This window comes from Populus alba, chromosome 12 (genome assembly GCF_005239225.2).
Source record: "Populus alba chromosome 12, ASM523922v2, whole genome shotgun sequence".
NCBI lineage: Eukaryota > Viridiplantae > Streptophyta > Magnoliopsida > Malpighiales > Salicaceae > Populus > Populus alba.
This window is the reverse complement of record NC_133295.1, coordinates 11,553,703-11,802,069: the sequence shown is the minus strand read 5'-3', so window position 1 is coordinate 11,802,069 and position 248,367 is coordinate 11,553,703. Positions and strand designations below refer to the sequence as shown.

Below are 248,367 nucleotides of genomic sequence, written 5' to 3'. Positions count from 1 at the left end.
CTCTTTTTTTCATCTTTTTTACTTAAACTATCATTATTAAGTGAATTGTTTTATTGACTTTGTAATATTTTATTTATTTTTCGTTATCTTTTTGGGATATGAGGATATGGAGGGTGGGTGTGTAATAATTAGACACACACGTGCAATTAGTGTATTCTTCGGTTGTTTTCCCCCAAGGGGGTAATATATAACACTTGTTCAAAATAATTTTAAATCTTGTCGAAATTAGAACAATTAACATGGTTCCAATTTTAGTGCAAAGATGTTTTATTAAAAAAATCATGTAAATTCTCATGAGAGATTTTCGCGCCTGCCTTAAAAACAAGTGAATATAATTATAAAATATAGATGTTAAATATGTTTAATCAATCTCAGTATAAACAGTTAACATTATATTTTTTATTTGATTAAGATAAAATCTTTTTATAATTTAATTAAGTATTGAGAAAAAACATTTTGCATCAAATAAAAGAATAAAAATACACATTTATAATATTGATTATTACAGTTATTTTTCTCATATATTTTTTATTATCGTATGTTTTTTAGACCAATTAATTACGATTAATATGTAATCAAGGAGGAATAATATAGTACTAAATAAACCACACAAAGAAACATTATTATAAAATCAAGATAAATAAAACCAAATCAGTTACTGTATTCAGATTTATTTAATATAACCAATAAATTATATAAAAAAAAAAAAAGAGGATTCGTTATCCTAATTAAGTAACTGAAATTTCTTGATTCCAAAGGGCTGGATTCATGAAAAGGTTTCTATTTCGTGCTAATTTGCAAGGAAAAAAAAAAAAAAGCGAGTACAAAAGGCTCTCAAATGTAGCTAAAATAGCTACATGTATATATATAAGTTAAAATAGTTAAATATAAGATTGGGAAGGCATGGATCTCTCTCTCTCTCTCTCTCTCTCTCTCTCTCTCATATGTAGCTAGCTTTATGGTAGGCCTAAAGCTGTCGGGCCTCGGTACAAAAAGCTCTCCACTTTGTAACGCAGCAACGCACGCTCCACGCTGGGATTGGCACGTGGGATGGGCACACAAGATGAGACTGGCCATGATTGTGGGTACCGACCGTCCCTTCCACTTGAACCATGTTATCTGTGGGCATATTGTGAAAGCCCTTTCTTCGTCATCCTACAATATCTTTTGGCAGTGGCATGGAGATACCCTATTTCTCATGCCTTCCTTCCTCTGCATTCTACACATGATTCCAAGCTGGTGGCTCCTCTTCATCTTTTTTTTTTTTTTCATTTTTTTTCAATTGCCTTATTTCCATCTTTTCCGCTTCGGAAAACATGTTTTATATATTGGGATATTTTTTCAGAATTTATAAAAATGAAAAGGCATGAATCTCTTGAGTGATAGATTATCAGTTCTTTCTCCTCGAAAGAAATAACTTTTTGACGTGTTTGTGTGGGGAATTTGTATGAAATTAAATAGTTTTTTAAGAAAGTAAATGAGTTATTTCTCTGAAAACGTACAAATATCATAGAATAAAAAAGGAATAATGAATCAAAATATTGTATAGTTTTTTTTAGTGATTAGGATTACTGAATAATTTTATTAAAATCTTATGATCTATTATATTTAAAATAAAATATTTAAGGTTATTAATATGTGTGAATTAAATATTATCTAATTACTATGTATAAATAAAAATGATTAAAATTGGTTATTTTACAAACATTCAAAGTTTTGACTTTTAAATAAAATAAACAGCTTTTTATCCCTAAAAAACCCATCAACATTTAGAGTCACGTTCATGTTTTTATATATTTTGATGATAATAATAAAATAAAAAATAAACTAATAATATACTTGTTTGAGAATAAAATTTAAACAAATTTTATATAAAGAAATGCATCAACATATTACAATTTTTATATGAAAAAACATATTAACAAGCATGATAATTTTCATGAAGAAATAAATCAATAAGTTCAAGACTTGGAATAAATGTTGATTGTAGTGCATCATTATAAATCTTTATATATTATTTGATGTAATTAAAATGAGCAACACACTTCACTCTATATACATTAAAGAATTGATAATAATCAAATAATATATAAGTTAGACAGTTCTAAGAATTTACCTATATTAAATTGTTAAATCTAGAATTTTGTATGAATTGATCAATCATTTGGGGTTACCAAATAAACCGATCGACCACTTATTCATCAATAATGATCACTTGAGAATTCTGCAGAAACCAGTTAATCGATTAACTTAATCAATCTGAATCGATCAACCATTTTAGTTGCTAAAGAAATTGTAATGGCTATATATAACTAGTTTTCTTTTGTGTGTGTATATGTGTAGCTTGTCTAATTATAAAATTAACAACAAAATCCCCACTAACAACTTTGATCATCCACAATAAACTAGAATTAAATATAAATATTTTTTTTAAATTTAAATAATGAGACTTTTGAATTGAAAAATTTGATTCATATAACCTTCAAAGAGTTGTGAAAAAAAATAAATCAAATTCTTCATTTCATAGGATTGGACAAAATAATAGACTGGGCTAGAAGATATTATTCTTTCATGGACCAAGCCTCGGTCCAAATTTTAGTTGGCAAAAAAACAATATTTTAAAATCTAAAAATTATTTTACAATGAACTCAAATCTAAACTCAAACTCGAAGCCCAAACTAGCATGTATGTGTGAGGTTTAAACTCAAAATCTTTTACTCTATTTAGGACCTTTTTCTCTTCTAAACGCTTTGTATGTATTTTTTAGCTTTTTAAGTTTTTAACTTCATACTTTATAAAATATCAAAAAAAAGTTATGTTTCTTTTCTATATGGGATAAGAGCATTTATAAAATTTTAGAGTTTCATTAGAATTAGATTAATCTTTCATTCACTCATAATTTATTTAAATCATGTTAATTTTATAATAAAAATCTTATTTTAAAGATTAAATTCCAATAAAGTTTTAATCTAAAAAATAAATATATTTCATTAACAATTATATTAAAAAATAAAATCCAACATGGTTGTGGTTAGCCGCGTATAAGAATCTAAGATTATCCAGATTGCATATGAAATCAAAGATACGATACCTAACTCCATTATTAAATATGAAAATCTATCAAGAGATGAAATCGAAGATGCAAACGACTTCCCATCAAGAAAAACAAAAGAAGAAAGTAAGATGTGATTGATTTCAACGCTGAAGCTCAGTAAAAGTGATTTATTATGTTGTTTTCAAACACAAAACCTGGATTTCCGGAATATGCAATTCTATAATGGTTAGTTACTGTGCCAGCATTTGTAAAGGGATTCACGTGGTCAGACAATACATCGATTGATTTGATATTTTTTCTCATCAAACATTATGCTGCAAGAAATGACATGGCAAGTTTATTTATTTTTTTATTATTCAAGTATAATCACTCGGTTGCTTTTAAAAACTTTTTGATTGAAAACTAGATTTTTGTAAAGATTTGTTGTCTGTTTCTTTTAATATATATATGCACATGTTTTTTTTTTTAAAAAGTATAGTAATGTCTCATACCTTTTAAAAGATAAAATTAGCCTTTTTATTCAAGTTCGTGACTATTTCTTTTAATAAATATGTTTTTTAAGGATTGAACTTATATTCTTATCCTTGGAGGAATATAACAATATTTTAACCATTAAATTAATATTTTATTGATGCAAGTTTAATCAATTTATGAAATATATATGTGTATGTATTATTTTTTTAATATTTATTTCAACAATAATTCAGTTGTTTTTTACCGGATAAAACAAAGCGGGCAGCTGGGAATAACTCTAGCAGGGAATGAGGACTTTTAAAACAGGATGGCATGTGAGAGGTTGATTATCCTGACTACATATGCTATCATGAAAAGGCTGCATGCATTGGTAAAAGTCACTGTATATTTTATCCTACACCGTAACCTTTCCAGCCATGAAAATTAAAGATGTTTGGATTTATTTATTTTTCCTCTAAATTCCCAGACCTTTTTTTATTTTAAGTTTCCTTTTTATCTAAAAGGACAAGTGATAATTCATTCTTCTTGGTCTTAGCACTCTATATTATTTAATTTGATTTGGTTTAAAGTCTCTATTGTTTTCTTAAAAAAAAAAAAAAAAAAAACATTAAGTAAACAAGGCTTCAAAAATATATATAATGTGAAGTGGGATTTGAACGCACGCCCTTTCAGACCAGAACCTTAATATGGGGCCTTAGACCAACTCGGCCATCTCCACTAACCGCGTCGTCACTAGAAGTTTACAATAAAACTATATTGTTTAACGGTGGTTCTGAATTCGATGCTGCTTTTACCCGTTATCAAAGAACAAGTTATGGTGTAATAGATGTGTACATCCTTTTCCAGAATCTAATATATTCAACGTGTAGCTGAATCAATAATATTGGGTCTAATATTTTACTAGATTTATCTCTATTGAATCTAGTATGTATCTGAATTTAAAGATGTTGCAAGCTAAACTCACATTGGATTGGATGAACATTTTATGAAGTCCAAGTTTGTTGAGTTAGTATTTAATTTGAAGGATGTTTGGGAACGCCGTGCAAACTGTATTTTTAAAAAAATTTAATTTTTTTATATATTTTGGATCATGTTTTGATGCACCGATCTCAAAAAATAATTTTTTAAAAAAATAAAAAATATATATTATTTTGATGCATTTTAACATGAAAATTATCTTAAAAACAATTATAACTACACTTCCAAATATGCTTTTAAACCCTTTTAATAATGAGCTTTTTAAATAAACAGGGTATGCATAAAATACATTAATCCATCCGTTAAAGAAATGAAGATAAATAAAAGAGTAAATTATAAAATATAAAAAAACATGTTTTATTTATCTTTATTGTTTTTGTCTCAAGACAGTAACATAACACTAATTTAAAGTTTGTATATTAATTACTAGAATTAAGAAAAGGGCTATATATTTGTTTAATTCACAACTATATCCTAATAAATTGTTTTGGGATTTTGCCACAATTATGGAGCTTAAATTTCGAGGTTAGGGTGATAGTAATCTATTAGGAAGCTGACATAGGGCTTGAGTGAGAAAATTTTGGGGAGAATTCGATAATCAGGATGAGGTTGTCCATATTTAGCTTCAATAAGGTGTGGACATGCATTACTCCCGCGAGGATAGACTATTTTTTTGTTCATTTTTTGTTTTAAAAAAGTTAATCATCAGCGGCTATAAACTCATTTCGAAAAAGAAAAAAAAAATTATTGACTTGAATAATAGATTTAACTTGATTAAATAAGTTGGATTTTTTTTAATTAGCCGATAAAAAAAGAAGCAATAACATTAGATTAAATTGATTTCTTAAAAACATAATCATGATAACCTGTAATTTTTTAAAATAAAACAAACTAAAAAAAATATAAAAAAAATATCTAAGCTATCCCAATCCAATCTTTCAAACTCATGACCTGGAAGGTGAGCAAAATCCTTATCAATAAAATATCAATGGATAAAATTAAAGGAAAAAAGTTCAAATAAAAAAAAATTAAAAACAAAAAAAAATGACAATAAAAAGAATAAAGATCAAATGTGATATAAAATAAAATAAACTAAAATATTGAATGATACAAATGATAAAATAATTCAATTAAGAGAATGATATAAAATATTGAAGGATGCAATTGAAAAGATAATTCAATTAAGAAAATAATTTTAAAAAAATCAAAATCAAAAGAATTAGGGTTAAATTTGAAAGCTAAAACAAAACCAAAGAAGAATTAAATTAAAAGAAAATCTTAAGTGAATGGATAGTCTAAAATAAAACAAATAACAATAAAAAAAAATTAAATCATGAAAATAAATAAATCCAATAGTTGCTTTGAAAATGTGCAGAGCTGACTCTAAAGCTGAGAAAGAAAGAGAAAAAAATATAGGAAAAAAAAAATTGCCACCAGTACAAAACCCAACATATTTTTTTCAAAGACACCACCCACGAATAGAGGCAATGCCATGAAAATTAAAACTCTATCATTAAAGCTAGAGTTTTATTTCCATATAACACCATACACATCATTCAAAAACCATGGAAAAGAAAACATATGCCCTCATCATCCCATTCACGACAACTTTTTTTTAAAATTAAATAATATTTTACTTATATAAAAATACAAAACTATCACCGATCATGCTTGATAAATATAAAAAAACCAAAAAAAAATAAAAAAAAATAAAAATACCCCTAACCCAAGCAAAGACAATTCTCATTCAATGGCTTTGTGTTAATTTTACTGAGCAAATAAAATGAAAAGGTCAAAACTAACCCGCCGCACTGGTGCATAATCTTTTGCTCGAAATGTATATTAGTTATTTAAACAAAAAATGTACTATTATACCCCGCTTCAAAGGTCACTTGTGTTCTGCTGTGGAGGGTTAAATTGTAATTTAACTATTATAATCTATAATGACAGTAATGGATGCACAGTAAAACCAGGACTACTCTTGGTTTCTGTTAATACCAGCCGCCTGTAAAAACCAACACGACCAGTAGCTTGCCGTGCCGTGGTGAGGTGATGATATGAGCCTATGAGGTCACAGAGGGCGATGAATTATATTTCATGGGCCCCAACGAAGCACCATTGTCCTAGCCAGAGGGCCCCATGGATGAGCTAGAATCAATAAAGGTTGCTCTAAAGTAGCCTAACCAGTTTTTTTCTTTTTGGTAAGCATCGATAACTCTACGTGCAGGTCTTGCCTGGTTCATATAATCGGACCTCACCAGCAGTACTGCTGAATTCTTTTCCTCGCCAATCATGCATGGATGTCTCACCTGGATTGATTATGATGGATTTGACCACTAGAAGCAATTCATGGGAAAGGGCGATGCATGCTCGCTCATGATTCTTGCAAGGTCGGTTAATTTGATATATAGTTGTCGCTAGCTAGTATTTGTAACGTCTGAAATCTTTCAACCTTTAATTTTAATCTCCAAACTAAATGCAACCTAAGTGTTGATCCTTTGAACCTTTTCACACCTTGAAAAAAAAAAAAAAAAAAAACCCTTCCAAAACAAAAAGGTTAAATGTTTTTTTTTACCGTGTATTTGGGTCAGCTTACGCTCACTTCGATAATTTTTCGAGACCCTAGAAGTTAAAACCGTATAAATCTCTAATGATCTTGAGGTTTGTGACACTCAAACTAGGTGACCTCTAGGAAGCAAGCTCCTAGCCTGACAGTTGAGCTACACCTCCTCAGGGTTCAATGTTAATCCATTAACATTTTAGACTCTTTAATTATTATGTGTCGAACCGACCAATGAGTAAATTATATCTTATAGTACATAACTTTAATTAAAAAAAACAACAACTAATCTATGACTGCCACGTGACTAGGGGATTGCCTCTATAATATTAAAAGTTGTTTAAGAGTGTGGTAACTATTGTTTTTACTCCTAATAATGAATTATATTGTTTGGTTACATCTTAAGATTATAGTTTGAAAGTTTGCCCCCCTTAAAAACTAAGGTGTAACCTTAGTTTGATGTGAAGCAAGCTAGAGATGCTTTTACTAAATCCACACCTCATTTTGCATGCTTGTTTAAAGCCTCACCGATAAAAAAAAAAAAAAATCAAAGAGAAAGAGAACCGTTGAAACTAATTTGACTAAAATAGTCCATATCTTCTCATCAGATTTGGCTATTCTTGTAACCGGGTTGATGTCGGGGCGCTAACGAGCTATTATTCCTTTTGAGGAGGTGTTGTTGGGAATGAAAAGGTTTTGAGTTTAATTATAAAATTATGATTAAGGTTTAGGAGTTGCCACATGGTATTATGGTTACTAGAAACATATGGTCTACAAGAGTTTGGGTAAGAGACTAGTTGTGCAAGGAGAAGACGTGTCATTCCTAGTGCACCCTATGTAAGGTAAGCTGCATTGTTGTTTGATTATTTTTTTAGGTCAAGTTTCTATTCGTTGGACTTTTTCTAAGGTCTAAAATAGATCTCCTTTCATGAGAGAGTCTCTACCTCATTGGATTTAATCCTAACCATTCTAAATTTCAAAATTAGCGTCGCATTTATTTTCACCTTGTATTTCAACACCTAAGGGTGTATTTTTTATTGTGTAGTTTTACACCCCACAAATATTAAAGTCTACACCTAAACCCTATGAAATAAAAAATAATAATTAGTAAAGGGTTTTTGACATTTTAGCCAAATCCTAATGAATACTTATAAGCTATTTTATGATATCCATTAAAAAATATATATGTGTGTGTGTGAGAAAGATGCAATTTTTTAATAAAAATATGCTTGAAGAAATCTTTAGGATTTGGTTGTATGCATGAAAACAAAACATTTGTTTTGTTTCTTTTTTTGAAAAGGGAAATTAATTTAAAAGTTTTGAGATTTTTATTTTTATTTATTTATTTAGAAATATTTTAGTGAAACTGGGTATTTAATATTAGATATGTATCTATATCTTATAATGTAAATATAACAACTCGATATTATGCAAAATTGGTAGAAAAACACGCGAGAAAATTAGAATTATTTTGAAACGCCTAACTCAATTTTTTTTTGGATTTTTTCATTTTTTAAATAATATTATAATATGTATTATTATAATTAAATATATTATAAAATATATGGGCTAGACCGGCCCAGCTAACTAGGGGACTCAGCCCAAAAAAGGATGGGGTTGATCTCAAAAAGCCTCAGTCCAACAAATCTTTTCCTGTTTTTTTAGTCTGGGTACCCGACCCACCATTTGGGTTGAGGCCATACTGGTCCGGCCTAAAGTTCACTACATGAACTAGTGGGGAGAAGAAGAAGAAAAAGAAAATGTAGAAAAATAGGAAAGGGAGCGAGCTACTTAGTGTGGTGGTGATGGCTGGCTGGTGTGAGAGGACAATGTGAAGCTTTAGCGGTTGCAATGAGGGAGGCTGGTGGCAAAAGAGAGGAAGAAGAATTTGCAGGGGAGAAAGAGAGAGAGAGGTCGACAATGGATCCTTGTGGCTGGTAGGTGATTGTGTTAGCTACTTGTGATGGAGTTGGCAGTGGCTATGGTAGACGATTGGGACTGCCGGGGAAGGGGGGAGAAAGAGATGACAGAAAACTAGGGGGAGGAAGATTGCATCTTTTTCTTTTTTTTTTTCTTCACTTTTTGCGCCTAAATTTCTTCATGCTCAAGCCATGAAATCCACCCTTATTTATAGGGGGTGGAAGAAGGAAGTGTTATCTTTAATGGTGAAAATCTTAGCTCTTGGTTTTGCTAGGAAGGATCACAACCGTTGGTTCAAAGTAAGCACCATGAACTGTTAAATATGTTAGTTAAAGGTTGTTTGAGTTTGCCACTTTAGGCCAGCATCACAACTTTTGTGGTGTCAATCAGTCTCAATTGATCATACCTGGTTGTAAAGAAATGTCAGATGATAATTTTGGTTATCGTGTTATCAAATTTGGTGGAGATATGAAGCATTAAATGTACCTGAAAAGTAGTTACCCGGACAACTTTTACTAGTAAAATTGAAAAACGTTGTTTTGCCTTGAATTATGGATTTTGGCCAAAATTCAATTTGATCATTCTACTTTTGATTTCTTATAATTTCACTCCTGAATTGACTCTAAAAACTTCTGATTTAATTCAATTTGGATCTTGACCTAATTTCAAAATTCATCCTTTAATTTTAGCATCTTTGGTCCTTGTACAATTAGGCATCGAATTTCCTCCAAAACCACAGCTTGATTTTTTATGTATTTTTGAAATCCTCCTCGACATACTTTCTTGATGTTTCCAGCCTTTATTTATTTTTTGATATTTATTTTGGAAAGAAAAATATATAATTTTGAGGAATAACCCAGAAATTGGTTATGACTATTCTCATTTGGCAAAGCTTGAATGTCCATGAGCTTACACTAATAGATGTTACCATATTATTTCAATTTCATATATTGATTCAACCATATTCATTCATGCCATTTGGTTTTATTTGTGAGTTGCTTGAATATATGTTTAACCATTATTATTTTGTAGTAATATGATATATTAATGCCTCTAGTGTGTAAAACATTGGATTTTAGTTAATGATTCTCTTGTAGCAAATAATTTGGTGATTTGCAGTTTAATACTTTTATAACAGTGGTTTTAAAATTTATATTTTGGTAGACTTTTTTTTTTCATGGGATGTTGTACTTTTTGTAATGCTTTATTGATTATTCACTCATGTTTTTTACAATATAGTTTAATTGTATCCTAGAAATTAAATCTTTAGGAGCAACTATTTTAGCAAGTGCAGTGAATGTGGTTTTATATTATACTTCTTTTTAATGCATTCGTAATCTTTAGGATGTACATTTATTGCACACTACCTTTGTAATTGATATGCTTTTTAAATCTTTCAAGTTCGTGAAGCAACTCTTACATAATCCTATCATTGTTTTTTTCTAGTCTTATATTTTTTTTTATATACATCTAATATTATTCTTCATGCAAGTTAGTTCTGCGATGGAAGACTTTGACAATCAAGATAAAGGTTGTTACACTAAAGAAATGTTGCACATTTTTTTATGACATTTATACCAAAACTATTGAGATGGGTATGAGGCCAAATACTCATTTTGACAAAGCTGGTTAAAATTTTCATGATATTTTCCTTAAAGAAAAATTGATCATGCTTTTTTTACCAAAAGCACCACTTAAGAACAAATGGATGGTATCGAAAAGGATTAGAGGACGTGAAAAAGGTTAATTTTTGAAACTAAAGCTGGTTGAAGTAGTGAAGCAATGAATATTTTTGCAACTAATGAGTGATGGAGAAAAAAAAAGCCAAGTCAGTTGTTAGGAACTTAATCTTTTCAATTTCATTTATATTCTTGAAGTACTAGATTACTTCATTAACTTTTATTAATTATAATTAAATTTTTCTTATGTAGAAAATCATATGGAGCAAAAAAAGTTTAGACATGCTGGTATTGAGCTTTCATTACATGGAAAATATGATATAATGTTCAATAATATAATGTGACTACTAGATAATTTGCTTGGGCTCTCTCTTCAAGAATGTTGTATGATGATGAATATGGTGAGATGATAGAGTGAAGAATTGCTAATTATGATAATACTATTTGAAGGATATAAATGGTGATTTAAAGGAAGATGACATTCCTAATTTTATTAATAACGTGAGTAATTTGATAGTTGGATTCAATATTACAAACAATAGTAGCAACCATAGTAGTGGCTAAAGAAAAGGGAGACAACATTCTATCGCTCAAGGTGAAAAAAAAAAAAGGTTCTAAAATAGGAAGCATAATTATTTTTATGTTTGGATCAATAATATATTTCATTATAATTAAAGATTTTTAGTTGGTAGTTTTTTTTCTCAAATATGGTAGAAACTAATGCTTGATGCTTATTGTTTTTAATATAAAATTGTATAAGAGTTATCGATGGCACACATGTGCGCACTTGTGTATCTGTAGAAAATCAAATACCTTATATCAACTAAAAAATGGTGTATCAACTTAAAACATGATGGTTATAAGTAGCTTTAATATGCAATTCATGTTTTTTTAAGGCTGGATGAGAAAGTAGTACGCATGATACATAATTTTTTCTTGAGACAATTAACAATCCAAATATCAAATTTTCAAAGCCACCAAGAGGTAATAAATAACAAAAAAATAATGTTATTAAATTAGAAAAAGTTAATGTTATTGTAACTATTAGGAATAAATTATAAAGTCATTATTTGTTAATGTAGGGAGGTACTACTTAGTCAATTTTGGATATCTAAATAAACATGGATTCTTAGGTTTATATAAAGATGAGAGGTATCACCTTTCAGAAATTCACCAACTAGAACAACTATAAAGTTAAGAAGAATTATTTAATCGTGCTCACTTTTCAAGACGTTATATGATAGAACATACATTTGGAGTTTAGAAAAAAAAAAAAAGATGGAGAATTTTGTAAAATATGCTTGCGTTTCCTTACAAAATAAGAGTTCTGATTGTAGTGGTATCAATAAAAATACATAACTATATTAGAAAAAAATCGCAAGAAGATCGCCATCGAATTTTGTTCTTAATGATTTCTTAATTGATGTGGTTTTTTCACAAATACATGGAAACCAAAGGTCTTCTTGTATGAATTATGTTTATGATAGGATTGCAACAAGTTTAATGGGACAAAAAAAATGAGATTATAATTCGCATTACTATATTTATGATGTGTTAATAATCCAAAACACATTTATGTAATTGCAAACTAAGAAATTAATACATGTTCTTTTTGGTCATTTATTAGTTATATAATTTTCAACTATAGTTTCAAACAAACAAATTTGATATACTTTTTATTCAATAATAATCTCAACCACAGTTTTAGCAAAAAAACATATTGAAAACAAACCAACCATAAGTAAAAATGATTTTTTTAAAACCACAATCATAAAATTTATCATAGTACTAAACATATTATAATAGACACTCCCATGACCCCTATAAAACTCCAACAACTCCCACCATAATATCTAGAGAATTTTGAGAGCAACCTGGTGGAGTGACATTATAGAGTGAAAGTAATGCCTGCAAGAATATTTCATCTTAAATCTAAAAACACTTTCCTTCCATACCCCCAAGTGTTCAATAACCAAACAACATTGTTTGGAGAAATCAAAGTCTTTATTCATAAATAAACCTCCTTCTTACATGCGTGTAGCTAAAAAGCTACACGAAGATATATAACCTCATCATCATGATTTGCTTCAATTCCCTCACAAGTTCAAAACACAAAGTCAATGATTCTTCAACATAGTATCCCTAAACAGGCCAACACATTTCCATCCAAACATTTAAGGAGCTTTTGACTCCATTATTGTCAGTACATCTTTAAATACGGTGAATATAAAAAATAGGGTGAATCAAGGGAAGTAGTTGTTGCGCTAACACTAAAATAGAAGAAGTTTATGCCGTTGCACGAGAAAATTTAGATAAATACAGTGCACAAGATTGTATTAAGAAGGAAGCACTGAGACATTTTTTTTTAAATCATGATAGAATTAATAGTTATATAGATAGGATTTTTTTTTTTTATCTATAAGCCTCTATATGAAGTCTCATTTCTAGTAGCTATAAATGTACCAATGGACTTATAAGATAAGACCACATACAATGTTAGAGAGGAAGCCCATCAACCTCATAAATCAATGTCTTTAATTCTAGAAAGCTCATGAAGAACAGGTAAAACTTATTGGGTAAGGAATCTAGATCGACACAATTACAATGTACGACACATTGATCTTCGCAATCATGGTGACATGTTTTATTCAATGTTTTAGACAATATGGCCCTCAAATATTTAAAACATCGAAGGGAATTTATAGGAGTGTGAAGTTATTGGATCTCAAATTACAAATACGTTAAACCAAGAAAGGTGAAAGATGGTATCCCACCATAATACTTTGCAATCTTAATCCACAAAGCAGTTATAAATACTTCCTAAATAAAGAAGACAATACCTTTCTAAGTGATTGGACAAAATGCTTAATTTGAATTCATTTAAAAACCCCTCCTCTCATTCGAACGTCAACATCCAACATAAGATTACCAAGAAAGGACATAAGCCTAGAGCAACGAGGAGGTAATTGTTTGGCATTGCATTTCAACTTACAATTAGGTGTGTTTTATAAATGTGTTTGTCTTGAAAAGACATCAAATTATTTTTTTTTTAGTGTTTTCTAATGATTTTGATGTGTTGATGTTAAAAATTAAAAAAAATATTATTTTAATCCAATATTTAAAAATTATATAAAAAAATGATTGAAAATGTAAAAAACAAGTCCATATATAATTTGATTACTATGAATAAGTCCAAAATCCTTGTAATAACAGCTAATCATTAGTTCCCAATTGTAAGGTGAATGAAATCCAATATATCATTAATTAAAAAAAATAGAAAAGGTTTCTATCGTGTCGTTTAAGTTATATATGAATTATTGAATTCAATAATTAAAAATAATAAATTTTTATTAACTAAAAAGGAATACATATTTAGAATAACAAAACATACTATATTTGTAGAGAAGTGCAAAATCATATAGATACGATATGCGTTGTCCATCTTGATCAATCGTATCATTTCTTTGTAGATTCCAATACAAAACTCCTGTACATGTGTTTTGAGATATTCCTTTATCATTTTGTTCAACAGGACCTCGAAGTAGAATACTCTTTTCTTGCCAAACACGCACTCTTGAGCCATCTTCTTTAACATGGGCTAAATGGAGCCCGACTAGTACTATCGGACCCATCCCCGAATTTCACTTTACACCCCTACCCCTTCTCTCTCGTCCGTGTCCCCACGCGCTCGGGAAATGGATTTTCTCTCCCACTTTCCCTCGCTACTTCTTCCCGCTAATCGCCCTTTTTTTTCTTTTCTTTTCTTTTCTGCAGCCGATCGGATTTCAAATCAAATTTTCTCGCCAAACAAACACAAGAAAAGAAATAGAAATCTTCCTTCTCATTTTCTTGCACTTTCTTAGCTAAATTGAACTCCAATGAATTCACGAGAGCTCGCTCTTGTCTCCACAGCCACAGTCTTCGGAGCTTTAGCTTCTGCTTTTGCTGTTTGCTTCTACTCCAGCAACGGCAATTCCAGAAAGCAGTTTTCCAAAATCAATTCGGTTCCAGACTGTGACGTTTCGAAGAAATGCTCTTCTCAGAGCCCCTTCGATCCTTCCAAACGCAAAGAGTTATTGACATTTCAACTTTGTTTTTTTCAGCCTTCATCTGTTAAAGATTGAAGCCTTCACTGTCTATTTTTTACAGTTTTAAGTGTTTTGTTTTAATCATATTTTTTGGTTTCAGGTATTTATCATGGGATGATTATTTTATGGCAATTGCACTTTTATCAGCTGAAAGGTCCAAAGATCCAAACAGGCAGGTCATAATATTTTTTTTTTCTCTTACTTTTTAATCACTCAAGAGAATTTGATTAAGATATTTTTTTTCTTGGGGGTTGAAATGCTTTGTTGGGTTTCTACTGTAGGTGTTTGATAATATGTATTTGGTGTTGTAGGTTGGGGCATGTTTGGTTAGTCAAAATGGCATAATTCTTGGTAAGTTGATCTTGTATGTCTTTTTCCTTGCTTTTTATACATGAATCTTGGACTCCATCAGCTTCTTAATTTCTTTTTAAATTGAATTGAAAATGAGAATATGAAAATTGTAAGGATTGACGGCATTTGCAGAAGTGAAAAGTTAGATTCTTATAATAAGAAAAGAAAGAAAGAAAAAAAACAGGGAGAGAGAGAAGAATAGATGGTGCAATTGAGATTTAAAGTAGAACGATTTCGTTCTGTTACATCAGAGGTTCTGTTCTTCTCTTAAGAAGATGAATAAATGGTAAACCTAGTTATTACACTGATTTTGGTATATTTCTGATCATTCTGGAACAGCCATCGCGCAGGTTCTGTCGTTTTGAGTTTGATGGCAGTGATGCATTTGATCCTCATGCTAATTTCTTTGGTCAGGCATTGGCTACAATGGATTTCCAAGAGGTTGTTCAGATGACGACCTTCCGTGGGCAAAGGTTGGTATATGATGGGTAACTTCATCATATCATTCGGGAATTACATGTAATAAACCTCTCCTGTCCTGTTATGTTTCAGAAATCCAAATCTGGGGACCCTCTTGAGACAAAGTACCCGTAAGTGTATGTTTTCAGCTGCGTTTGAAAATATAGTATGTTTTTTTGCTTGAAAATACATGATTATAATATATATTTATATTTTTTTAATTATTTTAGACATTAGTATATCAAAATGATATGAAAATATCAAAAAATATTAATTTCAAGCAAAAAAAAAAAAAAATTTATTTCAAAAACACTTTTAAAACATAAAACAAACATGATCTTCATCGATTCAGTCTTTATCTTGCTGTTTCATATGATGCATGCTCTGTTACGCACAGAGACAAGCAGTTTTTGTATATAAATATACACACTTTCTTGTTAATTAGTTGATGCACTGTGCAAAGCAGATTTTTAGCACAAGAGATAGAAATTGTGCTTCACCACCACAATAAAATCATAGCTTCCAATACTCGTGCTTCTGCTGATAACTCTAATTGTCTGTTGTAGTTATGTTTGTCATGCTGAAGTCAATGCTATTCTGAACACAAATCATGCTTCTGCTGTTGGGCAGGTAAGCAATTGCCTCATTTCCTACTATATCCATTTTATATTCCCCACCCCAAGCACATACACAGACAAATTCTTCTTCCGTTATGGGATTTGACTAGAATTAAAGATAAATTCATATAGGTGATTATCAATATCATGCATAATTGTTGATATTGTTTGCCGAGTTTTCTAGCGATCATTCAAATAAAGGCTGTTTGTCACCAATAGAACTAAGAAATGTCTCTCCCTCTATAATTATCGCAGAGGCTTTATGTGACTATGTTCCCTTGCAATGAATGTGCCAAGATAATCATTCAGGTTTGTTAACCAAGCTCCCCTGCGCTATATGCTACATGAGAGTCTCTGTGGGATTTCCTTCTTTGTGTGTGTGCGTGTGTGTAAATTATGAGCAGGCAAATAGAGAGAATGTGCTGCTTCCATCCCTCAGTTTTTCAAGAAGTAGATATGAGGCCATTGGAGTTTGGTGAATCTGGAAACCCGAGGGACATCTCCATTGTTTAACCTGCCCTTAACAATTTTGAAACATTTCCTTTTTACAGATTGATGTATATACTTGCTTTCGATAGTAACATATACTGCAATCCTCACATGAAACCTGAAATGAAGACGGATAAGAACATTATAGTTTATGTTTTCAGTTGATGTCTTTCTAACAAGGCTGAATAAGACATTAGGTGGCAACCTGCAGTGTTCAACTATTGCAGCCTACTGCATAAATATACACAAACTTTATGAGATATAGTGCTGAAAACCCTAATTAACCATCCAGTGATAGGCTGACAAGGCGGCTACATGATATGATCTAAATCATTTTTCTTTATTGCCTAGAAAAATTGGCTCTCAGTGGAATCTAACTCTTTGCCACCGTGCTGGTACAAGCTCCAGAAATGCGCCCCATTCTCAGTGCTCTCCTACATTTTTCCTATTTTCTTGCCTTTCACAATTGATTTCTAAATGGATTTAGCTTGCCTTCTTTCTTGCAGTCGGGCGTGTCTGAAGTTATATATTTTATACAGAAGAACAATTCAGATATGGCGTACGTTGCTTCACACAAGTTACTGTACATGGCTGGTATTAAAGTAAGTTTTGCTTGCTGTTTTGTTGAAGCTCTCACTAAGGTTTATTTTGGCCAAAGCACTTCCTTTGTTTGATACATCAAATTGTGTATTAGCTGGTACTGATAACCAGTCAATGACACCAAGCTTATCGTGCCATGGCAATACATGCCCCAAACTGTTTACGGTGCACATTAACAAATACTTCAACCCAACATGGATAATTTGCAGCAGCTTTGGGATTTCAGTGCATTTGACTTTTCATAATCTATTTTTAATCGTAATTGTACTTCCAATGGCAGGTCAGAAAACACCAACCCCAGACGGACCGAATTTCGATCAAGTTCCAGGAGCCCTAGCTAATGACTTTATTGCTGTTCATTTGTCAAGCCTGAGCATCACCTGCAGTTATAAGATCAAGCCTTGTTATAACCTGTATGTTGCATCTTTCATTAACTGAAGATTGAAACCTCTCACCAAGAAAAACTATCTATCATGACGAATTCTTGGATGCTAGCTACAATTATCCAGGAGATACAAGTATGGTTGTGTATTTTACCATCTCAGTCAGGCGAAACAAGTATGGCTGTGTTGTATCATCTCAGTCAACAGCTTTAACTAGGTCGGAGTGATGACAAGGTAACAGCTTGGACTGCAAACTCAGTTGGGCAGTTATCCCGCGCTGTTTATAGAGTGGATGTGCAGAATTCCTTTGTGTCGCATGACATTATCATCCATCGATGTTCTTAGCATGGAGCTAAGCAAACTATTTGGTCATGAGAAAAGAAAACCCTAAAAACTAGAGAAACCAGGTTGGGTGACTCATGCCATGTAATAATATTGACCCGACAATTCAGTTGGAGTTCTACTGCCCTTATGTGGTATTCATCTAAAGGAAATATGGAGCCAGAAATCGTTGGTGCTCTTTGTTGTGACACTGCTCTGCTCTAGTTGTTTCAACATAAATGTACCAAGTTTCAACCAAATCCAACCAATAAATGCTCGTTTCATGGAACTGGCCTCCGCCAAATGCTACATTTTGGTTTTGTTTAAACCTAGTAAATTAGTTCTGTGGTATACAACAACGTTGAAAACAAGGGCATGGTGGGGGGCGGGTTAAATCCTTATAAGTTTTGAGGGAACAACAATGCACAAAGTTGGATTCTCCCTTCTCAAAGGCTAAATATTTACCCAAGAAAGACATGGTAAAAAAATGTAGAATTTCTTACTTCACCAGACAGTTTACCTGTATCTGCACCAAATGTTAATATTGGACCTTAATCAGCATTGAGGGCATCAATTTGCTTCCGAAGTTCTTCAATGTCATCAAACGTAGTTGTAGCTGCTTCAGCAGCTGGGGGTTTTTGAAACTCATCCGCAGTTGGGAGCTCACGAGTAAGACCTTCAGGAAGAGCATCTAAAGAGGACAGAGAGAAAAAGAATCAACATTTAATTAGGAGCAAACAATTTGGAACCGGAAATTTGAGATTCTGATACAGTGAACATTGAAGCACTGCAAGGCCAACCCTGGAATTTAGGGCCTCTACAGCAATCAAATGCTTAGCAATATGATAACACTTTTTTGTCCTTTTAGATGTGGGGAGGTGTGTATATTTAATTAGTCATTTCATTCTTTATTTGTACACGGGGTGCACCTCCTGTCAGCAGTGGCGGATTGGCAAGGAAATTTTCCTAGATATGAAATAATAAAAATTTTAACCTTTTTAAATAATTTCTTTTAATTGGCCTTTTCACTGGCCCCTGCCTGTCAGCCATTGGCAGGAGAATGTAGATGGCTGCCCTGCAGGGTTCATATCCTTGGCCATCTAGGCTTCATCAACCAAGTGTAGTCTATTGAAAACTTGGCAATTAAGTCCAAAAGTTGATAACTAAGGCATCCAAAATGTCATAAAACTCAGAGCATAAGAACCAGAGATCACCTGAACTTGTGGCATCTGTCTGGCTCACTGTCGTCGACAACACTGAAGAAACGCATTTCCTAACTGAGAATAAAAATTATTTTATTGGAAACGCGTGTTTTCTATTTCTCTATCTTTCCAGAAAATTAGAAAACATCAAAATGGTTTTTTTTGAAATTCTTCACTACAAATAAGGGCTTTGATTGGTTCACCTAATATTTTATGGTCATTCCTTTTAATATTTTCAATTTATGCCAAAAAGGGCCCTGGTTTTCAATTTTGAAAAAAAAATTGTATTTAGCAAACATGTCTTCCTAGTTTTCTGAGATCGAACAAAAACACAACTTTTTTGAGCATGAAAAATGTTTACAAGCTATAGACCCATGTGCAAGATAATGATATGGTATACACCAATCTATCATCCTAAGAACCACCTGATGTCCCATTCATTATCCGCATGGAGTTGGCCTTCTGGAACTAATAATGCTTCTGCCTCCATCTTTGCTCTGATTGCAGCATCCCTAGCAGGCTTTTCAAGGAGGTATTCTTTCTGCATGGTACATATAATTATTACAGTCCGCAAGAAATCTGAAAAATGCTAAATGGATATATTTCCCAAGAAAGATATCTGGTAGAAAATCAAGGCAGACCTGGCTTTTATACCTGGCGCTCTAGACAAGCTGCATTTGAACATTGAGGATTTGGCCTCATTTCCATGGTTGGGAAATAATCTTTAAGAGAATTGTAACCCTGCAATAAAGTCAGAATCTGTTAAAACGAGTCAGGGAATCAACATTCATTCAGCTAATTTGACAATAAAACTAGGTTACAAGAGAGAAACATAAAGTTCTATAACCTAGTTAAATTCAGCCACCACATTGGACAATAAGAGAAAAAGGTGATTAACATGAAATTTACCAGGTAAGGAGAGAATTGTCCAAACTGTAGCAGGAACATCAGTGTATTTTGCACTAAGAGCCCTGCAACAACTCCCTGAAATGCAATTCATATCAATGGATATTAACATCCAATGCAGCAAAATAATATTAGAAGTAATATACTGCATTATGATTCTGTTTGGGGGGGGGGGGGGGTTGGGGTTTCAATAACCATATGCCTATATAAAAGTTGATATAAAAAGTGAAAATCATATAAGAAAAGCCTATTTATGTTAGCTGACTCCACTTTGTCATAATCATACAATAAAAGACGACCTATGCCACACCTTGTTAACATCTCAGCTACAACACAACCTACGCCGCCAATTCCCAGCCGTCATATGGAAAATAATCAATCAAAACAACATTTCCAGACTTAGAATAGTGAAGGAATCGGGGATAGTATTCAATTTAACTTGAAAAAAAATATATGCATAACAATTCTTCATCAAGTTTTTAATACTAGAAACAGCAAAAGGAAGAGTAAGAGGAGATAAATAGCAAATACAGACAATGACGGCAACCGAGAAGTCCCGAATTCTCTCATAAATGTCCACTATACCCATCTTCTGAAGTGCCATTAGCCTACTATACGGATTACTATCCACCACCTCCGCACTCATATCCTGTCACCACCACCACCACAACAGCAACAAAAAAATTCACCATCAGAAACCCACAACCCTATACACCACTTTACCAATGGACGAAACCTTGACTTTCGTACGCCCAACAGGTGCAGACTTTGCCAGCTTCGTGAGATGCTCAACACGCGACTGCAGCTACATCATCAAAAATAAAAAGAAATTAAAAACAGAGTAGGTTTTCTTTCTTTTTTTAAAAAAAAAGAGAGAATAAATCTGGATTAGTAAATAAATGACTATTCGTAATTGATCCGAAGAGTAGAGAGAAAAGGCAGATGCAATTGCATTTTACCATATGAATAGAAGAAGGATCAAGCAAGGATTGTCTGAGAGAATCAAGATCATTAAGTATCTCTTTCAATTCCGCCTCCATGGCTTTGCTGCTTCTGATCGCTCTCTCTTTAGAGATAAATGTGGGCGAGTCTGTTATTTTACTTAGTAATCTAATATTAATCTGACAACGTTATTGCTATATTAACTTCAATTCTCCCTCTCTGTCTTTTCGCTCTCAATAAATTCTTCTTCTTCTTCTTCTTCTTCTTGTGTTTTTTCCTTTCCTTTTCTTTTTGCATCAAAACAGGATGGATTGGATGCTGTGTGTGAGCGCCTCTGTCTGAGTGTTTTCTATTCTTATGGGCTTTAGATTGTGGCCTCAAACTTAGAGATAACGGGTTATGGACCTTGTTCTTAGCGAGGTAAGCTTTGGAACACCAAGATGTTTCTTGATAGATGGAGAATAATGGGTAATAAAGGATTTAAAAAAAAACACGATGTAAAATCATGTTTCATTAAATATTAGTTTAAATTTTTTTTTTATATATATTTTTGATGTGTCGATGTAAAAATTAATTTTTAAAAAATAAAAATATATTATTTTAATATTTTTTAAACAAAAAACATTTTTAAAAACAATCACTATTATATTTTTAAATATAGACTAAAACACCGCCCTGCCTCAATGGCTTGGCATGGGCATTGCCAACCCAAATCCTAGATCATGTTTGGTTTTTTTAATAGATCATGCAGTTAATTGGAGAAACTTGATCGACTTGCAAGGTCATCATGTAATTTGGGTGAACCCCAATTATTTTTTTAAAATTACCTTTGTTTCATTTGTTTTTAAAAAATTATTTAAAATTTTTCTATTTCAAATATATTTTTAAAAAAATAATAATTCACATGCATCATCCTAATGACATATAAGTTGACTCATCCAACCCAATGAAGTTTTAAAACACTGGAATAAAGTACTCCCTCCCTCTTAAGAGGTTTTTTTTGTTTTTGACTTTTTAAATGTTGATATAGTGAATTTCTTGCTAATCTTTTTAATTTATTTTCATTTATAATAAAAAAACTAAAAAAAATGTGAAATTCAATTTAAAAAATGATATTTTAAATTAATAAAAAATAATGGAAAACGTTGGTTAAATTAAAATCTTGTTGAAATTTTGAAACTTATGAAAGACAACAAATATGGGACGTACGAGTGGATGGTAAAAAAGTCGTAAGTTAATATATGAAGGAAATTTACCGATAACTATTAACACCAATTATCGATAATAATTTATTCATTTTTTATTTAAAAAATGAGTTAGGATAAATTAAAATAATCCTCTACTTATTGTGAAATTACTTGGATACGGAGTGCTTGCTTAAATATAAATATGTGAGAGTTGGATTATTAGTATATTACCATAGATTTTTCTCACAACCTACATGGAATTGCTTAAATATAAATATGTGAGAGTTAGATTAAATATAAACTTTTCAATTGTCTTGATGATGTTCTTTTTAAGCTACTTCATGTGTTGGATGTATAATTTGTTCGAACAAATATCTTTACAAAAATAATTAATTTTCGTGAGTACATCTCATATTTTTTTTAATAATAAAATCTTTATATGCAATTGAAATGAGTATTTGCATAAATACATGACAATAATGACTCTTTATCCATACAATTTGTATTTTTCTAAATTCATCAACCTAGCTATGTTTGAAGTATATCCATTGGGAAATCAAATATTCTCAAGCCATCCATAGATAAAAAGTTATGTATCGTTGTGTAATTTAAAAGTGGCTTTAGGCTCTACAACTTGGAGTTCATCTTTAACTAACTTCATATTTTCATGGTCATAAATACAAAGTTATTTTTTTCTAGCTTTTATATTGTTCTTTGTTTTCTTTTTCATGCCAATGACCTTGTTAAAAATATTGTTAAACACATTCTTTTTTATATGTATGCATTCAAATTATGGTGGATAACATTAGACTTCCTATAAGAAAGCTCCATTACTTCCAGAAAAATACTCTGTTTTATCCAATTATAGGTCACACAAATACTAAAGAACTTTTGCTTACCAAAATAAAAACCAAATATAATGCTTTTGTATTGCGATGCAACATAACTTTTATCTTTATCTTTCAAAAAGTTCTTTCTGTTATTTTTTAATTAATGACGACTTGGCAAAAACCTCTGATAACAATAAAGAAAAAAAAAAAGCTTTACCATCATTGATTAAGGTAAATGCCTTATTATTCGTTCAATATGAACAAACTAATTTTCATGTGCCAATCCGATACCATCTTATATGCAAGAAAATCATTTATAATTCACGTTAAAGTTGTCTTTGTTTGAAAACTCTATTTCCTTGAGATATAATATATCAGAGCCCTAACTAACCATACCTAATTCAACTTATCAATCAATGATTGAAGATAAACATCTATATTTCTAACTAAATTGTAAGGATCGGGTATGACCAACCAACAAGAACATGAATTTTAACTTCATACACGTCCTATGGACAAGTTGTGAACTGTTAGTATGATCAACCAACAAAAATAGGTTTTAACAAAGGATTTAACTAGACTAAATCCATTTGTATGCAATTCAAGACATGTTTTATGGTTCCATTAAAAACAAAAAATATACCATATTAAACTGCTTCAAAGCTTTACCATTAAAAGGGTACACCATGACTCCATTCACCTCATCATGTGAATGATGCCTAAATTTAAAGGCATAAATAGTATTTGCAACCTAAAAGTGATTGAGAGTACCTTATTTTTTTATATGCTATAAATGTTCTTCATCTACCACTATTGAATTTATACCGAGCATGCTGATAACTTTTGTGCTCTGTAAAATTTGCATATTCATTATGATACAACATGCAAAAGTTTAAACACATATCAATTTTTTAGCATCTTAAGCCAAAAGCTTTCATCATAATTTTACAGTATAACAGTTATCTTTCAGTCAATTCCTTTTAAGTAATATGTTTTTTGCCCATTCTAGAATCTTATCATAACCAACCTCACTTAACTCATAATCTAACTTAATGGCAAGCACTTATAAAATGTCCGATAATTTACTATGAATTGTACACTCATCCTATAATAGTTCACCATAATCTATTAAAAGTTTAAAAATCCTAGTTGTATCTACATTTGGTTCTTTATATAAAAGGATATTAAGTGAACCTTCACCTGAATAATTCTGATTCATTCACACTACATCCATCACCATACTCCTATAATGATTACTATTATTGTCCACAAACTCATGTATGTTACTAGAACTAGAATTTAAGCTAACCATCATTTCTAACATGGTTTGATAAGGAACATGAGGTTTTTCTGTGTGCAAATCAACATAAATATTTCTTGAAAAGCTTTTTTTCAAGTAGAAGCATCATCATAACATCTTTATTGTTAAACTTTGTATTGTTATACTTCACACATGGATATTTAATTTCACATTCACTAATATTCTTCAGATTATAAAGTATGAAATTAATAAAACCTTCAATCTTTTTAAGATAATCTTGCATATACAACCCTTTAAAAGTATTTCAATACATTCAAAAAATGATTATTCATTACGTATGAAACCTATATAAAATAGTGATGTCAATATTTATTAATAGTGTAACTATTAATTAAAAATTCGATGAAATCAATTTATTCCAAATCTCAAACAAACTCTAACATAAAAATTATACATTAATATAACAAAACTATCTAGAAAAAATTTATAAAACACTTAAATATAAGAGCAAACTATAAATAGTACAAAAAATTCAATAAATTAACCTAAGATATAAATGGGTTATAATGAAATAAATGGGTTGCTTACTTAATGTAGCAGAGTTTCACAAGAAATTGAATCAAAGAGGGATGCTGACACTATTAATATATTTAGGTCGATATCAATAATTTAGGGTGGCTGGATTTGTGAGAAATGGACGGCTGCTGTTTATTAGGCATTAAAAAAAAAAGTAAAAGGAGAACTGTTAGGATTTATTTCATCATTGTCCATTGACAATTCTGTTGACAAATAGTAATGTGTTATATTTTTTATAAAAAATTTAGTATTTTATTATTTTTTCATTTCCGTTGAAATTTATATTAAAAAATGCCAATAAAATATGTCTATTTGTCAATTTCATGGAGAGGCTCTCACGCCTTCTTTTTCTCTTGTTGAAAGGCATGCGAAACCTGCAAGTGATATAATCATGCCTACTCAATTGTAATCACAAACATGTTCACGCATGTACAGTAGTTTAGATAGCATGCTGTGTAAGGTAGCATGTCTCTGGGGTCATCATCCATCACTACCGTAGAAGAGCTCCTCAATATTGTGGACATTTGCTTGAGTTGCGAGGTCAACAAGCCAAGGTTTTCTAATTTCTGACCCCTTTTTTGAATTATTGACCGGCTCATGGAGACAAATCAAAATCAAGAAAAGCTACGTGTATATTCATTCCACCGGGGCTAAAAATTAAAAAAACAATTCAAAAAAAAAAAAAAATAGAGTTAACCGGGTTAACACATCAAACTTAGATCATAAAACTATGATACCCTTGTAAAAAACGAATTGAAACAAATTATAAATATCATTTTTCAGTCAATCCAGTATTATGAATGAAATTAAAAAAATTGCACAAAAACCCTATGAGTCAACCAACCAAGCTCGTAATTCGAGTCATGATATCAAGATAATCTCATTAAACGCAAACCAATACAAATTATGAAGTTTATTCCCAATCAATCTAATATTGAAGGATAAAATTAAAAAGAATTCAACTAAAAGATGACCATAAAAAATAACTTGACTCAATCAGCCTAACCTGTGATCTGAGTCATAAGACCGTGATAACCCTATTGAAAGCTAATAAAAAGATTATGAAATCTAATTCCAAATCAACCTAATATTGAAGGGTTAAATTGAAAAGAAAAAACAAAAAATAACTCGGTTTAGGAGACAAAGATAAGTTTATAGAATGCAAATAAAAAATTATAAATTCTAATTTGTAGGGTCTGTTTGTCTATGCGGTTGCGGTTGCGTTTTATTTAAAACGCAGTCCGCAACCGTTTGATAATAAAAAAAAGTGATTTACTGTGCATGGGGCCCACATGATTTTTGCGTTTAAAACGCTGAAAAGAAAAAGCAACGAAAACATGCTTTTCATTCTCCGCAGGCTAATAAAAAATAAGGAAAAGTGCAATTCACTGCATTGTTCAGGAGTGAATTGCACTGTTCACGTGAACAGTGCAATTAACTGTCACTTGCATTGACTTGCATTAATCCGCAGGTTTTTTTTTTTATTTATTTATTTTAATAATGTGTTAATTGTATTAATTTTTTTTTTTAAAAAAAACTAGTTTAGAGAATTAAATTCATTCGTGATGTGAACAATATTTTTATCTCGAAAAACTAGTATAGAGTGAATTAAATTCACTTACACAGTAATATCAATTTTGTAGTTTTTATCGAATGAATTTTGTACGTAATGGAGTTATAAATAGTTTAATGGAATAATAAAAAATATTTTATATAAAGTATTATTTTTTTCATGATGTAATAGGAGTAATTAATTTTACAATATTTAAATTTAAAACCATCAATATTAATATATATTTTTTAAAATTATTTTAAAACCTCAATTTCAAAAGCATTCTTAACCAAACACATTAAACTACTTTTTTTTTCAACCTCAATTTCAACCACAGTTTTAACCAAACACCTATTTTTTCAAATTAACCTCAACTAAAAGTATTTTTTATAAAATAACTTTTTTCAAACCACAACAGCTACCGCAATACCAAACACACTCGTAATCAACTCAATGTTGAAAGACAGAAATTGAAAAAAAAAATTCAATCTAAAAAAATGATAAAAAAAATACAAATTAATATGGCTAACCCACAAAACTTGTGATTAAAGTCATAAGATAGCAATAATCTTATAGAAAGCAAAAAAAATAAATAAATTATGAATCATAATTTTCAATTAACTAAATATTAAATGATGAAATTAAAAAAAAAATAAAAAAAAATAAAAATAATAACTTAAATCAATATGATTAATCTATAAAATCTGTAATCAGAATTATTAGACTAGAAAATTTTTTAAAAATTAAATTAAAATAAATTATAAAAATTTAACATCTAATAAATCTAATATCAAATATCTGCGTTGAATTCGTCCGATGACGCAAGTACTCTGCTTGCGATCATGGCTTTTTATTCTACGGCTGCTTTATCTTTGACAAATCAAGAATTCCCAGCTTGTCTCTTGCACAACATCAATAGTCTTCATGTCAGGGTAAATATCTGCGTTAAATTCTAATAATAAATTCCAAAATGTTGCGTTCATGCATTTAAATATATTAATCTCTTACGCACGCAATAATATCATGATCGAGGTTTCCTATATATTTAATATTAAATATAATTTATGATTTCTTTTTTTAGAGAAATTACAGCGTAAGACGACAGCTGCCTTGGTCTTCTTTTATTTTTTAAAAAAGATGAAAATTACAAGGCTTAAGGAAGCACGCAATATATGTAAACATATAAGATGACGTTTGGAAATGTTGATATAAACTGTATTTTTAAAAAAATTAATTTTTTTTGGTTAAAAATTAATATATTTTTTTATATATTTTAGATCATTTTGATACACTATTTTAAAAAAAAAAATTTTAAAATAATAAAATATTATTTTAATATAAAAAATACTTTAAAAAATTAATTATAATCATACTCTGAATCACTAAGCATGACGAGTTGAAATAATTTCTCAAAAAATATATATATTTAATATTTAATAGACAATACCTTCCCGATCCCTTTTGTCAAACAAGAGGCATACATGACACTAACGACCGAAAAAAAATAGTCTTTGGCTTACAATTACCGAGAAAATCAACTCGAATGACAACATCTCTATATCGTGTCTCTTCAAGCAAGTTGAAGATAAGGAATTTGACCTCCTTATATTTTACCTGCTGTTTATTGATATTGCATCAATTAATTAATTAATTAATTAATGCAGGGTTATCAGTTAATTTCCAAAAAGACTTACGGGGAGTTTACGGAATATTTAACTTGTGAAAGTCCATGGAGCAGAATCAAGTCATGAGACCATCATTCTTCTATCGAAAGAGTTGATTTACAGAGAGAGGTAGTGCTTGAGATAATAAAATTGTTGTTTTTTAAATTATTTTTTTATTTAAAATATATTAAAATAATAAATTTTTATTTTTTAAAAATTTATTTTTAATATTAGAACATCAAAATGAATTAAAATAAAAAAAATAATTTAATATAAAAATAAAATTCAAAAACAAATTTAAATATTTTTTAAACACAAAAACAAACAAACTCAAATCATAATTCTATTAATAATTCGCTATTTTCCCATCAAACAAATATATAGTGAACATAATTCTGAAGGGTGTAGCTCAACTGGTTAGGAAGAGGGGTTTACTCTCTAGAATTCAGTAGTTCGAGCCTCACAAATCTTAGAATCATTAGAAGTTTACTTGATTGTTAACTTCAGAGCATATAAAATTAATTAAAATACACGTAAGTTAACCTACATATCCTAATTAATTTAAAAAATATATATAGTGAACATATATATGGGAATTGGGATTCCCACGGGATTTCTACTACTTTTAGAGTTATTAGGTTGGATATACTCGTTTAAGTTTTCAATAATCAACGAGTTGTATGCTAACTAATAAGAACATCTGCATCTCTCCTGTTCCAGCATTAGAAAAGGTTGAATTACTGACGAAATTAATTATATCACATCGCTAAATACATAGCGAATTAGCAACGAAATTAATTCTGCCACTAATTTTTTTACGGGAAACAATTTTCATTGGTAATTCTGTTGCTAATTAGTAACAAAAATATAAAAAAGAAGATTTCCGCGGTAACTTCATCATAAATATCTTTAAAAATTGAAAAAACATATTCATAAATAACTTCATCGTAAAAAAAAACATTTTAATAATTCCATCAAAAATATTTTAAATCCCCCCAAATTTTTTTAAAAATTTTGATTTTCCTGGAAAAAAAATATTCCAGCTAAAAACATTTTAATTATTAATAGAATATTTGGTGTGAAACAACAGGATTGATAATTAAAACCCATACTGCGCACTTTTAACTTGCTGGGCACGACACGTCAACGCTGAGTGCGCACCCAATTGAGTGTATATTTTATATGAGCTTGGGCTTCTTACTCGAGCTCATGCCGTATAGGGAGTTAGGCTCGGGTTACTATGCCCAGGCCCACTCTTATTAGGCCCTCAATTGTACATCAGACTACTAATCTCGAGCCTAATTGGGGTATTTTTGTCTATTTTTAAAGGATTTTTTTAGTTCATTTTATTTAGTTCTATCATTGATGCATCTATTAGTTTTTATTTTTATAATTATGAATTTCTTTAGTTTTTTTTTTTTAAAACATGAAATTCATTTCTTAAATCTTACATTGAAATTAAATGAAGAAAAATATTTAATTTGATACTAAAAATAATATTTGAATTTTTATTTTTAAAAAATTCAAAATCTATTTCTTTATTATTTTTTTAATTACATATAGAATTATCAATTGATTTTTTTAAAAAAATATATATTAAAAATTATTTTTTACCTATGAATGAATATTAAAAAATATTTAGTCAATAATTACATCTATAATTTTGAATTTAAAACATAATCATTGAAATAATCTTGCTTTTCAACAAGGATTTTTTTTATGGGTTTTTTTCACTAAGTATTCCATCGAAAATTAATTTTCTAATGGAATTCCCAATACCATTTTAAAAAACAATGGATTTTCTGGTGGTATTTCAAGAAATCTGGAGTTAACATCTGATCTTCTTTGTAAGAATAAACAAATTCTTTAAAAAAAAAAGATAAACAGATATATGGTTTTGATGCATGATGAAAGAATAACGTCAATGTAAATGGGAACCAATATGTGTGCGCGCAGCCAAGAAGATGAAAACATCCTTGGCAACTTTCTCGTATTCTATTGAGGAAGTGTGTCTTTTACTCCTCATAGTCACATCATCATCGAATTTTTATATTTTTTAAAAGTCCATCGATTTCTTCAGAAACATGGAACTCTAAAGAACCCTACAATATTATAAAAGGACACGTAAAAGGTGCTCTAAAAGCTGGCTGGCTGGCTGGCTAGCTGTGGATATGTGGAACGCTAGCAGCAATGCATCTCTTTTGTACCAAACCATGGCATCCATATCTATTTGGTGGCAGCGAAAGGGATTTGTGTTCTACCAACTCCGCATTCTCTAGCCCTTATCCAAAACCTCCATGCTCCGATTCGAAAAGTGAGGAAATTATTTCTCTACGCATAAATATCTAGGGCTAGCTTGATTTGCAAAAAACTTGCCAACTTGCTCGCTATACGTAGACATGTAAAAGTGTGTACAGATTTAAAGATGTAAATTTCGTGCCAAAACCCATCATTCTTACCTGCCTTGTTACGGCCTCGAGCCAATTAACAAGTAGTTTGTCCACAGAAGCAAATAGTTTTGCCTATCATCCATCAACACAGGTGCAAGTAGGGATTTTGTGATGATGCTGCTGTGAATTAATATACAAGGATACTTCAAAATACTGCGGCTGCTGCCTGGCTAAGGTGATAAGATTATCTAACATCGTAAAGTTGTGGTATCTGAGAACGAATCTAATGTAAGAAATTAAAGAGATTCAATGAGTGAAAAAATCAGTGATTGTTTTTTTAAATAGTTTTTATTTTTATTAAAATAATTAATATTTTATTTTTTAAAAATTTGCTTTTGACAATGACATTTATTTATTAGGATATATTGGAGAATAATATAAATTATATATTGAAAACTTACTTAACAACTTAAGCTATTATGTTGAATTGGTTATTTCATATAGTATCATAGAGCCTTAATGATCAAGCGGTCAAGAGTTTGAATCTCACCATCCCTATTTATTTGACAAAAATCAAATACAAGATAATATTAAATTTATACAAGTTTCAAGTCCAATAAATTTTCACTTGATAGGGTGCATTTGAAAATAATAAAAATTATATATTAAACATTACCTAACAATTTAAGCTGTTAAGTTGTATTGGTTATATATTATTTAATAAACATTTTATTAATAAGTTATTTTACATATTAACTTTTAAAATTTGATTTCAGAAAAAAAAGAAAAAACCTGCTCGACTACCAGACGTGTCCTTGGAATTATTAGTACATTGATTTTCAAAAGTTGTATCGGTATGTGTTTTGATTTTCAAAAAAAAAAAACTTAAGTATACAAATACGTAGAAGCTAATTGCATTATATTAATACGTGGAATTGATGTATCGGTGGGGCCATGTTTGAAGGGTGGAGATAGGATGATTCTTACAAGGTTAGTCAGGCTTTTCCGTCACTCATGGGGATGGAACAGGCGGCTTTGTTGAACAGCTGCATGTTTATCATGTCGATGAATAGAAAATTTGACTTTCTTTCTATTTTATTATTCTAACCAACCAAACTTATTAATTTACTCCAGTTATTTGCTCTTTAAGTTACAGCTACCTTAGCCCATTTTATATGACATCTGCCCGCCTCTGGCAAAGCTCGGCACGCAATTATTTTTCAATTTTTTTAGAATTCATAACTTTTCATACTTTTTTACAACATACCAGCAGAACTCATGATTCAAGCTGTATAAAACAGTAATAATCTCGTAAAAAAATAAATATAAAAATAAATTTTGATTTTTAATTAACTCAATATTATATATTGATAAAAATTTTAAAAAAAAATAAAAATATCTCAAATTATAGGATGAATCTGTATAAAAGCTGTTTAAGAATACGATGCAAATCATATACCGAAAAAATTCAATTTTTTTTTTAAAAATTAAAAAAAAAATTTTTTTATATATTTTGGATTGTTTTGATACACTGATCTAGAAAATAATTTTTAAAAAATAATAAATATATCATTTTAATATATTTTAACACGAAAAACACTTTGAAAAACAACCGTAACTACACTCCTAAGTAGGCCTTATCAAAATAAACAGCAAAGTCCAACACCCTTTAAAACCAACATTAAAGTATGAAATTTTAAAAAAAAAATTGAAATTTTAAAAAATATTAGGGATCAAATTGTAAAAAACCAAAACATTTCAGTACTCATCGCCAGACTTAAATTTCAAGGCCTGATGTTATATGTTATATATATATATATATATAAACAGACCGGCTTTCACCTGCATCAAAGGCTATGTTGCCTTTGAGGAATGTGAGAGCGGGTGTGTGTTTTAAAAAAATAGAAGGCAGAGTTGGGTTGGATTTCACGAGAGGAAAGCTAATTGGGCGGCGAAGAAGAGCTGTTTTGTTTTTGCGGCATGGATACCACAGTGCATTTGCTATATATTTTTATCAGCAACGGACCACTAGGTAGATCATGCACCAAATCAGAAAATTAAATAAATCACAGCCCAAGGAATTGCAAAATATGTTGGCCTGTTAATTTATTTATTTCTTTTGTTTCCATTAAATACGACTCCATCGAGTATTATTTTCCTTCTCTCGTATTTGGTTCGTCTAAAAAAAATAATCAAAGAAAAATAAAACAATAATGTACTGTACTCAAATGGCGAAAATATTTTATAAAACCATCTATATTACTAAATTATAGCCCCGTCACCAATTAAATCTCTTTTTTGCACCAAACATCGAATATTTTTTTTTTTTTTCAATTAGCTTTCATTAACATAGTCAGAAATAAATAAAAAATGTATGTAAAATGTATTTTTTTAGAAAAAAAAAGTTACGTACATGAAACGTGCGAACCTGAGTAAATATTTTACACAATTGCGAAGAAAATATTGTTCCCCGCACCCTTATTCACCAGGAAACAAATTACTATTGATTGCCATGGTTATTTATCTTTTTTTCTTAGTTCCTCCTCCTCCTCTTTTTTTATTGCACCTTTACATGCACAAATTAATAGCCAATTAAACATATTTATTAAGAAATAACATGATTCAAATATAAAGACCAAGATTGAAAATAGTGAAAAAATGGTTTTTACTTGGAGCTAAACATGTACTTTCTCCTCTAACTTTTTAAATTATAGGATTTAATTTTAATCACAAACTTTATTCTTCTTTATTTTTTGGTATATGATTTAAGAGAAAAGATAGAAAGTGACGAGATCATGATACTAGAAAGATAAAGTTTAAAAAATAAGTGATTCTGGTGTAAGAAAATTCATTTTGATAAAAACACTTAATTTTTTTTTATGTATAAAAGCACATTGTAAAAATCTATATTTTTATATATTCTTTTAATAAAATTATGCTATTAACACACTTTTTTTTTCTGTAAGACTTTACATAAATATACTCAACATTATAGGATTAGAATTTCAAAAGGTGCACAAACATAAATAATTAATGAATAATTTATTAAACAGTAATTTTAGAAAACAGATATCATTATAATTTGATTATACAATATCTTAAAATACTTGCTTATGTATTTAAAAATATGATAATAAATATTTTTTTTACTTTAAAATATATTAAAAAAAAATTTTTTTATTTTTTAAAAATTATTTTTGATATCAGAACATTAATTATAAAAAAAAAAATAAAAAAAAAAAACTTTTTAAATGTAAAAACACACGGGCTGCTCATGGAATTTGATTCGGCTCATTCTCGATCAATGAACCTGCCACCTCATGGGAACACATTTCGAATTCATTCCTCAAGCTCTTTCTTTTTTCCCGAATTTCAAGCTGCAACGCACCAATGCCTTTGCACTCGATTAGAGTCACTGCGGCATCTGCATCCCCACACCCCCAAGCACCCAATCTTTTACCAATAACCTGTCTTTTCCCCGAGCTCCGCACCTGCCCTGGCTCTGGCCATCCCCGGGGCCACTTTGACCACTGCCTGACACGCCCATCGTCCGTTCTCACCTTTTCTTCTTTTTTAAGCAGAAAATAGTCTGTCCTCTGGTAGAAAAAAATGTACTTGGAAATGTATTCATGATCGCATATGAAATACATCCTAGTAAATGGAGTTAATAATACTCTTTATTGCAACTTTATGTGTATTCTTTATCGACATGGTTAGAAGATATATGTTTTTTTTACTTTTTAAAATATATTAAAAAAGATTCATTTCTAAAAAACACTCAATCTCAAACAGTAAATGTGCAAATTATCATAAAAATAATATATAAAAAAACTAAATCATCCTTCAAGATATGTCCGTTGCTACTGGTCAAACAGTATATTGTACTAGCGTACCGCACATAATTAAGGAGAGCAGGTAAGAAACTGAGAAATTGTCTACAACAGGGACATTGATTTATTTTACGGCAAGTGGAGCCCACTTCGAAGACAGCTTTGTTTGGCAGTGCCTCTATCTCTAGCGTGACGAGGCCTTATATAAGACCCGACAAATGAAACAGCTCGAGAATACCATGATCAGGAGACAGTTCCGTACCCAGCTTTCAAAATCTCAAGCTTCACCTCTGCGGGCATGGCTCAAAGGAAAAGATTACGTACAATCACCGAGAAACCCGATTACTTTGATCAGTTACCAGACGATCTTGTTCTTAATATTCTCTGCAAGCTTAGTTCTTCTGCCTCTTGCCCCTCCGATTTTATTAACGTTCTCATCACGTAAGTCTAGTTTTTGAAGATTTCTTCTTGTTATGGTTGGTACGAGGGTTTAATTTTGCTTGCATGATTGTGGAAACAACAGATGTAAAACATTAAAGCGGTTGGCCACCAATCCTTTGGTTTTGTCGAAGGCCGGAGCTAAGACGTTTGCCATGAAAGCAGAACGTTGGTCAGATTCGTCTCACCGGTTTTTAAAACAGTGTGTTAAAGCAGGCAACAGTGAAGCCGCGTACACGCTAGGAATGGTCAGTGTGTATCTATTTTCTCTACTTGAAAGAAGGCCAATATATATTATATGTATATTTGTCGATAAAGATTGAAAGTTTCAAGTTTTTGGTGTTTTAATCTAGATCCGATTCTATTGCTTACAAAACCGAGGAAGTGGAGCGTCCTTGATGGCAAAAGCCGCTATGAAGTCGCATGCCCTGGCCCTGTACTCTCTTGCTGTCATACAATTCAACGGCAGTGGAGGCTCAAAAACGGATAAAAATCTCCGGGCGGGGGTTGCTTTATGTGCTCGAGCTTCCGTTTTGGGTCATGTCGATGCGCTTCGTGAGCTCGGCCATTGCCTTCAGGATGGTTACGGAGTCCCTCAAAATATCGTCGAGGGACGTCGTTTATTAGTCCAGGCTAATGCAAAGGAGCTCGCATTATCCTTACGTTCCATGTTGACATGGAAACCACAGCAACAGCAGCAGCAGCAGATTGAGCAGCAACAAAATCTCCATTATGCTTGTACGGTGATGGGTACCGCTATCACGGTATGTCCATTACTAAGTGATTTTGGATGTAACTTGCTGGCTCGAGAGGTGCACCCGGCGAGCAAGTTCTTAAGGGAGTGGTTCGAGTCGAGGAGCGGGGCGTTGGATGATGGCTTGAGACTATGCTCGCATGGTGGATGTGGGAGGCCCGAGACAAGAGCACATGAGTTTCGCAGGTGTTCGGTTTGTGGTACGGTAAATTATTGTTCGAGAGGATGCCAAGCACTTGATTGGAAAGCGAGGCATAAAGTGGAATGTGTCCCGATGGATCAATGGCATGGAGTATTAGAAGATGGTGGAGATATGGTGGAAATGGAGGAAGGTGATGAGTATGTGGATAATATTGTTGAATGATAGAGATTTGATGCAAATCAGGATAAAGAAACCTTGCCTTTTGAAACTGGGAATTCTTGATAGTAACTCTTTCACCTTTTTCCTTCTTTTTGTATTTTATTTATGTACATATGTGAAGGGTTTTGGAGTTTATTTTCCGTGACTTAACAAATTAAATACAAGGAATAACACCTTTGGAAGAACAGGTCCCATTCCATTGTGCTGTTAAAAGGCATGTATACTGGCAATATATATTTTATAAAAACCGAGCCACCGAGCAAAAGAAAAACACATTTTTCTATAAAAAACAATGAACAATATAATCATTTCAATTATTTCTAAGACACCACAAGAACAGCTTGCCGACATCCCAATCGATTTCTCCGAATTTGGGACATTTTCATTTAGGTCAAATAATTTTATTTTTTTAAAAAAAATAATCAAAATGTTGAATTATTGCTGGGATATTTTTAAGGTGATGCATGATATAAACTTCAAATCAATTAAACGAAGTGGAACCATCCATCATGTCGTCTGAATTGATTTGGAATTGCTTTTGCCATCTAACTTCCCAAGGATAGGATTAAATTGAAATGAGACGTGACAAAAAAGAGGGCCCAGAGTTGTTTGAAAGCCACCAGCAAAAGTACTCCAAGAAGTCCAACCGAGTTTTTTTTTTTTTTTTTCTTGGTTTTAAATTAAAATATTCTTTCTTGTATTTTTAAAATTTTTAATTAGCTAACATAAAAAATAAAAATATTATTTTAATATATTTTTAAATAAAAAAACAACCTTTTATCATACAACCGACTGTTTTCAGAACCGCCAAGCACAAGAGACAACAATGGGATTTAATTAGGGTGGTTAATTGATAATCACTCTAAAACGTTGATGGCCGTTCTTTCTGAGTAGAAAAATCAACTAGATAATTGCAAAAGCAGACTCATTTTTTAAAGAAATAAAATTAAAAAAAGGATGGAAATTGTTTAATTGCTTGAAGAGAAACCAGTTCTTCTTCTTCTAGGCCTTCAAAGTCAAAACAGGGTTGATAAATTCTTGTTTGAATTCATCCTAACAACATTTTCTTGGTGTTTTGTGCCCGGCAATTGAAAGGCCCGATGTATAATGCCGTGGCATCCTTTTCAACTATTTTCATTCCTGCAGCATTCATCTTTCGAACATAGATTTTAAACCCGAATCAGTCATCAATTTGGTTAATTAATCATGTTACAGGTTAAATGGATTGATCTTAGGATTAATTTTTAAAAATAATATTTATAAAAAAGAAAAACTCTCCTTGACCTTTTAGAGCATCTTAATGCATAATGCTATTTTAAAAAACTAAATTGATAATATAACATTTTGAATAGTATAAATATAGTTTTTTTTTACAATATCTATTCTAATGGAAAAAAAGCCATTTGAAAAGCATTTATATTGGAGTGAAAGAAACAAGTATTTTATTATTTTTTAATAAATTTGATGTTTTTTTTTCACATGACTATATTTAATTGGTTTATTTTTTTAGTGACCCCACTTTATTAGTTTTTGGCTCTTTGGAGAGATATGTAAAAATAACATTTGTTAGAGAAAAAGACATTTTTAGCATTTTTGTTTGGCTTTGGAGTGTGCAAAACAAGCAAAAAAAAACTAAAATATTAATTTTTTTATTTTTAACTTTTTTAGCTTCTCTATTCGTTGGAGATGCTTTTAGGATTTTCTATTTTATATAACACCCAAGCATACCTTAGCTTCTGAACTTAATGTCTCAACCGCGCTAGATTTCATATCCATTAAATAATGATAATGAGACACCAATACAAATTACACAAAACCACATATCAACAATTATTTCAAAAAAAAAAAAAAAAACTTGAAAAAAAGACCGTGACCAAGGCACTTCAGTTGGCTTAGAAGAATGCTTACTTCCTTCGCCGTGTTCATTTGGTTTCTCGTTTGTTTCTTTGCTCACACCACTAGACTCCACCCTGGCAGAATCTGGACCAGACGGGGTCTTAAGAGGCAATGCATCTTCCAACCGGCGCCGTTTCTTTTGATCTAAATTAGAGTCAATTGTTACTCTCTCTGTCTATGGTTTTCCATCTCTCCTTGACCTGTTAGGACTTTAAGAAAACCAAAAACCATTTAGCCGGGTTTCAAAGAGCTGATTTCCTCTTTCCTTAATTAGGTTTGCAACTATCCCAAATATTGTTTCGTTCTTTTTCAGCATTTTGGTCTTTTAAAATGCCAAAACGACATCTTTTAATGACTACTAATATTAAAAAAAAAAAATCAGGTCTCATCTAAGTTTGATCCGATGGATTGGGTTCCGGATCGACCTGTCGGGTCGACCGAGTTTTACTAGACCAACTCTCAAGCGGGTTTTACCTCTACCTGAACCGGTCCCGGACCCAGGCCGGGACCTGGGTCGACCTGCTGGAAGGTTTTTTTTCGTTTATTTAATTCATGTTATGACCCGTAGGAAGGATTAATTAATTCATGTTATGACCCGTAGGAAGGTTTTTTTTCGTTTATTTCTTTCTTTCTTTCTTTTTTAATTTAAAAGGTCTTATACATGATTCAAACATAAATGAAGGTCAAATAAGTGGGCCTTTGTTTTGTTCATTTCTTTTCTCTGTTTTTTGTTTAAAAATAAAATAAAATTCAGAGTCTTCTACTAAATCCAAACATAAATGGAATTCAAACGAGTGCTCATTGTTTTTTTGGTAAATAAAACGAGTTTTGAAATACCATCCATTGTGAGGAGGTAGCATCCTTGGAGAAAGAAAGAAACTTGTCCCATAAATTTGACCTTCATCAGCTTCTTCTCGAATTAAGATAAGAGGACAGGGATTCCATTGTAGACTTAGACTCGAGGCGGGTCTTGAGTAATGTTGTTATGATTGGAATTATTTTTTAAAATATTTTTATTTATAAATATATTAAAATAATATAATTTTTATTTTTTTAAAATTTATTTTTAACATCATTATATTAAAACGATTTAAAATTATAAAAAATTAATTTGAAAAAACAAGCTTAAAATTTTTTAAAAGTAATTTTTTAAATACAAAAATAAACACATTCTAAATCATACATTTAAAAAATAATTCAATATTTTTTTTTAATATAGATAAGCAATACATCTATATTTCTAGAAACAAAGATTTATATTTCACTATCTATTAAATTAAAGTTATATATTATATATTAAATCCTAGCCGTACAAGAGATATTAATAATTACCATGTTCAGCATCTATCTACAAACTATAACGATGTTCCTATGTCACATCTCAAAAATTAATTAACAAACACCAAACAACACTTACTGCGTGAAAATTATGCATTTGAGAAACGCTTTACTCTTAAAAAATCATTGAATTCTCTAAAATCTTTGAATCACATGAAGCTTATGCGATAAACTAGACTACAGAAAAAAAAAAAAAAACTTTAAAGCCTGAACATTTTTTTATAAACCCGTTTTATCACACGATGAGAGAAACTTTAATAAATTTATGGGGTCAATTGAAAAAATAATGTGAAAGGAACTGTTTATTTTTGTATTTTAATTTTTTTTTTTTTTTTAAGTTTCGTGCGGTCATTTAACAATTTTGGTAACTTAAACTAATAGATGCATTTGATTGAGAATTTATCTGTCGATACATCGAGGATGTAGGCAAGTAGTTTGGATATCTAATCAAGACTTGTCCTATCATATATGGAGATTTTTTCCATGGTTGCTAAAGAAAAAGACCCACCAATAAGTTTTTGTTTTCTAATTTTTATCATTGTTATCAAATCCAACTCAAATATAATACTCGAGTCACTCACGCATTAGATAAATGAACCATAATTATTAAAATTAGCATAATTTTTTTACTTGTTTTTTCGCTTTGTTTTTTTTTTTTTAGAAATCAGAATTTACATTATGGATCAATTGAAAATTTGAAATTGAATTAAATGATTGAATTATATATATATATATATATATATATATATATATATATATATAATAGAAGATATGATTTCTGTCTCTTCTCATTACAAACACAATTTTTGAACCCAGATAAATTCTAATTTAGTGTTTTTAATCAATTTGTTTAATTAGTTGAACCCAAATGGTTGAATTAATTTAACCGAAATATTTTTAATCACGCCTATGAAAAAAAAAATTAACACCGCAATAACAGTAGTTTGCAACTACTAGCATGGACACACCTGGTTGTCTCTATTTTAATCGGTACCTGTGCTAAAAAAAAATATTATAACACTATAAGGTATTTTTGAAAAATGCGTTCCAACCCATGTTTTTAAAAAAATTATTTTTTTGTAAAAAATTAATTTTTTTATGTTTTTGATCGTTTTGATGTGCTAATATTAAAAATAATTTTTAAAAAATAAAAAAAATTATTTTAATGTATTTCTAAATGAAAAACATTTTAAAACCGCAACCGCTATAATAATCCCAAACAAATTTATATTCAATGGCAAAAGCCATTTGAAAGAGTCACTTTAGGCCGAACAATATTTTTACATATATATAAAAAAAGGTGATAGGTTAAAAAAAAATTTTAAGTTTCAAATTATTGGTTAAACTGATAATTTAAATAATATGAAAAAAAACAACAATAAAAAATAAATAAACAAAACAAAAAAAAACCACACACGATTTTATTCGGATTATCAAATGACTCAATAACTAGAAAAAAAGTCAAACAAAAAACAAAAAACATCATCTTAGAAAATAGGAGGAAAAATTAGACGAACCTTCAAAACTTAGTCTAATTTAAAAAACTTACAACTTGTTAAATCATGGGCTCGAATTCAATTAAAAAACTTAAATATCATCTAATTTAATTTTGATTGGATGCAATCATTGAAAATAAATAATAAAAAAAAAACTTGTAAAAAAAATAAATAAAAAAAGACTAAAGTCTAACAATAAAAAATCCTATAAGAATGAAATCTAAAAAGAAAATGTTTCAACAAAAAAAAAAAAATAGTTAAAAGAATTAAGATTAAACTTGAAGTATTAAAAACATTATAAAGAGATAAAATTAAAAATCATTTGTAATATGATAGATTATTTATAAAATAAAATAAAATAAAAATAAAAATAAAATAATAATTATTAAGAGATAACTTAATAAAATCAAACAAAAAAAAAAAAGTCATTAACTATTCAGTTAACGTCTCATTAGCAAAGGACCTTTTCCTTGATATTTCCCTAAGCTATTATAAAACTTGTCTTATCATTTGTTATTTCTTGTAGGTGTTTTGGCTTTCAAGGCATGTTTTGTGGCATAAAGGCTGGTTTAAAAGCTGTGAAAGTTGAAGTGATCACCACCATTAGTGTATTTGTTTCAATTTTGATGGGTTTTTTTGTTGTTGGCATCATTGAAAAATAATATAGTAGTAGATAATGTGAAGTATATAAGCTAAAAACAAGCAAAGATACATAATTTTAGACCAAATATTTGATTAAGGAAAACATGTTTCACTCTATTTGTTTTTATATTTTAAAAGTATTTTTTTAAAAAAAATTAAATTAAATTAAATTTTTTTCTTTAATTTAAATTAATAATTTTTAGTGTTTTTATATCATTTTAATAAATGTGTAGTTATTAAAAATATTTTTTAAAAATAAAAAAATAATATTTTAATATATTTTAAAATAAAAAATAATTTAAAAATTAATATTAAAAAGATTGACTATAGGTTTGCTTAAACATTATTGTGTCAGTGATTGAGCTAATCACTATCCCTTCCTTGAATGCTTCCAAATATGCTTAACCATGTATCAATTTCTCATGGTCAACTCAATGTTTCATTTTATGGAACATAATTGATTGAATCTAACTATTGTGACAATTAATGCTTCCTCATTAATTATTGCTTTGATTTTTGTAATTTTCTCATCAGCATTTTGCAACAACGTGTTTGTATTTAAATTTTGACACGATTTGGGTGGTTTAAGATAATTATTTAACTCATTATAAATTTGTTTATTTTTTCGTTCTAAAAATATTTTAAAAAATTTTATTTATTTTTTTATTTTAAATTAATTTTTTTTAGTGATTTAAGATGTTTTAGTATACTAATATTAAAAATATTATTTTAATATATTTTTAAAAAATAATTATTATTTTCTTAGCAACCTCAGCATATAACTTCCAATTATGAAAGTGCTCGCAAGACATTTTGACACAATTTGGGTGGTTTAGGATCATTGTTTACCTCATTATATATAGATTCCAAGCATGAAAGTGCTTGCAAGTAGAAGCATGCTCTACCTTGTTAAAAAATTAATTTAATTTAAAAGTTTAAGCTTATTAAGTGAGGTTTTAAAAAATAATTTGTATTATTTTTTAATACAACCCTCAAGTAAAGCTCTTTAACTTAAAACTTGCATAGACCTACATTACTTTATGTTTAATTTTTATCAAATAAATGGGGATGGTGAGATTCGAACTCATTATCGCTTAGTCATCAGGACTTTGATACCATGTCAAAGAACCAATTCAACCTAAAAGCTTAAATTATTGAGTTGAGATGATTCTTTTACATGCCCTAACAAAAAAATCTGACAATTACATATAAATTATTTATTTCTTTCCCATGAAAATTACTCTATTTGCAATGCTAAACTACAGGCTTCATTGAAATGTCGTCTTTTACGAAACAAGTAAATTGTACGAATCTAAATGGGTTTAAAAATTTTTTTTTTTGATCCCGAAACTTATTTTGTGTTTTCGACACAAAAAGTGAAAAAGCAACCACTACCCACTACCAAACACGCTCTGATCCCGAAACTTCATGAACATTACTCTATTTGGTGCTCATGTATTGTCTGGAATGCTGCGAACAATGGCATGTTTTTTCATGGACATGCTATTATTTCGAAATTGTTTGGAAAACTGTATTCCCAATTTTTTTTTTTAAATTTAATATGATTTATATGTTTTGAAATAGTTTTAATGTGTTAATATTAAAAATGAATTTTTAAAAAATAAAAAAAATATTATTGATATACATTTTAACACAAAAAGTTATGTGAAAAACAAACACTACCACGCTACCAAACATACTCTTCATATCTAAGAAATGATCGTGGTTTCATGTTACTGGTTATTAGGGAGCAGGGCTGTGTGCATGAATTGCTAAGCATCGCTAGTTGTTAAAGAGCAAGTCGATCGTTATGGCTGCCATACACCTCTGCTCATTGTTCTATGTTACCAACGATGGAGCTGACATTTGAATCTTTACTTCTTGTTTCCAGGCACTATTGATTTGCATGTGCAAAATTACTTGTTCTTTCTTAGAGGTTGTGCTGCGTAGCCGGATCAAGATACTGGTTCAAGTTCATGAACTTTGATGTGTGTCAGAATTGTAAGCGCTGCAAGTAAAAGCTGCTGCGGAGGAAAACAAGAAACTTGATGGTTCTGATGCATGAAATACCAGCAAGATACAACTTAATTCAACATGGTTCACTGCTGAATCAATTTCTAAACTTTAGGGCTTCGAACATGGTTTCTGTATTCCAAGATCAATTGGTTTTCTTCAGATTTAGTAAAGATATGGATGAAAAACCAGACAGGACATTCGAGTTTGGGTGGCGTTGTCCTTTACAGCTGTGGATTACGTAAATACTATGTAGGTTGATGTTATTAGTCTAGTCTTTTCCCGACAAGATTAATTACATCACAGATCCTGGCCTCTGGTTAATTCTCTTCTCCATGGATATTTGGTGTTCATGTATTGTTTGGAATGCTGCGAACATTGTTAGCCTGGAAGGCTGGAACTACTGTACAGTGATGATTTAAGTGTGCTTTAAACTTGTCAACACGTGTTCGATAAAAGCCTGTATTGATTTTCAATGTCAAAGCTTTTGCACCTCGGAGTCCATGTCATCCGACATTCATTTTGGCCCCTGTCTTCTTGCCCTGTTCAATCTCTGCTATTTTTCATAAAACAAGCATATTTAAGCTCTTTTTGGCAAGATTTTGATTTCACATTTCATATTTCAGCTAATGTTTAAGAACTCGTTGAGTCAAGACAGTATAATTGTTAATTTCGATGCGCGCCTGTTTGGGTGAAGAGAATCATTGTCTCCGAGGTAGAGAGTTGCAGATAGGATGCTCTGGATTCGAGTCAGTTTCTTTTTAATTAAGAGATTTTGCTTTAAAATGTCTTGAACAAGAAGTTCTTGCCTTGGACATGGGAGCTCAGATTGCGGTCGCTACGTTTTACAATTGCATTTACTCGTATCTGCTCTGTAACTTGAATATGGCCATGTTTTTAATTTTAAAAAAATTCTCGATTGATCTTTTAATGAATTTTTTTTATTTAATTTAATTTGTTAATGTGATTTTTTTTATTTAATTATCATATTTTCATGACACATATTTTCATGACACAATTACATTTACTCGTATCTGCTCTGAAACTTGAATTATGGCCAATTATTTTTATTTTTATATTGACCTAGATTAATCTAATAAATTTTTATGGAGAGAATTTGGCTATCTTTTTTAATAAGATAAAATCTTCTTGCTAGAATAACTTTGAATAAAACAAAAATTGATTTTTTTATAAACTTCAAAAAATACTTGGTCTATCTTTATCCAACATACCAAATATTATCAATAAAACATCGAGCACCACATACCAATGATAAGCATAAAATTTTCATCAATGATATTTATTTTTTTTCTTATCATTGCTCCACTCACCATAATACATCTACAACTTTACTCACAATGTATATGCAATATCACTCTCCGTAAGATAAATTAACATGATAAATTTCTATAAATAACTCCTGTTATTAGGTAAACATTCTGAGTCATTTAAGCTCATTCAAGGATTTAACATCAATTTATTGAATCATACACTTCATGAGATCTTCATTCTACATCTCTTTTCCACAGATTATTTATCCTCGTGAATTTATTGATTTAAATATTTAAAGAACTTGTTTTGTATAAAGAATCAAGCCCGGTGGCAAAACCTATATCTTAGCCTCCACATTTCAACCCCAGACGCCGAAGGTTTCATCATTTCATCCAGATAAATAATAAAAAAATATTTAAACTATTTTTTTGTGAAAGTAAATCTCAGGTGGAACTTTCAGAAGCAGGGTAGAGCACTGGACTCCCAGGGATTATCTTTGTCGCTGCTTCCCAAGTATAATTTGCAGTTTAGTATCCCCAAAACAGACTGTTTAAGCCGATGAAAAAGACGGCATAGTTTCAGCGATATCAGAATTCAGAAGGGATGGTACACGATATTTTGAGCGTTTGAGGGAGGGAGGGAGTGGGTGACTAGTCAATCAGAAACAAAAATGTCGAAATCAATGGAACAAAACCTAGAAGGGGAAGACAACAGAGGAAGCGAATCAAACCCTAATCAATCACAAGAATGGGAAACAATGGCTCGACTTTGGCTCAGTGCGTTTCCTGGAGTGAAGGCAGTGAGTGGGGCCGAGGTGGAGTCATGGATCGATTCTAATTACTCATCTTTGCCTTCTGATTTAAAATCCATGCCTCGTTCAGACCTCGTTGATCGCTTGCTTTCTATTCAAAATTACATGAGGCTCCCCGATCACAGTCAGCAGGTACCTCGCGCTTTCATCACCATCATCAACAAAGCATTATGAGCTAAGTAGTTGCCATTTTTCCTATATCAGGTGCCGGAGACGAATCAGGTTGATGTTCCACATGCTCGATTTCAACGCACAGATCAATGGCTGCCGGTTTATTCCTGGCTGGAATCTTTGGATAAAGATGAGGTGGTCAAGTCCAAAGATATTTCTGATTGGCTGGCTGAGAATCCAGGGATAAGAGAACAGCTGTTCTCTAGACATTCTAGATATCATTTGATGCACTACATTAAAAAGTGCCACGTAAAGATACTCAAGAGGAGGGAAAGGAAGAAGGTAACAGTTGCTAATCATCTCAGCTCTTTTTTATTTAAGAATCTGTTGGCGTCCAAATACATAATTATTTAGAGGAGATGAGAAAGGTGGAGAGAAAAAGAAAAAAAGGAGCTTAATTGGTAAAATTAAGAAAACAAAGACTTAATCCATCATTAAAGACTTGGCTTGGGAGTCTTAATTGCTTCCTTTTGCATTGAACTTTAACATATTGCCATTATTAATCAATTCCATTTGACCTTTTTTCTTGTTTTCTTGTTACTTTAGTAAGCTATGTTTTGCTTGAACAGGGTGTGCAGCCGACTGACAATCCCGGTTCTCCGAAAGTTCAGAAGAATGTAGAGGTGAAAGAACTGGCACCAGTTCCAAGTATGTCTTCTTCACGGATTGTGTTTTGTGTATTCTGTAAATGACGGGATTTTGCATTTTGCACAGCTTTGTGGATACTAAGCCATTCCATAATATGATTGCATTACATCAAATGGATTTTTATATAGTTGGCAAAACAAAATTTGATTGATATTCTTTCAAGATTGTTAAAAATAATCTCTTGTAAAGCCAATGGAATCACTCAAGTTGTTGCTATGACAACGAAAGTGACTTGGTCCAGATTATGCATAAATTCGAGTAAATACTTGAGTTTTGATTTGATGTCCAAATCTTCCTCCATGCCTGTATCTTAAACTGGATGTAATATCTTGTTAACTGTAATTTTAATGCTTGTAGTGTTCAATCCTTTGAACAATATACCTAAAGACAGTGAATTGTATGTGGCAAAACAAAATGAGGCTCTTCAGAAATATGAGATGTAAGTGAATATTATTTTTTCTTTTGTTCAGTTGCATTCTAGAATTTTGGTTTTTCAAATTTGAGTTTCCTCACTTGTTATTGTTTTTGAAATTTCAGTTTGTTGGAGTTGGAGAAGAAGCTCTCCCCTAACTTTTCAAAACGTGAGGCTGTAAACCGCTGAAGCAAATCTTGAATCAAATTCTTCATAGGCAGATGCGAAATAGCTCAGGTGTTGCTACTGATTTTTCACTAGCAATGAGTTCCGTATATAAGTGACTAGTGGATGGTATGCTAACGTGCCTCAAGTTTTGAAAGAGCTATCCTTGCTTGCCCTTTCAATGCCTTAGTTGTCTAGGGCGTTGACGTTTTTGGCTGTTCGATCAGAGACTGCAAGGCACATTAAAAGCGAAGAGTGAGACTCTGGGAAGAGCACCTTTAGCTAACATTAAAGAAAACTGTAGTTGCCTATGGAAGAATTAAACTTGTGAACTTGTTTGTGGCTCTAAACCGACTCTTGATAAATTAAATTAAAGCTTGATTCCAATAGTTGTGTACTAGGCTTTTGGGAGCATAGTATCAATGAAAAATGTTCGTATTGTAGGAGTTGGTGTCCCTCAATAAGATAGCTTCCCATTAAAATGTCCGATGCTACCAGCCAGAGCTTTCTCTCTCGCACTCTCTAGCTGGGCACCAGATTGGGGATTTCCAAGACAGAAAGCATACCTTCTTCTCATGCTGCAAACTGGGAAAAGGAGAGCCACGCATGATGTATCCTTAATTGAAAAAAGGAGAGCCTGATGTCTTGACCTCGCACCCAACCGGATCCATGAACAAGCTCGTTTCCTTTAGGCCACTGCTAGGCCTAAAAGAGGGTCTGGGTGATGGACTCTAGCACCAGACGTTCTGTGATCAGATTTCGACGAGAAGTGCTTGCATCTTTGTGCCATGACCTTAACAACAAAGACAACGGGTTGCTAGCTCACAATATCTCGTATTAACATGACGGCAAATGGAAAAGAGAGGGAAACAGACAAGGCCTCGACTGGGTTAATTGATAGATAGTTTCCCAACTTTGAAGGATGTTGACAGAAAAAATGACAAGAAAGCCAGGCTTATCTAACGTATTCACACTTCAAAGACTTCTTCTGTGGTTTTAAATAGGGGAGTTTGAGGTTACTGGTCGTCACACAGGGTGACAGTGTGAGAGTACTATTAGTAGAGAGTTTCTCATCTCTTCGAATTCTGAAAATACTACTGGTTGGATGCCTTTGGGTGGATTGGGGGGGTCCTCTTGCTGTAGCAGCTCACAGCAAGAACGGGGCTGGGGTTCAGCCATTGTCTAAGGCTGCTATCCACAAGGCTGCTTACGCTTTTCATGACAATGCTTCTATCAAAGCATATGTTCTTGGTGCTAAGGTAATATTTAGTTCTTGTCAGTATGTGGCTTAATGAACATTTGTGTCACACTGTCTTTTTATTAGAGAATAATAAAATCTATCTTGAAATCTCACCTAACAGCTTAAGTTTTGGGTTGAATGGTTCTTTGACATTAGAGAGCCTTGATGACCAAGCGATCATCCATCATCCCTATTTATTTGATAAAAATTAGTACGGTAATATGGGTCTGTGTAAGTTTCTTTCACTTGAGGGGGTGTGTTTAATATAAATCATATCCTGTAATCTCGCTTAAGCTCTTGACACTCTTGAAGTCAAGAATTCCATTTTTCTTTTTGGTTGATGTTCTTTGTGTGTTTATTGGAAGCCTAATGACAAGTGATGAAGTATTGTGCATGTATCTTCCTGTGAGTGCAGTTCTTGGATCTGGTTTTTGTTATGAGCACCTTCCTCCATCATTTCATTGAAAAGCTTTCACATGTCTTTTCAGGAGCTATAGAAACACCTTCCAGAATAGGAAGCCTTTAAGCTTACCCAATTCCACAACTGTTCGATTACAATGTTAACTGCTTATGTTGTTGTTGCGAGCACAGATTCATGGGCTTCAAGAATTTTGATTTAACTCATTGCAGTTTGATGGTGACCATGCAAGTGACTGCGAAGTCAAGTAGCTGACGTCATAATTATAACCAAAAATAAAAGAGTTCATTGTCCATGATTATCTAGACATGTTATTATTATAGAATAGAGCTGATGAAATTATTTTTATCAAAAAAAGTTTTAAGTATGTAATTAAGGGGAGGATTGTTTTTTTATATAGGATATATTTGGAATTAAAAGAATGATTAGAGATAAAATAGTTTGTTTGAGTTTGTTAAGCTATAGCATAGATACTGATTTGTCTTTTAACATTTTTAACTTTTAGGCTGGAGTGTTTTTTGTCTTTTCATGAAAAAATAAACAGTGAAGATATACAACCATGTTTTTGAGGGGGAAAAAATATGCATGTGTTGAGGGGTTTTTTCCATCTTTTTTTTTATTATTATTGAAATAATTCAAATACAAAATTATCCTTGGGTTTCAACAAAATCAAGGTTGTATGTAAAAGGTGTTTTTGTTGTTTCTATGTAGTTTTATTATAAATATCATATAAGGTTAGGGGTAATTGGGTATTTGTATGTATATAAATTATTATTTATATTTAGAAGTGGCTGACACATGCTAAGCACGGGTCAACAAGTGGGTGTTGCCCTCGTTATTCTAGTGGTGCGTACGACCCCAAAACAGAACTAAACGTTACCTTACGGAGCGGCATTCGATGCTCCTCACCACCCCAGGCATAGTGGCAATGCGTGTGTGCTGAGTTGGTCCATGAAGGAGCTTCAGCCAGGGGTTTTTCCCTCCCTCTCTCCTCCTAGAAAATCATGATGCCCATTGCAAAAAAAAAAAAAAAAAAAAAAAAGGTATTGATATTTGTCTGTTAAGTTAACTTTGGTCCTCATTCTTTGTCAGGCCAAAGTAAAGTGGATCATACATGTTTGTTAAACCCCAGTAACGTGGGTTTGACATTTTACTAACCCCAAGACTTCTGGACTTGGCGTCAGCCATGTCCACAGTGCTTGGACTTGACAAGCTGTCAAGTTAAAAGTAATGTGGGTCTTACATGTTTGCTAGACCCAAGTGTTTGACTTACTAGATCCGCAAGTGTCTGGCATGGTTTTTTTTTTATATTCTTTTATTTTTAAAAAAATAATGCATTATTTGTGAATATTTTTCAAATAAATTTTTGGTTTATATTTTAATTAGATTGTGCTTATTTTTAAATGATATTGAGTGTGTTTAGTTTTTGAGAGGCGAGTATAATTTATCTGTGTGTTTTTTTTTTAATATTGATTTTTTTATAGGATTTTTCGGTAAGTGCAACATTGCATTGTTTTTTTTAAAAAAAAAAAATTATTGTTCAATAAATTTTATGTATTATGTGTAGCCATGCATTGTTATATATATATATATATATATAGTTTAATAAATTTTATGTGGGTCTAACATGGTTGCTAGATCCAAGGCACTTGGGTCTTGGGTCTGACGTGTTTTTTTTCTTAATTTTATGCAGATTAATTTTTTTAATATTGATTTTTTTATAATATTTTTCATATATGCAATTGCATTATTATTTTTTTAATTATCTTTTAATAAATTTTATGTGTTATATGCAGCCTTGCATTTTTTCTTATAATATTGTTTCTGCTTGTTTCTATTATAAATTTTATGAGTTTTTTTATTACAAATTTATTTTGATAGAGGACTTTATTAATCATGATCAGGTAAATTATCACTGTTGCGATATTAAATATCTTTAATTTTTATTTTTTTTTAGTTTTTCAATTTTATTTTTTGTTTATTGTTGATGAAATTTTCTTTCATTACTTTACATAATGGTTATTGAGTTTTTTAATTATATACGTTGATAAGTTTTTCAACTTATATCTAGGAGTTTTTGTGCTATATGTGTGTGTGTGCAAAATCTGGTGGAGGAAACTATATGGCTAGTGCTTGAAGTTTAAAGACTTTAGGTGTTCTTAGGTTACTTTCTCTTGGGAAAAAAAATTATCTTCTAAAATGAGTGTTTGAGGTATGTACCATACTCATTTTATATATTAGGTCCAAATACATAGATGAATACATAAAATATTTTAATTAAATTGTTCTTATTTTAAAATTATACTGGGTGTGTTTAATTTTTAGAGAGGTAAGGCATGATTCATTCGTGTTTTTTTTAAAAAATTATATATAGATTTATTTTTTTATAGGATTTTTCATAAGTGCAACCTTGCATTGTTTTTTTGTTTTAAATTATTGGTCAATAAATTTTAGGTGTTATGTGTAACAATGCATTGTTTTTTTTAATAATTATTGTTCAATAAATTTTATTTGGGTCTAGCAACCAAGGCAGTCTTGTCTCGCATGGTTGCCAGACCCAGGATGCTTGGGTCTGACATGATTTTTTTTTTAATTTTATATAGATTAATTTTTTTAATATCAATTTTTTTATAAGATTTTTCATATGTGTAGCTTTGCATTGTTTTTTTTTTAATTATTGGTTAATAAATTTTATTTGTTGTGTAGCCTTGCATTTGTTTTTCTATATATAATTATTGTTCATTAAAGTTTATGTGTGTGTTGGTTTCTATTACAAAATTTATTGTTTTTCTATTACAAATTTATTTTGATTGAGAAATTTATTAAGCTTGACTAGGTAAATTACTTATGTTGCGATGTTAATATCTTGATCTTCATTTTTCACTTGGTTTTTTTTTTTATTGTTTATGATGATTTTTTTCATTACTTTACATAATAGTTATTGAGTTGTTTAATTAAATGCGTGTATAAGTTTTTCAATTTGCATCTAGCGGTGTATATATATATATATCGAGTGTGTGTGCAGAATGTGGTAGAGCAAACTATTTAGCTAATGTTTATCCAAGAAAGTTTAAGGGCTTTAAGTGTTATTAGATTGCTTTTTTTAGAGGAAAAATTTACCTTCTAAGACGAGTGTTTAAGGTATGTACTATACTTATTTTATATGTTGGGTCCAAATACTTAGATGAATATATAAAATGTTTTTGCAGACACTTAACTAAGTTATTTAGATCTTTGCATTAATAAAGAGTTGATAAGTATTTGTTACTCTTTACTTGCTAACACTTGTTGGGGTCTAGACTCCTCACTTAAAAATTAAGCTTTCATACTCTTTTTGTTTGTCATATCATTTTTTGTTTTGAGCTGCTCAAACACTATTTATGTTGGATAGATGTTCTTTTACATTTTCTAATTTGATTATCATATGAAATTTTAGACAATTTAAGCAAGTTTTTAATATATTATTTATTCGGTACTTCAAAGCCAAATCATAAACATTTTAATGCTATTAGCTCTTGAATGCATGTTTAGAAAGCGTTTTTTCATCTTTTAATTGTCATATAATTAAAAATAGCGCATGTTTCTAAAAAGTAACTTGCGATAATGCACAGGAAACATATCTAGTATAGGTTATAAAATGTTTTCTAATGCTTAAAACTTGAGATAGAAATATCTAGTTATCTTTATGTGTAAGGGAGAAATTCTCAATAAGTAACTGTGGAAATTCTTAATGGATAAGAATTTTTTTAATCATATTATTAAATTATAAAAATTATAAAACTCATTCTGTTCAATAACTAAAATTTCAATTCTTTTTACCTTTTTTTAAATATTATAATTACTTGAATTTTTTTTATATTAAAAAAATTAACCCGACCTTATTTAGTGGATATTGAGTTTAGAACTTGTCCTCATTGTAATTAATTGAACGAGAAAAAAGGATAAGACATTAAATACCTGTTTTTCTTTTTCTATTGGGCAGAATTAGTAATGGTGATAAGAGTAATGAGATAAAAAAATTTTAAAGTATTTTTATATTAAAATAATATATTTTTAAAAATATTTTAAATTTTATTTCTAATATTAACATATAAAAAATTTCAGTAACAAAAGAAAATTAATTAATAAAAAATTATTCAAAAAAACTTAATGATATTAGTGGTGATCATTTTCGGTTCGGTTCGGTTTTAAACTAAAAAAACTAACCAAACTGAAATTTATATTTTTTAAAATTATAAACCAAACCAAACCAAACCAACTAACTAGTTCAAATCGACCATTTCAATTTGATTTGGTTTGGTTCTTTCAAAACCGGTTGGACCTATTTTCATTCAATTATTATTTTCAAACTAAACTTCAGGAGTTCAGGTAAAAAACCAATAAAAGAGAACAAAAGGCAACAAAAAAATGTTTTCGCTGTCTTGAAAACCAAGTTGTTCCTCCATTATGAGTTCAATGAACCAATAATCTTCGAAGAAATAACTCAAGAAACTCATTTAAAACCTACATCTATGAGTAAGCAAGACAACAAGTAATGAAAAAAATACTTGGGTTTTCTCATCTCCAACTGCACAGAACTAAGAAATCAAAGACATAAAGAAGAGGGGGGGAGGGGGCTAGTGTAGAGAGAGAGGAGAGGGTGGCTGCGGCTTGTAGGAGAAAATGAAATTAGGGGAATAGGTTTTTAATGAACAAAATAAGCTTTATATATCAAAGTTTAATTTTGGGTTGAAACTAGAAATTGAATCGGTAGAGTCTGTTTAATCGACTTTAAATTTTTAAAACCAAAACCTAATTGAACTGGATTTTTATTTTTTATCTTCTAATCAATTAATTCAATTTTTTTTATTCAATTTTCTTGATTTATTTTTGTTTTCCTTGTTTAATCAATTTTTTTAATTACTCCTAAATGATACCAACAAAGATTGGATGAGCCCTAGACCCCTAGCTTGTAGTAACCTGCATTATAAAAATGACAAATTAAAAATTTTGAGGAATAATTTAACTGGTTATGTTTTTTTTTTTTTTTAGTAAATTCAATTTTTTGTTTTAAATCACTAGAGACTCATTAATTTCATGATAGCAGACCTTGTATTAATCTAAAAAAAATGACAAATTGAAATATCAATTCACGTGGTGTCTTGACTTGATTCATGATTGTCTATCTTCTAGCTTTCATGGCGGTCAGATTCAAGTGGGATGTGCAATAATTTCATCTACCAATAAAAAAATAAAAATAAAATAAAATTGTTATGAATTATTGAAGATGTCTAGATATATAAAGACAAACACAAGTTGGACGTGAATATGAGAAAAACCGTGAATCTGACCGACTAAATAAAATAAACACTGCAATTATTTAAGTTGGCGATGAAAAAAAGCTGAATGAAAAGCTCTCACGTATATTTTATAAAATAATATATATATATATATATATATTAGTTTATTTTAATATTAACATATCAAAATCATTAAAAAAAATGTTGAAATTAAATGACAGAGACCCCTTGAAAAAACCAGACAACCAACAAAGAGTGGATGAGCTCTGAATTTATTGACGGACCTCTGGCTATAACCATTAATTCACGTGGCGTCTTGATAATAGTTTTTAAGCCGTCCTGGTCTGGAGGGTTGGCCTGAAAATCATTTAATTTAGGGTTGAAATCGGGTTAAATTAAGAAAAAAATATAAGAGGAAAAATTTTGGTATAAGCTAGCAAAAACCCAATTATAATTCATTAATTTTTTTTATTAAAATAATATTAATTTAAATTTTTTTTTTTTGATCCGACAGCCCAATTAAAATCTGGAAGCTAGGCTTTGAATCGGGACATTCATCGGAAAACTCTGGTCTTGACTTGACTCATGTTTGTTTCTATCTTCTTGCTTTGATGGCGCAGTCAGAATAGAGGGACAACGTGCATTAATTTCTTCTACCAATAAAATATAATAAAATTGTTATGAATTATTGAAGATTTCTAGATTTATAAAAAACACACAAACACACGATGGACGCGAAAATGAGAAAAACCGTTAATCTGAACACTGCAATCATTTAAGTTGGCGATGAAAAAAAAATTGAATGAAAAGCTCTCACGTTTTTCATGCCTCTGGGTTTATCATTGATTGAAGATTCATCGATTTAACAAAACACTACGGCCGCGGAAACTGATTTTCCGAGTCTGATAACCGGAATACCCTCAGCTGTTCATGGCTGACTGGAAGTTTGTTAATTATTATTTTAAAAAAAAAATTTGTTTAAAAGAATATATTAAAATTATTTTTATATCAAAACTATTTAAAAATATAAAAATCAGTCATGCGGGAAGAGAGTTGCCGTGTAACTATAAAATAACTAGAGAGTAGCCTCTGACATTATTAGACACTAGATATTTGACCCGCGTGCGATGCTACGGGTCATTTTTTTTTGCATAAAAAATATTAAAACAAATAAAAATTTAAAATTTTTAGGTTTTTCTACAAAGCTATATCCAAAAATCTTGGGTTTGGCTGCAATGTCTGATCTAAGAGTAATATTTATAATATTAATAATAAAATTAAACTTGCATGACCCAAATTTAAGTGAGCCTGACTGCAACACCGTACCCAGAAATATTGGATGTGGGTCTAGCTATAAAGTCGTGTAATAAAAGTGTGATAATTAAATAGATTAATTCAAAAAAAATTAACATAAAAGAAAAAACTAATGAATAAAAAGAAAAAAAAAATTGAATTAATTGGGTTAACTCTTTAAACCAGGTTATCCTGTAAAATCTGAGATTCACATCATGAAAGTTTGATAACTAAATAGAAAAAAAATGACGGATTTACTCAGAATTAACTGGGTTAACCCATCAAACCAAGTTAGCCCGTCAAGCCCAGGACACGTGTCATGAAAGTATGAAAGTCTGATAATTAAATATAAAGAAAATTAACTTTAACAAATTAAACTAAATGAAAAAAATAACTTGTCAAATCAGGCCAACCCATCAAACCCGAGATCCGTATCATAAAAATCTGATAACTAAATAAAAAAAAATTTAACATTAACAAACTAAATCAAACAAAAAAAATTCATTAAAAAAAATTAAAAAGAGAAAAAAAGGGAAAAAATAGTTATATAATACAATATAATATAACACAATATAATAATATAATATATTAATAAGTAAATATATTAGTAAAAGACGTGACATGCTCGTGCAATGCTGCGGGCTTGTAGCATGCTTGTGCATTATTGTGGATTTGTGTAAAAAATCATATATTAAAGGTACTATAATTATCAACCAGCTAAATTTGGGGAAAGTTAAAGCTAAATTTTCAACCAGCTAAATTTGGGGAAAGTTAAAGCTAAATTTTCAACCAGCTAAATATTAAAATCATTTAAAAAAACACTGTAGCAATCTGTAGTGTTTTGTGAGAAAATATACAACTATAATTATCAACCAGCTCAATATTAAAAAAAAATTCAATAAAGATAATTTTGACAAATATAAAAAAAAAAACGAAAGGAAAAAAAACATCCAGGGAAACACTATAACAATCTATAGTGTTTCATGAGAAAATCTACAGTTGTAATTTTTAACCAGCTCAATATCAAAAACAATAAAAAACGACAAAGACAATTTAAAAAAAAAAACATAACAAAAAAAAAGCATATGGGAAAACACTGTAGCAATCAACGATGTTTTAAGGAAAAAAAAGCCAAATTGTTAATCGGTTCAGTATGAAAAAAAAAATTTGACAAAAACATATTTGAAAAAAAAAATCAATAAAAAAAATATGTAGGGAAACACTGTAGCAAGGCAAAAATTATGTGGGAAAACACTGTAGTAATCTACAGTGTTTTAAATAACTACAAAGCTAAATTCTCAATCAGTTTAATATGAAAAAAATAAAATCGACAAAGATAATTATGAAAAAAAAAATTATTTAATAAAAAATCCATGTAGAGAAATACTACAGCAATCTAGTGTTTTAAAGAAAAAAAATTAAAAAAACTAAATTATAAATCAGCCCAATAGTAAAAAAAAATAAAATCAACAAAAATAATTATGAAAAAATATATATATACATATAAAGAAGAAAGACAATTTTGGGAAAAAATTTTTTTAAAAAAAAACGTGGGGAAAGCTAAAGCTAAAGCTAAAGCTAAAGCTAAAGCTAAAGCTAAAGCTAAATTCTCACCCAATACTGAAAAAAAAAAAAATCAACAAAAATAATTATGAAAAAAATATATATATAAAGAAGAAAGACAATTTTGGGAAAAAACATTTAAAAAAAAAATATGGGGAAAGCTAAAGCTAAATTCTCTACCAATTCAATATTGAAAAAATAAATTTGACAAAGAAAATTTTTTTAAAAAAAACATGTGGGGGAAACACTGCTGCCAAACAAAAACCATGTAAGGGAAACTTTATAGCAATTCATAGTGTTTTTTTTTTTTAAAAAAAAAGCTAAAAAGCTAAGTTCTCAACCAACTCAATATATAAAAGAACATGACAAAAACTATTTTCAAAAAAAAAAAAAAAAGGAGTCAATTTTGGGTAAAAGAACTGAAAAAAAAAACATGTAAAAAAAAGAAAACAAAAGCTAGAAAAAAAAACACGCGGGGAAAGCTACAGTGTTTTAAAGAAAAAACCAAAAAAACTAAAATTTCAACCAGCTTAATAGCAAAAAAAGTAAAATCAACAAAAATAATTCTGAAAAAAATAAAAAAAAACATGTAAAAAATGACAATTGTGGAAAAAAAGAAAAAGAAATAAAAAAATAAAAAAAAACATGTGGGGAAAGCTAAAAAAAAAAGAATAAACAAATCACAAAAAAAAAAAACAATGTATGAGTACATTATAGCAATCCACAATGTTTTAAAGAAAAAAGATACATAGTTAAATTTTCAACCAACTCAATATTTAAAAAAATTAGCAAAGATAATTTTAAAAAAAAAATTAAAAAAAAAAGAAGTCAATTTTGGGTAAAAAAAAAAATGAAAAAAAAAACATGTAAAAAAATGAAGAAAAAAAAAAGCAGGAAAAAAAAATGCTCCAAAAAAAAAAAAAGCAGAAAAAGATAATGTTTTTAAAAAATATGTGGGGAACACTGCAACAAAACAAAAATTATGTAGGGAAACACTGTAGTAATGCCATATTGTTTTTGTTTTTTTTTTAAAGTACAAAGTTAAATTCTTAACCAATACAATATAAAAAAAAAAAAATCTACAAAGACTATTTAAAAAAAAAAGAATAAACAAATCACAAAAAAGAAAAACAATGTATGAGTACATTATAGCAATCCACAATGTCTTACAGAAAAAAGATACATAGTTAAATTTTCAACCAGCTTAATATTTAAAAAAATTAGCAAAGATAATTTTGAAAAAAAATTAAAAAAAAAAAGAAGTCAATTTTGGGTAAAAAAAAATGAAAAAAAAAACATGTAAAAAAAATGAAGAAGAAAAAAAAAGTAGGAAAAAAAAATGCTCCAGAAAAAAAAAAGCAAGAAAAAAAAAAAGCTACAGAAAAAAAAAAAACAAAAGTAGGAAAAGATAATTTTTAAAAAAAATATGTTGGGGAACACTGCAGCAAAACAAAAATTATATAGGGAAACACTGTAGTAATCCATATTGTTTTTTTTTTTTTTTTAAAAAAAAAAAAACTACAAAGTTAAATTCTTAACCAATGCAATATAAAAAAAATAAAATCTACAAAGACTATTTTAAAAAAAAAAAAACAAATCACAAAAAAAAAAAAAAAAATGTATGAGTACATTATAGCAATCCACAATGTCTTACAGAAAAAAGATACATAGTTAAATTTTTAACCAGCTTAATATTTAAAAAAATTAGCAAAGATAATTTTGAAAAAAAATTAAAAAAAAAAGAAGTCAATTTTGGGTAAAAAAAAATGAAAAATAAAACATGTAAAAAAATGAAGAAGAAACAAAAGTAGGAAAAAAAAAAACAAAAGTAGGAAAAGATAATTTTTTAAAAAAATATGTGGGGAACACTGCAGCAAAACAAAAATTATATAGGGAAACACTGTAGTAATTCCATATTGTTTTTTTTTTTAAAAAAAAAAAACTAAAAAGTTAAATTCTTAGCCAATGCAATATAAAAAAAATAAAAAACTACAAATACCATTTAAAAAAAAAAGAATAAACAAATCACAAAAAAAAAAAAACAATGTATGAGTACATTATAGCAATCCACAATGTTTTAAAGAAAAAAGATACATAGTTAAATTTTCAACCAGCTCAATAATTAAAAAAATAAGTAAAGATAATTTTGAAAAAAAATAAAAAAAAAAATCAATTTTGTGAAAAAAAAAAAAATGAAGAAGAAACAAAAGTAGGAAAAAAAAATGCTCCAGAAAAAAAAAACTGCTCCAAAAAAAAAAGCTACAGTAGCTGCTTGCAGTGAACACCACGTGTTTTAGAATTCTTTAATATGATTGATGTTGCGGTCATTCCTCTATTAATAGTGGCTGTGGTTGGTACAGTTGGCTCACAAGTTGTTTATTTTATGTAAAGTTTTGAGTTTGAATCTTGTAAAAAGCATATATTATTAAAAAATCTTTACTTTTTAATAAATTGATGTGACGGATCTACTGATTTTAGATACTTTGATTTAGGTAAAGAAAAACAAAAAGAGTCATTCCTCACGTTTTATTTAAAAACTGACAGCAAAGCTCAACCACATCCTTTCATGCGGTATACATAGCTACAAGAAGGACCATTGATGTAACCAGAGCAAGAGGGTGGAGTTAGGTTAATTTTGGGGGTGCGTGAAGCTTTTTTAGTGGCTGACTGCTAAACCTAGTGGGCTACTTGCTTGGCTAGCTCGGGGTCTGGCCTTCTCATTTCCGGCACGTAAAAACCAGTTCAGGCGAAATGAAAGAGACCGTTCACCACTTTCCAGTGAACGTTTTGGCGACATCCTCAGCAGTACTCGTGTTTTGGTTGCTGTGTTTTGCGAACTTGACCTTCGTTCAAGCTGATATTCATGGAGCTGGAGAGCAAGCACTTGCCAAGATCGACATTTACAAAACCACTCTGGCGATTGATGGCTCCGCTCTCATCACCGCCTACCCTCGCTTTCTTGGCTCTCTGGTAATGACTCTGACCCTTTGATCCTAATCTCCCTCTCACAGCTTTGGCTATGTTGTCATAAATCCTTTTAATCCAACATGGATGCCTTGCCGTCTTTTCGACTGGATATATAGATTTAATCTTGCTGCCTGAAAGCTGCACTTTCTATCTATATTTTGGCTCATTTTTTAGTAATGGTGGAAGTGTTGTGTTTTCCCCCTCATTTTCTAGGAGGAAGAAAACCTTCAAACGTGAAATCTGCTTTAAAAAGGTATAATAACTGGACCAATCTGTTCAAAGATGTTTCTTGTACAACAGTACTCGACTGTTGCTGGATTTTTATTTCGTATTAAAAGGCGGTATTTTGAATTAGGAGCGGGAAAAAAAAATGAAGAACCACTTTAACTGAGAAAAAGAAAAACCCGTAAATTAAACCTTAAGAGACCTAAAATATTGTTTTTAAACTTAGCATCTTGTATGATAACCCCAAGCATTCATCATATTTTGTTAACATAATTTTATTTTCAGCCAGAATCTAGTTATTATACATCCTGTAAGGAACACATTGGAGGTAACATTGTTTCAGAATATTTTTTTAACAAACATGGGAAGTAATTCTTAGACCCCCCCCCCCCCCCTATTTATGTGATTGCAGGGTGAGGATTCTGAATGGACAACGGTGAATATTATGAACGAAAAGCCATCTGCAGATGATTGGGTTGGAGTTTTTTCTCCTGCAAACTTTAAGTAATCCTCTTCAATGTGCCAATATGAACTGCCTGGTCATGATTCTTTGTGCCTGTAATACTGTGATTAACTAGTGCATTACATCAATTGACATTTAATCTTTTTCCTCGCTCGTCAAGCTTTTTCTACGTAGAAATGCTGTTGTAGGACCAAAGTTGATAACTACAACGTATAGGAAACTTCATGCTCATTTGAGTATTTTACGAATTAAAACAACTGCGTTTTGATATGGCAGCGCATCCACATGTCCACCACAAGATGATCAATGGCAGGAAACTCCGTATATCTGTACAGCCCCAATAAAGGTGTGAACAAAAGTGATTGTAGACATTGAGTTAAGGTTAACAGTAGAATCTTACAAGTCAGAACATCTCTAATTTCACCTGTTACGTTGGATGTCCTTGTTTTAGTACAAGTATGCGAACCATAGCAATCCAGAATACACAAAAACAGGAAAAAGTACTTTGAGATTTTTGTTGATAAATCAGCGAGCAGATTTTGCCTTCGTATTATTTTCAGGCGGGTTGTCATATGTGAGTTTTCTTACTCCTTTTTTTGCTTTTGTGCTGCATCATCATTTTATTCTTACTGTCCGAATGATTCACTTTTGAGGAATGCTTATGATGTTGTAAAATGGCCTTGTTCTTGCTCAATTTCTTGCAGCCAAAACTGGTGTCTGTTTCAAACAAATTACAGTTTCTGAATCCAAAAGCACCAGTATACCCACGGCTTGCTCATGGAAAATCTTGGGATGAAGTGAGTCTTTATAGACAATATCCTCTCATATCTTTCAATGAAGTTTGTCTGATTTAACTGTTAACCCGCATAAACAAGTTAAGGGCATTCTAGTGTTGTATACTGAGTCTTAAAGTATGTACTCGTCTTATAAAGTTCCATGTGAGTCCATGTATGATTTTCATGTGTGTGTGAGAGAGAGAGAGAGAGAGAGAAAATGGAAGTTATATAACCCTGAAATGTAGTTTCCTTTTTAACATCAAGATGATAATAATGGTGTTTAACTTTCCAACATCGACTTTCAGTCTTTGGCTTAAGCAAACATTTTACCATTGTTATTGTCATTATTGAAATTTTACTGAATTTATATGTTTCACAGATGACTGTAACATGGACTAGTGGTTATAATATAGATGAAGCTGTTCCATTTGTTGAATGGGGCATGAAGGGTGAAACTCCAAAGCGCTCACCTGCTGGAACATTAACATTCAAGCAGAACAGCATGTGTGGTATGATTTGGTTCACCTGCACATGATAGGACTTTTTTTTTTCTTAACCTACTCGAATTCTTTATCACGTTCAATTTTGTCTGCTAGGAGGCATGCAATGATGAGCTTGTTTTCACTTCCCAGGTTCACCTGCACGAACAGTTGGCTGGCGTGATCCTGGATTCATACATACAAGTTTTCTGAAGGATTTATGGCCTAACATAGTGTACGGAATATGAAAACTTACATTTCTATCACTGAAAAAGTTTCAACAACTACTAATTGGTCGTGTTTTTTCAGGTATACATACCGAATGGGTCATATCTTATCTGATGGTTCATATGTTTGGAGCAAGGTGTTTTCATTCAAATCATCTCCATATCCTGGACAAGACTCATTACAGCGTGTCATTATATTTGGTGACATGGGGAAGGTATGTATGTTGTCTTTGACAATCTTAGCAGCCTGTGCTTTTATATCAGCAACGAGGAAATCTATATTACTACTTGTATGCTCGTTACAAATTTAAATGCACAATCTGTACTTCTAGCCTTCTTTAATCTCGCATTGAATGGACTAGTAAATGGAAGAACTTTAACATGTCTATCTTCTAGTTATTAATGTAAATTATAGTGCTTGATAAACACAAGATCGTCCTTTATGGAAGAAAACATTCTGTATGACTTGTGCATACATTGAGATTTACAATTCTATCAAATGTCTTTCAGGCGGAGCGTGATGGTTCAAATGAGTACAGCGATTATCAGCCTGGTTCACTTAACACTACAGACCAACTCATCAAGGACTTGGATAACTTTGATATAGTATTCCATATAGGAGATTTACCATATGCAAATGGGTACATTTCACAGTGGGACCAATTCACAGCACAGGTGCAGCCCATTACATCCACTGTTCCATACATGATTGCAAGGTACGCACCTTGCGCTTGAACAATCACAAATGTGTTGGACACACACACACACACACACACACACGGGGTTTACAATAAGCTTATTTGGAATGTTTTCTTCTCTGCAGTGGTAATCATGAACGTGATTGGCCAAATTCAGGCTCCTTTTATGACACTACAGATTCTGGTGGAGAATGTGGTGTGCCTGCAGAAACCATGTACCATGTTCCTGCTGAGAACAGAGCTAAGTTTTGGTAAGTTGCATAAAATGTACCTCAATTAATTCTCAGATTAAGGATCTTGTAAAAGAATTATTTAACAAAAATAAAATAAATAGGAGGAAGTAAGATAACAAGCATTGAGCCATGACATTTGAATCCTGAAACAGCCTAGGATCAACAAATGCACCTGTATTTTGCAGTTCTTTTATCCAGTCTAGTTTTGTGATGAAATCAATTAAAATCCATAAACATACAGGTACTCGACGGATTATGGCATGTTTCACTTTTGTATAGCTGACTCCGAGCATGACTGGAGAGAGGGAACTGAACAATACAAGTTCATTGAAAAATGCCTTGCATCTGTTGATAGACAAAAGCAGCCATGGTTAATCTTCTCAGCGCATCGTGTCCTAGGCTACTCGTCTAACTCTTGGTATGGCCTAGAGGGTGCCTTCGAAGAGCCCATGGGGAGGGAAAGCTTGCAGAAACTTTGGCAAAAATACAGGGTAGACATTGCATTTTACGGACACGTCCACAACTACGAGAGGACATGCCCTGTTTACCAGGTATGCACAATTGCAGTACATGTATGATTTTATCCATTACAAAGAATTGGATACAGGTGCCAATTATGGCGTGCTATTTGTAAAGGCTGCATCCTTTTCTTTCTAAGAGTTGCAGATGACAATTGCATTTACTTAATATTATCTTTAATCTATGGTGAAATGTTAAATCATCAACTATAAATCTGCATTTTGAGCTCTAATTTAGATGGCCGTACCTGTTGGGGAAAATGATTTCTTGCTTAGAAAAGGTTTGAAGGGTATTTAATGATTACCAGAAAGTGATACATATCCTCTTTAGTCTGGAAAAACATCTTGGCCTTGTGAAACTATCACATCCTGTCATTGGCCATTGGTCACCAGTCCCATTATAGTTTCGAATTGCCCCTCCTCAAATTCCTCAATATTGTGAGTGCAAGTTTAGATTATTTTCATTTCATTTTGCATATTTTTACTGTTTGTGTTGATGATGTAGAATCAATGCGTGAGCAAAGAAAAACATCACTATTCAGGCACAGTGAATGGAACTATTCATGTAGTTGTTGGTGGGGGAGGAAGCCATTTATCAGAATACAGCAGCGTGATCCCAAATTGGAGTATTTACAGAGATTATGACTTTGGATTTGTCAAGTTGACAGCATTTAATCATTCATCTCTGCTCTTCGAGTACAAGAAAAGCAGCGATGGAAAGGTCTATGATTCGTTCACCATTTCAAGGGACTATAGAGATGTCTTGGCCTGTGTGCATGATAGTTGTCCAGCAACTACTCTGGCAACTTGAATCGTCTGTAATAAAAATTCCATGTCAAATGACAGAAGCCTTCTTCTTGGAATGATGCTGTAATGCATAACAATGCTCTCTGATTATAAGGTTTTCATGGAATTCATTCTTCATGTTTATTCTGTATTTCTGCTACTCCATTATGAGCTCTTTGTGTTAACACGATAGGATATTTTGAGCCCAAGAACTTAAAAAAAAATAAAAAAAATTCAACAAAGCAACACAAAATCTTTGATAGAATAGCATACTTTATTTTTTTAGTAAAATAGAATAGTTTAAAATTATCACAATTTAATATCTTAATAAATATTGCTATTTTCAAATATAATAACGATGGAATAGCACAATTAATTATTATTTTTTGGTAAAATAACGTAGTTTAAAATTATTACAATTTAAAACTCAGTAAATATTGTTATTTTTAAATGTAGTAACTTTTCAGAAATGCAACGACTTACAATGTCTTAGTTTAGAAACACATATTTCATGTAATTTACCTTATTCCCTTCTTCTCCACGTAGCTCCTCTCTCAAGAAAAATAACGCTGACAACTTCTTCTCCACACAGCTCCTCCTTTCTCCAAAAAAAGAAAACTACGGTGACAACCTCATTTATTCAGAAACGCAATATCACTTAAATGTGTTTTTCACTTTTCACAGTCGCCAGATTTTTTTACTTTATGTGCTAATAGCTCAAAATAGAAAAAGAAAGCAGCAGGAGGTGGTGCCATATTCATTATGCAGGCTTGGTTATTTTTCTCGGATCTTTTTGGGCATCTTGTGGGCCAGGGTGTATAAGCTTGGGCTTTCTTAAGGTCAGACTCAGTACATGACTAATGACTTGTAATGTGATTATAGTTATTTTTTATTTTAAAAAAATTTATTTTTAATATTATTATATTAAAATTATTTTAAAATAAAAAAAAATATTAATTTAAAATAAAAAAATTAAAAATTTTTAAAAACAGTTTCCAAATCTGCTGAAGTCTATTGTCTAGAAGTTGGAAAATTTTCTTTGAAGTTTGTTTGTTCACGTGGGCAGTGTAATCTGGGGGCCTTTTGCTTGCGGAGCAAGGTGGCTAGAGCAGTAATTACCTTTGTAACGGTAGCTGGAACCATTTCACTTATATTTGTTTATTATCTACATTATGAAAATATATTTGTTTATTGATATCAACCTTTTGTTTTCCTAATTGTTCAACGTTAACCTTTGAATACATCTTCTCCAACTATTTTTTCAATGACTTTTAGCATGCCACTTCGCCCACGTCTCTTGTATTTTAAGTTGCTTTTTAAAAATATAGTTGAGTAAAAATTTTGTAAAAATTTAAAATTTTTGTTTAAAATTAAATTTTAATTTTAATTTTTTATTTTTTAATGTGCTGATATTAAAAATAATTTTTTAAAAAATAAAAAAATATTTTAATATATTTTTAAGCAAAAAACATTTTGAACCGCAACTGTGACTACACTCTCAAACACCTCCTAAAACTCTTTGCTTATTTCTCATCATGATAATTTTTATTTTTAAAGTGTTTTTCGTTTAAAAAAATATCAAATTAATAGTTTTAATGTGCTGGTATATTAAAATATTATATTTTAAGACTTTATACTCATTTAGCATTACAATAACTTATGTTTTTTAAAGTGTTTGTCGTTTAAAAAAAAATATCAATAGATGATTTTTAGATATTTTTTTATGGTTTTAATGCGCTATTATTAAAAATAAAAATTTTAAAAATATTTTTTTAATAATTTTTTATTTAATAAATACTCTTAAAAAACACTCTTCTGCATTAAATTACCAATCACACAATTCATCGAATATAAATCTAAGATATTGTCAAGTTAGTTATAATGTATTTTTTAATGTAAATTTTGAGATGAGAATAGGTAAAACTGGCCTTAGTTGACATGTAAGAAAACAATTGAAGTTCTTTTGCTACTTTGTTTATATTATTACAAAGAGAAAGTTAAGATTGCAATAAAATAACACAATTAAAGGTTTAATATTATAATTGCTAAACTTTATATGCCAAATTGGAAAATCTATAAATTAAATGACTAATTGTTTCTTATGTGATTTATTTCCTTGAAAAAAAGTCTTAGATTTGTGAATCCAATGAAACATTCGAGACCTATATTTACACGACTTAAATTTAATTAAATATTGGATTTATTTATAAATATATTAAAATAATATTTTATAAAATTTATTTTTAATATAAAAATAATTAATTAAAAAATAAATCAAAATTTTATGAAATGATGGTGTCTGCCCCCACAGACGCACCACTGAATGCCTTTGCTTGCATTTATTTTTCCATTTAAATATTCTTAAGTATCTATTCTGCAATATTTTAAATTATTAGCTACCGTGTTAGCCAAGTAAGCAGCAGCAGCGAAATCTGGTTGATTTATAATTCATTTCTCAGCCGAAAGAAGAACACGAAAATTCAGAAGAGATTGTAAAAGTTTCTTCGCTCTCTCAACCAAAGAAGCTACGGTAAGCATTCCAATCTCTCTCTAGCTTCTTCTTTTTTTTTGAATTTCGATTCGAATCAATAAAACCTAATTAGTGTTTTGTTGTTTTCGTTCAACACGGTCGTCATCTCTCCTAATACTTAACTCTACCCATCCATCATATTTAGGGTTAGAGTTAGGATACGAAGACTATCCAAGGTATCTATCTGGTTAGGGTCTATCATCCTTACGTTTTGCTTTTCTTTTAAATCGAGTTTTGGTTTCTAACTTTAATTGTTGTGTTTGATTTGGAAATTCAATAATGGCGCATCTGAGTGGTGGTGCTGAGGCACACGCTCGATTCAAGCAATACGAGTACAGAGCCAATTCCAGTCTGGTTCATACTACTGATACTCGACGACGTGATACTCATGAGCCCACTGGTGAACCTGAGTCTCTCTGGGGCAGGATTGACCCTAGAAGTTTTGGTGACCGTGCTCACAGAGGGAGACCTTCTGATTTAGATGAGAAGATTAACAAGGCTAAGAGGAAGAAGAAGGAGCGTGATGCCCTTTCTGAATCTGTCCGTGGTTGTCAAGCTAAGAGGCGCCGCCTTAGAGAGGAGAGTGTCCTTACTTCTACTGAGGAGGGCGTTTACCACCCCAAGACCAAGGAAACTAGAGCTGCCTATGAAGCTATGCTAAGTGTCATTCAGCAGCAATTGGGTGGTCAGCCTCTTAATATTGTTAGTGCTGCCGCTGATGAGATTTTGGCTGTTCTCAAGAATGAGTCTGTTAGGACGCAGGACAAGAGGAAGGAGATTGAGAAGTTGTTGAACCCTATTTCCAACAGTATGTTTGATCAGTTTGTTTCAATTGGTAAGCTTATCACTGATTACCAAGATGGGGGTGATGGTGCTGGGGTCTCCGTTCGTAATGGTGATGATGTCCTTAATGATGATGTGGGTGTTGCTGTGGAGTTTGATGAGGACAATGAAGATGAGGAAGGGGATAGTGATCTGGATATGGTGCCACAGGAGGGGGAAGAGGATGATGATGTGGTGGAAGCAGGTGGTTCTGAGGCCATGCAGATGGGTGGCAGAATCGATGATGATGAAATGAGGGGGGCAAATGAGGGAATGAACCTTAATGTTCAGGATATTGATGCTTATTGGCTACAAAGGAAGATTTCACAAGCTTATGAACAGCAGATTGATCCACAACAGTGCCAGAAGCTAGCAGAAGAAGTGCTGAAGTTACTTGCCGAGGGAGATGACAGGGAAGTTGAAACGAAGTTGCTGTTACATCTCCAGTTTGATAAGTTCACCTTTATAAAGTTTCTTTTGTGGAACAGGCTGGAGATTGTCTGGTGTACACGTTTAGTTAGGTCCAAAGATCAGGAGGAGAGGAAGCAGATAGAGGAGGAAATGATGGGTTCAGGTCCTGATTTGGCAGGGATTTTGAAGGAACTGCATGCCACTAGGGCAACTGCTAAAGAGAGACAAAAGAACTTGGAGAAGAGTATAAGAGAAGAGGCTCGCTGGCTGAAGGACGAGGCTGGTGGAGATGGGGATAGGGGTAGGAGAGGACTTGTTGATAGAGATGCTGAAAGTGGTTGGTTGAAAGGCCAGCCTCAGTTGCTTGACTTGGACAGCATTGCTTTTGAACAGGGTACTGGCCTTTTGATGGCAAACAAAAAGTGTGATCTTCCTGTTGGTTCTTTTAAACATCAGAAAAAGGGTTATGAAGAAGTTCATGTACCAGCATTGAAGCCACGGGCAATACCTCCTAATGAGAGGTTTGTAAAGATATCAGAAATGCCAGACTGGGCTCAACCAGCTTTCGAAGGGATTCAACAGTTGAACAGGGTGCAGAGTAAAGTCTATGAGACCGCCCTTTTCAAGGCAGATAATATACTTTTGTGTGCTCCAACTGGAGCAGGAAAAACCAACGTTGCAGTGCTCACTATACTTCAGCAAATTGCCTTGAACAGGAATCTGGACGGTTCATTCAACAATAATAATTATAAGATAGTTTATGTGGCTCCAATGAAAGCCCTTGTGGCTGAAGTTGTGGGTAATTTGTCCAATCATCTGCAGGAGTATGGTGTCCAGGTGAAGGAACTAAGTGGAGATCAAACAATGACCCGCCAACAAATTGAGGAAACTCAGATAATTGTGACAACCCCTGAAAAGTGGGACATTATCACCAGAAAGTCTGGTGATCGCACCTATACTCAACTTGTGAAACTCCTTATTATTGATGAGATTCACCTTCTTCATGATAATAGAGGACCTGTGCTTGAGAGTATTGTTGCAAGAACCGTTAGGCAAATTGAAACAACAAAGGTAAATATCCGGTTGGTGGGGCTGTCAGCTACACTCCCTAATTTTGAGGATGTGGCTTTGTTTTTGCGGGTTGATCTGGAAAAAGGGCTCTTCCATTTTGACAATAGCTACAGGCCAGTTCCTCTTTCTCAACAGTATATTGGAATCAATATAAATAAGCCACTGCAGAGGTTTCAGTTGATGAATGATATCTGTCACGAGAAGGTAATGGATGTAGCAGGAAAGCATCAAGTTCTCATCTTTGTCCACTCAAGGAAGGAAACAGCCAAAACAGCTCGAGAAATAAGGGACACTGCACTTGCTAAGGATACTTTAAGTAGATTCTTGAGAGAGGACAGTGCAAGCCGTGAGATTCTCCAAACTGATTCAGAATTGGTGAAAAGCAATGATCTCAAAGATCTTCTGCCCTATGGCTTTGCTATTCATCATGCTGGGATGACAAGAGGTGATCGTCAACTTGTTGAGGAGCGCTTTAGGGATAGGCATGTGCAAGTACTGGTTTCTACTGCAACTCTAGCTTGGGGTGTTAACTTGCCTGCTCACACTGTGATTATCAAAGGGACTCAGATTTACAATCCAGAAAAAGGAGCATGGACTGAACTAAGTCCACTGGATGTTATGCAGATGTTGGGTCGTGCTGGCAGGCCTCAGTATGATTCATACGGGGAAGGGATTATCATCACAGGCCATAGTGAGCTGCAGTACTACCTTTCCTTGATGAATCAACAACTTCCCATTGAAAGTCAGTTCGTATCCAAGCTGGCTGATCAGTTGAATGCAGAAATTGTTCTAGGATCAGTTCAAAATGCCAGGGAAGCTTGCCACTGGCTCGAGTATACTTACTTGTATGTCCGGATGATGCGAAACCCTACACTTTATGGCTTAGCACCAGATGTTCTTACTAGGGATATCACATTGGAGGAGAGGAGGGTTGATCTGGTAGGCACCCTACTCTTTTATATATATATATCAATTGGCTTTCTTTATTTGCTATTAGCTCCAGGCATGTGTTACATATGTTTTTAACATTTGTTTATTTTTTACTTATTTGTGCTTTATGTCTTTGGGTAGTGGAGAGAAAATTTGGTATACTTGTCCCATTTTCTTTAGTGGTTCTTTAGTTGCCCAAACCACTGTTATGTTAGATTTGGTTCTTGGTATCTGTGCTTTCATCTGCTGTCATTAGATCATGTGTCCCATTCAAATTTGTGCTTTATCACACGGATTTTGCATATTCAATGTTTTTGAAAAAGCTGTTCACCGTGTCCCTTGTGTCTTCATCATCATTGCTTTGTTCTCCCTACATGGATCTCTTGAGTGCCGAATATCATTTTTACTGTGTGATGATATATTAGGTGCTTGGATTGACTGGTTGCATTAGCACACGACATCACTAGTTGAGTGGGGATAGGTTATCATGTATAATTAGTAACTCAACTTTGTCTGAACTTGTGAAGATATGTTTATGGAGAATATGCATTTCTATAACACACAAACTATTGACTTATGAATTGGAAACCATATTAAGTCATGGTATACTGGACTAGAGTACCCACTTCTTTCGAAACTTGAAACTTACTGTCATAAGATGATTGCTTATGAAATGAGTGGAAGAGGAAAGCATGCACCACCAACAACTAAGCCTCCATTTATAACTTTCATGGACATGGGGAAAGAGTTTGGGTTTCAAGTATGTTCTTGGTTTGAATAAACTACAGTGTGATTGTCTTCCTCTGTTCCCCTTTCTTTGTTCTTTCTTTCTTTAATCACTTGTTAGTTTGAAATTGATTTGGTATTGTCGAATTTCCTTTCATCTGTCTAGTCTCCCAATATAATTGCTATGTCATTTTTTCCAGCCCTTATTTGTCTCCCGTGGGAAATTTTCATTGCATGTATTGACAGATGTTTATGCCTTTTTAATTTAAATTAACTGTGGTGGTTGGTTTCATCTTCTAAAAGTAATGTTCCTAATTATTTTTCAAAAAGTCTAATTGTGTTTTAATGGGCTTTTGTTCTTTTTGCAGATACATTCTGCTGCTACTATCTTGGACAAAAATAATTTGGTCAAGTATGACAGGAAGAGTGGATATTTCCAGGTGACTGACTTGGGTCGAATTGCGAGCTACTACTATATTACTCACGGGACAATTTCCATATATAATGAGCATTTGAAGCCAACAATGGGAGATATTGAGCTGTGTCATCTATTCTCACTAAGTGAAGAATTTAAATATGTTACAGTTAGACAAGATGAGAAGATGGAACTGGCAAAGCTTTTGGACTGTGTTCCAATTCCTATCAAGGAAAACCTAGAGGAGCCTAGTGCCAAAATTAATGTTTTGCTGCAAGCATATATTTCTCAGCTAAAGCTCGAAGGGCTTTCATTGACATCTGACATGGTGTTCATAACTCAGGTTTGTGTTCTTCTAATTGGCACTGCAGTTTCTTCTTTCTTTCTTTTCCAGTTAGATTCTTGATCTGTATACAACTTTTAATCATTTGTTTCTGTTTTCTTTGAAGAGTGCTGGCCGTCTTATGCGAGCTCTCTTTGAGATTGTCTTGAAAAGAGGATGGGCCCGGTTAGCTGAGAAGGCTTTGAACTTGTGTAAAATGATTAATAAGAGAATGTGGAGTGTCCAGACTCCCCTTCGTCAATTCCATGGGATCCTTAATGAAATTCTGATGATGTTGGAGAAGAAAGATTTGTCATGGGAAAGGTATTATGACCTTAAACCACAGGAGATTGGTGAGCTCATCCGTTTTCCCAAGATGGGCAAAACACTGCACAAGTTCATCCACCAATTCCCAAAGTTAAACCTTGCAGCACATGTTCAGCCCATTACTCGCACCGTGTTGAGGGTTGAACTTACAATAACTGCAGACTTTCTATGGGACGAAAATGTTCATGGATATGTGGAGCCATTTTGGGTTATCATGGAGGATAATAATGGTGATTCTATTCTTCATCACGAGTACTTTATGCTGAAAAGGCAGCCCGTTGATGAGGAACAGGTTGTGGACCCCACACTGAATTTCACAGTGTTGATCCATGAGCCATTGCCACCTCAGTATTTCATTCGTGTTGTGTCAGATAAATGGCTTGGTTCACAAACAGTTTTGCCCATCTCTTTCAGGCATCTTATCTTGCCAGAAAAGTATCCACCTCCTACAGAGTTGTTGGACTTGCAGCCTCTGCCTGTGACTGCGTTGAGAAATACATCATATGAAGCTCTTTATCAAGATTTTAAGCATTTTAATCCAGTGCAAACTCAGGTCTTTACTGTTCTTTATAATACAGATGATAATGTCTTGGTTGCTGCACCAACAGTGAGTGGGAAAACTACCTGTGCAGAGTTTGCCATATTGAGGAATCACCAAAAGGGACCAGAGTGTGTAATGCGTGCAGTGTATATTGCTCCTCTTGAAGCAATTGCCAAGGAACGCTATCGTGATTGGGAGAGAAAGTTTGGCCAAGGTCTTGGCATGCGCGTTGTTGAATTAACTGGGGAAACAGCTACAGACTTGAAGCTACTTGAAAGGGGTCAAGTAATCATCAGCACTCCTGAGAAATGGGATGCTCTGTCTCGACGATGGAAACAGCGGAAGTATGTCCAGCAAGTTAGTCTTTTTATCATTGATGAGCTTCACTTGATTGGGGGTCAAGGTGGTCCTGTCTTGGAGGTGATTGTCTCTAGGATGCGATACATTGCTAGTAAGATAGAGAACAAGATACGGATTGTGGCTTTGTCTTCCTCTCTTGCAAATGCCAAGGATCTTGGGGAATGGATAGGAGCTACATCTCATGGCCTTTTCAATTTTCCTCCTGGTGTGCGTCCTGTGCCCCTGGAAATACACATTCAAGGTGTTGATATTGCCAATTTTGAGGCAAGGATGCAAGCAATGACGAAACCAACATATACTTATATTGTCAAACATGCAAAGAATGGTAAGCCAGCTATTGTCTTTGTTCCCACAAGAAAGCATGTGCAACTCGCTGCTGTAGATCTGATGACATACTCAAGTGTGGATGGTGGAGAGAAGCCAGCTTTTCTGTTAAGGTCTGAAGAATTGGAGCCTTTCATTGGAAAGATCCAGGAAGAAATGTTGAGAGCCACTTTGTACCATGGAGTTGGGTACTTGCACGAGGGCTTGAGCAGCTTGGATCAAGAAGTTGTGTGCCAACTGTTTGAAACTGGGTGGATTCAGGTTTGTGTCATGAGTAGTTCATTATGCTGGGGGTTGCCTTTGTCGGCACATTTAGTGGTGGTGATGGGAACTCAATACTATGATGGGCAAGAAGATGCTCACACGGATTATCCTGTCATAGATCTTCTGCAGATGATGGGTCATGCTAGCCGACCTCTTCTAGATAACTCTGGAAAGTGTGTCATCCTTTGTCATGCACCTCGTAAAGAATATTACAAGAAATTCTTACATGAAGCATTTCCCGTTGAAAGTCATTTGCACCATTTCTTACATGATAATTTTAATGCTGAAGTTGTTGCTGGAGTTATTGAGAACAAGCAGGATGCTGTAGATTATCTCACGTGGACATTCATGTACAGGAGGCTCACTCAGAATCCAAACTACTACAATCTCCAGGGAGTTAGTCACAGGCATCTTTCTGATCACCTCTCAGAGCTTGTTGAGAACACATTGGCTGACCTAGAGAAGAGTAAATGTGTTGCTATCGAGGATGACATGGACCTTTCTCCTTTGAACCTTGGCATGATAGCATCTTACTATTACATCAGTTATACTACTATAGAACGTTTTAGCTACTCTCTGACTCCCAAAACAAAGATGAAGGGTCTTCTGGAAATCCTCTCTTCAGCCTCAGAGTATGTGCAACTGCCAATACAACCTGGGGAGGAGGAGGTGCTTCGAAGATTAATCAATCACCAGAGGTTTTCGTTTGAAAATCCTAGATATGCTGATCCACATGTGAAGGCTAATGTGTTGCTACAAGCCCATTTCTCTAGGCAATCTGTGGGTGGGAACCTAGCATTGGAACAGCGAGAGGTGCTTCTTTCTGCCAGTAGATTGCTTCAAGCAATGATTGATGTCATTTCAAGCAATGGCTGGTTGAACTGTGCTCTCCTTGCTATGGAAGTTAGCCAAATGGTGACACAAGGGATGTGGGAGCGAGATTCCATGCTTCTACAGCTTCCACACTTCACAAAGGAGTTGGCTAAGAAATGCCAGGAGAACCCGGGAAGGAGCATTGAGACATTGTTTGATCTGGTAGAGATGGAAGATGATGAGAGGCGTGAGCTTTTGCAGTTGTCAGATTCTCAGGTGCTAGATATTGTGAGGTTTTGCAATCAATTTCCCAACATTGATATGTCTTACGAGGTGATGGATGGTGATAACGTGAGGGCAGGAGAAGACATCACTGTGCTTGTCACCCTTGCAAGGGATCTAGAGGGGACAGAGGTGGGACCTGTTGATGCCCCAAGGTATCCCAAAGCCAAAGAAGAAGGGTGGTGGCTTGCTGTCGGTGATACCAAGAGCAACCTGTTGCTTGCCATCAAGAGGGTTTCCCTTCAGAGGAAGTCAAAGGTGAAGCTGGAGTTTGCTGCTCCTACAGATGCTGGAAGGATGTCATACACTCTCTATTTCATGTGTGATTCTTATCTTGGCTGTGACCAGGAATACAACTTCTCTGTTGATGTCGGTGAAGCTGCCGGCCCAGATGAAGACAGTGAAGGAGAGTAAACTGCAGTTAGATATTTTTTTTACTCCCGTGTTCTTCCCAACGAACAATCACAATCGGCTAACCATGTCGATGCTACAAGCCTTGTTTTTCCGATCATCTGGCGAGGATATAGATGCTAGTAGTAGTGCATCAATTTTTAAAGGGCGATGCCGGGCATCGTGCAAGTAAATTCTGTGAACATTTGTCAAGCAAGCTTCAAAATGATGCATTAAAACAAGCAAGAGCAAGATGTGTTTTTTAAATAAGTGCTTGGTAACTAAATAACTTTTAGCTAAGATATATTTGAAATCTGACTCATTTAAATCTGAGAAAAAACTTGGAAATAAATGCATAAATACTTTTTAGCTGAGAAAAATTAATTGAAACGAGGGTTGCTACTTGCACCATTCTGAGATTAAGCTCTTGATGAATAAGAAAGGATAGGAAACAGGAGAAAAAAGGAACTTGCTGGTCTTTTCAATTAAAAAAAAACTAAAACTGCTCAGTAAATCCTGTAGATTGTATCTAAGATCACTGTGGATTACTGTGCAGTTTTTGCTGTTGACTCAAAGTATTTATGGGAGAGAGTTTTATTCGTTCTCGCGATAAATTCTGCCTTCCCTTCACTCCCACTCTCGCAACATCTCATATGTTAATGAAAGCATGGGGTAGTGATTACCACCATGGAAAAGCCGTAATGGATGAGATGAAGACAGTAGCAATTTCGCCTCATCATATAAGCTGGTCAATCTTGATTGACATATGTGGAGGCTCAGGCAATTATTATCTAATAAACTATAGCTACTCAGCGTTTCATTGTGAATTTTTTTTTTTGTAAGCTGTTTTTTTCTTTTAATAAATTTTATTTTGTTTAATTTTATTTATTAATGTTAATTTTTTTTTAATTTAATTATCAGATTTTTATGATACTAATCTCGGGTTTAACATATTAACTTGGTTTCACAAGTTAACCCGGATTTTTTTTTTTATTTTTCTTTTTAATTAATCTTTTTCATTTATTTTAGTTTGTTAATGTTAAATTTCTTCCAATTAAGTTATCAGACTTTCATGACACATATCTCATGTTTCAGGGGTTAACTCGGTTTCACGAGTTAACCCAGTTAATTCTGGGTTAATGCGTCTATTTTTTTTGTTTTTTTTCCTTGTTTTAATGTTAATTTTTTTAATTTAGTTATCAGACTTTCATGACACGGATCCCAACTTTAACAGGTTAATCTGGTTTGACGAATTAACCCAAGTTTTTTTTTGCTTTTTTTTCTTTTTAATTAATTTTTTTCATTTACTTTAGTTTGTTAATGTTAAATTTCTTTTTATTTAGTTATTAGATTTTCATGACACATATCTCAGGTTTGATGGGTTAACCTGGTTTTACGAGTTAACCAAGTTAATTCTGGGTTGACCCGTCTATTTTTTTTTTTTTGTTAATGTTAATTTTTTTTATTTAGTTATCAGACTTTTATGACACGGATTTTGGGTTTAACGAGTTAACCTGGTTTGACAAGGAAACCCAGAGTTTTTTTTCTTTTTAATTATTTTTTTTTTTCATTTGGTTTAGTTTGTTAATGTTAAATTTCTTTCTATTTAGTTATCGGACTTTCATGACACATATCCCGGGTTTGACGAGTTAACCTGGTTTCACAGGTTAACCGAGTTAATTCTGGGTTAATTCGTCAACTTTTTTTTTTCTATTTAGTTATAAAACTTCATGACATGAATTCAATGTTTAACGAGTTAACCTGGTTTGAAGGGTTAACCCAGTTAATTCAGATTTTTTTTCTTTTTCTTCATTAGTTATTTTTTTCATGTTGGTTTTTTTTTTTCTATGTTGTTTTCTTTTTACTTAATCTATTTAATTATCACACTTTTATTATACGACCTTGCAGCCAAACCCACATCCAAAGGTTATTGAATCTGGTATTGCAACCAAACCCACTTAAACTTGGGTCATGCAAGTTTAATGTTATTATTAATATTATAAATATTACTCTTGGATCAGGCGTTGCAACCACACCCAAAATTCTTGGGTATAGCTTTGCAGAAAGATCTAAAACTTTTAAATCTTAGTTTTTTTATATATTTTTTATATAACTCTAGAGTTTGACAAATTTTGTTTGGATAGGTATCGATCTATTTTAATATTGCAATAAACAAATAAAATTACAATAATTATCATTTGTTTATAAATTAACTCAGACTCCAAGTTTTAAATAGCAAGTTGGATTGTTAATGAGATTTCTTTTCTTTCTTAAAGTTTGAATTTAAAAAAAAAATTATAATGACTCAACAAAAAATAAATAAATAAAACTATCCAAATCATAAACAACTTGTTACTAAGTATATAAACATTTTAGGTTTGGATAATTATAATTCTTAAAGATAATAACATTGACCTAATTACTATAAGCATAGCAAAGGATCAAATTGATCCCATTTTTTTATTTAAGGCTTTCAACATTAATGTGTGATAAGTTATTAGTTCCCTTAATTCAGAATATTAGCATGTTTTTACGGTGAAAAATTATTTTTAAAAAAAATTAATTTTTTTTTCTTTTAATATAAAAAATATTAAAAAAAAAAACCTGCTGCTCTGGTAACAAATAATCTCTTTATAATTTTATTATTTTTTGTTTTTTGTTGGCAGGGAGATGATTATAAAACGTAAGAAAACGAAGGGATGGCACAGCTAAAACGATGTCGCTTTGTTCTCGTCCTATCTAGAACAAGAGGGAGGGGGGCGGGAGTTGTACTTGTACCAGCATCTTGCTGCCCAGAAATAGGTATGGAGTTGAAGGCTGCTTAATATAGGGCTTGGTGGAGAAATCCTCTCTCAAACATCAATTTGTTATACGAATGTTGTTAAAAACTGTGTAATTAATTAAATATTAAAGAGTTGGAGAAAAAATGGAGCATAGTTTATGGAATCATTTGCCGTTACTAGTAAGAGCAAACTCTAAAGAATCAGTAGAGTACATTCTTCAAGCTCTCTGGCGAACTCGTCAAACCGGTCTCGATTCCGCCGACCGACTTGTCATTCGCGACATCCTCCAACTCCCAAACGACACCGATCTCGACCCGGTAAGTAACTAAATCATCTTAGGGTTTCGTTTTTTGAAAAATGATTTCATTTTTTTTTACCTGTTTCTGCAGTTATTGGTTTGTCTTCGAATGCTGATTCGAAGGTGTGTGTACGAGAATGTAAGCAAAGATGATATTCAGAAGTTGTTTCCTGAAGAGGTTTTGCCGGAATTACAAAGGTTGTTGACGCTTTTACTGCAGAAGTTTAAGACAGAGTGGCGAGCGGATGTGTTCAAAGATCAGGTATTGTTTTTAGGTCTTCGATTTGTGTCTGGTGAGATACGAGGATGTTGAGTTTGTATTTTAATTTTTGCTGTTCAGGTTGATTTTCCACGGTTGAAGGCAATGACATGGAATATGGCGAACCAGGATGCAGCGGAAGGGACTGACCCTGTCGCTGTTATCAATTTGAAGGTATTGAATTCATTGTTTGGGGCTTTGGTAGAATATTAACTTGTGCTTAATTTGGACCAAGTTCTTGAATGAGATTTAAAAGTGTGTGCGTAAAAAACGTCGAGAATGGTCATGAGCTGATTATGTTTAAATCAGCTATGATTGTGCTTTGTGCAGCTTCAAGATGATACACAGTCTCACTCAGAAGTGAAGTTCCAATTAGGTAAAGATACTCTAGAAACAATGGTGAAGTCCATGTACTGCATAAGAGACCAATTATCTGACTTGGTAAGTTTTGCTCTTGAAATTTACGTTGCTTTTCCTTATGCATATATTATGAGGTGCAATTTTGTTTGTGATTAGCAGCTCGGTTTTCGTTGTGTTTAAATGTTATCCATCGCAGGGTGGGGCATCAAATAGGCCGTTATCTCAGGGAACCAACATAGTCTAGGAAGTTAGTAACTCTTGCTTGTAGCAATGCCTGAAATGGAATGGTATGGGCCATGTCTTGGACTTGGAATCTATCCGCTGCAAGATTTGACATGGTATGTTGTTATATTGGTTAAACTATAGCAAATTATGAAGAGATGTGAAGATTTTATATTGTTTATTGCTGTTGGGGGCACAATATCTTAACTGTAATGGTCAAGGTTTTGTTCACCATAGGAAGATGTCTCTGAACCAGTTACACTTTGGACGTTCTTTTTACACATGCAGTGCCCCACCACTTGAAAGAGAGAAACCTTTTGCTGATCAGGAGCAAGAATCATTGGGGATTCTTTTGGCAATAAAGAACATTTAGACATGTAACCGTGCTTAGTAGTTTGTATTGTGGGGTCAATGATGATGTTACTGGTGAATGGTTTGTTGGTCTTCTCATTCATGGCATGTAACTATGCTTAGCCGTTTGTATTGGGAATGAATTTTTAGTTTTTGGAAAAAAATAATTGAATTCTTTGACAAAATGCATCTCTGCTTATGAGGATCAGGTCACTAGTTTATATGTATGCATCATCACTTGGCTTCTAATAGCAAAGAATTGAAGCACATCTTACATGCATGCTCGAAATTGATAACCTAACTCCCAATTTAAGAGCTTATATTTTTTTGTGTTTCAAAAATATTTTTGAAAAATTAATGTTATCCATTATTTTTGAAAAAAATTGAATTTTTTTTATTTGCTTCAAATTAATTATTTTTAGTGTTATCATATTGTTTTGATGTACTTTGATATATATATTATCTTGATGCATTTATAAATGGAAAACATTTTGAAAAGTAACTGGTACTATAATATCAAATGGGCTCTAAGTAGTGCTTGCTGGCTGCAGCAATGTGTCTTTTTGCCAGAATCTTTTACGAATGAGAGAAACCGGAAACCTTTTTGTTGAGAAAGTTTCCTTGCGATTTCCATTTCTGTGGAAGCAAGACTTTTATTGTTTCTCATACATAACACATGATGCAACAAAAAAGAGCAGTTGATATTACCAGTTTCAGATTCTTGATGTCACGTTATTCATCATTACTTGGTGTGAGATTCTTTTGTTATGTTTTTATTTTACATCACATGGTAAAAGCAGGGTGGAGCCCTTACCATCTTCAGTCCAGAATGTCTGAAGAGCGAGGCCGAAGGTTTGCCAGGCGTTATTTTAATGTGTATCTGTCACAGGCCAAGGGTTTAGAATCTCCTTGAAGTTAACTTCATTTTCATTGAGTTCGTGGTCGATAGAGCATGACCAAGCATTTAAAAGTGCAATATTATTGAAGTCGATGGATATGCAAATTGATCCATTGTATTCATGGACCGAGTCTTGGCCTAGACTTGTAGCACTCCTGCACTCGTGACACAAGCAGCTATCGTGTTCTTTTTGTCCAAACCAGGGTGGAGTTGCAAATCGACGTGCAATGAAACCGATGATGTCCAAAAATATTGTAGTTTAAAAACAAGATTTTTATATTGGATAATAACTTATTTTTTTTATTTTAAAAATATAATATATTTTATTTAATTAAGGTGGTTGGTATATGATACGTGATGATGATTGATATATGTCAAAGGTTTATTTTAATAGATTTGAGAACTTTCGTAAGCTTAAGTATTTTTATAAAAAAAAAATAATAATATTTAAAAAGATACTCTGAAAATATATATGCATTAGAGAAAGAATATTGTGAACCTTTTATTTGGGTAGTTTAGGAGATATTTATATCCTCTAAGCTGTCACTTTGATGAAATGGAAGGGTTAGAGAGTTATTTTTTTTTTTAGTATTAATAAAAAATAAATATTTTTTACACAACATTAAACAAGGAACAAATATTTTTTACATAATATTAATGGCGATAAGAATATAGTAAGTTCTTAGAAGATTTTTATACACCTAAAAATGTAAAGATAAATATTTTTTACATTAACATTTTGTGTTAAAAATCATAAAAATAAACAAACAAATAAAACATTATGACCTAACATGGAGCCTATAATGATCGCCAGATCCATACCCACTTGAGCTTGACATGATACCAAGCTCTTGGGCGGTGGGTCTAGCATCTTGCTAGATTCATGTTCATTTAGACTTACTGCATTGCTGATTTCAATGATATTAGGTCTTATAGTTTGTTAAACTCATGTCTATTTACTCGACACGAACTGAATTTAAAGATATTGAGTCTAATAGCTTGTCATTTAGTTTCAGTGCTAACTTAACTCAAGAATGCTAGGAATGAAAATCAACTAAACCTATACCCGCTTGGGCTTCACTCTTAACAGCGTCCGATGTTGAGCCTAGAAGCAAGTCACTTTCATGTTATTTGTACCTGATATTTTGCTAAGTCAAAGCATGTTGGGTATAAATTTAAGTCACACTTATCTATCACGGGATAATTACCCTGTTTTTGAGCCTTTTAAATTTAAACTTAGATAAAAAATAATTTAAACTTAGATTAAATTTTTCAAAACATGCTTATCTATCATAAACCCACCCGTCACGTTATTGAAAATGAGGACTTGCGTGTGTGGACTCTGGAGTCTTTCTATAACCCATCATGTCATTGAATTATCTGTAGAACTTAGGACCAAGTCTTGGCCTAGATTTACAGCATTCCTGCACTCAAGGCACAAGAAGCTATCGAATTCCATTTTCCCAAATCACCCAAATCAGGGGTGAAGTTACAAATTGATGTGCAATGACAGCAACTTACCATTCCGTCGTGACATTGAATTTCTCCAGAACTTAGGCATCTGGAGTCTTTCTATAACCCGTCTTTGACTGGACTGAGAAACTTGATTTATTCTTCGTCTCCGCGTATCAATCAACGAACCCTAATTCTGCAAGTCTATGTGATTTTGATAACGGATGGTCGTAATGGAGTTATTCTGTAGCCATCATCAAGTAATTTTTGCGCAGAAAGTGGGAGAAGAATGGCTCGGAATTGAGACCGCACTTGCTAATTGAAGACAAAGGGAGAAGGTAATGATAGCTTATGGAGATGCAAGCCTGTGTTTTTCATCAAATTATGTGGCCGTTCTTCCATCCTCGTGGCGGCATAGTTATCTAATCCGGAATTCAATTCTGGATCTTATAATTCATCTAAAAAATTTTAAAAATATATATTTAAAGTTTTATTTTATATGAAAAAATTACAAAAAAAAAATTATTCATGTGAATATAAACTGTACATATTATAAAATAATAAATTTTATAAGACTATTTAAAAAAAATATATCTCCCATTAAAAAAATTTTTTTTTAATTTTTTTCTTGTAAATATAGAATATATACATAAAAAAACTTCAAATTCCATTGAAAATATTATAAAACCAACTAAAAAAATATAAAAAAAAAGATATAAAAAAAAACCATGTTTAATAAAAAAAAAAAAATAAGTCTCATCCTGGTTCACTTGAGTCATGGGTCAATCGGGTTTTACTAAGTTATTGTATTAGCTAGTTTTTTAACAAACTCAAACTGGTCTAGCTATCAAATTAATATGTGAACCGATTTAGATTTAATAAATATGATATATTAGAGTCAAGTTCTTAAAATACAAGGGACAGAGAGAAAAGATGAAAGTCAGGAAATACTGCCGTTACACTAAAGGGTTTAATTAAAATTAAGTTTCTTAATCGTGGGATTATGGCTGGTCTTCGTCATGATGTGAATTAAATTTAAATGAGTTCAACATTTTGATTGAACACTTAAACTTAATCTTAAAAAATAATCAAATACAAAATAGAAGAGTTTGACAATTGCTTTTTTGACCAGACTGGTTAGCTAACAATCTTAAGCAATCGAAGGTTCTTAAATTTCTCAACATCTTGAACCAAACCCTAGCTAAGTTCATGGTTTCAAACCATCCATTTGCAAATAAAATAAATCCCAAAACCGTCGATCGAGCTGGAAATCAAAAGAAAACAGAAAAGTCGTCGGAAAGAGGGCTCAGCAACCGGTAGATGCAGTGTGAAACCACATCACGTCAAAACACATTAGGTGGCGAATTTTGATTTGACAAAGGAGGCAGCCTTCTCTTAGATTCAATCAAAACAACAATATATCTGTGGTGATCCGCAGGAAGACATTTTTTGGCCCCTAGGAAATGGTCAGCTTTTGTTGGGATCGAAAGTTGACAGTGGCGCATGTCGCACGGCATGGATTGATTAATAATTTGCAAACAAGTTGACGTTAATGTTGATAACTAGAGTCTTTTTATTAGAAATACAACAGGTTATCAGCTTTTTTAAAAAATTAATATAAATATTTAAATCAGTTTATATTGTATGTATCTTAATTAATTATATAAATTTTAAAATTAACAATTATGAGATTTGAGTTAGTTATTTCTAGTGCTGGATGTTTTAAACATTATTGATATGATAAGATTAGATTAAAGAAGAATATCTTGCTTGTGTGCTTTAAAAAGTATTTGAATTTTTTTATTTTAAATTAATATTTTTTTATTTTTTTATATAGATTTTTATTGGTGAACTTGTAGTCACATAACAGTGATCTGTACAACTTCTCAGCGAAGTAAGATGGTAACCATCTAGGTGGTGGCCCAGTGGTAAAAGCTTGGGACTAAGAGGTTTGCTCCCTCTGTGGTTTCAGGTTCGAGCCCTAAGTTGCTCATATAATAGCTACTGGAGGCTTACATGGTCGTTAACTTCAAGGTCCGTGGGATTAGTCGAGGTGCACGCAAGCTGACCCGAACATCCACGTTAAACTAAAAAAAAAAAAAAAGATGATTGATTTAATGTTTGAAAGCAATTAATGTAGCCATGAACCTGTTAAGAATTTCTCTGTTGTAGACTATGTGCAATTTGAATAATGTCCTTTTTGAGAGTTTTTTTATAATAAGATAATTTTGTGTATCAAGATTAAAGTTTACTTCTTGTATCCTGTTGTAAACATTTTTTTTTTTTCATGTTAAGATTAGAGGGTTGATGAGGATTTTTGTGGCTAAAAGGAAAACCCATGAACATGAATCTGTTAGGAAAATGCAAGTCAATTCATGTTTTTAAAAAAAAAAAAAATTTTTTTATTAAAAAATAATTTTTTATATATTTTTGAATTGTTTTGATACATTAATCTTAAAAATAATTTTTTAAAATAAAAAATATATTATTTCGATATATTTTGATATAAAAAATATTTTAAAAAACAACTACAATCATACTTTTAAATATTTTTTATAAATATAATAACTAAATATATTAAATCACAAGAGTGTTTTGAAAAGCGTCAAATATTGTTAAAATACTCACAAGGTATTGTGAACTAGAGTAATAATGTTTTGATTTTTTTATTTATTTTGGTTCCTTAATCATTTTTTTTCTGATTGTATTCCTTGGTTGTATAATTAACACCTAATTGCATCTATTTTATTGGCTAGGGAACAAGGTTGAGACAAAGATCAATTTAGAAAAGGCATTGAAAATAGATGGGGGTGTTTAAAGTTGAAATGAAAAATACACTTTTTTAATTTATAAAATCAGACCCTTTTTTGTTCCTTTATGTTTTTCTAAATTTATTTTTGGTACATAACTTTATCTTTATTGTTTCTAAGTCCCTGGTATTTAAAGGAAAGTAAACTTTTCGCTGGATTTTGACATAAAAAAATTCATCATTTTCGCATATTTCAGCCACCAAATTGATTCATGTTGGTGTGAATTAGTTCCATTTAACGAAAAAATTTGATTGATGGTTGTTTCAAACCTCGATATTACCTAAAATATTAGATCAAGGTGGGGAAGAAAAATGTTACCCAGTTTGATTTTATGTTTTGGGGTTTTTTTTAAGTTTTTTTAGGTTGATAGATTAATTTATAGGTATTATAAGGATTTTTGGGCATAAATACCTATAACCTGATTTTTTTGTCACTTGTGTGGTTGAATTCCAGCATATAAGTGATGTGTTGCTTTTTTTTTTAATAAAACAAACAAATAACTTGTCATTCTTCCCTTAAAAAAAATAAAAATATATAAGGTTAAGCTCAAGCATCAGGGCTTCTTTTTTCACATGTCTAGACTTGTTGGGGGTGTTAGGTCTCCACACCTAAGCTTTTTTTATGGTTTTTTCCCTCAATTCTTTTTATTCTTTTATTTATGTGCAATGTAAATTTATTAGATCTTGTTGAGCCCTTGGCATGAATTGTTGATTTGATGGGCGTGATACAACATGTAGGGCTTCTTTTTTTTAATTCATGTTCCCATTGATTTATTTTTTAAAAAAAAATGTTATTTAGCCCTTTATTATCATTGATTTTTTTATTGAACTTAAAAAAAAAATTAATTTCATCATTTTTTATCACCCAACTTAAAAAAATTATACCTAACTGGGATCATATTTTGACACAAGTTCTAAATTTTATTTTATTATTAAAAGCTATATGGGATTTATAGGATGATATTTTTTAAAAGTTTTAATTTAAATTCTTTCATAGTTCTTTTATTTGCTTGTAGATTTAATTAGATTTGTGGTCAATCAAGACTTAATAAAGGTCTAATTGAGAAGAGAATGAGATAAGAAAATGAAAGATTAATTATTCAATCGAATTAATTTATTATAATTGTGTTTATTATCCAAGCTGTAAATTTAACGTGTTAACCTAGGTTGATACAATTTATATTTATTTTTACATTTAACTCTCTCAATTTTTTTTCCATAATCTTCTAGTATTTTTTTGTTTTCACATTTAAACTAGAGTTAGGGCTAAAATGACAAATATATATATATATATATATATATATGGTGATTAATTAATTTATTCTGATATACCAACAGAGTTTTTAATCTTGATTTCAAATATTTTATTGCATATTGATAAAAATAATACTGTTTATATTCTTTAATACAGTTATATGTTTTTATCCAATCCGCAGGAAATCACGATCCCAAAGCCTAGTTTAACTACAGAACAATCGAGTACCATGAGTTTGCATATTATTCATATTCAATTTCTATGTAGAAATCAACTACAGAACAATCGAGTACCATGAATTTGTTCTTTTTTTTCTTTTTCTTTTTCTTTTTAAAAAAAACAGCTTCTTTTAAGTTTAACATACCGTTTAAACATTATAGTAATTATTTTTTTAAAATTTTTTTTTTTAGAAATATATTTAATATATATATATTTTAAAATTTTAGTTTTAATATTAACATATTAAAACAATTTAGATATGAGAAAAAATAATTAAAAACAAATAATTTCGCCTTCAAAAAGTCTCATTTCACCCATCTGTCTTCTCTTGCACACAAATATTGGACACCGCTACGTCCGCCAAACTTGAATTTCTCGACTCCTCGTATCCTCCTCTTCCGCAGTCAGCATGCGCGAATAACATTGCAATGAAGAGGAGAAGAAAACTTGAAAAACTCAAAAACAAGCAGCAGCACACGCCTGACTGGACACCATCCAAACAAGCAGAGCAACTAGAGTAAACTATTTATTTAGTACCTAAATTTAAAATAATGTTTCACTTCGGTCCTTATAAAAACCAATCGTGCAGCACTCATATTTTTTCACGACAAAACAGGATAATAGGAATTGGGTAACTAAGAAAGCTCATCATTTGACCTTTTTGAGCTTTAGTACAATGCAAATTGGGTTGTAGACTGATGCTGTTAGTGTACGGATTTGGGGTATAAAAGAAATTTAAGACTATAGTGTCTGACATGAAATATTATGAAATATGTAGGGGCTAGCATGTAGTTTACCAAATCAACAAGTACGACAAGTCTTCCCTTCTCTCGACACAAGTACTTCTGTTCTCTCTTGTCTACAACTACAAAACCATAAAACTCTCTCAAAATAAAGAAAGGAAAATAGAAATTCAGACACACCCGATTACTACGCTCACTTAAAAAAAAAAAACAGTTCACCTCACCTTTCCACAAAATCCCTAAAATCCCAAAAATCAAATGGCCACAACCACCACGACAAGCAGTCTAACCAGCGGAGGGGGAGGGGGAGGAGGCGGTGGAGCAGACGACCGTGTCATGGCAACAGCGCAGCAGATCGTGAACAGCTTAAACACTACAAAAAATGTACGCGAAGACATGTTATTAATCCTTTCGAGTTTTGATAACCGTTTATCGAACATATCCGACTTCATCAAAACCGATTCGGATTCTCAGTCCTCCATTCTTGACGCCGCCGAGAAGATCATTCTCCGGTCAGACTCCGGCATCTCCTCCAACGCCGGAGCTTCTTCCTGGGACGACTCGGCGGGGGAATCTAGATATTATTTAGCAGCTATTGATGAGATTCTTGATTTGTTAGATAAATTATCGGTCGGGCCTGATTCGGAGGTTGTGGACCGGGCGGAGACTCTGGTTCAAGTGGCTATGTCGAGATTGGAAGAGGAGTTTGGGCATATTCTGATAAGGAATACTGTTCCGCTTGACGCGGAGAGTTTGTATGGATCTATTAGGAGGGTTTCGTTTTCATTTGCAGCGAATGAAGGGGAAATTTACGAGGAGTTTGAGAATTTTGGAGAAGTGGAGACTGGGAGTGTGTGTTTTCACGAGAGAGGAGCGAGTTTAGGAGATGATTTGTGTGTTGATTTGATTAATAGCGAGGCGGTTATGGATTTGAAAGGGATTGCTGATAGAATGATGCGATCAGGGTATGGGAAAGAGTGTGTACAGGTTTATAGTAGTGTGAGAAGGGATGCTTTGGACGAGTGTTTGGTTATTTTGGGTGTTGAGAAGTTGAGTATTGAGGAAGTGCAGAAGATAGAGTGGAAGCCTTTGGATGAGAAGATGAAGAAGTGGGTTCGGGCTGTTAAGATTGGTGTTAAGGTCCTTTTGAGAGGAGAGAAAAGGCTTTGTGATGTGATTTTTAGTGGGTCGGATTCGGCCAGGGAGGTTTGCTTTAATGAGACTGCAAAAGGGTGTTTGATGCAGTTGTTGAATTTTGCAGAGGCAGTGGCTATTGGAAGGAGGTCACCGGAGAAGCTGTTTAGGATTTTGGATATGTATGATGCATTGTCTGGTGTTTTCCCAGATTTGGAAGCTATGGTTACGGATGAGTTTGTGTACAGTGAGGCGAAAGGAGTGTTGGCTGGGTTGGGAATGGCGGCTAAAGGAACTTTTGTGGAGTTTGAGAATGCTGTGAAAAGTGAGACTTCTAGGAAGCCTATGTTAGGTGGAGTGATTCATCCACTTACACGGTATGTGATGAATTATGTGAAACTGCTTGTGGATTATAGTGATACGCTGAATTCACTTTTGGAGAACGATGATGATGATGAGTTAAATGGATTGCAAAATGATGATGGTGAGAGATTTCAGTTAGAGAGCTTGATTCCTATAGCAAGGAGATTGTTGGCCTTGTTATCGACTTTGGAGTCTAATCTCGAGGAGAAATCAACACTGTATGAGGATGGTGCTATGCAGTATATATTTCTTATGAATAATATTCTGTACATGGTGCAAAAAGTTAAGGATTCAGAACTTATTAAGATTTTGGGAGATCAATGGGTCCGCAAACACCGTGGCCAAATACGCCAATATGCCACAGCGTATCTGAGGGCTGCTTGGACGAAGGCTTTGTTATGCTTGAAGGATGAAGGGATTGGTGGGAGTTCTAATAATGCCTCCAAAGTGGCTTTGAAGGAAAGGTTCAAGAATTTCAATGCGTGCTTTGAGGAAATATATAGGATTCAGACTGGTTGGAAGGTCCTAGATCCTCAGCTTCGTGAAGAGCTTCGAATATCCATATCTCAAAAGGTATTACCAGCTTATCGCTCATTTATGGGGAGGTTTGGTAATCAGCTAGAGGGTGGAAGACATGCTGGGAAATACATAAAGTACACACCCGATGATTTGGAGAATTATTTAATTGATTTGTTTGAAGGGACCCCCCTTGTTCTTCACCATCTTAGAAGAAAGAGTTCATAGGATTCATGACTCTTTTAACAGGTAAGAAGTTCTTGTCAAGAATTAGAAAAAAGAGAGCTTACCTATTTGCTGTATCTGGATCATATGCTTTCTTTTTTCTTTTTGTATTTTCTTAGTGTAATGTTTTAAACACAGGCTTCTGAGTCGAACAGTTCTCCCTTTTATATAAAACTTTGTACATGTATTATAGACCATAGGTTTTTTATTTGTGAATTCTTTATTGTTCATGTATTTCTACTGTCACCAAATCACCACTAAGTATACCTTTTCCAATTGGCATGTAATATTTGGCAATGCAATTTTCAGTGATTGACTAAGTAATGTGTGCGAGGAGAGTAATGGGATCGAAGCTATGAAATGTTATCTTTCTGTTTTTGACGTCAATATCACTTGGAAACTCTAGAGATAGAGCATTCTATTGTATTGTATTTGCAAAATAATGGATTGCAAATGATTGGAATGTATATCATGATGGGATGAGGGATCATATAAGCTGACAATTTTTAACTACATTTTGCACTAGAAGATGAAGAAGTGTTAAATGAAAGTGTGATTAAAGCTTTTCTCACTACTTTTAAACTTTGGTTATGGAGGTCCTGAGGTAGAACCTTGACAGTGTTTGAAAACCTGAAAAGCTCCATAAGGGATTCTATCAAGTTGGCAATTTTGAACAAGTTTTTATATTGGAAGATGTAGAAGTGCCTAACAAAGTGGAATACTATATATTTCAGAGTTTCTTAGGATTCATTCATAAGTTTCTTATCACTTAAAGGTCTATGATTCTAACGAGGGAGGAATGCTAGGGTTCATGTAACTTGATACCAGTGACAATTTGTATTTATAGTGTATCAAATCCATGCAGACACGAGTAAAGCGATCATATAGGGCAGTACTTTGTCTTATAAAACATGATTTGAGAAAAGGCTGTCAAGTCGTTTAGTTATGGGTGATAAGACTCTTGATTCGCACCATCTTGTGGAAGATGCCTTGCATTCTCTATTGGGAATCCCTAGAAACATACTCCTGATGAAAATAGACAGCCAATCGGTTAGGTTGGAGAAATCATTCGATGCCTAGGCGACCGAAAACCCAAAGCTTTTTAGTTCGATGCATCCTGATCATGCTTGCTTTTTATTCTGCATCCCTTTAGACGTGTTGAGCATGGGGTTTGAGATGGTCTTATACTAGTGGGAAGAGATCTTCACTGTTGTTATGTTTGCAACAAAACGAAATGAGGGAAAGGAGGGAAGGTTAGCGGTCACACTTTCTAAGAGAGATTTCAGTACACGGTGGTCCGCTCCAGCGAGTGCCTGTGCTCTCTTTTTAATGTCCAGAGGTGAAACTTCCGAATCAATATTATGATCTGTCCGCAGCTGCAAGTTTCTGGAAAGAAAAGGCCCCATTCAATAATGGTTTCAGGCAGGTGGTTCATGGCTGGCTTTTTGTCACTTATCTGAGCTCGACCTGGTGGGGGCACGAGGTCCCTGAGCTAATTAGCAGATACCCAGCATGCTTACGAATACATGTGACAAGTAAACATGCTGTGTCTTTTGCTTAAAACCAAGGAATACGATTCAGAGGGCCAGATCATCATGTGCTTTTATTGCCCTTCCAAAATTGTTGCCTCTTGTTTTTTCTTGATACAGCCTTGGTCAGACAAGTTCCATCACTCGTTTGCCTAGATGTGAAAAGCTACCTCCCACATTAAGTGGAGGCATATGAACCTCTCTGTGGTAAAACATTGGAATGCCCGTGGATTTTTGTTGCTCCCGTTTGCAGCCACCAAGAAGGATCGGCCTTGCATCGATGAGGGAACCTGTCTGTCTTTTCATTAAAATAGGTTAAACTGAAAATAATGTTATAGATACCATAAGAGAGGACATTTAGGAAAAAGTTTGATTTGATTCTTTGCTCAAGGAGAAAATGACTCTACCCACGTGTAAGACATTCGAAAAGCTTGCTCTTTCTTGCTTGATTAACTTGTGGGTTCGCGGTGGAATGTAGTGTAAAGACGGTTCTCACGAGCCTCCAAAGAGAATCATCCAGTTTTGGTGTGGAATTGCTTAGTTGTCCAGAACCAAGTATCGGCAGTAGAGAATATTCGAGAGAACAGCGAAAAAGAATTGTAAGAATCAGTATTCTGAATGCGTGTGTATTCTTGTATTCGATGCAAAAGGTTTTTCTTGATTTTCTTGATGCCACTGAAGGAGACGTTATCCTTGAGATCAACATAAAACACAAAAATACAGCAACATGCAATACCAGAAATCAACAGTCCACTGTCAGCAGCTCAGCATGATTTTTGCTCTCAGAATCCACAGTCCGCTAATCCAGCTGAGCTAGAAATATTTTTGGAATGGTCTTGACTCTTGACCCTCAAAAGAATTAAAAAGATATTGTTGGAATCAGAAGGTGTCCAGCCTCGGAAATCTTTGGAACCTGCTCTAAGTTCTTTGATAGGGCCTCCCTGTTACTTATTTTTCCCCTCGTGTCATTCTGAGTGTTCTCCTAGGCCACCAAACGAAGCACGGTGGAGTTGTTCAAAGAAAGAAAATCCAATTCTCAAGAAAATAAATCAAAACATATCAGATGCTTGCTGCTTTATCGCGAAGCATAAAAAACCTCACCCAGAATGTAGAAGAAAAGAAAAGCACAGGGGCACAAAACAGAAAACACACTTGGAGAGTAACTGTACAAACATGCAAATTTACTAAATGGAAAACTCAGCATTCAGCTCAGTGAGACGAGCAGAATAAGCCCTGCTTATTTGATTCCAACACAAATGGGTTCAAAATCGAGTTCTGTTGTACATCAAAGATAAACAGAAAGTGAAACAATGTCCGAGCGGTGGAAAACTCATTACAAGGGTGCTTACCGATGTTAGAACCACCACATTTACCAGACGTCTAATGATCATCAGGAGATTAGCAGAAACACTAGAAAACACCGTCAGTTATTAGGAAATGACCAGATCATTATAATACCTCTTTAAACTCTACTGTTCGAAGGCAATGGCAGCACTCCGTCGAAGAAATCACCAAAGTAGCCACGGGGCTCGTGTACAAGCCTTGATAGTATATCCCTCAGTGTGATCACCCCTTCCAGATTCCCAGCATCATCCACGACATATACCCGGTGGATTTTCTCAGAATCAAGCTTCATGATCAATTCTTTAATGGAGTAGTTTTTTGTGCATATCACCATGCCACGCGCAAAAGGTGAGATTTCGTGATGCGTCTCCAAGTAGCCTTTAACTGCAGTCGAGAAGTTCTTTGCCGTGATGGATCTGTCAAAAGTATTTTAAATGAGTGGTACTGAGATGGAAAAGAAAGCTTGATGCTAAACTAAGATCTTACAAGCTTCAGTTTTACAAGAATTTTTAACTGATTTTTACCCCTTGGAGCCCATGACCCTGAGATATTCATGGATTCATCAATATATGACATGTCTAAAAGGAAAAACAAATAAATTGTCTTAGCTCAATCAGATTAATTCTGCAAGCATGTACTGTTAAGAATTGATCATCATCAAAGTTTGCAATTCCGTCAGCTTCCAACTCGACTCTAAATACCAGCTTATTATCATCATCAACAAAATCCTTATAAATTTGAGAGCCAATATGACCAGGCATATTTTAGGCTCCCTGAGAGCTCCAATTATCAACTACAAATCGCAGGACATTTTTATAAAAATGAACTACCAAATAAAACACGGTACTAGGGGGTAAATGGAGCCACAAACCTATAATCGTGGTAGATCTCTGGTGCAGTTAAAAGGAAATGGACATCTCTTATACTTATGTTGCCTACTACCTTTCTACCGCTACTATCAACAATAGGTATTCCGCCAATTTTTTTTTTCCTCATCAGCTTAAATGCCTGGAGCACTGGTTCTTCCTCGTACACCTAAACACAAACAGGTAACTATTCAGTGAGTATCATTAGCCTGTAAACCTTCAAAACAACCTATCATGTCTGCTTGAAAGAACAAAAAAAAAACACCAAGAGAAAATGGAGTCTTGCTGGCAAGAAAAACCTGCTCTCAGCTGGGGACAAGTTTTCAAAATTGCCATTAAAATCTCAATTTATTTGCGTGCAAAGATTTATTGGCCCGTAGCCAACATAAATACACTTAGACATCACAATGATTCATTCCATGCTTTGCTAAACACAATAAACTGATCAAAGCATTAGAAATAAGCATGAATGCAAGTCACCCTGAACCCAATTAAAGAATACTTTACAGGAAAAGGTGAAGCACCTTGACTATACGATCAGGGGCCATCAAGGGAAGACCAATTTCAGAAAGTTTCCTTGTTCCCCAACTTTCAAACCATTGAAGCCCAGAACATTCCGCTAACATGTGAATAACAGAAGACTGGGTGATGATGTTGTCAATCTTCGCCTCACCCAGATCAACTACTGGAATGCTCTTCATCTTGTAGCTCGAAAGCAACAGAAGCATGGTCAGAAAGGAGTTTGATTTCTGTAAAGCGAGAAACGGTGCCCAACGGAATGACCCTGCAATGTCTCGAACCTGTATGATCTCAAGTTAGCAAGGATGATTCAATACAATATCAGGATTAACAAGCGTTATGTTAACATCAAAGAATGAATCATAACCTTTGTGTTCTTGTAGAATTCGGAAGAAGTCAGAGCTTCAAAAAAATTTCCAGAAGTTGCTGCAGCATCTTCAGGACCTAAGGTCCCGAGACTAGCAGCATTGGTCACTCTATTAACAGCCGCTTCAAGAGCTGATTCCGAGGTTGGACTTCTGGGTGATGGAGGTTCCGACTGGAAAAAAAAATATATCCCATTTTCAATTACCATTCTGAAAAGATCTCCAGAGCACAAGAATAATAGACAAAGAACACCATAGATCTCATTCTCATAGTTCGACAGACTAAAATAACTTTTTTAAGAAGAAATGAAAATTTCAGTTGCTATCACCTTATATACAAGCATTGACAGGATCACAGGCAGCATCAATAAATTGTGAAAATCAACGAACAAACAGGATCACAAGCAACATCAATAAATAAAGAAAAAAAAAATGCCTATCCCATTCTGTCTAAATCAGATACAATATATCCTTATACCTCTCTAAATCTGCTTGTTAAGGATTGATTGTATTGTATTGTCAACCATTACAAACTGTTGAAGATCAAATAAACGAGCCTGCCTTCATTATTTTTCTTTTCCAATTTCTAATACAAAATAAACAGAACATATTCATCAAAAATAATAGAAAGAAAACGTAAAAGGGATGCTGGAATCACTTTCATTAATCAAAATAGAAAAACAAAATTGGCTAGCTAGCTTGCCAGCTACCTAACCTGATGTAAAATCCACACTATAATCCCAGCAAACTCAACAACCCCAATATATCTGTCAATCCAACTAGCATCCTCAGGAGCATCAACATCCACCACAGGAGCACTAAGAATCTTGTGGTCTGCAAGTATACGAACAGCCTCTGCTAGACTGGTGTCTGATTTTATCTCGATCACTACAAAACCAAATAAAAAGTAAATATTTTTCCTATAGAAAGAAAGAACTCCATAAAAAACAAAAAGGGTATCCAAAAAAGTTCCACTCTTGATCATAAACAACACCAAAACAACCACAGTGATCATGATCACTCTAATTCATAACTTTTAACATACAAGTTACAGCTTTAACACAAGTGGGGTATCTGTTATTTATTTACCTTGAGAAGAAGGAGCGGGAGGGAAGGCAGAGACAGGGATACCCTCAAAGCAAGCGTTAAGTTTCTCAGTTGGAGTTAACTGTGGTTCTTGAACATCCCATAGATCCTCTACTTTCATTCCCAGCCTTGCTTCTGGACTTTTTGGACTGTCTTGCGTAACCTCATGAACAAAAGCACTTTCTCTTCTCATAAGCTGCATGCTTGCCATTTTTCCACCACTCACCAATCTCTCTTCTCGGTATAGAAAGGTCGACTAGTGTCTCTCTTCTTCTCTCTGCGGGCAAATCCAAGGCAGGTCTTTCTCTCTGTGTGTTTTTTTTAATTACAATGCTGACAATGATAGCATCTCCCCTGAATAGCTACAACGTACCTTCCTTTATCCCTTACCACCCATCTCACTTTGTTCTTTTTATTCCCACACTTTGTCACCGTTAAGATTTTGACTTTCTTTCCATTAAAAATGACTTTTATTTAACAAAAAGAAGAAGAATTCACATTCAAAATGAATAGTTATTTCAGGTGTGTATTACTTAAAATATCATATCCTTATTTTTAAAATTTTGCTACAAAGAAGAGGAAATCAATTTAATTTTTATATTATTATCTCATATTTTTTTTTTTTAAAAGCAACTATTGAAAAGAATATCTTCTTATAAATGAAAAAAATAATAATAAACAAAGATCTAGTTCCACGTTTAAAAAATATTTAAATATACTAATTTCTTAGAGTCATTAATAATTTCAAATCAAATAAATGAATAAATAGATTGAAATATATTATTTACATCAGATTCCTAGAATTGTTTTTTAAGAAAAAAAAAGGTAGAAAAGGACACGTGGATAGTGGGGGAGTGTGAGGGTGCATTGGTGGTGATGCAGAAGAGTGGTCAAAGTAGTTGACGAATTACACGGGTAGAGCTTATCCTCGTAGGCCTATAAATTTGTTTCTTATTTAAGGAAAGGACCTTTCTTATCCGATTCTTCATGGCGGCCACTTTCGTGGCAATCTAGTATGGGCCACAGCGCGCATGGCGCACAAGTTTGACATTTACTGAATGACTTGGAAAATGACGTGGCTTTGATGTTGACATGTGGCTTCTTTCTAAGTAGTAGTCGATATTTTTTTGCTGACGCCACGTTATGGCCTTCAATAGTTTAGAGTTTAGACTGTTTGCTCAATTATTGCCATCCTGTGTTTCTCCCATTTTGCCCTTGGAAAAAGCAATCCTATTGGTTGCCTTAAAAAAAAAAAAATAACAGGGTAATATTATCATTTTACAGCATATAAATGTAAGTGTATAATTGTTGGAGGGTGTGAACGTTTTCCTTCAAAAAAATTTTCCTTGGAAATACTTCATCGCCCTTGAATAAAAATAAATAAATGCCCGATGCTTAGAGGTGTAATAGGATTTTTATTTTTTTTACAGTCTAATTACTCAATTAACTTTGGACTTGAATTTTTTAAACTTTTGTTTTATGAGCTTTTTTTGTATTTTCCCACTTGTTTTTCCTGCTATTATCTGAAGTTTTTAAGGGTATTTTTTTACTTTTTATATTTCGGTTTTTTTGTTAAAATTTAAAAGGGATTATTTTAGTCTTTCAATCAATTTAAAAAAACAGTAGCGGATACACGCGATCCCCATCAGCTTTTAGATGGCTGGGCAACGCTTCACAACTTCCAAAAAATATCATCCAAGATGTTTTTTAATTTCTAGTGGTGGATTCAACCATGCATGGTGGCAAGTATGAGTATTCATTCTGGTTTTGTGTTGGTTTGATTTTTTTTTTTTTTCTTTTCAGATGGCACCATTTAAAAAATTAAACTAATTTTTTATTTTTTTTTCTCTTGAATTAGTTCTTTTTATTAATTGTAATTATTTACATTAATAATTTTTAATTGAATTTTATTTTTAATTTTATTCTTGTTCATTTAGTTTTTTTTTTAAATTTAATTTTTAATTTTTTAAATTATTATTTAATTTATTTTGAATTATTTTTTTGTGATTGATTTGTTTTTCATGACCATGACTACCGAAAGGAATAGATTATTAGCCTGAATAAACAGAAAGGCCAACATCCAATACATCCCTTGTAGACTTTTTGTTGGCTAGATAGAGGGTTGTACAGGCCTATCGCCCAGTCCATGTACTAGACCCCTCATGAAAAGGCCTGGTGCCTACAGGCCGTTTGGTACTGCGGTCCAAACGGCTTTTTGCTCAATTTCAAATTTTTTTTTTTTTTTTTTTTGCTAAAATTAAGTTCGGTTTGTACTTTCTGGATCGTTTTGATGTGCTGATATCAAAAATGATTTTTAAAAAATAAAAAAACATTATTGGCATACTTTTCGGCACGAAAAGTTATTTGAAAAGCAACAGCTACCACACTCCCAAACACCCTTTGGTCTATGACCATGTACGGTTAAGCTTGGACGCAGCCATTTTGATCGAACCACTGGGATTGGTTTGGGCCCCAGTGCGCCATGTGTGAGCTTATATAAGACTTTGATTTAACAATTGAGATTTATTTGGGCAATTTGATTCGATGGTTGAGATTGATTTGAGAGAAAAGAAATTTGTGCACGAGAGAGGATGAGATAATTGCAAAATGTTCAGCCCCCGTTGCACCTCCCTTCAATAGAGTGGCTGTTGTTGTTATTATAGTTGTTGTAAAAATCAATTTAGCTTCTTTTTTAAAATTTTTATTCAATTTAATTCTCAATTTTTTTTCTAAATTAATCTAATCTCTCTATAATCGAAATCATTGATTTCTTGAAATAAACATCATTAAAAGTCCTCATACTCTATTAGTGACATTGTAATAATTATTATTTTTAAAAGTATTTTTTATTTAAAAATATGTTAAAATAATATATTTTTTAACTTTTTAAAATTTATTTTTAACATCAGGATATTAAAACAGTCTAAAAATATAAAAATAAATCTGAAAAAAATCAAATATTTTGATAAACACGGCAACGCCGCAAAACCAACCAGTCCGAATGAAAAAAATCAAAGCCTTTAGTTACCAAAATTGAAGTGAAGGGGCTAAAATGACTAATTTCAAAACTTAAGAGACCTTGAATTTATTTTACCTATTTTATTTTTCCTTTATAATGTTGTAATTTCCTCCGTTTCTCAGCAGTCAGAAAATAATCCCACTTCCCCGTATAAATAGCAAAGGTAACCCACACACACCAACAAACCGCCACAGGAGCACAAGTCCAAGCCCCTGTTCTAAATTTTTGACTGTCACATGCTTGCGGGCCTTACCCTTTCTCTCTATCCGTACTTGCCACCGAGGGTTTTCCTTCCTTTCAATCTCCATGGAGACCTCTTCTTCTCATCCATCCGATTCCAGTCCAAAGGCTGCCGGTGCTTCCAAGTTCCTCGCCAATCTTCCCTCCCGCGGCTTCTTGTCCTCCACTGTCTCCTCCTCCTCCTCCAATCCGGTCATTCTCTTCCCTTGATATATTTCTTCTTTACTTTTTTATTCACATAGTTTTTTAATTATTTATTTTAGTTAAGACAGCGTGTCTCTGTCTAAATTTTAAGTGAGGAATTTACTGACTACTGGTCCGTATTTATAGCATTATTCATATTTCTACAATGGGTAATTAACATTAGTGAGGTTTTAAAGATTGTGATTAGTGACAATGAGGAAAAAGGATGTGGATTTTTTCGGTTGCTGTTATAAGATTTTAATGGAGAGAATGTTGTTTATGTAATTTAAAGTTATTAGGGTTGGCTTGTTTTCTATTACTTTCTACGTTTTGTCTTCGTTCGCGGTGTCTTGGTTTGATGCTTTATGTTAATGTTTGTCTTCTTTCCTAGTTTGCTGAAAACTTGCTCTAATGATGAAAATTTTATGCAGGGTGGGATGCGGGTTTATATTTGCGAGCATGACACTTCACCCCCAGGTCTATTTATGTTTTTAGCTTTCTGGGTTTTCTGAACTTTAGTGTTTGATGCAATTTCGTAGCCCTGAATTTATGCTATATCCAATGTTTTACTTGGAAAGAGCCAAGTTTTCGTTTAGGTTTTGTCTTCAGTAAATGTAGCATGACTGGGTTTTCGTTCTTCTGATTCTAGTTCTGAGATATCGGTGTCATAGTCTCACATAACTGTTTAAATTTCTTGTTTTAGAGAAGCTGCTCCCGTGGTCTCCTAGGAAAGAGAAAGAGTACATTTTACTGCAGAATTGGATACTCATGTTGTCCTCAGGCTTCCATGTGGATAATTTTTCTAACTTGGCAGTCTAATCCTGGAGAGTCTTGGTACCTGCTAGTTTAGTTTTCATACATTGTAGATTTGTAGCAATGTGAGTTGGCCTTCCTGGCTGAAATTCTAGGCATCATGAAACTCTTTACGAAGACCAGCTTGTTACTCTGATGGTATATGTCAATGAAGAAAGAATAAGAAAACTTTTTTTATAGCTTTTAAAGCATTGGAATGCAGTTCCAAAAATTTGAAAGCACTTGCTATAGAAATTTGTAACTGCATTCTCCTATGTTTGACTTCTCTCATTTTTCTTTTATTTTCTGTTCATTTTTTGTTTTTGTCTTTTTGGGGAAAAGAGCGGGGTAGGATTTTGCCACATTTACCTTTTGCATTGGCTTATGTTCTTGATAAGAGCTGTTTCTGGCCTGGGGTAGGTATTTGAATTTGGAAACAGTGTCTTGAAATAGAAAAGTTAATCGTGGAGTGAAATGAACTAATATCTCAAGCTGATTTGGATTGAAAGATTTCAAAACCTTTGATACTTTAATAAGTTTCTTCTTTTGGGCCCTATGTCGGGCTACACACACTGAGGATTATTGATCTTTATCCCAAAAACACCATATTCCTGGTGGAGTTGGACTCATTCTCAAGTCCCTGGACTGAACTTCATCCGACTTTACAAGCTAAGTTAGCTAGCAATCTCAAGGTTTATTAGATCTCACCAGTTCTTTTTATTAAATTAAACTTCAAATACTGGATTTTTTAAACGTACTCTGAGTTGATTATGATTTGCCCTTTTTGTGAAGTATAAATGCATAAACAATATTCAAGACACTGATCCTCTCTATTTATACTGTTATGGTGATTATCCAACATGTTAATTTTTCTCTGTTGCTATGAACAGTGCAGGAATCATGTCCATATCATTTTGTTTCAGTGTGGCTTTTTCTATCATCTATATCATTTGATAAATTGAAGAAATGTGGGGGTTAATCTCATGCAATCAAACTCCTGGAATTTCTAAACAATGCAAGTGCATAATTGGATACTAGAAAAACTGACTTCCTCACCCTTTATACTCAGAGGGCCAACAAATAAAGACCAACCAGACGAACATTCTGATAAGATCACTCCAGCTTAATAAACAGAAGGGTGATTCCAGTTCAAAGGATGTGAAGGGGGTAGCTGCAAATGAGGGTTCTAGAAAGAGGTATTGCTCCCATCATTACTGGAAAAGGATGCTTCACATTCCCTGAAAAGATCTGCCTGTTTGTGTTTCCTATAAGCATTATATTATTGTGTTCCAACCATATTTTTTTGTTTCAATTTAGAGAGGCTTTCATGCTTCAGTTCCATCCCTGCTGTTAAAAGTAATCAGCATGAGCATTTATTTTTATGCCTCTTCTTTGCTTGTTTTATGGCTATTTTTCATTCTGCTGTGACATTCCTATATCGACAAACCTTTATGCATATTTAATTCAGTCTCCTTGATTCTTGCTGCCACCAATTTTCAGGGCCCCAGAAAAAGCTTTGAATTCCAGGGCTTCAGCAAAGAGAGGCAATAATCAGATTGGTTCCCGACAAGGTGAGGCTGTTGGTCTTTGTTTAGCAGCAGCATGTCTTAGATGTCAGCTATCTGTTATATTTATAGGACATGTTCGGTTCATATGCAAAGTAATATTTAAGTGATGGTCTCTTCACCTGTATTTTGACTGAGCCTTGAAATGGTTTTTGAGCATGCAGATGAATCTGATAGCCGGACATCAGATAAGGACTATTACAGTTTGACAGTGGAGAGGCTCCGGGCTCTCCTGAAAGAGCGAGGTCTTTCACCCAAAGGAAGGAAGGCAAGTATACAGCTTATGATTATCTGGTCTGGACGTCTTTGCTATCTAGTCATATGGGTGTTGGTGATTAATATACAGAAAAGAATGGATAATTAATAATTACAGTATATGTTTCCTCTGATTGGTAGTTCAAATGGATTGATGCTAATTTGTATTGCACCTTTAGTCCAAGCAGTACATCTCCTCCCTCTTCACAAGGTGGAGGCCTTAGGTACGAATCAAAGAAAAGTGAACCCTCTGCCTCTATGCAGTGGGAGGGATTAAGGGAGGAGAAGGGTCGCCTTCTACAGAACCAGCCAATGTACTTTAAAGGAAGAACTACACATATTTTATCAGTTGGCATGCTGATGTGGCCCTCAGACTGGCATTTTCATATTGACTAGAAATGTTAGAATCATCCTTCTCATTTTGCATGTTCCTTAACTCATTCGTGGCATTGCTTGTGCAGGATGAGCTGGTTGCAAGGTTGAGAGGTGTGTAAAAAAGTAAATGGTTGATTGTTCGGGTGCAGAGACGAGGCTAATCTCTGCATGTGCGCCATCCAAGATAAGGATAGTAGATTATGTGTAACTTAGGAAATATCTAAAATATGCAAGTTGTAACATAGGAGAGAAATAACAACTTGAGCACAAGAGTGAGCAATTTGTATGGTTTTGTCTTTTAAGCGGGTTTGGTCTTTTGGTTCCAAGATACTTTCTATTGCGTGCTGCGACATGTGGTCGTATCATTAGAAACTTAAAGAGCATCCGCACAATTTTGGGCTGTCTCAATGTCTCTAGTTTGAATCAAAACTTTCTTTCAGATCCTGCTTTCTAGTTTCAACACTGAGCACTAATCTCATAGTGAATCATTTGGGTTTTCGATGTTAGCTTATTCATGTAAAGTTACATCTTAAAACTCGAGTTTGTGATAAATATAGTGTAGAACACGGTTTTCCAAATGTCACCTTCAAGCTTGCATCCCCTTATTACATGCAAATCTCAAGTTTGCAACTGATTCTTCATGTCCAAGGAACTGATACTAGCTTTGCAGTTTCTTAAGATTGGAAATTCTTATTTTTGTTTTCGGGTACCGCTTGAATGATCCTAGTTAGATTCATAAGATCAAAGCTGCGCACCGTTTGACACTAGCATGCCGAAGTCTAACACTAGCTTTTTCTATACAATGCAAACTCTTGGGATTTGGCCTGGATGCAGGAAGTCTTGCGAACCTGAACCAATGCCCGACAGAGCTCACGATATTTCTCAGCTGAAGATTTGGGTCTGCAATGAAACTTGTCTCCCTCTTAACACGTCCAATGCAATTCTCTTAAACGAAGAGGCGAGTCCTTGCTATGAGCTGACACAATAAGGTCCGGGAGATCAGTGAACTCTAAGGTCCAGCCTTCTTTCGCTGAATAATGGTAACTCAATGCAAGCAATGAAGCTGAGCAAGAAACAAATAGTTGATAAGGATACAACATTAGTCAGGTTTTAAATTTACTTTCTAGAGATCACCAGTTTAAATTCCATAAATCTTAAAACTTACTTAAAGTTTATATGGTTGTGAATTTCAGATCCATGATATTAGTTGAAGTGCACTTAAGCTGGTTAAACACCTATGTTAATTAAAAAAAAAACAAATAATTGATGTGAATGAAGGTGGTAGTGCATTATTTATTTATTTTTATTTTTATTGCATTTTTCCCCCACTTAATTTATATAATAAACTAGTTTTCTTTCACAGCTAGTATTCATTCCCCCTTCTTCCATTTCTCAAATTTAAAAAACAGAGTAGAGTAAACAATTTTGTCTCTCTAAACTCCCTGGATCATTCGCAAGTCATTCGATTGGCTACGGAAGGATTTGGAGTATTGAAAACAAAACAGGCAATCGATTCGATGGTCCAAAGCCCATTAATTATTGCTTTTGGGATACTCAAATGGGGCCCTTCAAGGAAAGTTGCAATTAATTTCTACCTTTCATATATGAGAGCGTGACGTCCTTTTCAGTTGCTTGACATGACATATTATTGACGGAATTTTTCATCAAAACATGACATTTTAAAAATGTGGGGAATATGGAAGTTGGATCAGTTCAATCTCCCGGGCCATGTTTTGCATCACGGTAAAAACATTTTTTAAAAAAATTAATTTTTTTTAAATATAAATTAATTTTTATACTATATATTTATTTAAGATATAAATTTATTTTTATATTTTTTTTTTATTTTTTTTTTCAACAAAATATATTTTTATCATTATCATCCCTATTTTTTCTGTTGCATATAAATAATCAAACCCTACTAGATTAGCTGATTAGGGTATTTGAGAGTATAATAATAGATTGTTTTTTAATATTTTTTATTTTAAAATATATTAAAATAATAATTTTTTATTTTAAAAAAAAAACAACATTTTTTAAAAAATACACTGCGTAGCTAAACACTGCCTAGCTAAGTACTATTAAAAAGGGAATGCAAGGAGCGAACAGTGTCGGAAGAGGCAGAGCATCGGCCATCATTTTCTTTCTTTTTTATATATCATCACAAGAAACGGAAAGAGCAAGAGAAAGATGGATTCGATGGAAGATCGCTCCATATTTTTCCACATGTTGTATGATGCTGCAAGCTTATAGCATGCTTACAAGTTTTTGTGAATTTGTAAAAAAAAATATATATATATATATATATATATATATATATATATATATATAATCCATAATGTTTCCAAGAAAAAAATTTCAAAGCTAAAATTCTTAATCAAATTAATATTTAAAAAATAAAATAAAAAAATAAAATTTTAGAAAAAAATTATATAAAAAAAAAAAATATGCAGGAAAACACTATAACAATCTATAATGTTTCATGAGAAAATTTATAGTTGTATTTTCAACCAGCTCAATATTAAAAATAATAAAATTGATAAAGATAATTTTGAAAAAAATCATAACAAAAAAATTCACGTGGGGGGACCTTGTAGCAAAACAAAAACCACGTGAGGAAATATTATAACAATCCACAGGTGTTTTAAAAAAAAATTGTGAAAGAAAATCGACAAAGATTATTTTCAAAAATAAAAATCATAAAAAAAAAAAAAACCATGTAGGGAAATATTATAGTAACCCATAATATTTTAAAAAAAAAACTACAGAGCTAAATTTTTAACTAATTTAATATTTAAAAAAAATCAACAAAATTAATTTTTTAAAAAAATATAAAAACAAAAAAACATTAAAAAAAACATGAAATGTGAGTCAGGCCACAGTAATTTCCCGTGCCTTTTAAAATATCATTTAATGGGTCGGTGCTGCTTTGTCATGTAACCATCTGCTTGGCTCGTAAGAGGGCTTTGTCATGCGACCATTTCTTCCACGTGAAAAAAAACTAGCCTTTGACGGCGCCGTTTTCATGATTGGACGCCCGATGATAATAAAGTGCTACCATGCGCTGACAAGGACAGGTGGATAATTATGAATTGAGTTTATGTATATATTGGAAATGATAAAGCCAGAATAATTTAATAATTTTTTCATGTACTAATTTTTAATTTAGAGATTTAATGAAAAGAATAAACATCCTTAATCACATAATCAATTCCTTGAGTTTATTTTTGAAATAAATTAATACTCATTAATCAATCAATAACATTAAAATTCAGACAGTGTGCTAAGTTTATTACACGCTATATTAATCTTGACGTCGATTAGAATATTTGCTTTAATGTCGTGGAGTAAGCCAAACGACACGGGGCCGTGCCCTTTCCAAGGTCAGATAGTGCTTGGACCACCCCCAAAAAAAAAGAAGAAAAAAGAAAAAAGAGTGCGTGTTGACTCAACCTTCGTCCATGGATCCCATTTTAAGTGATCATAATTTATGAAATGAAAATAGACTTTACTTGTCAAATATATATGAAAAATAATAATGAAATACTTATAAAATGAAAACCCTCATTTATCTTAAACCGACCCTGTGATCTCTTAGGTTGAATTCAACTTAGCTGAAAAGAACAGAGGAAGCCCCGCCAAGGCTCAAATGGGGCAACTACTAGCTGGCTACAAGCAATCTGTCTTTTAAAAGGGTGTTTAAAAATATAATTGTTATTTTTTTAAAAAAATGTTTTTCATTTAAAAAAGTATGTTAATAATATTTTTTTATTTTTAAAAAATTATTTTTGAAGATCAACATATCAAAATAATTTGAAAAATATTAAAAAACATATTAATTTAAAAATAAAAAAATTAAAATTTTTTAAATATTTTTTTTAAGAAACACTTTCCTAAACAGGCACTAAATATCGGCGGAGGAGATAAGTTTTGGTAGCAGGCTAATAAGCAATTGCACGGTGCAGTATCTCTTCCGGAAACAAAAACGTGCTTCAGAACCTTCACATGCCTATTAAATTAAATATCTGCGCAGGAGCACAAGGCCAGTTGGGTTCAGAGGTAGACAAGACAACCCATTGAAGTTTTCTCAACGTTAACTCCTGAGTCCTGACAACGATGATTGAAAAGTAAACTTTGCAATCTCTCTCTCTCTCTCTCTCTCTCTCTCTATATATATATATATATATATATATATATATATGCTTGATGTACGTGTATGTGCGCGCGCCTACGACGTTATATGTTATATATGTTCCATTTATTTATTCAAAATAAAGAAATAATATGAATAATAACTGTAGCATATATAAATCAGAGAAAAAGAAATTGAACATTTTCAACATTACGTGTTATTTTTTTGTAACTTTTTAATTAAATTAAATGTGTTTTTATATATATCTAAAAGAAAAGTTGATACACACAGAAATAATGGATTGAGATGCAGTTTTTGACCTGATTCTTCATCGTTATCTTATTGGATAAAGGTTACCAACTTGATTTCTCATATACAAGAACTGACTTCAATCACAGTGCAAAAGATATTCACCTCTGAACAAACACATGCAAGAAACGTGTAAGGAATGAAGCTTAGATTTTGATTTTACTCATATATTATAATTGAAATTGTTTCAATCTTTTTTTTCTTTTATTTTTTTAATTTATTATATTTCTCCGATTATTATCTAAATGGTTGTTTCATTAATAAATTAATCAATAATTATAAAAAAATGGATATATTTAACTTACCATCTCCATTCAGCGTATGTTAAAATATATTAATTGAAATAAAAACTTTTTTAATTAAAGAAATCTAGGAATAATTTGGATTTTTTAAAAAATCGACCCTCAATGGTCTAGTGATTAAATCATGCTTTATGCAACTAGAAGGGCTACAATGTTATATCACTAACAAAATAGGTACTAAATTATTGTTTATCTCACCATAATCTTCTCGCGACAAAAAAAATGTTTGGGATGAACAGTTCTTATCCGGTCATCCACAAAACACAGGGTGGAGTTTTGCTCAAGATAGGTTGGGATATTTTAACTTGTCACTTGGCGCTTCAATGCGAGGCTATCGATCGATCCTTGTGTCGTGGACAAGATTAGATTTAATTTGTTTTTCTTCTCAAGAACAGTGACGAATTGTGAGTTGTTGAAACCTAGATGTAAGATTGGTAGACAAGAGAATAGGAGTTCGTTTAGATGTGTAGTAATTAAGGATTTTGACCACACAGTCACCTATGTCTTTATTACAGTAATAAGCTAGATCGAGGCTACAGGATATATTGGATAGTGCTAGCTAGTGTGCATGGCTGAGGTCTCTCCTGACTACAGCCATATATTTATAGAATCTTTTTACTAATCTAATAATTAAGTGATTGATTAACTAAGTGGGGTGTGTTAAGATTAATTTTCTTTGTTATGTATGTGTTTAAAGCACAGGAACACAAGTTCAAAACCCTATAATTTTCTATTAAAAAACGAAAGAGAGTTGGATTTTGAGATAATTCCTCCCGAAACCCTAATTGGCAGATTCTCTCATTTTTAAAAGTGAGCATGCATGATGCTTCTAATCCACCGATCATTTTGAATTAGTTCAGTATTTCGGGAATCTAATAACAATCAGGGTAGAGGAAATATCTACCTATCTATCTATATATATGAAAATAATTTTTGGCATATATATATATATTACTCCATATGAGAGGAAATTATGTCCTAATTGCCATTTAAATTAATTAATATATGCTAAAATTATTTTCATTTTATTGAAGGGTCTTGATTTAAGAATTATCAAAGATGAGAAATAAATCTAGTTAGTTTCAATGTGAAAACTTATTAATTCAGCTATAGAATATGGTGTAGGCAATGAATTAAATCTTAGATTAAATCTCAATTTTTTTTGTGTTGAAATCGAGCTAGGCTTCACGATCCAGAAAACCAAATTAAACAAGGAAAAATCTACCAATAAAATCGTAATACATAAACGAGTACAAACACATGGGAGGATCCCTGAAGATACAGTGATCTCTATGAAGATGACTTTTTGTTAATTTAAAATCAGCTAATCAATACATTAAATTGGACTTTTTTGATGCTCATGATCAAATTGGATTTGAATGCATGATTTCTTTCCTTTTCTACCTTTTCTCTCTAAAGATGTCAACGGCTCTCTCTCTCTCTCTCTGTCTTTCGGTATCAAACACATGCCAATAAATTGTATCAACTCACAACGTTGTGTTTGTGTGTGTATATGTAGCCCTTCTTCCCCATATCCTTGGATCCATCCTACTTTAAACTACTCTAGTACAAAAAACAAGCAAAACTCTCTCGATAATCCTCACCAAAAATCAAGGAGAAAAACTCTGTCCAAAAGAGCTAGCCATGTTCATCTTTCTCGTTATCATTTGCAATCTAGGGTTTTACCTTCTCTCTTTCTTCTTCTCAGTCCTTCAAGAATTCTACGCCTCTCAAACAAAACCACCCACCTCTCATGGCCCTCCTTCTTATCCAATTATAGGCTGCCTAATCTCTTTCTACAAGAATCGCCGCTGCCTTTTAGACTGGTACACCACTCTTTTGTCGGTGTCACCAACACAAACCATTGTGGTGCAGCGGTTAGGTGCCCGCCGCATTATTGTCACGGCCAATCCGGAAAACGTTGAGTACGTCCTCAAGACCAACTTCATCAACTTCCCTAAAGGAAAACCCTTTACTGAAATCCTCGGGGACCTTCTAGGGTGCGGCATATTCAATGCTGATGGTGAATTATGGAGCACTCAACGTAAGTTGGCTAGCCATGAGTTCAGCACCAAGTCTTTGAGAGAATTCGTTGTTATGACACTACAAGAAGAGGTGGAAAATCGTCTGATACCGTTGTTAGAAGAGGCCGTGGAAGCTAAGAGTGTATTCGATTTGCAAGATTTGTTGAGGAGATTTTCATTTGATATTGTTTGTCGAGTTTCTCTAGGGACTGATCCTTCTTGCTTGGATCTTTCACGACCCATCCCGCCGCTTGTTAAAGCATTTGATGCTGCTTCAGAAATAAGCGCTATGCGTGGAATGGCGCCCGTTTATGCTGTGTGGAAGGCCAAGAAACTCTTCAATTTAGGGGCTGAGAAAAAACTGAAAGAAGCAATCAAGCTTGTTCATGATTCAGTCTCAGAAATTGTTAAGACCAAGAAGAGGGTTCTTGAAAATGATAGAGAGGGAAAATTGGAAAGTGATCTTCTGTCAAGATTATTACTAGCAGGGCACGGCGAGGAAGTTGTAAGAGATATGGTGATAAGCTTCATCATGGCAGGGAGGGACACGACATCAGCAGCAATGACTTGGCTATTTTGGTTGCTTTCAAAGCATCGAAACTCTGAGGAAATGATCGTGAAAGAAGTAGAATCATTGCTTGACGATGGTGAAAGGGCAATTGATTATGAAGTTTTAAAAGGCATGAATTTCTTGAAGGCAAGTTTATGTGAGTCCATGAGGCTGTACCCTCCAGTTCCATGGGACTCAAAGCATGCTATTATTGATGATGTCTTGCCGGACGGAACTTCTGTCAGAAAGGGAGATAGAGTGACCTATTTTCCCTACGGAATGGGCAGAATGGAAAAATTGTGGGGTAAGGACCGGTTTGAATTTAGACCAGACCGGTGGTTTCAAGAAATCGGTAATGAGCAGACATTGAAATCGGTGAGTCCATATACGTTTCCTGTCTTTCAAGCCGGTCCAAGGGTGTGCCTAGGCAAGGAGATGGCTATGATACAGATGAAATATGTGATGGCTTCCGTATTGAGGCGGTTCGAGATCAAACCGGTTTTTGATAACGAACCGGTTTTTGCTCCTCTATTGACAGCTCACATGGTTGGTGGGTTGAAGGTTATGGTCAAGAGAAGGAATGGAAATGGTGATATTTAAATAAAATATAGGATAGCATGTTGCATTTCTGATTAATATGTGGCCACGTACTTTGCTCTTAATTATCTGTGTTAAGTTGCATCAATGTTGAAATGATTTTATTATGTGATATGCCTTTTATAAAGATATAAGCTAAGTTTTTCTTTTTTATTAGAATTTTTTTTTTTTCATATGTTTGTTTTAGTGATTGTGGTTGAGGTTGATGTAGAGATTAGGTATAATTTAACTATGCATAAAATTTAACCATAAAAACTAGTTTTTCTTGTTTTTTCTAGCTGTTTTTGTAGGTCTCATGCATAAAAATCAACCTCAACCATAAAAACAAACGTATGCATAAAAATCAGTTGTTACATCTTTTCACCTTTTTTTTTGTTATGTATATTAGACATACATATATAAAACATACTATATATCTTATTCAAAATTTTATCAAATTAATATTGAAGAATTTATCATAAAAACAAATAATGAATTATATATATATATAGTAATTAGGAATAAATAAAATGATTAAAAGAAGGAAATTACCCCCTCTCACTCTCCTTAAAAAAAATTTATTCTCTCTATAAAAAAAAATTCCAATTAAAAATTAATTTTAACCAACAGGTGATTGATAAAGATGATAGTGGCCTATTTTTCTGAAATGATAATAACACAAGTTCAATTATCTTGATAGCTTTACCTTCAAGCTTCGACTCGAAAGAGAAATAGTCTTTGGTACAATAGGCTTGGACATGCTCTTGGTTAAACCAAAAAAAAAAAATTTAATGTAAAATGATAAATAAAAAAAGCTTATAATAAAGTATATTATAAATGTGTTGAAAGAGCTTTTGCGTTAAAATACTATAGGTGAGGGGGGGGATGCAAATTAGACAATATAAACTACTCTCAAGTTTCTTTTCAATATTATATTACTCATTTCATTCTCTATTAATTATATTAGTAAATTGAAATATTTTAATTTTATTATTTATATTTTTTTAATTATAATGATGAATATATTTCACATTTCTATATCTTATTTAAATTTTACATTGTTTTATTGTAATGACCAGCTACCATAATTCATATGGGTTGATCGCTACCAAAAACTTAAATACAAATGGAACTACTGACGAAATAAAACTCGTTAGTAATTTACAATGACATTAAATATTTTATTGCCATGTCCCTCTTGGTATACACCGACAAAAAAATTTCATTGTTATATACTGAAAAAATTACAGTTGCAATGAAAACAAAACAAAAAATAAAAATGATGTGTCATCATTATAAATAATTTTACCGACAAAATAAACTCGTCGCAAATATCTTTTGGTGAACCCATCTGTAATATTTAAATTATAACTTGATAGACGACCCCCCCCCCCCCATTTCTTCTTCCTCTTTATTATGCAAAAAACAACAAGCATCACCTCTATATTTTGTTACAAATCAAACTTTCATTAGCACAAATACAACCACCCAAACTCTTAATCTGTCAATATCCTTGTTTTGGCTTTTTTTTTTTAAGATTGGCCACGTTAAGTAAGAAAAGCTACTCATTTTATTGTTGTAATCCATTTTTAAAACATTAATTTTTTGGTATTCTGATATAGTATATTGTAGTTTGTTTGCGTATTTATATTGTTTTGTAATTTTTTCATAAAAAATTTGTTATATGAATATATGATTTGTACATGTTAAGGTTTGTTTGAGATTTTAAGAAATCATGTTTGTTCATAATTTGATGAAATTGAGTTTGATTTTGTGATTTAGGTGTTTTGTAATGAAATAAATAATAACTTATTTAATGATTACATTTTATATTTTATCAATTTTATTGTTAAGTTAAAAATTACAGTAAATGTGAAAGAATTTGATTTTTTGTAGAAAATCTGCAATTGTATATAAACTGATAATTTTTAAATTTATTATAAATATTTAGTTTTTTTATTTATTTCTATTTAATTTAATTTAATTTAATTTAAAAAATATTAAAAAAATTACTGACAGAATTATCAATGAAATAGTCTATCAAAAAGTTTCAAATAAAAAAATTACATGAAATGCCACTAACTATTACAGACAACATTACTTCCAGGTTAAATCCTCAAAAAGTTTCCAAAGAGTTTGAAAAAATCACAAGAAATACCACTGACAATATATAAGTCACTGACGAGTCATGATTGCTTTAGTGATATTAATTAAATCACTAATGGAAGTACTAGCGGAATAATGCCGCTAATTATTTTTATTTGACATGTTTTGTTTTTCTATAACTCTATTATGATTGTATTACAAATGAATTGATTGATATAATAAAAATCATTGATAATAAATTCTTGAGAAACAAGTACCGTCAATTATTCCATCAATAAATGTTTTCTCAACAAATATAATGTTTAAATACTGATAAAATAATCTGTCAATAGTATGCAAAATTCCATCAGTGGTTTGATAGACACTCCATGCATTTTTTTTAATCTTATTATATTGGATTTACTTTCATAAATTTTTTATAATTTTTTTTACTGTTTATTATATTTAATTTCAGTGGTCATTGAGTATATGAATTTTTATTTGATTTTCTTAAAATAAAATGATAAAGAAAATAAGTACCACGCGTGTGTATTGTTTAAGAAAATAAGGAAAACATAAAAGATAAAGAAAACATGATTTAGGGATATTATGATTTTTTTTAAGAATGTATATTTCTAAGAAAATTAAAAATGTATTCATTAAAAAAAAATTAAGACCACGTGTGGTGTATTATTGTATTAATCATGTTGGAAAAAAAAATATTATTAAGTAGAAATAGAGAGCCACGAGAGAAAAGAAAAGCCGTCTTCAATCTCGTACGTCGTTGTGGCACGATAAAGCGTTGTGACCGAACAAGGCAAGTTTGCCTTGAGAAACACATAAAAAAGAGAAAAGCAGGCAAAAAGAGATCAGGCTGGTCCTGTAATAAAATCGAAGCTCGAAAACCCTAGCTAGCATGGAAGCTCCTTTTGAGCAGGCATGAAGCAATTGAAAAGAAAGCTCGCACGCCCATGTGGGATCTATGGATGAAGAGGCAGGGCTCCGACATGCATGCATGATGGGCAGACATGGCTACATGAATTGTACCTTCATAGGGGCAATATATAGAGCATGTGCATGTTAAATGATGATCCTGTAGTTTCAAGCTGCCTTGTCATCATGTAACATGGCAGTTCCCACGTACGAGGGAGATCCTCATGTGAGAATTTCATGGATCGCCGGCGGTCACCGACGAGACAAGATATTCATGATCGGATGGTCAAACAGAACGGGTCAATTAGTGTTCAGAAACCTACTATTTAAGATAAATGATTAATAATACAAATTAAGAGATAAAAGTTATGGTTGTCAACGGTTGTATAATTCCAATTTTCATTTCAGGTTTTATACGATATTTTAAGAAATATAGAGTTATTTTATTTTATTTATTAAATACAAAATAATATTTTTTATTTATTTTTATTTTAATTTATATATAATCTTTTTTATTTAGATTAAACCTGCTATTTTAAATATTAATGAAGTATTGGTCTACGATTAAAACACTGTTATATCCCTAGAAGGATAAAAATATAAATTTGAATTTCTAGAAAACAAACTTATTAGGAGGAACAATACAAACCTTGAACAAGACTAATTTTATTTTTAAAAAAGATGTGAAGATACCCGAAAAAAAAAACAAAAAAAAAAAATCTACTTATTTTAAATTATTTTTAATACATCATCATGCACATGCAGTATCAATAAAATTATAATTTTTAGATTTCGGAACATCTTCCACCGAATAGGAAGTTAGCCACACAGGGATTGTAAAAAAACAAAAGTTATACTATTTCTTGCTCTGTAAAGGTCCTGCTTAACAAACGGTTAATAAAACTATTTTTATGCCTACACTTAGATCTAAAGAGACAGGAATTTGTCGCGTTTTTAATAATATTATTATTATTATATCCAGACCCGAATATATTATTTAATGGGGTGGAAATTTAAAAACAATGATAATGACATTTCATTAATTTATAAGGCCCCTCCACTTCAGCTAATATTTAAATACATTTATTTCATTGCTGGCATGGTTTCGTTATAAATTGATGGAATGTGTCTGTCAAACGAACGTAAGGCTGCATTTCACTGCTGCCTGAAGACAGTGAGTACAAGAGCATAAAAATAGATTTATATATTTGTAATGATATAACAAATAAAGTGATGATTCTTGTTTTTTTTTTAATGGTAGATAAAGCATTACAAAATATATTAAAAAAAAAATTATGTCTCTTAATATCTACCGCTATAAAACTTATACAATTTTAAAAATAAATATTATTTATTTTGTTTATTTTAGTTTAAATTTATTATTTAAATCAATAATAATAAAATTAAACTAATTATAAAATTTAGATCGCCCTTGATAGATTGACCATTACCTGAAACTTGAAATGATTTGTATTTTAAAAAAATAAAATAAATTAATTTAACTTGACTGGATTAAAAATCTAAATCGACCCGTGACTAAGAATAAGACTAGCTCAAAAACATGTTTTTTATGTACTTTTTGTTTTAAAAGTAGAGAAATTCATTCTAGAAATAATTATATTAATTTCTATCTATTCAACTTTATATATTAACTATGGTAAGACATGAACATGATATCTAGGCTGGATGAACCCCTTGGGGCCTGGGCTTGGTATCTTGAGGATACTAAAAGTTATTACAATGATTTATAATGACCAGATGTTAAGCAAAGATCGTCCAGGAAGATACAAAGAATCTATTTGAGCTCACAAGATCAACAACAAACTAATTAAATTGCCCCATCTTTCTCCTGTAAACATCGATTTTATCGGGATAATCATTTCTGTGATGAAAAATTCTAAACAAATTAGTCAAAACATACAATTGACCTCTTAGTTCATAAGCACAAGAGTCTTGAGCATGATTTTGTTGCATTATTGCGAAATATTGATGTGATGTAATCAAGTCACAGCTAAGCTATCATTAACCAACGAGGAGGCTAAGAAGACCGCACAAGTAGCCAAAATATAATTCAGCTAAGCACAATAGCATCAAGAAGTGAAACAGGCGTGTGGTTCAAATAAACTGTGCTCTGGGACAAGGGAGAGGCCAAAATTCTGATCTTGAAGAGGAAAAGTTGGTGGAATTTAATTTTATTTTTATTTTGTAGACATGCCTAAGAGAGAAAATTAAAGACAGAGAGTTCAGGATAGTGAAATTGTATCTGGAAGGTTTCGCGATAAACAGCTAAATGAATTGACATATCTTGGTATTCATGATGAATGCGGTCAAGATGCTGTGAACAATGCCTAATAACAGCAGAAGTCACCCATTCCAAGCTTTCAGCATTTATGAATACTATGTAACAAGATATCATATATTTCTTCATGAAGCATAGTAAATAACCACCATGTGAACCACAACCTGACAATGAATTCCCATCATAAGGCATCTAAGAAATAGGATCTAAGACTCCCTCTACGTAACTGCAGAAACAAACTAAATCAATACAAGAGAACAAAAAGGAACTGGAGACCAAAATGGTATCACAATAATTGAACTCCATACCACCTTTTTGACAATCTGAGGATCATTTATTCAAGAGCTTCCAGGAGCATCACTTCCTGTAGACTTGCGATTTAGGTATCGAATAACAGCATCTTCAACCCTACACCAAACGAGAAAAAAAAGAAGCAAATTCCATTAATACGAGTTCATTTCATCTTCTCTTCTTCAATTTGCAGGGCCAATCCAAAATCTTTTGGCAGGATTGAAAGAGTGAAAAGGTAAATCTGAAGACACGTGTTAATAACAAATGACAAGATAAAATAAGATTAAAACTGAAAAAATGCTTACCATGGCTGATTATAGAAACCAGATCGCTGCTCTTTTTCAGCATTGCGGCTAGCATCTCCTGCGACAAGCTTCAGATCTTTGCTCTGAGAAGCAATCAAAGCATTAATAAACTCTGCTGGAGACTGACTGAAACCAAGAAAGAAAGCCCGCCTCCGACGATGCTCATGTATCTTCAGTATAGAGTTACATATTAATTCATCACAAGCATCAATTTCTTTGTTGCTCTCTGTGCTGGTCAAGTACGCAGCAAGGTCCTTTTGTAATGGTGAAGGAACATCAACCATGAAATCATAGCAAGTAGTTCCAGCTGGGAAATTCCCTGAGAGCTTGATCTTATGTTCCAAATGAATAGGCTGTGGAGGAGTTAAATGCAGACTTATCTTCTGTGAAACCAGAGAAAATTTCATCTTCTCTTCCCCAAATAGTTTCTGAAGAAGGGGGTCACATGTGAAGAAGGAGGGATCATTTGGGTTCTGCAACTTCCTAGACTTCACATAATGCCAAATTGCCGCCAAAATTCTGGGGCGAGTCTCTATCTCAATTCCAAGGACTTCTGAAAGAGCAGGTGAAAGCTTGAATTTCTCAGGCACATAATTCATTTCCAGCCTAATTCTTGCAGTAAATTCCTTATTTCCTTTTCTCTTAACCTCAAAGCCCTCATGAAGAACAGGTGACCGTGTGCTCTCCCATAAAATCACATGGTTATCTGGATACAGGCTCTGGTCCAAGTATATTGTAATTTTCTTGAAATAAGATGAGAATTTTGGATATGATTTCTGGATCATTCCAGTCAGCACAGGGTCCTTCCCATCTTCCAATATCCTCCCAATGATCTTTAATGACCAAGAAGGAGGCTCAGCATTCTTCCTCTCGTTAGCCCCTTGCATCTGATTTTCAAAAGTGTTAAATACATATACCCGAAGTGTTTTCCGAACACGGGGAGGGTTTTTAAGTGACTCTTGAATATCCATCTTCTTTCTTGCCATAGCAGCGTCCGCTCTAGCCTCGAATTCAAGCAGCTGGGTATAAAGTGCAGACTCTGGCAAAAGAGATGCCACTTTTTCAGGTATCTCCTTCTCATGAAGCTTCCTTTTCTTCCTATGAGCCGCTGGAGTCAACTCCATGGTCTTAAACAGTGAAGCCATGTTGGCATTTGATGAACCACCTGAAGGCCTTGAGGGCGGTTTATGGCTAGACTTTTTAGCACTAGCAATGCTAGGCGTGACTACAGGAGGTGATTGTACACCAACATTACCAGAATTGACATTTTGCAACTGAGCAATGGATTGGTTGGCCAATTGTATCTGAGATTGAAAGTGAGCATGAGCCGCCTGTGCATACTGAGCATGTCCTAGGACCTGAGCCTGCGGCTCAGACAGCTGAAAGTGGCCCGGATGCCCACTTTGTATTTGAGGTTGTGACTGTGATAGCAACTGCGGTGCTTGGTGGTTCACGTGCATAGATTGTGCCTTTGCAACAGAATTCACAAACGAGGGCGAAACCCCAATACTTCTTCCAGGATTACTACTATTATTATTCATTAAGACCCCAATCTCATACGCCCACAATTTACCTCAAAACTAAACAATTCTACATCCAACAACAGCAAAACCCCAGACAACCTCTTAAAATAACACAAAAATCAAATTCTGGGTTTCCAAAAATAACACCAAATTTCACAACTTTAAAGTGCAAAAACTAAAAACTAAGCTTAAACAATGAAAGTAGCTTACTCTGAACCAAAACTTCAAAACCCTAGTTCCACAATCAAACCCTGAACCAACCCACAAGCTTTAAACTAAACATACATCAAGCAAATCTCTAACTGAAAAATGATTAAATCAAAGGCCATAACTTTTCTTCCTTGTGATTTTGATTTTCTTTTCAAAAACTAGCTAGGCAATACATAAATCTCAATAACAAGATATAGGTATGAGAATGTCGTGAAAGCAAATAAGAAGAGAAAAAAAAATAGAAGCTTACAAGGATGAAACAGAGAGGCTTCGCAGTTCAATGTTTTGCTTTCAGATATATATATATTTTATTTCAAATTCTCTGTTTCTTGAAGACGAGCCAAGCTCTGGTTTTTTTTTTTTTTTCCAGTTTCCTCTCCAGTTTTGTGCTTATTTATTTTGTGATAACGAAAGGACGTAAATACCCTTGTTTTAAATTGTAGAGTTGACTGGACAAAGTAAATAGCTCAGGCCCAGATGAAATGGGCCTGCCTCTTATTTGAAAGAGCCGAAACAAAGAGAAACCCTAGCTCCCTTTTATTAGGGTTTTTACTTTTTAGCTAAAACTCTCATGTCTCCTCTTATTACTGCGGGCATTTCTATTTTGGTGGCCACACAAGTGTAGACAGAAGCTGCAGCAATGGTGGGTTTGTTTAGCTCTGCGTTTTTTTAAAGTTTGGAAGTAGAAATGAAGAGTTTTTCTTTTAGAAGTAGTTAAAAAGCTTAGATCTTTGCGGGTTTGTTGTGTTTTAATTTTTTTGTGGGACAACACAAGGAAGATACTCTCTTAGAATTAGTGCAAAAAGTTTAGATCTTAGTGGGTGTTTCCTTTCTTCTGGTTTCTTATGGGATCTGTTTTGTTAATCTTTTCAGGTGAAGTATTCAAGAGAACCAGATAACCCCACCAAGTGTAAGAACGTGAAAGTGTCAATCTTTTCTTTTTTATTTAAATTATTCTTTTTGTTGAGAAAGTGAAATCTGATTTTAGTGTTACGGTTACTATTTCAGCCTGCAAAGCTAGGGGATCTGATCTCCGCGTTCACTTCAAGGTATGTTGAAAGTTCTACACTGCTTCAATGTTTTGTCTGTGGAATTTAATGTGGTGTTGTTGATTTTGTTGTGTCTAATTGATTGTAGTTTTGCTACCAAAGCTTTGTTAATTTGATCGTGCATGCTGCCGCAGTAAACACTTTACCTTGTGTATCTATGTTGAATATATTACGGAGTCATTTATTCTATATAGTATATTGGCATAATGGCTTCCCATTGCTGCTCTTTCTGAACCTAAAATAATTCTGCTTGTGGGTTGTTGATCGTCAGTTTTTCAGAAGCTTGCTACTTCTCTACTATATTTGTTGCCACGGTTTGAATTTGCTGTCTCCAGTTGATATATATGAATAGCCTTAAATGTATTGATTGAAGTGGATTCTAGCTATAATCTGAAATAGTCAGTGTGCAATTGGTTGAAATTTCATGATATGCCAAAACTGTTTTCCTTCCATCATCTAAACAGTTTGTTCTGCTTTCTATGGTAATTAATGAGAGCTTTCAGCTTCTTCAATGGAAATTTGTCTTTTATTTTTTGTTTCATGCAAAATATTTTAGTGTCGCTCAATTCAGATTCCTGCATAGTGGATTAGGGCTTATTAAAATGTACATGTGACATTAAAATATTTTAAGACAGAGAGGGTCTTGCCGTGCAATGTAAGCCAACTTTTTATTGCTTCTTCTAGGTTTCAGTTTCGTTTCTTAGTCAGCATGGAGGAGGATTGAGCTCATGAATGGACTTCTCATGAGCTTCAGTAGACTTGTATAGTTGTATTCCCCATTATCTGATTTTGATTTATTTACTGCTGAGGGTTCAGTAATTGCATTGTCTTTAGAGCTTAATTGGACTAGTCAAATGTGCATTAGAGTGATATGGTTAATGGGTCGAACTGAAGCGAACAAGATGAGCCCCTCAATCTTTGAAATATGTCTACAAAATAAGTTCTTTATTTTTATTTTTTCTTTTCTATTTTTTTGTGTTGTGAGTATGATCCTCTGTGCACTCGTGCTCAGGGTTTCCTTTTCCTGTGAGACTAGATTAAGAGCTGTTATTGGCCCTGGTACGTATTATTTTGTGACAATAGGACAACTTGTTATATGAGTGATATTTAAGTTTTTTTAAAATTTGATTGTATGAGTTTGGTTCATGCGGTTGAAGTTGCTCTATGATTGCACATTCAGTTCTCCAACCTCTATGAAGCAGCACCATGACTTTCACTCTGTTGAAATTACCAAAATGGCTGTGCTGACTACAATGTTTCCATTCTCTATCTCAGAATACAAGAGAGACTGCTTTTTCAATCCGGAAATTGCCTTTGGGCAAGGCTAAAGGGTACTTGGAGGATGTTTTGGCACACAAGCAAGCTATTCCATTCCGCCGCTTTTGTCGTGGTGTTGGGCGAACTGCTCAAGCTAAGAACCGCCATTCAAATGGACAAGGGCGGTGGCCTGCTAAATCTGCTAAATTCATCCTTGATTTGCTGAAGAATGCCGAAAGCAATGCTGAGGTAGCTACTTTTCCTGTTATGTGTGTGATTTTACTCTTATATTTCCGTCATGTCCTCGTGGATTTCCTATACAATGTTGTGTAAATTTTGTCTACTCATTGTTTAGGTAAAAGGTTTGGATGTCGATGCACTTTACATATCACATATCCAAGTCAATCAAGCCCAAAAACAGCGTCGTCGTACTTACCGTGCCCATGGAAGGATCAATCGTGAGTCCATACTTTTAGCCATCAAGTTTTTTTTATCTGTTTGTCATTTCTATTTGAGCACCTGCACTTAATAGTGATGTATGATTTATTTGGCAGCTTACATGTCATCGCCTTGCCACATTGAGTTGACTTTGTCAGAGAAGGAAGAGCCTGTCAAGAAAGAGGTAATACTCTGACAATTTTAGTAATGTTGCAAAGGGTAGAACTGTTGTGTTTTTGCTTATTTGATGTTGTGGTTTTGCACCTTACATAGAATGTCCTTTTCTTTTTTCTAGGCTGATACTCAGATTGCTCCAAGGAAGCCCAAGGGTGCTCTTCGCAGTGGAGCTTCCTCCTGAAAAGCGTTGGGGTGATCCAGGATTATGGCTCCATTAGAAAATTTTTGTTTTTCTTCTGTTTCAGCTGCCTATCGAATATAATTTTTTTCAAAAAGATTTTCTTACAATGTTACTCAACTTTTTTCCCAATTGGTGGTGGTTTGGGCAACCATGAATCCCATAGACATTCAATGAAATTCCATATTGATGGTAGAATCACTGATCTCTGTCATTAAACAGTTAGTGTTTTCTACTTAGCTTTTTTTAGGAACAACTTGATTTTGTTTCTCTTTTTGTTTGCTTCGAACAAAAATCTAGGTCTAGTGAGAAGGATGATGTTGCTGCTGCTTCGATACGAAGTGCCCGTTCCTGATTTGAGTGATTGTGCCTTTTCTATCATTATCGCACAGCTTCACCCTTTTCATTATTCTTCATGTGAGAATAACTTCGTGTGGCAATAAATCTTGCTTCTGTGTTCACCAACTCTTCACCAGCAGAGTCTTTTACTAGCATGGCTAGTCAGGGCGGAAATTTGGAGACTGCGATACAGATCGTGCACGCTGGTAAAAATTCAAGTGGGCATGATTTCGTACAAGCAATCTCTTGAGCAGGTAGGTACAGGATCAATTCAATTGAGAGTTGGCTAGGTATTTCAGTCCATGATGCAATTACACCAGATGATGAGCTCTATCTCCAGTATTGGAGTTCAAACTACAAATTTTACATTTGAATTGATCACAGATAAATTAATCCAGTACAAACAAAAAAAAAACTGAAATAATTTAGAAAAATGCAGTAGCTTCAGGGTTGTACAGCTTCTAGTAGTTTTTCATAAACCTGTCTAGCAGATAGGTCCTCCACCTGGTAAAAGAATAAAAGTTAATTAAACTGGAGACAAGCTTCTAGGAGCAGAATCATGGATACGTAAAAGTTCCCTGTAAATGCACACTTGTTGACAATTTGAGGAAAAATTAAGGCAGGCGCCAAATATAATGCTTCTCTTGTTTACATTGGCAACTTTCCTAGAGACAGTAGATTAATTTGGACTGGTTTGGATTGAAAGGTCATCTGAGGGCAACCAGCTTAGATGATTTACATGGAAATCAGCTAATTTGAACAGAGGTTTTCCAAGTTTTATCAATTATACCATACTTAATATTACTAGTTCTATTCCATTTAAGCTGGAAATCTACAAAAACTCTGTATTCAAAGAAGCTAATGAATTGTCTAAGCAGTATCAGAATTCAGAAGCATAATTTTCCATAAAACAAGTTGATCTCAAACATGTGGCATTGTATAAAGTTCACCGGGTCTAAAACAAAACTTCCATCTAACAAAGATTTTACAGATTAAATGAAGATGCAAGCACACATGCACGCATTCAGCATGCACTCCTAAGCTTGTGAAAAAACAGAACTTTTCGATTTTACTTACAACAAGCAGCTTGGATTTGTTATTCCATCCTCTTTGAAGAGTCATCTGGCTCAACCTCAGACCCAAAACCTGTGTGAAGGCAAATCATGTTAAACTTGGCACATTAATTTGATGATATAAGATTCTGTGCCTAATTTTACTATCCTACCAATTTAAAAAATAGGATTGTGATGGACAAGCATACCCTGCCCATGAATTCCAAAAGTTCATTGTTAGCTTCTCCACGGGCAGCAGGTGCAGCTACAGTAACTCGAACATCATCAGCATTCACTCCTGGAAAGAAATATATCAAGCATAATGATCATAAATAAAAAATCAATACATTACCATGTCATGCAAAGTACTAGATAAGACAATTACATTGTTCTTTTCAATCACCTTTCTGAAATTTCCTTCATGCAACTATAAGTCAAACATCTTAATGCGCATTTCTATGAAATATTTGTGTTTGTATGCTACATTTTGTATGCATTCAAGCATATCACTGTTTGTGGGTATGAAACATAGGTGGTTTGTTCCTGTCCAGAATCTCTTCTGTTTTCATGGATATGAGGTCAAATTAAAGAGCCCAAACAAGAGATGAGGGGTGTTGCATAGACACAGGATGACAACAGAGGAAACACTACATTAGTTAACTTGAGAAAAGTATAACAAAAGGCATCCCACTTTTTCCATTTCCACTATAATTCATTTTTTACTCAATTTTTGGTGAGCGAAGAAGTGATTATAATTAAGGGATGTACTGTGCCAGGGAGATACTATCAATTCTGCTGTCAGCTCTGAACTCCATATAGATAACTCCAGATACTTCATCAGTAAAAGGAGAAGGGAATTAGGGTCACAAGATACCCTCAACGAGACCATCTAATTTCCAAGACACAAGCGCCAAGGCTACGTAAACAACCACATTACTACAATAACAGGGTCTTTTTTGCTCAATATTCCTAAATTTCCACTCAGCTCTCTCCATCCCTGCTCCTCTCTCTTCCACTTCATACGAAGAGATACATCCATTTATATTATTTGTATATACATGTGCATAGTGTGCGCCACTTCATGCATGGACAGAACTCAACATCCATGGGATATATAGGTGCCGAATTTAATTCAACTGCATCTTGCATGTAAGGCAGGCAGGCAGACACATGAGCCAACAGACTTACAGGCATATCAGTAACAAGTTTAATTGATTGACATCATTCATTCATAATTGTATAACCAGTCACAGAAAGGTCATGTCCATTTAAATGAGAACAAGACAGAGAAGCAATCCAAATAATATCAAAGATGTGCAGATCAAGCCAGTAAGTAAAGATGACATTACTTGTTATTGCTGATCTTTGTGCACGGTCTTCAACCTCTATGGCCACCTGCACAAGTCCTCCTAATTGTGATATGCAAGGGGGCACTGGAGCATCCTACAGCATATGCCGGAAAACCATAAGAGGAAATTTATAATATTTTATAATTTTTATGCATAAACATCACCCACTTACAAAAAAAAGGCAAGAAATTATATGCTCAATGAACATTGGATAAAGTCTCCTAATTTATTATGTAAGAGATTTGGATGGTGGAACACTCAAAATCTTAACAATAATTATTTGTACCTGGGGGTTTGTTTCGGCAGCAACTGTGCTAAGAGCACCATCTATAACATATATAAAAGAAGCAAATTCCAGATCTTCTTCTGCTCGATAGCAAACAAACAACCCACAGCCCATGCAATTCATTCGAAATTGCTTCTCCAATTTCCCTTCACCCCTGGACAGCATGATGCAGAATCATAATGAGTTCTAATGCAACTGTAATCTATCTATAACTGAAATCTCAAGAACATAATGTTTACACTAAAAAAACACACCCTTGCAAGTATATTTACTACTTCAGCATTTCAACATACAGCAAGCAACAAATGCCGCCAGCATGTAGATGGCAATGAATGAATAGACAGTTCAACATAATATTTAGCTTTAAAGATTCACTGCCATTTCTAATTTCAAGCCTTTACCCCTCCCAGCATCCTACACTTGTAAAATAAAATTAGGAAATAAAAACAGAGAGAGAAAACACAGAACAATCTTAACCTTCCATTTAGGTTTCCAAATAGTAAGAATAAAAATTTTTAAAAAAAAATCCTAGGTACCTTTTCAAGACAACTTTTCCAGCCTCGTCAACGTGAAGCCTTGCAAGATGCTTCTTCTTGTCCAATGCATAAGCTTTGTCAGTCTTCCTTTTCGGCATTTTCTGCAATTGCGTATCTTATAACAAACATATTTCAGTATTTTTAATTATTCTTTTAGTACAGTTGTCTAAGATTAAACAATTAATTAGAACAAAAATAATCAAAGAATTAAGTAATTGACTTTTCATATAATTTTTATGGAATAAAGTGATTGAAAGTTAAGAAGAAAGGGAAGAGAGAAGAACCAGTGATGAGGACGTGGGAGCCACAATGCTTGCAATAGTAGACGAAGAGATCGGAGTCTGGTCCGTCGGGAGCTGCGTCCTCGCTTGAGTACGTGTGCGTTGTCCTCTTCGGCATCTCTTTCTCTCTCACTTGAAATCCACGACTAGGATGAATCCTCCACTAATCAATCAAATTCGGAGCAAACAAGGAAGGTAGAGAGAGAGAAAGTTGTAGAACCTTCAAGCTTTCAACACCCGTCAAAAATCATAAACAGCGAAACGACGTCGTAACACACATCACGCAGTTTTATTTTTACCACAACAAAGGACACTTCTTGCGCCGTCTGTGGTCGTGCCGATGCTGATGTCCTCGATTTTTTTTCTAGGAAAAAAGACATGGTTTGGCATTGCAAAACCATGTGTCATTCTTTCGGTGGCCTGGAACGATAACAATCAAAATTTAGGCAAACAATGGATTCCCTCAAACGCAACGCTGCACGTTGAATAAAGAAAAAAATTAACATTAAAACAAATTTAGTATTGTTATTAAATTTCACCATTTAAAATCAATTATTTAATTTAAGGATAAAATTTAAAAAAAAAAAAAAACAAACAAAATATTCAATAAAATAATGAATTTAAAAGTAAAAAAAAAAAAAAACATTTCATGCACATGCAAAACAAATATCATAATGTTTTATAAATTACAAACATTGTTTCCTAAATAAAAATTGAATATGGCCTTAAAAAAAAATTAAAATAAAACATTCAAATTCTTGAAATTTAGTACAAGATTGAAAAAAAAAATATTGATAAATGTGATAAAGTTATATAAAAATGTATTAAAATTCTTAAAAACGAAACCTAACTTTTATGCTAATTAAATATTCATGATTTGTTTTTTTATACAAGATAGGTAGCAATTGAAAAAAAAATTGTTAAAATTCTAATAAAAACCTATAATATTATTAAACAAATACGAAAACATCTAATAAAAAAAAATTATAGTGCATTTAAATTGAATCAAAATGAACAAGCAAATTATCATTAATAAAATATTGAGATGTTTGTTTGAAATTATAATATTTTATAGAAAATAAAATATAAAAATAAATTAAAAATAAACTAAATATTTAATGATGAAATTAAAAAAAAATAGAAAAGATATACAAATAACAAAACAAAATCTAAGTTCTCGGGCCGGGCCTTAATGGCCCAGCACACTTAACCTTTAAAATAAAATAAAGTCTTAGATAGGCCCTAGCATCCAGGCCTTGTTTTTAGTAATTATACTCTCATTGATGATCAAATTGTATATTAACATAATATTTATTTCCGAACACACTGAAAAATAAAAACAAAACAAATTTATAGTGAGTGAATGTATCGTTTATTTAATGAAATGGGAATTATAAAGAAACTTTTTGCACTCTAGGTTACTATTGAAAAAACAAAGAGACAGAGATCCACAATGTTTTTTCGATCAACTTTTTTTTGTACAGATCACTTGTACAGAGATGATTAATACCTGTTCTTATGTTTTAAAAAGTACTTTTAAAAAAATATAAATTTTTTTTTATTTTAAATTAATATTTTTCAAATTATATACTGATACCAAAAATAATTTTTAAAAAATATTATTTTAATACAATTTCAAATAAAACTCATCCTACATGTCATTGAGTAGAGAAGGAGAATTGATGTTAAAAGAATTATTCACATCCATGCATTGAGCATTGAAAAACTGCTCATCAATTTTAACTGTCGTCCAGGGACCCTCTCTCTCGCCGGTGAGCTGGAATAAAATTTCATTGCCAACAAGGCTATAGAGAAAATTGTTGCCATTAGAGTTTGACACCCATTTACTAGGACCACAAATAATTAAACAAGACTACAATAAACTCAAGTTCTGAGCAACAGAAGGAAAAGAAAATATATGATCATTGCAAAGCAATGGTAGATAAATAACTTTTTCACTGCTAGAAACTCCTGCACCCATCGCCGGTGAGATCCTCAGATTCTGCAAAACAAGAAAAAAATCAACAGGTGAGCGTGAATCAGCAAACTATCAGATTCACATACACTACCATTCAAGGCTCGTCTATACTTACAGATTTTGTTGAAGGCCACGATGTCACAGCTCTGGACATACTCGTTGATGGGTTCGACTGTCAGACGTTCCTCAATAAGAGTGTCCACGGAGACCAAGTCATCAATAATTGTTAGCATGATTGTCATTTTCTTAATGCCATATCCCACAGGTACAAGCTTGGCTGCCATAGGAAACAGCATGAAAGCATCAGAAATACAAGTCAAGATCAAAAGTTTCTCCTTTTAAGGTGAGTAGAAAACTACATAACACGCATTTACAGCTTTACTGCCGATTAAACATTAATTTAAAGAAAACAAAGATACCATACCAGTACAAAACGTTCAATAAACAGATATAATGTTCCACACTAAACAGACATGATAAAAAGAGAACAGCTTGTGCACATTTAACTTTCAAGAAAATGCCTAGAGAAGCACAAACTATCCAGTGCCATCAATCAAGATTATCGATTCTTCCTTGTAGTTGCAAGGGGAACAGTTTATGCATATTAACTTTGAAGGACCTAGTAGAACACTTCAAGCGAAACAAGTACAAAAAATAGTTGTATTTGAATTTATGATTGAAAGGAAAGTTGCATTTAGTAGCTCTTCAAAAAACTTACATGCTCCCCAAAGCAGACCTTCCATCTCAACACTTCTGACTGCTTCCTCGAGCTTCTTCATGTCAGTCTCGTCATCCCATGGCTTTACATCCAACAAAACAGATGACTTGCCAGCTGAGAACAGAAAACCAAAAAGAAATTGTCATAAATTCAAGTCTGTCACTGTAAAATAACAAAAAGATGGTTAAACCAATCAAATAGAGGGCCTAAATAAATAGGCGCGACCTGGATAAAATTTTACTAAAAAAAACTCCAAAACATATCCTTCTTCTTAAAGACAGAAACTTACACTCTTTCTTCTTTGAAGAAGCCTTAATAGCAGCTGCACGTTGTTCAGCAGCCTTCTTTTCCTCCTCGGTCTCTTCACCAAACAGATCCACATCATCATCATCATCATCATCATCATCCTCATCAGCAGCAGCCTAAGAACCACCATATAAATCCCAAGAATAAGTAACAACCCATGAGGTTTTTACAAAGCAAACTAAAATAAATTCATATCTAAAACAAAGTTTAAAAATCCCACATTTACAAGAACAGTAAATCACAAGAAAAATAAAAACTTGCCTTTGTGTCAGCAGATGGAGGAGTGGCAATTGCCTCCTTTGTGATGGGAGCAGATCCCTCAACAACAACTCCACAACCTTCAGCTTCTACACCACTGCAACAGAACCCAATAGCAAAACAATTTCACTACCATCTCCATACATATAATAACTCAAATATCCGAATTCGCATCGATATTAAATTTACACAAACAAAATAATAAAGTAAGATCTTACGAGATCCTCAAGAGCGCATCAATATGAGTGTACCACCGAGACACATTCACGTATTCAGCTGCTGGTGCACTAGATAATGCTGCAAAAACAGTGAGATCGTCCTTGGAGGCTTGGTATCTGAGAAACAAAAAATAAATAAAATTACGAAACCAGTTATTAAAGAGAAATCCTTTGTCCCAGCATGGATAGCCTGCTTTCGACCGGGCCGAAACCACGAAAAGATATATAGAGAGAAAGAGTGAGGTCCCTGTTTAAAATAAAACGTACCCTGAGATGTAACTGCGGGAAAGGAGATAGTCATCGAGCTTCTTGAGGCCAGCGGCTGAGGTGAGATCGTAGAAAGCGACTGCCATTACTTAAAAGCTGAAATGAGAAATAGAAATAGATTACTAGTTAGCTTCGAATCTGGTAAGAGGAATCGCGAAGGTATGAATATGAGAATCTGTTGGGTTCGTTCGTACTTCAGAATAGAGAAGCGTCAACGGCAAGGAGGGAAAGAGGTAGGCGCAGCTTAAGGTCTAGGGTTTTTTCTGGGGAGTTAGAACGAGAATTTATATAAGGGAGAGGTGATCTGGTGTTTTGTGAGCACGGGTCATTAGACCGTCATTCTGGTTACTCAACCCAAACCGGTCCGGCAGGTACACACCGTCTTGAAGGCAGGTCCACGCTCAGTTTTTTTTAAAAAAATAGATTAAGATATAAATTTAGTTTAATTTAATATATAATATATATATATATATATATATTCAAGTTGTTTGTTTAAGAGTAGGGTTGTTGTTGCTTTTTAAAATATTTTTTATATTAAAATATATTAAAATAATATTTTTTTATTTTTAAAATCAATATATTAAAATAATTTAAAATATATAAAAATATATATTTTTTAAAAAATATATATTTTAATTTTTTAAAAAATATAAATATGACAACGTTTTCAAACCCTGGTTCGTGACCTAAGGTAACACCGGTTCTTCACTTGGTGCTTTTTTAAAAAGAAATTATTAAAATGATTTTTTTTATTTTTTTCAAAAAAGAAATTGAATGTCAGTCTAAGTTGACTTTTCCTATCTATGATTCAAGCTTTACTATAAGTTAAGTCTAAGTAATGTCTGTGACTACTGATTGAGGTACATTTAATTGTGTTCTTACTCCTACCACCCCTGTGGAATTCAAAAGTAAATAAAGGGATATTTTTCAAGATGAAGTAGAAGGAGGTTTTTAACTCGTGCTGCATTGCATGTTGGTTCATTTTTATTCCAATCTTAAAAAAATATAAAGATATTAGAAAGTTAAAAAATTAATAATATTAATAGAAAAACATTTAAAGTATGTAAATAGTCACTTTAATGAAATTATTGAGATAGCGATGCATTGAATTGCCTTCAACTAGCTATAGTTTACCTAAGAAACTCGCTAACTGGAATACAAGATCATCATGTAATCCATATTAAAATAGGATAGGAAACCCAATTATAATGAACAGATATTAAAAGTCGAAAGTGAAAATAAAATTAAAAAAAGTGGCTTGAGCAAACCTACATCGATGATTAACCCAACATCGCAGGTTTAGCCAAATATTTTCAAACATTAAAAAAAAAAAGAGGTCAAGCAACACTAGGATTTTAAAAAATGTAAAAAAAAAAAACATTCAATAGCATACTCGATTGTATCTTCTCATGGATCGAAAACTCATCTAGATCTCTAAAAAATCAGGTTTAGATGTTGTTATACTATGTCCCATTAATGATTTTACTGTTGGAAATACACCGGCTCTCCATAATATGTCAATAACAAACAAAAAAATCAAATTGAAAAAGAAAAAAAATCACAGGAAAAGAAATTTGTTGCCAGTATATTAGTTGTTGCTCTGCTATGTGCTATCCATGACGCTATTATAGAAAATACTTTTATTTGGAGATAGTGATGGTGTAGATGCATTTTATGCTTTTAACCTAACTCGAATATTTTTACATTTGATAAAAACATTATTATTGATCTGTTGCGAAGCGCAGACACATATACTAGTTATTATATTATTGCATGATAATTATTTTTTAAAATACTATTTTTTAAAAATAAATTGAGATAATATTTTTATCTTTTAAAATTTATTTTTTATATCATTACATCTAAATAATACAAAAACATCAAAACATATTAATTTAAATTAAAAAAATATTAATTGATTTTTTTATTGACACAGTAACATTAGGTCTGGGTTTGGTTGCCCAGTGAACCCAACAACAATTTTTGACTAGACACAGAAAAGGCAATGCCTCCTACAAGTGTTACAGTATCGTTCACAGTGCAAACATTTTTTATCTACAGTGTGGTCCACGATATAATGAGTTTATATCCACAACAAATATATAGTGTTTTTTTCCATACGTTTTAAAGTATAATATAATTTCTTTTATCTTTTATAACTTATTTACTTTCGATATGTTCTCTAACTAGTCATTTGGATTTAAAAAATCTCATTTTGACTTATACTAACATATTGGCTCGTGTTTCGCAACAAGTTAATATTTTTTTTAAATGTTAAAAAAAAATATTAAAAATATAGAAAATGCTTTAAGACCTTTGGGTCTGGTGGTTATGCCAAATTAAAAGACTTGGATCTGACGACAATGCTAGACCCTTGCCCGAGTCTTGAAACGTTGATAGACCCAGTTCAAGTTATGGCAACATGCCAAATCCATGTGCCTTGGTCTGCACCGAACATGGCTGCCAGACTCAAGGCTCTTGGGCCTAGTATTATTGACAAACTCAAGTACTTTAGGTTTGTTGTGGTACCGAGACCCAAGCAACTTGGGTTCGACAACCCTTGCAAGACCTAAGCAAACAACAAACAGAGGATAATTATGCACTTTAATTGTCAAGAGAGAGAAAAGAAAAGAAAAACGCAAATAATCGATCACTAGTGGCAATCCATCTATGATATCTTTACATGCGCCACACCACGTGGAAGAGAGCATATTTGCGTATTTATCTAGACGGTGTATGACCATATTTGACCACCGGGAGTTATCTCACTAGTGGCGAGGGTGCCGCCCACTTATTAGAGAATGTGAAACACGCACCAATAGTTTTTCAAATAAAAAATAGAAAAGATAACATGAAAATATTAAAATGCTCTCATGATCCACTAAATTATACACCATACCCAATTCAATTTCACTGAAAAATATCCTTTATAATCCTCTTTATTAAACATTATATTCAAATAAATTTTACCGTCGCAAACCACAATAATTTATATCTAAAGATAAAGTGAAAACCATGACATTTAGGGACAAACAGCTTTTTGCACAATTTCAATTTTTTTTTTTTGCTAAAATTGAGTTTGGTTTGTACTTTTTGGATCGTTTTGATGTGCTGATATCAAAAATGATTTTTAAAAAATAAAAAAATATTATTAGCATACTTTTCGACACGAAAAGCTATTTGAAAAGCAACAACTACCACACTTCTTTGCTTACTAAACCCTATGACTTCAACAATTTGCAGGTTTTGCTGCGCACCTTTCCAGCTTGCCTCTGCGCCTCCAACTCTTGCTGTTGAGCTTTACCTCCGGTGAATCTCCACAGGTCTCGGCACATAGGTCAATTTGCATTCATGCCTTTCCCTCTTTTTACTTACTTGTTGCTCCTTATGAGTTTGCCTTTCATGATTTGATGTTGCAGCACCTCCAATTAAGAATTTCTATGGGCCTGCATACCATTTCCTTTTCCCCCTTTTCTAACATGTTTTCTAGTTATGGGCTTTGCTTTCCCTGTTCGCTTGCTAATTACAATCTCAAAGTTCTATGTTGATTTTGTTTCTGGTTCTTCCTTTTTTTTATTTGCTAATTAACCTTTGTTTTCTAAAAATTTCCCTGCAAGTTATTTACTTTTATTTTTCACGTGCTTATCTTTTTTTTTCCCTTCAACATAAATGAAAAAAAGGGATCAAAACCTTTCTTTCACTGTTAAGAGAATCATGGGGTTTTACTGTGTTTTTTTTGTTTTTGTTTTTACCTTGGAGTGATTGAGAGTTTGAGCTTGCTTTGAAATGTTAGAGAGGCAATTCTAAAAACTGTAGGAAGAGGATGAAATGACCTTGTTAAGAAATAGTTGAAAGAGACATTGATTGGTACATTTGCGTTATTTTTTTGGTTTTTAGTTTCCAGGATGAGCATGACAAGGTTTTTCAGCAGTGCCTTTACTGTTTACTACTCTGCTTTTAACTACTAATCTGATTGCTCGGTTATTGTTTCTTTTATGACTTGATATTTGAAATAAGAGCATGTTTTATGTGAAAGAATCACAATTTCTTGCCGAAGGAAAACATTATTTCCCACCTATAAAGAGGAAAAAACTGTGTTTTTTTATTTATTTATTTGTACTCAAAATTTTTTCCCTTTAACTAGCTGCCTATTCTGGTATTAGAATGCAAAGTTTCATTTTGATCTAGGCTTATTTTTTATATAGTTGTGTTCTAATTTGATTTACCGGTTTTGTGTGTGTATTAACTAACATGGGTGGTCAAACCAGCTTGCGTGCATTTCAACTAATTTCACGGATTCAGAAATTAACAACCATGTAAGTTTTTAGTGGTTTTAAGGTTTGTGGAACCTAAAATGATAACTTCTATAAAATAAATTTAAAACCTGATCAGTTGAACTATTTTTTTTATTTTTGGACCAATGCACATGTATTTCTCAATCTTTTTTCTCAGCCATGTTTTGTTGCCCATTGTTTATTGATGTATTGTGCTTAATCAGAAGCTAGCACTTAAGTGTTCAGTGTTGCAGGGTATGCCTCTTGATGAAGATTCATATAATTATTCCGGCAATAAAGGTAGAAAAACTCCCTTCTTGTTGTCTCACTCTACCGGAATAAGCCAGGGTTCAGTTGAGTTGCAGAAGTGGCCAACTACTCTAAGAATATCGTATTTGCCTCAAGTTTGATGCCCTCGTTTGTCTAGCTTTCCTCCTTGGCCCGCTGCGCCACGCGTGCAATTTTAGGAGAGTGTATGCACCCACCTTTCCTTATATAATTAGGGTTATGTGAACATAAGCTTATAGAAATCAATTTTTTTTTTTAAGGTTTCGAAAAAAAAAAAAAGAATAATCGATTTACAACTCAAAAAAATGTTAAGGATTCTTGGTGCTGTCAATTGAAAAAAAAACATTGTTTAAGGTTTTTTAGTTTTGGGATTTACAAATCGCTGTACAAAATTAAATGTTTTTTTTCTTCAAATTAAGTACACATAGAATATTTAAATAACGTATATTTAAATAATGTTTGAGAACGTGGTATAAATCGTATTTCATAAAAAAATATTTTTTTATTAAAAATTAATTTTTTTTATATTTTTTTGGATTATTTTAATAATATAATCTTAATAATAATTTTTGAAAAATAAAAAAAATATTATTTTCATACATTTCAATATGAAAAGTACTTAGAAAAGTAATCATAATCATACTTCTAAATAAATTATGTTATAACTTAATAAATATTATTTAACAAAAATGAAATAAATTTAGTTTTAAATTAACTTTCTCGATTTGAAAAAACAAATTTTCAACCACCATCACATACCTATTTTTTGCTTAGTTCTAAATGAGAAAAGGAAGAGAATCTTAGCAACGTACGTAACCTCAGCGAAATCATGTTACAAGTGAAGAGAAAACAAATCAATTAAATACAACAAAAATTATGTTTTGATTCTTGTGAGGTTCTATGTTTGTGGAGAGGAAAAAAAAATCGTGTCGCATCGAATTTTGGGTGGAATGATTTGTTGTTTATGTTTACTTTTTTTTACAGTATACACAATGATAAATTTTGAAATTTAATTATTTTTTATTAATACTAGTGTTCAAATTAATTTATGTATATCTTAATTAAATTTAAATTATAAAAAAATTTAAATTTTACATTAACTGGTGATCTGTAATTTATAAAATTGTAAACCTTAAGAGAGTAATTTCCTGTTATAACATTGATAGTTGTTTTTTAAAATAATTATAAGCTTAATTTCTCAATAAAATTTCCATCATGAACATTTAATGTAGATAAGACATCCATTCAGTTATTTCTTATTGTAAACCTTTTTATATTTTTTTCTTAGATTTTATATTTTTAAATATTTCACATATAAATTAATATTGTTATGATTTTTAATTTTAAAAATATTTCTTCTTAGAAAAATCATGTTTTTGTGAAAAGAAAAAAGAAAAACAGATGAATAAGAAAAGAGATGCATTTTTTACTCCTCGTTTCAAAATAATAGAATCTTTACTAATCTTTATTTTTACTGCATTTATTTTTTAAAATTTAATAAACTACACTGTCAGTAAAAAGGATACATTGACTGAAAAAAAATATTTTTTCTATAATTTAAAGCTTTGTCTTTCTTACTAATACTTATTTTCACTGCAGCATAATCAAATTAAAAAATTTTAAAAAGTCATCAACATCACCAAATTAAATATTAATATCAATAAAGATTCTAAAATGCATAGTTTTTTCATTATAGTGTTTTTTTTTTTTTTTCTTTTTTTAACCTATAATATATCACTATGCACACAATAATACTTGATTTTTTTTTTTTTGTCTATAGGTTTTTTTTTTTGCTTTTTTCTGTGTTTTTTTTCTTTTAATGATTTTTTTTTTAATTTAGTTTGTTAATGTGAAATTTTTTTTTTATTTAGTTATCGTACTTTCATGATACGGATCTTGAGTTTGACGGATTAACCTGGTTTAACAAGTTAACCTTAATTTATTTTGTTTTTTTTCTTCTTTTTAATCAATTTTTTTCATTTAGTTTAATTTATTAATTTTTTTTTCATTTGACCTATCGATTTTTTTTCTATCTAGTTATCAAATTTCATGACGCAAATCCCAAGTTTGATAAGTTAACCTGATTTGACGGGTTTAACTCAGTTGATTCCGATTTTTTTTCTTTTTCCTCGTTAGTAACAGGTTTATGTCTTTTGTTTGTTTTTTTTTTTAATTAATTTTTTTCATTTAGTTTAGGTTGTTAATGTTCAAAATTTTTTTTTTAATGATTTTTTTTTGTTTAATTTAGTTTGTTAATGTGATTTTTTTTATTTAGTTATCATATTTTTATGATACAAATTTCGGGTTTGACGGGTTAACCTGAATTTTTTTTGTTTTTAGTTTAGTTTGTTAATTTTTTTTTCGTTTGACCCATTGATTTTTTTTTCTATTTAATTATCAAACTTTCATGATGTGAATCCCAAGTTTGACGGTGAATTCAGTTTATTCGGATTTTTTTCCCTTTTCCTCATTAGTAGCATGTTTATGTCTTTTGTTTGTTTTTGGTTTTTTTTAATTAATTTTTTTCATTTATTTTAGGTTGTTAATGTTTATTTTTTTCTTCTATTTAGTTATCAGACTTTCATGACACGGATCCCGGGTTTGACAATTAGCCTGGTTTGATGGGTTAACCCTTCAATTTTTTTCTCTATTTTAGTTATCAAACTTTCACAGCACGAATCAAAGGTTTGATGGCTTAACTCAGTTAATTCAACTTTTTTTTTCTTCATTAGTTTTTTTCTTTCTATTAATTTTTTTTTAATTAATTTATTTAATTATCATATTTTTATGGCATAATCTTGCAGCCAAATCCACATCTAAGGTTATTAGGTCTAGTATTGGAGCTAGACTTGCTGGGTCATGCAAGTTTAATATTATTATTATTATAAAATTATTTTTGAGTCGGGCGTTATAGCCAAACCCAAGATTCTTGAATATAGTTTTGCAGAAAAAACCTAACACTTTTAGATCTTAGTTTATTTTTTGGTATTTTTTATAAAAAAAATAACCCGAGATATCGCCCGGGTTTTGTGACTAGTGTATATCTATTTCTTGTTTTAGTCCTTATCTAATGTTAACTTTTTTTTTTTTTTTACGTTTATCTGTCCATACATTTTTCAATTTCTTTTATAAAATACAAATACTATCTTCTCGGTTCTTAGTGAAAACTTTTCATGATAATAAAATATATACCCACAATATCAAAGTTTTATTTTATCTACTTTATAAATTAACTTGAAACATAAAAAAAAAAAACAATTAAAAAAAGAGAAATATATCTTCGACCAATACCATCAAGTTAGATAGTGTATTGTGGCCTCATCTAATAATATCTATTTTTATATTTTAAAAATATTTTTTAAAAATTAATTTTTTATTTTTTAAATTAATATTTTTTTAGTATTTTCATAAATATATTAATATCAAAAATATATTTTTAAAAAATAAAAAAATTATTTTAATATATTTACAAATAAAAAATATTTTAAAACACAATAATAACCAGACTTCCACCCCGTTCATATCCCTTTTCCCATAATCAGTAGACACCCAAACAACCAGCAGACAAGGAAAAGCTGTCCACCATCACGGTTGTATGCGGGTGGGCCCACTCCTTTTATCCAACCTTCTTGCCGTTCGTCCGATAGAAATCTGACGGTAAAGATTCCACCCCACCAAAAGTCTAATCTAAATCCTACCTTTCAAAGTATCAACGCCACCATGAGCCGTCAAAAACCAAGTCGCCGTCTCTGCCTTGGCACGCGCACGTTAGCGCACTCATGCAGGAAGCTACCACCAAAAAGCTTAACAATAACGTTCATGTTAGTTACATGCAAAAAAGGCCACCCATCATAAAATTCATTCAACACCGGTCAACAACTATTTAAACAACAAATCGTAGTATAATTAAGAGTTGACTGTTACTGTGAATAAATATAGAATTGTTTGGTATCGTAGTATAATTATGTTTTTAATTTTTTAATTTTATTTTAGTTTTAAATTAATTATTTTAGTATTTCTTGATTTCTTAATATTCTGATATCAATTTTTTTAAATATTTTTTTTAATATATTTTAAAATAAAAAATACTTTAAAAATCAATCTTTACTATATTCCTAAACAAGATTTACTAAAAAAAAAATTTTTTTTCATAAACTCACACTACTCATCACCATCTGTAGATTATTTTTAGCATTTTATAGCTTAGTTAAAATTTTAAATATCTTCACAAAAACTAAAAATACTTGTTAGATTCCTTATTCTATGAAATAATTATGATATACATGCATATTAAAAAAATATTTGTAATCAATGTAATTAAGTCTGGCTTGACCTCCTAGGTTAACTTGGATTCCATAAAATGTGACTTTATCCAATTAAAATTCAAGTAATTTGCTTAATCCGATCAAAACCATAATTCATTATTTTTTTCAAAACAATATATTTTAATTTTTTATACATATAAATAAAATGAGTTGTTTTAATCAACCCAGATAACAATTTATAATTGTAATCTTAAGTCAGTCATAGATTAAAAGGAGCACAATAACTTTGTTGTGGTTTATATATAGTACAGAGATTTAGCTAGTTGTTAATTTTAAAGTATATAGAGATAAATTAAGGTACGCGCAAGCTCGTTTTAATACTCTACATGAATAAAAAAAAGAATTTATTAGATGACCCACTATCAGAAGCAACAATATGTGAAATACACCATGGTTTAAATAAATTCTGATATAATTTTTTACTATCTCGGAACAGGAGAAAACGACCAGGAGAGTTCAATTTTCAATAAAGTTTTATTAGAAAGAAAATGAACCAGGAGTCGGGGAATAAAAGAACATAACATTCCAAAATCAGGTATGTTCCCTACCTTGCCTTTAAACCACTACTTCCTCTCGAAGGACCAAACCACACCACCATGTTAAGTTGCTGCTAACCTACACCGAAAACAAACACTTAAGTTGCTATTTTACGCTGAGTAACCACGCACACCGCTTTGGTGCGCCCACCAAACACTAAAGAACAAAGAGGAGAGAAGTTAGTTCTTGGATTAAACTACAATCCAGTCCCTATAGATTCAAAAATGATCACTTTGGCTCCTCTAGTTTAAAAATCCTCATTGTTAATTCACGAGGCAATGTTTGACACTACGGTTGAAAAGTGTTTTTGAAAATTTTAAATTTTTTAAATTATTTTTGTTTTAAATTAATATTTTTTTGATATTTTCAGATAATTTTGATAGGCTAGTATGAAAAATTATTTTTTTAAGTATTATTTTAATATATTTTAAAATAACAAATATTTTAAAAAGCAACCATTACTACACTCCAACAATCTCTCAAATAAAAAAAAAGACTCTAAGATAAAACTTAACAAGTATTGGATTTCCTTAAATCTAATTCCTAAAGTTTGGAAATTTCCAATCTAACCCCTAAAGTTAAATAACAAATACAACACAAAGAAGTATTCATGGTTTCATTTTCTATTTTTTCTCCCATCCTACCCTTTTCAACTTCTATTACATGCAGTAATACCACACAAAAATTAGGTTTCATTAATGTATTTATAGTAAGTCCTTAAATATTTTTCAAGATACAAGCAGAAAAACATAAATAAAGGACAAAAAAAAATAAGTATAAATTACCAGGGATTGAAATAACGTTTAGACTCAAGACTTTATTATTAATAATTGTTTTTCCTTTTGTTGCAGTAGCAAATAAAATAAAATAAAGAAAAAACTGAAATATATATATACGAGCACAATAATTCAACCCTGAAAGTCTCTCTCAATTAGCTCAAACAAAGTGAGAGAAAAAGAAAATCTAGAACCAAGAAAAAAAGAATGGTTTCAACGAGAAGGAGTGGATCTCTTTCTGCTAACAATAACAGCAAGAGATCTTCCTCCTCAGATGACAATAATAACAATAACAGCAAGAGATCTTCTTCCTCAGAGGATAATAATAAGCCACCATCACCTAAACGTCAAAAGGTAAATATATATATAAAATTAAATCAAATCACTACGTGATTTTCTGGTGTCGTTCCTGGAAAAAAGATTTTCATTTCTTTTTGTGGGTTTCAGGGAGAGAATGGTGGAGTTACGGAGAAACCGATGCCGACGACAGATAATTCTAAGGAATCGAGTCCACCGGAGGAGGAGGATCCCGACGACGGTGGACCTGGAGATGCTCCGACTACTGGTGGTGGTGGTAGAGGCGCTTTGATTTCGGGGAAAGGTCAAGAAACGGCGACGCCGGCGGTGGCTGTTGTGACGCCGATCGCTGAAGGTCGGTCACTTTATTTATTTTTAAAATTTTCTTTTTTAAAACCTTGAACTAAATTTCGTATTTTTTTTTGAATTTTTGAGAATTGAATTTCAAGTGTTGTTTGGTTAAATCTCTATTTTGTTTTTTGGATTTGATTAAAAGGTTCTACTCCGGTTGTACTGGAGAAACCGCGGAGTTCGTTATCGACTTGGAGTTTATATCAAAAGCAGAATTCAAGTTTCGAAACGCCTTGGTGTAAGCTGCTGACACAGTCTGCTCAGGTAGTTCGATTTGCGATTATTGTTAAATAAAGAGTTTTTTTGTTTTAGTTGAAAAATTGAGAATTGATGTCCAAAAAGGAGAGATTTTGAGGTTTGACTAGAATGTTGATTGTGTTTGGATTGCAGAATCAGAATATAGTAATTTTCACGTCCAGTTATTCGATTGGTACGACTAAACAATGCGATTTTATATTGAAGGATCACACAATGGGCGCAATTCAATGCAAGATTAGACACACACAGGTATTGGTTGTATGTTGAGTTTTTTTGTAGGATGTTTTGGCAAACACAGTGTCCGTGTTTGTTATCTAGAGGGCTGTGAATCGGGTATTATAGTGGAGTTTTGTTTGATTAATAGTTCTTGTGGAGGTGAACTCCTGAATATGTATATGCAGTTTGAGTACTCATTGTTTGTGGACATGATCAGCGCGAAGGAAGTGCTGTTGCTGAGCTAGAAAGCTCGGGGAGCAAGGGATCAGTGCAAGTAAATGGGACAGCTGTCAAAAAGGGTGCTATCTGTGTGCTTAATTCAGGAGATGAGGTGGTCTTTGGTGCGGTGGGGAACCATGCCTATGTATCCTCTACACTGTTTAATTTAATGGTTCAATCTTTCTTGTTTGTGGATTCTTCCAGCCACTTACCTTCTTTCCCCTTTCATTGTTTTGTTTGCAACCGTGTAGAAAATAGATGTTATTGTTTCATTGTCACATGAAAGTTTCCTTCATTTCTGTCGAAAATAGATTTTTCATCAACTCCTGACTGAGGTTGCGGTTAAGAGTGCTGAAGTTCATAGTAGCCTGGGGAAACTTTTGCAACTCGAAAGGAGGTCAGGGGATCCATCGGCTGTTGCTGGGGCGTCAATATTGGCGTCTCTTTCAAGCCTCAGGCCTGATTTATCACGCTGGAAGTCTCCAGGACAGACTGCCAGTAAAATACACCATGGGACTGAGGTGCCTGCTCAGTCAGTTGTTCATGGTGATGCGGAGGTTGAGCTTGATGGCATGGAAGGCAATTCAACTCCAAATTTAGGGAGTGATAAAGCTGCAGAGGTTGGAGCAATCAACCAGAATCTTCCTCACGATTGCAGCCAGGACTCTGGCACAGAGGCAGGCAATGTAAAAATCTCTGGGATGAATGATTTGATAAGGCCTTTCTTCAGGATGTTAGCTCGATCATCTAGTTGTAAACAAAAATTGAGCAAAAATATCTGTAAACAGGTATTGGAAGAAAGGAACGAGTGGCTGAAGGATTCGCAGCTGGCATCGACCTCGGGTATGTCATTGCGGTGTGCAGTATTCAAAGAAGACCTTCATGCTGGAATTCTCAATGGAAAAAACATAGAAGTTTCATTTGATAATTTCCCATACTATTTAAGGTATGATTTTCTTCTTGCCATCTTTAGTTCTCAATTTCATGTTATCTAGGTGAATTTGTGTTCTCCAATGGCTTTTTTTTTTTTTTTTTTTTTTTTAAATTTTAAGTTTCTTAGATTTTTGGTATGACGTCATATTTCATACTTTCTACTGGCATAGCACAACATATGAATATGATTATTGTTGCTAGTTGTCAGAGAAAATGTTCGCGTGCCTGGCTGTTTTTGTGCATTTAAACTGTCTATTCTCCAAATGCGAAATTGTGGTTCTGATTTGAATGTTGAAAAATGAAAAAAGCTGCAGTTTTAGCTCCACTGGGTGCTCTGTTTGTTTCAGGCATGACTTTTAATGCTCCTATGCCAACAGCCTTCCCTGATATTGGCAGTATTGCACTAGTCTACTGGTGGAATATTCCTTATTAATGTCCCTCTGTTTGTTAATCTTATGTCACGCCACCAGTTACAATGATTGTTGATTAGGGAAACCCATGGTAGAACTGAAAGGGTGAAAGATAATTTCCTTGGTATAAGGTGGCTTAGAAACCCAAGGTCTCATGGATAATTTGCCTTGCAAAATGATGGATCGAGCTTATAGGAATTCAGTATATGATACAATTAGGATTTAAGATCTGAAATGTCTCATTATGAAAGGAAGGGATGGTAGAAAAGGGAAGGAGAAGAACAAAGTAAATATGGGTAGACCCATGGACATTTTATGATTAGGATGTCTGGAGCTGAGAGAAGCTGAGTACATGTTAACCTGGGATGTTATGCCTTTTTGAATGGGGACCCTACCTATGAGCTTGATAAACCTGTTGAGACAAAGTAATCAATAAAGACAGATGAGAAATTGGTGAACGGATCGCACACCTGTACACAGCTTGAATATGCATCCATGTAAAACCTGGAAGCTGGATTTGGAAAAGCCAAGCTTTTGGATTTGCATCTTGTTCAGACACTGGTACTGAGGATACCTCACACAAAAATATCCTGGGATAGGATGTGCCAAACAAATGGGATGGTCTGATCAGATATGTTATCCATCAGGATGTGGTGACAATGCATGGCAGGTTTGGGGGTGAATTACACTTGTTGTGTCACAAGTTGGTCATCCATTGAGGCATGGAACATTCGTTCGACTTGCAATGTCTGATCTGTTCTTTGGGGAAATATTAACACAGCAACTTGCTGGATGCATTATACAGATCTCCCTGCCTGTGGACATGGGATATGTGAAATGGATGGTTTGAACTGCACAAAGCAAAAGTACACATTTTCTGGTTGCTGAGAGCTGAATGGCTGTGGCATATGATCCTTGTTATGTGGTGACTGATGTGGCCGCACCTATCCTTCATTTCAGTGTTATGTGAAATTTGTTGTATAAAAATTAAACTGCAATGCATGTGTGTGTGATTTTGATTCAGTGGTGATTTTACCTTATAGACATGTAATTTTCATTAAATGGTTCTTTTTACCTCAAGAGATTTGGTACCCCAATAATTCTGTAATCTTAATCAAGTGGGAAGACACAAGGTTCATTTGAACACAATTGTATTAACCAGGGATTGCAAATGGCATGATTATTTATTTGCATGTCAATCTCAGATTTGTCATCTTTCTTCTGCAGTGAGAATACAAAAAATGTGCTGATTGCAGCTTCATTTATACACCTGATGCACAAAAAATATGCAAAATATACCTCAGAACTAACTACAGTCAATCCACGTATTCTGCTTTCTGGCCCCGCAGGTTTGTGGGCTTTTTACTCCCATTGTTACATTTTAGATTTTGTAAAGGTTAACTTTTATGAGAAAGCTTGACCTTCCCCCCCTTTTGAATGCTGTTTGTAGGTTCTGAGATATACCAGGAGATGTTGGCAAAGGCACTTGCCAATTACTTTGGCGCTAAATTGCTTGTATTTGATAGTCATTCATTTTTGGGTGTAAGCTAAAACTGACGTGCTTGGCTATTATAGCTTTCCATCTGTAGTTTATGAAGACCAATAATCATCGATTGTTAATTTGCAGGGTTTGTCTTCCAAGGAAGCCGAGCTTTTGAAGGATGGAACTAATGCAGACAAATCCTGCACTTGTTCTAAACAAGTTCCTGTGACAACAGACCCATCAAAGAGTGTGAATATATCAGCTGGTGAAACAGACACACCTAACTCTTCAAATGCACCTGCTAGCCAGGAATTGTTTGAGATGGAAGACACCCTGCCTTCTTCTTCTGGTCCAGGGGCACCAAGGAATCGCTTGTTTAAAATAGGTATTTAAGCTATTGCTAGAGAGGCCTTCTATTTGTTGTTCCCTTTTCTTTCACATTCTTGATCTTTTGGTTTTTCTTGAGCTCTGGCATAGCAATATACTCCAAACATTAACATGCAGGTGACAGAGTGAAATTTACAAGCTCATCTTCTAGTGTCTTATATCAAACAGCATCACCATCAAGGTACAATCAGTGCGGACCAGTTTCTTCACCTTTTTCTTCTCCCTTTTTACTTCGACCAATTTTTTTATGGTATCTTGAATGTGAACTTTCCTGATGTTCAAACAGGTTCAGTACTTCTCTTGATCAATGTATAATTCTTCCTGAACCAAATATTTCTCTTATACCAAATTTGCAATAAATGGTCTGCACTAAACTGCTCATCTTCTTCTCATTCAAGTGCCATTGAAATGAACCTATTTGGTCAGATGATAGAAAATGTAGATAAAAAAGGAGGGGTTGCGGATGAACATTTTGTTAAATGTGGTGTCATAGATATCTTCGTGTTGGAAAAGAAAAATGTGGTGTCATGTACTTGATGTGGTTAGGGATGGAGAGAAATTCTAGACTTATGCAGAAACTTTCTGTATTTAAGCGGCTAATATGGCATAGAGTAGTTTTATTGGTGTTTTGGCTTTTGGGACTTTTCGATTTCTTAGCTGAAATTCTTCAGGGTTGGAAAACTCTTTGTTTTAATGTTCTCCATTTGTTGTAGGCATTATTCCTTTTCTTTTCTTTTCCTTCTTTTTTTTATGTCTTCTGTCTTGCATTAGGCATTTTTTTTTGTGGCTTGTATTCTTTCATGATAAAAATTTTAGTCTTCCTAGAAAAAAAGATTATTTACTTTTGCTTAACTGAATAAACAACAAATCCCGAATACTTGGATAATTGAAGCAGCCCCGGTGGTGGGCTTAATTAGGAGCTGTATTTGATATAATTTGGATGTGCTAAGGAATTTTTGAGCACGGTTCGCTTCTTCTGTTTGAAGTAAATAATTCACTTCGCATGTTATTCTTACTTTATGGATGGATGCCCAAAAAATAGCGCCTTGTCAAAATTGATGAGAAAATTGATCTTGAATTGATTTTACTTTTGATCGAGATTAGGGATAATGTTTGATTTGATTGCAGCATTAATGCAAATCATAATTAACTAGGAGTTGAAGTGTTAGGAAATAAAAGAGTGCAGATTTGAAAGAACAACAGAAGCACTTATTTGAGAGAGCTTTAATGCTATTTCTGGAGCTGTAGCCTGTTAAGGTCTGGATTGTTGTAAATATTCACAATCAAGAATGACTATATGAACCTGTTATAAATTCTAATGTAAATACAAACATGGTTAAGTTGATCCAATTTTGGTAAAATTGAAGCTTAATGCATCCAGTGTTTCAGATCTGCATTCCCTTTGGCAACACAGAAGAACCAGCATGTACCAAAAAAAAGACAAAAAAAAGAATGAAAGAAAAAATAAAGAAAAAGAAAAGGAAAAGGAAAAGGGAGAAGCAACACTATGGTTTATGAGGGATGAAGGGAAATAAAAAAATAAAAGGCATAACCTGATTCTAACATGTTGGCAGCTTAATTCTCTCTCCCTCTCTGTGTCTTGTCTCCTTGATTGATTTCACTTAATTTTACTTAGACAAGCAACCCGTCATATTCTTCTATAGTTATTCTCTTTCCAATTTGTAGTTTTTTGCTGTCTTCTTAATTTTGTTGTTGTTGATGCAGCTTGATGTTTAACCTTTGATCCGCTCTTAACTCTTAATGCAGGGGCCCACCTTATGGGATACGTGGGAAGGTTGTTTTGCCTTTTGAGGACAATCCTTTGTCAAAAATCGGTGTGAGATTTGATAAACCAATACCTGATGGTGTCGATCTTGGAGATGTTTGTGAGAAAGGTCATGGATATTTCTGTAATGGTATGTTGAACTGGATCATAAACATTATCATGCACATATACTTGATAAATGGTTCTATATTTTCTTTCTTTTTTTAATCTCAAGTTATTTAAGTGTCTTTTACTTTCTCTCTAGTTACTGATCTTCGTTTGGAGAACACAGCTGTGGAAGATTTGGACAAATTACTCATTAACACATTGTTTGAGGTAGAATAGTTTAGCTCTTAAGCAATTGTAACTCATTTTGTTCTGGCATGTTTTATTCCATTTTGTTGACTTGCAAAATCTTATCGAATCTTTCTTCAGGCTGTACACAGCGAGAGCAGAAATTCTCCTTTCATTTTGTATATGAAAGATGCAGAGAAATCTATTGTAGGCAATTCAGATTCATATTCTACATTCAAAAGCAGACTTGAAAAGCTTCCTGATAATGTGGTAGTAATTGGTTCTCACACACAAAATGACAATCGGAAAGAGAAGGTAATTTTGATGCAGTCTTTTATTAGCTTGTTTTAGTTTTTGCGCGCATGAAATTTCTTCTATTCAAAGATTAACAATCTAAATTTATTTTTGACAATCAGAAAGAGAAGGTAATTTTAATGTAGTTATTTATTTGTTTGTTTTTATTTTTGCATGCATGAAATTTCTTCTATTCAAAGATTAATGGTGCTGATCTAAATTTATTTTTGAAATTCTGGCATGTTGTTTCGTTGAAGTTCAATGATGCAATTGAGGCTTCTCAGGCTTTTGTTTCCTCAGTTTTTAAATAAAGTCAATGAATTCAATATCGCTGTAGAATTTAGAAAGTTTATTCCAGAGTATTTTTTTAAGTGCGTGTCTTCTGTTTTTGTATTATGTACAAGTCACACAAACATTTTTCTGCTGTCATAGCTTTTATGGTAGATAAGAGGAAAAGTGTATAAACATGTTGTACTTAATCATTTCAGAAGTCATGGATTCAAAAGGCAATGATAGTGCTTTGATGGGTGCCTTCTTTAAACAGAAATTGAGTCCCGATATCATTTTTTGGGTGATGAAAGTGCCTGTCATCATTAACTATGATGAGCCAACACTGGTTAATGAAGATTCACAGACTTGACGAGCATTGAGGGCATTGTGCATCACTGAATTATGTTTGGAAATCGTCTTAGTTGATTTAATTCAACTCAACTAAGCCTTAGACCTGCTTAGGCACATGAATCTCTTTGCAAAACAGTTTGTCCAGTTTTAGGTGCTAACGAGCCAATGTGTAAATTCTATGAGCTTAGCTCCAAATCATCACAAGTGGAGGAAGTGGCATTGCTGCATTGAAAAATATAGATTATAGACCTATCTAGGAGCTATAGGCATCACACTTGACTCAGTTAAGATCCTTCACTTTTCTTTTAAAAACAAACAATTAGTAGTTCATTGTATGTTTATTCAATTTTGTGGTGCATGTCTTGATCTTGGGGGGGGGGCTTTAAAAATTTGAGGCTGTATGTTGCGTGGCACAGAATTTTCTCTCAACCTTGCATTGTATCGTCTATGCTCTTGCTATACAAATCTTGTCATTTACTTACGCCATGGTGTTTTCCCCATTACAGTCACATCCTGGTGGTCTTCTTTTCACAAAATTTGGCAGCAATCAAACTGCTCTTCTTGACTTGGCTTTTCCGGTGACTCTATCCCTCCCTCCTACTACTATTTTTTTTTTTTGTATTTTTGTTTAGAGGTGCAACAGATATTTCTTTTTCTGTCCTGACATTTTGATTCTTTTATTGTATACGTGGCTGTGTGTGGTTCTTTTATTTATGTGTGAAAAGGGAAGTTTTCCATCTCTATGCACTTCTTGAATGTAATATTGCTACTTTTCTATGCTTCTGAGTGGTATGTATCAAAACAAAGGAAATGTGTGCTTGCAGGTTCTTCTTTTCCGTGGATGATTGGCATTATCATAATTTCATTTATTTTTATTGTTTGCCTTTGTTCTAGTGTGTTCAAAATAGCAGTCTTAAGCATCATCAACATATTCTATTTATCTTGCAATAAATAAATAAATAAATCTACGTCTTTTGTTATTGAGAGATGTTTTAAGAATAGTCTCATTGAATCAGTGCATCATGTGATTAGTTTTTGTTACCTTTTACATTATTCTTAGCCAATATATTAAGTGAGTATAGTTGGCATGTTTGCTAAAAAGCTAGATGCCTTGCATATGGATCCAACTTTTTTACACTTGCATCAGCCTTCCTGAGACATTTTATACTGGGGGTATTGTGTCAGTTTGAAGGCCTTTTCATTTTAGTACTGTTTTTTGGATCTCTTGTTGAAAGGGAGAATCATTTGAATAATATTTTCTGGGAAGTAATGCATCGTCCGTACAGCACTTTCTTTATTAAGCTGTTTCTTTTCATCCCTTCTCTCTCTCTCTCACACAGGCAAGCTTGTACTTGGCCAATTGATAACTTTGTATTACATCATGACTGGTTTTGATTTTCTGATGATTGATTTTGGTGCCTTCTGATCTTTTCAGGATAGTTTTGGAAGACTTGGTGACAGGGGGAAGGAAGTGCCAAAGGCAACAAAGCTTCTGACTAAGCTCTTTCCAAATAAAGTAGCTATTCACATGCCACAGGTGTGTGTGTTGGATTACTGATTTTTTTCCTCTTTGATTTGAACAAAAATTCATGTGCAGTGTATCATTGAAGGTTGTTAATTGATGCAGGATGAAACTCTTCTAGCATCTTGGAAGCATCAGTTGGATCAAGATGCTGAAACTCTTAAAATGAAGGGGAACCTAAATAACCTTCGCACTGTGAGATATTGATCCCATAATATAGTTTGCAGCTCCTTTTGTTTTGTTTATTGATTAATTTTTAGCTTCAGTTTCTGTGGCTGATTTTTTACTCAACTGAGCTTCATTTGACAAGATAATTTAGGTTTTTTTGTATAAATAGTTCAGTCACTGATTCCATGCATGTGATAATGTTATCCATCCATGTTCTTATATAATTTGCTGTTGCAAAAGGTGCTTGATTTTTCTGGTTGGTCGAACCTTGTGGTGCATCAGTCCCTAAAATAACCATCATCCTTCAGTAAATATGTCAAGCCCAGCCATTCGGGGAAAACTTTAGAGCAATAGTCTTGATGCACTTTTCATGTTGCTTTTGGGCAAACAGTTGAACAGAGTGTCTTCAACTGTTCATTGCTTTTTCAAGTTCAAATGTCAGAACACATCTTAGCTTTTGGCTGTGAAGTATGTTTGAAAGGGTGGAAAGCCAGAGGAAAGAAATTACATTCTTTGCGAGAAGAAGATAATGTGAAGGTGAAGGGATGTTGGCCTGTAGCCCACTAAAATCAAATTCTTGGAAGTGGAGATGCTGTGTGAGGGGAAAAGAATTACTTTACTCACTGTCCCTCACAAAAAAAATTTCTTTAAAACAAAAGGATGGATTTGGATTTTTTGTTTCTCTTCACTTCCTTTCCTTAAAATTTCATACCTCAAAACTGAAATTGTTTCCTCTCCACAACTCCCTGCTCTTCAGTTCCTGTCTTGAAAAGATGGTGACGGATTACCTGTTTGGTGAGAGATGCCTATGTGGAGTGAAGGCAAATTATTGATGCCATGGTAGTACCAAATAAGGTTGTAGATACTCATACAAGTGAGTGGGCTGTGTTGTGAGGTTGACATGGATAATACTTTGTTTTCATGTTGAAGCTTTCTTGTGTGTTTAAGAGAATGGCCTTCGATGATAGTTGGAGGAAATGGATATTATGTGTATTGCATACTACTCAAGTGTTGTCAGGTTTTGTCTCAGCTTCTGGTGGTCTCAGACAAAGGGATCTGGTTAGTCCCTGTAGATGGATAATACCCTACTGGTGGCTACATGTACTTGGCAGAACGTTTTTCAAGGAAAATTAGTTGACAACTTTATGCTTTACTTGTTTCCCTGATTTCAGTTATGTTCCATCTCATGTATAATATTTAGTATTTCTCTGAGAGAGTTCTTTTGCATCAATTGCTTTACTTGAAGTCTTCTAGATATTGTGTTGAAAAACGATGTGATAATGTGTGTGAGCCTGCTTTCTCATGTATTCAGAAAGGTGGACATTGAGTGGCCTTCTTTTATTGTGATAAATGTTAACTCGTGTATGCCCTCTGCTTCCTTCTTATTTTTTTTTGGTGTTGTTTCTGTTTTCTTATCTGTTTTATTGCACTCAATCTGGTTGGAGATTAAACAGTATTTGATGAAATCAAACAGTACCTTTTCTTTCATAACCATCTAATTTCTGTGCATATAAAACACTATGATGGATATTGTAAATGGTGGTGCCAGTTAAAAATTAAGGCATTTGGAGATGGGTCCTTTCTCATTGTATGCCATTTCATCTGTAGGTTTTGGGCCGGTGTGGGATGGAATGTGAAGGACTTGAGACATTATGTATCAAGGATCAAACACTCACAAATGAAAGTATGTTCTGTATTTAACACATTGCAATGTTAACTATTTTCAGTGATCTTTTCAAAAACTCATGTCTTTATGTGCAATGCAGGTGCAGAGAAGGTAGTTGGCTGGGCGCTGAGTCATCATCTAATGCAGAATTCAGCTAATGCTGATGCTGATGTGAAGCTTGTTTTGTCCAGCGAGAGGTAATTGATAGCTTTCTTGTATCATTTTCTTGACTCCTAGTATTGTTTACTGTGTTGATTACACATTTGTAATGCTGCTTTGCAATACTCGCAGCATCCAATATGGGATTGGAATCTTGCAGGCCATCCAGAATGAATCTAAAAGCTTGAAGAAGTCACTCAAGGTGATTAATAGATTCTCACTTGAAGATACTACTAAAAGCTTATTCACATGCACAATTTTTTTGAAGCATGGAGCTTTAAAGAGCTACCTAATTTCCTATTTGGGAAGGTTTCATGTGCTGATCACCATAGTGATTTTTTTGGACACAATCAGGATGTCATGACAGAAAATGAATTTGAGAAAAGGCTTTTAGCTGATGTTATTCCACCTAATGACATTGGAGTTACATTTGATGATATTGGAGCTCTTGAGAATGTCAAGGACACCTTGAAAGAGTTGGTGATGCTTCCTTTACAAAGGCCGGAACTTTTCTGCAAGGGGCAACTAACCAAGGTCTCTGCATATCTCTATATTCAGTGAAACAAGTTATTCATTTAAAGGAACTTCGACATTTGTTTTTAAGTAATAGGATTAGGCTGTGGTGTGTATATGAAGAAAGGTATATACTCACGGTGATCGTATGAGTGCAGCCTTGCAAGGGCATACTTTTATTTGGACCTCCTGGTACTGGAAAGACTATGCTAGCTAAGGCAGTGGCAACTGAAGCTGGTGCTAATTTCATCAACATTTCAATGTCCAGCATCACGTCTAAGGTTAAGATTATAGCATGCCTTCTTCAATTTATATATGGATTTTATTTCCTGATCTAAAACTTATTCTAATTTTGCATGCTACAGTGGTTTGGTGAGGGTGAAAAGTATGTCAAAGCTGTATTCTCGCTAGCCAGTAAAATTTCCCCTAGTGTTGTCTTCGTTGACGAGGCATGCTTCTTTTTACTCTTTCAGCATTTTGCACACCCACACCCACACCCACACCCACTCACATTGAATATACTCAATTATTTATCTGTGGTTTGGCTGTGTTGCACAGGTAGACAGCATGTTGGGCAGGAGGGAAAATCCAGGAGAGCATGAGGCCATGCGGAAGATGAAAAATGAATTTATGGTGAATTGGGATGGTCTACGAACAAAAGATACAGAACGAGTTCTTGTACTTGCAGCTACTAATAGGCCTTTTGACCTTGATGAGGCTGTCATTAGAAGGCTGCCACGAAGGTAATATTTTACTCTGATTTTTTGGGCTCTTATATCTTATGCATGCGAGTCCTTTAGGAATACGTAAATTTTGTTTCTACAAACCCATGTTCTTTTAATGCCAGTTCATTTTCATGTCCTTCTACAGATTGATGGTAAATCTGCCTGATGCTCCAAATAGAGCGAAGATACTCAAAGTCATTTTGGCAAAAGAAGATTTGTCTCCTGATATTGATTTTGATGCAATTGCCAGCATGACCGATGGATATTCTGGAAGTGACCTTAAGGTTTCAGCTCCTGTTCTTTCTCTTGATTACTTTTTTTTTTTTTTTTTTATTATCAAACTTGGTGATTGTCTTACATCTCTATGCATGCTATATGGCAGAACCTATGTGTAGCTGCTGCTCACAGACCAATTAAAGAGATATTGGAAAAGGAAAAGAAGGTTTGTCTATGTTCTTTTTTCTTCACCATCAAAGAGCTGTTAGGTTAAATTTGATGCATTTACACTTATGATCAGCATGTAATTTATCTTACAATGTCCTTTTCTCCTGTTCCATGCACCTTCTTTCAAGCATCTGTGGTGTACTGTGTTCTTTGTGAAAAAAAGAAACAAAACGGTGTCCAGTGTATTGTATAACTATATTTGCTCATAAAATGCCCACACAAATACACTGCACTCCAATCAAGTTTTGACGAGACAAGTACAGTATGGATATCAGATAATATGATTCGTTGTCAGTTTAGCTTCATGAAAATCCTTTTGGCAGTTCCAAGTATTGGGTTTTGCTGCTACTCTCTGGATGCCACTAAAATTAATTGAAGAGTTTGTGCTAATCTAGCAAAGCCTTATTTTATTTTATTTTACGGGCAGAATTAGATTATCCTAGGATTTCTTCTAATATCACAATTTATTACAGGAACAGGCTGCAGCTCTAGCAGAAGGTAAGCCTGCCCCAGCTTTAAGTGGGAGTGCTGATATCCGGCCCCTAAACATGGTCGACTTTAAAGATGCACATGAACAGGTAAAAACGATGACCAGATTTTATGGACTTGTATCATGTGCGTGATCTTGTTATGATATTTTCCCTGTATTTAAATAGGTATGTGCAAGTGTTTCATCTGAGTCAGTAAACATGACTGAGCTCTTGCAATGGAATGAACTGTATGGAGAAGGTGGTTCTAGAAGAAAGAAGGCTCTTAGCTATTTTATGTAAATTTTCCCTTGTGCAACAGCTTCCTATTTTCTTACAAATCTCCCGTTCCTAAGTAATTTTGCCGGTCTCAATTAGGGCTTGTCGAGCAGCAGCCATTTTGTCTGTAAGGTGAAATATAGGCTTTTCTAAATCATGTTTATTTTCTTATCTCAACTGTGGGGATGGCTGGTATAAAGGGCGTGAAGCTTTTGTTTTGTTCTCAGTCCCCTCTGTATTGCATTAACATTTATTGTTGATTTTAAGCTTATTAACATCTGAAATAGAGAAGAGAGTAGAGAAACTGAAGACCTGTCAATATAGTGTATCGTTAACTCTAGTGAATTATTTATGGTGTCTTGATTGAAAAGTCAAGGTAAGAGGAGCATTTGCTTTTTCTTCTCTTTTGGGTCAATCATTATTAATATATTCTCAAACTATATGTAGCTGGAAGATCTATCTATCTATCTATCTATCTATCTATATATATATATCATGTATTCAGAATTTAGTAAGTGAATATCAATAATAAGAAACAAGAGACACAGCTCCACATGCTCATGATGGCTCATCATTTTTCATATAATAAGAAAAAAAAGACTCTACACTCGTATCGTATATAGTTGCATAAACACGACTTGAGACCTTAAAAGCCATTTCTACTCTTCAAACCCACGACCGTTTAGACTTATGGGAGTCACTAATGTTGCAAACAAAAGCATTTAAAAATCGAGGAAAAGGGAGAGAAACTCACGTGTTGAAGCTGCTGCGTTGTTGATGTTTCTGTCAGATTAAAAGAAGATGTCCCTAGAGCACTGCTGTCTTGGCCAAATCATGGCCTTTGATTTGAGTCAACTAATCTTGGCCATCCAACCATACATAACCTGGCTTTCTGTCCTGTTTTTGCAGCTGTCATGGGCCTGCGATGACTGAGGTTTTTGAACTTTATGTGCAGCTAGTACAAGAGGATTAATGGAGGTATATTTGTCTTCATTTTGGAGCAACAAAATAGGAACAAAGGTCATGACAACATGTTCTGTATTGGCAGCGTTTGAAATGGTGGTATAATGTACCATCTTTTTGGTGTATTTGCAGCTTGAATGTAGGACTAGAGGGTGTGGTTTTTCGCCAGCAAGCATGAACTTGGAGGCCAAAGTGCTTTCTTTTCAGGAAGATAATGTCGAAATTAACAAGCATTTCTTGATTTTCTGTGGGTACGAGGCAGGAAAATGTCGTTTTGTTTGTTTGTCTCGATGGTTAAAAATCGTGAAATGGTTTGAAAACACAATTGTTTTTAATTTTAAAACAAAATTATAAGAAAAGTAATCTAAACGATGGTTAAAGTCGAGCCTCGGTAAAAACATTTTGTTAGAAGGGTCAAAATCGCAACGTATTTTTTATTTTTTCACCCTTTTTAGATTTTTTAAAAATATTTTGGAACGGGTTAGGGTTCTGAATCCAAATTATTATGCTTAGGAAGCAGCACATTGAAGAATATTACAAAGTTGGAGGACTAACTAAAAAACGTTTTTCCAAAAAAAACCGATCCCACCTCTGTCTGTACTATATAAATAGCCAAAACACACCGTATCCCACTCAATTTTCTCCTTCTTTCTGAATCCAAGATGGCAGTGGATCCGATCCAAACACTTCCACCACCAAGATCCGCTACGGATTTCTTCTCGGACCCGCTCGATTTCCACCCGTTATGGTTTAAACCGGACCTTTTCCTCTCTCCGAACTTCGACTCCGACTCTTATATTTCGGAGCTCCGAACTTTTGTCCCCTTCGACACTCTTCGATCGGAACTCCAAGCACACTTAACTTCCCTAAATCACGAATTAATCGATTTAATCAACCGTGATTACGCAGATTTTGTTAATTTAAGTACCAAACTGGTCGATGTGGATTCTGCTGTCGTACGGATGCGGGCTCCGTTATTGGAGCTCCGAGAGAAGATTGAAGGGTTTAGAGGGAGTGTGGAGTCGTCTCTTGTGGCTCTGAAGAATGGATTGGAGCAGAGATCGGAAGCGGCGGTGACTAGAGAGGTTTTGGAGTTGTTGCTTGATACGTTTCATGTCGTTTCTAAGGTATACGGTCGTTTTGTTTGATTGGATTCTGTCGTTTTGGTGATGTAGTAAGATTTACTAGATCTAGCTACAATTTGTGTAGAATTGGAATGTGGTTTTATTGATTGGGAGATGTCATTTTTGGGATGAGTGTGTCTTGTATAGTGAAAAAGGTGCTAGATCTTGGAAGCGTTTGGAATTGGAATTCATAATGAAAGGGATTGTTTCTCTAATTAGGTTTTCGAATATGCTGAATTCTTGTTTCATATTTTTTGTAGTAATTTTTATTTATATGTATTTCGATGAGTGCAGGTTGAGAAACTAATAAAGGAGCTACCTAGTGTGCCTGCTGATTGGTCGAATGGAGATGTGAATTCAACAGAGAAGAATGCTGCAAGCAACGGCAGCATTGAGAATGGGACAAATGTAAGAGAGACTCAAAGCATGCTTTTAGAGAGAATTGCCAGCGAGATGAATCGACTTAAGTTCTATATTGCTCATGCACAGGTCTGTGTTTGCTCGTATCTTCTATTTTTTTTTTATATGCGTAGGAACAAGTTTTATAGAATTCTAATTCAAGACTGTTGAAAACGCATAAGCATATAAAATGAAGTGAAGTCAATGATTTTTTCATAGAAGGTCATACAATTTGTGCTCATGTCTATTCTCTCTTATGCCAGTACAGAACCTCCCTTTCATTCAGAACATGGAGAAGAGGATTCAAGGTGCGAGCTTGTTGTTGGATGCAAGTTTGGGACATTGTTTTGTAGATGGACTGGAGCACCGGGATGAAAATGCAATCTATAACTGTTTACGTGCTTATGCTGCTATTGATAATACCAGTAGTGCAGAAGAAATTTTTCGCATGACTATTGTGGCTCCTTTAATACAGAAAATTATTCCACATGGACCATCAGGAGGGGTTGTTGGGGCATCGGGAGATGGACTTGAAAATGATTACCAAGAAATCAAGAAATGCATTGAGAAGGACTGTAAATTCCTTTTGGAGATATCTTCTGCTGGTACTTTCATTTACTGATTTATCACTTTCACCCTTACAACTCGGCAAAGCCTCTTCTTAATTATTTGGCTAATCGGCTTGTATGAAATAGATCAATGTTTGTAGCTTTGTTTTTGGCCTGGAGTTGATCTGTTGATTCTTGTCAACATCTTTCTCTTGAGGTGCCCCTGATCCAAGCTGCACTACTGCTTAACATATTTACTGATCTCAATTGCATAGGGGACTGATTTATCTGTCTATTTCATTTTTTTGGTGTCACCCTGTTTAACTTGCATGTTTTGGGTAAATGTTGTTTTACATAAAGCATTGGAATTTAATTGTTGTGCCCTGTTGAACAATCTTCTATATTATACTCGTATACTCGCAAGTTATCCTGCTGTTATTTTAGCGTAAATACATTTTTCAGAACTTGTATCCCTTTTATCATGAAGGCATGCCATAAATATACCAGCTCTGTTCCTGTGTCTTTGAATGCAACTTATTGTTTCCCTTTTGTTTTTGTTTTTTTTTTCCAGAAAATTCAGGGTTGCATGTATTTGATTTCTTGGCTAATTCAATTCTGAAAGAGGTTCTCTCTGCGATTAAAAAGGGAAAGTCAGGTGCTTTTTCCCCTGGAAGACCTACTGAATTCTTGATAAATTACAAATCAAGCCTAGATTTCTTGGGTCATCTTGAAGGTAGCATGTGGCACCTTTTTAACACTTGATTCTTTTTTACATTACACCCTCAGGATTAAGAAAGTTTGCAGGCTGATATGATTACTCTGTAAGATTTTATGAAAATGTATTGTGTTCATTGTAATTTTAATGTCCAATTGTTATGCAAGGCTATTGTCCATCCAGATCTGCTGTCACTAAGTTTCGAGCTGAAGCCATCTACATTGAGTTCATGAAGCAATGGAATGTTGGGGTTTATTTCTCTTTGAGGTATGCAGCACAGCTTCTTCTTTTTTCTCCTAAGTTTATTTTGAATTGACATATCTGTTGGTCTAATTTTATTTATTGCATTGATACATCCTGTAATGAGGCTGATTGTGCATCTGCTAAAGACAGGTTCCAGGAAATAGCTGGTGCTCTGGATTCTGCACTTGCAACAACCAGTCTTGTACCAGTTCACAATTCACCTTCTGGTAATGGAAGTTCTCAAGATTTAACATTAAAACAAAGCGTCACTCTTTTGGAGAGCCTGAGATCTTGCTGGAGAGAAGATTTTCTCATCCTCTCCTGCTCTGACAAGTTTCTTCGCTTAACATTGCAGCTTCTTTCAAGGTCAGCTTGATTGAGAATGGACAAGTCCATTGAGAATCAATAATTGACTACTATTATTTGCTTGTTTGGATACTTTTTTGGATGTAATATCTAATAAATAATATCTAAAATCTTTGTATTGATTAACAAACATTTGACAGATTTTCAAATTGGTTGTCATCTGGGCTGGCTGCTCGTAAGACGGGTAATACTGGCTCCAACTCCAGATATGAATGGGCAGCTTCAGCAGTTCCTAATGATTTCCTCTATGTATGTGTTGTGTCATGATTCTATTATTTGTCTTTTATGTGACATGAATATAAACCTTGAAATCTTGATCAAAAGAATGCCTTAAGCTAAAGGTCTTGATATCTCATTCTGCTATACACCCCCCCCACTCTGGACCATTTTGCAGTCTAGTGTGGCTAATGCAAACCATTCCAGGAACATGTACACCTACTATCCTTGGTCTTGCTCAAGTGAGACAGATACTTTGCATCAAGTGAGACATGAACTCGGAACTTTCTCTATGTGAGCCATCATCCCACCACTTACACTTCATAGCCCTAACTTTTTTACATTACTTGAGTGATGATGCTAAAGATAGCAACTTCTTTACTAGATTTATTTTACCAGCTAATGACGCAACTTACAGCACATTATATGGTAACCATTTAATGTAATTGTAGCAAGTGTGCACAGAATGTGTTAATTGTCTTGTTACTGTGATTTAAAGCATTCCTAAATTTTGGTTCCACATTAATTTACTGTAAATAAGTATTAATCCCACATGCATGAGTGACAATGATTGTGCTTAACTAGCATTTTGATAGAGGTTCTTTGATTTGCAGATTATTCATGACATAAATTGTTTGGCCACTGAGGTTTGTGGAGATTACCTTGAGCATGTGCTTCAGCTTCTATCTTCATGTTCCACTGATGTACTTGATCTAGTAAAACAAAGCATTTTACAAGGTGGGAAGTCATTAAATGACTTAACACCTTTAGCTATCAATGCAATCACAGATGCACTAGTTGATGAGGCTGTTAAGGTGAGCTGCATTTGGGATTGGCCTTGTTTAAGAATGCTTGGCTTCCTTCTGCCTTGGACCTTTTCTAGATGTAATGCTGCCATAAAAAGTTATTTATTAATGGATAGTTTGACATATTGAAACATTATTCCTGACTCTGTTAAATTAGTGTTTTGAACATTTAGTAACAAAGATTGTTGCACAGGGCTTGAAAGACGTGAAGGCAATTGCTACGACTTTCAGGATGACTAATAAGCCTATTCCTAGCAGACATTCACTCTATGTATCCGGGTTGTTAAGCCCCTTAAAGAAGGTACATATAGTCATCTTTGCTTGTAACTTTTTGTTTTTTATTGCTCTGGTTCCAGCCTTCCAGAGATGTAACTTGTACTTTATTGTAATGAGCTTTAAACATTCAGATGCTGTTGCGAATTAGTTTTATTATGAACTTTGCATTGACCCCATGACTTTGCTTCTAGGATTTTCTGGACATGGAGAAACACAACCCTTATTTGACTAGGGAGACTATTAAGGAGTTACGGTATGGTGCTGCAACTGAGATTACTGGTCGTTATTATGACATGGTTGTTGAGATCGTCAGTGTGGTTAGTGTCCAAATTATATATATTTTTAATCTGACTGGATCTTTATTTTGAAATTCTTGACTTTAATATGTCCATTCATCATGCTCAGGCTAGGAAGACAGAGTCTTCACTCCAGAGATTAAAGAAGGGTGCCCAAAGACGAGCTGGAGTAAGCGCAGATGTGTCAGATCCCTCTGTATCTGATACTGACAAGCTATGTATGCAATATTTCCTTGATATTCAGGTGAGGATTGTCCTTCATCTCCCTCTATCTTTCACCAATTGTTGTGCACCCATAAGCCAAGCATGCATACAGCCATAGTCACCTCCACTCATATAGAGGAACAGTTGGTGTGTATGATTGCAAATGAAATGGTCTTTGCGCTTTATTGGACTTACATGTATGCAATTTATCAGGAGTATGGACGTAACCTCTCTACCCTTGGGGTTGATGCAAAAGAAATTCCTGCATATCGATCCCTGTGGCAATGTGTCGCTCCCCAAGATAGACAAAACGTGATTGATTTGTGAGAGATGGCATTGTTTGCCAACCAGTTACTAATCTACTTTCATTTGTCAATTCCCCACACATTTATTTGGTGTAAATTGAAGTCAGTGTGAAGTCCCATTTTTTTCTCCTTTTTAATCTCAATCCATGAAAATATCCCATGTTCCTTTTCTATTTTTTTATGAGAAGAAAGAATTTTGTACCAGCTACTTTGATTTTTTTTACATAATGTTTAATTCACGAGTAAATAAAGAAGTAACTTTTAATATTGTGGCCAATTCTTTTTGAATCCTATTTGATTGTTTTAAAAGTTTTTTTATAAAAAAATTAAATTAAATTTTATTTATTTATTTTAATTTTTTCTTATTTTGGAAGTAATGAGTTGAAGTGTTGATATTAAAAATAATTTTTTTTTTAAATATATATTATTTTAATATATTTATAAAGTAAAGAAGCTCATGAGTGAAGACGGGTGTTTCCATTCACAAATGCCAAAAATGAGTTAATTAAATACACGGGTAAGAAACGTGGGTTTTTGTCCCTCAAATTCTATGCACATGGTTTGTAGTTAAGCAATGTTTTTCGAATTTTTTTTAAATTATTACATTTTAGTAACTTTATATTAGTTTTTGATGTGCTCTATCAAATAAAATTTTTAAAATTTTAAAATAAATTATTTTAATATATTTTTAAATACATACATATTATACCCTCAAATTTCACCGTCAGGCAAACTGGGCCGAACCAAGAGGTGGTATCTTTGACCTCTAGGAGGGGCATGCCTTTTCTTCTCCTTGGGAGCCACGGATTGGGCTCCAACTTGGAAAGCAGCAGTAAGTATCTCTGGCTATATTTTCCCGCTTAAGATTGCCACTAACATATCTAGCTCTGCTGCGTGGAGTCGTCACAGTTGAAGTTCCGTCCCTTGGAGATAAATGCTTGGCTTCCACGTCTGCCCTCAGTTTTCCATCACCTTTAGTACTAGGAAAACGTGTTGCACGAGTGCATGCAATTTCTTGACTCCAGTGGCTATCCTGAAAGAACTCAACAAGTTTTGTCTCCTTCAAGACAGTTGTGCTGCTCTTGTGATCACTCCACGATGGATCTTGTAAGAGCTCAGCAAGTCTCTTGTTTTCATCTATTGGAGAAGCTTCTTGTTTGGACTTTCTCTGTTTTCTCTCCTGGATGGCAGGTGGCGTGCTATTACGATCATAGACGAGATCAACAAATTTCTTCCCTCCCTTTGTTGGATATGGCTCCCTTTTGGAATCGCTTATTTCGTCAGGTTGGGGTGACCCCTTCATGCCGCTTTGCCGGCTCGAAGCGTTGCTATAGTCTGAATATTAAAAACAACAAATCAAAGGATTGTCAAAACCCAGAAAATCGCTAAAAACCTGCAATTCTTTTGGGTGATTGACGTGTTTTCTCTGGCTGTAGCCTCTCTTGTGTCATAACAGAGAGAACCGCAAGGAACAGACAAGGCATAGGATCATAAAACCTCATCCTTATCGAGATTCTGCAGTGTGCTGTTTAGGTCATTGAACTTGAACTTCTCGATGTATGCTTCAACTCATTTGCACTAGACAAGAAAGAAATTTGAAGAAATTAAGGCAGAGGAAATGTATCTTACCGTTTCTGACACTGAAGAAATCATCATCAGAGTCTGATCCTCGCCAGGCTTGACAATCATAAGAGTTCTCTTCGCTAACTGCATATAAAATGCAACAATGATTTACGTTTTACGTATATAAGCAGCTTGCAAAGCTAGAATTGTGAAATGGAACATGGAATTGTCAAGAACGTAGGAAACTCAATGTAGTCAACATCTATAGATTCCTGTTTCCTGTACCCGAAGGTCCATATATTATAGACTTTTTGCGAAGGATATGTTCACAAAGTTATGACAAAATCTGAACATTTTACTTCATAATTCTGATTAAATGTCTTCAGAAACTGTGCGAGAATAATTGATGCAAGGAGCAGAAGAAATTAACCAATCATACCTATGTCTTGGGATTTTGTCACCGGTGGTGCAGTTAAAGACTGATCAGAATCCATATTATTTTTCGCAATTGGATTATCTACAATGACAGGACTTTCCGTGGAATAAGGTGGATTGGAAACCTTGTCTGTTTCATTACTTGATGAGTTCGATGTTTCACTTACTGAAATACTGATGTCTTGGGACTTCCTCTTGGGAAGCACCATGAAAAACTGATCAGAATCCAAGCTTTTTTCAACCAATCGATCATCTGCAGTTACCAGACTTTCCTCAGAAGAAGATGGCATGGATAGTTTGGCTGTTCCATTACTCATGGCTGAATTTGGTGTTTCATTGACCGAAACACTGATGTCTTGGGAATTTGTTGAAGGCGGATGTGCTAACAAAGACTGATCAGACTCTGAACTGTTCTTGGTGATAGGATTATCTGTATTGACAGGACCTTTTACTTCAACATCGATTTTTCTTGTTTCATTATAAATACTACTAGTTGCCTATGTCAAAATTGACTGAATACACTCTCTGTTTTTCTAAAAGTCTGAATCCCTTTTACATGAGAGTCCCGTTCCTTAAATAGGAAGGAATCCTGATTTACATCAATCCTGATTTACGTCACATTCCTATAATTTAGGCCTAAAGTATAGGAAGATACTTATCCTATAATTACACTCCTATTTCAGCTGTATTTCTATCAATAACAACTACTGCCTATGCTAACATCCCCCCTCAAATTGATGCTGGATGATTAATAAGCATCAATTTGCCAACCAAAAACTGATGTCGCTGTCTGGTCATGGATTTGGTGAACACGTCAGCAATCTGGAGATCGGTGGAGATATGTGGAAGAGAAATAACATGAGCATCGACGGCTTCGCGGATAGAGTGACAATCCACTTCAATATGTTTGGTGCGTTCATGGAAGACGAGATTCGTAGCAATCTAAATAACACTCATGTTGTCTGCATGGAGGAGAGTAGGAGTAGTCTGGTGAAATCCCATCTCGGCAAGCAAGCCACGAAGCCAAACAATCTCTGAGCAGGCAGCGGACATGGCGCGATATTCAGATTCGGTTGAGGATTTGGAGACTCGATCTTGTTTCTTACTTTTCCAAGAAATCAAGGAATCACCAAGAAAACATACACCAACCTATAATAGAGCGTCTGGTATCAGGACAACCAGCCCAATTTGCATCACTGTATGCAACAAGACTAATAGGAGATCCAGCGGGGTAGAATAGACCACGGTTAGAAGAACCAAGTAGATATTGAATGATGCGACGGACTGCTGCTAAGTGTAGGTGACGAGGAGATTGCATAAATTGACTGACTTGTTAAACTGTAAAGGAGATATCAGGTCGAGTAATAGTAAGATAATTCAAGCTGCCAACAAGTTGTCGATACAAAGATGGATTACGAAGAAGATCCCCATCATCACTTTGAAACTTAACATTCACCTCCAAAGGAGTATCTACTGGAGAAAAAGCTTGAAGACCAGCCAAAGCAATCAAATCATGAGTGTATTTCTGTTGGTGCACATAAATACCAGAAGGGGAAGAATGAACCTCCAAACCCAAGAAGTAAGTGAGAGAACCAAGGTCCTTCATATGAAAGGAATCCCGAAGATGTTGCTGAAGTCTGCTAATCAATGTCGAATCAGTGCCTGTGATGACAATGTCATCGACATAAACAAGTAGGAAAACATACCCAGTAGATGTTGTGCAAAGAAATAATGAAGAATCATATTTGCTTTGCACAAAGGAGAAGCGAAGCAAGGTAGTGCGAAACTTGTCAAACCATGCTCGGGGAGCTTGTTTTAAACCATACAAGGACCGCTTCAATTTACAAACAACCGATTTAGAAGATGAAACCAAACCCGGTGGAGGTGCCATATAAATATCCTCTTTGAGATCACCATGAAGAAACACATTTTTGACGTCCATTTGATGAAGTGGCCAACCCTGTGAAGCAGCAATGGCAATAATAGTGCGCACAGTAGTCATTTTGGCTACGGGGGCAAAAGTCTCTTCATAATCCACCCTATTTTCTTGTCGATTCCCCAGAGCAACCAACCGAGCTTTATAGCGGTCTAGAGTGCCAACTTTAGGCCCCTTCGCGATTACTTTCCCCGACACCTGATCCTGCACAAGACAACCATTACGAGAAAAATGAACATCACAGTTATCATCCACCAGTTGACCAACTGAAATAAGGCTAGTAGACAGTTCCGGTGATACAAAAATATTCGTGAAGGTGGGATCAATATCTCTAATTTTAGTGATGGGTATCTGACCACCATTAGCAACCTGAATTTGTGATGAACCATGATACTCTCGCACATTCTTAAGCATACTAGATGAGTTGGTCATATGATTTGAAGCAGCGGAATCAGTAAGCCAAAGTTGTGAATTGGAAGTATTACCTTGTAGCCCTAGGGCCGAGAGGGCTGTAATGATCATTTGCTGCACCATTTCTGGAGTAAGAGAACTGGAAGAGACTGTCACAGATGAGCTTTCAGATTCCACCGCTGGAAAGGCCTGTATTTTCCGGTTTTGAGGACGAGTGGGACACTCCTTGATAATGTGCCCTTGCTGTTTGCAATAATTGCAACACTTCTTTCTACAATTGTTAGCAATGTGGCCATATTCCTTGCAGCTATAACACTGAACATTGCCCATATTCCGGCCTCTACCTCTTCCCTGGGCAGCAAAGGCAGCTGCAGCTGGGTTGTCCTGCTTTAGAGTACTTTGTGTAAGGATTCGCTGTTCTTCCCGCAGTAATTCCCCAAAACAAACATCCAAGGAAGGCAAGGGGGCTCGGTTCATCAAATTCGAGCGAGTAATCTCAAATTCAGATCTCAATTTCATGAGAAATTGATCACGCTTGCTCTGCTCATGCACCTGCTGAATAACCGAGAGGGATTCTGCTGGAATCTGGGCATAAATGATATCAGTATATTCTGCCTATAGATTCTGAAAACCAGAATAATACTCCTGAATAGAAAGATTGTTTTGAGAATAATTAGAGATGTCGTTTTCTAATTGAAAACGTCTAGCATTGTTATCTTGATAGTAAACTTTCTTCAGATATTCTCACATGGTTCTTACTGTTTTGTATGGCCTCAGATTCAGAATAATGAGGGGGTCAACTGACCCTAGTATCCAGGACATTACCCGAGCATCCTTGACCTTCCATAAAAACAATTCTTTAGCATCAGTAGGGGCTGGATCACTCCCATCCACATGACCCCACAATTCTTTTCCTGTGACAAATACTTGAAACTGAAATTCCCAAGCAGAGTAATTCTTCCCAGTAAATCGGACACCAAACAGATCAGAATTGTTTGACATTTTTTTAGTGATACACAAAAAAATCACAAAACCAGGAGAATACAAACCTCAGCTGACAACCGAGAACCAAACCAGAAGAACCAAGAAATTGAGAGTCCTCTGTATCTAGGACTGATTGCAAAGAGCCAGGAGACCGAGAGTCCTATGTATCTAGGACCGATCTAGAATAATCCAGAAACCGAGAACAACAAGAAAGAACCTGATTTTGGAATACAAATTCAAAGGTATAGCTCTGATACCATGTCAAAATTGGCTGAATACACTCTGTTTTTCTAAAAGTCTGAATCCCTTTTACATGAGAGTCCCGTTCCTTAAATAGGAAGGAATCCTGATTTACATCAATCCTGATTTACGTCACATTCCTATAATTTAGGCCTAAAGTATAGGAATATACTTATTCTATAATTACACTCCTATTTCAGCTGTATTTCTATCAATAACAACTACTGCCTATGCTAACAGCCTAAACATTTATTTTGTACGTTTAAAAATAACTAATAGACCCGCAGTGTAGCAAGGGTCACAAATCTGGTCCAAGCTAAAAGCCTCTCTCAAATCATGCAACTTCTCTTCTCCTCCCTCTTCCATTAGTCCAACAAGATCCTCCAATGCCAACAACCCATCTCCGTCCGAGTTCAATGACTCCTCAGCAAGTTTTGCCTCTTTCAAGATCAACTCTCCTCCTATCAAACCCAGAGTTCAATGACTCCTCAGCAAGTTTTGCCTCTTTCAAGATCAACTCTCCTCCTATCAAACCCAGACGACAACCTAGCTCAGATGGTGAAACCTACCTGCCACCATCTTTGTCAAGGTGGTGAAAAACAACTTCAAACTGTCCAGCCTTAACCGTGTTAGAGTATTTAAGATGAACATGAGTACCAAAAGGAGAGATTAACTTGTGTTGCAAGAAAATGACAGATATGTGATTACTTCTTGAATTATGATACAAAATGTAGGATTAAACAACATTCCTGTTTATAAATTTGAAGGCTGTGTTTGGCTTACAAGGTCTTCGGAATGACCATTTCCATCACCAGAGGAAGAAGCTTGTGGAATACATAAGCAGTAAACACATGCAACTCTTACAAAAGAGAAAAGAAATGTATAAATACACAGTGACGTGAATTCAAGTATTGAAGAAGAGAAAGAAAATCTAATTTCTGAGTCTCTGACAAGGATTTTCCCTACCCTGGACTTCATTTTATTCTCTCTCCTCTTCCAACTTGAAACCCTCTGTAGAATTCCTACTTTGCATTTCAATCGTCTTCTTATAACCTCCTCAAGTTAATACTTTTCATGTCAAGTCCTGAAAGCTTGGACGAGGGATTATATAGATTTATGGTCAACTAGCTTAGAAGAAGTAGCCAGCGACAGCGGCAGCTCCAACAATGGCAGAGAACTTGAGGGTAGCAGCACCATCTTTTTCAGAAGCAGGACCCCCAGCCAATGGAGTACTACCCATTGGTCCTGGAACAACAGTGCTACCATCAGCAGAAGGTGCACCAGCCGCATCACCGTCATTAGTACCGATAAAATCATGGCTTAAAGGCGCCTCAGCTGGAGGCAGGTAAGTCGTGGAAGGAGCAGGTGCTGCGGCTACAGCCAACCCAAAAATGGCAACAAAGACAAGAGCAAGAACAATGAGTTTGCGTGCCATTTTCGCTTATACAGAGAATCTTTGCAGATGTTCCCTCCAGGACAGATGGATAGAGAAACACTGCAGGACAAAACAAAGATGAAGAGGTAGATTTGGAAGGAGGCTTGTTATATAGACCTGAAATGTGGTAGAGTTTCGAGGAGAGGGAGGAAACCACGGAAGTCGTAAGCTATTTTAGGCCCTAATAATTTCCATGGAAAGCTCACTTGCAACTCGGCATGCTAATTGATGGTTTATAATCATGCTTCTTATTTGTCCCTAGCCTGATAAATTAATACTGTTCATCCAAAACATTTTCTATATCTAAATTTGCATAGTCAAAAATTAACCATCCATCCTCGTTGAGGGATTTGGATTTTATTTTTTCCCGAAATTTTTTGCATGCAAACAGACATCACTCTGTTTTCAACCTATTAGGCTAGCCATTTGCGCATCAATATATTATTGCTTTACTTTCGAAAGGGAAAAAATTCAAGAAGAAAGAAAAGAAGTAGACGAAGTTAAATCCTTTCGATTGAATGCAAAGCAACTGACAAAAAGACAGCAAACTAACTGTTGAGTTACAGCAACGCTTACAAATGCTAGACGTCCTCCAAGCCAAATATATCACAATCCCTATCTCTAGTATATATGCTGACCAATTTTGGAGGAGCTTGTGGCTACAAAACCATTTCATTTCTTGTTTGTCGTCGCAGGTCTCTGAGATCAAATAGTTCGCACATTGATCATGTGTCTTCAAAAAAGTCTGATTTCCTGTTTGTAATTTAACTGCAAGTCCCTGACAGTGATTATTCTAGTAGACCACTGCAGCTTCAATTAAACAAGAGGCTTGGAGAGGCCTTCCAAAAAAACTCAAAGCACTGTTCCCCTTTCTTCCTATCATTTTGTTGCCATTGTCTCGGAATCAGATAAAATATTATCCATGTCTTCAAAATAGGGCCAAGCTTTTTTCCCTTTCTTCCCGTTCTTGCTTTCCTGTTCATTTTAGCAATGGTTGTTACTAAGCAACACTGTATAGATGGATGAAATGGCAACATATGACCACACTAAAGACTCGGATGGCACCCCTACAGTGATCTGGATTTCGATATTTATTTGCCATTGGAGTAAGAATTGTACAAAAGAATGTCCAGGAAAACATTTGACTTGTGGCAAAAACTGTAGCAGCACACAGTAGTATTCACATGCAATTATACGAGCTTCACTTCATAATAAGAAACAGAAATCAAAATGCAATACCAAAATTTAATTGTGAGAAGTGGAGGAACAAACCTCATATTTCTGAACCAGAGATGTCCATAAGGATTTGCACTGTCCTGGACTGCGATTGATCCCATCAGCCATTAAGTTAGTAGATATCTCTTCCCACAGAGCCATTCTACCTCTTACAACTTGAAATCTACTATGTAATTCCCCACGCATTTTTATAAGACTCTTAACCTCCTCAGGTTTCCATTTGTTCCGTTTAACAGATTTGGAACGCTTCAGTCTAGAATTTTCATTTTCCAACAAGTCATCATCACTACTGTCCACAACATCTTCCTTGAGCTTATTCTTCTGTTCCCCTGGTGGAACCATACTTTCATCACTTTTTACTAATTCATTCACTGGGGAGGATGAAGGAGCGGATGATTTCTGGAAATCATCTTGATCCTCAGAGGCGGAGGAATGTCCTTCAGCTAAGATTGACCTTGAAGTGGTGCCCTCTTCCTTAGGTAGCTCTCTTTCAAATTCAATACCATCAACTGCAAGATTAAACGGTGGGAAAAAAAGAATATTGAGTATACTGGTTTAAAAATCCCAAGCTTTAGAAAGGTACTCCTGCTTTCAAGAATGTCGACATTAAGCAAAGGTCAAAAAAGCAATTTCTATGCATGCTGAGTTGCTAGCACAAGTCCTTTCCAATGGAAACTCTCCTTCATTATTGTTAATTTTTTAATAATATATCAGTCATTTACTGATGATTGGCATAAGACAAAGCAAAAATCAGCTAACCTAAAGATGTGAGTTAAGTGGTGGCATAGGTTTTTTCACATGTCTCATCCACAGGCAGTCAGAAAATGGCTACCACCCACCAACTTGACCACATACAAGCACACGCACACAAAAACACACTCAATTAAAACACAGAGATGTGGAGATATGTGGACCTTCCAGATTTTGAGGTGATGTTTTCTCTAAATGTGCATAACCATTTCCATCAGGTTGCTTCCTGTCCACCTGATTTCCTTTTGGATGCCCATCGACAATTTTTCTCAATGCCGATATCCCAAAGCCAACATGAGAATTGCCAGATAACCTTGCATTGAGTTCATCAGAAAGAACTGCTGCTGGGTTTTCCACAGCAATGGCAATGACTTCAGGTCTTTTACCACTATACTTCCTTACCATCTTCCTCAACATCTCAGACACTGTTCTTTCCATGTGAGTTAAAGGACTGTTCACCGGACAGCTTGAGAGTGCAGCATGAGCAGCTTTGTGGAGTGCATCTAAAAGCTTCCCTTTGTCAAGCCACAGACAGCGTGTTGTGATTTTTATTTTTCCTTTTAAGCTTTTTTCAACTTGACCATCTAGATTTTGAGGGCGTAAAATTTCCATGCTGTACCGCAGAAATGTTAAGAAATCATTACAGCAACAAGTGTCACAAAGAAAATTCAACATGTTATTTCAGAATCTGCTAGAGCTACCTGACCACTACAATACCATCTGTTGCAATTTTTAGTCTCTCATCAATGCAAAGCTCAGTTGATGTGCCAAAAGCTTTATCCCCATCGTTATACATCAACTGCAATATCAGACCAGATTTTATGAAAATGTACCTCAATTAAATTCCCATAATAAAACAATCAGTATTACCAACCTGCAAATTTTCCTTCCCAAGGGAGACAAAACCATTGGATAGAACTCTTCTGTTCCTCAAGTGAGAAACCCCAAGCATCTCTCCGTTCTTTATAACCTGACAGATTTGTAGACCACTTGTAACTTTTACCATGCCATAACATTATATGCAACTCAAAGAATATGAAAGAAAAACAACATAACAAGAATGCATCTAATGTCATGTATACAATAAATCCATCATATGCACATCATTAACCAATGCAATTCGACATATGAGTCTTTTTTCAAGATAAACCATGCAACACTGAACCTGAAAAGGCACTTTTTTTCAATGGGCTTGGGCGTTATGGACAGTACATCCCAAGAATTGACCATTCTCATTTACATGGAAATCAGCTGAATTCATATAATTAATAGAGTAAAAGAGAAAGAAGAAATGAAATGAGAATCAGTTGTACATATACATAGAGAGACCGGAGAGCCTTATTGTTCTCTTCTGAAAGATTCTACACTCTCACTAAATGCATCAAATTTTGGCAAACATAACAAACTTCAAGATCACCTTATGCATACTAATTACCATAAGAGTGTAAAGACTAACTCACAGTAGTGTGTCGAATGCCAGTTGATTTCCCAAGCAATTCATGTTCTTTCAAAAACAGAAGTTCTCCGTGTATGGGAAGAAAATGTTGCGGCTTCACAATTTTAAGCACTTCCTCCTGAAGAAATGGAATCAACGTTAGATGATTTTTCCTAAAAGTTGACAAAAATAACAACAATTATAGTATTGATAATAGCAAGCAATTAATATTCAAGAATCAAGACATCCAGTTCTACATGTTTCTCCGTACAACAATGACACAATAAAAAGGTAACGGAATAACAAGGAATAACCTTCATACAATGAGTCAGTATGTGAAGATGCTTCTCTTTCCACTATTGACACAAAAAGCATAACATGGAGGAGTACAAGATATATAAACATTATAACTAAGTAACATAACTTAGTTAGATCCAGAGGAGTGGCATATGAGATCTCACCAGTTCTCCACGATACCCATGGCCAGACGTGTGAAGCAGCTCATTTTTACCCATTACAATAGTTGACCCAATCTCCGATATGCGGTTCATCATTTTCATTACCCTAGATTCGTTACCAGGGATCACCTGAAAAATGAAATATAAACTGAGAACATATCTACTAATTGGAAGTTCTTTTCAGCAAGAAAACACAAAATTGATTAGCATTATGACCACATGTCTAAGCATCAGACATTAATAAACCTGTGGCAGCAATATTAAAAGATAGAGGACTATCATAAATAGTTGAGCATAAAATCAAAAGTCTGCCTAATTTAATAGTTCAAATTCACTATACACACGTGACCAATCAAATGCAATCATCATTTCTGAAAAAAAAAAACAAAGAAGAGGAGAGAGAAGAGAACAAAATGGAGCCCCATTGCTGGCCATCTTCTAGGTTATGAAGCATTTTTGCTACTCCCTAACATATAAATAACATGCACAATAATAGTTATCAAGAAAACCTTGAATTAAATACAGAGGGAGTGGGTAAAGGAAATCATGGGCTTGCTGGTTCAGGAGGATTGCTATGAGATTGGATGGGAAGATAGTTAGCCCCATTCACATACAAGGTGGGTTTTTGCAATTTTGTAACAGCAGAACTTCGGGGAGTTCAGGTTGGCCTTAACATAGCTTGGATGGGATTGAATGTTGTCCTGGAAGTTGATTCAACAGTTGTTCAACATGTAATTCTTCAAGATCAGTCCAGAGATGATCCTAGCTCCATACTCTTGGCACAAATAGAAGAAATTTTGAATAGAAATTGGAATGTGATAATAAAAATACATATATAGAGGGTAATATATGGGCTGATTGGTTAGCATATGTAGGAGCTAGTGGGGAACTAGGACTCGGCTTTTTCAGTGTTTCTCCTCCAGGGCTAGTAGATTTGCTTTGGGCGGACCATTGTGGTTCAGCCACTCTTAGAATGTGTCCTAGTTAGTCCTTTAAGTCCTTTAGTCTTGTTCTTGGGCTCTTAAGCCTCTTTTTGTACCAAAAAGAAAGAAAGAAAGGAAACTCTGAGTTCTATAAGATGGACTCACAAACAACACGTCTGAGTTCTACAAGATTGACTCATTAACAAAACATCTTGGTTTATTCTACACCTTGTAGAAAAACATAAATTGCATCCAACTACATGATCTTAGCAAACTGAGATTACTGAAGGGGAGTTCGAAAAAAGAAAAAAAGAAGAAGATTAAAAATAATGAATGCTTAAATCATTAACCAAAAGTCAGAAATTGACTTGTGAGTTCATTTTAAGAAGAATCCAAGCATATTATATCATAATACCTTAGCTGAATAAAGAATAACATCTTCCTTGTTCAGTTTGAAGGCATGACTGCTTCCATATGATGCAAGATTGAGAGCTGCACGCGGCTCTGCCTGACACAACAGCATGCACAGTCACATACCAGCTAATTGATGCAACAGAAATGGAATCAGGCAGCTGGATCAGCTTACTTGTGATCCAGTTGTGACAATTAGCAGATCCTTAGGGGCATAAGAATCAATATCTTCCACTTTAACCTATATAATTTTGGAATTGTTAAGAGGAAGTTGTCATGAGGTCTACAAGAGCAAGATGGACGATATCACTGGAAATCTAAAACTCTCAGAAAAACATGTCAGATGAATAACTAATGCAAAAACATTACTAGAGTGGACGGATCAATTGGTGCCTTTCCATCCTTCCATGCTGCATCCAAATATGTCCTCAATGACATGCCAACAAAGACCTGATACAATGATTAAAAAATCAAAACTGTGAGTCAAATTCTTTTGGAAGACCAAGGTGATAGTTCTAAGAGGAAATGAGAAATTAGAAAATCATACCAACTTTCTACCAGTCAAATCAGCGGCAGCTTTCACACTTCCTAGGCGGTGTATATTTGATGCAAATTGAGTAGTGATAATCCTTCCTTTAGCAGCTGAAATACGTCTCAATAATGCATCAGCTACAACACTTTCACTAATTGTCCTTCCAGGTGACAGTACATTTGTTGAGTCACTCATCATCTGAACAGAGGCTTGCATCATTAAAACCTCAAGTTGCTCTGCCCTTTAAGGGCAGCTTTAGCAAAGAAATTAATTCACAACACATTAATGAAGGAATCAAAGGTAAAATCATCATCATAGACAATGCAAATCAAAATTTATAAAAAAAAGAGAGAATAACACAATAAACTCAAATGAATACCAAAAGAATAAATATCAGATACAAATGGTCAACCTCAGAACTGTCGTTACAAAAATAATTTGTACAAAACAAATCACACAGTGTCTGAGCTTAAATATAATGGCTAAAGCAGCTGGTCCACTACCATGTCACAGTGATTTTCCTCCTTAATTTTTTTTCCAGCATAAAATGTGCTCACCATCAAGATGTTGCAAGTGATAACTTTTTCCACATTAACCTATTTTCCTCAATTCTACCTAACAAACTCCTTTATCCACATCTCAAGGAGCACTTATTAGGATGTAAAATGTCGAACATGCAATTGTAATGCATATCATCTCCATTAAGTCTTAAACATTGACCTTTTCTGAAGAAGCCACTCTTCATTCCAAAACAAAGGCCAAAACTGTCATAGCATTATATCATGAAAGACATGACACAATTTACAACACAGCTTCTCTTCATTCCCACAGTCACCTACACTCAGAAGGCATATTTACATATGTAGGTCCCACAAAAACCACTATCTCTTCCACAAACTGAAACCGATAAAGTTCCCATGTAAAAACTATGTCAATATGGTAACAAATGACATAATCTTGGAGACTTACCAATGTAACTCCTTCTTTGGAGAGTTCCTCTAAAGTTTCACGATCAAAAACTTTTCCATCCAATGGTGATTCATCAATCTGTACAATATAAACCTCTTCTGAAGCTTACAAAATCATAGAGAGGGGAAAAAAAACATAAATAGACAAGCTTACCTTCCAGTCCCCAGTGTGAAGGATTGTACCATCAGCACAGCGAAGGACCAATCCACAACAATCAGGGATAGAATGGGTCACCCTGATAGGCTCTATTTCAAAAGGCCCAGCTGTGAATTTCCTCTTTGTTTTAAACACCTTAAGTCTAGATGGAACAAAGATCCCATTCTCCTTCAAACGTTTCTTGATGAGCTGTCATAAAATCAGTTTAGAAGCATCAGGGAATCAAAACTAGAAAACATGACTTGTCATCACATAAAACACAAACAGATGGTCTAGAGAGCTGCCATGCAAGTGTGCAAAATCTTACAAGGTCAATTGAAATTGAAAAAATTTGACTCTGTGGTTAATATCAATCTACTGAAAAATAAAAGGGCAGCATTTATATATTATGAGCTATTTTATTAGCCCCCATAAGCAATAGTAGGATACGTCAGTTCTGGAAACATGCATTCTAGTACATGTTTGTGCACATATTTATTTATGAAAGTATGCTTAAGTAAACCGAATTTAGTTTTATTTTCAGCACTTATAGATGGATAAGTAAGACCCAGAACAAAGTACCTCCATCGTGAAGGATGATGCATAAATTGGAGTGTTATGATCCAAAGCTGGAACAACCTGCTTGGATAGTAAGAGAATTATTAAGAGTGAAAAAGACACAAAGCAAAATGCTTAAATCAAAACATGATTAATTATTTACAGCAATTAAGCATTGAACCAAATGATACAGCTTGGATAGCTGCACCTTTGCAATAAATATTAAATCAACAAACACCCCTTACTGTTAAAGCCTTAAACTAAGTTTAGATTCATGTTTCCTACACACATCCCTTGTGCTTTTAATAGATCATCCAATTCAGGTTTCCAAAGTTGCAAAGGCTCAGTTTTTTAACCAAGCTCGTTTAGCTAAAGTTCTTAGCCAAAAATAACACACTTTTGTTTTTTATCTTGCTACCAAGAAACTTTAAGCACACATGCCAAATACTATTCTAAAAGAAACAAAATGTTGCTTCTTTCCTTCTAAATATGTAGTCGTAGACACCATCTATCTACGCTATCAGATTGATTCCTTAAATGATTTTAATGTTTATTTTTTCTTGATTCATGTTAGTATCAGATTGATTCCTTTTTTTTTTAACCTCCTTTAATTAAAATCCAATCAAATTGTGGATCAAAACAATTCATTGCCACCACCTCCACCATCACAATTCATGGCATCATCATCAACAATCCATGATTGATCGAGGGAGTGCAGACAATAATTGATCAGTGAACATCAACTATCCATGATGCAGGTGCTAGCTCTAGTCTTTGGGTTGCTGATGTGCCATAGCCATGTAGATATTCCTTGCATGGCAACCTTTAAATACAGATGAGATCTTTTAATAGTTCATTAACTCAGACGTAACATCAACCATTCCTATTTAAGTGAAGTTCCTTGCATTAAAACATTTGAAAGAACATTCTGAGAACATCTTCTACTGCAGAATTATTAGAAGAGACAGATCACCATTAGATTGATGATTGCTACTAATTATTGACTAATTGGAAAGCATGAGTTTATGCCCAATAAAAAGAGGCTTCACCTTAGACATTAACATGATGTAAGAACCACGAGTCATGAAGCTGAAAAACTTCTAAATAATCAAGCATAGACACTTTTGACAAGGGAGATGCAGAAGGCAGTGGAAAAGATATCTTATTGTCTTTTCTTAACTGAAAGGAAAAAAAGTGAAAATATGGGATATTATGTAAACAAATCCCATGGCACATCTGATACCGCCGTATCAACATGTCATGCTCAAATATACAATGCAGAGGTCATAGGGAATGTACTCAACTGATAAACACATTCATCTAATTGCGCAGTAATGTCATCATATACTATAGATTTACTTCAACTAGCATTGGAACAGTACAAAGACAACCATAGTCAGGCTACAACCAGGGTTCATTGTGTAAATATTGCATCAAATGCTAAGTATCAAAGATCCTCGGCACAGCCTATCCAAAGGCTTAACCAAGATCATTGGAAAGGATGAAGCATAATGGACAACCCCCTTCCCTTGGAAAAAAAGGATGGAAATTCATGTTATTCCCCATTTCAAAATAAGAATAATTGCCGAGAGGTACCATTCATGTTTCAACAACCCTCCCATCTCATGTTGTTTTCCATCTAACTATCTCGGCAATCACACAAACAAGCTTTGCATCCTTTAGCCCATCGCCACATCAACTAAGCTGTAATTAGTGTCTCGGCCCACCCTTAATTTATCTACAGAAAAATGTAACTATCTATGCAACTAAAACCCTATCAAGAACTACAAAACAAATGTCAACAGCTGAAAATTTGATACAGTTAAAAAGGCCACATAAACAGTAATTTAATCTGGAAGTGCAAGGTCAACATGAAGCTTTCAAGAAGTCGAGGAAAACTTTACCCAAGGCAACGCACCAATGTGATCTTCATGACCATGTGTTATAATAACTGCTTCAATTTTGTGTTTCCATCTTCTGATAAATGTGGTATCAGGTATAATCTTTTGAACTCCAAGCTCATCATAACTGAAGCATGTTGTCACACACACAAAACAAAGTCAACACATCAGAAAGCAGAATTTTCAGCCACGTGTTTAACCTAATGCATTCAAAAGGAAAAAAGAAGGCAACTTTCACTTCCTCTCACAGTAACATTTCTTTACTAACAATGTGATTTATTCCAACTTCTATGTAACTAAGATTTTTTCCTGTTCAATCCCCAAATCAATTAAACATTCAAGAAATTAGCATATTCTTTGAACAAAAAAAGCACAAATGAAAGCACTTATCCTCCCAAATTCGGCTGAATACTTACTCAGGAAACATAACACCGGCATCAATTAAAATATATCGATCATAATTCCCAACAAGCATACAATTCATCCCAATCTCACCCAAGCCACCAATTGGAACTATACGCAGCGGCGGACCACCAGGCCCTTCATAAAACTGCTCCATCTTTCTTTTAACCGAATCTTCCATACTTTTCCCTGTTCCTTCCATTCTTCCCGTCCTTTTACGCGGCGGAGCTTTCGTTCCTCTACTGCCTAAATGAATTTTAACAAAAACAATATATAAAGAATTAAACGAAGTGAGTATTTACACATTTAATTTCAAAAAATCAAATAGGAAAGGAAATGGAATTAAAGAAAGAAGACCTATAGAAGTTGTAGTAGGGGAGCCAGCAGAGCAGGAAACGCAAAGCTTAGTAGAGCTAGGGCGGCAGAAGAAAGTGTACGGACAGGAGGAGAGAGCACTGAAAGCGGCAGCCATGTTTGGTGATGTTGTTTTGAGAGGTTTACTAGAAGACGTGCAGTAGAGAGAAAAACCTCCCAAAAGCCCTAACAGCATTTGCTTCAGGAAATTATAGAATTGAAACCCAAGATTTTGTAGAGAGAGCGGTTGAGTTGAGGCTCTTCAGGGAGCGGGAAATAGAGCTACTGATGAGAGGGAGGGAGCAGAACAGCAGATAGTTTTTTTTTGTAAGGTTGAGAGATAATAAATATCCTCTTTTCCTTATCATTTTAATTTATTTTTTTGAAATTGGATTGCTAGAAAAACATCGCACGTGCCTTCCTAAACATCCACACGCTTCTAAAAATTTAGTGAATCATGCTAATTTAGTCCCTCCTTTTTTAGCACAGTTACAGCTTGGTTTCTCATGCTTGAAAACCTATATGTTGGTCCCTTCAGCATCTGTTGTTGTTGTTGACTTCTGTTGTCTTTTTGAATAATCAACTCTTACTATGTATGCTGGTTTTTCTCTAAGAATTTAACTTGTTAAATGGTGTATTTTGGATTAAGGAAAAAAATTAATGGATGTGTTAATGCATCATGATCAACAAGAGTCAAGAGACTAATTTGTAGATTTGTTATTTTGAAGGACTAAGATGATCATGTTGAACAAATTTAAGTACTAAAGAATAATTCATTTCTTGTCTTACAACCAATGTAAAACTCAATCAAGTTCTCATGAACACTTTTAGAACCCAAAACACTATAGAAACATTCTCTGTGGTCATATAGGAGTTTTTTAAAATATTTTTTATTTATAAATATATTAAAATAATTATTTTTTTATTTTTTATATCAATATATTAAAAAATAAAAAAATTACTAACACATTTAATTTAAAACTTTAAAAAAAAATAAATAAAAATTTAAAAAACACTGTTAAACTGCAATATTACTCGGCTAAAAAAAGCATCGCAAATGTAGAAGTATGAACGTGAGAGACCTTTTGATATGAAAAGGATAAATATTTCCTAAATGGCATGTCTCTTTTTTCTTAAGTTGGTCTTAATCTTCCTAAACTGGATTCTTTTGATTGATTCATGAAAATTAGGATATTATGGGATTTGAAAAGGAGAACAATCAATTTCTAGAGGGGCCAAATTTTTATTTTTTTTTTGGGGGGGGGAGGTTGGGCGGAGCCCCTCATGTCTGCGTGGCATGCTGGCCCTGTCCTTGTATTGCAAGATAAGTCACTTGACATTCATTGTCATTTGGATGCTAAAAACACCTTTTTTTCTTGGAGTTTTTTTTTTTTTTTTAGCATAGAGGAAAGATTGTTTATGTTGTTGACTTTAGTATTCTGGTGTTTTGCACTTGCTGGGATTCTGTTCTTAGTTGGATCGCTGCTATTAAGTACAAATTTGCTAGACTCAACAGTCAACACTACTTGGCACTGATTTATCTCATCTATTATCATTTTCTTTTAAATTTGCACAGGAGATTCTTGATCAACTTGTGGAGATTGATTTGGCTGCGGGTTTTAGATGCACTGATGATTACTTGGTGAAACACCAACAAGGTAGTTTCTTTTCTCAAATCTTGTGAAGTGACCAACTCCTCGCATGGTCTAAATATTACCTCATAGAACACTCTTCCACTGCCATTGCAGCAGGTGCCTGGAAACAGAAGCTCCAAGCTTATGCTGAACAGGTGATATTTGTGCTTTTATCTTCTTCCTTATCATTTTGTTGATTTATTCCTATGACATGGTATTCCTTTGGAGTGGATTATTTTTGTTGATGTCATTCTGCTAAAAAAATGTGATATCTATTGCTCTGATGTCATTCTGCGAAAAAAATTGTATTAGACAGTTCTTGCTGATAGGATCAGTACAGTTGCTGCATGGTTTCTACATAAGCAGAAGGTGGGAATTTTTTATCAATAATTTTCGTTTTTTCTCCTCAGAGCAGGCCACTAGAAGATTATTACCAGAAACGGAAAAGGCTTCTTGACTTTCAAGTAGGCAGTGCACCGCAGAGAAATGGCAAGGGCTGTTAGCTGCACTACATCTACAACACACAAAAATACTGTATGTTCTTCAAAGAAACTGGCTGTAAGATCTATCTTTCTCTAAAACTCTTATCACCCATTATTAGTTTAGGTATCGACTTTACTGTAAACACAAGTGCTGTGAATAGCGTAACCAGGAGGATTTTCCATAGCGAATGATATGGGAAGAGCAAGTTTGCACGTACTCTTTTGTTTTATAATTGAGCGTACTGAAGCAGTTTGATGATTCAAATCTGTAAATATGTAGTCTTTCACTGTTTAATATGAGAAGATCAATATTCTTGCTGAATCACGGATATGTGCAGTACATTAATGGTTTGATTTTCAACTTTCCATGGAGCTCCAAACTCCACAGTGTATGACTGAAAAGGCCTTTCCCGCCTCGACAATAGAATGAAACCCCTGGGGAAATTTGTCCACGTTAAACTCACCATCGGTAAATTTAGCAGGGTCAAAACTCAATTGCTGTGAAGCCATTATATTAAATTGTAAGCATCATGGGATTGCCTTGCCTGTTATAATAGCCTGTTAGATCTCTAGTAAAACCAAATTACGTCGGAAACTTTTTCTGTGTTCACAGCATTGTAGTCATTTTGAATTAATTCATCGAGACTCTTGGCACCGTATCCAATAATTGTTTGTGTTTTGCAAATCATTTTTCCTCTCGCAGATATCGTTTTCGGCATTCGGACTCCAATCTGGTTTTGTTTGCCAAATGGCACAGCAAAGCAGATACTCTGAGTGAAATATAAAACTTCCCAAAACATTGATATATGTTGCAGCTTTTACCAACAATGGTAAGATACCAAAAATGAATCATAATCGCCATCTGAAAGGTAAATTTCTTCCTTACTAATTGATCTTCGGTTAGTCTCTACAATGTACATAAACTAAAGATGATCTAATTGAGATAAGCTGCTTAAAGTGCTATAACAGTTACCACCTCAGTGAAAAACAAATTTTTCAAGGATGCTAAAGACGAGGAGGCAAGAAAATTTCTTGGAGCAACTGATATACAACTCATCGAAACTGTTCACCGTCTGCTGTTGCCTGGACCTGAACTGCATACTGCAAGTTCCAAAGAATGTCCTCAAATGATGGTCGATTCCATGATTCAGAACAAATGCATTTGTTGGTTATCGTAATCACAACTGATAAAGATTCTTGTGAGCTTGTGGCCAGAACAATAGGGTTTAATGATTTTTGACGTCCCTCTTGGCTGTTACAAGATGCCTGAAAAATGAAATATTGATGTCAATGTCTAATACGTTGTCATCAACTTCAAACCATCAAGCATGTATTAAAAGTGTGGGAAATAGCTCAGCGGACATAAGCACAGCTATAACTAGTCCTCAATCAATAAACATAGCATACATGATCTGCTTTAATTCAGAGTTTCTGCACCTACCAATTCATCTAGTGCAAGCTTGTCTCTTCTGGAAGATACTGAAGGTCCAACGAGTGATTCAAGTAATATGAATCCAAAGCTACAAACATCGTCCTCTAATCTTGCCATTTGCCTGAAAAAAATGGATTACATGTAGGTAATTATCTATGCAAGGGTATGTGTAACTACATCAAGGTGAATGGACTTTCATAAAATTGCTCATTGTGGGGTTTTTCTCACATCAGCTGCCTTGAATGAATTTGTAATTTGTTATGGTCAATTTAGTTCAAACCACTTCATGACTTCTGAAACATGACAAATTGAGACAGGATCGTAGTGTGTCATATCATGGTGATATGGTGATAAAAGGAAATTCTTACCATGATTTAGGCCCTTCCCCATTTTCCTGCAGACATAAGAACCCCAAGTCACACACTTGTAAACCACTCAATCAAGAATTTATTGCAAGACTAGCCATTTGATATATAATTAAGGAGCTTACGCCACAATTTCCAGCTGCTTCAGAGATGATGGAAAGCCCATAGTCACTCAACTTTGCTATCCCATGTTCATTGAGCAGTATATTATTTGCTTTCAATCGATTGTTAAAGAAACCAGGAATAACTCCAGTATGCAAAAAGTGAATAGCCTTTGCGACACTAATTAGCACTGCCAATCTCTCTGACCAGTTTAGAACCTTTCCAGGTCTGTCCTCTACACATATAACAGGGCCAACTTAGAATGTACAAGTTTATACTAATCACAACATATAAAATGCAAAAAGCCTGGCTCTTGCGATTGTCAATGATTTTTGAGTTATATATAAGAGTAACTTTGGAGGATGGTTCGCTATGAAGGTCAAAATGGGGTACCAATCAAACTTCCTCTATGTCTGCATGATGTGCATGGATATCATGCTTTTGAATCTCTGGCAATTAGTTTCAATCACTTCTAAGAAGATTGCTTAAAAAAAAATTATCCAGAAATTACCAGAGAGGTAAGCGCTGAAGTTGCCGTTAGAAACATATTCGTATACGAGGAAGACTTTGTTCACTCTGTAATCATCTTGTCCCCCACCATCAATGCAGTGCCCTAAAAGGCAAACCAGGTGCGGGTGGCGAAGCTTTGCAAGCAAATCCATCCTGAGTTTAAGATTTCGCATTGAATATTTCTTTGATGAAGGTACGCACCTTATAGCAACCTGGGTTCCATTCTCTAATATTCCTTTGTAAAGCTGATAAAACAAAGAGGAGGAATGATAAAAAAAAATAAAAAAATGATCTGGAACAATTGAAAGTTTCGGTGATCAAGAGATAAGACCTTGATTGATTTCGTTACCAAAATATACCCGAATTTTCATGATATATAAATTTATATACTGTATATGCATATCTACTATGGAGTTTTTGCCTTCAGTTTCACAGCTGGAGTGCCACAAGTAGCATGCATAGCATTAGCAGCTGCACATATGTCAAAACCAATGCTTCGAGACTGGCGAGCAGCCACAAGCCCACAGAAATGAGGTTTGTGTATTGAAAAAACACTTATTTCGTGTGATTATCAGAAATTGAAGCTTCTCACTTAGAGAATGTCTTGCATGGGACTAATACACTCATCTGCTGGGTAGAACAACAAAAATATCAAAACAAGAACCTGAGGTCATTATGAGAATTCAGCTAAGCATTTGTCTAAAATTGGATCATGAACGGCAGCTATTGGTTCTCTACTTCATTTTTCCAGACTTCCTTTTATTAATCCTAGTAAGCCTGTGATAATCACACCATTAATGTTACAAGATAATGATCGATAGCTTCATATACCTAAGGGAATCACCATTGTGATTTTTGCTGAAAACACTTACAAAAAATGTACTATTTGGAAGTTTTAGACATTATACCTTCCCGTAAGAACCATCGCCCAAAATGGAAGAGTTATTAAAGTTGTTTGTTGCTTCCTTTAACTCTTCTAGTGTAAATGACCGGCATGCTGGGAGACCTTGTATACCCAATTTTGCAGCTTCGGAAACAAACCCTGAAGAGCAAAGTAAAAAATGATACGGTTACCTTTAAGAAGTTCTTTAGAAATCAATCAACAAACTCTGAAGAGCATGTTAGACTAAATTATGCAAACTAAAGCTGAATTTCTGCAATGTCTGGTCATAATATTTTTAGAAGATAACCTACTTGCACTAGAGAGGATCTCAGAGGAGAATCCTGTCACTGATTTATCCTGCTCTGTTTTGTGCAACAAATGCTGCTCCGGTATCCCTCGAGAGAAATATCTTTTGCGCACCATGACAAGGCCAAAAGCCAAGAGAACTATGAAGAAAAATATGCCAGCAAGCACACCAACTAGTACTCCCATGTTTTTGCCTCCAGAATGTTTCCTTTTCACAGGAACATCTATACAAGATGATTTTGCATGCTGATGGTGAAAATCAACAGATAAGCAATTTCCACCAAACTTTACCACTCTATATCCTGATTCAGTAAAACAATTAGGCAATCCACCAGTTAACCTGTTATTAGATACATCAACAAACTGAAGTTTGCTGCCACAGGTCAGACGTTCTGGGAGTGAACCGCTCAACATATTTGATGCCAAATTCAAGTAGCTAATGCTGGGCAGTGAGAGAAGGGAAGCAGTAATTTTTCCACTTAGTTCATTGAATGACATATCAAGATGCTGAAGCTGACTTAGCTGGCTATATTGCCTTGGGATCTCACCTGACAAGGAGTTGTTGCTAAGGAAAGCCATGACCAACCCTTTGGGCAGTGAAGGTAGATCAGAATCTAAACTGTTTTCGCTCAAATCTAGCATATTCAGTTTCCTTAACCTGTCAAGATTTGGTAACTTCCCGGATAAATCATTGCCAGACAAAATAAGATCAGTGAGAGTGGTTACTCGCTGTATTGAAGATGGAAATGGACCTTTCAACTGGTTGTTCCTTAAGCTTAGAATTGTCAGATTAGACAACGAATCAAACCAATCAGGGACTGTATCATTAAAGAAATTGTCATCCAGTTTAAGAGTTTGAAGTTTCACCATTGTAGAAATCTTTGGAGGAACGGAACCAAAGAGATAATTTGAACTCAAATCCAAATATTCAAGCGAAGACAACCTATGAATTTTGTCTGGAAGTGGACCCCAAATGCCCAAAGAAACAAGACTAAGAACTCTCAAGCTGGTCAACCTTGCAAGAGTGGCCACAAAAGAGTCCATAGAGAAGTTCCCTGATAAAGTTTTATTAGTAATTGCAAATCCCACAAAGCTATTGACCTTGACCGGCTTGTCTCCCGTCATTCTAAGCTCAGTGACAACATTGTCCTGGCATGTCATATTAACTTGTGTGGATGGAGATAAATAGCATAAATCCATTCCATGATTATTCCAAAATTCTAGTTGAGCTGGGTACTCTAAATGCTTCCTTAGCTGAAGAAGCACTTGTGTTTGTGAGGATTGTAATTGATGAGTACCAGTAATGAGAAAACTCCACGGGAAACATAGCAGAAGAAACAAGCTACAGTACCCCATGGAAGAACTCTCTTGTTACTATGCACACTTTATTAAGCTTTTGAGCATCTGAAAGCAGCTAATAAGAGATACTGATTACCAAGAGAACTTGCCATCGAATGTTATCTAGTCAGTACTAGTAAGGTGAAACAGATTTGAAGCAGAAAGTGGCCTGTGAAGTATCAGGATAGGTTCGCACAAGTTCAGCATGAAGTAATGGATTCTTTTTATGGTTTTTCTTAAAGAATTATACATGAAACAATTACAATGACTGAAAACTTTACCTCAAAAGCTGTCAATACGGGTCTGAAAATGCTGAGCTTTGGAACAGGTTCAAAACCACCCGTTAGGCAGAAACAGGGAAAACACAGGCTTGAGTAATAAACTGATCTTTAGAGATAAGAAGAAAGGTTAAAAAGATCTTTGCTTAACCCTTTTAGAAGAAGCAATATAGGACCCGTATATATTGAAGAAGCTATTGAAAAGTTTGGTATGGAAGTTTCTCCTTTCCAATGAAACACCAACTACAACTTTTGCTTTTTTGCTGAAAAGCTTAGGATTTGGTATGGTGGGGTACCTGGAATTGATGCAGTTACTGCTTTCGCATGGTGTTCTTCCTCGAAGATTGTGAGCTTCTGTTTAACGTTAATGGAAATAGATTTTGGTCATAGCACAGTTGGAAGTTGAAACACTATTATCTCTAGTAATGGACACAGTTAGCTTTGAAAATGCTTTAGCAGAAAAGCTAACAGGAAAAGGAAAAAAAACTCTCTCTCCAGTGAAGGTCTATCTTTCTTGTTTATTTAAGTGTAATATACAGGTGTATCACTGGCCTTGAACTTAGAGATATGGTTTTATTAGGAAACTCTTACACCGACAGAATCTGAGAACAAAATTGTTGTCAATAGCACAAGATGACAAGCAAAGCTTTGGGGTAAAAAAAAACACTACGGCTAATGGAGTTGTCACCCACTTTGGAGGTTTTTTTTGTTTTTTTAGAACAGGAAAAAAATGAAAAATGAAAAAATAATTATGAATTTAACGTACTTTCACTTGTCGCGTATAGCTTCTGCGATTTCATTTGAGTTATAACTCTAAAACTCTTTTTCTTTCTCTATCTCTCTTTCTCTTTCTTTCCTCCTCCTCCTTTTTCTTTCTCTCTTTCCACTTCCCCTCTCACCACTGGAACCTTACTCTCTCTCTCTCTCTCTCCTAGCCACCAAAAACACCCACAGCAGCACTATATGACCCATCTCTCTCTCTCTCTCTCTACCCGTGATGGTTCTTTATTTTTCTAGCAAAAACAACCACTACTAGTCACCCTCACCACCCACATTCCATATTTAGAGATAAATTAAACATTTTCCCTTAATTAATTTGATGTAATTTATGTTTAATGTGTTTTAAAATTTGATTTTATTTAATGTTAAGGTTTTGAATTAGAAATTAGGTTAAATTGATATAATTTAAGTTGTTAATAGGATATTATTAGGTTATTTTATTAAAATAATTAATGATTTTAGGTTGTTGTTAATTGTGAGTTAATAAAGTTATGTTTTTAAATAGTTAGTGTTGAATTATATTAAATTAAGGATTAGATTAATTACATATAATATAAGTTGATAATTAGGTTACTTTCATAAATAATCAATTTTTTTTGCTATTGTTGATTGTGAATTAACAAAATTATGTAATGGAAGAGTTAGTGTTGATTTAGATTAAATTATGAATTATACTGAATTACATGTAAAATAATAATATTAGCTATGAAATATATGAATTTGATTGATAATTTTATTATGATAGTGGAATTTGATGAATGTAGGTGTTTGCTGATTAATTTGATGAATTTAGATTTTAGCTGATTAAATTAATATTATGGTTTTGTTGATAAATAATATACATTGATTAACCTCAATATATTAATAAATTTTGTTGTGTTGTTCGATAAAATATATGATAATTTAGGAATATTATGCTTTCATGATAGTATTATTGTCAATACCGACACTAGTATCATCTATAATAGAGGAAGACATGAATTCCTAACTCCTACATATTATATGTCCCTTAACAAGTTATCGAGAATGTTATGTGATCAACTTAGCTAAATATGTTTGAAATAAAAGTTGAAATTACTTGGAGAATGTTATAAGTCAGGGTTTATGATTGTGAATTTAATGTTTGGGTTTGCGTGAATTAATGAGATTAATATATTGAAGCTCTACTTGAATAGTAGACCAAGACAAGGAAACTCTTCTAATATGGAGTTGACTTGGTTTTCAAGTAACTCCTAGAGAATCATGCAGGCATCACGAGCAGCTGGTCTATCTAGGTTAGGTGATAATGTTAGTCGACAAATATCAGTGCAAGAAATTATTAATATAAAACCTTAATTGGGTAAGAAATATGTTTCATATTGCTATGAACAATCCGAACCAAATGATAATGAAATGAGTGTCATATTGATAGAGTTATAGTTAAACGGGAAGATGAGGAAGATAGGGATGATGGGAAATGTTAAGTTGGTTGAGCTTGTTAATCAATACATCACATCTTTTGCTTCTAAATTTGAGGTTATTAGTGAGAATTACTAATATGTTACAATGATTAAGCAAATGGTTGATGAATTACAGGTTGGAAAAAGGTCCGAAGACAAGTCTGAATGCATTAATGTAGTATAAGGTCCATCGTTCAACAAAAACCTATGTTCAATTGATGTGTGTTTAAAAATTGGTTTGTAGATGATACTTGTGTAGGAGGTAACAACCAAATGCCTAATTCATTGGAAATTTCAAAATTAAAAGGTGTCCACACATTAATTTTTCTCGAGCCTATTGGATAACATTGATGTTATTCACGACACTTTGTGAGTAACTTCAACACAAAATTCAAAAATATTTTGTTGAAAAATGTCGCATAGTATGTGTACAACTCCTTTTAAATAGGATTTTGATATTTTATATGAGTTGGTGGAAATTGATGATGCAATCAGAGCTTGGCTAGATGTTGAACCTAAAAAAATCATGGGCAATATCTTAAAGTAACCATTAGCAAAAAATGAGATTGCTTATCGTGGGAGTGTTGGGGATGCTAATTCGTCCACATGTGTCCCAAGCCCGTCCACAAATGACCTGGGTCCATCTATAAGTTGGGATGATATTGACCCTCCTCACACTTGCATGGATATTACGGACTTGTCCTCGAGTTGGACGAATTAGGGTAATGCTCCAAACCCATACACAAGTGCTTCAGGCTCTTTTACGAGCTAAAGTGATTATTATATATAGTTACATATTATTGTATGTTATGAGAATTATGAATAGATATATAGCTAGTTTAATTTTAATAAAATATTATGTTATGTTAGTCGTTGGTCTAAATTTATTATTTATGATTGAATATGTCATACGCCACTTATGTAAATTGTGTTTTAATGCTGGAAAATTGGTTATTTGAATTGTTTTAATTTTTGTTTTTTTGGGCAAGGAATTAATGACAGAAAATATTTTTTTAGGATAAGTTTGTTGTAGGAGTCACATATCTTATCTGTGACACGTGAGTCATAATTGACATCTGTGACTTGCAAGTTGTAGATGGTATTTGCAATAATGGAGTTGCAAATAGTATTTGTAACTCTTGGCATCATAAATGTCAATTACAACTCTCTCGATTATGATAGATCCTTAAATATTCTTTCACTTGTGTTATTTTATTAAAAAAAAAAATTTAATCGTGCTAAGTTAACAAAACACTCCCTAATTTAAGGATAAATTGGGCAATTGGCATTTAAAATGCAAGTAAATGGTAAAATAACACTAAAGTAAGAAGGTTGTCAAAATAGCACTATCTTGGATGTCGCGGTTAGGAATCGCGATATTTATTTAAATTTAGGACTAACTAGTTGACTGGTTTGTTAAACTAGGGCTCAGGGGTGAGAGTTTTGAAATCTAGCAATTCAATAGTCGAATAAAAAGTTATGGTCTTTTTAAGCCATTATTTTGTTTTAGCGCGACCAAATCTTCTCCTAGACATAGAATTGTCTCATTGATCCATAAATGTATCTGTTAGGCCATCCACGTAATTTGTTTAAAGCAGATCCTCATCTAGTTATGTTAGACCCACACTTAAACGCTCAGAATCACCTGTAAGAACTACCACGTGAACAATAACTTTTTAAGATTTTAATTGGAGTTTGTTTTTTAGTGTACAAGTTGGACAAATATGTATATTTTTACTCATAAAACATATTTGAAAGAAAAAATTCATAAAATTATGGTTTTTGAATGAAACAATCGATCGATTATACAACTACATCCAATCAGGCGACCAATAAGCAGTTGTCACACTTCAAAAACATGACATGTTTAAATATCATTATTTTGAAGCGCAAAAATTATTTTGTTATGCTTAGAAATAATAACATCCAGTGAACATTGTATTTCAAAAATGCAACAATGTAAAAATATATTATTTCATCAAATCTTTTTCAAAAATTGTTATTCTACCAACACTTTTAATTTATTTTTTTTATAACAAAAATCCTTAATTTGAGGGATAAAGAGTAATACCATTATAAGCAGTCCCTGGAAATGCTTTTGATCAGAGACATGATGTAGAGGCTGTTTGAGAACATGGTTACAGTTGTTTTTCAAAATGTTTTTCATTTAAAAATGTATTAAAATAATGTTTTTTTTTTGTTTTTTTTAAATTGTTTTTTATATTAACACATTAAAATGATCTAAAAACAAAAAAAATATTAATTTGAAGAAAAAAATAAAATAAAAATTTTAATTTTTTTTAAAATACTTTTGTAACATAAAAACACATAGGTCGCAGCTGCCAACCTGAAACATAAAGACATCGGTTGGAAATACGGTGCAAACCTTATTCCCTAAAAATTTATTAATTTTTTTTGTTAAAAATTAATTTTTTATATGTTTTGAATCATTTTAATATATTAATCTCAAAAATAATATATTTTAATATAAAAATACTTTAAAAAATACCCATAACGTAATTTCAAAAGCTCTTGCCCAACACGCATGCAATTCTGTTATGGATCTAGCTAAATGGCTGCAAAGGTGTCGGTGTAGAGTCGGCATCTTCTATGGGAATCTTTCCTCTGATTGGTAGACTTTTAAGGTTAGAGGATAAGAAAACCTGTCTTCTTGTAAAATGTCAAGGGTTGCTTCAAATTAAAGACAGCTTTTCTTTGCATTATCTGTGTTCATTGGAAGCAAATTAATAAGCAGCCTGGAACGGTCTCCGTTTCAAACAAACTTGTCCAACACGCTGCTTCGAGCTCGTTTAATATTATAATAATAATTATTTTTTAAAAATGTTTTTTATTTTAAAATTTATTTTTAATATTAATAGTAATATATAAAAAAACCAAAAAATAATAATTTTTTTCAAAATATTTTTATTCTGTAAAATCTAACAATGCCTTGATAGCAAGCAATGCTGCTTCAATAATTGATTGCATTGATTTATCCTTTTTGTCACACGTAGTAAATGAGCAACTGATCATATATCATCATGTCATTCAAGATCATAACCTTTTGTTATTGTAATTTAACAGTGTTTTAAAATATTTATTTATTTATTTTAAATTAATTTATTTTTTTATTATTTTGATAAATAAATATCAAAAATAATTTTTTAAAAAATATATATTTTAAATTAAAAAACAGTAACTTGAAAACAAGATTCTAGCTCGAAGACAGATGGTTTGAAAACCATGCCCCACATGTATAAATCAGTAGGCCATGCCATGCATGATAGCTTAATAAAAGCAGCAATGACTGGAGTGGGGACTTGCCACATCACATCTGTAATAAATTGTTGATTACTGACCCCACTCTTCCTATTTTCTAACCCTAATCCTGAGGGCATAGTTAACCACCGGCACCGGAACAGACAACAAGTTAGCATTACATGCTAACCGATAATTTAAGTAATCAAGTTTTGAATTTGTTTATTAAATATTATTAATTTAAATTTTATAAATTTCAGGCCTATTAAACTTATATAATTATAAATTTAAAGGCACGTGGAATTCGGTACATAGAAACTAGCTCATATTTATGTTAAAAAAAATACATAGCATTTATGATGTAATAAATGAAAAATCATAGCCCTGTCGGATTTTATCTCCTGCTTATCAAGGTTTTGTCTCATTTGAAAAAAACAAAAATTGATACTGTCTGATAATCATGGGAGGATCGTTAGTGGAGTCCCTTCCTTCAGTGATTAATAATCACTTCAGATTTTTTCACGTACGTAAAACTGCAACGACAATCTTCTCTCGTTATTGCTGGCTGTCTTTTCTCTTCTTTTTTTTAAGTTGTCATTTTCATATTTATTGGGTTTTGAAAATAGAGACTTGCTCTGTGCTATTTCATGTTTTTATTACTATATTACATGATAAAAAATGAGAATAATTTGGTCTTCATTTTGATGATAAAAGTATTTTTTATTTTAAAATACATAAAAATAATAGTTTTTTAATGTATTTTTAATATCAATATATAAAAAAAATTGAAAAAAATTGAAAAAAAAAACAAAATTTAATTTTTTTTAAAAAGGGTTAAGAATAAATCACAGACAAGACCATTTATTCTGGCATAAAGAAGGGCCTACCAATTCATATTCCACTTATCAGCATCATGATGTGTCTTTATGGAATAATACAGGCAACTGAATCATATAATGTTGCTATGAGTACAGAACAATTGCCCTAGCTTTTGATATTTTAGCCAAAAAAACATACCAGCAATCAGATCAGAGGTTGAAGAAGCTGTTTAGTAGTGCGGTAAAAAAACATTTTTTAAAAATTTTAAATTTTTTTTTTGTTTTAAATTAATATGTTTTTTATGTTTTTAAATTATTTTGAATATGCTGATCTTAAAAATAATTTTAAAAAAATAAAAAAAATATTATTAACATGTTTTTCTAAGTACAAAACACTTTAAAATATAACAATAACCACACTTTTAAATACACTGAAAAATTATAACTTGGGACCAGTGTACCGCCTCTCCATCATCAACGCTAGTTAGGACAATGATTTATATCGGTATAGTAATTTAAACTCTAAGAAAATAGCACAGAAATTCATGCATTAAAAAAGAAAGAAGAAGAAGAAGAAGACGAAGACTTTTGCGCGTAGACATGAACAGTCATAGACTGCATAAAGATGCTCATCTTTTTCCATGGCACTAACTCGGCAATTGCATCCATGGGCTTAGAATCTGTGTAAAAAGAACCAAAAGCTTAGAAACGATAAGGTTACCGACAATTCAAGACACTGAGTCATCAAAAGAATCAAAATATGAAGGGAAAAAACCCAGCAATTGACATCTAAATATTTGAGAGAGAAAAAACTAGGATTCCCTGATCCATTCCATGCCATTTTCAAACTCTTTCTTAGCCTAGGCTTCCCCTCATTTTGCTGCAATTCTACGCCCTAGGAAGTTTTTCATGGTGGAGCCACAGTATGCCCAAGGAGGGAAGAGCAATCTAAGACGAAAACTGAACCTGATTGTGTCCATAAGGTCCCTCATACTAGTCAAATACAAGAGTAGCAGCACTACATTCATGAAGCAGAATACGAAATCAGTAATAACAAATTCAACAGGTCATTTGATATGATCAATGTGTGTGGAAATCAGTATTCAATCTTGTCTATTTATTAATGTTTCTGGTAGAGAACAGCAGATATACAGGACTGAAGAACAACAGGTCATTTGATATGATTAATGTTCCTCCGGTGAGCTTGCCATGCACCAAAAGATTTTTCTATCCCAAGATCTTGCACCGTTAGTGCAAAAGGCCAGTGTCAAGCATGGATGGTTGTGGCTGTAAATTAGAGTTAATTTAACACTACCAATGCTCCTCTGTTTTATACTATAAATGTTGCTAATCATCATCTGGAAACATGGTTTAATATGGGTTGAATTGCAGCTTTTAAATCTTCATAAAATCTTTGCTCAGAAAATCTGCCTGCACGTTTCCTCGCAGCTGCAGCGATCTTGAGTCTCTCAGTTTCTGGCATCCTTAAAACTTTGAGGATGGCTTCTGCATACTCATCTACATTCTGGGCGAGAAATCCCGTTTGCTGCCCATCTTCTTCTAGAACGATGTCCATTTTTGGCCCAGCAGAATTATGAGCTGAAGAGAGGAAAGTTAGAACATCACTGTAAACCAACACTTTTTTACATCAAAATAAATGGATGTAGTCATTCGTTGAAAAATCATTTGAACATTCATTTCCTCTCAGAAAAAGCAAAGCATTCTCTAATGGAAAAGAGAAGTATCAACATTTAAACAAAAAAAATTATTGAAATGCCCACCAATTGGCATGGCGCCTGCAGCCATATACTCCACAACACTAATGCCGAAGTGTTCATCTACCATAGAATGCATTCCTGCTACTGCACCTCCCAAAAGTCTCACCAAGTCCCTGTAAATTGCCATGGTTAAAGTGCTGATATAAATCCAGACAGTGGGGTTTTCTTCCCTTTCTATTTCTTCAGGTAAAAACTGAACACGATAAAAGAATCTAAATATATGATAAATTCATGAGAAAAATGCCCCAAAAACACCCAAAGACAGAGGATATACACAACACAGAAGGGGAAAGAAATAGTGAATACCTTTATCAGGAGAAACCTAAAGTGAAACCAACCTGAAATCTTAGGTGGGCAACCAACTACAAAGAAAAAAATTCTTAAACTTAAACGATTCATTATATCAATTAGCACAGCTTCCTCCCTTTTCTTTTGTCCTCCATCACCTTCTAAGACTCTCATCAAGTTTTCTTGACCAAAGCATCACTAACTCCATAAAAAATGATGAGTTGGATAATAATAAGGCAGTGGCACAACTTGCAATTCCACAGCCAAATCAAATTTCCTATCAAGTTGGTGATAGTATACAGGAATACTGGCATGGTCAGAATCAAGGAATGAATAGTAAAAAGTAAAGAAAACCCGACAAAAGGCATTCTTTTACCAGTGAGCCATTAAAATAAATATCAAATTGATCAACAAGCTGAACCAGAACAGATTAATCATCTTCTTCCACATAAGGAATGTATGCTCCACATCACATCCTTCCAGTGGTTTTTTCTTTTTTAAGAAAAAAATTACAAAAATACAATACAGACACGGTCAGATGGTGACGGTGTGCGTGCACACGCTTGCCAACATACACACACACACACACATGTGCACACAAATATCAAGCTCTTCAGCTTTCAATAAGAGAAAATGAGAGCAATAAGGATCCAGATTATAAAATGCTTGCACCAACCTATACATCACATTCTTGTAGAATTGTACATCCCTATCTACATTCAGTTCAACTGCTTTGTCCTGCAACTTCTGCAGCCTATCCTCATCAAATTTGTTTCTGCAACTACCAACAAACTGGAGTATGGGTCTCGGCATGTCTGCATCTAACCTCCTGATTGCCAATGAAAAGGCCTCGAGTTGAAGGGGGTGGGCCTGAGACATCAAACACAAGCTGTAAAAGACTAACAATGAATGCCCATAAAGGCCCAAGGAATGAGCCACCAAAACTGCATAACCTTGTGCTCACTAGGTTTATGTAAGTATGCCCACCTTCTCAGGACGAAACTGAGCCACAGAAATAAATATCGGAGTTGTGGCCGGTCTTTCCAAAGGAAGCACCTGTTTGGACTTCCAACTTTTTAGAACCCCAAGTAAAGAGATATTGACACAAGGAGCAATGACACAATATCACAAACCTGAAGCCCTGATGTGTCACAAGGAGGATACACTCGCTTAATACGACTTGGAATTCTCCAAAGCTTTTCAATATGAGACTGGGTCCATGAAGAGTTCACCATTGCAAGGTGTGCACAAGAGCCTACAAATCCATACATCCAACTAAACAGTGTATAGTAGATCATCTTGCACCATGATAGCCAACCACTGCCAAAAGAGAAAAATTTGTTTGACTTTATAAAAATAAGGACACATGCATATGAAGTTGCATGGACATAAATCTGAAAGACCAACAGAGCCAATAAGTTTTCTATTTTGTTTCAATAAAAAATAATTTTTTGTGAGAAAAGCTTTCCTTATTTGCCTTTTTTCCTACTCTGGGAATTCAGCTAACAGATTCATTGAGGAAAAAAAAACTTCCAGCAGATACAAGAGTGCAGTCATGTCCTCAGACAGAACATTGTGAATACATAAAGAACTAGAATCAGAGATGTCATCAAATGCCCACAAGCTAGCTTCCCTAGCCAAAAAACAAGCAGCCTTCATAAAAGCTAGCATCCTTGTTACAAGTTCTGTGAATATATCAAAAGAAAGCCCACTTGGACTTCCTGGGAAACTGTAAATCATCATGCAAAATAACCTCAATATCCAAAGCCAGAGGTCCTCCCTTGAGAATGTCTAAATTCGCTCCTAACAATCTGTTTCTATCACTAATTCAGCTAACTCCTAACATCTTGAACCACTGAAAGCTTCCTCGATGACCATACCTTCCAAGACTTTCACATGTAGCATATAAGGTCAGTTTTTTTTTTTTTTTTTTTTGCAAGAAAGTGATCTTCAAAATCTCGAAAGTTAATACCTAAACAACCAAACTTTGTACAACCATTCTAGGATGCACCCACTTTGCACTTCAACTTGCCATATGCTCGATGTATCCAACTAGAATCCTGATGACTAAAATATTATATGATACTTTGGGATAGAACAGCCAGTGCTAGGAGAAGATTCTGCAACAAGCTTGTATTCCAGCACATGAATTCATGCCAGATAGACAGCCAATTGAGGATTTGGTTGAATATCATTGGAAACAACATTGTGGGTATGCTTCTACAATTACCAAATCAAAACAGCAGCTACACAAAGAAGGTGGGCCTTGTCTTCTGCATTGTTAAGCTTCAAACAAACTTCCAATCATTATACAAAAGAGCTGCCACTGGTAGCAGCCACATCTAACTAAAGAGATTTTTTTATATAAGATTATTAAGTTAAATAAACACGTAAGTTTCCCCAAAATTAGTTTCCTTTCCTTCCCAAACACACACAGTGTAACTTCCAGCAAGCATCAATCCAGAATAGAGAAATATTAGGTGAGCTAAAATTAACTTCGAGGTACAGGGGAAGCCTTTAAACAAGCATTTAACAATAAATGTGGATAAATAGTGGTTCGATCTACACCCTAAGCCATCAAACCAAAGCTAAATTTTGACAGATCTCAAAGCAATATCCAAATACAGATCACTATTTAATTTGCACAAATCTAAGTCACAAAAAGCAGACCTCATTGCCAATCTCTACATCCTGTCTCTTTCATTAACCTCTTAGTCCACACCAATTCCCTTATTCCATCACATTCATTCCATTAATAAAAATTGGACTCATCACATAGTTCACAAGACTATCAAGGTCTAATCTCAAAAAAAAAAATATCACCTAATTCTCTCCCTAATTCCAAGTCCCCATGTACTCTACAAGTGCTTAGCAATGTCTTCCATATCCCTGTATTCGGCTTCAAAGTGTGATTCAATGAGATTCTTATTTAAGCACCTGGCTTGGCCACCATGCATCCATAATGCTCTAGTCTTACATTGATCCTATGGTCACAAAATAACCTTGAGAAGTATTCTTGACTTTTTCAACTAATCCTGGAAGGCTACATGCTAAAAACACAGCCAAATAAACAGCAAGCTTGGTGCTACTAAAGCAATTCGTCAAAGAGATGAATTGCCTCATTACCTAGACCATGCTTTCCACAGCCAGTGGTCATAAGGGTTCATGAATTCACACTTGGCATGGGCATTTCACTGAAAAGTCTTTCTGCCTCCCTATCACTGAAACAATATTTCTAACAAGCACTTCAGAAAACAAGTCACTAGACCACTCTTGCACTTATTCCATACATAGCCATAAGATCGTTACTTGACATCAAATCGTACCCAAATGTGGTTTCTACTAAACGTCCATGTACTTGCATTCCTTGATCGAGCAATGAGGATTTTGAAAAAAGAAATGCAGAATGTTAGCAAATCTCTGCCTCTCACTTACACCAAAAACAATATCTTCACTGATCATTCAAAAAAAAAAAAAGGTGCAGGGAAAGCCTTCAAAACAAGCATTTGATTACTTGGACAGTGCTTTAAACTAACGTTGGAAGAGTTATCTAAACAAGCATACAAATAAATCAATCAAAATTTTAATTTGCAAAAGAACCTCACCTCCTGGCAATTGAAGCATCGTTATTGTACATGGAGTTCCGATCACGAACACGAGAAATCATATCCAAACTGATCGTAGGGTAATGCGTGTAACAAATAACTTTGCAACCAAACAATCTAGCAACTGGGTATGTGAAAGCATATCCGCTAGTATCAAAATAATACAAAGGAGTAAACTTGCACAAAGCCTCCCAGCTTAAGTAAACTGATCCAAAGCTTTGACCAATCATAGTAAACCGAGGATAACTAGTTTCTTCGATCCACTTCCTTTTATACAAATGCACCACCTACAGCATCCCATGACACAAAATAACAAAAATTAAAACCAGCTCACGTTAAGTCATCATCTTATAAACAAAGGGCAACATCAAACAGACAGAAATTGCAAAAATTAAAATCAACGCACATTAAGTTTTCATCTAGTGAATAGAGGGTCCTTGAGAGATTTGATGTTGGTACCTTTGGAGGGGTAAGTAATTGGACACCAAATCGATCAAGGCCACGAGACATCAAGCTTTCTGAAGAGGAATCATGGTCTCCTGTGTAAATAACACAGTCAAGATCAGGACTTTCTTCTTGAATTGCTTTCACGGCACACCATAACACTCTTTCTCCACCGCCACCATCGTTTGTGTATGGATGGAAGAAACCGACAGCCCTCTGTCGGGTCCTTCTGCCATTGATTATCTCGCGGGACGTGATTGTTAAGATAAAGGTTAATAGAGAAGTAAGTAGGGAGAAAATTACAAGGAGAAGTGTATTTTCCATTATCAATTAATGTATTGATGAATAGAAGATCAATGAAGGTTTTCTTTTACTTTTGTTGCGTATTCTTTCGTTCGTCGGGTGCGCGCGCCCTCCTAGCCTGCCTGCCTGCCGTTTAACCTATCCCTTGAAACTCTTATTTTCTTAGCAAGATCAAATATTTTATGTCATCTTTTTTTTTTTTTTTTGGGAATATATAGAGTTGTATTTACATATTATTATTACATATATTTTGTATTTAGATATGCATAAAAAATTCTTTATTAGAAGTAGAAGTATTTTTTTTTTTTGACATGTATAATTATTTTGAGGTAAGATAATATATTTAATATTTACCATTAAGAATACATGATGGTGTTTAAAATTCATGGACTCTTTTTTTTCGAAATAAATGTTTCAACATAGAATTTGTATTCTTGTATATAGTTATGGATATAAAATACGAGCAAGAAATGGTGGAAAGAAACATAAATTATTTTTTAAAAAAATATTTTTTACTCAATTATACTATAAAAATAAAAAAATAAAATAAAAAATAAAAAAATCAAGTACTCAAGCCAAGCTTGGATAACCTAAAAAATCTGAGCCTTTTTAAAAAGCCCATATGTAGCGGGACTCTCAACCAAGACCAATGCTACCCTAACCTTCTTTTTTTAAGGGATATACAACTATTTTTGCTGAAAAAAATAGTGAACAATGCATCTTTTTATTGTTTATATTTTGATCAAAACAATAGTAATCAGAAAAATCAAGGGCGTGGTTTTTTTTGAAATAAAAATATATATTTTCATTTATTTTCATTTAAAAACACAGATAAATATCATTATAATATTAACAAATCAATTTAACAACCAGAAAATATAAAATCAAATTGGTTAAAACTTTTCCCTCTCCAACCCTATCTACTTTTTCAGATTTTCATAAAACAATATTCATAAAACTTTTATTATAAATGAAATTCAATAACATGTGGTCAAAAATGATGTTATACTTGACCACAATCTCTTATCTCTCACTTAAAAAAAAAAAAAAAAAAGCTAAATTGAAAAAAAAATTACCTTATTATGATTTTAATTTAACTTTGATATTTAAAATTGTATTATTTTTTTTAGTAATTAGATTGTTGTTATTGATACAACTTTGGATTTAAAAATCTTTGTTTTATTAAAATTTCTTTTTGACAATAACAACTATTTGCAAAACATATCCTGTCACTTTTGAATTTATAATAAATGACATAGTAAAGAAATTTATATTTTTAATTTGTTTCCATTTATCAAAAATATAAAAAATTTAAAAACAAATAATATCCTGCAAAAAAATCCACACCACCTAAGTTAACCTATTTTTCATCAGGCCCGACCCATCACCACCATCAACCCTAAGTCGCCTTAACAAAACCTCTCCCTCTCCTCCTCTCCACTCCTCTCTAACACTTGTATGTATCCAACTAAGCTATGCCTCGCCTTAAACCCTAAAACATATAAAACCCTGCACTAGCCACAAAGCCACCTCCACTTCGACCACACATTACTCTTTCCACAATGGCTTTGTTTTTGTTGTACGAGACATCATCGGGATACAGTCTTTTCCTCGCTAATGGTCTTGATGAAATTGGACAAAACACTGAAGCTGTTAGGAACTCGGTTTTGGATCTTAACCGGTTTGGTAAGGCAGTGCAGCTCACTGCTTTTCACCCGTTCGAGTCTGCTTTAGATGCTCTCAATCAGTGTAACTCTGTTTCTGAAGGTGTAGTATTTTTTTTTTTCAAAGACCCCTTTGTTCATAATTTTCTGACTGTGTCAATTGGTTTCTTGAAGTGATTAGTATTTGCAGTTTGTCTGATTTTTCGTTGACGGGTTTTGTTGTTTAAAAATAACTTGAAAACAATGAGAAAGGTTTAATGCCTTTGATTTCTTTTAAGTGTAGTAATTAACTTGGCCATGCATGCCCCTGCTTTTTGATGGACTTTATTATTCTTGTGTCAGCTGTTTTTTTTCGGTTGCTTTAGTGGTCAATTAACGCTATATCAGCTGAGGAACAGAGATGCTTTATGCTAGTTGTGCTTGCTTTGCTTTTTTAAAAAAGGTTGCCTTTTAGTTCTGTATGGCTTTATAGTGTGCTAAACATCTGCAGAGTCCCGTCTGTCTTTGTTGGTTGGGTGGTTGGCGAGACTCTGTTAAAGAAAGAAATCAATGCATGTCGTAGAAAATGACCTATTCGGTAGTCATTAGTAAGAGTAATTAACTTTGCTGCTGTTGTGTTGGATGAATTGCTCTTTTTATGTTATCCAAGATATAAAGCGGCAGATATTGGAGATGGGATTAGCTCTTTCTGGTTCTCTCTCTAAATGTTTGTTGTTAGTTCATGCCTGTTTTGTTATTGTTTTTTGTATGCAGGGATCATGACTGATGAACTGAGGAACTTTTTGGAGCTTAACCTCCCAAAAGTCAAGGAGGGAAAGAAGGCGAAGTTTAGTTTGGGAGTTGCTGAGCCTAAGGTTGGGTCACATATCTTTGAGGTGACTAAAATTCCTTGCCAAAGTAATGAGTTCGTACATGAGCTTCTTCGTGGTGTAAGGTTACATTTTGAAAGGTTCATCAAGGACTTAAAGGTTTGCATTTTTTCTGATGCATGCTTTTCTTTTCTTCTTTTCAAGTTTTCCTGTTGTTTGTTTCCAAGAGGTATGTTTCTCAAAAAATTATTCTCTCCCTCTCCAATCCCTTTCTACAGCCTGGTGACTTGGAGAAAGCCCAACTTGGTCTGGGACACAGTTACAGCAGAGCAAAAGTGAAGTTCAATGTCAACCGAGTTGACAATATGGTTATTCAAGCAATCTTCCTTCTTGATACTCTTGATAAGGATGTCAATTCATTCGCAATGAGGGTCAGGTTTGTGATTGATTTTTACACTAACGTGTTGCCTGCATTACTTGGAATTTGCATCTACCTAGCTGCAGCTCCTTTAATACTTTAACTTACCGCAGAGAATGGTATTCTTGGCATTTCCCTGAATTAGTGAAGATCGTCAATGACAACTATATCTATGCCAAACTTGCAAAGTTCATTGATGACAAGTCCAAGTTGTCTGAAGACAAACTCCCAGCACTAACTGACATACTTGGAGATGAAGATAAAGCAAAGGAGGTTGTAGAAGCTGCCAAAGCATCAATGGGTAGAATTTCTTTTTGTATTTCTTATGTTGACCAAATTTTAATCTTGTCTTTATCTTCCGCTCAATTTTTTCTTTCCCTTTTGCAGGTCAAGATTTGTCTCCCATTGACTTGATTAATGTCCAGCAATTTGCTCAGAGGATAATGGACCTCTCTGAGTACAGGAAGAAGCTCCATGAGTATCTAATTACTAAAATGAATGATATTGCACCCAATTTGGCTTCCTTGATTGGTGAAATTGTTGGTGCTCGTCTGATATCTCATGCTGGCAGTCTCACAAATCTGGCCAAGTGCCCTTCTTCCACCCTTCAGATCCTTGGTGCAGAAAAGGCACTATTCAGGTGTTTTTCCATCACTGCATCATATAATTCTAAGTTTTTCCCCTAATAGATTCTTCCATATATATGTATCATGAGTTCCAAACCTTAACCTTTTTGTTTTGTTCTTTAGGGCACTGAAAACCCGAGGAAACACACCAAAATATGGTTTGATTTTCCATTCATCTTTTATTGGTCGAGCATCTGCTCGCAACAAGGGACGCATGGCTCGCTATCTTGCAAATAAATGTTCTATCGCATCTCGCATTGATTGTTTTTCTGGTAAATTTCAAACTTCTTGATAAATTGTTTAATTATTTTCAACACTCAACTCTATAATTAACTTATTTTTGCATCTTGTTGTGTCGCAGAGAGTGGTACAACTGTTTTTGGGGAGAAACTAAGAGAACAAGTTGAAGAGAGATTGGATTTCTATGACAAGGGTGTTGCACCACGTAAAAACATTGATGTGATGAAAGCTGCAATTGGAAGTGCTGAAAATAAAGGTGTGCACCCGAGTGAAATCGATGTTGTTTCTTAATTTTTTTATACATTCAAGAATTTCTAGTTTCTGTTGGAAGTTATATTTTAGCTTCTTCAGTTGCTTTGTTAACAGTCTAACATTATTTGATGAGCAACCCCTGTGTCTTCCTGCATGTGATTTTCTTAAAGCGGCTGGTTTAACTCATTGTGTTCTTGCTGGTTTTGCTTTTACAGTTTTCAGTTCTAGATGCCAACCGTTTAATTTGTTTTTTTAATTGGTTGTCTTGGATTCTCTAGATACTGCTATGGAAATTGAAGAGTCACCGGCTGTTGCTTCAGCAAAGAAAAGCAAGAAAAAGAAATCAAAATCTGACACTGCAGAGAATGGCGAGGCTGAGGACAAACCAACGGTAAATGGAGGTGCTGCAGAGGATGTTAAATCAGAGAAGAAAAGGAAAAAGGAGAAGAGAAAATTGGATCAGGAGCAGGCTGTCGAGAAGTCAAATGGTACCGACAGGGTTGATGCCGATGAGCAGGATGGTACTGCCAAGAAGAAGAAGAAGAAGAGTAAAGACCGAGATACAGAGGAGCTGCAAGATGCTAGTGCCATGAAAAAGAAAAAAAAGAAGTCAAAAGGTGAAGATTTGTGAGCTTGCTGACCGTTCATGATAAGTGCAGTTAATTGTCTGGAAGTGGCCCGTTTTTCAGTGATCTCTCCACAAATTGTGTTGAGATCAATTCTTGAATTTCAAGAAATATGGAATTATAGCCCTAGTTTTGGTTGTGTTTCTAATCCGGATTATATTGGTTTTTAGTCCTTTGAAGATCTGTACTGTTGTTGTAGGATGATGATATCCATGCCCAGCCAATATGTTGCGGCCTTGGAGATATATTTCAATAGTGTTAAGCTGAGAGGGCTTATCAACTCCACACTTACCTTGAAGGTTTTACCATAGGTGAAACAATGTTGAGAATTGAATTTTTGGTTGGACCTTGATTTTTCAGTGGAATTGGATGACATGATATTTGTCTACGTGGATGTCAAGTCCCATCTTTTTTTTAAAAAAAAAAACTTGTTAATATATGTTTACATGACTATATGAAAAAATAAAATAAAAGAATGATAAATTGAAAAAAACTATATTACAAATTGAAAATAACAAAATAAATATTTTATTCTCATATATTTTTTAGCCAACGTTTTGAATTTTTTTCATATTAGATTCATATTATAATTATTAATAAAACAATTCATTAAATTTTTTTATTTATCAATTAATATATTTTTAATTCATTATATTAAACACAAATATCGCATTTTTATTTCTTAGTTGACAAAGCTAATAATACTAAAAAACACATGTTAGAATGGTGCCTTATTGGCATTCAAAGTTAACTTGAAGATATTGACTAGTGGTAACTAATGAGAATCAAAGATATAAATAAAAATATTTTTTTAAAAAATAATTCTTGATAAAAAAAAAATTCAATTTACACAACTTTGTTCAGAATTCTTGAGGAAAAAAAAAGAGAAGAAATTATGCGAAAACAACCATCTTCAAAATCAATCCGTTAATGAACCACTCACCATCATTCTTATAACCCGATAACATGGGCACGATTGTTTCTTCGAAACCATGGCGAAGAACGAACCCTCAGACGAGAAAAGGACTATATAACATAGAGTGAGGCGATAATTCATTTCTCAAACATGATGTGAAGTTATTTTTTTCAATAAGGAATTGATTTGACTGCAAAATTTAGGAGATGATATTGAATATGAGATGAATAGAAGAGTACTTGAGAGAGAGAGAGAGAGAGAGAGAGAGTAATGTTTCGAAGATATTTTATGTTAATTAAGCTGTAATTAGTGTTTATTTTATAAAAAATTAATAAATACAAACAAGAAAATAAAATATTAGGTGGAGATATTTTTGTTATTGTTTGTGGGTCATGAATTTTTTTTCTCTTTACTTGTGCATGTGTTTTTTTCAATATAAAATCCCCATTAAATAACTAATATGATGTTATAATTCATTAAAGCATTGTGCATTGAACAATTTTTTTAAAAAAAGTTTTGATTGTTAAGCTTTATTGATTTTTATAATATCCCATTAAATAACTTGAGTTAACCTTAGTCAACGCATCAAACTTGTGATCTTTGATTATAAAATTGAGATATTTTTATTAAGAAAATAGAAATAAATTATGATACTTAATTTTCAATAAATTCAATGTTGAATGATGAAATTAAAAAACAATGAACAAAACTTTGTGAAAGATAAAGAGTGAATTCTCCTCTTTTATTTTTTTTTAATTGTTGAGATATATTGATTCTTTAACTTAAGGTTAAGATTAGTTAATTTTATTGGACGAGTGAAAAAACATTACATATTTTTAATACAAGTAATAAGACATTGCATGATTTTAGAATATTAAAAATCATACATAATTTAGTAAAAGAGGGTAATATCATCATTTTAAAAATATATTACTGGCACTTGCATGTAAATATAATCATTTGTTTTCAATCAAATTTTGCTAATCTCTTACAAAAACATTTTTCTCTTTATAATTTAGTTCATTACATTGCTTTTATTTTTAATTTTTTTTAATGTAAGCAACACTAGAACTTCCAAAAGAATGATTATATTTTTTTAAATATGTCATTAACCGACCCTTTGAAAGCAAAATAAAATAAGGAATTCATCTAAATAAACTATTGAATAAAAAAAATATTGATATAAACAACTAGAAAACCTTAAAAATGTTGAATAGGAAAATTAGAAAAGTCTAATAGTATTGAATAAAAAATTAAAAATATTCTTGTGAATAGGAAAAAATAAAATTCTTAAACTAAATAAAAAGAAATAAAAACAACAAAAATATATATATTAAAAAGCTCATGCATTGATCTTTTTTTCAGGTTCAAAAGAATTCATCCTTGAATTTAAATTGTTCTTAAGACAAAACTGTTTTAGTTGAAAATCATTCTGTACCGTTAAAATATCTAATATAATGTTTCTCAATGAAAATTTCTTTGATGAAAACCATCATTTTCCATTATGTGGTGATTCAACCACACATAACAAAAAACTATTAGAAATCATTAGGCTCTATTGTTAACTATTGTTACCTGGGAAAGTGAATGATAACAAGATTTCTCATAAGTCAAAATTCTTAAAGATCAATGAGATTTCTTAAAATTAAAACCCTCCAAGACTAATAAAACTAATAAGGTTTATTACAAATCAAAATTTTGAAAGACCAAGAACATAGTAACTATAGAAAAACACCTACAAGATTTGATTTTTATTCATCTCAGTTTCATTTAATTTTGATTCTTAATTTTGTAAGATAAAATTTAATTTCATAGATTTAAAATATTTAGAGTTTAGAGGATTGAATTTGAGGCTTATAAAAATATTCAATCCTTTTTTTGAGCTAATATAAAGGATTATTTTGTTACGTCAGCGGTGTTGGAAAAACATTTCGTCACTCGGTTGATACTTAATTTTCATCGCTCGGTTGATACTTAATTTTGCAAAATAAACTCAATTTTATTGATTTAAAAGAATCAAAGTTTAGAGGACCAAATTTGAGGCTTAGAAAAATATGCAGTCCCTTTTCTTTTTGCTAATATCAGGGACTAATTTGTTCGGTCAAGGGAAGAGTTTGTATTTTTTTGGTCACTAAACTTTATATATATAATTCATTTACATTGACTTTATTTGATATTTGACTTTGCAATTTGTTTTATTTGACTAAATATGAGTTTCTCACAGTATCTCGGGAAAAGTTTGGGTCCCGATTGATGCATAACTTGACAAAATAAAATAAAACTGCAATAATGTAAAATTATTAGGCTTTATAGAACCAAAATTGAAACTAAAAAAATAAATTGGAGTAGAGTAGATGAGCAAGCCAACTAAAATGGCATGTGGACGATACACACCAACATGTGGAGGAGGCCTGTTGTGATCAGGTGGAGCGTGTGACCTTCTTTGATGCTCAAAAACAATAATTCATATGTCAGATGAATCGTCACGTCACTTTCACTTTCTTTTAATCGGGGCAACATGTGTTAGTAGCTAGTTGGAAGTAAGGTGGTGACAATATTTTTTTCTTCCCCTCCACTTTTCTCTTTCGTCCTCCTAATTTGTGTTGATCCAATTAAAAATTAAAGGTGTCATGACATTTTGTATTTATATTAATTTTAGTTCTTATTTTTTTTATTGCAATTTTTTTTTTCTTTGAGTTCTTTTTTAATTTATCATTCAATATTTAGATATTTCAGAATTGGGTTTTGTGATTTGTTTTTATGTGGGGTGATTTTGGCCTCATGTCATAGATCACAATTGTGAAAGGTTAATTCAGATTGACATTGATTTTTCTTTTAGATCTTTTTTTTATATATATACTTTAGTTAGAAATTGAGCTTTGTGATTTTCTTTTCTTTTATTTTCTTTATGTGAGGTTAACCCAGTTTTATGACCTAAGTCACGGGTCTGGGATTGCCCAAAGTTGACTTGAATTTTTTAGGGTCATAATTGAAATATGTTTTTGTTGGTTTCATCTTGCAACAGTTGGATGGTTTGTGAAAATTCGGTTTTATTTTTTATTTATTTCTATTAGATTATCTCATTTACATAATTCAACTCACGAACCTTAGTGGACTTGCCCAAGCTTATTGGTGTTTTTTTTTTTGTTAATTATTTTTTTTGATTTTATCTATGTGCATTTTGATTGTTGGTAATCGAACCTGATTGTTTTCTTTTTAATAGAGTTGATCAAGTCACGAGTTTGACATGCTATCTCGGGCAACACGAATATATATATTTTGTTATTTTTTATTTTTTTTTCAATCTTATCATTCCGCACTAGGTTTTTTAGAAATTGAATTTTGTGATTGTTTTCATCTCGACAAGTGTTCTTTTTGTTTAGGCTATTATAATCACCTTTTCTTATAAAAAAATGTTTATTTATTGTTATTTTTTATTATATAATTAAATGAAAATAATTTATTGGACCAATCGGACTATAACTTCAATTACAATTTTTTTTTTCTTTTTAAAATATGTTAATAATTCCTAAATATTTTTTTAGAATTATTTTTTTTTAATCTAGCGTAACATTGACGAATGTAAACAATCGCTGAAAAGAGGGATAGTGTAGTTCTAATATTAACTAGGCAAAATTAATAAAATCAAAATGCTTGAAACTCGTGAGGTAATATGTTAAAGGACTAAATTGAGGGTTTTTTTTTTTTTCTTAAAGGGGTATAAGAGTAATTAAGGTGGTGGTAAGCGCAGACCAGAACTGCTTGAATTTGAAGCATTGGAAGGTCCGAACGGTTACCTACCTTTCACGCATCCACACCCGCACCCGCACCCGCACCCGCACCCGCACCCGCACCCGCACACGTCTGGCTATAAATAAATCCTTCTCGCCCGATTCTCCCCCCTCTCTGTTTCATTAAAATTAAAAGCCAGATAAAAAAAAACCCCTGCTCTCTCCCTGCTAGAGGAAGAAAATAATGGCAAGCAGTGCAGCTGCGAACTTGGAAGATGTTCCATCAGTGAATCTCATGACTGAGCTCCTCCGTCGCATGAAATGCTCCTCCAAACCCGACAAGCGTCTCATTCTCATCGGTTTGTATCATTTTCTACACTTCTCTTCGCTCCCTCCTCTCTCCACACAATACTGTGTTTTGTTTATGTGACATGAACTGCAATGCCTAAATTTTTGGTCTTTTTTGGTTTTTAATTTCGTGGGGCATTCAGATCCGGGAATTCTTTTTTTTTTTTTTTTTAAGATGTTTCAATTTTTCTGTTTTTTTTTTTTTTTTGCTTGGTTGTTGTGGTATTGAGGAAAAAGAAAAGAGCTTTTGTTTCTGTGGCTTTAGTTGAGAAGTGGGTTTTGGTTTTTGCTTGTTTATAGAGCTGGGAATTTGAGAAGAAAGTAAAGGAAATCTACTTCATGATGGCAATTTTATACGTGAGAGTGATTGTTGAGGCTTTTGTGCTTTTAGTTATATCGAGATGCGGTGTTTGGAGAATGCACAACTGGTTTCAAATTTGAATTCAAGGATGATAACGTTACATGATAGGAAGAAAATCCACAGCGTTTAGGGCCATTTGTGTTTTAAACAGTTCATGCTCGGAGACCCACTGGATGGAATTTGACATTTCTTGTTAAAAGGAGGCTGTTTCTAAAAAAGTATATCGAAATTTCTTTTTGAATTTACAGAGTTCACCAATGCAAAACACACCGATCACAAATATATATGTATTCGTTGTATTACCTGACTGTTTACCTTTCAATCAGGTAGAGGAATTATTTCTTGGTTGGAATATTTGGTTTTTGAATTCAATATGTACGATGGTTTTCACTTTTTATTTTTCGTTTCAGCCCCTTTAGCATGCTATCTCTGCTGTTGCGGTTTTGCTAGGATTAATATTCTACCTTGATTTTATGGTTAGACTGATAACTTCAGATCCAAGATGTGTATATTGGAGAATACTGTCTGTACTGCTTAATACCCCTGTAATTGACCACCTCAATACATTCTCATCCAGTAACAAATGCATGTTTTCTTATTCATATTATTTGGTGAAAACTTTCTACTGATTTCAGTATTTTTGTTAGCAACCAATCAGTCAATTAAACCATAGCTTCTGTCAGAAAGCTTCCATCACTGCAAGTAATCTCTGAGGTTTGTGATTGGCAGGCCCTCCTGGATCAGGAAAAGGTACTCAATCACCAATCATCAAGGATGAGTACTGTCTATGCCACTTGGCTACTGGTGACATGTTGCGAGCTGCTGTTGCTGCTAAAACCCCTCTTGGGATTAAGGCTAAGGAGGCAATGGACAAGGTTGAAATTTCAACTATTTTTATATTCCTTGGTTCATCTTTGATGTTCTTTCTTTTTCATAGTTTCTACTGGATTCAGCTAATGGAAGAGTTTCGTATGATTTTCTCAGGGGGAACTTGTTTCCGATGACTTGGTTGTTGGGATCATAGATGAAGCAATGAAGAAACCTTCATGTCAGAAAGGTTTCATTCTAGATGGATTTCCTAGGACTGTGGTCCAAGCAGAGAAGGTGCCAAACTATCAATATCTAATTGTGTGCTTGTATGAATGTGAATAAATATATTCATCAACAATGGGTGTGTTTATATGTTTCTAGCATTGGATATATTCAATTGATTTTTTTGTAAATGCTTCTAACCATGAATTGCTTACTTTTTATGTGCAGCTTGATGAAATGCTTCAAAAGCAGGGAGCTAAAATTGACAAGGTGCTTAATTTTGCAATCGATGATGCAATTTTGGAGGAGAGGATCACTGGCCGCTGGATCCATCCTTCCAGTGGCAGAACGTACCATACAAAATTTGCACCTCCCAAGGTTCCTGGTGTCGATGATGTAAGGAAACATGAATGATCCTTCTTTTACATATTTTTGTTATCACATTTTATTTAATTGGATTTTGAAGTGCATATATTGATGCTGGGAGAATGTAGCGACAAATAAACTGGTTAATGAGTGCACATTTTTTTATTTATAGAATTGGATATTTTTCAAATATGCTAGTCTGTAACATCAATTGTGAACAGTACTTGGTAATTGTGATCTCCTGCACTTGATGTTATTCTTACATATTACCGATTGTCAGTACTTGGGCTGAGTGTCAATGTTCTGGTTGTATATTTGTAGACTGCCACTGGACAGGTTATTAAAAAAAAAAAAAAGATTTAAACAACAGAATATTTGAAAATCAACTGCAGTTTTTAAAACTGTTAATTTTCATTCCTAGTTTGATAAGGAGTTGATTATGTTAAGAGGAGGTAATCTAGCCATTGGTTATCCATGTTGACCAAAATTGTGGGATTGGGTACTTTTTGAGAGCCAATTGAAAATTGTTTGCAGGGAAGCTATTTGGCACCACATATTTGGGGTGTGTTGTTTTTGTGGATAGATCATTAATCTACAAACTGTGCTTGCTGCATCACTGCTGTTGCAATAAATGTTCACGGACTTGCTTCTTTCTTTTGGTTTCTTGAAGGTAACTGGAGAACCTTTGATTCAACGCAAAGATGATACTGCAGCTGTTCTTAAGTCAAGGCTAGAGGCATTTCACAGGCAAACTGAACCGGTATGCTTTTTGCTTTTTATCCATGTGAAATGATGCATTTCTTGCTAAAGAAGTCCCCGCTTTGGTAAAGGAAAGAATGGCTTGTGGAGATGTAGATTTTTAAAGTAAAACGATTGATTCCTAGCTGATTACAAGAAGCCTATTACAAAAAGGAATCTATTCCTAACTAGTAAGCTTTATTTCATTACCTTTGGTGACACTACAGTGTTGGATTCAATTATCTAGGCACCCATGGAAAAATGGACAGGCATCCAACTCCTGTTCTAGTATTTAGGTGATGGCACTACATGTCGGTAGGGGGCAAGAGAAAAATGCCTTTAAGCCATGGACGGGAAGAACCAGGGTTTACTTCTCCCGACCTAGGACAACTATTTTCTTGGGCCTTCGGTATTATATTTATTTATAAGCACAGAAAGGCCTTCATGGCTGGTCTGTTCACAAGCTATCTTTTATGAACATGATAAAAAATGTTCTCACTCAATTCTATCAAGTGTCAAGTCTCCAGGCATCACATGGTAATATGCCGTTGTGTTTTTCACAGCAACTTGTGCTTGTGGCCATTCATCCTAGGGCCTCCTCTCTTACACATGGTATTGTGATAGTATAAAGTTCTCTTGTGGACATGAATCTTGCCATTAGAATAACACAAGTCCTGCTGGATTTCAATTAGCTTTTTTTGGAAATATTACCTTACAGTATGGCTGCTTATATTTAGTCATTGAGTAATGATGATTACCAAGTCTCTGGATGGTTATGGAGCCCACTTGAATCACCTCTTTGGTTTTAGCATCTAGATTTCTTCTACATTGTTAATCCTGCCTGTGTCTTGCCGCTTACTGAAATCTGATGGTGTTCTGGATGCTTGGAGTGCAGGTTATTGGTTATTATAAGAATAAAGGTGCTGTTGCAGAGCTTCATGCAGAGAAATCGCCAAAGGAGGTTACAGCTGAGGTTCAGAAAGTGCTTTCCTCGTGAAATTGGGGCCCTTTGGACTCGTAACATATTATTTCCCTTGGGAATTCAGCGGTTTTGTTTTCATATGTATCAAACATGTTGTCACATACGCTGATCATTTTGCTTTCCTTTTATTTTATTTGCGAATTGCCGGCTGCCTTTTGTCACTGAGGAAATAACCGAGCACACATACAAAATAAAAGATGCTACAGGGTTGGCTTCTGTTTTTCTCTCCTTTATCACTGTTGGTTTTATCAGTGGAGATGCTTTTATGCAGCTGGGTTTTTTGTTGCGGCAAAACAGTGGATTCATCGCTGTCCATTTTGGCCGCCTCTTTTGTTGCCTCCCATTCTCTGAAAACGCTGCAACTTGCCACCACCCTGCTTCCAATCTTTTGGGCCCTAAACTTCCCCAAGTATTGTTCAAGCTTTTGTAATCACCCTTGCCGCAAAGGCTAATAAATACAAGAAGCCTTCAGAGTTGGGATGAGTGTTTGGGTGTAGGAGGTGAAACCCTAAATTAGTTATTTACCGGGATAAAGCCAACTGGGTTTGCTCAGCCTGAAGGTGCTCCTAAAGCTTCTGCCATGGTACTTTCCTTTTAAAGCTACCACATGCAGAAGAAGCATGCTCTTTCAAATGTTATTCCTGTATCAAAACATACAACGAGTAGATATTCCAATCGTTAACTGAAAGTACGACACCCCTGCCAGTCACAAACATGGGGGGAAAACGCAATCCGATCTTGCGATTTATTTATCATTTACTACACATGGAAGTAGACTTTAGCATTTAGGCACAAAGGCCTATGCGAGCAGTTATTTTATGAATTTAAAGATGGTAAAGTCCAGCAAAGATGAGGAGCAGTGACCTACATATCTACTGTAATCTTAGCATCCAGATCAGAGAACTCTTGGAAAAATGCCTTGAAATGCTCATAGGAGTGCTTGACATCATCAACAGCACACATCTCTCTTATACTGTGCATCGATAGTTGTGGAGCACCAACATCAACAGTGCGAATCCCAACACCGCTTGCTAGGATTGGACCAATAGTTGAACCACAGGTCATGTCATTGCGGACCACAAAATCCTGCATTTACAGTGATTTTGAGGATGATCAATTCATCTACCAAAGACTGAACTGCTACTACCTATGCTGCAACATAGAATCTCCATTTCACTGGCTATATCTTCTGTGCCAATAGCGACGAAGATTGGAAGATTCAAAATGCCAAGAGAAGAATGATAGTACAAGTCAAAGCTACAATATGTTGTATTTTGATTTGTAACAGATGTATTTCATTCCCTGAGTGCCCAAATATTCAGGACACAATTCTTTGTACTAAAAAATCAGCGTGGAATGTATCTGGTGCCATTTTTTCCCGTCACTTCGAGTATCAAATCGTCATCAATGCTTGAAATCACATTGTTTTGAAGAAGAAATGATGGAGAACAAATTGGACAGTATTATGCTTGTCCAGTTCTTATAGAAATTAAAATAATTCAACTCAATCAAATGGTAACATTACTTTACCAGGAATTCTGTTTGTTATAGCTGTAACAATCATAATGTTCAAGTCAGGAGAGAACTAACCTGGGTGGGAAGGTTATGCTTTGTCGCTATCTCCCTAAATAAAAAGGAAGTGACTGCATTTGTTGCGTAGCGCTGATTCGCATTGTGTTTGATTACAAGCCCGCCATGCAGCTTGGGCTGATGATTATCTTCATGTTTGTCCTAGAAACGACATATCCCATATTAGAACAGTCTGAAAGAATAAACCACCTAAACGAACAATAAGGCAAAGTACCATATAATTAGGATGGAGAGCATGTGCCATGTCAGAAGATACAAGGTAACTCCTCTGGATAGCCTTTGGAAGCAGCTGAAAAGAAATCAAAGAAAAGAAACAATTATGTTCATGAATGGAACTATGATTTAATTTCAAGACCATTATCCCACTCCCTCAGACCAGGCATCCCCAGTTTTTGTTCCTCCTCATACCCATGCGGGTCAAACCCATAAGCCCGGCTGCTGTAATAGCCCTTCCTTATGGGAATGGACTAACATCCTCGTAACTCACCACTGTTAGGTGAGAAATTTACAATTATCATTTTACTATTGCAAACTTATCTGAATTTATCAGAAAAGTGAAACATGAAATAAACACTAATATGCTGGTGATCATGCTTAACTTTGTGTCTTGAACTCCTAATTAAGATGCATGAATAAAACAACTTCCAGCAAAATAGAAACTAAAACTGTTTCTTATAAGCTTATAGCATTTAGAAGATAAACTCAGGTTCATAACTTGACCAAAATTGAAACTATAACTAATTTCATTCCCGAAGAAGAAGTCATAATCAGAAAATAACGCACCTTGGAATCTGAATCAAAGGAGCTTGTGATTCGTGATAGAGCATCTAACATGACAGGAGACCTGGCTCCTTGTGCTGAATTAGATCCTACCTCTTCATGGTCAAACAGCGCCACCATCCTAACACCACTCTCATCCTTAAGGTCACTTTCAGTAGATGTTGCGTCTATCAGTGCCTGTAATTAAATTGAAATAGCAGAAATGACAATAAGTTTCTGTTGGAGTGTCAAGACCAGTTTTTCTCTTATGCAAAAGTGAAAATGAACATAAATGAAGTGCATGGGATAATAGCAGTTATTTTGCTGCTGGATGACATGAAACTAAAGTAGGTTGTCGACATGACTAGTAAATGATCCAAATGGTTCACACAATTTCCAGTTCTGATCTTAAGCAAAATTTTACTTCATTATCTCACCCACCCTAGGAAAGAAAATGGTTGTGAAAAAAATTAGTTCCACCAATATAGATACTAACATAGCTTAAACTCAAAGAACTTCGAACATCACATTCAAACTTAATCACACTATCTAAAGTGAAAATCCTTATTTTCACTGTGAACCAATATTAACTTCCAGAATAGAAAAGTAGCTTAAACTCAAATAAGACAAACCTAGTTTCCAAACTTCAAAAGAAAAATGAAACTCCACACAATCACTTGGCTTTGTCCAACAATGAATTCAAACCAATGCCTAATTCTCAGCACAAACGAGGATCATCAAAATGACAACCTTGAATTTGATTCACTCACAACACAAGAGAGAACACCATAGGTTGTGTGTTTAGTAGAACAGATGGCATCAGAAAAATTTATAGTCAGAAGGTAGAAAACCTGGCGCTTTGGGACATGATATTACATAAACCAACATGATATCTTGTATCTGACATGAGATGGCATTGCGTGTTCAATAGAACAACAGCAAACCTTGTAGTCAGGTAACAGAAAGACAATGCGGTAAAAATGGGACTGGTGTACAGGACATGGTATCATACAAACCAACAAGATTTCCGATCTAAGAAATCCATAACACGTAATACCTTCAGAGAGCAGAATGAGCTGCAGAGGTTATCGAGCCTTCCAGAGAAAATAAATTCCTTTGCAGCTCCAGCTATTACACTTGGTTGAGTATCACATACTTGTAATTCAAAGTCACATATATCGTCTACTTTGCACCCAATCTGATTAGCAATCATCTAGAAGACAACAAAGAAAATAACAGAACAACTGATGATGCAAATTAAAATTGCCAAAAATATATATAAAACAAAAAAAGAAAAGAAAAGATGAAGGAGAAAATATATTCTTGCATCATAACTTACTAACCTCAAGTACAAGTGAGTGATGCTTTGAGTTAATCGTTCCTATATCAGATTTCTTCCCATCAACTTGAATTTCTTCACTCTTAACTGGACCACTTTCAGCAACTCCTTTATTGAGCTCTGTCTGTGAAAAGAAGTTTGTTAATAGACAATGGAATACATTGGAACGATATCGAGACTTCATCCCATACTCTAGTATTCTAGAGAAATATCTACTTTCTCACAATAAAGTTATCAGATATTGCACGCTTAGTAGTGCTCTAGCATTAATGCTTGGAATCTGAAAACTGAGCACACAGATAACTTCTGTTTGTAAGGCAGAAATAGTTGTCAAGCAGTAATCTTTGTGCACAAAAAGTAAATGAAGTCTCTCTTACTGTCTAATCTTCAAAGCACGTGGCTTCAAGTCCCGGTTCATATTAAGAAGTCACAAAGACGCATTCTAGAGTGCCTCAGGAATCGATAGTTCTTCAAAGACACGAAGAAAAAAATGGTTCAAAATAATTTATTTCTAGCCACTAACTTAAGCAAAAACATCCTTCGTAGTGCAGGACACAATTTTTTTTAAGGTTGGTGCAAACATTCTTTATGATAAGTTGCAGCCCATCTTTTCTAAGATTTGATAAGTCCAAAGGATTCTGCAAGATCATGGTCAACACCTATTTTATAGAATCATCATGCTTAGAACTAAGAAATTTGTTTCATCCTTATTTTTCTTAACAGCGAGAAACATAACATAAAGGCAATCATAGCAACTAGAATAAACCCATAAATACAAGTGTGCAAACAGCCAAATGATATCAAGTGTGTGAGATTCAAAGATTACCTTAATTGATGTTGCCAAGACAGGAAGAAGTTGAGTCTCTGTGTTCACCTTGAATCCATCACTATTAACATTGCTGTTCAGAGCACATAGCAAAAATTAAATGTCATAACACCAAGCACAATAAAAATGAGGCTACCAAATCCAAAAGCTATGAGAATCCCATGCATTAATAGCATGGACAAAACAACAAGAAACAAGTAAACAAAACAATTTATCAGGCAACAAAACCTGTCTAAGTGAATTGCGATGGTAGGGACACGCAAAATGGGTTCCTCAATTCTAACCAGCCGATGGGAGTAGGAAACTGAACCATCCTTTTCTTCTTTTACAATCACCCTTCCAGCTACTGTCAAGTCACGATCGAACCATGTATGCCACAAACCACTTCCATATGTTTGGACTCCAACCTTCAAATACCCACCTTTCGTAACCTGACCAGTCCATCCATTCCCAAAAAACTTAAACCGAAGAATCACACAAAAGTTTTACACTAAACCCAATATTTCTTTCTCAACACTTAACAAAAAAAAAAAACAAAAAGAATATCACCTTGGAAACTGGCTTCAACTTGAGACAAGGACTATCTGTATGGGCACCAACTATATAAAATCCATTCCCAGCTTCAAATCTAACAAGCATAATTCCAAAATACCAGCAGTATTTAATTTCTAAACAACCAAATGAAGTTGCTGCTGCTGCAAAATGATTAAATTTACTATGATTAAAAATCGTTGAAGAAGGCATACTTGTTACCAATAGCGAAAGCAACGATAGTAGAGTGATTCCTCGTGAAGAAATAACGCTTTCCAGCTTCCAGATCCCAATCTTGTCTCTCTGAAACTTGCTCGTATCCCGCATTTCTCAGTCTCCTCTTTGCCTCCTCTATCAATATCCATCCATCAATCAATCATCATACATACATACATACATACATACATATATATATATATATAGAAAAAGAAAACTGACAGTGTTAGATAGTTGTTAAGTTAGTTACCGACGGCGTGAAAAGCGGTCGGAGAAGCGTTTAAGAAGTTGATGAGTTCAGAAGCAACGGAGTTCTCTTGCATTTTTTGCATTTCAGATTGCTTTTTCTTAATGTTTGTGCTGAGTGCTGAGTGCTGAGCGCTGTGTGTGTGGTTGTGGTATGGGCTTGTGGAATCAAAACTGTAACGACCCAAACACCATGAGAGACATGAGTGAATGAACAAAGGTTTGTGAAAAGACAATTTGGAGATGAGAATAATATACTCAGGAAGGAAGGAAGGAAGGAATAATATTATATGCCCACTCCACACTCACCTGCCTTTAACAAAGGTTTAGAATTTGGAGATGAGAATAATATACTTAGGAAGGAAGGAAGGAATAATATTATATGCTCACTCCACACTCACCTGCCTTTAACAAAGGAAAAAAAAAATAAGATTTTGTGCATTTTCAAGTTTAACATGAATCTGTTTCTACCACAGCTGAAATTGTAAGATGGTAGAGGAACCATATCTCTGGAAGCCCAGTAGAGAGAAAATTTTATTTTCTTTAACTTTCTTAATGGTTTATGTATCTGAATGAAGAAAGTCTGCTTATCCTAAAAGAATTAGACTCCAAACTTTCCAAGAATCTTCCACTCGCTCGATCTGCAGAAGCTGCGATGCAAGGTGACAGAGAATTTCCAAATTATAAATACCATGAAAACTGCCGAACTTTTCTTTTGATGGAAATGTCCTGTGAATTGCAGGTTGCATTCCATACAGGAGCTTGGGAATAGGTTTGCGATAAGAACGAGGATTGAAGGTCCACATATCGCTCTCCATTCATCTGCCTTGTAAAGGATTTTTTGGAATTGCACTTCATAGCACGATAAATATTTTTTTATTTTAATTTAAAAATTATTTTCAATTTCATCCGCTTTCAAACTTTTCATCTCTTAAATTCAATCAATATTTTTTTTAATTTTTAATTAAGATGATTTTTAAATTTGATTTTTTTTACAATTTCATCTTCCTTATTTTTTTTCCCTTTTAGGTTTGATCATTATTTTTTATTGCTAATTTTTTTTGTCTTGAAATTTTTTTTTTAATGGATTATTTTTTCAATTTCATTCATCGACATTAATTTAGTTAGGAATCGGGCTCTTGATTGAGTTCGAGTCTAGAATTTCATTGATCATAAATTTAGATGATTAACCCCGGTGTAGGAGATTCGTCAACTTTATTTTTCATATCATTAAATTATGATTGCTTTTTTTTTTTAACTAACCAAGCTTATTAAACCTTGTAGACTTAGAGTGTGTTTGTATTGCGGTTATTGTTTTATAAAAATACTTTTAGTTGAGGTTCTCTTTTGACTATTGTATTCCATTACGTATAAAATTCATCCGACAAGAACTACAAAATTAGGTAAAATATTATCAAGAATAAAATTAAAATTATAGTACAAGTAAATTTAATTCACCTTAAACTAATTTTTTTAAAAAAAAAAATTATTGTTTACGTGAACAATGCAAGCAAAATCAATTAACTGAACTGGTTTTACGAAAGGAAAAAAAAAATTGTTCAGTGAACACTGGATGCATACCTCCACTGTTTTCAAAAAAAAAAAACAGTGAAAGCATACTTCACTGTTCACTAAACAGTAGAGCATGAATCAGGTTTTGGCCGCGCAGGAAGCAGCTCCTAGATGCTTACCCTTTTTTTGCGTTTCAAACGTAGTAGACCGTGGGACCCATGAACAGTAACAAACATTTGTTAATTAATCAAATAGCTTGTTGCATGAAATCGCAAGAAACGTGGACACTACCACGTTGCCAAACAATTTTTTAATAACCAAAATCTTAACTTTTTTTTCCCTTCTTAGGAAACTCTAACTTAACTTTTTTTTTTGTTCAGAAAAAGTTATCCGGGCCCACGACGTAGTGTCGACCATAAATATAGGTTTATTCAAGTCATTTTTGTCAAATATTTTTTTTATTGACTTTTTTTTTTTTCATTTCCAACCTTCAATATTTGGTTCATTAGATTAGACTTTCTAATTTGTTTCGACATTGGTTCCATGAGGTTATTATTATTTCATGTCTCGGATCACGATTTAAAAAGGTTAATCATGTTTGGCCCGAGTCGAATATGATGTGCCACCATCTTATTTTTTTATTATTAAATAAGTACCATTTAAATTTTTTAAAAATATTTTGTCTAGTATATATCAAATTTATTATTTCCTAGCATTTTTATACTTTTTTGAAGATTGAAAAAAAAAATCAACATAGCACCCCTAAAAAACCTAGTAGATTCTAATACAATGCAACACCCCAAATATTATTTTTTATTATGTCGAATTTTTGTGGAAGTCTTCATTATTGTCAATTCCTCTTTTCTACAAATGTTTCCTTTACGATAGGACACCAACCACACTTGGCTCAGCACCTATTTTTGATGAGGTTCCACAAGCTCTCTAATTTCTATATATATATTTTTAATTTTTATGTATTTTTAAATTATATTATTTTGATATATTGATGTTAAAAATAAATTTTAAAAATAAAAAATATTTTTTTAGATAAAAAAACATTTTGAAAAGCAATTTTACTATAATTTCAAACTCTTATTTGAAAGTATGATAAATATTGTTTTTTAAAATATTTTTTTTTTGAAAATATATTAAAATAATATTTATAATTTTTTAAAAAAATTATTATTAATATTAAAATAATTAAAAATATTAATTTAATTTTTTCAGAATCATGATTCATCCAAACTTTCAAAACAACTTAACCATACATGGAAACGCGAGGAGTAAACCCTACCCATGAAGAAGTGTGTTTGAAAGTTTTGTTCTGGTTGTTTTTTAAAATATTTTTTACTTGAAAAAATATTAAAATAATATTTTTTATTTTTTTATTTTTAATATCATCATATTAAATAATTGAAAAAAATTAATAAGTATTAATTTAAAATAAAAAAATAAAAATAAATAAATTTTTTAAAAACGGTTTTGATAAGCATAGCATCTCATCTTGTCTGAACTATTTATTGACAACATGTTGTCAACCAATATTTTCCCAACTCAAAAAGACACGTCAGCTGCAATGATATCAAGTGACAGAGACGCAACTTGACGAACGACAAGTCCTCCAATCCCTCACTTAACTCCCTTTTTCCTCTTCAACGCCCGATCCCAAACCCCCCCGCCCCCCCTCTCTCTCGGATTTTTTCTCCGATCATCTTCGGCGATCGTCTCTCTGGTACGCTTTATGCTTTATTAGATTTATTTTTAATGCTCACTCTTATAATTTAAAATACATTTATTATATTTATTTATTAATTAATTAATGATTAATCTCCAATTTGTTGGCTTATGATGATGTTTGTTACTTATTTCGTTTTATGATGTTTTTTAATCATGGGTTGTTGTCTGATTTATGCCAAATTATGATTTGATATTGAGATTAAAAGACAATCTGATTTAAGGTATTAAAGTGGAATTCATGAATTAGCCCGAAGAAAAATCTCAGTTACATATGTATTTTTTTAATCTCTTATATTTTTATGTAATTTTGGTGATATTTTTAACTTTATTTATGGGAGTAGAATTTGGGTTTTTTATCCGATTGATTTTGACTTGACAACATGTGTAATTATCTCCGACTCTGGATTCGTTTTATGTTGGATTTTTGCAGAGGTATTCAAGAGGATTCAGTTGTTGGCAATGGCGGCTACCTTCAGAGCATTTTTGAACAGTCCTGTTGGTCCCAAGACAACTCACTTCTGGGGACCTGTTGCCAACTGGGGGTTCGTTGTTGCTGTATGTTCTACTAATTTATTTTCATTTTGGATTATATGTATATTTCTTTTTTATATGCTGTGTTGCTGCATGATTTTAATTTCATGCTCTGTGACTTATTGTGATCGTATCTGCTCTATTCAACAGGGGTTAGTGGATATGAAAAAACCCCCAGAAATGATTTCTGGAAATATGACAGGAGGTAAAACAATTCCAATGTTGATTTTTTTTTATTTCTAGTGCTGATGGTTGAGGTTCTGATCTTTGTTATTGTTGCTCCAGCTATGTGCGTGTATTCAGCATTGTTCATGAGGTTTGCATGGATGGTACAGCCTCGTAACTATCTACTTCTAGTATGCCATGCTTCAAACGAGACTGTGCAGCTCTATCAACTCTCTCGTTGGGCAAGGGGTCAGGGGTGAGTAACTTCACTTGTGATTTGTGTTGAATTAATCTGTTCTTAATTGCAATATGTATTCCTCTGTTCTGGTTGCTTGGAATAATGTTAGAAAAAACAAAAACTATTCCATCATTATGGTCCGGCGGAAAGTTGTTGGAAGATTTAGGAAAGTAATTTTTTTTTCCCTTTCTTCTGGCCTGACCATTTTTTTCAAGAAGTGGATTCAAAATCTGTGTCAAGTCCAACCACTTGTGCCTCCCAAATAACGAAGAACCCACTTGGCGGCCTCCCAATGAGCTTTACCCTGATTCGCCATAAACCGACTTAGAACACCAACCGAATAAGCAATATCCGGTCTAATAATTAGCCTAGACATTTGCTAGTCCATCAGACATTGATTATCCCTTCAAACAGTTGACAGTATTTTTATTTAAATAAAAGATTTTCTTAAATTAACATCAGATGATGCAATAGGACTTTGAATATTCTATTACCAGTGGTTAGTTGATCTGCTTAGTCAAGTTTCTTATTCCTTTTCTTAGGTACTTGTCACCGGAGAAAAAGGAGGAGGCTAAATCTCAGTAACTTGATGCAAGTGCTTTTACTGCCCCGTTTCCAGTTGTTTTTATTGTGATTCCTGCAGAAAAATCATGGAATTTCTTATTTACAATCCTTTGGATCAACTTTCATCTGAGCTCAAGACGTATAATAATGCAGTATCATGTTTCTCTTCATTGTTTTTACCCCACAAGCCGTGATGCAGATTTGTCCTTCTGTCTACGATGCTGGTTGGGAGGGAAATAAAATCACGGTCATAAATCATTTACAAGTGCAAAACCGTTAATTAGCAAGGTTATCTCACACTGGATCTAAGTAGTTCCAGCAATTGAACATTTTGAAAGATTTTAAACCGGTGATGTCACCGGTGGAGCAATATATTCTTGGACCTATCGGGTTCTACCCCTTGCCTTTTTTTGTTTCATCGTTTCTTCACTATGGAAATAGTGTAACTCTTATACCGGAACCAACCATGATCCATTTAGCAGCCGTTAGATTTTGTTTTTTAAAAGTGTTATTGAAAAAAAATTAATTTTTATTACATTTTTTGGAGAATTAATATTTTTAAATTATTTTGATGTATTGATGTTAAAATAATTAATTAATCATAATGAATCCTCTATATAAAGAATAATGAGTGAGAATTCATACTGTAAAAGTCTTGAGCAAAGATTACATGGGTTTTGTTTTGCTATTTCACTCGTGAGATGCCATGCAGCCTGCTATATGCTGCTGCCAGTCTTTCAAGTGTCATGTTGAGAATGTGAATAACGCAATTATTTTTTAAAGTGTATTTTATTTAAAAATATATTAATTTTTTTATAAAAAAACATTTATATTTTTCACATCAATACATTTAAAAAAATCAATTTTTTTAAATAATTTGAAGCTAAAACAAATTAAAAAAAAAACAGTACAACTACAATCTCAAACATTCCCTAAACATAAAATCCCAGCTCTTTATGCTAATCTCAGGAGTCATCACAAATCTCTCTTTTGTGCTTCCGGCTCTTTTTCTTGGATTTTAACACGATGGTTTCTTTACTTTCTTCAGATTTCTTCTTTTTCTCCCTTTTTTCTTTAGATGCCTTCTTTCTTTTTACAGGCAATGTTCCCATCTCATCTTCAGTTTGGACCTCGGTAGTTTGGATCTCATTGGCATTCTGTGCTGTTGCTGCCACTTCTGCAAGCACAATAGGGACCGCGATAATCAATCGAAAATCTACACAAGAAAAATCATTGATGCAGACAAAGCTCTAACCTGATGTTAGCATTTAGCAATAAACAAAAACATATCATAGCACTATTAGAAAGACAAAGCTCTAGCCTGATGTTGGGATCAATCTAGTTTAAACGGCATACTCGTTTCAAGTATCCATCCATCGTCTCCAAGGGAGAGCTGTGATCTCTTGGCACCAAGGGTCCCAAAAGACAATGGTGAAAAAGCTTATCATATTCCTAGAGACTCTCTCGAGTATCAAGAAGCTCATCTTAATGGCATTCCCAGGAAAGCCTTGACAATTACTACCTTCATTCTTTTGCAGAGCAACACCAATTATTAGAAATCATTAAATTGAAGCCACTGAACAAGCATCATAGGTGTTTTTTTTTTTAAGCATCGCACTCATCCATCGGATTCATAAAGAATTTCAACCAGCACCATACGTGAAAACCTAAAACTGCTGGAAGAAAATGAATGCCATCAACACATTTAGTTATTTTGGGCCAATAATTTATCCCTTATCACAGTTAACCATCCAGACAAGTTTTTGTTCAAACACTCGAGTTTACCGAGGGTCTTGATATTCAAGTACTATGGGGTGGCATAAAAAAATACTACCCGAAGCTGTGCAAAGAAGGGGAAAACCAACCTTTGTCAACAAAGTTTGAATCAAAAACAACATTTGTAAGGTGCTGCTTCAAGAAAACCTGCACCACATAATTATAGTTTGATTAAATGACTGGAATATCCACAAGAAATATTATCATAATTCCCATATGCTCATTCAAAAACAAACCTCCATCACCCAGACATCAAAACTTATGACAGCACCACACGTAATCTTACACTGGCAGGAATGATTTTTGAACCAAATACCCCAAACCATTATTTCAGCACTGTATACATGGGAGTTTCAACTTTCATCTTATGAAACTCACTTTATAGAACATTCAATCAACTAACAGTAGTTGCGATGACATCATGTCAGTTGATACAATGTTAAAGAGACATGAAAAACTGACAAGTTAATTCCAATTAGAGCACTCATGTATTTTAAGTTAATAGGTCGAAAGATTGTACCCTGATTCCCAGTGAGGTATTGAAAAAGATAATATTGCAGAACTACAGCAATATTAATCAGTAATAAATCAAGTACTTGTAACAAATTAAGCTGTATGCAACACTCTTATCCTCAGTGTCATTGGAATATTTCCAACTTCTGTAGTTCCACCATTAAGAAGGACACTGAGATAAAGAAGGAATTGAAAAAACCAACATCAAGTCAAATAAAATGCCATTCCAAGTTGAAAAAAGGAAAAAAAAGAGTAAAGAAGTGTAAAGTAAATTAGACTTGATATCTTCACAGAAATGAAGTCCAAGAAAATACCGCTGAAAGAAGTTGACGAGTCTTTATATCCCACAACCGCAAATAGCTATCCAAACCTAAGAAAAAGAAAGCAATAAATCAAGAAAACATTTTGGCCTCAGAACTAGGAAGCTGCTAATTTAATGGCACAGAGAACCAAGTCAAACATATGTCAGTGACAAAGATAAAGCAAAATTGTGCTATATACTCACCACATGATGCTATCACAGGGAGCTCTGGGTGCCTGGCAATGGATCTAATACTTCCAGAACACTTCCCTATAAAACATCCTAACAGCTTTCCTGGAAGAAAAAGATAGATCCAATGTTAACAGAATTATAGGGAAGAAGAGAACATTCAGGAGATAAAATAATCAAGGACAGGAGCAGCAGGTAGGCACTGATATTGGATTGCCAAGCAACAAAATTTAGCCCAATTCACAACTACTAAATAGTTGACATTGTATACAGATGTATCACAACAGAGAATAAGATGATCTGATTAGTGGATTTCAGCCATAAGAAGACAAGTTGACATACTAAAATAATAAATTGAAACAGCCTGATCATTTGACTGCTGTGTACAGGATGGAGGACCTGCATGCTCCTGGGTTAGCCCAGTTCCTAATTAGTCATTAGCCAAAATAGTGCGATATAAAACTCATGAAATGGTTCAAGACTGCTTGATTTGATTATGATTCATCGGGAGCCATTTGAAGGTCCTGAGCAAACTGGGTCTAAGATAGAATTCCACTGATACTTCAGATTATATTAAGAATAATTATATAAAAGAACAATATTATGGGATTCTTTCAGAGGTTCCTCATTTTTTAAAGTAAATAAAATATCTGTACAAAATCATCAACTATTGATCTAAGCATGATTCATATCCTCCTTATGTGTGATTTTTTATGCTAGCAACCATGGTAAAGACAGCTGTAAGACCCTCCAAACAAAACAGATGGAAACAACACAAAAGAAGCTTAGATATTAACCTAACAGAAAATTCTCTTGCTATGTGCAGCAGAAACTTGATTTAAATAATGCCAGTTTGTATGCACTCCATAGTGTATGGAGTCAGATTTCCGCATTCCATGAGGAAATGCCAAGTTATGTATGAGTTCAATAAAGAAAATATTCCCAGCTAACATATCACTAAAAAATAACTCCATTAAATACCATAATTTCCACACTGCTCAGTTCAAAAAAAATTTCCACAATGCTGGAAAGGACAAATCAGATTATAAATCTTAACTTTTATACTTATCCTCTGACCATTTGATCCATATGTGTTTCATAGAATTAAAAAGGATGGGACAAGGCAAAAAAATAATTGTAAATTTATCTCACCAAGCCTACTTAAGGCCACTGACTCCAACACAGACACATTGCAAAGCTTAAGGTCAGGCAAACACAGTCCATTGCAAGGGCCTTACTCTGTTCCTAAGTCAGATCAAATTATTTGAGTCACAGCCCTTATTGAAGTGCCAACCTCCTATTTAGATCCTCGTCTTACAAACTCAAAAACTGGACTACAACAAAAAATCATTGCCACCAGTAAACAAAATACATATTTCATCTGAACAGAAATTTGGTCCATTCACAAGAAACTATAGGGTAATCTTAAAAGAGTTAATACCTGCTCAATTGATATTTTTATATTGCAATCACATGCAGAATGCAGAACAAAATTAAACAGGAATTAGAGTGTAAAGTATTTATTGCGTATTCTAGTCAAAATAGATGCATGTACCAGTTCGCATGTCGAATGAAGCAAGGTCACCCGATCCATTTCCTGTATATATAGTATGGCCATCTTGATCTTCAGTAATGGCCTTAATAGCAGTCTCTCTGAAATCAAATGATAGAACAGGTCTGCGCTGAGCAGAAATATCATACAAATGGACCTGTTAGGTAAACAACAATTATCAAGTTATATAAACTTGAGGCCATCTGGAAACCTCTTCAGCTGTTAGCAAATGCCTGTGATTATGTGAGACTGCAATTCCACACCATATGATTCTCGAAAAACAGATACTATCAATTCATGGAAAGTTATCTCTAAACCCCTCCATTTCTAACTATATCACCATTTTTTGCAGTAATCACAGCCAACAACCAACATTGGTTCCACATAAGCATGCAAAGTTGCAAAAGAAAGAGAGGATGGGTATTGGCTATTTTAGAAGCACACATTTTCCTGGAGCAGCTACTAGGTGTGCATTGTGGATATCTAGATAAAATTCTTAACTCCAAACTCTTCCATGCTGCAATAATTTTTCCCATGGGAGTATTTTCTATGGAAGGATTACCTGATGACTATTGGTGCCAGCCACAAATTTACGGTGATCATCATTACTCAGGAATGTCGTGCATGTAAACCAACTAGGGGTAAATATCCCAAGGCTATTTTTAGGAGGCTGCACAAAGCAAAAATAATGAAATTGACCTAAGGCCAAGTACAAAACTACTTGTAAATAGAAAAATATTTTTTCATCTTGATTTATAGTTAACTAGTAATATGGCTCACAGGTTTGGCAGTCCAAATTTTAGTAGAATTCTCAAGGTCCCATAGATTAACTTCAACACCTTTCCTGCTTTGGAAAACAAAAAAGCCATCATGCCACTAATGAACATAAGTTTCCAAGTCTAAATCCTATATGGTATAATCACACAGATGGGTGTACTCACCCTCCAAACACTGCATAGTTTTCACTTCCATCCACTTTAGAACATAAGACATTACCAGAACCACAAACTTTCCATGTCTTTGTTACACTAATACTGGCACTATCAGCAGTCGATTTATCAACTCCAATAGACCTCATGCTTGCATTTCCTTTTGATGCACACGTAAGCAAAGTACATGACCTACACATAACCAACACAACGAAGCTCGGTAACTGCTAGTAGTCATAAGTAGAAATAACCATAAACTTCAAATTATTACTCTGAAAAAAGAAACGGTAGAGCTTACCCAGATGACCTCTCTCTCCTGAATAAATGCAAACCAGAAATAGCATCATCTTCAGGTTGAACACCATCCTCACCAACATTAGAAAACACGACATGAATCTCCCCATTAAGCGGGTTGACTACTTCAACCTGTATTACATTAACTATAGGATAACTAAGCAACGCTCAAGTGACACCAGAACTACCATCAAGAACCAAAAACTAAACCGCACTCCATCGTCAACATTCAGAATGTAATACAATTAACTCACCTCTCTATTTTTTCTTGCAACAGCCAATAACTGCAAGAAACAAAATTACACCCTGGTAAGACAATTTTTATACCACGTTTAATAAATGCATGCAACATCAGTATGTCCACCGCATATGTATTACAAGCACGGCTATGAGTCTATGACACATTAACTCCGCAAAAAAAGAAAAACCCAGAAATCAAAACATAGAAAATGGCATAGATTTACAAGTTTCAGCTCAAAAAAGTAATAGAGAAAGAAAGGAAGGAAGAGCAACACATACAGGGTCTTTTTTACGGTCATCAAAGGAAGCAGCAAGCACGCATTTGGAGGAAACAGGATCACCCCATCTCTCTACAACCTGAGGTGTTCCTCTTTCACCACGAGACTCAATCACTACAATCAAAACCAAATATCAAAACAATAAGAAACGCAAACAGCGATTTGCTTCATTGGGTTGTTAAAGAGAATTGATAATGTATTTACCTTTGATAAGACCTAGAGAATCAAAAGTTAGAGCTCGAAGTGGAGGGCAACCTGGGCACTCTAGTGTCGTGGTTCGCGGCATTGTTTTGTAATATTCAGTTTCACTTGTCAATAAAAACAGAGACAGGGAGAGAGGGAGATACAGAGTATACAAAACCCTAAACCCCTGGTTTTTGTTTTGTCTGAATAATTTGGTTTTAGTACCCCTTTACTTTCCTTAACTTTCAAATCCGTCCCTTAATTTTCATGTTGATTTGTTGACATCATATGGCGATGAATCCGAACGGGATGACCTTTTGTGTGTACCGCCTCCATCTAGAATACTTAGGTTGTTTTTTTTTAAAAAAAGAAATTATCCTTAAAAATCACAATTATTCACATTCTAAAGAATTATAAAATAAAAATTAATAAACCGATATAAATAAACTATAGGTTTTTAAACTCGGTTCAGGTTAAGTCAGAGTAAATATCATGTTATAAGTTAGGTAAAATTATCTTAATTAATTTAAGTTAATTTAATTTCTTTTTTATTTTATAAAAAAATTAAAAAAATATCAATTTAAAAAAAAAAATCTAAAAAGTTTTATCATGATTTTTCCTAGTTAACAAGTTGTAAATCAACCTAAAATTTAACTAGGTTAAATCATGCCAATTCTATTTTTAATTTTTATTACTCGATTTAAACCCCAAGTCACTTTAGTAATGATTTAACTTATTAGGTCAAAGTCAGATTTTAAAATAGTATAATAAACTACTATAACTAAAAAAATTTATAAATCATATTTATAATTTAATTTTTAAATTAATACATAAAAAAATATATTTAAAACATAATATTACTAGTTCAACGAGCCCCATCATGTCTAGTTCCGAAAAAAACTAATTAAAATTGTAGCTATATGTTGAAAAACTTAATCAAAGAATGGATAAGTGGATTTTTTTTTTTTAATGAATGAATTTTCATTAATTATAATCAACCAAAGCAGATTGCTTACAAGGTTTGTACGATATACAAACTCCACAATACAACAAAAAAACAAATTACTGAAGGATGTACAAACACCACAATACGATCAAAAGCAAGCTACTGAAAGTTCCAGCTCTTGCATAGAGCCATCATATTTGAGATTTACGATAGCTTAATTCCTGTAGATCTTTGTTTTGTAAAGTCTAAGCTTATCAAAGCTGGAAATCCTATGCACAATGACACTGGCAACAGTCCCATCAAAACCATGCGCTCTCATGTTCCTTTCTTTCTAAATTTGATAAACGCAGGAGCACCGGAGAATTCTTCTGTTGAAAAGAAATGGCACAATCCAACTCTTCCTGACGATCGCCAGCCTGCAAATTCCACTTTTCTTTAAAAAAACACTGCCATATTTTCTTGGTGAAACTACAAGAGAAGAATAAGTGATCCCTATCTTCTGGAGCTTGTTGAACTTGGAAGTGATCCCTATCTTCTGGAGCTTGGAAGTGATCCCTATCTTCTGGAGCTTGGAAGTGATCCCTATCTTCTGGAGCTTGTTGAAATAGAGAGCAAGTTGTGTCTATATTCCTTCCCCGTCTCAGCTGTCTTGATTTGGTGGATAAACTGTTCAAGATAGAGAGCCAAGCAATAAAGCTACGTCTGGGAACAGGCAATGGTCCCCAAAGGAGCTTGTGCCAAGCAACATTATTTCTTTTCTTTCTCACCAGATTCAGGCACTTCGACATGAAAACCCCCCATCAAACAGCTTCTCTGCATGTAATGCAATCCTCAACATCTTGACTTAGAAAAACAGTACCGCAGATGGCACTATGAATATTAGCCATTACATTTGACATTGAAGGAGGCCAAACCCAGCAATCACCTCTGATCACATTTGCAACAATAGCATTTAAAGGGAATACAGTTCCAACAGTAATTTCCTGCTCATATCTCTTAATCAGAGCACCATGAGGATGCCATTTATCCCACCATAGATAGGTGAGCTTCTAATTGCCAAAAGAGTAATCAACAGAGTCCCACATCATATGTCTAAGTTTCAGCATCTTCCTCCAGTTCCAGGTGCAGTCATTTGGGGCATTTAAGCTCCATAAACTCCTATTCTTAATTAAATATTCCCAACACTAAGCAACCCATAATGAACCAGATTTTAGAGGGAGACACCATAGATTTCTCATTGCACAAGCACAACTCCACTCTTTCAACTTTTTAATTCCAAGGCCCCCTCCCTGTTTTGGCAGTGTACCTAATTCTCAAGCAACTTTTGCACCTACAGCAGATGTATCTTTTCCTTTCCAGAGAAAGCTATTGCATTTACTCTCAATAGATTTTATAACTTGAGATGGAAGAAAGTTGTTGTCTTCCTGAAGATCACTGATGATACTAGTTGTTGTCTTCCTGCAAAGAATAAGAGTTTTGTTGCCCAATGCTGAATTCTACTAGAGATTTTATCCAATAAAGGGATGCAGTCATGTATTGTGAGCTTTCCTGTTAATAGAGGACCCTAGGAACTTGACAGGCAGTTTTCCCATTTTAAACCCATAAATATTCTGAATTTGTGCTGCATCTTCCATTTTTACACAAGAACAAAAAAGTTCGCATTTTGAAGGATTAAATATAAGATCAGATAACAAGCAAAACTGATCTAAGATTGAAACCACGGAAGAGATAGCATTCACACTACCAACAACGAAAATTATAACAGAGGTGAGTTAAACAGACCTTTTTAGGTGGAGGGAAATCAACTAACCAACTATTATTTACTATTTTTAATTGAAGCACTCTATTTCTCTAGGAATATGTCCACATATTTTTTTTTTTTAATTTACGTGGGTGTCCGGGCCAACTTGCGCGCACCATGATTAATCTCACGACTTATTGAACATCCTGCAAACCCAATAAGCATGTAAGGCACTGCGGGGGTGATAGGCGTGCACGGTGAGGTGTGAACCCAGGATGCAGAGGAAGAGAACAAGTCCCTTCAACCGCTGGGCCAAGACCTCAAGTGCAATATGTCCATATATTTTAGTAAGATGAGATGGTATGCTCGTGTGTTGTGACGAGTTTATAAAATAAATATGTTTAATAGTGTTATATTTATAAACTAGATAAGTAATAAAAACTAAAGGTATAATGGAGTCAATATTTCATAACAAAAAAAAATTGTGTTGGTGATTAAAAACTTAGAGACTGAATAAAATGATTTGTAGCAATTCATAGTGTTTTGTGAGGAAAGATACAGTGTTTTCCTCATATGATTTAGCTTTTCTATTAATAAAAAAGTAAAAAAATTACAAAACTAAATTCTCTACCAACTTAATATTAAAAAAAATCAACAAGGACAATTTTGGAAGGAAAAAAACCCATGAGAAAAAACATTATAGCAATTGTCAATGCTTTGTGAGGAAAACTACAATGTTTTTCCCAATAAAATCAACAAAGACAATTTTAGAAAAAAAATCGTTTAGAGAAATATTGTCATAACCCAATTTTTGACCCTTTTATTTTACTGAAAATATAATGAAAAAATGATGAAAAAATAAATTAAGAATGAATTAAAATTTGGGTTAAGGGCAACATGATTGGAAGTTTTGAGGTTTAATTAAACTTTGAAATTAATTTAATTCATTCAATCAAGGGTTTAATTGGAAAATTGATAAGTTTGGAGACTTAATTAAGCTTGGAATTGATTTAATTCATCCAATCAAGGATTTAATTGGAGAATTAATAAGTTTTGAGACTTAATTAAGCTTGGAATTAATTCAATTAATCCAATTAAGGGTTTAATTGGAGAATTGATAAGTTTTGAGACTTAATTAAGCTTGGAATTGATTTAATTAATCCAATTAAGGGTTTAATTGGAGAATTAATAAGTTTTGAGACTTAATTGGACTTTAGATTTAATTAAATTAATGAAATCAGGGACTTAATTGAAGAATATCAAAGTTTAGAGGTTAAGTGGGGGCATAATTGCAACAGATTAAAGTCCAGGGATTAACTTGTAAGAGGCGCCGAAATGCAGGGGTCCAATTAAATTTAACTAGGGACTTAATTACAAAATTGTCAAACATTCAAGGTCCAAAATGCAAATAGCCATTAAACACAAGAAACGACACCGTTTTCCTGTAACTGTTCATCTTCTTCCCGTCTGAAACGAACCGTTCACCGCCGCTCCCACCATTACACCTGCAATTAACACAATTTATGGCTTGAAGAAACGGCTTTGTTCTATGGCTATAAAAGCCAGAGATAGTCCATACACGAGGGGGCGAAGAAAACCCAGGAGAGGGGAAGAAAATCACAGAACAAAGCAGAAAAAAAAAACCCAGGGGGAAAGAGGTGCAGAACCGAGGGACTGAAACAAAAAAGAAAGGACGAAAAGAGACAAAACCCGGAGAAAATTTTGGCCCCTCAACCAGCCACAAATCCTCGTGCTTTTACCACCACGGAGAAGACTGGGCAGAGACACAAACAAGCAAGAAAAAACTGGGGGGCAAACTGGAGGAATTGGACTGAAAGGGGGGCAAACAGTGGGGTTAGAATAATGAACCGAGAAGAAAACTGGTGAAAAAAACAGGGGAAGATCAGGAGAGGAACAGACGAAAAGGAAGAACTAGGAAAAACAGAAGCACAGGGACAGAGAAGAACTAAGGAAAACAGAAGCATAGGGACAGAGACAGAAAGAATAAGAAATAAACAAGAAAGAGACAGAGCAGAGAGGAGGTAGCGTCGGCCAGCCAGAGCTCCACCATCGTCTTCTTCGGTCTCCAGCGCCAGGTAAGTCTTCTGCTCTGTTTTTGTTTTCCCCGTGTTTCATTAATTCACCTTCGCCGCCTGTCTTGATTTTAAAACTAAAGGCCCAGCACGCGTGATTTGGATCACGCGTGCCTCATGTGGCCCAGCCGGGTCACTGGCTTGGGCCAGTGACTGGGCCCAGCCCCAAAAAATTAAAAACAAATAAAAAACAAATAGAAAAAATAGAAAAAGTAAAAAAACAAAAAATATGTATGCATGACTAAAAATAATGTAAATTTATTGGTTTGTTCATTGATACCAGAGTCAGGAATAAAAATACCGGCTTAAATTTATATTATTTTTATTCGTTGTATTTTATTTTATTTAGCCAGATAAATAAAAAATATGTGCATGCTTAAAAATAAATTTGTTTTTATTTATCTATCAAAGGATGCTAGAGTAAGGAAAATAAAAAAAAAATATTGATCTAATTTTTTTCGTAGCTACGAATTTTTACCAACGCCAGATTTGGAATTATTTGAGCTCGAATATTCACTGACGCCAAAATCAGGAATATTTAAACAAATTATCATAGCATAAATTAATAAATATTTAGCAATTTAAGACAAAACCAACAATGCAATCTGCCTTAGGCAGAACGTTTAAGGAGTGATAATATCTTCCCTTTTACGTAACCAATCCCGAGCCATAGAATCTCTGTTGACCAGTTAGGGTTCCTAATGACCATAATACTAAGTGGCGACTCATTAAATAAGACTTTTTTTCTAAAAGAACAAAATGCTAGAAATCTGTTCTTTTTCCTTAATCTTGGATTATTTTTAAGGTCGCCGCAATGTTGGGTGCGACAACTATTGTAATCCACAATGCAATGGACGTGGGTGAATAATAATTTTCTCACACCCTTTAACTTTTCTATTAATAAAATGGAGTAAGTTTTAATAATAAGCATGTAATGCTGTGTTTGTGTGTGTACAAGCCATTTTTGAAAAGCAATTTTATTTTAATATATTTGATATACACAACTATTTTAACAACTCAATATGATTTGATTAACTTGACGAGTTTAAAAACAACCCGGATGATTTTTAATTAATTTAATATTAAAAGATAAAATAAAAAAAATCAATTAAAAAACAAAAAAAAAAAACTCGAATCAATCTGGATAAATTTGTCAAACTTATAACATAATTTATAAGACTAGAATAATTTCATAAAAAATAAAAGAAAAAGAAAACAATGATTTAAAAACATCAAAGGAGAAAAACTAATAAATAATGAACAATATTTTAACATATTTACAAGATATGTAGAAATAATATTTTTTATAAAAAAAAATAGTAAATTAACTTTTTGGTTATCCCTTCTGTATAAAATAAATATTGAAAAATTAAAATAATATTTTATTATTATTATTAGCTTTCCATTTATCATCTGCACTGGAGATGCTCTCAAACAAATACTTATGAGTAAGGTTGTTAAAATTACGATTTGACTCGTAAAATTATATAATTTTAAAAGTTAATACAGGCTTTACATGCCAAATTATTCATAAAACTCAAAAATAAATAAAATCAAGTTAAAATCAGGTAAAATCAGATAAAATTTCATAAAATCGTGATTTTATCATCGATTTAACGAAGCCGCAGAAGATAAAAGCGCAATTGTTATTACAAGTGTCGACTGACTATTAGCACTTAATTGCAAAAAAATACTGTTATGTTTATCCATTGATTCTGTGGCCGTACAAAAATTTATTGTTCTCAGTCATGTTTACTTAAAAAAGTAAAATAGGTACATAGAATGGTGGTGACATTCTTGTGACTTTGGGCCGGTAATTACTTGATGTGTGGCATTAGACATCAAGACAAAATATATATAAAGAGATTAGTTGCACGATAGAAAATATAACCATTATTATATATATTATATCTAAAATAAACTATTTTATATTTGTTTTTAAAATTTTAAAAGTACTACTTAATTAGATTAATTGAATATAACAATAACTATAAAACCTAGTATTTTTTTGTATTTTTAAAATTTAATCAAAATAAAGGATTAAAATCAAGTTAGAACATGATGCCTGCATTAATTTAATTGTGTTAATTTTTTTTTATTTAAAAATTCAGTTATTTATAATCACATGAAGGTAGAATAAGGAGCAAGACATAATAGTTTTTCAACGAAGGTTTAAATTGATATATAATTTTTTTTAAATAACTCTATTTTATTTATTTACACCTTATAAAGAGAATCATTCCAATTTACACAAAGATATATTGTGTACCTGGTTCAACTATACTGATATTTATAAGTGAAAAGAAAAAATTCATTATATTTGAAATTAATATAATTTTAAAAAACTCCCAACCTTAATCCTAAGTGCATACAATGAACAAATAACTATTTTAAATTAAAATAAAATAAATAGCACAATCTTAAAAAAATTTATGATTTTACGAATTCGTTTTTACGATCCGAATTTGTTTTATATTTTCATGTCATGTTAAAATCATAATTTTAACAACCTTGCTTGCGGGTTGCTAACTTGCTTCACGTTAGATAGGCACGTCATGATGTTCTAAGAGCCTAAAGGGACACCATATTGTTGGCAGCATTTTAAATACATATATTGTTTTTAACTATATGAGATTAATGATAACAAAGTCAAATTTAATTAAAAAGAAAATAAATTCCACGAAACTTGTAAACCATAACAACTTAGGTTACCCTAGCAAATAGATAAACAATTTTAACCCCGTGAAAAGACAATGAAAAGAAATAAATCACAAAACTTGATTTTCAATTATATCAATATTAAAAAATAAACAAAAATAAATTTGTAAAAAAATAATGTTTTTTTTTAAAGTGATAAAAAAAAGAAAAGAAAGGGTAATACATTGTAAACCACGGTGCATTGGGTGTGGGTGAACAATAATTTTCCCATGCTCTTTAACTTTTCTATTAATAAAATGGAGTTAGTTTTAATAATAAGCATGTAATGCTATATATATATATATATATATATATATATATATATATATATAAGTCTATCAGAACATCTTCAATAAAAGATGCTATTTAAAAAAGTTAAATTGATAATATGACTTTTCAAAGAGTATAAATATAACTTCTTCTTTTTTGTTTATGTGTACTCTAATAATAAAAAGCATTTTTGAAAGATAATTATATTTTAATATATTTGATACACAACTATTTTAACAACTCAATATAATTTGATTAACTTAACGAGTTTAAAAACAACTCGAATGATTTTCAATCAACTTAATATTAAAAGATAAAATAAAAAAATCAGTTAAAAATAAATTAAAAAAAACTCGAATCAATCTAGGATGAACTTGTCAAACTTAAGATATAAGTTATTAGACTAGAATAATCTCATAAAAATTAAAATAAAAAAAATTGATTTAAAAACATCAAAGGAAAAAAAACTAATAAATAATGAACAATATTTTAACTATTTAGTAGAAATAATATTTTTATAAAAATATAGTAAATTAACTTTTTGGTTAGCCCTTCTATATAAAATAAATATTGAAAACTAAAATAATATTTTATTATTATTATTAGCTTTCCATTTATCATCTGCATTGGAGATGCTCTCGAACAAATTACTTGCGGGTTACTAACCTGCTCCGTGTTAAATTAAATAGGCACGTCATGATGTTCTAACTTCTAAGAGCCTGAAGGGACACCATATTGTTGCCAGCATTTATATATATATATAATAATAGCAATCATTGAGTAGGTATCGCGATCCTTGATATATCTGTTTTTTAATGTAAAAGTTGTTTGGGTTTTTCAATCTGATAATCTATTTTTTTTTTATAATATTTAAATTGTTAAATATGTTAATCATAGACAATAATGCTCCCCCTTTGTTGATCATCTCCATAACTGTATTCAGTCCCACCTTTCATCATCCCCTTGCTTCCCTCTCGTTGCCACCGTCTTCATCCAATTATGGCCACAAAGTCAGTGCCGGCACAAGAAACCACCATGACCACCCATGCAATCAATATTACAAAAGGTGGTTACTGCTTGGAAAGTAAAACCTTTCAAAGTATTAGACCACCTGCTATTCCACCGCCGCCGCCGCATCAACCTCTCTCCATAACCCAATTCATCCTTTCTCTCCTCCACTCCTCTGCCATCCCAACCACCCAAAAAAACTTCCTTATCATGCCCTCCACACGTCAATCTCTCACTCACTCTGAAGCCATCAACCAGATTTACTCTCTTTCTTCATCTCTCAAGAGTCTCTACAATTTAAACAAGAACGATGTCTCTTTTATCCTCTGCCCGCCCTCTCTCCACGTCCCCATTCTTTATTTCTCTCTTCTTTACCTTGGTGTCACCATCTCTCCTGCCAACCCCCTAAGTTCGAACTCCGAGCTGACTCACCAAATCCAACTCAGCAAACCCAAGATCGCATTTGCCACTTCCCAAACTGCCCACAAGCTTCCCTCTTTTCCCCTTGGCACAATCCTCATTGACTCCCCTGAGTTCATCTCCTTGTTGACTCAAATCTCCAAACGAGACACTGCTACCAACCACGTTGAAGTGAGTCAATCCGACATGGCAGCGATCCTATATTCCTCGGGAACAACTGGGAGAGTCAAAGGCGTGTCATTGACTCACAGGAACGTAATAGCTCCAATCGCGGCTTTTCAAAAGAGCTCTGCAGACCTTGACCCACATGAGGTTTTGTTGCTTACGCTGCCTTTGTTTCATGTTTTTGGCTTCTTTTTGTTGATAAATGAATTTCGGCGGGGGAAGACGTTGGTTTTGACGGAGAGGTTTGATTTTGAGCAAGTGTTGAAGGTTGTAGAGAGATATAGAGTGAGTGACATGCCTGTGTCGCCAACCATTATTCTGACATTACTGAAATCGGATTTGACTAACAAGTATGATTTGAGTTCATTGCGGAGGTTTAGTTGCGGTGGCGCGCCATTGAGTAAAGAGGTTGCAGAAAAATTCAAAAGGAAATTTCCACAGGCTGAAATAATGCAGGCAGGCCTTTTTTATCCTTCCTTTTAACTGAATGCAGGTTTTCATTTTTCACAAAGTTAATGTATAGCAGCATTAATGCTGTTGAGTAATTAATGATCTTGTCTTATAATTGAGATTCAGGGGTATGGATTAACGGAGGCTGGAGCTGTATCTAGTATGATAGGACCTGAAGAATGTAACCAACATGCTTCTGTTGGTCGGTTGTGTGGAAATATGGAAGCCAAAATTGTTGATCCTCTAACTGGAGAGGCCTTTGGTCCTGGCAAGAGAGGGGAGCTTTGGTTGCGAGGGCCATCCATTATGAAAGGTAGGGAACATTGACTTGTTGGTTGTTACCTTTCTTCTTTAATGTGTTTCGAAGTGTAGTTCTTTTGGTGTGGAAAACAAAAGAGCTGCAGTATACTGGACTGCACTCCAACAGTACAGCGTTTTGCTGACATATTTTGAATCCGCCTCAATTAATAATTAAGAATATGCATCAGGGACTGCAACTGCTCTGACATTGTTTGGGATGGACCAGAGATACCTTCTAGGCAAATCGCAATGCGTATATATTTGCATCAGGGTATTAACATTGAAATGTGCTGCAGGTTATCTGAAAGGGGAAGAATGTTCCATGACTAGGAAATCAATAGTCTGTACTGCGGAAAATCTTAGTTTGGCCGCATAAATACCTCAGCATCTTCTTCCTAGTAGAATTCTCTAATATTCTGTTCTTGATGCTAAAAATGATGGTTTTAGTGCAGGTTATGTAGGAGATGAGAAGGCAACTGCCGAAACCTTGGATTCAGAAGGGTGGTTAAAGACCGGGGATCTTTGTTTCTTTGACTCCGAGGGCTTCCTCTACATTGTTGATAGGCTAAAGGAATTGATAAAGTACAAGGCATATCAGGTGATCGAATTATCCCATGCCCTTTCCAGTATAGTATTGACTTCAATAAATGGTAGGATCGTAAATCTCATTCTAATGTTAGAAATATTGTTGTCTTGTCACATCTTTGATAACTTGTAGGTGCCCCCTGTTGAGTTGGAACAATTGCTGCTGTCTGATCCTGAGATTGCCGATGCTGCTGTAATTCCGTAAGTTGTCTCTTCTGCTTCTCGTGCTGAAATCTTCATGTTGGTATAATAAGCATGCGAAATATTGTTTAATTACGAGTCATATGTTCTGCATTGTAGCAGTTGCTGACAACAAATTAATCTCTCTTTCAAACAAACATATCCCCAAAGCTCCCTTTTGATTGAATACATAGCTCATTTTTTTCGTTTCTTTGAGATATAAGTTGTATTGATGCATAGACAAGAAACCGATGCGCATTGAATCATATGGAGAGAGAGAGAGAGAGAGAGAGAGAGAGAGAGAGAGAGAGAGAGAGAGAGGCAACATGTTTGGTGTTCTTGATCTTGTTTTGCTTTTTGGTAGTTTAGTGAACTGGGGAGAAGATATTCTTAGCTCGTTTATTGAGGAAGCAAAAGAGATTCTTCTGTTGGGAATGACAATGAGAGACTTGCTTTTTGAAATCAATGGATAGTTTGCTAGTGGTGGTATTACACAAAAACACTTCGACTGATGAAATTTCTGAATTAAACTGAGATTCTTCTGGCCATTGAACTGCGTGTAATGGTGGATTAGTTCAGATTTTCTTTTCTTGACTGATATGGAGATAGCATCAGTAAAACTTGTAGCTCGATAATTTAAGTGCTAATGATAGATGGAAGGTGTATTTAGTGTCTTAGTTATTGAGAGAATAGCCTGCCTTCACACTTCGACTCGTTTCATTGGTTTTGGTATCTTGGAGCAGGTATCCTGATGAAGAGGCAGGGCAAATCCCAATGGCCTATGTCGTGAGGAAACCAGGAAGCAATATTACTGAGGCTCAAATCATGGATTCCATTGCAAAACAGGCAAGCTTCTTGTTTTAGGTTTCATTATTTTTCCCTCTTTCGTATTAAGATGCATGCACTTAGAAGGCAGATCTATGGATCGAGTCCACACAAAATCTTGCTCTCGTTGCATAAATTGATAGAAACAATAATTTAGCCCCGTTTTAATTTAAGAAGCAAGTACTTTAAAGCAATACATGGATTATTACAAACTCCATACCATATGGTAATGCAACCTATAGGAGTATGGTATAATTAAAACATGTTCCAAACACCAATACTATTTAAACAACAATCCCTACCTTACGAATACTAATTTGCAAACAAGAAGTATAAGGAAAACGTCATGAAGCTAAAAAATCTTCGATAAATCAATTTATTTTGTTAGAAAACTAAAGAATGTCAGAATCTCTCTCACATAAGCTAAATAAATTCGACAGCAAAAATATTATAAGTCTTAATACTTTATTCTTACAAAGAGTATTTCTACTCTTGAAAATATAACTCTAATACTAGTGGGTCAAACACACCTAATTTAAATAAAACACAAACTAATTAAAACAAAGTTTAAAAATAATAAAAATAAATAAAATAATAGTCTAAAATTATTTTTCACTTTTTGTTATATATGATGGTGAAAAATACACGAGATAAATAATTGTTAAAGAATTCTTTTTGAACAAAAGCATGATATCTTGTAAAATAAAAATTAAATTTTTGATTAATCAATTTTTTTATTTGATATGGAATTCTTGTACAAATAAATAAGTCAAAGCTTGTCATATAAGCTCCTAATAGCATTAAAGACTCCTTATAGTGAATGAAATTCATAACTCTTAAGAAAACAAGGTTTTTATTATTTTTCCTTCTATTTTTACATTTTGCTGGTAGATTCTGAGCCTAAACCTAAACAAGATGTTTTTTTTTCGCTCGGATGAATTACCAGGTATGCTATATATTGTTAGAAAGATATAAATGTCTAGTTTCTAGTCTAACTGGAATTGCATCCAAACTCTTTTTATATTTTCAGATATGATCTAAAAAGTAAACAAAGATCCAAAATGACAAATTTAAATCTTTTTAACTCAAGTTTCTTGATTTAGTTCATTAAACTTTTCTAGATCCACTTTGTTTTTTGTCTTAAAATAAAAGCAACAGACATTCTTAAAAAACTTTTTGATTGAAAATATATTATAATAATATATTTTTATTTTTTTAAAAAAAATTATTTTTAATATCATTATATTAAAATAATTTAAAAATAAAAAAAATTAATTTTAAATAATTTATTTTTAATTTTACCCTATCTTATTTGAGACTCAACAATAGAAGAGCGAAGTGATAATCACATCACATATTAATTTATTTTTTTAGTAATTGTAGGTATTCGGACTATCTTACGTATACTTCAACTAATTCCCTAAAATTTTAAAGTTAACAACTATATAAACTTCTGGTTGTTAAGATTTGTGGTACTTAATTAATAATTTAAAAAAAAACAAAATTAAAATATGAAGAATTAAACTAAAATTCTAGGATTATATATAAATTTTAACTTGTCCTCATGTTGCATAAAATGACAATTTGAGTAGTTGGTTAGTCTAATCATGTGGAATCGCTTGTCATGCACTCACACCAACAATCTCTTTCCACAGGTTGCCCCCTACAAGAAGATAAGACGCGTGGCTTTTATTGATGCGATCCCCAGATCTCCTGCCGGAAAGATCTTGAGACGGGAGCTCATCAACCATGCTCTCTCCGGTGCTCTCTGTAAATTATAATTTATTTGTTTAAGTTGCTTTTTAAATATATTAAAATAATATTTTTATATATTAATACATTAAAACAATTAAAAATATATAAAAATAATTCTAAATAAAAACAATTCAAAATTTTAGAAAAGGAAGGTGTGACTGTATTCTCAAATGACAGTCCTTGTCCTCTCCTGGTTGTTCTGTTATTACTTTTGGGAGCTGCAAAAATTGTCCGATGTTGATTTCGTAACAGTTACTTACAATTGATATATAAATCCCGACCAGTTATGCTGGTCAACCTATAACGATTTAGATTAAATAAAAAATAATAATAAAAATATCTAGCTGATTCAAGGCCGAACTTGGGTTAACTCGCAGGGTTAACTCACCGATACAGTTGATCCTAGATTTTCCTTTCAAAATCTAATTTTTAAACCATTTAGTTTTTTATGAAAGAAAATTGGGTTGAAATACTTTTATTTAAAAAAAATTTAGGATAGATCAATTTTTTTAACTTCTAACCCAAGTTTTATTCTAGATCAATCCCAAATCATGTATAAGGCTTCATAAACGAATTAACAGTATAATTTTTTGTCTCTGTACTTTTGAGATTTTCTTAACATGGCCCCTTTACAATTAATTTAATTCGAGTCTTTATTCCTTGGCTCACAATTTTTTTTTTCCTAAGAAAATGGTATAACATGTGTTTGAAATTCTGTTTATTTTTTGTATTTTTAAAAATAGTTTTAAAAAATATTAAATTTTATTTTATTCTTTTATTTTCTTCAAATTATTTTTTGATGTTTTTAAATTGTTTTGATGTGTTGATGTTAAAAATAAATTAAAAAAAAATTATTCCAATGAATTTTTCAAATAAAAAATGCTTTGAAAAGATATTTTAAAAATAAAATTATCTTGTAATTCTAGTTAATTTAGAGCCCGTTAATTGTTGTGGTAATTATTGTTTTTTAAATTACTTTTCACTTATAAATTCATCAAAATAATATTTTTTTAGAATTACCATGTCTTACCGAATTAACATGTGGGAATTACTTCGCTATGTGAATTCTTTTTTTTTTTTGTTGAGATTTCATCTAAATTTAAAGAAATAATTACTGGTCCTTAAAAAAATAAAAAACAAGAAAAGAAAAATATTTTTTATAGGTATAGAACCTCCTTGCGATCATTCACATTCTTGTTCTCTATTTTTTTTTATATAACTAAAATAGCTAAAAAATCATTTTAGAAATTTAACTCTTTAAGAAAATCTATATTCTCTAAAGTAAAAGTTCTTAATGTATTTTTTTTTAAAAAAAATAAATTACTTTTAATTATTTTTAAAATTCATTTTTTTAATTAATTATTTTATTATAATAGAAATTTGAAAAGGTATACATTTAAAGGAATATTGAAAATTAACTATTTTATTTAGTAAAAAACTTTTAAAAATTAATTCATCACCAGTTGAATGTGGATTAAAGATGCATTAAATTAAAGAACTTAATGCATGCTCAAATACAATTTTTTTTTTCATTGTAGTTGTCATAAGTTTTTTTAGTACATTTTTTATTTGTTTATTTTGGCATACCGAACCCATACTAGTGTTAATAATTGATACATGTCAAAAATATGTTCTTCATTTCTATCTAAAAATGGTGTTCGCAAAATACATACTCACTAACCATCAAACTATAGTCATTTTAATTAGAGATGATCATTTTCGATTCGGTTCAGTTTTTATAAAAAAAAAAAATAATCAAACCGAATTTAAAAAAAAAATTGAAATCGGTTCAAACCAACCGGTTTGAGTTCTGTTTTTTAAGACAAAAACCGGTTTGACTCGGTTTTTTCCGGTTTTTTCTAGTTTTTTTCCAATTTGGATTCGGTTCGGTTTAGTTTTTTTCAGTTTCAAACTTATAAAACCGAACCGAACCAGTCAGTTTTTTAAAAAAATTAATCGGTTTAATTTTTTTTTTCACGGTTCGGTTTTATCAATTTTTTTTCCAGTTTTCTCGGTTTAATTGATTTTTCAGTTTCTTTTCACGATTTGGTTTTCTCCATTTAATCGATTTTTCAGTTTTTTTACTTACCCCTAATTTTAACCCATACCTTTGAGACATGGCTTAATGAAAATTGCACTTAGGGCACAAAAACTTCAATGCTTGAAGTCTTTATTACACAACAGATTATAGGGCACCCATTTACGAACCCTTCACAAACTTTGTATTTTCGGGCGTGTTAGGTTGGCACACACTCCCACACCAAATACACCCCCATGAAAGCGTGCTCGGTTTGGCCAAAGCCAGACCCAAAAGTTGTTGTGTCTAGCATTGGTCCACCCCGTTAGCTTGTCAGATCCAGGCACCATCTGGGCCTAGCAAGTACTGTCAAGTTGAAGGTGAGCTTAGCACACACCATGTCCCATTATTTAGGAGGCGTCGAGACATTTCAAATACCGTCATAAAAGATGGTGTTTAATGACTGAACGACTCTTTCTTGAAATGCACGAGGATCGCCTCCCTTTTGGTGCGTGCATGACGCTTGCTAGCAAGGTTTTCTTTTTAATATTTAACAATTATTAAAATACAAAAATTCCTCTAAATTAAGTTGAAATTAAACAAAAAAAAACTATGATGAAAAGACCACAAAACCCCTAGATGATAGTATTATTTTGCTTATCTATCTTTATTTTTTTTAAAAAAAAAACTAGGCTCATAGGCCTCCCTTGAGCCCATATGCTTGGGCTTTGTTGTAACAGGCCTTTGAGTTTTTGTATTAGCTATTTAGGTTTTTTAGGCCTTTTTTTATCTTTGGGGTTTTTTTATCCATTAATGTGATTGTTTTTTTTCTTTGGGTTATTTAGCCTATTTTTTTTTTAATTTTATATCATAGATTTTTTTATTTAATTTTACTTTTCAATATTGGGTTGATGGTAAATAAGTTTTTGTATTGTTTATAATATAATAAAAGTTTTTTGACTTTTTTTTTTTATCTTTTGGTTTTTTTTCCAATCCTATCCTTTGTTATGGGGTTTTTATTTTCTTTAAGTCTTTTTATCTCCTTTATTTATTTATTGTTTTTTTTTCATTTCATCTTTTAATATAAAGTGTTTATTTAATTTTATTTTCCAGCATTGAGTTGATTTCATTTTATGAACCTACCTAGTGAAAAAAGATAATATTATAATAACTCCCATATGATTTAATTTAAACTCATACTAAGTAAATAATCAAGTCATGATTTTTCAAATTTAAACTACTATATTGAGTTTCATAAGAATACTCTTTTTCTTTTTTATATTCATTTAACACTTGCTTTACATGATGTCACGGTCCGATTAGAGCTAGCTTGACTTTGAAATTTTTTTAAATAAACTTAGTAAATTTTTAAATTTAAATTCTTATATCGAATGCTATATGAATTGTTGATGATAATATTCTTGTTTTGGTTGACGTGTGTAATAATAACTTGGTGATGCATGAATATAGATGACTCAATGAGAAAAGATTTATTTAATTAATTGCGATCAATAGAAAGGTATAAATAATATAATCTAAAGTTTATTGATAGAAAGGTATAAATAATATTAAATGTACATACAATATTCTTAAAAAATATTTTTTCAAGCAATAATTATTGATAGAAAAGTATAAATAATATAATCTAAAGTTTCCTAAAATATTTATATTTAATGACAAGATAAACACAATATTATATCATAAAAAAGGGAACTATCAATATCACATTCTATTATAAAAAAAGAATAACAAACAGTAGCAATATCTGTGCAAGTGATTGTCTTTAACATAATATATCAACATAATATTATCTTACCAAGTAAAGATAACAAATATTTCAAAAAATTAATCAATAATGAATTTGGATATAGACTTATAATGAAAAATTTTTCCAAATTATATATTTCAAATATAAATCTATTATAAAGTACGAGAACATAAAAACATAAGACAATAATTTCAAATATAAATTAATCAACTATAAATTATTTTTTCTCCATTTTATTTTATTCAATCAATTTAATTTTTGTCTCTATTTAATTATATTATCATTTGCTTGAATAAAAAAATTATTTTAATAAAAAAATTCAACAAACATAACCAGACAAATATCTCATCTTTTAAAATTAAATATTTTGATTTATATTTGTCTCTTAATTTGTAAATTTTTTTTTTTATGTGTTATTAATGAATTTTTATTTATTTAGATATATGTATAAAAAGTTTTGATTTGAAATTAATTTTTTTAAACTATAAAATACATATAAAAAAAAAACTAGTACATATAATTTTTTTTATAGAAAATAAAAATATATGACCTGCAATGTAATCCAAGTCACATAAATAGTATACACACAGAATATATAGGGAATCAACCAACCAACTGTTGTTTACTCTATTTAATTGAAGCACTCTATTTCTCTAGGAGGATGTCTATATATTTTAGTCAAGACAAAATGGAGTTTGTTTTAATAATGAGCATGTAATGCTAAATAAAAAAAAAATAATCTATGAAAGCATCTTCAATAAAAAAATACTATTTAAAAAAGCTGAATTGATAATATAATTTTTTAAATAGTGTAAATATAACTTATTTTGTTTTGTTTATGTACACTCTAATAATAAAAAGTTATTTTGAAGAATCAATTTTTTTTTTAATATATTTAATACATAACTATTTTAACAATTTGATATGACCGATTAATTTCATGAGTTTAAAAAATAACTCGAGTGATTCTCAATTAATCTAATATTAAAAGATATCAAATAAAAAATAAAAGAAATAACACGAGTCATCCTAAATAAACATGTTAAATTTATAATATAGATCATAAGATTAGAATGGTCTCGTTAAAAAATACTGATTTAAAAAAAAATCAAAATAAAAAAACTAATAAAAAAAATATTATTATAATGAATAATAATTTTAACATATTTAGTGTAGAAATAATATTTTTATAAAAACAAATAGTAAAATAACTTTTTGTTTAGCGCTACTTTTTAAGTACATAAAATAAATATTGAAAAACTAAAATAGTATTTTATTATTATTTTTAGCTCCATTGATGATGTTCTGAAACAAAATACTTACGGGTTACAACACTTCACCTGCTTCTTACTGTATTTTTTTTTTTGGAACGCGGTGATGAAATTTTAAATTTTTTTAGTAATATATTTTTAAATAAAATTTTTTAAAATTAATTATTATTACACTGCATCTAAATATTCACGTAATGATGTTCCACGAGCCAGAAGAGACACAATATTATTGTCAGCGCGCGCACAAACACACACGCGGTCCTTGAGATATTGTTTTTTAATGTAAAAGTTGTGTAGGTTTTTCAATCTGATAATCTATATTATTTTTTTCTATAATATTTAAATTGTTAAAATATGTTAATCACCCCACAATAATGCTCTCCCATTGTTGATCATCTCCATATATATATATATATATATAGAAAAAAAAATAATATAGATTATCAGATTGAAAAACCTACACAACTTTTACATTAAAAAACAATATCTCAAGGACCGCGATACCTACTCAACAATTGCTATTATTATTATTATTATTATATATATAAGTTGTGTAGGTTTTTCAATCTGATAATCTATATTATTATTATTTTATAATATTTAAATTGTTAAAATATGTTAATCACCCACAATAATGCTCTCCCATTGTTGATCATCTCCATAACTGTATTCACTCCCCCCTTTCATCATCCCCTTCCTTCCCTCTCGTTGCCACCGTCTTCATCCAATTATGGCCACAAAGTCGGTGCCCGCACAAGAAACCACCATGACCGCCCATGCAATCAATATTACAAAAGGTGGTTACTCCTTGGAAAGTAAAACCTTTCAAAGTCTGAGACCACCTGCTACTCCACCACCACCGCATCAACCTCTCTCCATAACCCAATTCATCCTTTCTCTCCTCCACTCCTCTGCCATCCCAACCACCCAAAAAAACTTCCTTATCATGCCCTCCACACGCCAATCTCTCACTTACTCTGAAGCCATCAACCAGATTTACTCTCTTTCTTCATCTCTCAAGAGTCTCTACAATTTAAACAAGAACGATGTATCTTTTATCCTCTGCCCGCCCTCTCTCCACGTCCCCGTTATTTATCTCTCTCTTCTTTACCTTGGTGTCACCATCTCTCCTGCCAACCCCCTAAGTTCGAACTCCGAGCTGACACACCAAATCCAACTCAGCAAACCCAAGATCGCATTTGCTACTTCCCAAACCGCCCACAAGCTTCCTTCTTTTCCCCTTGGCACAATCCTCATTGACTCCCCTGAGTTCATCTCCCTGTTGACTCAAATCTCCAAACAAGAAACTGCTACCAACCACGTTGAAGTGAGTCAATCCGACATTGCAGCGATCCTATATTCCTCGGGAACAACTGGGAGAGTCAAAGGCGTGTCTTTGACTCACAGGAACGTAATAGTTTCAATCGAGGCTTTTCAAATGAGCTCCGCAGAACTTGAACCACATGCGGTTTCGTTGCTTACGCTGCCTTTGTTTCATGTTTTTGGCTTCTTTACGTTGATAAATGAATTTCGGTGGGGGAAGACGTTGGTTTTGACGGAGAGGTTTGATTTTGAGCAAGTGTTGAAGGTTGTAGAGAGATATAGAGTGAGTGACATGCCTGTGTCGCCAACCATTATTCTGACATTACTGAAATCGGATTTGACTAACAAGTATGATTTGAGTTCATTGCGGAGGTTTAGTTGCGGTGGCGCGCCATTGAGTAAAGAGGTTGCAGAAAAATTCAAAAGGAAATTTCCACAGGCTGAAATAATGCAGGCAAGCCTTTTTTTATCCTTCCCTTTAACTGAACGCAGGATTTTCATTTTTCACAAAGTTAATGTATAGCAACATTAATGCTGTTGAGTAAGTAATGATCGTGTCTTATACTTGAGATTTAGGGGTATGGATTAACGGAGGCTGGAGCTGTATCTAGGCTAATAGGACCTGAAGAATGTAACCAGCATGCTTCTGTTGGTAGGTTGTTTGGAAATATGGAAGCCAAAATTGTTGATCCTCTAACTGGAGAGGCCTTTGGTCCTGGCAAGAGAGGGGAGCTTTGGTTGCGAGGGCCATCCATTATGAAAGGTAGGGAACATTGACTTGGTGGTTGTTACCTTTCTTCTTTAATGTGTTTCGAAGTGTAGTTCTTTTGGTGTGGAAAACAAAAGAGCTGTATACTGGACTGCACTCCAACAGTACAGCGTTTCGCTGTGGTTTTACACTACAAAGAGCAATATTTCAGCGTTTTGCTGACATACTTTGAATCTGCCTCAATTAATAAGAATATGCATCTTGTACCATTGCATATAGCCTTAATGGTTCTTTGCTGCTTTGTCGTTTGATTTTTTAATTGGAACCTGGCATGCATTCATACAACCCTTCTCAGCTTTTCTTAAGCCACCTGCCATGTATACATGTGTGCAACTGCTGTGACCTTGCTTGGGATGGACCAGAGATACCTTCTAGGCAAATCGCAATGCATATATATTTGCATCAGGGTATTAATAATGAAATGTGCTGCAGGTTATCTGAAAGGGGAAGAATGTTCCATGACTAGGAAATCAATGGTCTATATTGGAAAATCTTAGTTTGGCCCCATAAATACCTCAGCATCTTCTTCCTAGTAGAATTCTCTAATATTCTGTTCTTGATGCTAAAAATGATGGTTTTAGTGCAGGTTATGTAGGAGATGAGAAGGCAACTGCCGAAACCTTGGATTCAGAAGGGTGGTTAAAGACCGGGGATCTTTGTTTCTTCGACTCCGAGGGCTTCCTCTACATTGTTGATAGGCTAAAGGAATTGATAAAGTACAAGGCATATCAGGTGATCGAATTATCCGATGCCCTTTCCAGTATAGTATTGACTTCAATAAATGTTAGGATCGTAAATCTCATTCTAATGTTAGAAATATTATTGTCTTGTTACATCTTTGATAACTTGTAGGTGCCCCCTTTTGAGTTGGAACAATTGCTGCTGTCTCATCCTGAGATCGCCGATGCTGCTGTAATTCCGTAAGCCGTCTCTTCTGCTTCTCCTGCTGAGAACTTCATGTTGGTATAATAAGCATGCGAAATGTTGTTTAATTACGCGTCATATGTTTCTGCAATAGCTCATTTTTTTCGTTTCTTTGAGTTTGTAAGTTGTACTGATGCATAGACAAGAAACCAATGCGCATTGAATCATATGGAGAGAGAGAGAGAGAGGCAACATGTTTGGTGTTCTTGATCTTGTGTTGCTTTTTGGTAGTTTAATGAACTGGGGAGAAGATATTCTTAGCTCGTTTATTGAGGAAGCAAAAGAGATTCTTCTGTTGGGAATGACAATGAGAGACATTACTTTTTGAAATCATTAATGGATTGTTTTTGGTATCTTGGAGCAGGTATCCTGAGGAAGATGCAGGGCAAATCCCCATGGCCTATGTCGTGAGGAAACCAGGAAGCAGTATTACCGAGGCTCAAATCATGGATTCCATTGCAAAACAGGCAAGCTTCTTGTTTTAAGTTTCATTATTTTTCCCTCTTTCATATTAAGATGCATGTACTTAGAAGGCAGCTCAATGGATCAAGTCCGCACAAAATCTTGCTCTCGTTGCTTAAAATGATAGAAACAATAATTTAGCCCCGTTTTAATTTAAGAAGCATGTACTTTAAGGCAATACATGGATTATTGCAAACTTATGATAATGTATTCACGCAACCAACAATAAGATTGATAACAAATTCAGAAAAAAATGAGACACGTATTATAAAAATATGATATAATTAAAACATGTCTTAAAACACCAATATCATTGAAGTAACAATCTCTACCCTACAGATATTAATTTACAAGCGAGAAGTCTAAGGAAAACATCATGAAATCAATTAATATTTGATAAATCAATTGAATTTATTAGAGAACTAAAAAATATAAGAATCTTTTTCATACAAGTGAAATAAATTCGAAGTATTTCTACTCTTGAAAATAAAACTGTAATATTAATTGGTCAAACATACACCCAATTTAAATAAAGTACAAAGTAATTAAAATGAAGTTTAAAAAATAATTAAAATAATAGTCTAAAATTATATTTTATTCTTTATCATACATGATAGTGGAAAATATACAAGATAAATAATTGTTAAAGAATTCTTGTTAAACAAAAACTTGATACCTTATAAAATAAAATTAAATTTCTATCAATTAATTCTTTTTATTTAAGATTTTATCTTTATAAAATTAAGTAAATCAAAGATTACCACATGGACTCCTTGTAAAAATATTTGAAACGCAACAATAGAAGGGCGAAGCGACAATCACACCACATCAATTTTATCTTGTCCTATAATTTAATTTTTATTTGAAACGCAACAAAATGCACTCACCTGAGGCCTATAATTTCTTTCCACAGGTTGCACCATACAGGAAGATAAGACGAGTGGCTTTTACTGATACGATCCCCAGATCTCCTGCCGGAAAGATCTTGAGACGGCAGCTCATCGATCATGCTCTCTCCGGTGCTCTGTAAATTATAATTTATTTGTTTGAAAAAAAGGGTTTGAGTTGTTTCTGTTATTACTTTTTGGGAGCTGCAAAAAATTTTCTATGTTGATTTCGTAACAGTTACTTACAATTGTTAGATAATAATATGTAAAACAGTGAGATAAAGTCATTCCTTTTTAAATATTTTATATAAAAAACCAAAGTTTTTATATAAAAAAAAAAATCAAACTGAATTTAAAAAAAAAAAAACTGAAAACTGAATCAAAACCAATTCAAACCGATCAATTTAGCTCGGTTTTTTTGTTTCGCTTGTTTTTGGCTTGGTTTTTACCTGTTTGGCTTGATTTTTTTCTGGTTTTTTTGTTTGAGTTCGGTTCAATTTGGTTTTTTGGGTTTCAGGCTTATAAAACTGAATCGGTCGGTTTTTTTGAAATTTTAATCGGTTTTTTTTCACGATTCGGTTTTCTCGGTTTAATCGGTTTTTCAGTTTTTTTGCTCCCCTAATTTTAACCCATGCCTTCCGGACAGGGCTTAATGAAAATTGCACTTAGGGCACAAAAACTTCAATGCCTGTAGTCTTTATTACACAACAGATTATATATGGGGCACACATTTATGAACCCTTCACAAACTCTGTATTGGCTCAAGTTTCTGCATGGAAATAATAAAACAGAAGGTTCATTTTTTTTTTTTTGGGTAATCTGGGATATCCGGGCCAGCTTACACGTATTACGACTAATCTCTAGACTCACTGAATATCCTGTAAACCCAGTAAATGGATAAGGCACCGTAGAAATAACATGTATACATGCTAAGACTTGAGGCTAAGATAAAAAATAAGAAAATCCTTGCTACCGCTGGCTTACAACCCTTGGTGTTAAAACAGAAGCTTCATTGATAGCAGTATTGACTTCACTGTTCCCATGATATTCCTTGCCATGCATGCATGCAACCTTGGGCCATGACCTGCTCAGATTGCTCCATCTCCACAACATTAACTACAGACTCGTTACATCTTGCTATGTATGCTGTGGCAGGACTGGACTTCAATGCTAACTGTTTTTCCTTTCACCTCCTTGCGATGTATGGTCTTTGATGAATTCCAGATGAAAATACTCGCTATATGTACGATTCCAGGTGAAAATATAAATGACCTTCAAAAACATGTGAGTGGTCTTAGGTTCCCTGTTTTTTAAATATGTTTTTTCTAGCATATATATGTCGAAGAAGACATTTATATTCCCACATGGGTGGAACTGTGAAAAGGTCAACTGGGTCTGTTGGTTGAGTATGTCGATGGGGCTGTGTGTGAGGAACATGATTCTGATCCAGATTTACTGTGTTTTAGGACCTTAATTACTGAATATTAATGTTGAATTTGGTAAAAAAAAGATGTGTATTTTATGTATTTTATTAATGATTCTTTTGCTTTGTCATGATGTAAGACCTTATTTTTCACAAGAGTGCATAACGATAGTTAATAGGTAAGGCAAGAGTTCTATTATGAACATGGGTCTCCGACTCTTTCTTGAAAGCCACGAGGGCCGCCTAACTTTTGACGCGTGCATGACGCTTGTTAGCAAGGTTTTTTTTTTAATATTTAACAATTATTAAAATATAAAAATTCCCTTAAATTAAGTTGAAATTATATATATATAAACTAGGTTGAAAATACACAAAACCCCTGGATGATAGTATTATTTTGCTTATTTGTCTCTATTTTTTAAAAAAATAAAAAAACTAGGCTCATAGGCCTCGCCCCACATGCCTAGGCTTTGTTGTAACATGCCTTTGAGTGTTTGTATGGCTATTTAGGTTTTTTTTAGCCTTTTTTATATTTAGGGTATTTTTATCCAT

The 248,367-nt window shown here is 33.4% G+C and overlaps 28 protein-coding genes and 1 long non-coding RNA gene across 55 annotated transcripts; 18 read left to right on the top strand and 11 right to left on the bottom strand.

Annotated features, from left to right (window-relative positions):
- The first annotated feature begins 14,212 nt into the window (after nt 1–14,212).
- LOC118044668 (uncharacterized) lies at nt 14,213–18,185 on the top strand. Of its 4 annotated transcripts, XM_035053080.2 has the most exons (9): nt 14,213–14,738; nt 14,855–14,930; nt 15,066–15,105; nt 15,520–15,578; nt 15,658–15,695; nt 16,131–16,194; nt 16,437–16,490; nt 17,177–17,272; nt 17,551–18,185. In XM_035053080.2, the coding sequence occupies exons 1-9, from the start codon at nt 14,545–14,547 to the stop codon at nt 17,605–17,607; spliced, it is 678 nt and encodes a 225-aa protein (XP_034908971.1). In that variant the 5' UTR covers nt 14,213–14,544; the 3' UTR covers nt 17,608–18,185. The 4 variants fall into 4 exon arrangements, with proteins under 4 accessions (XP_034908971.1, XP_034908976.1, XP_034908970.1 ...); XM_035053085.2 differs by lacking the exon at nt 16,437–16,490; XM_035053079.2 differs by having other exon boundaries at nt 17,177–18,185.
- LOC118044669 (ubiquitin-like modifier-activating enzyme 5) lies at nt 17,290–21,404 on the bottom strand. Of its 6 annotated transcripts, none has more exons than XR_012167504.1 (7): nt 21,042–21,393; nt 20,618–20,887; nt 20,086–20,160; nt 19,831–19,917; nt 19,602–19,717; nt 19,014–19,251; nt 17,290–18,906 (listed from the first exon to the last, which is right to left on the bottom strand). XR_012167504.1 is itself a non-coding variant. In XM_035053086.2 (6 exons), exons 2-6 carry the CDS (start codon nt 20,726–20,728, stop codon nt 18,653–18,655), a joined length of 402 nt encoding a protein of 133 aa, XP_034908977.1. In that variant the 5' UTR covers nt 20,729–20,887; nt 21,042–21,393; the 3' UTR covers nt 17,290–18,652. The 6 variants fall into 6 exon arrangements, 3 of the variants coding, with proteins under 3 accessions (XP_034908977.1, XP_073259673.1, XP_073259672.1); XR_004686825.2 differs by having other exon boundaries at nt 17,290–18,665; nt 19,189–19,251; XM_035053086.2 differs by lacking the exon at nt 19,014–19,251 and having other exon boundaries at nt 17,290–18,665.
- A 13,129-nt stretch (nt 21,405–34,533) lies between these two features.
- On the top strand, nt 34,534–36,052 carry LOC118044689 (F-box protein At5g50450). Its single transcript, XM_035053117.2, has 3 exons — nt 34,534–34,755; nt 34,838–35,000; nt 35,106–36,052. Exons 1-3 carry the CDS (start codon nt 34,613–34,615, stop codon nt 35,868–35,870), a joined length of 1,071 nt encoding a protein of 356 aa, XP_034909008.1. The 5' UTR covers nt 34,534–34,612; the 3' UTR covers nt 35,871–36,052.
- An 8,616-nt stretch (nt 36,053–44,668) lies between these two features.
- On the top strand, nt 44,669–48,043 carry LOC118044699 (uncharacterized). Of its 2 annotated transcripts, XM_035053130.2 has the most exons (6): nt 44,669–45,467; nt 45,540–45,788; nt 46,076–46,154; nt 46,512–46,593; nt 46,692–46,803; nt 47,176–48,043. In XM_035053130.2, the coding sequence occupies exons 1-5, from the start codon at nt 45,195–45,197 to the stop codon at nt 46,753–46,755; spliced, it is 747 nt and encodes a 248-aa protein (XP_034909021.1). In that variant the 5' UTR covers nt 44,669–45,194; the 3' UTR covers nt 46,756–46,803; nt 47,176–48,043. The 2 variants fall into 2 exon arrangements, with proteins under 2 accessions (XP_034909021.1, XP_034909020.1); XM_035053129.2 differs by lacking the exon at nt 47,176–48,043 and having other exon boundaries at nt 44,670–45,467; nt 46,692–47,118.
- Nucleotides 48,044–59,089: 11,046 nt separating this feature from the next.
- LOC118044698 (nucleotide pyrophosphatase/phosphodiesterase) lies at nt 59,090–64,047 on the top strand. Of its 2 annotated transcripts, XM_073403592.1 has the most exons (13): nt 59,090–59,494; nt 59,705–59,744; nt 60,129–60,220; nt 60,456–60,525; nt 60,631–60,753; nt 60,884–60,976; nt 61,335–61,464; nt 61,588–61,669; nt 61,744–61,876; nt 62,172–62,377; nt 62,485–62,610; nt 62,834–63,143; nt 63,616–64,047. In XM_073403592.1, the coding sequence occupies exons 1-13, from the start codon at nt 59,388–59,390 to the stop codon at nt 63,919–63,921; spliced, it is 1,818 nt and encodes a 605-aa protein (XP_073259693.1). In that variant the 5' UTR covers nt 59,090–59,387; the 3' UTR covers nt 63,922–64,047. The 2 variants fall into 2 exon arrangements, with proteins under 2 accessions (XP_073259693.1, XP_034909019.1); XM_035053128.2 differs by lacking the exon at nt 59,705–59,744 and having other exon boundaries at nt 59,093–59,494.
- Nucleotides 64,048–66,373: 2,326 nt separating this feature from the next.
- LOC118044700 (DExH-box ATP-dependent RNA helicase DExH12) lies at nt 66,374–74,688 on the top strand. The gene is made up of 3 exons (XM_035053132.2): nt 66,374–69,669; nt 70,755–71,144; nt 71,251–74,688. The coding sequence occupies exons 1-3, from the start codon at nt 66,706–66,708 to the stop codon at nt 74,446–74,448; spliced, it is 6,552 nt and encodes a 2,183-aa protein (XP_034909023.1). The 5' UTR covers nt 66,374–66,705; the 3' UTR covers nt 74,449–74,688.
- A 2,445-nt stretch (nt 74,689–77,133) lies between these two features.
- Nucleotides 77,134–78,882, top strand: LOC118044701 (uncharacterized). 2 transcript variants are annotated; one of them, XR_004686836.2, is made up of 6 exons: nt 77,134–77,524; nt 77,597–77,767; nt 77,846–77,938; nt 78,095–78,205; nt 78,321–78,462; nt 78,635–78,882. XR_004686836.2 is itself a non-coding variant. In XM_035053133.2 (5 exons), the coding sequence occupies exons 1-5, from the start codon at nt 77,351–77,353 to the stop codon at nt 78,366–78,368; spliced, it is 597 nt and encodes a 198-aa protein (XP_034909024.1). In that variant the 5' UTR covers nt 77,134–77,350; the 3' UTR covers nt 78,369–78,882. The 2 variants fall into 2 exon arrangements, 1 of the variants encoding a protein (XP_034909024.1); XM_035053133.2 differs by having other exon boundaries at nt 78,321–78,882.
- A 7,280-nt stretch (nt 78,883–86,162) lies between these two features.
- LOC118044703 (exocyst complex component EXO70B1) lies at nt 86,163–88,527 on the top strand. Its single transcript, XM_035053135.2, has one exon. It carries the CDS (start codon nt 86,332–86,334, stop codon nt 88,312–88,314), a length of 1,983 nt encoding a protein of 660 aa, XP_034909026.1. The 5' UTR covers nt 86,163–86,331; the 3' UTR covers nt 88,315–88,527.
- Nucleotides 88,528–89,196: 669 nt separating this feature from the next.
- LOC118044704 (SNF1-related protein kinase regulatory subunit gamma-1) lies at nt 89,197–94,353 on the bottom strand. Of its 4 annotated transcripts, XR_012171369.1 has the most exons (8): nt 94,024–94,353; nt 93,650–93,822; nt 92,937–93,107; nt 92,575–92,850; nt 92,056–92,219; nt 91,299–91,600; nt 90,252–90,875; nt 89,197–90,160 (listed from the first exon to the last, which is right to left on the bottom strand). XR_012171369.1 is itself a non-coding variant. In XM_035053136.2 (7 exons), the coding sequence occupies exons 1-6, from the start codon at nt 94,229–94,231 to the stop codon at nt 91,303–91,305; spliced, it is 1,290 nt and encodes a 429-aa protein (XP_034909027.1). In that variant the 5' UTR covers nt 94,232–94,353; the 3' UTR covers nt 90,156–90,875; nt 91,299–91,302. The 4 variants fall into 4 exon arrangements, 3 of the variants coding, with proteins under 3 accessions (XP_034909027.1, XP_034909028.1, XP_073268998.1); XM_035053136.2 differs by having other exon boundaries at nt 90,156–90,875; XM_035053137.2 differs by having other exon boundaries at nt 90,156–90,822.
- A 2,845-nt stretch (nt 94,354–97,198) lies between these two features.
- On the top strand, nt 97,199–100,888 carry LOC118044705 (protein LOWER TEMPERATURE 1). Its single transcript, XM_035053140.2, has 6 exons — nt 97,199–97,471; nt 97,894–97,939; nt 99,324–99,450; nt 99,755–99,825; nt 99,984–100,087; nt 100,536–100,888. Exons 1-6 carry the CDS (start codon nt 97,346–97,348, stop codon nt 100,566–100,568), a joined length of 507 nt encoding a protein of 168 aa, XP_034909031.1. The 5' UTR covers nt 97,199–97,345; the 3' UTR covers nt 100,569–100,888.
- A 5,828-nt stretch (nt 100,889–106,716) lies between these two features.
- On the top strand, nt 106,717–108,514 carry LOC118044706 (cytochrome P450 94B3). The gene has a single exon (XM_035053141.2). It carries the CDS (start codon nt 106,837–106,839, stop codon nt 108,364–108,366), a length of 1,530 nt encoding a protein of 509 aa, XP_034909032.1. The 5' UTR covers nt 106,717–106,836; the 3' UTR covers nt 108,367–108,514.
- A 5,198-nt stretch (nt 108,515–113,712) lies between these two features.
- On the bottom strand, nt 113,713–116,361 carry LOC118044707 (SWI/SNF complex component SNF12 homolog). 2 transcript variants are annotated; one of them, XM_035053142.2, is made up of 3 exons: nt 114,256–116,361; nt 113,971–114,067; nt 113,713–113,885 (listed from the first exon to the last, which is right to left on the bottom strand). In XM_035053142.2, exons 1-2 carry the CDS (start codon nt 115,794–115,796, stop codon nt 113,998–114,000), a joined length of 1,611 nt encoding a protein of 536 aa, XP_034909033.1. In that variant the 5' UTR covers nt 115,797–116,361; the 3' UTR covers nt 113,713–113,885; nt 113,971–113,997. The 2 variants fall into 2 exon arrangements, with proteins under 2 accessions (XP_034909033.1, XP_073269005.1); XM_073412904.1 differs by having other exon boundaries at nt 113,713–114,067.
- Nucleotides 116,362–116,513: 152 nt separating this feature from the next.
- On the top strand, nt 116,514–119,285 carry LOC118044709 (large ribosomal subunit protein uL22y). Its single transcript, XM_035053147.2, has 7 exons — nt 116,514–116,631; nt 116,862–116,898; nt 116,997–117,037; nt 118,313–118,543; nt 118,650–118,752; nt 118,849–118,916; nt 119,028–119,285. Exons 1-7 carry the CDS (start codon nt 116,629–116,631, stop codon nt 119,088–119,090), a joined length of 546 nt encoding a protein of 181 aa, XP_034909038.1. The 5' UTR covers nt 116,514–116,628; the 3' UTR covers nt 119,091–119,285.
- Nucleotides 119,286–119,630: 345 nt separating this feature from the next.
- Nucleotides 119,631–123,369, bottom strand: LOC118044708 (UPF0235 protein At5g63440). 3 transcript variants are annotated; one of them, XM_035053145.2, is made up of 7 exons: nt 122,934–123,369; nt 122,650–122,750; nt 122,114–122,267; nt 121,828–121,921; nt 120,652–120,776; nt 120,504–120,572; nt 119,631–119,930 (listed from the first exon to the last, which is right to left on the bottom strand). In XM_035053145.2, the coding sequence occupies exons 2-7, from the start codon at nt 122,745–122,747 to the stop codon at nt 119,871–119,873; spliced, it is 600 nt and encodes a 199-aa protein (XP_034909036.1). In that variant the 5' UTR covers nt 122,748–122,750; nt 122,934–123,369; the 3' UTR covers nt 119,631–119,870. The 3 variants fall into 3 exon arrangements, with proteins under 3 accessions (XP_034909036.1, XP_034909034.1, XP_034909035.1); XM_035053143.2 differs by having other exon boundaries at nt 122,650–122,764; nt 122,934–123,364; XM_035053144.2 differs by having other exon boundaries at nt 120,688–120,776; nt 122,650–122,764; nt 122,934–123,361.
- Nucleotides 123,370–124,703: 1,334 nt separating this feature from the next.
- On the bottom strand, nt 124,704–127,025 carry LOC118044711 (elongation factor 1-delta 1). 2 transcript variants are annotated; one of them, XM_035053148.2, is made up of 8 exons: nt 126,870–127,025; nt 126,676–126,771; nt 126,409–126,525; nt 126,194–126,287; nt 125,916–126,048; nt 125,627–125,740; nt 125,024–125,185; nt 124,704–124,932 (listed from the first exon to the last, which is right to left on the bottom strand). In XM_035053148.2, coding segments are annotated over exons 2-8 (708 nt in total). In that variant the 5' UTR covers nt 126,762–126,771; nt 126,870–127,025; the 3' UTR covers nt 124,704–124,930. The 2 variants fall into 2 exon arrangements, with proteins under 2 accessions (XP_034909039.1, XP_034909040.1); XM_035053149.2 differs by having other exon boundaries at nt 126,676–126,937.
- A 9,972-nt stretch (nt 127,026–136,997) lies between these two features.
- LOC118044712 (uncharacterized) lies at nt 136,998–150,748 on the top strand. 2 transcript variants are annotated; one of them, XM_035053151.2, is made up of 28 exons: nt 136,999–137,229; nt 137,323–137,527; nt 137,669–137,787; nt 137,914–138,030; nt 138,215–138,361; nt 138,528–138,902; nt 139,005–139,162; nt 140,787–140,908; nt 141,010–141,101; nt 141,187–141,427; nt 141,547–141,610; nt 143,197–143,345; nt 143,460–143,530; nt 143,630–143,803; nt 144,910–144,981; nt 145,839–145,940; nt 146,031–146,120; nt 147,702–147,777; nt 147,860–147,956; nt 148,051–148,120; nt 148,273–148,452; nt 148,590–148,712; nt 148,797–148,880; nt 148,990–149,174; nt 149,302–149,440; nt 149,539–149,598; nt 150,074–150,178; nt 150,257–150,748. In XM_035053151.2, the coding sequence occupies exons 1-28, from the start codon at nt 137,083–137,085 to the stop codon at nt 150,368–150,370; spliced, it is 3,678 nt and encodes a 1,225-aa protein (XP_034909042.1). In that variant the 5' UTR covers nt 136,999–137,082; the 3' UTR covers nt 150,371–150,748. The 2 variants fall into 2 exon arrangements, with proteins under 2 accessions (XP_034909041.1, XP_034909042.1); XM_035053150.2 differs by having other exon boundaries at nt 136,998–137,229; nt 138,528–139,162.
- A 1,188-nt stretch (nt 150,749–151,936) lies between these two features.
- On the top strand, nt 151,937–157,011 carry LOC118044713 (conserved oligomeric Golgi complex subunit 2). Of its 2 annotated transcripts, XM_035053153.2 has the most exons (12): nt 151,940–152,436; nt 152,728–152,922; nt 153,101–153,437; nt 153,952–154,113; nt 154,263–154,362; nt 154,489–154,704; nt 154,845–154,953; nt 155,535–155,735; nt 155,920–156,027; nt 156,194–156,319; nt 156,408–156,542; nt 156,716–157,011. In XM_035053153.2, exons 1-12 carry the CDS (start codon nt 151,972–151,974, stop codon nt 156,827–156,829), a joined length of 2,268 nt encoding a protein of 755 aa, XP_034909044.1. In that variant the 5' UTR covers nt 151,940–151,971; the 3' UTR covers nt 156,830–157,011. The 2 variants fall into 2 exon arrangements, 1 of the variants encoding a protein (XP_034909044.1); XR_012167555.1 differs by lacking the exons at nt 156,408–156,542; nt 156,716–157,011 and having other exon boundaries at nt 151,937–152,436; nt 155,535–155,805.
- A 5,865-nt stretch (nt 157,012–162,876) lies between these two features.
- On the bottom strand, nt 162,877–164,154 carry LOC118044715 (anther-specific protein BCP1). The gene has a single exon (XM_035053156.2). It carries the CDS (start codon nt 163,809–163,811, stop codon nt 163,506–163,508), a length of 306 nt encoding a protein of 101 aa, XP_034909047.1. The 5' UTR covers nt 163,812–164,154; the 3' UTR covers nt 162,877–163,505.
- A 148-nt stretch (nt 164,155–164,302) lies between these two features.
- On the bottom strand, nt 164,303–174,221 carry LOC118044714 (ribonuclease J). 2 transcript variants are annotated; one of them, XM_035053154.2, is made up of 17 exons: nt 173,879–174,221; nt 173,536–173,767; nt 173,123–173,246; nt 171,243–171,299; nt 170,679–170,870; nt 170,526–170,603; nt 169,572–169,754; nt 169,394–169,474; nt 169,200–169,265; nt 169,029–169,121; nt 167,694–167,819; nt 167,258–167,371; nt 166,672–166,767; nt 166,499–166,596; nt 165,962–166,410; nt 165,084–165,556; nt 164,303–164,786 (listed from the first exon to the last, which is right to left on the bottom strand). In XM_035053154.2, exons 1-17 carry the CDS (start codon nt 174,069–174,071, stop codon nt 164,691–164,693), a joined length of 2,751 nt encoding a protein of 916 aa, XP_034909045.1. In that variant the 5' UTR covers nt 174,072–174,221; the 3' UTR covers nt 164,303–164,690. The 2 variants fall into 2 exon arrangements, with proteins under 2 accessions (XP_034909045.1, XP_034909046.1); XM_035053155.2 differs by having other exon boundaries at nt 173,137–173,246.
- Nucleotides 174,222–175,240: 1,019 nt separating this feature from the next.
- LOC118044716 (uncharacterized) lies at nt 175,241–176,313 on the top strand. Of its 2 annotated transcripts, none has more exons than XR_004686839.2 (3): nt 175,241–175,533; nt 175,624–175,664; nt 175,925–176,313. It is a non-coding gene; the product is annotated as an uncharacterized lncRNA (long non-coding RNA). The 2 variants fall into 2 exon arrangements; XR_012167537.1 differs by having other exon boundaries at nt 175,920–176,313.
- Nucleotides 176,314–176,836: 523 nt separating this feature from the next.
- LOC118044717 (probable inactive leucine-rich repeat receptor-like protein kinase At3g03770) lies at nt 176,837–182,111 on the bottom strand. Of its 2 annotated transcripts, XM_035053157.2 has the most exons (8): nt 181,209–182,111; nt 179,595–181,096; nt 179,309–179,442; nt 178,402–178,645; nt 177,914–178,125; nt 177,792–177,817; nt 177,433–177,544; nt 176,837–177,257 (listed from the first exon to the last, which is right to left on the bottom strand). In XM_035053157.2, the coding sequence occupies exons 2-8, from the start codon at nt 180,943–180,945 to the stop codon at nt 177,045–177,047; spliced, it is 2,292 nt and encodes a 763-aa protein (XP_034909048.1). In that variant the 5' UTR covers nt 180,946–181,096; nt 181,209–182,111; the 3' UTR covers nt 176,837–177,044. The 2 variants fall into 2 exon arrangements, with proteins under 2 accessions (XP_034909048.1, XP_073259747.1); XM_073403646.1 differs by lacking the exon at nt 181,209–182,111 and having other exon boundaries at nt 179,595–181,198.
- Nucleotides 182,112–188,548: 6,437 nt separating this feature from the next.
- On the bottom strand, nt 188,549–194,084 carry LOC118044718 (GDP-Man:Man(3)GlcNAc(2)-PP-Dol alpha-1,2-mannosyltransferase). 2 transcript variants are annotated; one of them, XM_035053158.2, is made up of 7 exons: nt 193,631–194,084; nt 193,172–193,458; nt 190,700–190,886; nt 190,554–190,622; nt 190,243–190,436; nt 189,282–189,391; nt 188,549–189,099 (listed from the first exon to the last, which is right to left on the bottom strand). In XM_035053158.2, the coding sequence occupies exons 1-7, from the start codon at nt 193,937–193,939 to the stop codon at nt 188,855–188,857; spliced, it is 1,401 nt and encodes a 466-aa protein (XP_034909049.1). In that variant the 5' UTR covers nt 193,940–194,084; the 3' UTR covers nt 188,549–188,854. The 2 variants fall into 2 exon arrangements, with proteins under 2 accessions (XP_034909049.1, XP_073268930.1); XM_073412829.1 differs by having other exon boundaries at nt 193,578–193,700.
- A 1,233-nt stretch (nt 194,085–195,317) lies between these two features.
- LOC118044721 (nucleolar protein 56) lies at nt 195,318–198,941 on the top strand. Its single transcript, XM_035053159.2, has 8 exons — nt 195,318–195,685; nt 196,336–196,550; nt 196,670–196,827; nt 196,923–197,110; nt 197,197–197,449; nt 197,559–197,707; nt 197,797–197,931; nt 198,206–198,941. Exons 1-8 carry the CDS (start codon nt 195,481–195,483, stop codon nt 198,556–198,558), a joined length of 1,656 nt encoding a protein of 551 aa, XP_034909050.1. The 5' UTR covers nt 195,318–195,480; the 3' UTR covers nt 198,559–198,941.
- Nucleotides 198,942–203,360: 4,419 nt separating this feature from the next.
- LOC118044723 (adenylate kinase 4) lies at nt 203,361–207,243 on the top strand. The gene is made up of 6 exons (XM_035053161.2): nt 203,361–203,559; nt 204,639–204,784; nt 204,894–205,013; nt 205,170–205,337; nt 205,978–206,067; nt 206,941–207,243. The coding sequence occupies exons 1-6, from the start codon at nt 203,445–203,447 to the stop codon at nt 207,040–207,042; spliced, it is 741 nt and encodes a 246-aa protein (XP_034909052.1). The 5' UTR covers nt 203,361–203,444; the 3' UTR covers nt 207,043–207,243.
- A 507-nt stretch (nt 207,244–207,750) lies between these two features.
- LOC118044722 (probable aspartyl aminopeptidase) lies at nt 207,751–213,324 on the bottom strand. The gene is made up of 11 exons (XM_073403590.1): nt 212,539–213,324; nt 212,288–212,423; nt 212,091–212,169; nt 211,770–211,972; nt 211,542–211,614; nt 210,720–210,839; nt 210,434–210,589; nt 209,401–209,574; nt 208,832–208,906; nt 208,618–208,758; nt 207,751–208,113 (listed from the first exon to the last, which is right to left on the bottom strand). Exons 1-11 carry the CDS (start codon nt 212,618–212,620, stop codon nt 207,892–207,894), a joined length of 1,461 nt encoding a protein of 486 aa, XP_073259691.1. The 5' UTR covers nt 212,621–213,324; the 3' UTR covers nt 207,751–207,891.
- Nucleotides 213,325–215,629: 2,305 nt separating this feature from the next.
- LOC118044724 (mitochondrial pyruvate carrier 1) lies at nt 215,630–217,451 on the top strand. Its single transcript, XM_035053163.2, has 5 exons — nt 215,630–215,778; nt 216,214–216,338; nt 216,465–216,519; nt 216,600–216,735; nt 217,260–217,451. The coding sequence occupies exons 2-5, from the start codon at nt 216,243–216,245 to the stop codon at nt 217,300–217,302; spliced, it is 330 nt and encodes a 109-aa protein (XP_034909054.1). The 5' UTR covers nt 215,630–215,778; nt 216,214–216,242; the 3' UTR covers nt 217,303–217,451.
- Nucleotides 217,452–217,955: 504 nt separating this feature from the next.
- On the bottom strand, nt 217,956–223,819 carry LOC118044725 (uncharacterized). 3 transcript variants are annotated; one of them, XM_035053164.2, is made up of 12 exons: nt 223,558–223,812; nt 223,355–223,467; nt 223,090–223,119; nt 222,840–222,967; nt 222,554–222,733; nt 222,393–222,459; nt 222,175–222,282; nt 221,616–221,769; nt 220,076–220,165; nt 219,885–219,940; nt 219,147–219,204; nt 217,956–218,458 (listed from the first exon to the last, which is right to left on the bottom strand). In XM_035053164.2, exons 1-12 carry the CDS (start codon nt 223,637–223,639, stop codon nt 218,247–218,249), a joined length of 1,278 nt encoding a protein of 425 aa, XP_034909055.1. In that variant the 5' UTR covers nt 223,640–223,812; the 3' UTR covers nt 217,956–218,246. The 3 variants fall into 3 exon arrangements, with proteins under 3 accessions (XP_034909055.1, XP_034909056.1, XP_034909057.1); XM_035053165.2 differs by having other exon boundaries at nt 217,960–218,458; nt 222,393–222,456; nt 223,558–223,807; XM_035053166.2 differs by lacking the exon at nt 217,956–218,458 and having other exon boundaries at nt 218,465–219,204; nt 222,393–222,456; nt 223,558–223,819.
- An 8,354-nt stretch (nt 223,820–232,173) lies between these two features.
- Nucleotides 232,174–237,118, top strand: LOC118044726 (4-coumarate--CoA ligase-like 9). The gene is made up of 6 exons (XM_035053168.2): nt 232,174–233,332; nt 233,453–233,639; nt 234,079–234,224; nt 234,345–234,412; nt 235,135–235,237; nt 236,872–237,118. Exons 1-6 carry the CDS (start codon nt 232,283–232,285, stop codon nt 236,995–236,997), a joined length of 1,680 nt encoding a protein of 559 aa, XP_034909059.1. The 5' UTR covers nt 232,174–232,282; the 3' UTR covers nt 236,998–237,118.
- Nucleotides 237,119–242,666: 5,548 nt separating this feature from the next.
- LOC118044727 (4-coumarate--CoA ligase-like 9) lies at nt 242,667–246,600 on the top strand. Its single transcript, XM_035053169.2, has 6 exons — nt 242,667–243,804; nt 243,927–244,113; nt 244,706–244,851; nt 244,972–245,039; nt 245,408–245,510; nt 246,419–246,600. Exons 1-6 carry the CDS (start codon nt 242,758–242,760, stop codon nt 246,533–246,535), a joined length of 1,668 nt encoding a protein of 555 aa, XP_034909060.1. The 5' UTR covers nt 242,667–242,757; the 3' UTR covers nt 246,536–246,600.
- The last annotated feature ends 1,767 nt before the right edge of the window (nt 246,601–248,367 follow it).

Bases quoted from the DNA above. Each gene is read 5' to 3' on its own strand.
- LOC118044668 (XM_035053079.2), top strand. From the start codon at position 14,545: ATGAATTCACGAGAGCTCGCTCTTGTCTCCACAGCCACAGTCTTCGGA. The intron at 14,931-15,065 runs GTCATAATATTT...TTGGTGTTGTAG, and splicing joins CCAAAGATCCAAACAGGCAG to GTTGGGGCATGTTTGGTTAG. The intron at 16,195-16,436 runs GTAAGCAATTGC...TAATTATCGCAG, and splicing joins ATGCTTCTGCTGTTGGGCAG to AGGCTTTATGTGACTATGTT.
- LOC118044669 (XM_073403572.1), bottom strand. From the start codon at position 20,728: ATGAGTGCGGAGGTGGTGGATAGTAATCCGTATAGTAGGCTAATGGCA. The intron at 20,161-20,617 runs GTCTGTATTTGC...ATTGCATTTCAG, and splicing joins ACTTCTCGGTTGCCGTCATT to GGAGTTGTTGCAGGGCTCTT. The intron at 19,918-20,085 runs GTAAATTTCATG...ACTTTATTGCAG, and splicing joins GACAATTCTCTCCTTACCTG to GGTTACAATTCTCTTAAAGA.
- LOC118044689 (XM_035053117.2), top strand. From the start codon at position 34,613: ATGGCTCAAAGGAAAAGATTACGTACAATCACCGAGAAACCCGATTAC. The intron at 34,756-34,837 runs GTAAGTCTAGTT...TGGAAACAACAG, and splicing joins TTTATTAACGTTCTCATCAC to ATGTAAAACATTAAAGCGGT. The intron at 35,001-35,105 runs GTCAGTGTGTAT...GTTTTAATCTAG, and splicing joins CCGCGTACACGCTAGGAATG to ATCCGATTCTATTGCTTACA.
- LOC118044699 (XM_035053130.2), top strand. From the start codon at position 45,195: ATGTCGAAATCAATGGAACAAAACCTAGAAGGGGAAGACAACAGAGGA. The intron at 45,468-45,539 runs GTACCTCGCGCT...TTCCTATATCAG, and splicing joins TCCCCGATCACAGTCAGCAG to GTGCCGGAGACGAATCAGGT. The intron at 46,155-46,511 runs GTATGTCTTCTT...TAATGCTTGTAG, and splicing joins AGAACTGGCACCAGTTCCAA to TGTTCAATCCTTTGAACAAT.
- LOC118044698 (XM_035053128.2), top strand. From the start codon at position 59,276: ATGAAAGAGACCGTTCACCACTTTCCAGTGAACGTTTTGGCGACATCC. The intron at 60,221-60,455 runs GTAATCCTCTTC...TTGATATGGCAG, and splicing joins TTTTCTCCTGCAAACTTTAA to CGCATCCACATGTCCACCAC. The intron at 63,144-63,615 runs GTATGCACAATT...TTGATGATGTAG, and splicing joins GGACATGCCCTGTTTACCAG to AATCAATGCGTGAGCAAAGA.
- LOC118044700 (XM_035053132.2), top strand. From the start codon at position 66,706: ATGGCGCATCTGAGTGGTGGTGCTGAGGCACACGCTCGATTCAAGCAA. The intron at 69,670-70,754 runs GTAGGCACCCTA...TTCTTTTTGCAG, and splicing joins AGGAGAGGAGGGTTGATCTG to ATACATTCTGCTGCTACTAT. The intron at 71,145-71,250 runs GTTTGTGTTCTT...TTTTCTTTGAAG, and splicing joins ACATGGTGTTCATAACTCAG to AGTGCTGGCCGTCTTATGCG.
- LOC118044701 (XM_035053133.2), top strand. From the start codon at position 77,351: ATGGAGCATAGTTTATGGAATCATTTGCCGTTACTAGTAAGAGCAAAC. The intron at 77,768-77,845 runs GTATTGTTTTTA...TTTGCTGTTCAG, and splicing joins CGGATGTGTTCAAAGATCAG to GTTGATTTTCCACGGTTGAA. The intron at 78,206-78,320 runs GTAAGTTTTGCT...TATCCATCGCAG, and splicing joins GAGACCAATTATCTGACTTG to GGTGGGGCATCAAATAGGCC.
- LOC118044703 (XM_035053135.2), top strand. From the start codon at position 86,332: ATGGCCACAACCACCACGACAAGCAGTCTAACCAGCGGAGGGGGAGGG.
- LOC118044704 (XM_035053136.2), bottom strand. From the start codon at position 94,231: ATGGCAAGCATGCAGCTTATGAGAAGAGAAAGTGCTTTTGTTCATGAG. The intron at 92,851-92,936 runs GTTATGATTCAT...GAGATCATACAG, and splicing joins AATTCTACAAGAACACAAAG to GTTCGAGACATTGCAGGGTC. The intron at 91,601-92,055 runs GTTTGTGGCTCC...TACTTTTGACAG, and splicing joins GAGATCTACCACGATTATAG to ATCCATCACGGCAAAGAACT.
- LOC118044705 (XM_035053140.2), top strand. From the start codon at position 97,346: ATGGAGACCTCTTCTTCTCATCCATCCGATTCCAGTCCAAAGGCTGCC. The intron at 97,940-99,323 runs GTCTATTTATGT...CTTTATACTCAG, and splicing joins GCATGACACTTCACCCCCAG to AGGGCCAACAAATAAAGACC. The intron at 99,826-99,983 runs GTGAGGCTGTTG...TTGAGCATGCAG, and splicing joins TCAGATTGGTTCCCGACAAG to ATGAATCTGATAGCCGGACA.
- LOC118044706 (XM_035053141.2), top strand. From the start codon at position 106,837: ATGTTCATCTTTCTCGTTATCATTTGCAATCTAGGGTTTTACCTTCTC.
- LOC118044707 (XM_073412904.1), bottom strand. From the start codon at position 115,796: ATGAATAATAATAGTAGTAATCCTGGAAGAAGTATTGGGGTTTCGCCC. The intron at 114,068-114,255 runs GTAAGCATTTTT...CGTTTGGTGTAG, and splicing joins GGTTTCTATAATCAGCCATG to GGTTGAAGATGCTGTTATTC.
- LOC118044709 (XM_035053147.2), top strand. The intron at 117,038-118,312 runs GTATGTTGAAAG...TCTCTATCTCAG, and splicing joins ATCTCCGCGTTCACTTCAAG to AATACAAGAGAGACTGCTTT. The intron at 118,544-118,649 runs GTAGCTACTTTT...CTCATTGTTTAG, and splicing joins ATGCCGAAAGCAATGCTGAG to GTAAAAGGTTTGGATGTCGA.
- LOC118044708 (XM_035053143.2), bottom strand. From the start codon at position 123,048: ATGCCGAAGAGGACAACGCACACGTACTCAAGCGAGGACGCAGCTCCC. The intron at 122,765-122,933 runs GTTCTTCTCTCT...GTTTGTTATAAG, and splicing joins CTCCCACGTCCTCATCACTG to ATACGCAATTGCAGAAAATG. The intron at 121,922-122,113 runs GTACAAATAATT...CATATGCTGTAG, and splicing joins CTGCCGAAACAAACCCCCAG to GATGCTCCAGTGCCCCCTTG.
- LOC118044711 (XM_035053148.2), bottom strand. From the start codon at position 126,761: ATGGCAGTCGCTTTCTACGATCTCACCTCAGCCGCTGGCCTCAAGAAG. The intron at 126,526-126,675 runs GTACGTTTTATT...TTTGTTTCTCAG, and splicing joins TCCCGCAGTTACATCTCAGG to ATACCAAGCCTCCAAGGACG. The intron at 125,741-125,915 runs GTAAGTTTCTGT...TTCTGTTCTCAG, and splicing joins TTCTTCAAAGAAGAAAGAGT to CTGGCAAGTCATCTGTTTTG.
- LOC118044712 (XM_035053150.2), top strand. From the start codon at position 137,083: ATGGTTTCAACGAGAAGGAGTGGATCTCTTTCTGCTAACAATAACAGC. The intron at 137,788-137,913 runs GTAGTTCGATTT...TTTGGATTGCAG, and splicing joins TGCTGACACAGTCTGCTCAG to AATCAGAATATAGTAATTTT. The intron at 138,031-138,214 runs GTATTGGTTGTA...GGACATGATCAG, and splicing joins GCAAGATTAGACACACACAG to CGCGAAGGAAGTGCTGTTGC.
- LOC118044713 (XM_035053153.2), top strand. From the start codon at position 151,972: ATGGCAGTGGATCCGATCCAAACACTTCCACCACCAAGATCCGCTACG. The intron at 155,736-155,919 runs GTGAGCTGCATT...ATTGTTGCACAG, and splicing joins TAGTTGATGAGGCTGTTAAG to GGCTTGAAAGACGTGAAGGC. The intron at 156,028-156,193 runs GTACATATAGTC...CTTTGCTTCTAG, and splicing joins TGTTAAGCCCCTTAAAGAAG to GATTTTCTGGACATGGAGAA.
- LOC118044715 (XM_035053156.2), bottom strand. From the start codon at position 163,811: ATGGCACGCAAACTCATTGTTCTTGCTCTTGTCTTTGTTGCCATTTTT.
- LOC118044714 (XM_035053154.2), bottom strand. From the start codon at position 174,071: ATGCTGTTAGGGCTTTTGGGAGGTTTTTCTCTCTACTGCACGTCTTCT. The intron at 169,475-169,571 runs GTATGATTTTCT...TCATTGTATCAG, and splicing joins ATTTGACTGGTAGAAAGTTG to GTCTTTGTTGGCATGTCATT. The intron at 169,122-169,199 runs GTAAGCTGATCC...CTGTTGTGTCAG, and splicing joins TTGTCACAACTGGATCACAA to GCAGAGCCGCGTGCAGCTCT.
- LOC118044717 (XM_035053157.2), bottom strand. From the start codon at position 180,945: ATGGGGTACTGTAGCTTGTTTCTTCTGCTATGTTTCCCGTGGAGTTTT. The intron at 177,818-177,913 runs GTAAGCTCCTTA...TTATGTCTGCAG, and splicing joins AAGCAGCTGGAAATTGTGGC to GAAAATGGGGAAGGGCCTAA. The intron at 177,545-177,791 runs GTAAGAATTTCC...CATTTTTTTCAG, and splicing joins GGGGAAGGGCCTAAATCATG to GCAAATGGCAAGATTAGAGG.
- LOC118044718 (XM_035053158.2), bottom strand. From the start codon at position 193,939: ATGGAAAATACACTTCTCCTTGTAATTTTCTCCCTACTTACTTCTCTA. The intron at 193,459-193,630 runs GTACCAACATCA...GGGATGCTGTAG, and splicing joins AATTACTTACCCCTCCAAAG to GTGGTGCATTTGTATAAAAG. The intron at 190,887-193,171 runs GTGAGGTTCTTT...CTCTTTTGGCAG, and splicing joins GATGCTTCAATTGCCAGGAG to TGGTTGGCTATCATGGTGCA.
- LOC118044721 (XM_035053159.2), top strand. From the start codon at position 195,481: ATGGCTTTGTTTTTGTTGTACGAGACATCATCGGGATACAGTCTTTTC. The intron at 196,551-196,669 runs GTTTGCATTTTT...CCCTTTCTACAG, and splicing joins GGTTCATCAAGGACTTAAAG to CCTGGTGACTTGGAGAAAGC. The intron at 197,708-197,796 runs GTAAATTTCAAA...GTTGTGTCGCAG, and splicing joins TCGCATTGATTGTTTTTCTG to AGAGTGGTACAACTGTTTTT.
- LOC118044723 (XM_035053161.2), top strand. From the start codon at position 203,445: ATGGCAAGCAGTGCAGCTGCGAACTTGGAAGATGTTCCATCAGTGAAT. The intron at 203,560-204,638 runs GTTTGTATCATT...TGTGATTGGCAG, and splicing joins CAAGCGTCTCATTCTCATCG to GCCCTCCTGGATCAGGAAAA. The intron at 206,068-206,940 runs GTATGCTTTTTG...CTTGGAGTGCAG, and splicing joins TTCACAGGCAAACTGAACCG to GTTATTGGTTATTATAAGAA.
- LOC118044722 (XM_073403590.1), bottom strand. From the start codon at position 212,620: ATGCAAAAAATGCAAGAGAACTCCGTTGCTTCTGAACTCATCAACTTC. The intron at 211,973-212,090 runs GTGATATTCTTT...TGGACTGGTCAG, and splicing joins AGTTGAAGCCAGTTTCCAAG to GTTACGAAAGGTGGGTATTT. The intron at 209,575-210,433 runs GTATTACGTGTT...ATTTAATTACAG, and splicing joins GCTCATTCTGCTCTCTGAAG to GCACTGATAGACGCAACATC.
- LOC118044724 (XM_035053163.2), top strand. From the start codon at position 216,243: ATGGCGGCTACCTTCAGAGCATTTTTGAACAGTCCTGTTGGTCCCAAG. The intron at 216,339-216,464 runs GTATGTTCTACT...TCTATTCAACAG, and splicing joins ACTGGGGGTTCGTTGTTGCT to GGGTTAGTGGATATGAAAAA. The intron at 216,736-217,259 runs GTGAGTAACTTC...TCCTTTTCTTAG, and splicing joins CGTTGGGCAAGGGGTCAGGG to GTACTTGTCACCGGAGAAAA.
- LOC118044725 (XM_035053164.2), bottom strand. From the start codon at position 223,639: ATGCCGCGAACCACGACACTAGAGTGCCCAGGTTGCCCTCCACTTCGA. The intron at 222,968-223,089 runs GTGAGTTAATTG...AATGTAATACAG, and splicing joins TTGCAAGAAAAAATAGAGAG to GTTGAAGTAGTCAACCCGCT. The intron at 222,460-222,553 runs GTGAGTACACCC...TGTTTTCCAAAG, and splicing joins AACTATGCAGTGTTTGGAGG to CAGGAAAGGTGTTGAAGTTA.
- LOC118044726 (XM_035053168.2), top strand. From the start codon at position 232,283: ATGGCCACAAAGTCAGTGCCGGCACAAGAAACCACCATGACCACCCAT. The intron at 233,333-233,452 runs GCAGGCCTTTTT...ATTGAGATTCAG, and splicing joins CACAGGCTGAAATAATGCAG to GGGTATGGATTAACGGAGGC. The intron at 234,413-235,134 runs GTAAGTTGTCTC...ATCTTGGAGCAG, and splicing joins GCCGATGCTGCTGTAATTCC to GTATCCTGATGAAGAGGCAG.
- LOC118044727 (XM_035053169.2), top strand. From the start codon at position 242,758: ATGGCCACAAAGTCGGTGCCCGCACAAGAAACCACCATGACCGCCCAT. The intron at 243,805-243,926 runs GCAAGCCTTTTT...CTTGAGATTTAG, and splicing joins CACAGGCTGAAATAATGCAG to GGGTATGGATTAACGGAGGC. The intron at 244,114-244,705 runs GTAGGGAACATT...GTTTTAGTGCAG, and splicing joins AGGGCCATCCATTATGAAAG to GTTATGTAGGAGATGAGAAG.